Source organism: Pieris napi, chromosome 2 (genome assembly GCF_905475465.1).
Source record: "Pieris napi chromosome 2, ilPieNapi1.2, whole genome shotgun sequence".
Classification (NCBI taxonomy): Eukaryota; Metazoa; Arthropoda; class Insecta; order Lepidoptera; family Pieridae; genus Pieris; species Pieris napi.
This window is the reverse complement of record NC_062235.1, coordinates 4,899,711-5,136,411: the sequence shown is the minus strand read 5'-3', so window position 1 is coordinate 5,136,411 and position 236,701 is coordinate 4,899,711. Positions and strand designations below refer to the sequence as shown.

Here is a 236,701-nt window from a genome sequence, read left to right as displayed (position 1 = left end):
TTAAGCTTTTCTCGGTAAATAGATTTTTAAATACCAAAATATTTTTTTCTTGTTAGACATCTGGTTGACGTATATATAGATATGTCTTCTATAAAACTGTTCTATTGTCAATAGATTCCGCAGCGATTTAGGATTTTTTATATTGTAATTTAAGACAGAACTTTCACTTTAAAAACACCGGAGTGTAGCTTACCAACGGTGAAATTTTTTATTAAATCGGTCCAGTAGTTTCGGAGCCTATTCAATGCAAACACATAAACATTTAAATCTCTTTATAATATTAGTATAGACATTATTTTTAGATTTTATATTTTACACGCTGTACATTAAAATTTAGTTTCGAATACTGTAGATAGTGTAGAAATGTTTAGCAAATAAAGCCATTAAACAAACGCCACGTTTCAGAGCGGGTAATAATGTTAAAAAAAACGCGTTTCAATATGTTATTTTTATAGTTTTCAGTATCGAAACTGATAAGATTTCTGAACTATATTTTGTTTAATATTATTGTCTCCCTTCCTACCTAGTAAAACTAGTATGGAAAGATATTCTTAGTAGTTTAACATCAAAAATATACAGGGCTACCGGGCAATGTGCATCTTAATTATGTTTTCTATAGAGTATTTATAGAACGGTGACAAACGGGCCTCTGAGGTTAAATGATACAGCCGCCCACGGACACTCACAATTCCTGAGGGCCCGCCAGTGCGTTGGCGGTCTTTTAATACCCTAACACCAAGCTGCTTTCGCGGCACAGCTTAGTTAAATACTTTCCATGCATTAGACACATGTAACTCAAACTCAAAATATCTTTATTCAAGTAGGTAAACAAGTACACTTATGAGTTGTCTGAAAGAAGTTAAATTAATTGTAAATTTACATTTACTACCAGTTTGCAAGTCAAGGGCGTAGAGCGGGTAAGAAAAACTGGCAAGATGCTTTCTCTTTTTAATCGCCAAGTATTTTGATACAAATTGTTTGAACTGGAGCAAATCAATCCCAAGGATTAGGATCATTTAAGTATTCCTCAAATTTATAAAAAGCTTTATTGATTAATTTTCGTTTAACGAGGGGTTTGGGGGGATAATTCTCTAATTTCGCTTGGGAGTTTGTTGTAAAAACGAATACAATTTCCATATAAGGAGTGGTTTATCTTTTGGAGCCTGGTTGGTCGTACACTCAAATTAGTTCTATTTCGCGTATTATACTGGTGAAAGTCACAATTTGTTTTAAAATCGTTAATATATTTTTTTGGACATACAACAAGGCTTCAAGAATATATTGACCAGATATACTATCATAATATTTAATTCCTTAAACTTACTTTCCGTACCGACTCCCTCGGAGAAACACAACAAATACCCCGAACAGCCCGCTTCTGCAGCACAAATATGGATTGAACCTCTGCAGCAGCACCCCACAGTATAGAAAAGGGTATTATAGTTAATTAGTTCATAACTTGACTGTCTACCAAACATTACAATGAAACTCTCCAGAGATTAAAATCGGCTATAAAGCCGCTAGTTGCTGAAAACAAGAGATAACTTAAAGTCTAACGGATAGAAGCCTAATTACCTAATCTAACTTGAGTCGCTGGGCCCAATTGCCAATAATTAGTTTATTAAACTTAATTAAATACAGTGGAATGACAATATATTTTCCCATAAAAAGTATGAATGAAACCAGTGCCAACTCCGAGGTTATAATAGGAATGGAAATTCACAAACATATTTTCACCTTTATAATGAAAAATAGAATAAATATATTTACGTCTTCTATTATTAGAATCTTTATCTTTTGCACAGATCGTTTGATTCTATTTATATTCTATTGAATTGCGCCAATATCGGTCGATGTTAACCCAGAAACATCAAAATTATTCGACATTGAACCTTTCATTAGGCCATCTGTGCATGTGCGACTGAAACGCATGTCTAAATAATTTCTAATCGAGATTTAATTTAATTTTATATGTGATTTTAATGTATGTATGTGCCTCAGTAGTTCATTTAGAGAATCCTCATAGAGAACAAGGTTAAAATAAATTTTAGTTTTAAAATCATGGGCGTAGAACGGACGAGAAGACTTTAAAAAAGCATTTTTTTTGTGGTTTTTTTCACAAAACCGGTAGTTTATACCTTCCTAAGTATCAAGTATGTATCTTTTTAATTATTAAATAGTTAATTTAACACATTTTTGACTATTAAGAAAAAAAATGCTAGTTTATATGTAGCTGTGATTATTGTTAATCACATAAAAGAAACAACTGAGAGAGTTCATGACGTGTATTGATACAATCACGATTGCATTCTACATTTTTATCTAAAAACTTATGTGAAAACGAAAGTACTTAACTAAGTAGTAACTTTAATACAAGTTCAACAAGTGGTTCGTGCATGATCTGCTTAACAAGTATTATTGAAGAACAAACAAATACTCGATTCGGGAGATGTTTACAAGCAATAAAATTGTGGTGAGCTGAAATAAGACTCAATTGACGCACGGATATAGATGACTCGAACCACTTTGATGTTTTCGCTTTGCAATCGTATGGCAACGCATTTGTGTAAAGAATTAATTCAATATAATATAAAAAAACGATATCCCGTTGTTAGTAGAACTTGGGTTCTATGATAGTATACTTGGATAGTATGAGCAGTGCTAGTCTTGTGGTCATAGGTTCAAACCCCGGCTGTGCACCGTTCACATACTATGTTCGTATTTAACACTACATCGAAGGAAAACATCGCGAGAAAAGCAAGCTTTGACACTAATAGCTGACATGTGTCACAGAAGGCTGATGACCAACTTGCCCATTGGAAAAAAACAAATGATTACGAAGCGGATACAGAAATCTGAGGTAGTAGCGTTACTCGTTTTCTTAGTATCTAAGATGTGTGCTTATTATTACGTGAGTATAAAGTCGTAGTAATGAGGCATGGGGAAGACACATTTCTGGATGTTTCATTCTATTTGTAGATATTTCAATACCTGCAGCTGAGTTTTAGCATCAGACTTCAAGGCAGAATATGAAACCCGTAACACCTTGACGTCCGACATTCCACAACTTAGCGTTTTTTAAGGCAGTTTATGCCGCGTACCACCACCAAGTGAGCTGCTCATTGAAGTCTACTTTAAGGGAAAAAACAATTCTGAAAAGGCCTGTAATGCACTTGCGAGCCTTCTAGCAATCTGAGTGTCCATTGACCTGGGTATCACTTTACATCAGGTAAGCCTCTTGTCCTCGGTTATACAAAAAAAACGCTACAGAACGTAAACTTGGGACCGGCAAGTGGTTATTCTTTATGACAAAATTGTAGATTTCATCAGATCTTACATAATATATTCTTTAGTAGACTTATTTTTATTAAATGATTTATACAGTTAATTTAAAGTAGGATTGACGTGATTGGGTGAAAAGGACATATGAAAAGTCAATTTAATTGCTAAAAATATAACTACCAATACTATCAAAAAACAGAAATAAAAATACGAAATGTGTGAAGACCCACCGAAGACACCGTGGGAAGTTAAGTATCAGCTGAGATACATTGTTTACATTTCAGCTCCTAATGTGTGGATACTACACTAGCGATTTTAACTTTATTTATTTAATGGTTAATAAGACAGAAACCTCTGTTGATGAGTCGGAAGGATTTCGCTGGGTGTAGTCCTCTCTACCTGATTTTGGGATGAATATGATTTTTACTTCCCTCCATTTCAAAGGTATATAGCGATGAGCTATGCAGGTTCGAAACAAGATAGTCTACTATTAGATTGCCACTCCATCTTAGTAGACCTGGGAAAATACCGTACAAGCCAGCCGCTTTGAATGGTAGGGAAGAGTTAATTGCCCATGTTACCTTTTCTTTCGTGATTATTTTGCTGTCGTCGTCAGCCCAGTCTGAGCTGACGTTGGCTCTTTCCGAATAGGGTTTTATGTATCTGCTTCGTGATCATTTAGTAGTAGTAGAAGTAAGTAAGTTTCTTTCCGATGTTTTCCTTTATCGTATGACCGATTGTTAAATGCGCACACACAAAATATCGATATGACGAGCAAATGTATGGCCTCAGGCATGAGGATATTATGCTGGAGCTACTAGTACTACTCGATAACAATAGCAAACTAATAAAAGGCTGAAGAAGTAACGATGCGTCCTATAAAACGCCCTTTAGTTTATTCTTGAAGGCCATTAAGTAACAACGAATATGTGTTTAGTCTATAAAGATTTTTTCTAGACACTGAATCTAAACCCGTATTATATCTATTACCGAATACTTTGGCGAACTTATAGCACATAGAAGTTATTTCAAGTAAGGTCCGTTGGAATAGACGATTCAAGAAGTACTTGCTATTACACAAAACTGGCGTGATAACGAGAATATAATATTTCTTTTATACTTATTTAGAATTAATTAGTCGTTAATAGAGCGTAAATACGTTAGGGTTTTTATAAAGTCTTATAAAGTTTGCTTTGTTTAGTGGCTCCACGTCGGATGCAATGTATGCACGTGTTTATTTTATGTTCTGACGTCTTTTGTCTTTATCTAGACGAGACACGCGTTACATCCGAGTAGACAAATTCGTTTTTTTACCACCGTTACACAGCATTCGTTCGTCATGCAATGCGTTTTGGCAGGATAACCAATTCAATTGTTTTTATTATATTTCAACCTAAACGATGATTGCTTTTTAAGTAAAAAACAAATTAAACATAATTAAAATATTATCTTATCAAACCTATTATCTTAATATATATAAATTACATGTCACGTTGTTTGTCCGCTATGGACTCCTAAACTACCGAACCGATATCAATCAAATTTGCACACCGTGTGTAGTTTGATCCAACGACGCCTATTCGGGTTGGCTGTATAACAGTGCGACTTAACCCTTTAATTAGTGCCTATGCAGTTAAACCCCAAGTCTCTAATTCAAAGGGAACAAAATCAAAGTCGGAGGAGAGACTCTTGTATCTTCGCTGTTTTGCTCTTTATGTTTACTCTTACTCTATAAGGAACAAATATAACTACGAGGTTTGAAAGCCCCTTCATATGAAATAACGAACAATGTGTAGTGCGTACAATAGCTGATAATCTTTCGGATTAGGGGCTTACTCGAAATCGAATTAATACAATGCAACGGACGATTCATATTACATACTAAATTAAATTGAATTGAACTGAAATTCGCGGTTTCGGTTTGCGGTGCAATAATCATGTTTCTTGTTGTAATTGTGTATTGATTATTTTTTCGATTAATTTAAAGTCTTTTTGTTTACTTATTTAGTACAAAAGGTAAGAGTATATATATTTTATAACATAAATTATATATTCATCATACTCGCGCTACTGACTAGTTATAATAATAATAATAATAACTTCTTTGTTTCAGATTATATCCATATGTAGTTTTAGTTAGAGTTAGTAACAATTCGGCTTTAGTTGCTATGTTAGTATTGGTTGGTAAACAAAACAAAACAGTGCGCTCGTACAAAGTTCACATGTCTCACGAAACTAATTTTTAAGTCTTGTTCATATTTATACAAATCTAAAACTTTAGATTTCTTAAGGTGTGTACAGACTATATAACATAACATGTAATACAACATTGCTATACAACATGTTTCAGATAATGTGGACACTGAATGTTATAAAACATGTTATAATAACATGTTATTGATATGTATGCTAGGACGAACCCAGCATCTACGTTTTTTTGTATTTCTTTTGTTATTTAAAATGGTTATATAACATTATTTTATTGCATTGTTATTCTAATGTGTACAGTATTGTTTTATGTTATAATGTTGAATAACAGGGTTACATAATGTGGACGTGTTATAAAACACAAGTTATATAATATGTTACATAGTCTGTACGCTCCCTTAGACTTAGAGTCTTACTTACTGTCTTGTCTTCTTACTTACTTTAAAAATTGAATTGACATTAAAATATTAAAAGTGTGTAAATTTAATTTTTTTATTTATTTCTTCGATAATAAAACACGTAGAATTTTAATTTACAATTAGTCATTTGAGAATTCAATTTCAAAAGAGATTTCTTACTCTCTCTCTCAATCGGTCTCAATCGCTCTCTCCCTTTTCTTCGACAAAAACGCTCCTCATCTTCGTGACGCTAATATTATTATTATTGCGTTTTATCCGTAAAATTTTTACCCGCATGCGCCTAAATAAGTGTCACTTCAAAAATACTATAGTGGGGACAGTTCACCGACGTTTAAAAAATAATGTAGTCTTTGTAATGTAACATTCAGAATACCATTGGTGCTATGCCACGATGCAGCAAGGATGCGACCCTTTTAGCGCTTTTGCATATTTCCATTTAAAACATGTATAAGGATAAATTACAAAATTGCATACAGTTTCGACTTAATTTCCATCTAATAAAATATTTATTGAGGACGATTATATATCACCACAAAGTCCATGGAATTATAAAACCTGTGGAGTAATTACTAAAATTTGTGGTATTTACGAAATATCGTCACCCAAGCCAACACTTTTGGTAGTTTACGTTATTGCTGTGTTTGTTCTACTCGTATAACCTTCCGATATGGCTTGAAGGCCCTAAAATTATTTCCAAATTATAAGAAGCGTAAAAATGCCTATTGCAGTTTAAGTATCGGCAAATAAAAACTTTTTGCTCTTGCAAATATACTTATTTTGAGGATACATCAGAATCGTCACGTCCCTTGTACGTTCTCGATAAAATACAAATTCAAGCTTATTTGAATGATTGATCAAATTCACCCCAGGACACGGTAGGCAGGTGTTTGAATATTAAACGAGTTTCACAGAAAACAGTAAAGCGTGTGTGGGGATTTTCAAACCGTTTCAGTTTTCCCGTCGTAATTTCTTTTGTGCTAAAATGCGGGTACATTCGTATGTCAGTGACGTAGGTAGCTAATTCATCACACACCGTATAACATCCCAAATTAGTAAAGGATTACTGAACGCCTGCACGCCTATAAACTCATCATCATCATCAAGATTCCCTCAACAAACAAGATATTCACTCCAAAGCCGTAGTCCACCGCGAAGGTAGATATTATTTTGGACCCTTTTCATTTTAAACATTTGTATTCAAGAACAAGAACTCAGAGGTTTTATACAAAATGTCCAGCTTTTAGACACTATGGGGAAAAGTTAGGAATCTTTCCAACATTTGCAATGTGATTAATGATTACGAAAGACATACTTCAACACTCATACAATACTTCTATTAGTTAAACAAAAACATGAGAACAAAACTCTTTTCTAAATATTATTTGTCACCACAAAAATCCTGTTTCGAAAGGAACCCTAAGGTCGATGTGCAATTTATGAAAACCATACGCCTGACTCGTCTATATATCCATTGTGTGCGTGAACGATTGCGGAGGTTAAACGAAATTTTACGCTACTATTTATTAGGCAACCATTTTTATCTTTTATTAATATAGTAAATTAAAGCCTCTGTAATTTTTGATGTTTTTCCGGTATTATCTGTTTCAAATGAAGAGTAGTCCAATCACTAATAGTAAGGTATTAGAGAAAATATTAGTAAAACATAGAAACAAATAATAGGTTTTCGTTCGGGGATTTTTTGTCTATAGTAATTTATGCTTATATCGATTAATACAAATTTAAATGATACTGAACTGGCACAAAACAAATATTTTTGATTTTAAAATTGTAAAACTCACCAGACGATTCCCGTGGTTTGCAGTCCTGAGTCAAATGAACGTGTTTCCGTTCAATATTCTTTTGATTATATTTTATTAGGCTCCTCTGATTATGATGTGTATATCATTTATGATTATAAAAATGATATAATCATACATTTATATATTATTTTAATAAGTGGTTTTTGTCGATTAAGATTACCGAATAGGTTTAGTATCATTCAGTATTAGTCGTAAGATTAGCAAGATTATTTAAGTTGTACTTTAGTTAATAAAAATTTAAATTACTGCGGTTAGTAAACGTTAAAAAGAGGGTTGACAGAAAACAATCAGGATATTGTGTTGTGTTGTTATACAATTATTTATAAATATAGACCTAATAATTTCGAGAAAGATCCCCTACTTCAGAATTCATAAAAAATGTAAGATAAAATTGCCGAATGTTTCACTCGGACTCGTCATTACGGAGAACGAAACGAAGCCTACTTAATATTGTTTTATGTTAAGCCCAGCTTAGTAGGTTTGTTTTGTAAATAATTACTTGTTCGGTATTAAATATTATATGACTGTTAAAATTGTATTGGAAATCAAAATAAAATAATAATTTTATTTTATTACTCCTATAGCGTTTGATGAGATATTAGATAATATGGTTTGATTGGGGAATATAACATTGTCTTTTAAGCAATCGAATCAAAGGAGTGGCTTTGGGGTAGTTAGTAACTGGATAAGTATGTTTAATATGAAAAAAATATTTCCAACCCAACTGAATGATCAATTAGCAGAAGACTCAGATATAGAACGGTAGCAAAAACAGTCAAATATCATATTTTAGACTCCTTCAGCCTTATTTCGGCGTTAAATTACTACACAAAATAAGTCCCGTACATCAGGTGATATAAAATTTCTCGAGCCCTTCCCACATGTTGCCTTAGATTACCTGCTCTCAGGTGAGTAAAGTAAGTGAAATAAAAAGTAAATTCTTGGTTATTTTCCGGATGCATATTAGAGGGAAAAGCGAAGTTTTATCTTCAAAGGGAAACTAAAATATATGTGAGAAGTGGTTTCCGCTTGCAACTCGAGTGCAATGCAGACGTGTAAAATGAATATTTTAAATAACATTGGGTTTTCTATTTTAAAGGCAAAGTAGATATTAGAAAATGAAGTTTATGTCATTTTTTAAATACAATAAGCGCGAATGATTTCCGTGTGTACTTTATATAATATAATATTAATACATATTGTGGATTTTACTTATAACGTTAGGTTATATTATTTTTTTGTGACTGAGGCGCAAACTAGCTGCTGTGGTCACTGGCAGAATGACCAGCGCTGGAGAACAGTCTGATCCTCAGCATAATGCTGAGCCAAGGCCAATTACAACCACAGCACACACGCATTACACACTTAACGTACCTTGTTCTTTATAAGAAAAAAAAATTGTTTTCTTTTATACTTTTTATATTTTTTTGATTATTCGTATTTTGTGAGTGTTACGTTATGGTTATTTATGAAGAACTAAGATTAGTTTATTATAATAAATTTTTTTAGGAATATGTGAGAGAAATAACCATTTTTATACTGCATTTGTGACTGACTTTATCCATATAAGTGTTATGGCTAAGTGTAAATTTATTTTAAAAAATTGCAGAAGTTTCGGTATTTCCGTTAAAACTGTGTATAAATCACATTTAGAAAAAAACTAATTTGGTTAATTTATTAGTAAGTCTCTAATATCTTAATTGGCAACATATAACAATTGCTTAACCTATACATAAGTCCCTGAACAGCTCGTACAATATAATAAACTTTATTACTAAATATGTTCAAACTTCTACTAAGTTCGAATGTCATGTTCACAGCAAGCTAAGATTTACTTACAAATAACTGCATCTAAAGTTATAACTAGGAGTGAAAGAATTTTATTTTATTTTAAAATACAGTTGTACTAATATTAAGTATATCGAAGATATGTGAAATGTGTGAAATGAAAAGGAACTACTCGTTCCTGATATTGATATTGACATAGATTTTAATAGTCCATTTATCAAATTCAAAAACATTTATTCATATAGGTAACACAATGTACACTTATGAACGTCAAAAAAGAAATATATATGAAATGCTTCTAATTTTACATTTACTGTCAGTTCTCAAATCAAGGGCGTAGAACGGAAGAAAAGAACTGGCAATAAACTCCGCTAGTCTTTTTCATCGCTAAGTTTTTTGTTTTACACAACGTTTGTAAGGAGCTACAACTTTTACACCATGTTTCACATGACATCTTAAGTAATTCATAATAATAAAATAAACTAAAAACAAAGATTTGTTCTCTATCGTGTAAGAATTTGGGAAGTTTCATTTTTAAGGCAAGTCTGTACAGCTACTAGTATCTCTACTAACTTTCTTGTGACTTATTTATATTTAGTAATGCACCTTTTGCACTTACTAGGGTGTCCTGGGAGTGATATATAAGGTCATCCATTGCCTCTTATAATTTATGTTATCTGATTGTATATGTTCAATCCAACAAAGTATGTATTAATAAATATTTATTGATGATTTAATTTAATAATTTTTTATCTTATATTTTCTTAATCATTAATTAATAATAGCACTTACCGATTGTAACTGTAGAAATATTAGAGCACTGGTTCATTTTACTATGGATGTAATAACTTACAACTTTTTAATTCTTTGGTAAAAATGTTTAACTAAGAGTTTAGAATTAAGTTTTTAATTAGTAAAATTTTATTAAGGCCAGAGCTAAATATTTTTATCGAATGAAGTCGTAAAAAACTAGAATATTCGAAATTCAAAATTTATATTTTTATATCGTACACAATCTTGCGGGGTAATCTATATATATATAATGAAAATGGTCTTCGTTTGAGGCTCAATCACGCCTAAACCACTGATCGTATCGAACATGAAACTACCACCATTCGATGCGAAATTTTTCCTAGATGGTTTATGGCTATTTATTTATTAAATTCCAACGTTCCTTCATTTTTTTATTGCTGTTTTACTTTTATGAAAATTTATCCATACGGACTTCACCGCGGAAACATTCGGGGAGGCTTCCTAGAACCTCTAAACGTCAACATCTGTTAAAAACTCGATTTTCGAAATATTTCAATTTTCTTAGCGGGAACTTAAAAAGAAGAATAATAAAAATATGAAAAAAAATAAAATAATGAAACATAAAATTTATTTTAATTCGTCCAGCAAAGCGGGCGCGAAACGGCTAGTACTAATAATATTATAAAGGTACACTGCCACAGGGACCAAACTTTTTAAATTTTTTTAAATTTTCTTTTTAATAATTTCTATTATTACTTTCTAGGTTATTAAAATTTTAAATACAAATTATACAAATGTAGCATGATAAAAATAATTTATCTCGAAAAAAATTATAAACCAAATGCAAGATGGTCTCGCATTTTCTTCATCACAAACCTTAGCTATGTAATAAAGTCTGACTATGAACTATTCAGCTTTTATGAATAGATATCGAAGAATGGGACAAATATTCTTCTAGAAATTGTGAGAATGCAATATCTTCGTAGATATGTGTCCGAGGATTATTTAAATTCATTTTAATATCGCTGTTGCATATTTCATTTTTATGGGATTTTATGTTATTGACAACCTTCACTCAGTTCTGGTAAAATGGATTCCAACACAAAATTTCAAAAATTTAAAGGTGCCTCGAAAATACAGTCAAGTTTTTTTGCCGTCTACTATTGACAGAAATCACTTTTGATTGATTTTGATTGATTGATTGTCGGTGATTACGAACATTGATTATTAAAATTAAGTACCTCGCTATGTCACCAAGCCGTGGTGCTCTAGATCTTCGAAGGGAGCCAGGTAACGGAAGAACTTCCACCTGAAAATATACAGACACACATTCATTTTAGTTAGACAAAACTTATTACAACTGCAAAATTCATTACAAAAATAAAATGTAAATTTTATACCAAAGTGTAACTAAAATATATATAGAATGTGTGCCCTTTTAAGTAAATGAAACTTGTGCCAGGGGAACACAGCTCTTCCGTAATTTTTATGATAATAAATACGTGTATTGTGTGAATTGTAGACTGTGTGTGTATGTAGAATATTATATAATAACAGCCATGAAATCCTTCACTTCTATACTATTTCGCAGCTATTGGTATAATTGTCGCTGCAACACATGAAAATTGAGCGGGTAAATATTAAGCATTTTGATTACTTTATTATACAATACAACCGATTGCATTTCTACTAACTTGGCTATTATTTCCATGCTATTCATTTATAACCAATCAAGTTTTATTCCAAGTGTTATTTAGGACTTGCATTACTCTCTTATAATAATTACTATTTACTATGATTATTTGTATGGGAGAGGAGGAAAATCAGCAGCCGGTCACTTAAAGTGCTAACCATTGACCATGAATAGCTACAACACCGAAGGGCGTGCAGGTGTTTTGCAGGCCTTTGAGGAAACTTTACGCTCATTTCTTGAAGGCCTTTAAGTCGGTATCAGTTAGGAATGACCTCTGCAGGCAGCTGGTTCCACAAAGAGGTGGTGCTTAAAAGAATGCGCTTAGAAAATCGCTCGTCCCGGCGCCGAGGTGAAAGGAGTTTTGAGTTGCGCTTCGTCCGATGATGCAAATTAGCCGCAAGTATTCATCCGAACGATTTTTCAGAACACTGACATTCAGCATTGGCTTTTTTACAATTTATAATTGACGTTAGTCAACATCGCATCATTAAAAAATATTCAAATAATCAATATTAGGGCACGCATACACAAGTGATTAGCTTGTAGCAATATTGTTGTTGGATTATGTGTATATTGAACGTATATCATGTACACAGGGGCGAAGCTGGTCCGGCCACTCTAGAAAATACAATAATGAGCCCATTTTCTTGTAGAAGTCCTAAAACAAGTAATTCACTTAGTTCACGTTGTGTAAACAGACATGTAATATCCTGTGGGAACGAAGAGGGAATTAACCCCGACAGTTCCAAGACTTGGCAGAATCTAGACGTTTCTAGGCGCCGTGATAAAGAACCGCGCCTCGTGGAGGAACTTTTTGATAAGATGATTTATGTAATGTAGACGTTACCTAAACGTGTTATTACATTGTTTTGACTTAGAAATCTTTATATTGTGTTTATCTTGTGATGAATAGAGATACATTCTTTTGTTAAAACTGTATAAATGTATAACCGTATGCTTTGCAATATATCCTGGAAATATTCCAAAGATATATTTCAGTGTTGGCCTAGTGGGTTTAGCGTGCGACTCTCATCCCTGAGGTCGTAGTTTCGATCTCCAGCTGTGCACCGATGGACTTTCTGTCGTTCGAACGGTGTTGGAAAACATTGTGACGAAACCAGCTTGCTTTAGGCCCAAAAAATCGATGGCGTGTGTGCTTTTTTATTCAAAATAACAGTCGTCGTTGCTACAAACCCTAGAGTTTTCTGTAGAGATGTCACTGGCCACTCTATTTCTATTTTTTATAATCTTTATTTTTCTTAAAGTATAAAATAAAGTTTTAGCTTAGTATAACTCTCGCTTGGTGAATTTTGTACAATTTACTAGTATTTTTCCAAACACTAATAAAAAACCTTTATTTTTATAACACAAGTACTTTTACCGCTTCAGCCATACTTGGGCGGATATTTTATTAGCGTACCGGAAGTAGGCTCTCAAGGTCTGCGAGGCTTTACTTTGTAATAACTTTTCAAGTTATTAAGCAAAAGCCAAGCCAAAAATCCAGGTATATGATTTTGTAAAAATAAGAACGATACGAATTAGAAATCATTATCAAAAATTTAAAGGTCACTTAATATTTTGTCAATCTTTCATCTTTGATATGCAAATCATACAAGGAAATTATGTGTTCTATATCACATTATTTGTATCAGTATATAATTGTAAATTGTAATTTATATTTACAAACAATAAATCACAATTATTATAAATTTAAATGGTTTTGTTTGCAATACAAATTGAAAAAAGTAATTTATGTACATGTCAGCCATTACTAAGTTTTATTTAAATGCATCTAAATTTTATGCTGGCTATTGTTATGTTTATTTCTGTGTTTTCAATGAGAAGAAATATTTTTTTTACTCTAAAAAAATAAATGTTTAACATAAGCTTTTGTAATCTTCCCTTTGTTTTAACACATTGTGTTGTAATATAATATTTTGTTTCATCGCTTAATATAATTTACACTAATGGCTCATGTCAAATGTAATTAAGGAAAATTTGTGACCCAATCGATATTGTATACATTATACATATACTTAATACGTCACGTCTCAATTCTACCTTGAACATATATAACAAAAGACATAGGTTAATAATATAATATTACATTTTGTTTAAATTAGCCTCAAAGGGCGATTATCAATTCTGAGATTCTGCATTCGATTTCAAATATTTGATGATCACATCCATAAATGGAAATATCGTAAGGTGATATTTATGTAAGTCCCAAAAGCCATCAGGTACAGCATCTTCTGCCTAAAAATATGTGGGTCATCTGATGTTATAAGACTAGGTGAATGTATTACTTAATTTACTTATGAGAGTATATTTTCTGATATTATATTTGTGTCTAGTCTAGAATAGTCATATAAAACTACACTATCGTTCAACCCCGAGCAGTGTTGGCTTCAGCGTGCGACTCTCATCCCTGAGGTCGTAGGTTCGATCCTCGGCTGTGCACCAATGGACTTGCTTTCTATGTGCGCATTTAACATTTGCTCGAACGGTGAAGGAAAACATCGTGAGGAAACCGACATGTCTTAGACCCAAAAAAAGTCGACGGCGTGTGTCAGGCACTGGAGGCTGATCATCTACTTGCCTATTAGATTTAAACATAATCATGAAACAGATTCAGAAATCTGAGGCCAAAACCTAAAAAGGTTGTAGCGCCACTGATTTATTTTATCTTTCGACCCCGTCTCCTATAAAACTGTAATACATCACTTTTCTCTATTGTCAATAGTTTGTGCAGCGTACGCGATTACGATTGTTATACTTTTCACACCTCGGGTTACATTATCGAAAGTTTCGGACCTCTAACTTTTATGTTATTTAGGAATAATGTAGAATTCTAATGGTGCATTTTTTTATACCGGTCCCGTAACTTTGGAGCCTATGCAATGCAAACAATCTCTTTATAATATTATTGTAGATAAATAACACTACAATTATTAAGTTATTTTAGCAAGAACGAAACGCACGTTGCAAAAGCAAAAGAAAAAACACCACCTCACAAAATCCGTATCTCACCTTAATTCTTCACCCAGTAACAAATTGTATAATAAAAGATAAATTTAACACGTGACCCAGACGACAGCCATCTCAAAAATTATATTTACCCAAATCAATAGAGTCGCTACGAAAATAATCCCCGGGGCCATTTCGCAAATAACTTTTATATATTAGCACGTAAGTTTAAGCAATTTTTATGAAAGTTGACAACTCATCAAGTTACACAAAGTGTTTATTAAAAATAAATGGTATTTAATAATTCTTACAATTTTTTTCACTTAACAAGAGACCTAGCTTTGTGGAGAAATAAAATATATCTAATGTATGTATTTAAATTCTCGTGTTTGTGGTTAAACTCCTCCGAAACGGCTTGACCGATTCTCATGAAATTTTGTGTGCATATTGGGTATGTCTGAGAATCGGACAACATCTATTTTTCTTCCCCCTAAATGTTAAGGGTAGTCCACCCCTAAATTTTTTTTTAAATTTTAGATAATTTTTATTTTTTTTATTTTTTTATGATACAGCATTAAAAAATACATACAACCCCTAATTTTCACCCCTCTACGATCCACCCCTATTTTTTATTATAAATGATATACATGGCAAAACGACGTTTGCCAGGTCAGCTAGTAGTAGTATATTATTCTGCATCGAGAGAGCTTACCAATATTTTCGGTGTTCATTATTATTACTGATAATTAATAATCTTGTTCTTTGAACACAAACAACTACGAATGAAAAATAATTAGATATTCCTCTACATATCAAAAATGAACATTTAAAAAGGCAACGTGATAGACTTAATTGTCTGTAAATATAACATCACCGTTTATTTCGTAGAAATAACTTTATGTCTATTTCTGGGTAATTCAGACACGCGATCCGGCTTTAAGTAATCGAAATATTGACGACAGTATTTTTATCAGTTCAGCGTTTTTCCTCTAAAATAGAATACTGGTCAATATATACGAACGAAGTTAATTAAAGATTGGCTTTTGAACTTTTTTCTATAAAGGTACAATCCTAACTATAAATGTTACAATAGTTTTGCGGTTTTTAGTAGTATAAATGCTTAAGAGCTAGTAACAATCACATAGTTCATTACTCATATAAGTAGGTAGAATTATGAACGTTAATATTTAAAAATATATATCTGAGACTTAGGAGTATAGATATGATTAATAATATACTAACTAGCAGACCTGTTAGTTAGTGTTGTGTAGTAGACCTGAACAATAAACTACAAGCTCCCTCCTTATCAGAATGCCAAATCGTAAAATGACTGCTTCACGACTGATTTGAGCGCGACCGCCGCTGCGAAAACCGCTGTGCGAGTTCGAAGAGTGAGTTACAGAATCGCAAGGCTGTTCTATAAGCTATGAAAAAGGGACAGAAATATGATTGCTCCAGGGTCCACTAAAGAGTTTGCACTACTGACGCCGTTAAAGATACTAGGGTCAAATAAATATTAATAAAAATATTGAAACGTGTAAGGTACGATATTTGTTAAATACATTTTTAATTTAAATAAAATATTTACTGTAGTATGTTAAATAAATGATTGGTTACCCTACGTGTTTACTCTAAAGGGAATTTCAGTTCGGCTTAACTGTTTACTCCATAAATAAACAACTTTGCTTGCTTTGCTAAACTTTTAACGAATTTCGGGTAATTTCAAAACACTTTACGACAATAAGCGGGCCTGTTGTTTAAAATTTTAGTCTATATTGTTATTCAGGACTCAGTTCGTGACGTAATACTAATATTATAAAGTCATAGGCATAGTAAGCCATCGCAAGCCCAAGGTATGCCCTTATAAAAGAAGAAAAAACTCCTTACAATTTTCGGTAAAACTGAAATAAACCAGACATTAATGTGTCTGCCCCGTTCGGGATTCGACTACTACAGAGAGGGCGTTGTTTTCCAGGAATTTTGTAAAGCAATATTTATATTGACTTAAAAAAGAAGATACCCCATTATCATTCTACGCAATCATCAGCGCTTTTTAATAATGTGCGCTGTTAGAAAAACCACTGGCGTTGCAACCTTTTAAGGTCTGATCTGAGATTCTATATGTTTCGTGATCATTTATTTTTCTTACAAGGCGAATGGTAATCAGCTTTCTGTTCCTGACACGCCGTAGACTCTTTGGGTCTCAGGTGTGCTGGTTTCCCCACGATGTTTTCCTTAACCGTACGAGCTAGAGTTATATGCGCACATAGACAGAAAGTCCATTGGTGCACAGTCGAGCATACCTTACGACCTCTAGGATGTTGCACATTGATGCAAGGCCAACACTGCGCTTTTGTACTTAATGATATTTAAAACAAAGGGTGCGTGTACTTATTTACGCGCGTAAGAAGTTATACTTCTTTGGCATTATTTCAAAATAGTTTTTGATTGCATGCAAATAATTAATTACAATTAAATAATCAAAGACTGGAAAAGGAGTCATTATAGTCAATAAAGTTCGCACTTGTGTAATGAAAACACGTGTTTTAAATGAAGAAACTCAAAGCATGTGGATAAATATTATAAATATAAATACACAGTGAACAGAGTCGGCGTGCGTGCCAACATGCGCCACTTACTTCATTCTGTTAATTTTGTGTCACGGTGCGCGCGCATCGTGAAATTTAACTCTCATCAATTTTTCATAACGCGCCTAAAGAAGTATAACTTCAAAAACCTGATCCAAGTTTAATAATTAGTCATCATATTGTAATCTGTGTGTGAATCCTCTAACAACTCACATGTAAGTCAATAGCAATCATCTACAAACAGGAAACTAGTTGTTGGCGTTAACTAAAACATTTAATATCTCTAGCAAGGTCAGGGCCGGCGGAGTTGAGGGCGGGAGGACGAAGGGTTGTTAAATTGATGCGAATTACTATCAACTGATTTCACAGCCTTTAGATCAGATTTAAAGTTTACATCAACAACAGCTTCACATTACTGTGTGTTGTACTTTGAACTTTACCAACAAGCTAATTCGTCTGCATTATAAATCTATGATTATTAAATATCGGATTCTAACATATATTTCTCTTTATTTGGCACATATAGGTCGGTTATCGAAAGCTGGCGGGTTCACAGTACTCACACTAATGCAATTTCACATACAGTATGTTTCAAAATATGATTTTTTTGCCAAGCTATACATTTTAGTCCACTTTGGTTTTAGTAAGGTTGGGTGGGTTGTAAATAAATAAAAATGAGTCAAATACATATAAATATTAGGTGCATACGAGGGTGGATCCAAAAGTTCTAAGCCAGACCAAGAACGTGAAAGAGTAGTTCGTGTAAATAATTTTTCATTTTTCGACATAAGCTCCATCTAGCTCAACACACTTCACTTTTACTTCACTAACTATTCTTTCAATACTCCTCTTAGAAACCCCAGTCGCATCTGATGTCAAATTAAATATAAAATTTTTTCATTAAACTGTTTTTATTAAGATGCTTAAAATAATTAAAAATATTGTGCACCATTTCACGAGATTGCCCTGGTAATGTTTGAAAAAAGATCATCATGTATAAAATAATAATAATATAAAACAGTAAAGATCAACATAAACAGTAGCAAAAGAAAAACAATAACTGTCTCTTTTATACTCATAAGCTTGAGCGAGCGCGAGAGAGACGGACAGTCTTTTCATGATGTATTTGTGATTGTATTTCAGTTTGACATCACGTCTCGCGCTTATTCACAGACACTACACAAGCACAAAGTGTAAATGTGTTGAAGCCGCCAGCTTTAGATAACATACCTATACATCACATACGTCCAAAACCTTATACGTAAGTGATTATTTATGTAAACAATGCAAAAATATAAAAATAATTAAAAATCAAAAAAAGAAAATTACTTGTAAAACTCAACTTACATGAATGAATTAAATACAAAATTAAATTGCTATTACGCCTTTTTACTTTTGGTTGCAATAATGGTTTATCGGAAAGTTCGACTCAAGGTCAAATGTCGACCTCTGGCAAGGCCTTAGTACTTCGTGCATCATCCAAGGTCGTGAAAGAATAACAATAAAGGTAGCTGTAATGTTATTTTTAATGTCTAACCTACCACGACATAATTCGACGCTTAATTTCGAGAATCTAATTCTAAGATTGACAGATTATAATAAAATAATTCTTAACATGAATAGACACATTTTAAAGAAATAGGAAATTATTCTACTGAATATGTCAAAAATTTAGTTTTAAGCTAAAAGGTAATCTTATAGAAGAAATACAAATAGTATAGTATCGATCTTCGTTATTATTCTTAAACGGTCAATCAAATGAGACTTAGTACTAAATTAGTCGACTAGAATTTGACTTAGTCGTTAATACTACGTATAGTACGTTAAAATAAGGCGTATTACTTATAATAAGATACGACTCAAACCAACAGTAAGTTATAGGCCAATACCCAACAAAGAAACATTTGTTTATTTCAATTCTTCTAAATACAAATAAAAATATGTATATATTTTAGTACTAGGCTTTGTCTCGTGAACTCTGGCACTCGGCCAACGTAAAAGTCTCAGAAAATATTGTAGAGAGACGTGTACTCTCACAATTGATATACATATATATGTATCTCTAAAAACCTTACCTTACTACTTCTTACAATTCAAGGTACTCAATGTACGAAATATGTTTGCTGAACCAGTAAGCTACGTAGTTCTTAGAGTCGCTAATTACTTTATTTTACCTAAACAATTTTTGGTGCGAGTCACAACCAGCCAGCTAACGCCCAAACCCAATAATCAATCCACAATCTCAGATTGAAAACAAGCTGAGATCAGACCGTGACAGTCGATCGATCTCCTATCTGCATCCCAATAACCAAACCCTACGAAGACAATCAATTTTTGGCGACGGATAAAATACTCTTTGTCGTTTTACCGAGTTTTCACTCATATTTGATAATCAATGTAAACCAAATAAAGTAAACAATACCATACAAATAACATTAAAATATAAATGTGTATTAAAACATAAGAAACAGTTTTTTTAATTATTTAAAAAACTGGTGTAAGTTAAAATCTGTTACAATAATTTACTGTTGAAATCGAGCTTTCGTCATCTGTCATTTTCATACAAAGGTCTATCCACAGACACCGATACGACCTCCCGTGGATAGCTTGTATCTACAGATGGCTATTACAATCCGTTGATTGGTTATTGGCACACTTCTTACAACATTTGGTTTAAAATTACTATCTCAGATGGTGGATTATGGATTGAGTTCGGGCGTTATTATACAACTCGCGTTATGCGTAGAAATATTTAAATCGCCTATCATAGTCATAAAACACAATCTATTAGATAAAATGTATCATCAATCCTTAATACATCAGTTCAGCCTCACAAGATATCATATATAATTCAATCTCCCCCTATGAGGCCTTGACCCGCTCCAGAGACAATACTCGTAAAATCAAATTTATGAATCTGCTTTGGACATGAACGTGGAGCTTTGACAGCGTAATTCAATATTATGTTTTGCAAAAAGCCTACTTAGTATTACATAATAGTCCCATACATATCAATGTAAACACGTATTGTATAAGCATGTATGATAGGTATATGACGCACTGTTATATACAGGATGGTCAAAAAGTCGTGGATCAAACGCAACTGGGGATAGTTGAGGTCATCAGCTGCAAAAAAATTGTTCTACGGGAGGTACCTAAGCTCAACCCCTGCAGTGTAATATTTATTTTGCGGTTGTAGACGAAAATTTTATTTCACAGTCGTTATTTGTAATTCTTCCTAGAAAGATATTAGAGCGACTCATGGCCATCCTGTATACAGGATACCACATAATATATTATGTGGTATGTAGTTTTTATCATGGAACGTTAATTTGTCATTTCTGTGTCCGAACTTACAACCATATGAGAGTTATCAATAGAATATGCTGTTCTATCTCACCTACTGTGTAAAGAGCCAGTCTATTTAGTTAAAACCTTCCTTAGTTACCTTCGCTATCTTAGTACAAGCTAAAAACGACGTGTCAAATTATGTAAAAATTCAGTTTTACATAATTAATTCAATTATTGACTCGATATTAAATAGAAAAACGTTACGTTACTTAAATAATATAAGATAGGCCTCTATCCTTAATAACTCGTAACTTTTAATACGATACAGTCCATTTGAAGGAGGATATTCTCCATATTATTATTTGTCGAGCTCTCCTGTAACATGAGCTTCATAAAAGTTATTTACCGGGCTTTTAGCTCGATACTTTATGTGAGAAATAAACTTGCTTTGCGATATAATGCTTTGATATTTATTTATACGAGTTTTATTATTACGTACTTAAAAACTTCTTCTGATGTTTTTCCTGATGAATTCTTTTGATTTTTATATGACCAATGTATGTAAATGATTTAGTACTACTATTTTGGTGTCGTGTATCAAAAACAAATCGTTTTTTATTGAATAGGAGGTCGAGCACCCGGGTTACTTTGAATGAAGTGCTAACCGCTGCACATGAACTCGTGCAAAGTCGGGGAGCATGCGTGTGTGTTGCCGACCTTTAAGGGATTGGTACGCTCTTTCAGCCTCATAGTAGATGCTCGTTTCATAGTACACTGCTTTAGTAGAGTAGATATCTCAAATTTAATTGAGAAGGTATTTGTCTAGTGTGAACTCTTGTTAGATTAAACAAAAGATAGTCTTTTTATATCATGTGGCCGAGCTCCTGCACTTACAAACAAAATTTCATATTAATCTTGTTTTTTTTTAAATAACGGAAAGAGTGAAAGTAATACACGTGAAATATTTGAATTGAACAACGAAAAAATCAGGAACAATGGGGTTTTCCAATATTAACATAAATCAATTCTCAAGATTCAAAGTAGAGCTACACTTACATACATAGTGTAAATCAATCTGCAGTGATGCATCTACGCCTACGCTTTCACAATATCAGTTCACCTGCAGTGAGCCGGCTTAGGCTGGTTTAGTACAAACGTTTTATACCTGTATACCTATACAGTATTCAGTTTACAGTGTTCTTTGCACAATGGATTTTGGACGTAAGATATGCCGTGCACACAACGATAAATACATTGCTGTATAGTGCTTTGAACGCTTTTAACATAACTAAATATTTAATTTACATACACATACTCTATCAATGCTAAAGAATAACTAATTACTGAAATTTAGCTACATAGAAATCCCAGTCCTTTCATAGACTACATACCTCAATAGAATCGTAGTAAGAACGCACATTTATAAACCGCCTAATTGGTGAATAATAAACAGTTTACTCTCCCAACGGCAACGCTTTCAGCTGAAATGAAAACTTGCTTTGTGCAATATTGATTTCCTCTGACTTCTCTTCAAAGGTTTCAAATGGATTTATTTAGCGATCGTGTTTTTTTCCTTATACTTTGTCCTTTTATCTCTAAATTCCGCAAAAGCAAGTCAAGACTACAATTAATTGCCTTAGTTACAATTTCTTCTTCCACAGTCGCAATATCCACTCCCTAACGTTACGAAGCGATCATTTTTTCCTTCTACACGCCGTTTATGCTGGATTTTACCCATTTTAATTAATTGAAGGAGGTGGTAGCGTTCTTGGCGTAACACGCAATTACAATTTAAGATAATGTAAACTAAGAAACATCTTGCTAATAGAGATTACATCGAAGAAGTTCGTTTGAGTAAAAAGAAGATATTTTTATTTTATTTCCCCTTAACTCCTATTTCAGTATGATTTACTTTAAAAACGATTATACACACTCAAATAAATAAAATAATATTACTTATAAAAAAAATAGCCTTTATTCGAGTACACTATAACTACAGTAAGTCCATGTCTTTTAAGTTTTACACTTGTACTCGACCTCCGATGGAGTGAAGGCCTCCTCCAGATTCTTCCACTTATCCCTATTTGATGCGACAATTTTCCAGTATTTTCCCGCTATGCCTTTTATATCATCTTCCCAAATTTTCGGTGGGCATCCTCTCTTTCTTCTTCCCACTGGGCCCTTCCAAGTAAGGGTCTCTTTGACCCATATGCCATCACAAATGGCATCAAAATAATATTACTTACTAACAATTAAATTTTGAACAGAAACTTCTTAAAAAAAAGGAATTTAAAACCCTTTCACACCTTTAAGCTTGTTTTACGCTAAAATTCTCTCCCTTAGCTTGCAACATAACGCGTATTGCGATATGACCTCAACAAAACTTTATGAAATTTTCTGAAATTTTCCCCAACTGTGGCAATTTCATGTTTGATAAACAAAATATTCGTTTGTAAAGTTCATAAATAAATTACAAAACATTTACCAAAAAATAATTTTTTTCCGACTAGAACAATATAATCTTTATATATATAATTCTTCTGTGAGTGTGTATGTCACTGAACTTCTCTCAAACGACTGGACCGATTTTGATGAAATTTTTTGTGTGTGTTCAAGGGGATCTGGGAATGGTTTAAATCAGCCCGGCAGGTGGCGCTGCAGTCGGTACTTTCATACTTTAATATCCTAATAGCTTGAAATATCATGCAGGACAACGTCTGTGGGGTCCACTAGTATTATTATAATTTAGGAAAATATATAATTTAATTTGTCACCGTAAAACACTGTGAATGAATATTATTTTTTATAAATGATTCTAACATTAATTTTGTAAAATTGCTGTTGTTTATAGATTAAAATAGTTGGTACCTACATATATATTTGTTAACTACACATACGGTTTCGTATTTTGTTTAGGTAAAGAGCCAAAAGTCCAAGAGTAATACGAAAAGATATATTCATAGGAAATATCAAGGACAACAGGAGGAAAATGAATTTCGTTCCAGACTAATAAAATGTAATGAGAGCGTACATTGTGTTCCATTTTGCTTGTGAGTCGAGATAATATTTTTTGTTTCAGACAACTTGGAATAACCCTTGTGTATTAATTACACAAGCGATGCCAAGTTGTTCCAGGTTTTGTTAAATGCCTGGGGTATTAACTGTCTATAGCTATGTGTAACTGTCTAAACCTATAGGCCTCGATGCAAATCGTACAGTAAAAACGCGTTGCCCAAACTACCGGCTGTTGACTGCAGGATATTGTTTTCACGCATATTGATGACCGATATTCAAAATCTATATATATATATAATGAAAATGGTCTTCGTTTGAGGCTCAATCACGCCTAAACCACTGATCGTATCGACATGAAACTACCACCATTCGATGCGAAATTTTTCCTAGATGGTTTATGGCTATTTATTTTTCGAATTCTAACGTTCCTTCATTTTTTATTTCTGTTTTACTTTTATGAAAATTTTTCCCGCTAATAAAAACAAAAGAGGCTTCCTAGAACCGCAAAACGTCAACATCTGTTAAAAACTCGATTTTCGAAATATTTCAATTTTCTTAGCGGGAAGTTAAAAAGAAGAATAATAAAAATATGAAATAAAATAAAATAATGAAACATAAAATTTATTTTAATTCGTCCAGCAAAGCGGGCGCGAAACGGCTAGTATCTTTATATAATAATTCTTAGTTATAATTGATTGGCTTGCAGAAATGGACTCGGTTCTAGTCTAAGTCACGGCAGTCAGTTATGGTACCAGGCAAGCAATTGCTCGTGTAAATCTTTAGAAGATTCCTCATCTTCATTGGTTAGTTATCGGATTTTGAAAGTCTGTAAAGCTCAAATAGTTGAATTACTACTAATTACGGAGAGTTTATTGCCAGTTCTTCTCTCCTGTTCTACGCCCTTGATTTGAGAACTGGCAGTAAATGTAAAGTTAGAAGCATTAATATGTATTTCTTTACTGACGAGTCTTAAGTGTAAATTATGTTACTTATATGATTTTTTACTTTTTTAACTTTTACTTTGCGTTTAGAGCAGGTGATTGAATGAACAGGAATAAAAGTGTATGAGTTTGGAAAGTAGAGTAGTTCATAAAATATAGTAATATGTTTTGATATAATTTAGACATATATATATGTTGTTTTTATCAGTAGGATATTTGAGATAGGAATAGTTATAAAATATATGTTTGTAATTTCATAATTAGTTAAATATACAAGATCTTATGAAAAAAACATAATATTATAGATTTTTAGATCGTACTTAAAATATATCGATGTTTGACTGAACAACAGGTAAAAATGCTAACTTGTCCCATATATCCAAATTCTACGAGGCGTCAGTCTTTAAATATCCTGGCTTTAACCTGTATTGTAATGAATATATACAATTCAAATTGTGTGCCCCTGAAAACTTTGAGGCCCAGCTTTGAATGTAATCTCAATGCTAATTCTCACCCGTTTAGATAACAATTTAATCTCATATGTTTATTTTACTACGAGACATATATAGATATGTGTAATATATATATTATGAAACGTTTTGTAAATATGGTTTACAGCTTAGGTTTCCTAGAAAAGCGGTGCCGTTAACTAACGGCCGTCTTTACTTTTTAACATAATGCAAAAAAAAACATTCATTTTCGCTCGTCCAAATCACGTTTCCACTCATTGTATTAATTAAATATTATTACCGCTATGACGGCCGTCATGCAAATGACTCTCTAGAAAACCTACTCCGATGTTATTTATAGACAACGTATGGGTGACGTCACCCAACGTTACATTACGGCCACAATAGGGCAACTAGATGTTTTAAACCTAAAATCAAATGTTAAAACTTATGTTCAAAGGTTATCTATTAATAAGTTAAAAAAAACAGCTACAAACCAGCCCGTTTAAGACCGAAAATTGAAGGCGGTACTGATTGCTGATCTACTTGCCTATAAAGAAAAATATTTGGACAAATACATAAATCTGACGGCACTACGGGTTGTAGCGCCATGGTTTTATTTATTAAAAAAAAAACATTATCCGACCAGTACTAAGCTAATACAATATTGTCGAAAAAAATAAAATAAGATGTATAATATTAAATACAAAGATACACATATGAATACTATGAACTCACTCTCCGAACCTCGTACAAAGATGTCGATAGTGTCGGAGACAGTATTCAGTAGGCTCAACGTCTTTGTTAACGGGTATTTGTGCAACATACTGGTTCTGGCCTTTGGTATCGCAAACAAACTTAGCCTTCGCCGACGCATATATCGCCTACAAAGAAACCATGTTCTTAAAGAAAACTTGGCTTGCTCACCACTCTCTCAAAATTTTAAGTAAGATAGTATAAGAACAGTCCCGTCTTGTTTCTTACTTATTGTACCCCACCTAAGACAAATAATGTTTGGTATTTTAAGGTAAGGATGGATGCAATTCAGTCTGAAATAAACGGATGACGGCTCATTGGTCTAGTGGTTAGTAACCCTGACTGCGAATCCATGGGTCCCGGGTTCGATCCCCGGCTGAGACGAACATCGATGTGATGAGCATTTGGTGTTGTGCTTAGGTCTTGGGTGTTTAAATATGTATTTACCATATATAGTACCCATAACACAAGCTTCACCAGCTTAGCATGGGACTAGGTCAATTGGTGTGAATTGTCTTATAAAAAAAATAAAGAAAACGTGTGAAACTGCTATGAAAGAATTTTACTATTTACATACTATCATAACATTACCTTTGTAAATATACAGTTGGTATATCGTTCTGGTTAGATGTTTGTTTTATACCTGGGTTCGTGGAATACGCTGAGATTGCTTAGTATCGCTAGATCGATTGAAGTAGCTATACCTTTTACTAATCAATATTAGCTTCGCTGAGACCTGATTCTTGAGAGTTCAATTGATTCTTAATGCAGTTCATTTAAATATTTATATTCTTTACTTAATTAAAGTAGCAATAAGTATGAATAATTATTTGTCGCATCAACCCAAACAAATAGAATACATTATTATTGAAAGAAAATTAATTAATTAATTTTAGTAACAGTCAGAGTCTAGACTTAGCGCTATGTGAGTATTTCACGAGAGTTTTTTCTTTCCCTTACATAATAACGGGCGTGAGCCAATGAAACTTCACAAAAGCTTTGAATCGGTGTGGCTTATTTGTAGAAAGTGTAATTCTCAAAGTAATCACTAGAGACAAACTGAGTACATCAGAAGTGTGTAGACGGACGTGTGTTGCGTCTTTAAACATCCGGAAATAGATATTATGAGGAACAAATAGTACAAAGGGCTGGCTTCCGAAATTGAGACATCAACAAGTTTTGACATTTGGGCTATTGCTTTGTGTTGTATTTTCAATTATAATTATTTTTCATAGTAAATTTTTTGATAGTAGATTTTCGTGTCAGACATCCATCCTATAACAGTATGAGAGTGCACACCGTTAACAGACGACACTCTACCAACTTGGCACAAAAAACTTCTTTCTGAGAATGTCGATCGACTAAAAGTAATTCATAGAGACAAATTCAAAGGAATGTGTGTTCTAATAAAGTAACGAAATTCACAATATTTAATAATAACCCTAAATAACGGAGAGGTCGCTTATAAATTATTTAAACGTTCATAAGCATTGTTAGATGAAATTGAGGCATTTTCGAAACATTCCAAACGTTTTATATGTTAGTCTATATATATTAACCCTAGATCACTAAACATTAGTCTCACAGGCTACACGACTCTGACGCATTCGCTGTTTATGTATGTTCCCGTTACCGCACCCCCCTCAGCCGCTCAGTACCTTCCTAATTCGGCCAATCAGTGACCCGTGAACTCGCATTGCGTACGCACGCTTCCTACTTCCGGAGATATTACGCAATAGTAGTCTCTCAGGCTAATGTTTAGTAATTGCGCCACAAAAGTGAAGAAAGGTAAGTTATGAAATATTTCTTTTTATTTACGATTTTATCTATAATAACTAATTACTGATTAATGTAAATGAATAATAAATATGTGTGATACTACGAGCAATATTTATTTTATGAACTTATTATCATTTTTTATTTTTTTATGAGATTTTGAACATTTTGTTTTAGCAGTATTTTCTGTTACAGATGGATGTGATACGAGATCAAGATAAAATATTGCAGATTTTGAACGAGTCAGATAATGACGATGACGATTCACCATTTTTTGGACCATCTGGTGTGCCTTCGGACTCCGAACCTGATGACAACTTAGAGGAGGACTTAGTCGAGGATACCGACGAAATTGAAGATGATTCGTCGAGTTCTTCTGATGAAGATCTAAATGTTTCCCGGAGAAGCCGTAACAGAAACAGAATCCTAGATTCTGATGATGATTCTTTGGAGTGTTTGCAGCCTTGTCCACCCATAGCTTCTCACCAGGATCTGGTAATACAACCTGAGAGACCATACATTTATGGAAAAAACAAACATAAGTGGGCAACTACTCCACGCTCTTCAAACACTCGTGCATCGGCTCGAAACATTATTCATTTTGTACCCGGACCTAACAGTGATGCAAGAGATTTGGTAGAACCACTTCCAATATTTCATTTGTATTTATCTGATGAAATGATTGACCAACTTGTTATTTACACAAATGCAGAGATTGAAATAAAAAAGGTGAAGTACAAGGAACTCACTCATACTATTTCTCCAACTTCAGCTATTGAACTAAAAGCTTTACTGGGTCTTCTTATGCAATCAGCTGCTATAAAAAGTAATCATTTACCCACGAGAATATTGTTTGATGACAGAAGGAGTGGTAACATTTTCAAAGCCTGCATGAGCGCTGAGAGATTTGATTTCTTGCTTAAATGCCTTCGATTTGATGACAAAGCTACCAGACAAGACAGAAGAGCATCCGATAAATTTGCACCTATAAGAGAATTCTGGGAGAAATTCATTGGTCATTGCAAACAATGGTACAAGCCAAGTTCCTATCTGACAATCGATGAGCAATTAGTTGGGTTCAGAGGGCGCTGCCCATTTCGAATTTATATACCCAATAAGCCTAACAAGTACGGCATAAAAATTGTAATGGTTGCAGATTCTAATTCAAAGTACGTATACAATGCTACGCCTTATTTGGGTAAAGGAACCAATTGCGATAATATGCCTCTTGCCACACATTTTGTGAAACAACTCTGTGAGCCTGTCTATGGGACAAACAGAAATATTACGATGGACAACTGGTTCACTTCAGTGCCACTTGCTTCAGAATTACTTCAGGACCCGTATAAACTCACACTTGTTGGGACAATACGTAGTAATAAGCGAGAGATTCCACCTGAGATGAAAAACAAAAAATCAAGAAAGATTCATACTTCGATGTTTGCATTTGATGGTGAGAAGACTCTGGTCTCGTATAAACCAAAATCTAACAAGACAGTATTTCTTCTTTCGACAGTACACAGTCAGCCAGACATTAACTCCACTTCGAAAAAGCCTGAAATTATACATTTTTATAATAGTACCAAAGGTGCTGTCGACACTGTCGACCAAATGTGCTCAGCTATATGTGTCAATCGCAAAACCAATAGATGGCCTCAATGCGTGTTTTATAATGTCTTGAACCTGTGCCTAATTAATTCATATGTCATCTATGTGTCGAACATGGTCAGAGAACGGCAAAAACCAATGAGACGTAGGAGTTTCGTCCAAAGTTTAGCCGATAAGCTCATAGAGCCATGGTTACGAGAGCGGTATAACACTGTCACTTTGAGGAGGGATATAAAAGCTAGTATTAAAGATATTTTAAAAATTGAAGATGCTACTCCTAGTACCTCTCAAGCGCAACAAAATAAGCGTAAAATATGTTCTTTTTGTCCTTACAAAAAACACAGGATGACTAAATATGTTTGCAGCCGCTGCAAGACGGCGATTTGCGGGGAACATACGGTTCCAGTGTGTGCCGACTGCCAAGAATAATTTTTTTTAACCTTTTGTTTTATTATGTGGTAATTTAAAAGACATTCCATATTTTAAGTAGACTTTTTCTAAATAAATACTCTAGTTTTGATAAATATTGCGGTTTTATTTTGTTAGTTTGTAGGACTAATGTTTAGTGACAGAGTTTGAAAAAAAAAAGTTTAGTGATCTAGGGTTAAAAACGTTGCTTCACAAATGAAAGCCTGTTTCTGTTCGAAATTTTTTTATTCATAAAAAAGGCTCACTTATTACAGTTAAAAGAGAAAGTTAATTATTGAATAACTATGGGGGTAGATCGAAGTGTCAAGATCTTCGCCCGCTCCAAGTGTGGTGTCGGTTGCGGGGAAACTTCTTTTGGAAAAGTCGGAAATATATTGGGTTGGATAATTATTAATTAAATATACACGTAAATTATCCTCACTTTCACACCATCACAGCACATTTCGCACAACACAGCTGAATTAGGTATTACTTTGTTAAATGTATTTATATGTTTTATTGCTTCTTTCCTTTCGTAAATGTTGCAACCTTTTTGTATCTTTGACTATATCTTTACTATAATTGTTTTTGTAATATATAATTTATGTTAGCTGTAGGATTATGAAATAAATAAATATATATAACTCATTTGAGTTATGTGACTTATAGTAATTAGTTACTGTATTGTAAAATATAAGGAATTATTTAATAGCAGTAATCAAGTGTAACTTCTATTGTATGTTAAAATCTCTTCAAAGACAATTACAATTTGTAACTGACAAAGCCTCGTATGTATTTCAAGCTTTCAGTGGTTCGTTTTAGGCGGAAAAGCAAACATACGATTGGAATATCACCGCAATTTCAATTAAAAACTTCATCAAATGTGAATGAAAAGCTGTTACATTTGTTTTTCTTTGTTTTAAGGCATGAATCCATTTAATCATTGCTTAATCCATATATTGTTCTCATTTCGGAGGCCAAGACACTTTTTGGGTTGCAAAGCCAGCGGGTAAGTATATAATATACTACCGGGCACATTATATACACCATTTCGTGAATACGAAAATAAAATAATTTCTATGCTAGTATTTCAAGAGAATCAATTTAGATTTAAAATACACGTCAAATTGATAACCTCTTCGGTTTTTTAAAATCAGTTAAAAACTTCTACTTCACTCACTAAAACATAGCCCGCCTAAATATTAACCGTTTATAATGAAACGAATAATTAATGTAATATAAAACATCGTTTATTAAATTTCGAAACAAACATGCAATTTATAAAACCCTAAAAATTGTTCTAATGTTATAAAAAACCATTAAAGAAAATTTAGAATCTTACAATCTAATAAATACTTAATGTTAATAAATACATTATTAGATTTTAATATAATTTGTCAATTTTCTCGCTCATAAAATATTAATAGCAGATACTCTAAAACGTGTTTGAATAATGAAAGAGCAATCCCGCGAGCCTCGGTCCCGTTAAAATCTATAAAATTGTGTAGTAAATAATGGATTTTATGGCTAAGTGTTTTAAGGATACAGATTCATCAATACACTTTACATTATTGCTAATGTTCGTAATTCACTACTATATTAGAACTGAAACCATGCTATAATAATTCTTAATTTAGGCTGAAAAGTGTAATGAACAAAAAATACTGGTATTATTGTGAAAAAGCGTGGGTTGCTCGATAAACGAATATGGCACAGAGCGCCCCACGCTTTTTCACAATAATACCAGTATTTTTTGTTCATTACCATTTTCAGCCTAAATTTGGAATTATTTTTCACTTTTTAGTTTGATGTGCTTTAAAAGTGTGTTTTTTATTTTTTTAAAACTATATTTATTTTCCACTTTGTAGTCCTAGCAGCAATACGTGTTTTCTCAATTTAATCGTTTTGCTTTGTGGACTTAAAAATAATTTCATTGTTTTTTTTTTTTCATTTTTTTTTCGGATTATTGCATCGTCATCGATCTTTGACAGGTGCGCAAAGTTTGAATTAAATCTGTCCGTTAAAAGTGGGTCAAAATCGAGTCCGAAGGAGTCGGTTACATAAATACATACTTACATACATAGATACAGGTGAAGCTAATATAAAGCGTGTAAAAATATAAAACATTTTACGAAAATTACTCATTACAGTCAGTAATTAAACTTGAATTTCAAGAAAAACTAATTTTGTGTCTGAATAAACATTCAACATAAATAATTTTCATAGAGATTCGAGTAAATGAAAACCACAAACAAATTGCATTGAACTCGTGACTCGTGATAAACCCTAACTTTATTAACTTAGAATTAAAGTGCGGCCACTCCAACTTGTAACCGCAAGTATATTTTTTAAATTTACTCAAAATTGAATTAATTGAATTGAATATTTGAATTTTTATATAGATTTCCCGAAAAGGTAAGAAAATAAATGTCTCCATACTAAAACGGTTACATGTAAAAACTCGTCTTTTGACACTGACACAATATTCCATAGTGGTCCAGAAAAATTTGCAGAGTGGAGGGCACTAGATCCTAAGGCAGATCTCTTACCGACCGATAGAGTAAAAGGCCTTCAAGGTTTAAACCTTCACCCTGGTTAACCATCACCCAGGAGCTGAGGCTTGCCGAAGACAGTGAGAAGTAGAGGAAATTATGTGGCGTCGCTATCAAAAGCCTTCAGAAATTAAGAGCGCGACTGAGGAGTATGTAGTCTCTGGAATATGCGCATTTCCTGCGCGTCTCTGTGTACGTTTGCTTCGTTTTTTCGAAACTCAAACATTAGCAAAAGGATTTTTATTAGCTAATTCCAAAGAGACGTATGATTCCTTAGAATGGTTTTGATGTATGTGTTATAAATACAGGAATTCAGACAGCGAAGCGAGATTCCATTCAAAAAATAGCGAGATAAAAAAAGAGCGAAGCTGTGGGCGGTACAACATAATTGGTAAATGTTATCTGTATTTTTTATAGAAACGTAGTAGTAACATAACTGCCTTGCGATTCTGTAACTCACTTTTCGAACTCTAACAGCGGTTATCGCATCGGACAGAATCGCAGGGTAGTAGTTGTATGTGATTTTCGTAGTAGTGCTTAAAATCATAAATGCTGTAATAATTATGCAAGTATGCTTAATCAGCGATCGTGATCTGAGAGATAAACAAATTTAACATATTATAAAATTATACAAATAGCATAAATTTTATAGAGCGATGAGGCCAAATGAGGTCGCGTGATATTTGAAAATGGCGTCAAAAGTACAACAAAATTTTTTTAAATTTTCTTCATTCGACGCCTTATAGTTACTTTATACACCAGCGAGCCAACTAGTACGGGTTCAGTAATATTCTATCAACATCGGATACTATTTATTCTGTAATTGTCGAATCGACAAATAATCATCATCGCTGGGGGATGTGAGCTCGGGACATAACTCCACTATTTACGAAAAGAAAACCTACAAACAATAACAATATGATCCAGTAGCGCTACAATCCTTGGTCATGGGTTCAGATTGCATCCGATTCATTGATCATTTTTATTTTATAGATTAGTAAACGAGTCACCTACGTCTGCATTACGTTCTTCACATGTCATCGACTTCTGCATTTCAGAGATGCCACAGTGTTTTCCTTCACCGTGCGAGCGAGTGTTAGATGCGTAAATAAAGAAAGTCCAATCGTGCACAGCCGGTGTTTTAATCTATGTCCAGGCTAACAGTCGCACGCTGAAGCCACTAGGGCAACACTGCTTTTAAACAACAAACATTGTTATTACTAATTATCAGAGCGTATGAGAAGAGAAATATATTCTAAAAAAGAAATTCAAGATTGTAAGGGTCTGTTTCACAATGTGGATAAGTTCTACATAAGTTCCAAATTAGCTATTTATTACTTATTGGTAGGATAAACACTATCACGCTTCACGACTGTCAGATAGCGCTATTCGTCGCATAAAGTCTATCATAAGTTATGAGTCCGATGAAGTGTCAAATAGCACAATTTAACTTCCAAATAATTTGTGTTGCATAGTTATTTGGTACTTTATCCATACATTGTGAAACAGACCCTAAATGTATTATCATGCATGTAGAATAGGTATCTGATCGGAAACTTAACACGGCTCCAAGATATCAATGATAACCCCGTTCCACGTCACTTAACAGGGCTGGATTGTATAAGCCTTCGTTAAAGCTTTTGAGAAAATATCATTACACACGTATCAGGCATTTAATGAAATTTTAGTTTAATCATAGCTTTAACGTTCAACATATTATAGTTTGATCTGCTTATTATTAGTACTTTGTTATAGGTATACGAGATGTATCCCACCAGACTTAGTTTAAGTAAGGCTTGCTTGCTTAGCTTATCGGGATATTAGAGCGACTCATGGCCACGTGTAATACCTTTTCAGAATCCCTATTAAATGCTCCAAAACTTGTAGTATAGGGTAATTTTTCGGTGAAGTAATTTTTTTTCACAGTGGGGTCCAAAGTAAAGAAATATTTATGATTTGAAAAAATGTTATATCGTATAACTTAATATCTTATCTTATCTTCAATACACTCAATAAACAACTATAAATAGTATGTCTAACGCAAGAACTCATCAGTACCAATCTAGCGGATATTATGAGAAAGATACAGGATGTAGATATTTTCGAGTTTTAAGAAGAATTAGTAACAAAAAGTCAATTTTCATATAAAAACCAAAATAAATCATAACTCATGCAGGGGTTGACCTTAGAGACCTCCCGTAGAACAATTTTTTGCCGCTGATGACCTCATCTATCCCCTATTTGCGTTTGATCCACGACTTTTTGGCCACCCTGTATAGATAGTAGCATATCTCTCATAAAAAGACGATATTATGTATTGAAGTGTTAATTAATTTATATATATACAACGGGTATAAAGATCCTTTGAGGCTAATTCTTGGAAAGTGCTTTCTATGGAACCTTCCTCGCAGAGGAGAATCGTTTGACTTTAATCATATAATCGGTCCACGGACAGTGACACGGCTCTGTGACACGCGACAGTCGTACCAGCGCATATTTACCTAGGCCCATAATTATTGTGCCAATAGAGATATATAATGGAGGGATTTGCTTACTGCCACAAGGATTAAATTATAGCATAAGTTTAATGTTTTATGCTCAATGATAAAACTAATTAGATGATACACTACTCCAGTTAAATACAAATTTGTTATCTGCAATTTTGAACGATTCAAAGGAAGACGAAAGTAGCTACCTCACTTAAAGTAGATTTATTAAAATTATCGATTATATTTGTAACCTAAATGAGGTGTTAAAACAATATTTGATACTATCATTTTGATTTTCCGTTTTAAGAAGAGTGAAAGAAAGCTTATTCAATAAAAAATATTTTAGAAGAACTACTGTACTATTCAATCAATATTGCTATACGCTTTGCCGTGCGCCAATAAACAAAACACTCTTCTACGCCGTAGCAAATACGACTCTGTAGTGAGTAACATCTGTGAACATCCCATGTGGAGTTTACAAGAAACCTTACAAAACTTTATTATACGACTTAGATCTGGAAAGATAAATTGCAGATAACAGTTTAGGAACCCATTTGCTCAAGTTTCGATTCTCACATGGCTACTTTTCAGAAAGTTACACAATTCAGTCGGAAATTTGTTGTTAATAAGTTTATTGTTGACAGCACAAGTTAAAGTAATTTGTTGTAATATTTGATATGTGTATTATGTGTGTTAGGTTTATTTCGTTACGGAATTTCTTGATTCGGTCACCGCGGTCAAAGCCCGCGATATAATCTATGCAATAGTTTAAAGAGACTTGGCTGACCATCACAATGAAAGAGGATCACAGTATTAGAGAGCAAACCTGGGATGCTAGATAAGGCGACGTGGAGAGATAAGCAAGAGCTGATTGGCGAATTGGCAAGCCTCCCAAAGTATATATTCATAGTTATAGCTGATCTAACATACGATGAATTGTATAAAATAATATTAAAAACAAATTATTCTGGTACGCATGCGTATCTGCAACATTCCTGGTAAAATAATACGGTTTATTGTATATTGAATAAAAGGGTGCGTATACTTATGTACGCGCGTAAGAAGATATACTTCTTTGGCATTATTAAAATAGTTTTTGATCGCATGCAAAATTTTAATTACAATTAAATAATCAAAGACTGGAAAAGGAGTCATTATAGTCAATAAAGTTCAGTTTACATTTGAAAAATTAAATAAATAAATATTTATTATTATTCTCTTACATTAAGTGTAACGTAAATTTTATTATTATTCGAATGTTGTTTTTAAATTATGTCCAATGCCGTAGCATCTTCCGTGGGCAACTTCATTCTATTAATTTTGAGTCACGGTGCGCGCGCATCGTAAAATATCACTCTCATAAATTTTTCATAACGCGCCTAAAGAAGTATAACTTCAAAAAATGAGATAGTAGATGAACGGAGTCAAGGTTTTGCTGGATTTATGCGTTTTGCATCATAGCGCTGGCAATGTTTTTTATTTAAGTTTTAAGTGTATATTAAAGTAATATATGCCGATCCGTTATTATACATATATTCAATAAAATAATTTTGCTCATTGGTACCATCTAGTGTTGGAGTTGACCAACTTTTATTATTTGCGTATAAAAATCATTCAATCACGCCCTGTGAAAAAATTGGAAAAAATCTTCAACTAATTGTTTATAAGCAAAAAATATCGGCGATCATAAACTTGTCACTGTCATGCGTTTAACAGTATTGATAGATGCTTTATTATCATTATAATATTTGAATTATCTAAAAATTATTTATTAACAAATTCCCAAAACACTACTTATGTAATCGTTTGTCTAAAATTGATATTTCCTTTGTGTGTTTGTGGCTCTGGTTTTGATTAAAAGCTCAAATTCAGCAATAAGTATGAACAAAAGGTGTCTTGAAGGATTTTGTTATTTATTGGTTGGGTAATACGACTAATTTTAGCTCTCATGACCTTTAGAACCTTTAGAGTCGTGTGATAATTTGATATAATCTATTTGTCAAGTATCATTTACTTTGTAACTAATTAATTAGCCTTCACATAGACAACATAAAATAAGAACGGTTTTCTTCTTTTATTTCAGAATTCAACCGTGTTATTTGTATAGAACAAAGGTCATGTTAAAAGGTAGGTTTTATTTATGGACCTAATCAATACGTTTATCTATATGCATATTGAACACTTGGTCTTTGATCACTGGCAGCTGTTTCATGCACGTGTATGATGGATTTTGACTAAAATGCTACTCAGACGATGTACATACCAACCAACCATACTAAACAAACAAGTGTTATTCATCATTACTAAGTTATTACTTTATGATATCACCTAAAGCTAACAATATATAGCACTCCAAAATTATCTCGACCTAACATTTACATCTAGGGCCTATTACAGGCTTTTAATGACTTACATTTCCTTCGCATTTAACCTCCTTCGCCATCAAACATGCCACAAACAAACAGACGGACAAATGTAACACCAAATAGTATTGTTTACGTCGAAATTTGTTTAGTAACGCAAGACACGACTATCTCGCTTCACGCTTTCGTAGCGACTGCGCGCGCCGTAGCGTTGCCATGACAACGCTAGGTAGGCTTTATTTAAATACACTGATTAACTTACAAGTTTTTACCCTGATTTATTTAAAGTGGAATTCGGCATCCCTCGTCCGGAAAAATTCAATTATCTCCCAGCCAGCCTGTTAAATATATAAAATATATTTTAAAGGTGAATAAGGTTAATTTCGTCGATATATATATTCATGATGCTAAATAAAGGCTTACTACAAATCATTTGTATCGCCTGCTGCATAGTAAAAATGATTTTTTTTATGAATTGTCTCTGCACAAAGACACAATTTAACATTACGATCTAGTCTAAATTAAGACTAATAAGTAATTTTTAACTAACCTAACTTACTAATACGGTTATTTAACATTAGAAAGGGTACGATAACAACACTTACTGTCTCTATTAAGGTAAGACACTCTGTCCTTGTGTACTATTTATTATCCACATACCACTGTTTAGTTCTTAAGACGTTAGTCTTAAAAAACTAAAAACTAATGTTTTATTTCGATTTGCCTGAAAATTCGGTTCTGATTCTGGTTAAGGATTGTCGTCATCTACCAAATAAAATTTTATTATTAATATTTGCGCACCAAATGCAGCAGCGTTCAATCCAATGAAATCTTTGTTGATTTTAGTTTATTAAAACGTGTCTTACCTAATATAATATGTATATAATTTATACCGTAATATTCCGATACGGAATGTCACTTTACATAATATTATTATGTACATTTATACCTATATTATATACTATATAAACAAGCAGTTACGTTAATAATGATAAAGTTTGTGAAATGCAGCGAGAGTTGCAAACTCACAGTTCCACTCCTTGTTAGAGGAATTAACAAGTTTTCGTGCTACACTATGTTTTACTTGCTTATAAAACTGAAATAGTACCTGATATTTACTATATAAGCCATGATGTGAGTGACGTTTAGTACTTTTTTTTTAAATAGTAACTCGCTGTTGGGTTTAGAGGGCGTCCGCGTTTAGCAAGCGTAGCTCGACCGGAATGGCCTTTTTCCCGCGACCAGCGCAAGGCCATCTCCAGCGATACTCCAGCGATACGCGGCATACTTTTATATATTATGCATTTGTCGCGCTCATAAACAATGCTATGGTTATATTTATACAAACCACAGCGGTTTTCTAATGAGATATATTATATTATTCTATAAAACTAAGAAATTAATAAAAAAACAATTAAAAAAAAACTTACTTATATATACTACGCGTTTATACCTAGGGGATAAACGCGTTAAATAAGTCAAATGTAAAATATTTTTATTAATTTTGATAACTTTTGTACTCATATGATAATAATTATAAAATGACCCCTGTATAAGCTCATTTCAAGCATCGTGTAGAACAGAAACTTGGCCATTAAAGTGTGGTGGAGTTTCTTGCCAGTTCTACGCCCTTAAATATACATTATGTTACCTACATTGATAATGATTAATATAAATTAAAAGAACTTAAACAGTCTAGAAAAAATGCAAAAAATAATTTTCTTACTTTTTTATTTAGTATTCAATAAATATACAAAAACAAGTGTAGGGCAAGTTTTTCGAAACTGATTTAGAGTAAGAGTTTCATGCCAATTTAGCAAATATTTTATTAAATACACATTAGCGAGCTTTTGTTATTCGTGTACAGATATGATAGTGAATCATTTAGGAAAATCCGTCTTCCGCATAGTTGAAACATTGTATCTGTTACTCATAACTTTTAACTTGAACTTTCAAGGAAACAAATTCATAATGCTACTACTTGTAATAGAACTGAATTTATGTTGCGGCATATTTATCTGCATTTAACTGATATAACAAGTATATAAAATACAAGAATAACTATCACTATAAAGTGACATGTGACATGCACCTTTACACCTTTACACCATCACAAACGATCATGTAACTCATCGGGAAATCAATAAATTTGATTTTATTTAATAGCCTATATTTAACTAGCGGCCCGTCCCGGCTTCGCACGGGTGGACATTTTTTTTAAAAATATTTTTTGTAGATATTGATATGTTCTTTAATATTGTGGAACATTTTTTTTTGTTCAATCATCAATACTTTGCGCATGCGATGAAAGATATTTTATAGGCATTTTTTTCCACCTTGGGTTACATTATTGTAGTTTTAGTAGGGATCCTTATTTATTTTCTTTGAAATTAAAATAGCCTATATTAATTAGTGATAATGTAATGCAAGTAACATATAAATCTTTCCTCTTTATCATATTAGTATAGATTATATAAATGTATACCTACTAATTTCAATGACTAAAATTAATAACTTATAATATAACTACCAAAGTGGTACATACAAATTTTTAAAGCAATAAAATACACTAAAATCAATTTAAAAGTTTGGTGGTCTTGTGGTGGTGTGAGTGTGGTCCTCTGGTGTTGCCAGCATTTTTCTGGAGTCGCTGGCTCTGTCTACTAGGCGCCAACTTAAGTCTTCGATAAGCGCCTGTACTCCCCTTAATTTAATTAAACTATTTATAACAGGCTACTGTTTTTTCTGTATATTTGATATAATATTAGTTTTTATTAGTAGTAGTATTCACATACATAAATGATAAATGATTTATTTCTGTAAGTAGGTTTTTACAAACACTTTTACACGTCAAACATTTTTTTTTTTTATAAAACTAGATGAGATCGACGTTTCCTATCTGACTACTCTGAGAAGAAACGCCGAAACAAACTCAGAGGTCACAGTCTCTTTTAAAGTCCAGACATAACTAACAAGATTATGTGAAGACCATGTAGATTGTAGTCTGAAATGGTCTTTTGAGGAAAGAACCACACAGATTGAGTGGACCTGTCAAGTCCAAAGACAAGACATTTGGGTGGCCGCATAAATTACTCAAACTGTCAGACCATGACTAAAACTGAGTATGTATATAAATATATACATAAACCACAGTATGTATTAAAGCTACATCATTGGTTCCCGTGTTTAAAAATACAAATAATATTGGCAAACCGGAGCCTATGAGATTTTGCTAATTTAAAAAGGTGGTAAAATTGTATAATAATCAAATTCTTTCAAAGCGAGATTGTTGCCGTAGAAAGGTTTGGCCTTAACCTCTGAAAAAGTACACTCTAAAGGAGGCCAAGAAATATTGGGGTTGCTGTATAAAAAAATATTGATATTAAATATAATACACTTGATTTTTTTATACATAGCAATGAAAAAGAATAATATTGGCAAGATAGTTAAAAATTTAAAAGGTTTTTGCTATTTATGCTAAGCAGGCAATTAGGAAAATGTGTTTTTCACTTTTATTTGCCGTAAAAGTAATTGTCCTAAAATGTTTCAAAATATTTTCCGTGATACATTCGTTAAAACACGCTCGACTGCAAGATAAACAAACAGGTTGCTATCATTAATTAGACGATAAGTCCACAACAAATCGATAATTCAAAGTAATACACCGCTTACAATTTTATTTCTTCGAACAGTGAATTTGACTACGTATTGGTATAAACGATTTCCAAGTGACTCATGACAATTATAAAAACCGATGTAGGTTCGAAACTGTGACATTTCGAATCCTATCGTGGAGTGAAACTTTATTTATTGTGTTGATAAAAACCCGCATTTTTTGTCGAAAACTATTTTTTGTATATTCAATTCGGCAGTTGTTTTCGGCGATAGCTATGGACAGGCGTTTTATATTTGTAAGTTTGTTTCGTATGTTATAATATTTTTGTAAATTGTCCATGTCTGTTTGTGTTTTAGAAAAAGAAACTACCTATATTCTAGCATAATAAGCCTATATTATCTGACCGTTGGCTACAAACAAATAACTAATAATTGGTAAGAAAGGCCGGCTAATAACTAAAATAGTTTTATGTTCAGCCTTGCGATTCTGTAACTCACTTTTCGAACTCTCACAGCGGTTTTCGCAGCGGCGGTCGCGCTTAAATCAGTCGGGAAGCAGTCATTTTACGATTTGGCATTCTGATAAGGAGGGAGCTTGTAGTTTATTGTTTATCAAGGCAGGTTGTCCTCTGAAAAAGGCCTTTCTATTTTAGCCCATGCTGCTCTATATCAATAAGCCATCTCTTCGACAGACCATCTGCCCATCTTTTTACATGACGTCCCTTCTTCCTTTTGCCTTCTCTTGGATAAATAATACATCTTTTGTTCATTTCTCTTTTTTGCTTCTTATAACGTGTTTCTAGTTCTATTTTATGTTCTTGATTTTTTGAACGTTATTTATTTTAGTCTTTTTCCGTATTTTTGTCGTGTAATTTTATGTTTAGCATACTTCTCTCCATATTTCGTTGGCCAACTGTTAGTTTTTCATAGTTTTGACGGTTGCAGGCCTTGTTTGACACCCATAAGTTAGACATGGAAGCACGCATATGTTATATAATTTCCTTTGAACCGTAATTATTCTCCGGTCGAGTACTTTTGACTATTTATTTATTACATGACTTAAAAAAGCCCTGTAATAAAGCAAATCTATAAGATGTGTAACTTTACCTCTAGAGTTATTATTATTAAAACGTACTTTTTGAATTCGCATAACTTTAAATTGAAGAAAAATACACCACTTATTTCAATTATTATCACACTTTTCGCTGGCTCTGCGACCCAAAAAGTGTCAGCTTCTCTCAGCCTCTGAAAGCAGAAACTTCCCGACAACCGTGTGCCACCTCCCACAAGTTGCTGGCTTTCAGCTGCAGCAGGTCCTCCCCTACACTGTCGATCCAGCGGTACCTATTTACCTATTATCAGTTAAATTAAATTATTAAAAGAAAATTGATACATAATATTAGAGCCAGGACAAGTATAGGACGAACTACTGAGCGATATATATGAGTGAACGTATAGAGCCTCAGGAAAACGTAAAAAAATATTTAAAAAGCTTTTTTCTACGTAAACTCGCAAGTATAAGCTAGTTCTAAAACTGTTGAAGCTTTGAAAAGATGAAACCGATTCGAAGTGACTGCTATTCATCGCCTGACTGAGGATTCAAGCCCATTACACTTCGCTGATATTGAAGCAAAATTACACGATTCATTTCATCCAATACTAAGGAAATACCGCAAGTTCGCTCGATTTAGCTGCCTTTATACCTACTCTAGATGTCTGAGATTTATCGCTGAATATGTTATCATAAAAATATCTTCCTGCCGAGGAATTACTCTAGCGTATAAATCTTAATATATATAAATTACGCGTCACGTTGTTTGTCCGCTATGGACTCCTAAACTACTTAACCGATTTCAATCAAATTTGCCCATCGTGTGCACTTTGATCTAACTTAAAAGATAGGATAGCTTACATCTTAATTTATACCCGCAATATTATTTTATTGCAAATTATTTGTTTATTATTTGATAGTCACAATTCTAACAGATGGCGCTGTGTTGAAAGTACTTACCAACGTTTCACATAAGCTACAATTTAATGGCATAACCACCAAAAAAGCATGATGGTCCCCATAACTGGTGTTCTCCTTCCGTTTCCCTTGAATAGTTTACTACTTTATAATATAACAAAAACCTTAGCCACAGCAACGCTTGGCCGTGTCTGCTAGTAATATAAAAGTTATGTGCGTTCATAATTAAACTTCCTAAACGTTGTGTGGAGTAGATTCGAGAATGCAATTGCAATTAAACATAACAATCAAGTATGTAGGGTACATAGTAATAATAAAAATTAATAAAAAGAAAATTAAAACAAATTTAAAAAGTTTAGTCCCTGTGGTAGTGTACCTTTAACACTGGCAGCATTTCCTCGCTGTATTGCGATACTTATTCGTTGAGCGAGGAAAGCACCAGCTCTGGGTTCACCGGTACTATTTACCAGGCGCCAAAATTATAATTGCAATTAGATGTTTTTTATTGTATTTAAGACGTGTACAGGACAATGTTTTTCTTTATAATCTTTATGCCAATAAAAAGCGTTGTCAAGAAAGTACTAGCTTTTATACTCGCATTTTGTTTGGTAAGGCGAGAACTACACAGGTAAAATTTTCTTTTACTTCAGAGAATGATCATACGTTCAATGTAGAAGGTATTCAATAAACTTTTATACGATGGTTTAATAGCAATAAAGCCTTGTTTTTTTAATTAATTAGGCTTTCATTAGTAAATTTTAGTTTCGTTTCTGTCTGAATATATTATACGAGTAGGGACAATGAAAGTATTGGATTTAATGGCGTAGCTAATTGGTAGGTTGAAGTTTGAAGACTGACACATAGATGACGCCACTATAAATTAATATCATTTTTAGTTAGCCCTTTAGTTAACCTTCAAAAGACACGTGTTTGAAAAAAAGATTTATAATGTTTGTAACCTGCATAATATATTAATTAAAATACAAACTAAAATTAATTTAAAATTGTTTGGTCCCTGTGGCAGTTTACCTTTAATGCTGGCAGTATTATGTAATATGGCATTTCCTCTCTGTATTGCGACACTTATGGAGCGAGGAAAGCACCAGCACTGGGGTGATCGATACTATCTACCACGTGTCAACTTAAATCTTTACTTAGCGCCTGTGCACTTGACATCACGGCCGAAGAGTCACTTCTCCAAAGGAAACAAAATCGTAGTTGAGGGAAAGACTCTTTTATTTTTGCCATTTATTAATTTTCGCTATTTCTGCAGCTACGCCAGTATTTGTGTTTGTCTGAGCTAGGAGGTGATACGGGGCAAACATGTGCACACAATTAGTAGCATCCCATATCAAAGCCCGTCCTATCCTACAAGGGCTCAAATAAATCCCTTCCTGCTGCTTGCTATCGTACCTAGCTGAACCTGAAGGCAGGCTGGTTGACTGAATTTGAAGGAAGGCCTGGACATCTGTGGGAGGGTTAAAGAAAAAGGGGGGTGTCTGGATCACTGGGAAGTTTGACAAAATGGCTGCAAATGTATCCAGGGGTGTCAGAGGCCAGAGCAGCATTAGAGAAAAGAAGTCTTGTGGCTTTTAGATATCTACCATAACTTTTTATTCTTCTAATTTTGTTTTGCACTTCTCTTTTGAATTGTTTTATTCGCCGGAATTAAAAAAAAGACTTATTGGATCTTTGCAATTATTTTTGGGTTGTGATATATAATCAGATTTTTAACAAATGAAATTTGTTGACAGGTACTATTCCTCACTGCTGTAGCCTGTCACCTTGATGACATAAATGATGAACACCAAGATATTCTCTCCAATAATCACACAGTCGACAAAAACGAAGAGCGACCTTTAACCAAATATGAGGTAACCGAAATCATCGAAGAACTACCCAACACAGTAACTTTAGGACCCATTATCACGAACTATACAATATCTAAACCCCTGAACCTAGCAACTACAAAAGCAACGAACGTTGAAAATGAAACCAAGAAAAACTACTTGAGTATATTACACGTTAAAGTTGAGTATGATAAAGATAATTTAAACGATAAAAACCCAAATGTCTTTGGTATTAAGGATTATATTAACGGCTTAAAAAAAGGTTTAGTGAGTGGGTTTAATAGCATTATAAATAAGTTTAGAAAGAAGAATGTCAACGAGGAATTGCCTAATGTCACTGGGTCTGTAATCTTCATTAATAAATTACGAAAAAGCACTGATGTAAACAGTAGAGAACATAAGTCTAGTGTCGATAGTTTCAGAAATTAGTTCGCAATCTATAACTCAAAATATATAAAATTTTAAATTCAAGAGAATGAAAAAGAAATATTTTACCAATTAGACTGCTTTAATTTAACCTGTTGTATACTAGCTGTATTTCAATGTAATCAAATTGATTGTTTTTTTTATAATTTGATATGCATGCATATTTTGAGTTATTTGCGTGTTATTGTTGAGATAGTATATTAATAAGCTTAATTATCTAGGTTAAGTACTGAAGCTATTTATTATAGGCCATAGATTAAAAATAAGGTTAATCTAAATTAAATTACACTGTCTTGACATCATCGGGTGTTATTTATTGAAACGCAGAAAGAATATTAAGTAGCTCACACCAATGTATTTCTGTGTAAAGCGATAGCTTTATATAGTAAAATTAACAAGTATAGTAGCTAAATTCATCCAGCTTCAATAATATGCTGTTTAAATGATTTATGGTGCCATTAAATCTGTTGTTGTATCACGCGTAAATGCCTGATATAGATGACGTAATTAAATCCAATATTGTTTTTGACCAGGGAAATGTCACAAGCAAATGTAAAATACGTTTATTTGTCAAAAATACAATGCTTAGGTGAAATACCTTTTAGATTGTGTCGGTTATAATAATGACACGAGACATACATGCGCCTACAATACATATTATCATTTCTTGTCTTTGACTTCACTAAGCCAGTTTTAATAATGGCAGTATATATATAATGCCACATTTAATGATATTAACAAAGTATAATACTTATAATTAATTAAATTAAAGAATGTAATTAATTTTAATTCTGGGTTTCTGAAAAACATTATACTATGTGTATGTATACGTAGACAGATATTTTAATTCCTTGGAATATAATTGTAATATTCACTTGGAGCGGCCGCTAAAGTGCCTTAGATTCCAGTTCGAACCAGTCCTAAAGAATCTAAGCCCTGTAAGAAATGTAAAAAGCTGTTTACTTAGAAGCAGTTTTATGATCTAAACAATATGAATGTGCTTGTACTAGCTTCTTAGCGTGGGTTGACTACGAGAATCATTTTAAATAGATTCATAAGTATCATATGTAGTAAATACTTTTTTGCTATTCAGTAGTGGCGTCATAAACAAACAGAACCTAAAATTAAAAATTGTTCCCCTTTTAAGTAATTATAAATTAACCCAAACCAGGACTCCTATTATATTTCTAATTGAAAAACAGCATGTTAATACATATATGTGTGTTTGTATGTGTGTGTGACGCGAATTTTTACCTGTATGCTAATACCACATTAGTGGTCAGTGAACGCGACCGTCACCACTGTTTGTCTTATCGAAATATTTATATAACGTTGTTTAAAGGATTATTAATAAAGAAATATAATTTTTACATCTTAAGGAAATCATATGTACTGTGCACAATATCAGATCCTATTTTTATCAATGTTTCTTTTCCAAATGTGGTAGAATAAGATCGCTTGATTTTACCAGGAACTATTGTTTTTTGTGGCAAATGTATTGTATTTTGTTTTTAAATCTATTTTTGTAGTAATATATATATAGTAATATTAAATTATACGGAGTTTGTACTTTGTAATTAATTCCATATTTCCTCATCACTTTAACATCATAAAAGAAACCAAAAATGTAAAGAATAATGGCAGTAAGATAAACGCACCGCGAGCATTATCCATTTGGGACCGTTTCTATATTAAAGATACAATTAGAAATTACTACGGCTCGTTTTCTAAGGAGACAGCCATTTTCATACATAAAGCTAAGAGTCGTAGGAAAACAGTTACGGTATCAAAAACAAGCCTAAGTCACGTTATATATTTTCTTAATATTAAAAAAAATGTATTTAAAAGACTCGCGAGCAAGTTTCGCAACTCTATATAAATCTAACGCCACAACCTGAGGTCACTATCCTCAAGGGATGCTGTGGCTCAGTGTCGCGACGCACGCGCAGCGACGCACGCGTCTTCAAAGCTATCAGCGGTAAGTTTTTACAAACATTTTGAGAGCCTTTTAATTCTAATTTTAAATATCTTGGTATGTACCTGTAATATAAGTTCAGTTAAGTTTTATAGGTAAGACTTAAATGTCTAATTAATTTCAAATAATAACCCGTAGTTCCGTCATTAGATTCTATTATTAACAATCGTACTCAGTGTCAAATATAATGGTAGTAAATTAAAAAATAAGTATCAGGAGGAAAAAAGCGACAGTGAAGCTTTTGTTTAGCTTCCGATTGCAACTATATGATAAACTTACTTAAGTCTTTACTTTACTTATCTACGTAACCATTCTGTTAATGGAAGACTGTGAGTAGCGCCGTTTGTTTGAAAACTCTACAGTTATTTAATCTTAATATTTATCATATTAGTCATTATTTCGGAAGAGTTTTTAAATAAACGTGATAAAAGATTATTTAACTATTTAAGGCTTTTTTACTTTTGCCTATTGATAGTAAAATACTGCTTAAAAAGTTTTTATTTAAAAATCTTGTTTAGACAAAAACAGACGAATTAAACTGGTTTAGATGATTACTGATTTGACATTAAAGATTCTTGCGTGTACCTAAGCTATTGAATAGCAGTATTCGACTCCAATGTGTTCAACAAATTAACAACACATTAAACCATCTGGGAAATTAAGGTACTCCTTACCTCCCCACATAAAGATTAACGTGCTAAGGGCACTTGCTAGTTTCTATGGTATCAGGATTTATAATAATCTTGTTCTCTGTTTTAATTGGTTAAGGGTCTAGACGTATGATTACTCTTTGGTCGCTAAGCGGATTGTCAGTACATACATATGTAAAATAACTTGGGTAATCAATTGATGTATTACTGGATGTTACAGATTCACCGATACGTGTGAATTTGTTTTTAAAATTAAAACAGGATTTTGTCTATGATTTTTTAAGTAAAAAATATGATGGACAGTTTAAATTTTACTTTACAACACATTAACAGAAACAATTGAACTTTGATTGATTCGGCGGTTTTATTGTCAAAGTTAATATCTAGTATACAAAATGCTAAAAAGATGCAAGCCTTGTTTGTTAAAAACATAAAAAGAGTTCATACCGGTTTTACAGACTCCAATCTTGAATCACTAAATCAAATTTTATCTTTTAACAGTGGGTTTGGGAAAATTGCATTAGTAATTTATGGACTTTAAAAGTTTTCAAATACCTTTTTTAATTATTTACTTCGCCAAAAAAGCTTATCCGAGCTGCCCGTAATAATGTTTCGAATATAAACGTGAGAACGAATTTAATATCCATGCTTGATATAAAGCATATGAAAGGTTTTATAATTGAAAAATTGGTATACACGTCCACGGCTTATACATTTGTTTTGAAATTAATAATTCAATGTATTTCTACGTATAGTATCGACTCACAACTTGGCCCGATTTTGTCCAGTAAGGAAAATTTACGTGTGTTCGTTTAAATACAAACCTACAACTATTTTTGCGCATCGAATGATCCTGGCTATTTATCAGCTAGCAATTTGACCAATTAGATTTTTGTGTAATAATATTATTATTGGAACGAAGTTCCTTATCGCGCGTTGTGAAAGGGGGCTAGACGGAATAAATTCTTACGAAAAGTTGTCACGACACTTTTTGCTATTTGCTATTGTAATCCACCGGTTCTCGTCCGATCACCGAAGTTAAGCAACGTCGGGCGAGGTCAGTACTTGGATGGGTGACCGCCTGGGAACACCTCGTGATGTTGGCTTTTTTTTTCGTCGTAAGATTGGTGTCGAGAAAATCTATCATACTGTTATGATACCAATTAACATATAAATTAATCGAAAGGAATTTCGTTCCATCCGGGTGTCCCTTGACACCTCTAAAGTTTTTTTATGTCTTGTATATATCACTGCATTACTAAAATTACATCGTTATCTTTAGATTTATATGAAGCAATACTGGCTGTCGAAGGATCATTACCGAAAGATAGCGATTTATATCTTCTTCGTAGTCTTCATTACTGAAGGTCTATCTATCTATCCTCAGCTTGTCTCAGTGCATTAGGGATGCTGAGATCCATAATTATCTCATTTTGTTCAGACCAACGGGTAGGCGATCGACACCGATCTTTAGTTGGTAATAGACTTATTGGTTCTTTTTCCAGTCCATGGTATTCGCGACATTGTCCTCCAACACCATATCTCGAATGCCTCTATGTTTTTTCCGGACCTCTGCACGAATTGACCACGACTCTGAACATATATGTGTAAAAAATCTTACGGGGCATAGTATTCCGCAAAAAGACCATATTTATAAAAAGATAAACGTAAAATATGTTCTTAATGGAGTAAAAATATATGTTTTACAATATTCGATACTCAAGTAAACTTAATTTCTTTGATTTTTAGGATTCATCACGTATATTGAATTCGAAGAAATATTTCAATTTGTTCCAACTACAGAAAGTTACTAGTTAGTATAGTGTATTTATTCTGAATTGATTTAAACGCTAAACAAATACGGCGTGCTTTTAAGCCAGAGACTTGGTAAAAATTTATCGAAGTGATGTCAAATTTTATAATGAATGGACTTATAAAGACTGTTTACACTTAACAATGGTTAATTACGTTATACGTAAACAAAAAACTTAAGTCTTACCAAACGGTAATATAATATAATACTTAGTCATTAAATAACTGATCATAGTTATTAAGGTATATATATTTTTGGATAATACGAATGTTATATCCAAACTTAAGAAAATTCATAAAAAAATAAATCAGTGGCGCTACAACCTCTTTAGGTCTTGGCCTCAGATTTCTGAATCTGTTTCATGATAATTTTTTAAATCTAATAGGCAAGTAGATGATCAGCCTGCAGTGCTTGACACACGCCGTCGACTTTTGGGTCTAAGACATGTCGGTTTCCTTCACCGTTCGAGCAAATGTTAAATGCGCACATAGAAAGAAAGTCCATTGGTGCACAGCCGGGGATCGAACCTACGACCTCAGGTATGAAAGTCGCACGCTGAAGCCACTAGGCCAACACTGCTCAAGAAGAAAATTCATGGGACGTACAAAATCTCAGGGCTACAGATAATTATTTATAATAAAATACATATGTTGTTAATAACAGCTTTCATGCCAGAAAAGGTTCTTGAAATGTCCAATTTAAACCTCCGTTTTGGTCGTAGCCTGTGTAAGGAAGTGGGTTGTGACAAGTACAAATCCTAGGTCCGTTATACGGCCGCGGGGCTTTCTACGACCTATTTGCTGTCATGTTTTATCTCACTGTAATCTGTAGTTTATTTCGATTCCAGATACTATAGTATGTTATTTACGCTGTATTCTGATATTAATATACTCTAATGTTTGGGAAATAACGTTTGATGGCTATTATATTCTACGACTATTATTTTATAAGAATTCTATCTGGTTGCCCATCCCGAGATGATTTTTCCTGTTGTAAGCTTCGATTTATTAAAAAAAGGATTTTTAATAGTCAATCTTAATCCATTGGTCTTGTACATACATTAAAAATAATGCCTTATATATAGGTCTCCTCCAACTAGCTCTATCTCTCTCTATTTTGAGCATTTTTCCCCCATTCTCCACCAACTTCATTAAGCTCGTTTAAATCCGAAGAATTATATTTATAAACATACTTAGATTCGTTTTTAGTCTTACTTTTAAGCACGTTGGTAGTAGCTCTTTCCCGCGTTCTTAGTTGCGAGCTGGAAAATTTGTTTTTTAGCATTAAAAAGAGTGTGTGTACTTACGTACACGGGTTAGAAGTTATACTTCTTTGGCGTATGGAAAAAAAATAACTAAAATGCAGTAGTGATTAACGATAAATATTAAAATTATTATTAGTAAATACTATTACCGTCGTATATGAAATTGATTTAATAAAAACACCAAAATAATATTTATTTATTTACACTGTTTAATTGTACTGTTACGAAACACGTGTTCTAAATATAAAAATACTAGAATATACAACTTGAACATATTATTATCGATTTTCATGCCACCTAGAACTAACTTTACGATGTAGAATTTAGGTGTTGGTGTGCGCGCGCATCGTAAAATTTCACTCTCTTCAATTTTTCATAACGCGCCTAAAGAAGTATAACTTCAATAAACAATAAAATCAGTATGGAAATATAGTACGTATATAGTGATGGTATAAAGAAATACGAAAGTTGAATTTTTGTCCGAAAACATCTGTTGACATAATATGTTGTCAACTAGATTGACAAATTTATTGATGGCAAAAATCACCTTCAACAAATTGTAGATGCTCCAGATGTCGCCTTAATACATTTTATTACAGAATCTCAAGCCATTCTGATATCACCTAAAATTTATCATCTCAACAGTCAATTTGCATCTCCTAAACTCATTGTTCAGTTTACGACACCGATAAAATTTATGTTCTTACCTTAAAACGCTGGATTTTTTTATTGCACGTAAACGAGTTACTACTTTTTTTACAATGCGTTAAATTTTGCTCATTAATAAAACATTTAATTTATTTGCTGATTTGGGATAAACTATATATCATTAGAGTTATATTTATTTACTTATTACAGAAATACATACATTATCCTTACAGATTATGCCAATACGATAATGTCGAGAAACATTAAATAAAATATAATTAAGTAGCTATATAATATTAAACACATAATATAAACAATATCGCTACTGTGAATTCACTGTGCGAACATATAAATATGTCGATAGATGTATTTATGTTCAGAGCTTAATCTCAGTGTTAGTCGGTAAGCAACTACGAACCCAGGTTGTGTGAACAATTCTCTGTTCAAAAATATTAGCTTAGGTGAATTGGCTCAGTGTCTTAAGAGTGTGTCCTCCATCCCCAGGTCGTTCGTTCAATACACGGTGTAGCTATGGATTTCTATTTCAATGTGCACAAATAATACTTGCTCCTACGGTAAAGGCAGACATTGTGTAAGTCTTCCTCAGTTCGCTTCACTCGACATTTGCGAAGTACCTAAATTGGGATCATCTTTCATCATTCATCTGGCCAACGAAAGATTCAGAAGAAAGAAAGGGAAGATTCCCTGGGAAATACGACCTCCAAATGTTTAAAAAGTGAGCATAATCTTCCCTCAAAGGCTGGCAACGCATCTACTAAATTGGGTGTCCATGGGCTGCGATAACTGCCCTTTATTGGCGACCCGTAGACTCGTTGGCCCCCCTATCCCCCTAAATAAAAAAAAGGAAACAGTATGTTTTCAACAAATGACCCGCTTACACTTTATTAATTTTTATATGTAGTAATTTTTCTTTCCGTAAGAACCTCCTACAAAGTATAAATAGTAAATTAAATCGGTACAGTCGTTATCGCGTGATCGCGGCCGTGACTTGAGTGGCGAAGATCTACTTAAGATAATCTTTGTACTTTTTTACGCGTAAATATTCAGGCGTGCAAAGACGTATCTAATATTATGATATTTTTGAAATAAGACTTAGTATTTCATGCACAGGTGTGTGTTTATTAGTATGTGTAATGTGTATGTAAGAAAAGAAAACTTTATAATACAACTAGCTGCCCCCGCGAACTTCGTTTCTACTTAATGCCTAGCCTACCTTTTTAGTACTGTATACTGACATGGAACTTGAGACTAGACTAGACTAGACTAGAGACTGTTCGATTTTCCGGAATGAAAACTTTTTAGGTTTTTCGCTATATAAACCTCAGAGTTCAAGTTATAAGTTCTTAACTAACAAAATATAACGAGGTGTATCGTAGAAAACCATTTTTTGGGTTGGACACCCCTTATCACTTAGGGGTTTGAAATATAGATAGTAGCTGATTCTCAGACTTACTGAATATGCATAAAAATTCATAAGAATCAGTCGACCCGTTTCGGAGGAGTATGGGAACGAACATTGTGACACGAGAATTTTATATATTAGATATAAAAAAGGATGTTTAGTTAAAAAGAAAGTGCACTAGCACTCACACTAGGATTCTCTGTGCCCTGGGCAGCCAGTGGGCAATAAAGTATTAGTATTTTGATTTTGATTGTTATTATACATAATCTGTAAATGCCTTTTGGGCGCCAGATCCGCTCTGCTTCTCCGCTCGCGAGGGTGACTGAGCTAAATCATAAAAATAAAACTGTAAAAGATGTAAAAAAAACCTATTATTAAAACGTTATATGCCAAGAAACTTACAGAGCCTACCCAAATACAACGAATTCTGTGATTATTATTGTTTATGTGATACAAAATTTTAATATACAGACCGCCTTACAACTTCACTTCTATATTTTTGGCATCCCCCCACTGCGTCACATAAGTTTTGTGGCATTACATTAGTATTCAGGACCATTTGTATGACATATACGAATTTCAAGCGTAAAGGCATTGTTACTATAGAAAGTGTAAGTGGTGAGTGAATATTGGGTGGTATTAAAATTGCGGCTCAAATTTTTAGACTTTGCTATGCTTTAAAGACTGTCCAATCTTTACCGAATCAATACGCGAAATCAACATTTTTATAACTCGAATTTCGTCGTTGTCAAGAGAACGTAAGCACACGGAACGAATATAGATAATAAATTACGTTCCTATAAATCCGTTAACAATGTTTTTATGTGTAAAAAATAGACAATATGTAAGTATTATTAAAAAAAAAAACAATGATACTTCCTGTAAACGCATATAATGTTAAGAGTTCCTTAAACTTCTTGTTCCTTGTTATTCACGTACTTTAAGATTTTGATGAATTAAAATAAATGAGGCAAAGTATTACAGACTATAAAGACAATAGAATACGTTTATATATACTAGCCATAGATAATAAGGTTGAATCTAATATAGTTGACTTTTACATAGTTACATAATAATAATTCTATACTTTCAGATAACCATAATGTTACAACACGTTCTTTTTCTGGCGGTTTTTCTTCTCTTCGGGAGGAATGCGGTAAGTTTATTACATATAGTAAATATTGGAAAGCTTATGAAAGCGAATTTCTTTCTTGTAATGCTTTCAAGGATTATGCGAGTAACATTTATGTTGTATAATATTAATTTGATACATCTTGACACTTGGAGCAATTTGATGTAATCATTTGAATTATTTCCTATTGAAGACCCTAGAAAAAAAATTCCGTATTTGAGCCATACGACATTTCAATTAAAAAATAAAAGTGTGACAAATGAACTAACAAAGCTGCATATGGGACAACGATGTCACAAATTGAATATTCATAACAACATAATTTTACATACAATAGCGCTTTCCAAAACTGGCTGGAAAAGGATTTTTATGTTTCTAAAAATATCAAAAATATACTTTTAATATTGTCTAAAATGTTCACTTAGTATACAGGGCGTCCCAAGACTATGGGACTTCAAGGGAAAGTACCTTAAATTTCGTAGATAGTATATTTTGCTGAATGAAGACTTTATTTTATTATAAAAAGTAGGAAGTTTTACTGCATTCAATGATTTTCAATTTTTTTGCTGTTCCTTTCTTCCAAAATACTATGTGTATTATATATAAGTAATATATAAGTAATAAGGGAACAGCACTTACTTAAGAAGATTTATTATTTGTTGTCTATTCTCTGGATTGGCACAAGAAAATAAAGATGTTTTTTTCACATATGATTCGATTATTTATAGATTTCGATTCGATTCCCAGACGAGACAAGTAATTTCGACAAAATCATTGAATGCAGTTTACTGCATTCATGTATTAACTTACTTTTCAAAATAAAATAAAGTCTTCTTTCAGCAAAATATCATATATACGATATTTAAGGTACTTTCCCTTGATGACCGATAGTTTTGGGACGCCTTGTATACTTATAACTTTATTAATTTTATGTTTAATCTTAAGTACCTGTTCATCTGTTAATTTTATAGCAAAGTGTATTCACTTCTGTAGGAACATCTGAACTGAATATGGTTTTCATATTTAGCTGAAAAAATGTTTATAATACAGGTCACTCAGAAGTTACTCCTTAAAATATTAAATCTGGTAAACTAACACAAAAAATATTGCATCACCAGTTGTACCAAAGACATTCTTTACTTCTTAATATTATTTATTTTATAAACTTAATTGATTAAAATCAAATTAAATAAAAATCATTTATTCATATAGGTAACACAATGTAGACTTTACATTTACTGCCATTTCTCAAATCAAAGGTGTAGAACGGAAGAGAAGAACTGGCAATAAACTCTCCGCCACTCTTTTTAGTCGCCATGTATTTTCTGTTACACTATGTTTGTAAGCTGCAATCATTACACCATGTTTCACATGACATCTTATGTTATTAATAGTTAATTAATAATAATAAAATAAATTAGTAAACAAAGATCCTCTATCAGCAGGAGGCATGGTGAAATAGAAGCACGCACTTACATTCTCGTGGGAACAACACGCAAATTTCTTAGTAATTATTAACTTAAACAAACATTGAATTACGTAATGTACGACTATATTCATCACAATTTCAGGTCGACTCAGCGAAACAAGATGTCCGCGTCTCCGACTCTTACCTGCCCGTAGCCATGCAGATCATTGCTCATCTTACTGACCAGATGTCTTTTGAAATGAAAGACGAGGTTCCTATAAAAACTACTACAACACACAAACCATTGTATGTGAACTTCGATTATTTTGCTAACTTGAATGGATGGGCTATGCGCTATCGGCTTAGGTGATGGTCCTTTCTCCTTCTTGCTTTTCTTTTTTCAGCTGCTTCTGGAAAAATATCAGATGAAAATTCAAGGTTTGGGTTTAAATTGCTTAAATTCAATCATAATTTTAAAAAAATGATTTCATTTTCTGTCGCTTAGCTTTTTCAATACTAAAATGCTTAACTAACATATTATAGGAGTGAACTTTGTCCGAAATAATTTCGACACGCAAGTTGGCAAAAGATGCGCTGTTTTAAGGTGTTTCTATTAAGTAACATACATGCAATTAAATACGCAAAATCTTACCAAGATGCACCCCTTCCACTCTGACGTCAGGCTTTCCGCAACAGAGCGCTTTTTGAGTCACTAACTTGCTTGCACCACCTCTTTATGGTGCCAGCAAGCATTCCAGGTATTTTCAAACCGTTATGACTTTGAGGTCTTCAATATAAGTGCGTACCACTATCTTAAAGGCCGGAAACGCATTAGCAAACCTACTGCTGCGGCTGTCCGTGGGTGGCGGTAGACACTTAACATCAGGTGAGCCTCCTGCCCGTTTGCCCCCCGTTCTATAAAAAAAAAATAAAAACTTAACTTTAGGTGACCCACCTCCTGCATCTTCGCCTCCAGTCCCATAAAAATCGTATTATGCAGATAACAGTAACGCAGGAATATAAAAATATAACTTTATTAGAATAAACTGGTGGTATAAATCATTATCGAACTGATCGGTATATGAGTCTTGCATCGATTATCTCCTTGATAACGGTTACATGACCTCATTTCACTGAAATACGTATAAAATGTAATGTTTCAGAGATATTACAACACCATTCCACAAACCTGGCCTGTATTCACCATCATCACCACCAAAACCTTCAGACCGTATTTCCCCTGACAAGAACCTCATAAAATCCCATCAATTTGTCCTCCTCCCTATCGAGCAGCATCAATACAGCCTGATCAAACCTCAAGGCACCAAGTCAGATGGACACCTTCTCGCAGCTCATAATGAAGAGGTGAATCCTATTGTGGATCCAGCACCAAATGACCCACATTTACTGCCACCATATGATGATTTGAAGGTCTCCAGCCGTTCTGATGATTTTGATGAAGAGAACTTGCAGTATCTATCGGCAAATGTCAGGGAAATGATAAGAATGGCCAATGATCCAGATGATGATAGGATTGTAGATGTGTGGGAAGGTAAGATGCTTTATCTCGTTTGACAACTGATTAGACATGTAAAAACCTTTCTAATAAAACAAACGTAGAGATATTTATTGCATTAACTACGTAACTTAAGTAGTTAATCCTATGTAGCGGCTTTAACCCTACTTACTGTACTCGACGTAAGTAGCTTAGTGCCTAGATATACAGTATAATCGTGTATTAAATTGGCACCAATACACACTTCGAGGCTGATAACCTGCCTTGCGATTCTGTAACTCACACAGCGGTTTTCACAGCGGCGGTCGCGCTCAAAACAGTCGTGAAGTAGTTATTTTATGATTTGGCATTCTGATAAGTGGTTGTAGTTTATTGTGTATCAGAATGCCAAATCGTAAAATGAGTTACAGAATCGCAAGGCTGCTATTTATACATAATATATAATATTTTATGCTCTGCTTCCAGGTCTCAGAGTGAATCCAGCGGAACCTTCATCTAAAGGCAAATTGTCAACGTCTAATTTGAGACTGTTACTTCTGTACGATCTACTGAGCAGAGAAGCTAAACGTCAGAGGCTGTCTGATTACAGTGTAAGTACAAGTATATAGATAAGATTTATATTAATACTAACTTACTAACGTAGAATTAAGGAACATTGTTACATCTTGAATATTAACAACATTTTATGGACTTTCTTAATCCGAACTAAACTAGCTCTGAATAAAATGATTTGCATGTTATCGTGTTATTTATATCTGTTTAATACGCACGCGTTAGATAGAGATAGAAAAACTTTGACCTTCCCAATTCAATGATGTTTAAACATAAAAATAAAATAGTTTCATATGTTATGTATGAGCACTTTAGTATCAGGATTATTCCAAGATCACAAGACTTCCATTAAGGAATTAACATTTCAAAGTCCATAATACTAGCTTACCATAACAAATAACATGCTTACTTTTCTTTTAAATAGCTTGAACAGACATTGGGTCTGAACATTTAATTTCTTAAGAATACATAGCTTTATAATGACTAACTCAAGATATGTTTTTTAACATATTATATATCGGTCTGGTGTTAGCAATTATATTACGTATAAACTAATGCAACTTGCTTTTAGCAAGTTTAGATTCCAATGTCTATGAATCTTGTCTGATTTTATGACCTTACGTAGCAAAGTGAGCCTTAGTGAGCCTCTCTGTGGAACGCCTTATAGAAGTATCTTGTGTGGAGCTGGAGCAATTTATCATTGTTAGTTTGTATAGCCCTCCTTCAGCTCAATATGATAGTTTAGAAAAAATATTGGAGCAGGTTCTGTACAAATTGCAAAAATCCAAGAAAAAATTGATCTTTAGTGGAGACTTTAATGTAAATTTGCTTGACAACTGTAGTTCAAGTAAACGTTTGCTAAATCTGTTTAAATCATATAATTTAATTAATACTTTTATTGTACCAACTAGGGTAACAGCCACCACGGCAACATGTATTGACAATATCTATAGTAATATAGTTCCTCTCAACGCCTGTATTATCAACAAACTTACATCTGACCACTCTGGTCAATTGTTTGAATTTGAAATACTAAAATGTAAAGATCAAAAAAAGAAAATATGTACAATTCCTATAACAGAGGATCGGTTAGATAGATTTAGGAAAAATTTGATATTTAAAATGCCATTTTTGCGTAGTAACCAATGCCCTAATAATTTATATAGCACATTCTTTGATTCATTTATTGGTGAATTCAAAAATGTGTTCACTCCAAAGACTTTTTTGGTCTCGGAGAAACCTACCTTTTGTGACTGGGCAACTCCGGAGCTACACAAAAAAAGGCTAAAATTGTATGAGTTGTATGATGAAAAACAGTATAATGACAGTGAAGAATTTAAAACTTATGTTAGGATATTCTCAAAAAGTTTTAGGCAAGAGTGTAGAATCGCTAAGGCGAAACACTTAAGTCTTAGAATAAACAACAGCTCTGATAAGATAAAGGCTACTTGGAAAATTATAAACGAGGAGACTGGAAGAACCTCCAGAAAGGATACTGAATTCAAAGTGAACATAAACGGCAAAGTAATTAGTTCCGACCTCGAAGTAGCCTCTGCATTTGAAGAGTTTTTTACTAACATTCCTTTAAATACAACCAGCGTTTTAAATTCTTCACCATCAGCCGCCCTTTTATTATTGAAAAAGAATGTTCCTGTATGCAATCATAAGTTTGTATTTAGCCGCATTAGCTGCAATGACATTATAAAAACATTTAAACAGCTAAAAATAAAAAAAACTAAAGATCTTTGGGGTGTATCTGTTTTCATTTTACAATCAGTAATCAATACTATCAGTTCAGAGTTGGCTATAATATTTAATGAATGTATAGATTGTGGAGTCTTTCCAGACCAGATGAAGATAAGTAAAATCACACCGTTATTCAAAACGGGCAGCACTTCGGACCCCACAAATTTTAGACCCATATCTGTGCTGCCGGCTTTGAGTAAAATCTTTGAAAAAATCATTCTTGAACAATTATTGACACATTTTAATAATAATAAAATTATGCATAGCCAGCAGTTTGGTTTTACAAGAGGTCGCTCCACAGCAGATGCTGGCATTCAATTAATTTCCGAGATTTTAAATGCTTGGGAAAATTCTCATGATGCCATTGGAGTTTTTTGCGACTTATCAAAGGCTTTTGACTGTGTCCATCACGAAATCCTAATCAAGAAACTTCAACACTATGGCATTGGCGAAAGGGCGCTAAATCTTGTGGAATCATACCTGAGCGATAGAATTCAAAAGGTAAATGTAAATGGAGCTATATCACAGGGATCCTCTGTTACTATGGGAGTACCGCAGGGCTCCATACTTGGTCCCTTCTTATTCCTTGTCTATATAAATGACCTGCCATTTCTTGTAAAGGAGCTTCACGAGATAGTACTGTTTGCTGATGACACTTCGCTTTTATTTAAAGTGAAACGACAAAATCCATCACTTGATAACGTAAACAGTGCCATCTCCAGTGTAGTTCACTGGTTTAATACAAATAATCTTAAGTTAAACGAAAAGAAGACAAAATGTGTTAAATTTGTAACTACAAATGTAAAAAGTAGTCATTCTCAAATAATAATTAAAGACGAGGAAATAGACTTTGTTGATAATGCGGTGTTCTTGGGAATTACTTTAGATAGTAAACTCCAGTGGGGCCGACACATAGAAGGTCTTTCGAATAGGCTAAGTTCCGCAGCGTTCGCAGTTAAAAAGATACGCGATCTTACGGATGAGAACACAGCAAAGCTTGTTTATTTCAGCTATTTTCATAGTATAATGTCATATGGTGTTATTTTGTGGGGTAATGCAGCTGACATTAAATCGATATTTGTAGTGCAAAAGCGGGCTATAAGAGCGATCTGTGGGTTGTCCCCACGGGAGTCGGTCCGAAGCAAATTTAAGGAATTACATATTTTGACTCTGGCAAGTCAATACATTTATGAGAATATTTTGTATGTGCGGAAAAATATAGATATCTTTAAAAAGAATAGTAGCTTCCATAATTATAGTACTCGTAATAAAGACAAAATTTGCGCACCAACCAGAAGGCTGCATAAAACGAGTAATTCTTTCCAAGGCAATTGTATACGTTTTTTCAACAAAATCCCTAGTGAAATACAAGCGTTGTCAATAAATAAATTTAAATCGTACATTAAAGTAAAACTGCTTACTAAGGCTTATTATAATATAAATGAATATTTAAACGATCCTAGTGCTTGGATATGAGTTGCTCCAGTATATATTATAGGTAACACGACTGAATCTCTCGGCTGCATTTCCAGACTCTGGGGCGATCGTCAACATCCACGACTGTTTTAATGTAAAGTGGGAACAAACCGTGATCCATGTGGTATCCAATTATTTCAGTATTATTATTATTTTCTTATGTAGCCAAGTCCACATTTCAAGGATCGTCATGCTCGCTTAAATGTCATTGCTTGTGGCGGCGTCCATGCGTCGGGTTGTCTCTCTCCCTAAAATATGGCGAGGGGGCCGATGGCTGGCCATGCGTCATACTCGTGAACGGGTGCTGCTTGTGGTGACTGGTCGTACTTGAATTCGTGTATGCGGTGATGTTAATTATTTCGACTATGTGTTTGCGTGTTGTTCCCACGAGAATGTAAGTGCGTGCTCCTATTTCACCATGCCTCCTGCTGATAGGGGACAAGTCTTTGTTTTTATTTATGTTCTTATTATTAATTACTTAAAATGTCATGTGGAACATGGTGTAATGGTTGCAGCTCCTTACAAACGTTGTGTAAAAAAAAAAAAAAAAAAAAAAAAACATGGCGATTAAAAAGAGTGGCGGAGAGTTTATTGCCAGTTCTTCTCTTCCGTTCTACGCCCTTGATTTGAGAACTGGCAGTAAATGTAAAATTAGAAGCATTAATATTTATATCTTTAATGACGAATCACAAGTGTACATTGTGTTACCTACGTGAATAAATGATTTTTGAATTTGAATTTGAATTTGAAAGATGGAGGCACAAATAAATCATTGGTCTGTCTACACTAAACAATAAAACTTTTATTGGCTACACCAAAGGCGAATTCGTATAAGTAGCAGTGAAACTAAATATACTTAGTTCATTTAGAAGTAGAAAAGAAACATTTATATTTATGAACTATAAAATATTGCTAGATATAACGTTATTATTAATGTATTTTAATGAAGCCTCGAAGCAATTTTTCATTACAATACCATAGCTCATTTGGTATATGAAAAGAAAATTCTGTTTCTGTATAACAATTTTCTTCCAGACTTTTGTTTGAGTTTTTCTAAATCTACGATTGACTACAATTGATAAGAATCAAGAGACAGTCAATAAAAATCCAGTTTATTTTCCCCATAACGAGTTCTTTGACCTTCAGTGGCGCGGCAGCGGGAAAACAAAGTAGTTAGGATGTAGGTGCTTTGTAGTTTTATTGAGAACGAAATTACTTTGAGATTTGATACAAGTTAGTGTACGTTACGAATAGGTAACTTATTCTTTTTTTTTTTTTAAAGACAATTCACACCAATTGACCTAGTCCCATGCTAAGCTGGTGAAGCTTGTGTTATGGGTTACTAGGCAACGGATATACATACATATTATAGATATATATACATATTTAAACACCCAAGACCTAAGAACAACACCAAATGCTCATCACATCGATGTTCGCCTTAGCCGGGGATCGAACCCGGGACCCATGAGTGTCAAAATTCATTACTAGACAATAAATTCAAATTCAAAAATCATTTATTCACGTAGGTAACACAATGTACACTTGTGATTCGTCATTAAAGAAATAAATATTAATGCTTTTAATTTTACATTTACTGCATGAATTCAATGATAGAAACAGGATTAATTGTAAAGTGAATCTTAAAACGGTCCGCTTTTTAAAGGTACGCCTGTTTTGATTTAAAAATATTTGTGAATGTTAAAGAAAATGTCGCTAAATCTACACACATAATTGTATTGATTCTCTCTATTTCTATCGATCAAAACTCACCATAATCCAGCAGTCTGCGTCACAAGTGCGTCAAAAAACTTTCGCCCAGTAATGCTACGTGTGTGTGTACGTAATATATATGTCACCGTAAAATTGTAAATACAGTTAGATTGTAATCTATCTCGCGAGATTGTGAACTGTCGAAAGATTGTGAACCTCAACGTACTTTAACGTATAGATCAATCGAAATGAAACCGTCAAATTACAATCTTAAAATTGTCAAATTGTCAACTGTACAAAGGCGGTCCCTGATTGGGACCGTTCCATGTCCACATAGTTAGAATTGAAACGCGGGTATCAGTCAAATAAAATGAATGCACTTCAAGTATTTATTCATTACTTAGTAGGTAATCAATACACATTATTTAACTGTAAGGTGTTACGGCCTAGTGGCTTCAGCGTGCGATTTACATCCCTGAGGTCGTAGGTTCGATCCCCGGTACCAATGGACTGTCTGTCTATGCGCATCTAACACTCGCCAAGGCTGATCACCAAATTGTCTATCAAAAAAACGGATGCAAACTGAGGCCAAGTCTGATATAGGGTTGGATTATCATTATTAAAGTCTATTAAACCATGGATATATGTTCAGGTTGAAAACTTAAATTTTCCAGGGTTTCTCGCCTGAAGTTATGAAGTCTCTTGCGGAGTCATCTAGCGGTGGTGCGCGGGCGCAACTCAGCATGGCTCTCTCCAAGATGGTAGATCGACACGACTGCGGCCATGATTACGCTAACAACAGATCCAAAGAGATGGTCGCTGAGTTGGCGAAGGATGAATCCACTTTATCAGCAGCTCTAAGATACTTACAGCCACTTGTTTATAAGCTTTAGATTTTTCAAATAGTTATACATACTTTTTGTATTAAAAAGTGTTCCAATTAAAAAAAAAAAAATCTATGATTGTAATGTAACAACGCTACAGCCCAATCCATAAATTAATCTTAGTTTCTGAAATTGTAGTAATCTGTTTTATTTCTTCGATAATATGAAGAACGAAATGATATGTATTGTGATGAAAATTTCTGGTCGTCCAAGAAAACTCAAAACTCTGATGAAGAGGTATTTATCTCGTAACACATGATAGTAATAGCGTTATTTTCTCTAGATTGTAAACAAATGCCATATGTTATACGATAGTTTAAGAAATCTCTCATTTTTGTCAATTATTTGAAACGCAATCTTTTACATAGAGTGATATTTAGTATGTATTCATATTCATACTTAGATTGTTTAGTGGTCTTATGTATATAATAAGTGTATTTTCTAACAGTTTTACAAATAAATACAGCTGAGTATACTTAATAGTTTGAATCTTTTATTGTAACACACATATTCCTCTATTTTACACGAACTTTATTAGTTGACCAACTGTGGAATAATATTCTTGAAACAAGTCAGTAATATTGTTTAGTTTGAATCAAAAATAATAATACTATTTCGGTGGGGTAAACCATTTATGCTTTATTGTCCTCGAATACACTTTTTTTATTATTCTTCTTTTATAGATAAGTAGATGACATTCCTTTGTTCTGCGATTACTTTCGTCGTAAGAGCGTGGTAGAAGTGATGAAAAACAAGTAGTGGCTGGTCTTGGCTACAGATTTCTGTATCCGTTTCGAGATCATTAGTTTTTTCCAATAGCCAAGTAGGATATCCAATTTCTGTGCTTTACATACGCCTTCTACATCTAAGCCAAGCTAATGCCAAATTTCTCACCATGTTTTCCTTTATCGTACGAGCAAGTGGCAATGGCGCATATAGAAATATCCATTGGTGTATAGCCATGAATTGAACATACGACCTCAGGAATTGCACGCTAAAGCCAACACTAGGTACTATGCACCTCAAATTTTAGCCTCAGCCATTAGGCATGAACAATAAACCTCTTTCTTTTGTCTTTATCGAATTTTATTCTAAACTGTAACAACGCTGACAACGAATAAGTTACCTATGAAAAATAGCATTTAAAAATAATTGTTATACATATATTTGTTAAGGATTAGAATATTGTTCACGAGCTAAATATAATTTATTTGATAGCCCGTAGGTATATTCGTGAGATTTGTTAATAGGCCGGCTTTATTTTTGTCATTTCGTAAAAGGTCTAATGGACTTGGTTTCAGGGGATCACTGTCGGATTCGTTTTTCGAAGCTTAAAGCTTTTAAAGTATATTTTAGTATAAAGTGAAAGTTACCTACAGGGTATGTAATATATACCATATTGTAGGTATGGCTGACTTTTGTGCGTCTAATTGGGCATTTCTTCATAGCTTTGTTTAGTTATACATAGTAATAGTCTTAGATATATATCTTCGCGATGTGTGACACGACGAGGCACTCACTTTACCGTGAGTAAAGTGATAATTATAATAATAATTTACTTTACTCGGACAAAGCGACTAAGCCTCAACCGAATTAATCTCCAAAATATCATAGGGACAATTACGGCCACCGTCTCCTCAATAAAGATCTCTTTGTCGCCTAGGACAAAGAGACCTTCTTGCTACCTTGTGCAAAGGATGTTTCAGCGCTAAGGAATCCTGGGTGCAGTGAGGTCACTCAGAGGAGTCTGTGAAGTGCCCAGGAAATTTCTTAGTTTCTGGAAGGAGCTAGGCTAGACCAAATAAGCGTCTAAGAGCGGAAAATAAGTCCATACTACTACTACAGTACGGGTTCGAACACATGGCCTAGTTGAACATTGTAAAAGTCTACGCGCCTTTCCCCTAACAGAACAGAAAAAGACATAAATGAACATGGCTCATTCATAAGGGAAGTCATGGTCGTCGCCTCCGTCTCGGGTAGGGTAAAGTGACCGATTCCTACATACCCCTTATAATGGTGGGGCGCTCTGTGCACAGAGCGCCCCACACTTTTTCACAATAATACCAGTATTTTTTGTTCATTACCATTTTCAGCCTAAATTTGGAATTATTTTTCACTTTTTAGTTTGATGTGCTTTAAAAGCATGTTTTTTAGTTTTTTTTAACTATTATTTATTTTTTAGTTAATTTTTATAATTTTTTTCATATTTTTTTTCGGATTATTGCATTGTCATCGATCTTTGACAGGTGCGCAAAGTTTGAATTAAATCTGTCCGTTAAAAGTGGGTCCAAATCGAGTCCGAAGGAGTCGGTTACATACATACATACATACAGGTGAAGCTAATATAAAGCGTGTAAAAAGGGTTGAATTCTTGCATTGCAGACTGTTCTAACGTTATATTTAATAAGTTGAAAAATCAGAGCTTTCTTGTTCTATTTTGGGCGGCTTAATATAATTTTTGTGTCTCAGATGATGCCAAAATTGCGAATAATACATGTTAAATTGAAGATGCCAGAGCCATTTCAAGTTATTATCTTTATCAACCTTATCAAAGGCAATCTTATGAGAGAAAGATAAAAAAATTCAATTTACGTTCACACTGGGGTGGAAATCGTTTGAATTCGTCAAGGCTTTGATGTCGAGTGAAAGCAGGAAAATGGCTTTCCTTAACCGACTTTAAGAAAGAGGTCCTCAATTCGTTCGTTTAACCTTCAAGTGAGACTGAAAATTATTCTAAGTTAACAAACTTAAACCGAATACATATATTAGAATAAAGCACATATAATTATTTAAATCAGTATTTTAATAGTGTCGATTATGATATCTTTAAACTAAAACTAACCTTCCAAATTTAGTTTAGCGATTTAGATTATACTTTTGTAATTAAAATATAATAGTCTTATCAAACGAAGTCTCCTTATTAAACTTTTTTTAAGAAAGAAAGAAAAAAACTTTACTATAATAACAAAGGATATTTAGTTCAAAAGAAAGTACACTAGCCTCTACACGAGGAATCCATGTGTCGTGGGCAGCTAGTCTTCATTTGATATGTTTGACATTACTTGACATAATAATTTCTACACAACTTACATTTAATACTTAAACTATTGTTGCACCATACCAACATTTTGCGTTTCACCATAGGAAGATGTTTTTTATGTTTTGTTTTGAATTATTAGTGAAAATTTTTGGTTATAAGGGCGCTTAGGTTGCGAGCGAACTGCGCGGAGGCGGCGATAGAGTGGCACACCCTAAGAAAGTGGTTAAAGATGAATGAATGAGAAAAAGCGTTGTGCGAAAAAAGTGCGGTTTTTTGTGTGCGTGCGTGCTTATATGCAGGTTTGCGTGGGTGGTCGGTGTATGTTTCCAAAAACGACATTGACATATCGCCATTAAGTATAGTTGTCTTACTGTTTTTCTTTAAGCTTTGTTTCATTAGAAGCTGAGTAGTGAAAAGGTTTCATATATAATGTCCTAAGAATGGCGCGTTGGGCACGCTCAATTTTCAGCAATACAGACTTACCCCGATACTACGCAGTAAGATAATATCGACTGGCATAATAATAATAATAATAATAATAATAATAATAATAATAATAATAATAATAATAATAATAATAATAATAATAATAATAATAATAATAATAATAATAATAATAATAATAATAATAATAATAATAATAATAATAATAATAATAATAATAATAATGCAGTATGTATACACTATCTTGATTGAATGTGGCTCAGAAGGTTTTCTAAGGCGTTTTCATTTGAAAGGACATATTTTTGTGTAATTAATAGTAATTATTCAAAAATGTTGTATCTTTGTAACTATTAAGAAAATCTACATCAAACATTTAATAACTGTCTTATCCATAAACCTTTTTTTTGCAAAGCGATATTTAATCAATAACTATTTGGGGCTCTTATTGTATGAAAAATGGCAGTATCTACAGTTTCCAAACCCTTATTTAACAAGTTTAATAACATTTTTTATATAATAGGAGGCAAACGGGCAGGAGGCTCACCTGATGTTAAGTGAAGCCGCCCATATACACTCACATTGCGAGAAGGCTTGCAAGTGCGTAGCCGGCCTTTCAAGAATTGGTACGCTCTTTTCTTGAAGGACTCTAAGTCGAATTGGTTCGGAAATACTTTAGCGGGCAGCTCGTTCCACATAGTGGTGGTGCGCGGCAAAAACTGCCTTAGAAAACGCTCATTGTGGAACGACGGACGCGGGACGTCGAATTGATACGGATGGTATTTTGTAATTTGCCTTGACGTCCGATAGTGAAACTCAGCTGCAGGTATTAGACCGAACAACTCCTCTGAACACTCTCCATGGTAAATGCGGTACAAGATGCTGAGAGACCCCACATCTCTACGACACGCCAAGGAATCAAGCTGCACGGAAAGTGATTGCTCGTTGACGATTCAAATCGCTCTTCGTTGAATACGATCAAGTGGAAGGAGCTGGTACTGGGGTGCTCCCGCCCAGAGGTGAGAACAGTAGAGAAAAGCAAGCTGGTGGCCTGGAGTGAAGTACAGTCTCGCCTTGCTGAGTACACCAAACTTTTTGGAGGCTAATTTAACCTTCCCTTCCAAATGACCGCGAAACTAAACGTCATTCGATATTTTGTGAGGAAAAATATTTCATTGTTGAGTATTCCTTTATTTACAATAATTAAATTACCTAAGATAATAAATTTTAGTAAGATTATGGCACAGTTCTAATTTAAAACATCTTTTTACGAATCACAAACTGAAACCACCCAATGTAAAATTGTACCTTAAAATAATTGTTAATGTAACGCTAAGAACAAAATAAATGAAATATCTTTTATCAATATGTCTATAAAAAGTTACTTAAACTAGAATTTTACAACTAATTTCAGTTATATTTTTACGTTTACATCTACAGTTTTTATTAAATAGTGATATAAAATATGTTATCAAATGCAGACACGTCTAAGGCCTGTACCTTAACTTTAATTTAAATTCAGATAATATAAATACAGTAATACATTTTTAATATGGCGCTTTATTAAAATCTGTCTTGGATTTCTTTAGAGTGTGAAACGTAGTTATCTAAATATATTTTTTTCTAGTCTCAAATCTGTTATATCAATTGCACAATTAGTAGCACATATATACATAAAAAATTATGGTTTTATGTTGCAGTAGGATTTAGATCTCGCTGAAACGTTGTTTTGATGGCTTAGAAGTATTTTTTTATATTAAACAATAACTAATATAACGTATATGATTAATAATACTTAATTATTATTATCTAAAAAAAATTTTAACTAGTTTGCGCAGGTCTCCTCTGGAATATCGCCACAATCCCACCATAAATTAACTGGATCAAACTGGCCATCAGCTCCAAAACGAATGTAAATGGCCCTTGCCGTGGCTTAATATCTTCATCACTTTCTACATCATCGAAACCAAAGTCATCATCATCATCTTTAGTATCATTCTTACTATCAAACTCTAACTTACCAAGGGGCAAGTAATTAGAATATAGCGTAAATTTCTCTGGTTTTCTGTCGGTTTTCTTCTTTACATCTTCTGATAATTCTTCAACGTCTTTTTCTCCTATATGATTGTTCACAGGCGGAAAAGATTTCGCGTTTTGAGTTTCTAAGATTTCTATTTTGTCCCAGTTGTGTTTTGTTGTCGTTTCTGGAGCGTGTGTAGTGCGATTGTAACCAAGGAACCTGAAAATATTTTGTTTATTTATTGTATATAAAGATAATAACATACGCACATACGTAGATAAACAATCATTATTTTTGAAGTGCCGTGACCCATGTGGGGCATACATATTTTGTGTGTTTCATAGATCATTTAAGGAAGTTGGTCATTATGGTAAGACGAACTCTTTTAGGAGACGACAAGTTCTTTCGAGAAAAAACAAGGTCTGCCTTGCGATTCTGTAACTCACTTTTCGAACATGATAAGGAGGGAGCTTGTAATTTATTGTTTACCAGAATGCCAAATCGTAAAATGACTGCTTCACGACTGATTTGAGCGCGACCGCCGCTGCGAAAACCGCTGTGCGAGTTCGAAAAGTGAGTTGTTGAATCGCAAGGCTGGCCAAATCAAATCAGAATTCATTTATTCATATGAATATTGATAACTATAACTTTTGAACATAAATATTTAAAGAAAAATTTAAAATTATAAACACGCATCCACGATCCTAACGAACATATTTACCATAATCTTCAAAGCTTAAATCATATTCTTCTTATTTAATGGACTTTTACACTCGAAGTTTTATTTGTATTTCATCATGTACCTGTAAATTGGTGATGTAATCCTCTCAGCAATATTATTCGCGATCTGATGGTAGACGTCTACACCTGGTGCTGCTTCCTTGGTGTAAACGCTAACCACTGAGTCTTCCTCGGGAAGACTGCGGAGGTGGCCTTGATGTAACTTAAAAAAAAATATTCTGGTAATATAACTGCTTGAATGTTTCAACATGTATTATTGGAGTTATCATTTATGGAGTTTGTGTTTTGTTTTTTATCGAAAAGCTTTATTCAAATTATTTGTGAATAAAGCCCTAAGTAATATTTATATTTATTTCCATATAATAAAAATAATAATGGATAAATAGAAAATGAAAACAAATTTAAAAAGATTGGTCCCTGTGGCAGTGTACGTTTAATACTATATTGCGCTACTTATTGGTTTTACTTACTATATACTTATTGATAAAAAGATGAACACTTATGAATTTAAGTCCCTAGTAGAAGATATTTACATATATGCATAATATATTTGACACTACAAATCTTATTCATCGAGTTGACAAGGATTCTCACAATAAACAATTTAATGTCAATGCAAATTCAACAATAATATCATCGCGTCACAAACGTGCTTCATTCGTCCACATTCAGATTACCGGATAGCTGATCATCTAGTTCGCGGCTTATCAACTTGGATAGTTCACTACAGGATGTGTTTGGCCCATTATTTTAAATATGGTATTCATACAAAAAGCATAGTAATGGATCAACCAGTAAAATGTCGCAAATCAAGTAAAAGATAGGACTTTCCAACATAATTGACAGATATAAAAAATTGAGCTTTGTTCGATTTAAGCAGAGCTATTAAATTAATTAATTGTCTTTATAGTTTTTAATGATCGTTGTTTTTGGCTGACGGTAATTGTTCGTTTATTTGAGTCGCAATTCAACTGATTTGTCTAGAAGGGTGGTTCGAAAAACTAAGGTATGATTTAATGTATCTATAATACTAACAAACAATGATCAATAAGTGATAATAGCGCTATAAAACTATCATGTCAGTGTCGTGCCCTCCGGCGCTACGTGACTTGCGTACTACCATGCGGCATTGGGATCAAGGAGCATGTCCCATCTGCATTTTAATTGCTCTTTGACCATTACCACCACCAAGTCGGGTCCTTTGACGTCTTCACACCTAAACTGGGATGAACAAAGAGTTTGCACTTTTTGTCTGAGATTTAAAACCTAAAAGTTACATAGATCACCAATGTTTCGGGTTTTATCTAACTATGACACTAATTATGAGGATATGGATTTTTCCCACCTCACCAAAGAACATGTGAGAAAATATTTGAAGAGGCGAGAAGACTCGAATTTTGTTTAGGTTGTATTTAGTATTATTTATTGTTTTAAATATTAAATTTCAGTTTTCTGTATATAGTTTTGTCTATTGATGCGCTTATTTGTTTCATTTTTCGTATATAATATTGTTTATCTATGTAATCTGTTTTGGCTTTTTGTACTGTCTAAGTGTTTGTTTTGTAATATTATGTATGTTAGCTGTAAGATTACTTATAATTAAATAAATAAATAAATAGATATTTGAAAACTGAGACTTATGACACAAACACTTATTTGGAGTCATACAAGATTTGCAGCATTTCTTGTGATAAATTATTGTGCTATGTTAATCACGCTCTTTACCATAGAAGCACTCAGGAATTTATGGCATCATGATAGAGTATAATATGTACGGTCGTAAACCCTTCTAGTGAAGGAAGTCAGATTTCCATCTGATTTACTGATCAAATAGCATTCTCAACCAGCACGGTGAAGTTGGTACATCGTTTATGTGAAAGCACATCGAGAACTTTGGGATTTAGAATTTTTGAAGTTATACTTCTTTAGGCTCGTTATGAAAAATTGATGAGAGTGAAATTTTACAATGCGCGCGCACCGTGACACAAAATTATCAGTATGATGTTGCCCACGGAAGATGCTACGGCATTGGAGATAATTTAAAAACAACATTCGAATAATAATAGAATTTATGTTACACTTAATGTAAGAGAATAATAATAAATATTTATTTATTTAATTTTTCAAATGTAAACTGAACTTTATTGACTATGATGACTCCTTATCCAGTCTTTGATTATTTAATTGTAATTAATTATTTGCATGCAATCAAAAACTATTTTTAATAATGCCAAAGAAGTATAACTTCTTACGCGCGTACGTAAGTACACGCCCCCCTTTTTTTTATACATCCCTCGCCAGGTAATTTGTATGTTATTTTTGCGACACAACAATGCCAACAAAGTTCTATAGAAATACCTGATATCATAAGCATAACGTTTTACAATTAAAATGAAAGGTCACATAAATATCGTGTAAAATAAAGTTTCGTTGAGTCAATTTAGGAACACTCTTTATTCATTAAAATACTGATGAGGAAAATAATGGGGGAAGTGGGCGAAAACGACCATTTAATTAACTTATGAGTTCAAACAATCATCAAAGAGAATTTTCGGGGTACAAGATTCCACTTTTCGGTTTAGATTAAGTATAATCTTTAATTAATAACCGACATCACAAGGTCGCTCATGTTTTTCATGCAAAATAATTTATTATTGTAAATATTAAATGTTATTAGATTACTTTTTTCTCTTAACTAAAGTGCCCGTTCCTTTCTTTCTGAAAAATCGAGTTTAAGCTTTTATGGATAGAGACACAAGAGTACTTTAGTTTATACCGTAAGTAAAATTAATTGACACACGAGACAATGTTACTTTAATTAATTACACTGTAAGTTAAAAAAGATAATTCTCAGTGTGGAAGTAACTGCTTTTAGCACTAAGACCGCTCAAATACATTATTTCATTCTACTTTGTCTTCTTTCATTACTTCTCATTATTATCATAGATGGCGTAGTGGCCATACTGCAATAAAACCTTTTTTAAATTGACGGCAACAATATTCGAATTTCGAATAAGATTGAGAGAAAGCAATTTTTATCGAATAATAATAACTTTCTAACTAATCTATGCATTTAAAATAAAAGTAATAAATAATTCATAAGAGCTTTCTTAATTTATCAAGATTTCCAATATTCATATACAATTGCTATAAAAATTAAATAGGCCTACAAACGCCGCCAGCATCATCAAACCATTGATTTTTTATTTTATGTCTTGTTTTGTTTGAATTTATATTTTTAAAAACAAAAAAAAATATAACTGATTATTATTTTTTTTTTATTCTACAGTAATCTAGACTAGATTAAAGCACTTTGGTAATAAATTATATTCATTTTTACTTTTATAATATTCTTGTACCTATGGGTATTAAGTGTAGACACAATTTGTATTTAAAATTATTAATAACATATGTATACGCAAAAATTTATTGGTACCATTTCTCCATTTTGTACGGGACTTAAAACGACAATTAGAATGCAGAATATATTATATACAAATTAAACGCGACTAAGAGAATTGTGACCGGTTTAAAGTTAATTCTGAACTGAGTTCAAAGGGACAGTTCGGAATCAATAAAAATACAAATTTTCACTTCAATCAAATGAAATTTTTTAATTATATTCGTTATTTATAAACAACTAGCAGACCGGCCAAGCGTTGCTGTGGCTAAGGTTTTAGTTATATTAAATAGCAGTAACCTATTCAAGGGAAACGGTAGGAGAACACCAGTCATGGGGACCACCATGCTTTTTTGGTGGTAATGCCATTAAATTGTAGCTTATGTGAAACGTTGGTACTTTCAACACAGCACCATCTGTTAGAATTGTGACTATCAAATAATAACCAAATATTTTGCAATAAAATAATATAGCGGGTATAAATTGAGATGTAAGCTATCCTATCTTTTAAGTTAGATCAAACTGCACACGGTGTGCAAATTTGAATGAAATAGATTCGGTAGTTTAGGAGTCCAGAGCGGACAAACAACGTGACACGTAATTTATATATATTAAGATATTATCGGAAGAAAATTCAGGTTTCTTTAATTATTTAAGTTGTAGGTTGCTTTGTATACAGTTACGTTTTTAAGTATGTAACATGCCAAATTCAGAAAACGTGAATTTTCATATAAGTAATCCCGTATGTAACGTATGTATTTTCATATAAGCAAGTGGGTGATCAGCTTTCTGTGGCTTTCCAAACCGGAACTTTTTTTGGTTCTTCATTGTTCGAAATATTTTCTGATATATAAGTGAATATGTAAAATAAATAACAATATTTCATGTTAAACTAACAGTCCAGGCCAGTCAAGTGATGTTTCTTTGTTTTGTTTTTTTATCTTATATCTTTACTAGCTGACCCGGCAAACGTTGTTTTGCGTATATTATTTCTAGGAAAAAATTTTGTAGTTCGATAAAAATAACTATCTACTATCATAAAAAATAGGGGTTGATCGTAGAGCGGTCACAATTAAAGGTTATATGTATTTTTGTATGCTGTATCATAAAAAATAAAAAATAAGAGTTTTGTCTAAAAATTAAAAATTACAATTTGGAACATTTAGGGAGATGAAAAATAGATGTTGTCCCATTCTCAGACTTACTGAATATGCACAAAAAATTTGATAAGAATCGGTCGAGGAAGGATTGGTTTACTGAAAATAATTTTTTAAACATACCATACCATAAGCAATTTGAGCAAACAGTTGGTAAATCTAAAGTTAAACTAATTTGAACTGAAACATAAGAGCAATACAAATTCTTTCTAAAATTATTCATAGTTTTCATTTGTTTCACTTTAATTCTACTGTCATCTAGGCTAGACATAAGCTAATAACTATAATCTAACATAAAATAGTAGTGTTTAAATTTCATTTATATACCCCAGTGTTATATTGTTATAATATTAACGTAAAGGAATTAATTTTAATTCTAGAGAACGCATATTAATAATAAAAAAATCTTGCTTATAGCGGTATTAGACGGCAAAATGTTTTGGGTATAGGTTTTTTTAATGTCCTTAAAAATGCAATGGTTCATAACGTCTTGCAGTGTCATTGACCGCAATAACCATTCATAGATACAACAAAATGTATTGAATCTTTTTAATCAATGATTTAACAATTAGCATTATTCATGTGACTGTGTTTTAGACAAAGAGATAAATAGCGATATTTCAAAAGTTTGAGAATGTGAAAATATTCATCATTAAAGTAAAAAAATATACCTACCTTCGGTGCAACTACAAATGAATATAAGTAGTATATTTCGTAATTTATAACACAATTCTAATAAATACAAAGACAATATTTATCCATATGCATTATTGTTATGAATATGTTATTTTGATAAATTACTTTCATCAATCATGAATTTTAAAAAACATTTTTACACATCTTTTAATTTTTCGTAAATTTTTGGTCAATTTGGCCAAAAGATGGCGCCACCGTCACTTGCAGGATTTATAAGAGAAAATATTTTTTATCTATGGCAAACCAACTGTATATTCAAATTGTTTGTCTCAAATAATGTTGAACTCACCAGTAAGCAAAAGACGACAAAACTGAATTTATCCATGCTTAAATAATTTCCGTATGTTTTTGAATCGTTTACTTCGCTTGAATCTCCAAAACCGAAAGAGGCGAGCTGCGCTGACGCACATCGATACACTAGTGATTTCGCTGAACGCTCTATAGATTATTTTGGCCATGATGAGTAGGAAAATGGGATATTACGTGAAGAAAATAAATAATGACTTAGTGCTACAATATATATAACAAAATATAACAAAATGTTGCATTCTCAAGGGTTTGTCACCTTTTAAAGTCAATACCTATTTAATTTTGCTGTAAATGTTTATTAACCTTAATACCTTATCATAAACTTAATTTTTTAATTTATTTCAATTATTGTACTTAATTCTTTTTTCTTAACAAACATGGATCTCATGGAAGTCACAGGGTCCTGGAATACAGTTCTCAGTACATTAGAGGTCTGGGATACGTAATTTTTATGTAACCTATTTTTGGCAATAAATAAAATATTAATTATTATTATTTAGGTCTTTGCTATCTATTTTTTTCGGTATTTTACGTTTATAAGTGATGACACACACCTACATAAAATGTATTACTTAAATTGTACAATAATCAATTAATTGAATAAATCATCTCTTAATTTAATTTTTAAATAAGTGGTAAGAAGTTTTAGCAATTTAAATAAGCGCCATCTAGTAATGTTAATGATAAAATATTAGTTATAGAGGTCTCTTTATGAATTCATAAATTAACGATAGAGTTCTCTGAATTAAGTATCAAAAGTAATTTAAACAGTTGAAGAAGAGACTAAGAATACCATATGTAACATGAAAATCGTTTTGCTTTCTGATATGGATTATATTGCGGTCCAGCATGTGAAATTTGTAAGTTATTTCCAATGGATAGAGTTTTGGATATAGTTGCTACTAGATGGCAGGAACAAGCGTATAACTAATCATGAATTCATGGCCCACCGCCCAAGTCCCAACAGACTACAGACTCTTGCCTTGACGACTGACGTTTCTATGGCAACAGCTGCTTACAATCTTTATTTATTAACATATTTTCCTTACAAGTGTAAAAAAGAATAAAATATATATAAAATGTCACAAAAAGACAGTGATTCATCTAATGTAATATTATGTGAACGATTTAACAAACATTTACGAGTTTCACAACGAATGAAAGGCGATAAAGTTGTACACAGACCAAACATTGTGAAAAAGGTTGTTTTATCAAAACAAATCAATCCAGCATCTAAATATAGAAAAAGTTGTTCAACAGGTGTCATTTCGAACACCAAAACTAATGTAAGGACTTTCAAAAGTACCAAATCGGACTGTATGTTCACTGTATCCCAAGCAAAGTTTGATTATTGCAAGAAATGTGGTGACTGCAAAGGACTAGCAGATAGGGTTGAAAAATCAGATGATCTTTGTAATAAAACCGTTAATTCTAAAAAGACGAAACGTGAAGGACAGACAAGTGTTCAGCAACATTACTTAAATAAGAACTTTCATCAATCCACAGAATCTATAACCAACTGTATACCCAAAAAGGTGTCATTAGATACTATAAAGGAACAGCCTGAAAGTAATAACTCATCTGATGATATATTCAGAATTTATGATGACTGTTCAACAGAAGAAATAGGTTTCTTCAACACAGATGACCAAGACAACATTAATATCTTAAAAAACTTTAGAAATACAAACTTTTTTGAATGCCATTCGGCAAAATCAAGAATACATAGTATTACCAATAAAGAGAAACATAAGTGTATTTATAGATTTTATTTAAATGAAAGATTGTTCCCTGTGCCTTTTAATACAGATTTTAATGAGAACATAAGATGTATGGAGTGCAATTTGCCATTAAAAGATGAAAAGGATCTGGCTACAAATGGAATGATTCAGGCTAAAGTAAAACTTAATAATGAGGTGCAGGACATGATTTTGATGTTACCAGTTAAAAAACATTTAATCATTAAAGAAAGAAAAATGATAAAATGTAAGCAGGACATAGACTCTGTCTATTTTGGAATAATAAAGCTGGATTTAAATGGCGATTCAATGTTTAATAGAACACTTCCATGTGATTCTTTAGCCTTAAAATACCAGAAAGGCTACAGGCAGTATGCAGATGCTCCAAACTATGATTATACAAACACTAATAATGATGATGTTGTTATAATATAAAAGTTATTTTATTGATCAAAAATTATTTATTCATATTTAAATTATGGTTTAACTGTCAATGCTCTTGAAAAAAATTATTTTACTGTGATGTTAGTTTTAATTAGATTTTTTCACATACATAGTGTTTAGATATTTTATAAAAGCACCATTCTCTTATTAATTTTTAGCAAAGATGGTTTCAAGTTGGACTATGTGAGTTAGTTTATATTTCATTTTTTATGGAAATTGTAAAAAACTATTAATACTAATATAATATATAATAAACGAAGCCTGAATTGTCTTTGACATTATGTAAGAACGAAGAGTACCGACATGAGGAACCAGCTGCCCCTTAAGCTGTTTCTGAACTTCTTTAAAAATAAAGTACCAACTGTTAAAATACCAGAAACAAGGCAATGTGAGTGTCCATAGTTGATGGTATAAAAAAACAACTCTCAGGTATTAGTTAAAGCCATAAGATACAGAGTCGACACTAAGCGCTAAGTGTGACTTCCGCCTGTTAAAAACGCATTGGACTTTAGTCGCGATTCTGAAATAACCCTAAGTACGAACTACTGACAACGTACTTAATTATAAATTAATTTATTGTTGTATGACAATCTGTTGCTAGACACTCTTATTGAGAGCTAAAACTTTATTCTCAGGACATATTTTAAGAAGACTTCAACTTGTATACCTACAAAATATTACCAACTCGAAAAATCTTAGTGGACGACCTTATAAACCAGAAACATTTAGCAATATGAACCATAATATTTGTTCAAGTCGAAATTGAAGGTCGTATGAAAGTGGTGAAATATTTCACGCATTGGTGAAGGGATGGAAATAATGTTAAAGTTGCATCCAAAACAAACTCGTTTGTGATTTACATACGCAATAAAAAAAATATATATGACAGTGAAAAGCGCGCGAAATCAGTTGTTTGCGAGAGAGCGTCACGTTCGCACTCATTGATCAAAATGATTTTTAGTGAAAGAAAAATGTTTTTATTTTTATTTTTTATTGTAAGTTCAGTCATCGCAGAGAGTTCATTGCGTAAGTATTTTTAGTTGATTTTTTAAATTGCTGAATTAATAGATTATGAAAATTATTAAATTATCTAGTAGTTACATTGTATATACGTATTTATATTCCCATTATGATTATTCATTTGCACGCCAGGACATATTAGATGAGCTAAAAAACTGCATACTATGATGCCGTATTAGGTATATGCCGAAATACAAGCAGGCCGATAGGCATAAATAAAAAAAAAAATCGTTTGTGTACTAATGTACACGCGTTAGAAGTTATACTTCTTTGGCATAACAAGATAAAAATCTTTTCAAAAATTCTTTGGCCTTATTCTACGTTTGTAGAATTTGTAAAATTTACTCTCATAATTTTTCCCTAACGCGCCAAAAGTTAATCTCTACGTTGGTTTTAAGGGTAATTATTATTTTTTTATTTCTAGTTAGTGAAAACAGAATGAACATTTTTTATAATATTTTACGTAACAAACACTATCCTGTGCTTTTTAATATTTCTCGATAAATGGACTAACGAACTCAAAAATAATTGATAATCAATCGATTTTATGATTTTTATATAGATCCTTATATTTAGTTATTTACGAACGCCTGTGACTTCATCTATTACATTATTTTTATCGATATAATATGACATATCAAATCTATATAAGTGATTCATCAGCAGATTAAGTGTAAAAGCGTTTTAAATTATCATATAGTTATAAGAACTTTCAAACGAAAGATTCATATTATTTAATGAAACTACGTGTTATTTTTAGTACATAATTTCATAGTTTACCTTCATACATTGTGTGTAAAAGATTCTTAGAACCTATAACTTTGCATATGACAACTCGTAAACAAAGGCATGCATAATTTTATTAATATTCATAAATACCACCGCAAGGTGTAATTTGCAAATTAAAACCACAACGTTAACTGCACATATAAATAATTAATACTTAGAGTAAACTTATAAACCTCACACGTCAAAAATGTATTGAATTTTGACATCCGGGAGTCATAGTTGGCGTTGAGACTCGTTTCTGAATCTCACCCCAAATGGCCTTAGCGGTCAGGATGATTATGCGCTGATGGATTTTCATCTCCTATTAAAAAATAGTTATAACAACTAATTACCCTAAGTAGGTTTACAATTATGTCTAAGAGATTCGGCTCACAGCGACAAAGACCCTTTAGAATCTAATTTATAAATAAGATAATAAATACTATAATTTTAGTTGATTTAAAGCTGTTATAATTTTGTTTTAAAATTGATCAGCATGTGAGATGTCCTTATAAGGTTCATGCTGAAGTCACGCTTTCCTTTTTTGCTTTCTTTGACATATTTTTTTATTTGTACTTAAACTATAATGTTCCTATCTATGTTCCATATTAAGAGTACGTTTATGTACACACAATGCTGTTAGTCAAGTTACTGTTATATGTTTTCCTAATTTGTTCCCCACAAGGCTCTATAGGTCCCTTAGTTTTACTCTTGCTGTTTTTATAAAGCCTTCAACCATTATAATCCTAGGCTGAGGCCATCATGTCATTAACCTTAACAAATAGCCAATAATGGCCAAAGGCTCATGGGCGCGCGTGCGAAGGTTCCGTTCGCAATGGACCCATTTGCATGCGCTAAGACTTGCCAACGTGTTTGTCGTGTGTGTATGACTACCTTCCGATTGCGGTTAAACCTTTTTAATAATATATAGTTATTATTAATTATTTCTTAGACAAAAAGTTAACTTAAGAGTATTTTACTTAAAGTTTCAGCAAATTACGTAGAACAAGTTCAGTGAAGTGCAAAAACTCCGTTAGGCAATTAGATGTAAATCACATAAACGATTACGATTATTATGTGGATTAAATATTCCGCAAGATATTTTATTAATTCTCGTTCATTAAAATAAATAGTATTTCAAAAGTACATATTTATAAACGCGTAATCGAATACGATAAAATTATCTTCTTATTTGTCTCTTCGTTCTTATACTAAAGATAGATTATATTAAAAATCTTGTAATATAATCCATGCTCAGTTTAGTTAGTTGTATACACAACTCCAACAGGCCTTTTTATAATTGTCACAGTTTCAATAATTATCTCCCATACCCACATCTCTTGACACTCGGACACAAAGAATCTAAATCGAAAGATGAAATGTTACCCCATTTCGTTTGATTGTGATTGATCAACTGTATCTCCATCTCTGATCATAGACACTTCGAGTGTCTTTCCGTTTGACCAGCAATTGTAAACAACCAATATTTGCCATCGTTTCGTAATTGTTTTACATTGTCACCTCCTTGGACAAATACGTAATAGACAGAACTTATACGAAGCCTATGCGACCGGGTGTTTAACCAAAATAAAATTATTTAACCCTTACATAGCGACAGAACTAAACGGTTTTCTATAATGAACTCAGAACGTACTAAATGCTTAGAGATTGTTGGTGAAAACAGTACGTAATCTTTATAAGTACAAGTTGCGTAATAACTTTCGTTACGCTCTCCGCGAGTGCTTAATAACGCTCTAGGATATCAACTTATTGTACCGTAAATTTTATGTAACAATTACTCTCTTATTATCCTGATACGTTGTATATTGCTTAAGTTTAATTTTATACGAGGACATAGGTATTTAGGTCAATTCAGTTCAGTGTAATACGTATTTTTTATAAAATAATTTAATAGTTTAAAAAATATTTTAATATTTGAATAGTATATCTCTTTTTAACAGTGGCTACATTTCAAATTTTCAAAATTCGAAAATACCCGTTCGAACCGGGTTCGACCGCTAGTTGATAAATGCTATTTGAGATACAAATAGTCCACATTTTGTAGCCAAATAGCCTACTATCTATCCTGATAAATATTGATAATTATATTAATTGATGGCAGAAAATAGACGGGTTCTTTTTGGAGTATTGTTTACAATCATTTTCTGGAGAAATTGTTTCTTATGAGTAATTCAATAATATCAATAACGTTTATTGCTCCACGTAACGTAACAAAGTCAAATAATGTTGGTTTATTATTAGTCAAAATAATGTTGGTTGTAAAATTTATGCGTCTTATTATTTTTTTTAACAAAGATGATCGGCCTATAGGATTAGTTACCAAATACCTAAAATTGCGTATTAATGCGACAGAAGCGGTATAATATATTTAAATTTAGAAAGCGTATCTAATATATCTTTCAGTGACCGCCTTCGTTAATTTAATGTCTAAAATAATTATAATTTAAAGAATCAGGAAGCGGAAATTTAGATCAGATTTTTTTATAATTAAATTAATTTTCATTCATGAAAAATATCTCAAGTTACATCATAAATATTTTAATTAATAATAAAATAGAATTATTATTTATTAAAATATATAAACATAGTGTTTGTTGTGTGTAACTGTTTTTAATCATTGTTGATGATGTAATTTATATTTTTTTAATCTTGGTATATGGGGTAAGCTACGTTCCTCATGGAAGTCACCCAAAGTGAAAAAAAAAGGATGAGGCACAGATTATAATTACTAGATTCTGCAAGCTTCAAACTACGGCGAATAATTAGTCTATCTTTATTTCAAAATATTGCATGGTGGCAAAATTGTTTTACGCCTGTGTGTAATAGGAATTAAATAAATATATTTGAAGTACATCATTAACTTCCTGGCTCCATATAGAGACAAACATTGCATACAAACGTAAGTTATTCTTAACCAGTAGTTACATTGCGAGATTTTGTGATTTGTATTCTTAGTAATACGGAAATATTTAATTCCATTTAAGAAATTAGCGTAAACGGACGATGATAAATAGGCATAATGATGGTTTCTTTCGTAGGTACTTTCGTGTCGTTTTTATTTATTTCTAGTTTATTTGATACAAAATCATGTTCATTCTTAAAATGCTGTAACGGTTTCAAGCATCATGTTTACCTGAAAGGCCTGCTGCAGAATTCCATGTACACTAATACTGGAAAATATATTTGATTATCTGTTTGTGTGTTTGCATTGAATAGGCTCCAAAAGGTGTATCGATTTCAAAAATTCCACCATTGGAATCCTGCATTATCCTTGATGAATAGGTATTAATTAGGAAAATATTATTATTAGGAAAATATTATATATCCATATAGTATTTTTAAAAGGTAAGGAATCCCTATCAAAACTTCGATAATGTATCCCAAGTCGTGAAAAGGAATAATTGTAATTTCTTTATCGCATACGCTGTGGAAACTATTGACAATAGAGAAAAGAGTTTTAAGCTAAGAGCGAAAGCTTTATATCAGACATCCATAATATCTATTAAAATGTTCGAGATGCCTATATGTCTAACTATATGTTTAACTGTCTATTAGATCATAAATAAAGTCCAGCCGTGCGAAGGCTTGATTGAACACTATGTATATTTTCAATGTAAGTGATCATTTTGTTCAACAACCTGTTAATCCTTAACTAAACTAAGCCTAGGAGGCTCTTAAATAAGGTTCCATATTCATAAAAAATAAATCATTTACTTATTTGTGTCATTACGTATATACCATTTGATAGTAAGACACGAGAAAAGAGTGCAATTATTAAATATAGTTTTTTACGCATGTATTTATTTACACTTCGTTACCATAATATACAAAATCATACATATAAAAAACAAAAAAAGCAGGTTACATAAGTTACCAGGCAATGGGCGGCCTTATCGCTGAAAAGCGGCATTTCTTCCAGGCAACCATAATATGGAACAATAGTATGTAGTATTAATATGCAGATTTAGCGTAGCGATATAATGGAAAATTCCTTATCCAAATATATGCAGTGTGCAAAACGAATCGCCACGAATTTCGGTCTAGGCCTTTAGCAAGGATGCGCGTGCAGCTTGCATGTCTATCTTTAATTTTACGTACGTAAATATTAAGAAGAGAAAGTATTTTATATTCAAGTGTAAACGTTTTTGTGATGTTCAAATGTTTCGCATTTATATAAACTAACTTGAAATATTATTTAAGACTCATTAAATATATAATTGAAAATGCTTTATTAACACCGTTAAAATTAAACTTAGGAAAATCTAGGAATTGTTACAATTGTTCAACTTATCAGTTCTTAACAATTATATATTTTAATAACATTATTTACGAGTACACTTTATCGTTGTAAGACATCTTTCAAAAAAAAAATTTTCTCGTTGTTTTTAATATCCTTAAAGACGAAAGCCATAGCAAGCCATGTCAGGGGTTAAAGCTAGTATATGTAGAGTAATTTGACGAGTGTATTGTGGTCAGGGTTTGGCAACTGCAGCCGGCCTCGTCCCCGATTCTCTTATTTTGTAAGACAAGTGGAATATTACGCCCTTTCCTAACATCTCGGACTACCATTTACCCACTAACCCCGTGGTTTATTTGATTGCATGTATTCACATTAAGGGCTTAAATCAAATCTCGATGATGGATTAACGCAGGCTTATGCAATATTTTTTCGATAATATTTGTCTTTGTTTTGTATTAAATCTGAAATAATTAAGACATTTTTTGTGTGTTATTAACATATTTTTTTGTTTACACAAATACAAGAATACACTTTGCAATACAAAAATAAATATAAACTTAGCGATAAATTTTGTAGGACTACGGTTGTTATTTTCAAATATTTTCTACATTTTATAAAGTACATTACAAATTGACTCTATTAAAATAAAAGTGTGTGTAAAATAAATTACCTACATATTTATTTAAAATACCCTGTATCAACATGTCTATATTTATCTTATAGCGAAATTGATTGATTATTTACTTGTAATGGATATTTGATAGAAACTCAAGAGTATTTACTTAAAGCTTTATTTTAGAGAATAAGGGGGAAAATATATATATATGGTCTATGTAACGAGTATTCGAAACTAAAAGGTGTTTGACTCTAGTTACGCAATACAAGGTCAAGTTTATTCGAATTCTTTCACGCAATGTTTGCTTATAATGTGGATCTAATAGATTAATTGGTTAACACGTTTGGCCTTTTAGACATATTTCTTTAAAGTTTAATCAAAAAACTCGGATAAAGGTATTTATAACTCGTGCTAAGTGCCTAGTCAATACTGTGTCACGTGACGCAAAGGGACTTCGGGCAGACCGACTTGTGTCACCCACCCATGGAATTCCGACTTAGATGAGTTGAATGAACAAAAAACAGTGGTTAAATAAATTATGGGTTTTTCTAGCTGTCGTTAATTATTGTTAAATCTAATATTATATGTATATACATTCAAAAACACAAATATTTTATTCACAATCGTTAAACACGTTTTGACGAATGTTTTATTACTATTATTTATTTATTATAATATATGTAATTAATTCCAAGAAATATAGCTAGCATATAATATGTTATGCGTTCTAAATAAAATGTTGTATTTTATTTTATATCTAGATTTTGAATGGTACAATATTAAATTAAGAAGTTATCGTTATCCATGTGTTATTTAAACAACCATATAAGAGGCAAGAATTTAATTTCGGTATGTTTGTAACGAAGAAATTCAAAAATTACTGGACCAATTTAACACATTTTTTTTTAGAATTTTATAAGCTATAATTATTTCCAAAATAATTTAAAATATCCAGTCGTACGAAGCCGGAACTCGCCGCCAATATCTAATGTATGTAATCAAAAAGCTCAAGATCATAACAAAAATTCAAAAGACGCTTCAACTAAACCGATTTTTGTTGCTTTATCTCGACGATGTATTCACGTGAATAAAACGTGAATATTACTAAAGGCCACTAGTCCTGACTGTTGCAATTGTTGCAGCGGCTGAGTTTACAAGATGTCGACAGAACGACGTCGCCATCGACGAATGCCTCAAGCACGCGGTGCCCGACGCGCTCAGGAAGATGAAGAAAGGTACGGGTCAATGCCATTTTGTGCTTTGCTTAAAATATGTAAATCTCCCGCAATACTCTTAACTCTTAATGTTAATTATTTCGACTGTGTATTTGCGTGTTGTTCCTACGAATGTAAGTGCGTGCTCCTATTTCACCATGCCACCGGCTGATTGAGGACAAATCTTTGAGTTTTATTTATTTTATTATTATTTATTACTTAAGATGTCATGTGAAACATGGTGTAATGATTGCAGCTCCTTACAAACGTTGTGTCAAACAAAAAACTTGGCGATCAAAAAGAGTGGCGGAGAGTTTATTGCCAGTTCTTCTCTATGATTTTGAATCTTAATTGATGATAAGTCTCAGTTAGAGAATACATACTTTGTAACGATTAATTTGCAAAGTGATACTAATATTTGTTTATTAATTCACAAAAATACATACACAATCCGTCCTAAGCCAATACGATTAAGTCGAATAAATTAGAATATAATAAAATATCTAATATTTAATACTGGTACTTATGTACCCAATATCGCACATTGCATACATAAGATACATATATTAAGATATAGCTAGCATTGATGAATGTTACGAGATGTGTACTATGTTTTAGATTTTTTATACTATGCTGCCGTTCATAAGCTGCCGGCGAACTTCGTACCGCCTAACAGTTAATGAATGTTATGTTACAGATTAGCGGAACTTAATTTATGATTTTATGAAAGTTGTACAATTAATACAAAACAAAATTTAATAAATTAGCACAAAAAGAAATAAGCGTCTGAACGCACGCATAACAATCAAAATTAACAAGCAATGTATATGTTAATTTTTCATTACTCACATTATTCAATTTTTTTTAATCTAAGGAGAGATGAACATTAAGAGTTTGACAGTAACGAATCCCATTAGCATTGTGGATTTTTTTTCTTTTATTTTTTTTAATTCTCCAATACTAATTCTGCTATTCGGGACGGAGGCAAAATAAATAAAAAACGTTATAGGTTGGACACCCGACTTTGTTTTATACATTGAGATATGAAGACAGATTTTATCGACGACGATAACCTCAACTATCACGGCTCACTAATACAAATACAATTATTTATCAAATATGTATTGGGGGTTTTCAGGTGTATCAGAACTGGCAGTACCTCCTCTGGAACCATTAGCAGTGTCGGGTATGAACATAGAAGCTGGCGCCGGTCCCGTGGTCATCGCCCAAAATTACAAGAATATTCAGTTGCACGGACTAACTGATACCGTCGTTACTAATTACAAGTAAGATTAAATTAAGTAGAAATTAAAAACAAAGATAAAACAGAAACAGAAGAGAATTTAGTGACAGAGAATTACATCAATTAAAAGCTGCTTATTACCTTTCACGGCACTCACTGACTGACCGATCATAAAAACTCTAAGGCACTAGCAGTCATAGAAACTTCAAGGGCCAAGTCAATGTATTTATTAAAAATAATAATATGGATATGGTCACTATATGATGTTGTTAGCTTAGCTAATTACGTAATAACTTGAGTCAGAAGAACCCTTTGCAATTTGAATAAATTGACAACAACTTTGGTAGAAGAACTGCGTTGCGGGAATTGGGATTTTTACAAGTTATGTTTTTGATGGTTCCCATGTTCCCCAATATTAACGAAACTTGCTCCTTGCTGCTTGTACTTTTTTAATTTTACTAAACAATAAATAGATCTATTTTTGTCAATGACATTTATATGCGAAGCTATATTATAACGTTTACATTTATTCCATTTAGTCATAATATCCATAAATTCATTCATAAGTTTATTTCTATAGAACTAAACTTTAGGTGTGAATGTAAAATGGCAGACAAAAATCACGTGCGTACGTTTCTGATTGGACAATCTTGACGTATCATGTCACGTGTGTTAGACTAATGTGTTGACCAATCACAATGAAACGAAACGCGCCATCGCGTCGTTTGTCTTTTGTTTTACATTCTCACTCTTCTAAACATTTAAGTCAAATATTAAATTTACATGAGAAGGTTTTAATAAATGATTTAGCTACCGTAAGTTAAAACGTAAAGGGTTTGATATCAAAAGTCTAATTCTTACTGTAAAAGTTGTGATTATTAACTTTATAATGAAAACTCATAATAATTGATTTTATTAATTAGATATTTTACAAGTCGACTATGATAGTTATTTGTGTTATTTTTATATAACTGAGGGCAAACAGACGTGAGGCTCACCTGATGTTAAGTGCCCATGGATACTCAAAGCCAGGCTCGTGAGAGCGTTGCCGGCCTTTTAAGAATTGGTCCGCTCTTTTCTTGAAGTACCCTAACTGGTACTGGTAATGGTGGTATCACATAGTGGTGGTGCGCGGCAAAACTGCCTAACAAACGTTGTGAAACGACGGATGTCGAGGTGATACGGATGGAATTTCGTATTCTGCCCTTGATCTTCTGCAATCTATGTCTTCGAAGAGGGGAGTAGCAATAAAGGGGTTTTTTTTAATAATGATAGTTTTTATGTCAGTAACAAATAACAATATCTTCTGAAAATTATTTAGTGCAAGATTTTTAGATTTTTTTGTTCTATGATATTCCAGGGCAGACTTAAAGCACTATCGACTACGGACGGAGTCACTGACACCTAAAATGGAGTTTGTCGCAGACTATGTCATGAAGGGCAGAATCCTAGTTCTACCCATACAGGGAAAGGGCATGGCTAATGTTACTATGGGTAGGTAACTATTTATAAGACGTACTACATATATGGGGTGTATATCAAAATACTGGTATTTTAGTAAGTAGATATATATTAACGTTCCTTACCAACCACGGCGTTAGATATGAAACCCTAAATGAAAAATCTTTTGAATGGCTATACGTAGAGCGGTTTTTAGATGATACTGTAGAAAAATTTAATATTATCTGAATTTTTTGTTCTTTTAGTTTTTGGGGCTTAATTAAATGGCGGTGAGTTTCATTGTATAGAAATAATAACTGTCTTTTAATAGAAAATACGTTATTTTAAATAATAGCCCTGATATTAAAATACTTGCTAAACCAAAATTCGGTCACTTTCGGACAAGATCTTTTTCCATGAAAAAAGTCCTGTACCTACTTAAAAATTCTACAAAATATAGAGGAGAGTGACCAAATATGGAATACCATTTTGATTTTTAGGCATAATTTCCCCAAGTGTTATAAATAAAAAACTTTTTGTGGTAATTATTAACAATCATATATTTGCACTTTCGTTTGTAATAAGTTTAGGTTTTACTGATTAGTTTAAGGTAAGAAAAAATTTAAGAAAGTAAATAACGATTTAGGTACCTAAATATGGAATAAGTACCCCAAATATGGAATACTATAAACACTATCAAAAATTAACCTTAAAATACACGAGACTCCTTGGAAACATGGTATAATATAGAAAGGTACACAATTTTTTTACAAAAATCACATATCCAGGTATCAAACTCTGGCACAGCGCAATCATTACATGCACAGAGTCCACACATAAGATACTTGATCCATGTTTCCCCATGAGTATCATTCGAAAACAGCACACCACAGAAAATACACTTCGAATCTTCAGATTCTGGAGCTGTATATCCTATCAAGGCATCGGGTTCACTGTCAGTATCAAATAGCATCACCTCCTCATCATCTGAATTAGGCTTAGTCTTCTCTTTTGGTTTTTTTCCTTTTGATATTTTCTCATTCTGTTTTTAATTCTTGTTTTTTGCCAACACGACAGTTTTCTTTCCGAGTGTAGTAGCTGCGGCTTCTCCTGGAGAAAATTCGTTTTTCTGACAATCAAAACAAAGTAGATCTTGACACATCAAAGTATTTTCCAGCTTTTAAATAACCCATTTGTTTTCTCTTACTAATTCTATTACTTCCGCCATATGCTCTGAATCCATTCTTTTCGCTTTGTTTTCGAGTTGACGCTCGCCATTTTGGTAAAACATTAAAAAAATACATGATTAACAAAATCATCATGTCAGCTGATACTTCAGAGAACCAATTATGGAATAGTCCATAATTGGATACTGTGATCTGTCCATATTTGGATTTCCCAACGATTTCAAACTGACATTCAGATTTTTATATTTAAGAAAGTAATATCATCTAATACCGCTAAAACATACAAAAGAACGTCTAAACGGTCTCTAAAAGCTATAAAATCAATACTGTGTGCACTTTCTTTACGAAAAATACGTATTTTTAACATACCTTAGAAAGTTATGCGGTAGCGACAAAACAAAAAACTGTCATAATGACGAAAGCACTTGCTCAACTGACATGCTACATCTTGTACGCGTAAAAGAGAGTAAAAAGAGACAGAAAATCATTGTTTCTTGCGTATGTGAGTTTGCATTTGGGAGAAATAGGGGTATTCCATATTAGGGATGCTATCCCATATTTGGTCACTTTCCTCTACTATATTTTACCTGGCTTAATATGTTTGACTTCGTCTTTAGTAAACCTGGTAGTGAAGCACGACTTAATAGGCGAACCAATAGAGAGAGACGGGGAGACATACATGCGAATTCGCGATTACCGAGTAAAGTTTATTCCGAAGAAAGTCCATTTTCAATTCACCAATTTGTTCAATGGCGACAAACGACTGGGCGATCGGATGAATTTGTAAGTACAAACGCCATCTAGCGGCGACAGCTTGGTGGTAAATTCAGGTATTTTAGAAATAATTAAGTACAACGCCACCTAGTGACAAATTGAAGAGTAAAAGGTAGCACTTGTTTTCATTATTAATGTAGTTAGGTTTAAGTTTAATGACGCAACACTAGGTGGCGCTTAAGTAAAATAATATGATTTTTATTTTTTTATGTACTTTCAACTAAAACGCTAACATATTATATTTTCTAAAAACTTTTGATATAATATTATATGACGTTATTTCTTTAGTCTTGACTTAGTGGCATAAGTGTTAACTCCCGGGTCTGCCGGCATTGAATTTTCCAATGCAAACTTAATTCTGGATTTAAAGATGAAGGCAAACATCATGTCTGAGATCCAAACATCGACATAACTAAGGCAGATACTAGTGAATAATAATAAAAAAGCCTTTTTATAATATTAGTTGGAAAATGGTAATCTTCATTTTAGGAGATAATAAAATTATACGAACCCCTGGTATTGTTACAACTAAAATAAATATCAGCACGTCATTTCCGTTTACAATCATCTACTAAAATAAAGGGCCATAATGGGTTCAAAAACAGATTATATTTAAATCTTTTTACAGGTTCCTAAACGAAAATTCAGATTTGGTGTTCAATGAATTAAAGGAAGCCTATGAAAAGAGTTTAAGTTCAGTTTTCCAAGATGTCGCTAACAAAATATTTAATGCTGTACCAATGAACAAAATATTCCCTGAAGAATAAAATAGACTGTGATATTAGTTTTAAGATATTCCGTTATGTCACGTATACTTTTATGTTTTATCTCTTTTCGTAAAATGCAATTCAGATTTAATAAAACGAGACAAAACAAAAATACGTTTATGTATAATGGTAATAATGTAAGGAATTCTAATATAATAAGCCTTTAGCACATGGTTTACATTTTAACGAGAGTGCTTTGGCTGTATTTATTACTGCTTTAATTATTTTTAAGTAAATAAAAGACTATATAAAATTTGCTGTTTTATTTCATTATTTAGTACAGCGCCATCTAGTATATCGTTCAACACTTCAGATATGCTTTACATCGGTCTGGATTTTGAAGGCTTCCGTTCATTTAAATCAATGTCTGGCATTGCTTGATTTGCAGCTCGCTGAGCGTTTTTCAAGCAAATAGATTTACAGAATGCTTCATTTATCACTATCACTGAAATAAATGTAAGAAATTATTGAAATTCAAAAGTTTGTTCATCACTACGACAGTACCTCTACCGTCAGATTTATAAAGAATTTAGGCTAAAACTGTAACGCGTTTTTTTTTAATTTGACTATTACGTAAAGTAGCATAAGTTTTGTCTAGAGCATGTTTTTTATTCTATAACTTCATCAAAGAGAAAGATGAGATTTTTCTATGAGAAATGTCGTAGAAGACGATATTAGTATGAGACTCTTTAAAATATTTTGCTGCGCAGTTTGCTCTAGATTTATGATGAGGAGACTATATTACAGCTTTCTAGTCGTCAATTATTTTGTTCCCTATAGTGTATCCTTCATCACCCTATAGATTGAACTGTGAACAGCTCAGAAAATCGGAAAATAGGAAGACTGCGTCGCGTGTGCAAATGCATCATGCCTCGATAGTCATTACTTGAATGTGCAAAAGTAATTAATCAAATCAGACTTGGACATTGACCGAATTCTACAATGTATCTCAAATAACTGAATAGTTCACAAATCACTGCAATTTTCTATACATTTAAAAAACGTTAATAGCAATTAATTCCATTCGCATCCTAAGTGCGAAGGAATATATATGTATTAACTAAAAATGTAAAAACTTACATATTCCAACTAACAGAATGTAGATAAGGCCACCCAACATAACGCTTTTATATTCCATTTCGTTTCTATAAAAATGAATATTATTATAACACAGTGAATATATATGATAAAAAGAACTCATCGTTATCAAACCCAGGACGAGATGTAGAGGGTAGTGTTGCCCAAAATCGGTCTTGGTCTTGCAGTCTTGGTCTTGTTCTTGCGTTTTTGCAAGACCAATACCAATACCAAGACCGCCTTATTATAGCAAGACCAATACCAAGACTGAACCCTGCAAGACTTGAGCAAGACAATACTTAAGCCTGCAAGACTCTTGCGTCTTGCAGTTAAGACAAACTGAGATTTGGGCGTTATTAAGTAGGTATTTGGTTTCAATCCCGATTTTGAGAAACGTTCCCCAGTATCAAAACCGTAGGTATCACAAATCATAACACTAAACTAAGGGCTGCAGTTGTATTTGTAATTGGCAACGTGCCGCTCGTCTGAAAGCACCCTGAAACGTATTGTATTGATTAGGTAGGTAAGTACTTATTATATTTCAACAATTTATTAAGTAGGTAGCGTGTTAATACTCACAAATCTGTTCCCTAATAACTTTTTAGCAAAGTTCATACCTTGTAGGTATCAACTATAATAATATGTTATGCTTGTTTATGTCTAATGTGCAGATCTAACGTTAGTACTCGTAGGTTGTAGGTGTGAAACTTATGTTTCAAAGTTTATATTATTCTTCTATTTAGCAAAATTTAAAACTAACAGCGAGTCGAGTAGGTCTAGTAACTGTTTCTACGGCAGCCAATACTATGGTACAGACGCCAGCACATCAAGCTACTACAATCTATCAAATTTCTTCAACAGATTTTCAAGTTTATCGCTAAAGAATTAAGGTTCAAAGTTGATTGGGGAAATGTGACGTTCTGCGAATAAACTGTTGGTCGGTCGGTGTATTAAATACCTACTTATTTGATAATTTACCGACAAAGACGCCGCGGTTTGCAACAAGTGTAACACAGCATTTGACACTGAGCGCCACATTCGCCGACAAAGATTACGGACAGAGGCACACAAATTTTTACCTATTTTGGTAGGGTTGGTATAGGAGTATAAAATTAAATGACCTTGAAGATGTCCCAGCAGTAGGTAGGTATAAATTGAATGCTTTGAGTTTTTTTTATTTAAATACATTCTCACACTGGCTTGAATTCGAACACTACAGCGTTAAAAGCTGTCGGGCGAGATGATAATTAATAACTAAGTAGGTATTGCATCTATTGAATTGCGAATATTTTGATTTCGAAATAATCATTGTTAATATCGGTAAATGATAGATAGTGAGTGATACCTAGGTACTAAAATGTGAGCAGCAAGATTGAAAAGTGTATATGCCATGTCAGTGCTTTCAATAAGTTCATTTTATAAAAGCTCTCTAGTAAGATTTAGAGTTTACCATTCAATTACACACAACATATTATTGAAAAACAAAAATTATGAAAAAGATATTTAGACTGAGTACTTAGGGTCGATTCGACCAAACAAGAGTAAATCTTAATCTTAGAATAAATCGTCAGTTAATCGAGAGTAAATAAATTTTACGTTTTACCAACTACAAATTCTAAGAATAGTGGGCTTATTCGGGAATTGCAACTATACCGCCGTTTCGCACGGAATAACAGCTAATCCTAGAATAATTTAATGGCGTCAGTCAGTCCAATCAGCTGATTTCTGTCATTTCACAAATATGTATTCTGTGTTTTAATTTCAAGTCAACGCAACGCACTAAATTAATAGTATGGCATTGTATAATGAAACGTTTAAACAATTTAGTATTTATTTATTTATTAATTATTTTTAGATTTTTTTATTTTCTATAATATTAGAATGAAATTCAACTAGGCTCAACAGAAGTTCCTTTTTAGACGAAAGCCTCAAACTAACAAGAAATAAAAACTTTTTGTCGTCGTTTGACACCTGTTAAAAGCTACTTTTTCACACTATAATACGGCAAAATCGAGTTGACATGATGTATGCTCTTACACTGTCCCGTTGTAGAACAACATTTATTTGCCGAGTTTTATTTTCGTTCACCATTTTCTTGCTATTCGCGTATTGTTATTCCTAGCGCAATTATACTATTGATTACGTGGACAAACGACTATGGATTTACTCGAGATTAAAATCATGGAATAGATTATTCTTGGTATAGTTACTCGTGTATAAATTGAAGTTAGGTCGAATCGACCCTTAGGAAATTAGTAGAAAAAATATTCTATCGTGGATACCTAGTTATTAAAAAGTGGATAAACGTTGTGTTTACTTAATTTTATTTTTCTGTGCTAATGCCAACATTGACAACCCCACCAAAATAGGTAAAAATTTAGTCCGCTAGTAGACTTTGTGTTGCCGCCGTCGCTTTCATGTCAAAGGTCGCCGCCACTGCCCATGTTCTACAGAAAAAAATAAGTTTCCGGGTGCTCAGAACGGACGCAAATAGATTATGTTGTCCTCGCAAGGAAGAATGTAGTCGTAAGGATAGGTAGATTTTATAAAAATTGTTGTAAGTAATAAAAATATACCTAGTTTATATTATTACTAGCTGGCCTGGCGAACATCGTACCGCCTAACAGTCGATTCTTTATTTGTTTAAAATACTTATTCTGCTATTCGGGACACCGGTCTAGCTAGTAAGATAAAAAAAGAAAATTGATAAGACAACAAATACATTATGTCAAAAAATTAAAAATTTACCTTCCCGGAACCCCTCCACTAACACTTGAACTTTATGCTATGGTATTAAAGTTCAAATTCACTTTTAAGTATTATTACGAATATTTTGTATGGGAATATAGAAAAGTGTTGTTTTTAGACTGATTCACTCAATTTTATTTTAATTTTTCTCCGTAAGAACCATCTTCGTACTTCAAGGTATATTATTTAAAAAAATCAGACAAATCGGTCCAACCGTTTTCATGTTATGTCGTGACAACGGAAAACGGGTTTCATTTTTATATATATAGATTACCTATTATACCTTTTTAAAGGACATTGCACTGCAAAATTGGAAGTGGGTGATTTTAACAAACTTGAAACGTGGAAAAGCTCCAAATATGAGCGACGTCATATTGAGAATTGCAGTGTCGGTTTATCAACTTCTATCGTACCTACTCTAGTAGCGACTATTGTCTTCAGCGATGATTGACTAAATAAATAAAAATAATCGTCGTGTAGGTACGACGATTATTTTTCTAAGGAATACAATTTTGTTGTAGTAGGTACCTACATCGTTTCTTACTTACACATACTTTAACGACAGTACCTACGTAGCAAAGCGCGCCAGTCACGAGTACGACAAGTTGCCTAAAAAATGTACCTACGCACACTGTAATGAAATCTGCTAATCTCAACACAATGCCTGTAGCCTGCCTGCTATTATTGGTTGATGAACATTGTACATTGGTGAATGCTCCAGGATAGCCCGCAAGCCCCCACAAATAGCAATAGGCTAATAGGTATTTGCAAGTCTTGCGAGACTTGCAAGACTCTTGCAGCAAGATCAAGACCAAGACCAAGACTGAGAGCGCAATACCAATACCAAGACCGAGACCAGGTGTATTGACGCAAGACAATACCAAGACTGGCCTAAGTCTCGTCTTGGTCTTGCATTTGGGCAACACTAGTAGAGGGCTACCGGGACTTCACAGAGACTAGAAAAAAAATGTTTTAAATTCCGACTAGTGTTTACTAGTAAACGACTTTTCTTTTGATATAGTATTATATGTTTGTTAAATACTAAAATAATCTAATTGGTTTCACAATAAATTGTTGATTGAAAAACTTGACTTAAAAAAAATTGTTCATTTTATTTGGAAAATATTTAGTGCCGGGGGCCTGCACTCCTTTGTTGCCCCGAGACCTTTAAATCCAGCCCTGATCGAACAAAAAGATACATTTTAGCATATGTAAATTTGCGTTTAGATATGTAATCGTCTAATTAAAAGTGTTTAGAGAATTATATATTAGGCATTTTGCACCGTAGCTTTTTGGGGTCGTTAATACAGAAAACTTGATATCTCTCTGTTAAGCTTTCTTGGACCTCCGAAGGAAATGAAACATATCCGACCAAGGCTACTTTGTAAAATATGAAAAGCCTATTGCTTACAAGACGGCTAGCAGAGGGAGTTTTAGGTACAGTGCAACATAATGTTGTAACAACTCTCCGCCATTACGGAATATTGAATCTGTGCTTACATTTAAAGTTAAACGCAAAGAATTTTTTTTCCAGCTGCAGGAGGTATCACGTTATGTTGCACTGTACCCCGCGATAGTTGGCTGTCATACCATCATATCATGATTAATGCGTATAATTAAATTACTATGTACTTAAAAATCAATGCTGTGGTCATAAGGCTTGCCCAAGTGTCCACAGCGAGCATATTCAGTGAGGCCAAATACTGCGCACTACTAAATCTTTTCTGATATATTTAATTTTATCTTTCTTTGTTAGTGTTATTTTGTGTGCGTGTTAAATGTTTTTTAGTCAGAATTGTACATTTTTTTATATCGTAACGGATTGATAGATTTCATACGCAAAACATTATTTCTTAAATAAAACAATATCAATTATACCTCCACATCAGGAATGTTATGGAGCTCCGTAACCGTAACCGAAACAATCGGATATCCGAAATAAATATATATCCATAACCGAAACCGTATCCGTTTCACAATTTTCGGATAGTTTCGGATAAGGGCGGACTCTAAAATCTAGATAAAACTACATGTTTCGACAGGTTTTTGATAATGTCATTACTCACAAAAATAATTAAACATTTAATATGTCATACATAGGTTATAAGTTAATACATATGTGCGATGCATAAAGCTAAATTTTGCTGTTATTAAATAAATAAATAAATAAATAAATAAATAAATAAATAAATGTTTTTGTAAAGCTATTAAATTTATTGCACTTTTATTTTAATAGATAAAACTGAGGAGGATAAAACCTATATATAAAACTAAATTATTACATACTATTTATGTTTATATTTTACTTCAATCTAATAACGTAACCGAAACTATCCGAAATAATTAAATATCCGTAACCGTAACCGAAACCGATATAATTTTATTTTTATATCCATATCCGTATCCAGATCCGAAATATCATATCCATAACATCTCTACTCCACATACCTTGGCTTTGTCACCTTAGTGCACGCTTCCATCTGTATAAACTATGCACCTAGCAGAACTAGAACAAAATTACAAAAACTCATTACAGGGGTTCCCATGAACTGTTCATACATTATCGCCATCATGTTCTTTCTTTTTTTTTAAAGAACGGGGGGCAAACGGGCAGGACGCTCTGATGTTAAGTGATACCGCGGCCTATGGACACACTCAATGCCAGAGGGCTCGCGAGTTCGAGACGTTGCCGGCCTTTTAAGAATTGGTACGCTCATTTCTTGAAAGACCCTAAGTTGAATTGGTTCGGAAATACTTCAGTGGGCAGCTGGTAGCACAAAATGGTGGTGCGCGGCAAAAACTACCTTAAAAACGCTCAGTTATGGAACGACGGACGTCGAGGTGATACGGGTGGAATTTCGTATTCTGCCTCGACGTCCGATGATGAAACTCAACTGCAGGTATTAATCCGAACAACTCCTCTGAACACTCTCCATGGTAAATGCGGTAGAAGAGATTAATTAATTTATTTCAATTTATATTTTTTTAGATTATTAATTTCTAATATTTTAATTTATACCGAGACTGTACACGATTCTAGCAGCTATCGTGACAAGGGATCCTGGAGGTTCTGGTGGCTCTCCAAAGGCTTCTAATTGACATGAAAGCAGCAAACACGAGAAGAACAAACACTGATGTCTGCCAGATTTTTATCACCAGCCCGTTCATCTTCCTGTTTGTACTAATTTGCTTGAGAGCCCATTAGGAATTAATTTTGTGTATGTACGATGAATTTTCTTGTGACAGATTTGAAGACATAATCTACCACAGATTACAAGTTTATTCATGCTAGCTCTAAAAAGTATTTAGTTGAAATTCTATCAGCCTCATAATTGTCGTCTCTTTAACAACATCCTGAGCAAAAGAGTATTTAAATGTTAATTTTTTCCCAAGTCCAATCGGCCACGGCAGCTAATCTCTGTATAGTGTATATGTGTAGGCTAGTCTGGGGGTAGTTTACCTAGTGTATGCTTACCCTTGTTACATACAAGGGTAAGCTACTTATTATAGAGGAGCAATCAGAAAACTACATTAAATATTTAATACCCATATGGGTAGGTAGATCATAAGATCACAAAAATAAATCTGAGGTGTCACATCACAATCATGGGTAATTTATGCGTATTTTTTACTACTAATCGTTTTATATGCTGACCTGAGAAGCTACGGAAAAGCTAGAAATTATATCTGCTTAGCGAGGAATATCTTGGCCCTCGAATCCCTCAATAACTTTGTAGAAGATAGCGCAAAAGTTTAACATCAACATTAATGAAGAGTCATTTTCATTATTTGTAATAGTCATGGTGTAATCGAGTCGTACAAACGCGTAGAAGGTAATGAATGTCACTTACGTTTTTTAAATTAATAAATTTATTTTACTTCAATTAATATAGTAAAAAATTAACGAGTCTAATGTAAATCTAGAAATCTGTCTAAAACATCTAAGTCTTAATTTAAGAAATGGAGACATAAGGAGGAGAATTGTATATCAAAGACGGATTTTCCATTAATATTTAATTGTATGAATTACAACAATTTCTATGGCATAGTTACTGGTAACATAAGTCGAAAACTTAGCCTCTAGCACAGCGACATCTATGTTTCAACGTTAACACGTTTAGGTAAATAAAATATATGCGTCAAGCACAGAATCAAAACCCCTTATATTATAAGGGGTAAAAATATAAGTCACATTAGTTTTATATACAAGTTATACATAAAACTAATGTGATTATTTTTTTATGAATAAGGGTGAAAAACTTTAACATTGAAACAGAGATGTAAGAAACAGAGATTTTACAAAAATAATTATTCTCAGTTTTAAATGTGAACTAATTTCAATAATTATATTTAACTATACAATAATAAACCTACACTGATAAAAAATTAAAATCAAGATCTTAAATTAATTGTTTTTGTTAAATATTTTTTATTGCTTTATAACATACCTAAAACATAGAACACTGAGAATATTTATTTCAACAAATATTACTCAATTTAATGTTTAAGTACAGACACCACAATTTAATAATAAATATTTTTTTGTGATTTGTTTTAATAAATTAATTAGAATTATAGGTCTAAGAATGTCAAAGAAATGATAATTTACTCCACTCAGTGAAAATAGTTGCCGAAATGGAAAGTGTGAAGTCACACATATTGTGCTATCTGTACTTTTACAGTTAAGTTAGAATTAAATAGTGAGAAAAACATAACTTTTTCCTAAATAAGCAAGAGCTTCATAATTTGCAGATTACAAAAGTCTTTACATAACATACTATAATAACATATAATTTAATGATAACTATAAACAGGATACATTAGCCCAGAATAGGATCTATTAATTTCAGTATAAGTGGTTAAAACAAAACACGTTGACTAAAAAATCCTGGTATCTGGGCTTTGGAAGCAGAGGTTAACAGCAAATGAAAACAATACGCAGGCTATTTTTTTTTTCACTTCGTAATTTTGGTAGATGGAGCAAAATAATCGTCAACCAGTAAGCTACAGTCAGCGCTGGATTACCATTTTTTTCGCACACTACCAAAACGACGTTCGACACGCTCATCGCTTCAAACATTAATTTAATTTAACATTAAATTTTCTATTAAAATGAAAGAAGCGACACTACGCCACAAATAATGGACGGCTGTGGTCATGGTGAAAAAATACTATATTTGCCCTTGTATACAATTGAGGTATGAAAGTGTTTTTTTGTGTTTTTAGATCCTTACGACGTAGAAGTGCATACAAAATTGAATAATTCTACAATTTTAAATCGATTTGAATAGTTTTTCTCTACCTTAAAGTTAGATTTTCTACGAAATCGACCCTTTCTTATGTCATACGAATTTTGTCGACAATTTGACAAAAATATCTTGTCATTTCCAATTTGACAGATTGATGACATAAAACCATAACGTCCTAAGCTATTGTGTTATTGCCAAATTTATTTAGACAAACTATTATAATTATCACAACTAATTAATGATCAATAATAATTAGTTGTCATTGATTTAGGTAATCGGTAATTTGACTCTTTCTACGAAATCATTAGCTCTCTATCTTATTTAGGAATGAGATTACTGAAAAAGTAAATTGCCAAATACCCAGCACTGTTGGAATGACTTTCTAAATGCAAAAGGTTTTTGAGCCAATTGAATTATAATTGAGCCGGGCTGCTTATAATTAATACTATAAAGTAGAAAAAACATTGTTATGTTCTAATATTAAAATATTGAACCATACCAACGTCAGCAACTTAAATAAACACGTACAAAATTAAAGTAACTATAATAAGCTAAAATTAGCACCATCTAATATTTTCTTTGTCATTGCGTCAAAATTAAAAACACGTATCTGTTCGTGACGCTAATGTCACTGTCACAAAACAAGTGCGTGTGAGCTGTCATTGTTAGTACAAATTTTCTTTATTGAATAATTAGTACATTGTTAGACTTAAATTCGAATAAACTACTTATCTTTATAGATATGGTAGTGATATATCGTTTACATAGCCGGGATTACCAACAAGAAACTTTTTTCTTAATTTCTGTTTTTTTTTGTTTCAATTTTATTACAATGTAAACATTTTGTCAACCGGCTTTATAATAAACTCTATAAAAGCAAATTCACTGTTCACTAAAACTGATTTCAGTCTTAATCGGTCACTGGAATTGTGTGGTCGACGTAGACCGCCGACAACCAATAGCTACGGGCGCTGGAATTCTGGAAGCACCAGATCCACGGTCCTTTCTGGGGGCAGCCAGCTGCCTTGTGCTGGTAGATCTTTCCAGCTTCCCGTCAGACATCACCCAGGCCGACGTGAAATCCGCATAATCCGAGTCTTTTGAACTTGTCCTAGACAGAGAATCTTCTCCTTTTGAATATGTCCTAATGATTTCCTTCATCTTTTCTAAAACTGACGCATCATCTTTTGCGCTCTCCGCTGACCGGAATATTTGCTCTAACAGAGGGCTTAGCGGTTTCTGAGGTGGAGACCGTAAGGTGGCGCTGCTGGCCCTTAAAGGGGAATTTCGTTTAAACGCCTCATTTTGGACTTTTGGCTTAGGTTTTGGAGACTTATTTGGATTGTCAAATGTGTCAGTACCGATAGTAGGTCGCGATTTTGTCTTAGCCTGGTTTGGAGCGGTCCTGCCGCCCCACGTGTTTCTGGATGTAGGTGGCAGCTTCGGGGTGAGTTTTGGGGACGATTGTGCAGGGGTGTGTTTTGGGCTGGGTGTGTTTCCTCTGCTAGGAGTCCTGTTTCTAACGGGGGAGTGAGGGATTCTGCTGACTTGTCGATTTCGAATAGTTTTCGTTGGCGATTCGGATAACTCTCTAGTTGGTCGAAGGCTTTTGCTTGGGGAATCGTTATTTTCGTGAATAACGATGCATTCGGGGCTAGCACGATTGGACTTGTCTTCTGAGTTAGCCTTCCTGCCTCCATAGAAGGTGTCAGAGAAATCAGTCTTGCGGAGGCCAGTGGTCAGACTGACGTAGTCGTCGACACGGTCAGTCTTATCGATATGGCAGCCGTCGTCATGGTCGAGACGCTCTGAAAAAGAAGACAAATTCTTGTTACAGTCCAAAATCTAAGATGCTTTTAATTTCAAACAAATTATCTGTATCTATTTATACCATTTGAGCAAATGTGTATTTCAATCACAAATATGCGACTCGACAGGTTTCATTGCTACAATATATCAATTGATAAAAGTGAACAAACTAATAGCAGGCCTATTTCAAATGTTATCAGGTTTATGAGCAATTAAGCGGCCATTATGCCCTAAAGTCGGTGGAACCGTCACGTTTTGTTGTATATGGCAATACCATTTGGATATAATGATTACTACTTATTTAGAATAGCTACCAGTTTGCAAATATTTTGAAATTTGCGTCTAAAAAATAATCTTGATTTAGAATGAGTTTGTGTTTGTTGTTTGTTTTGTATTAGCGTAATGTATCAATTTTAAATTGTACAAGAGCTCTTATAAAATGTTTTATATTTCCAAAGAACTTGTTTTTTCTAGTATCGAAATTTAAATCCAATTTATCTCTGCATAGCGGTTGGTTTTATTTTCTTACATAAAATTCTATATTAAATTGTATCAAAAACATTTATTAATTTAGGTAACACATTGTACACTTATGAACATCAAAAATATATAAACCTACTGGTTTTATAAGAAATATAAACTCAACTAGCAAATCCTATATATAATATTGAGATAATAATAGTTTTATAAATAAAACGTATATAAGGACATAAAGAGTTATGTTACCGTGTTAATACGACAGGTTTCCTGATTCACCATATTTTATATTGCCATAACCGTCGACCGTGACTTAGCTGTAACATGGTGCCGTGCGCACTTCAAGGACTTTAAAGTTATTACATATAAATAGTGTTATATCCCGGATATAGTTTAATAAAAAAATCTAATATATAAATAATATTTATCTATAATAATGGACAAATATTATTTATAATATTTTAATTCAAAATATTGATTGACTTCTGCCATTAAGAACTTATTTAACTAATGGTTTAAGGAGCAGTGTTGGCCTAGTGGCTTCAGTGACAGATGACCTGAGGTCGTAGGTTCGAATACCGACTGTGACTTTCTGTGAACGTGCGAATTAACCACACCACCGGCGTGCCTCCGAAGTCACAGAATGCACTTACCTACTTGCATATAAGAAACACAATTACACAAATCTGAGGCCCAGACCTAAAAGGTTTTAGCGCCACTGATTTTTTAAGTGTTTTAAAACAATACTACAAATCGAGCGGGTACGGTATAATTAATTTTAGTAATAAACGAACTATCCCAGTGACAGTTAACTCCTTATATAAAAATATATTTAGTTATGCGTTTAAGCGCGTAATAATTTTACATACATTTAACTTAATCATTTAATTAAATCATTAGATTATAGAAATATGCACCTAATACTTATGATTTCTGCTTTGAAATGTAAAAGGACTTTTTAACCGACTTCAAGGAGGTTATCAGACAATTTAATTGATTTTTCGTGTATTTTCAAGCATTTTCCGTCTGTGGACTGATTGAGATGATCCACGATCAGTTATAGCCTAATAGTATTATCATTCCCCCTTTATGTTAACAAACTTACATACATTTCTCTTCGGCCAGTCAATACAAATTAAAAATATTTCCCACTTTTTGTGTATTTCAAAGTTAAATTTTGTGTTAAAAAGGAATTTACTATTCTAGACTCAGGGGCCGTTCATGTATTACGTAATTTATCCCCCCCCCTCCTCTTGTCATCAAAAGTAAGCAAAGCTCTTAAAAATAATAGTATCTAAACATATTTATTTTTTTGTAGGAATCCTCGAAAATGGATTTCGCTTTCAAGTGTACCCACACATTTTCTATGCTTGAAATGTGTAAAAGTTAATAATGACTGTTGACGCAATCACCAAATATGAAAATCAAAGACCTGCCCCAATAGTGCTTACGTAATACTTGAATGCCCCTCAAACCTCGCAAGAACATTGTTTATATTATCGCAGACATAGTCGCGGGTAACAGCATCTATATAGCAAGGGAAAGCACGGGAACTAGTCATATAAATTGACCAAATATGTGACCCCAGGGCAGGCACGACTCACGAATACTCACCATACCTGGCAGATGCAACTTTGTATGCAATTTCAAACGCTTATAAGGAAGCGCAGTTGTTGAATCGAATTGTTATGCAATAGGGTTTTGTTAGAGCCGACTGCCAAAGGAGTATATTGGCATCAACGTGATGATCAAGTACATAATTTGTTTAAGATTAATTATATAACTCTAAAATGCACAAAAACTATAATAGAAATTCTCGTTTTTTTTGATATAACAAGAGAACTGAATGTTTTCTTTTTGAAGTGAAACTTCTTTATCGGGGTTGGAAAAAAAATTTGTGTAACATTTTTTCGTTACGCGTCACATTTTTCGGTTACGCGTCACATGTTTCGGTTACGCGTCACATTTGGCCGTTACGCGCGTCTTTTTCTTGTCCCTACCAGGGTTGATTCAAAGAGATTCTAAACCATTAATAACAAAAATGTATAATAACGATAACAATGATACTAAAAATTCTATTACAATTTATGAAATTCTGTAATAATCTTAGTGGTAATAAGGTAAAATGAAATAATTGTATTATTTGTATTCAAGTCTGTGATATTAAAAGCCTTTTGTTAAACTTTATCTAATTTAACTTTATTTAACCAATTTCTGTAAAGTTGCATATAGATAAATTTCGAAAAATAAGGTCATACAGAAGTTTCACTTCTAACGTGTGTACACTAGTACACGCACATTTTTATTTATGTAGGAGGCAAACGGGCAGGAGGCTCATCTGATGTTGGACACTCACATTGCCAGAAGGCTCGCAAGTGCGTTGCCGGCCTTTCAAGAATCGGTACGCTCTTTTCTTGAAGGACCTAAGTCGAATTGGCTCGGTAATACTTCATCATACATCACATAATTAGTTTATACAGTTTCTTGTACATACAATACAAGATTATGTGAATTTAGTTTTAAATGTATAAAAATATTTTTTTTTCATTTTGTCTGGACGGGACAGTGCTAGATTTTTTCCGAGGCGGTATAAGGTATCATTAAATATCATTAGTGTGACACAAGAATGAATCGCAAAATATATTGCTAAGCGCAAATCTGGAAGACGGCTAACCTATTCGAGTATTTTTAATTCCTAAGGATGGAGGACTTTTAATTGGAATTAAACATTATTTAGGTTTTTATCCCGGAAAAGCGAACAGTCCTTATCCAATAGCATAGCAAAATCTTCAATATGTTGGTACGCAGCTACTAAAAAGGTTTAAGCTAACTAAAAGGGGGCAGCTAGTTGTATATAAAACTCAAAACAAGAAATTAAAAGTGCTTCTGACAGAATTAGCAAGTGCACTCAATCATAATATATTTGACATTAAGTGATCCAACCAATTCAAGACAATTATGTACGCAAATAAGTCTCTGTATGGTAGTCTGATTGTTACTGACCCCTGAATGGCTGTCGTCAGCGGATCACTTTGGGATCCTATTTATATGCAACCGATGTATAGCCACATGCGTCATAAATTATAATAAATTCATAAACTAAATGACTTTGTAATAAATTATCAAAAAAATAAAATAATGTGTTCTCAAGAATAGATAAGTATTTGCAGACATTAGGAAAGTTGCAACAACGCCAGCCATGAGCCAGACAGAGAACAAAATTATTCTCTTATAAAAAATTACTGACAAAAATCTTTTTCGCAACGTAACGTAAATACGTAAATATTTTTATAGCGTGAACGGACATATACGCTTATATTCATTACATGCTTTATATTAGCTTCACCTGTATGTATGTAACCGACTCCTTCGGACTTGATTTTGACCCACTTTAAACGGACAGATTTAATTCAAACTTTGTACACTTATAAAGAATCAGCGACAATATAATAATTTTATAGGTTTATCTCGAAAAAACAATGAAAATTTTTTTAAGTCCACAAAGCAATACGATTAAATTGAGACAACCCGTATTGCTGCTAGGACTAAAAAGTGGAAAATAAATATAGTTTAAAAAAACTATAAAAATATGGTACAGAGCGCCCCACGCTTTTTCACAACAATACCAGTATTTTTTGTTCATTACCATTTTCAGCCTAAATTAGGAATTATTTTTAACTTTTTAGTTTGATGTGCTTTAAAAGCGTGTTTTATAGTTTTTTTAAACTATATTTATTTTTGAATATAAATTTACGAATTGTGTTTTGTGTCTAAAACCCCTCGTCTCGTCTCGCGATGTTGCTAGTCAGACTATTTGACTTAACATTGTTAAATGCTTTGAACCTATATTCCTACTGAAATTCCTATATATGACACACTCACTCACACTATGAACTCAAATCTACTTCGTTACTGCACTAATAGTAATGTAGATATACGAAAAATTCAGTTAAAATATATATTTGCACAAATTATAACACCTAATGTTACTTAGAAAAAATTCCCACCGCGCAGGTGTGGAGTGAAATGCATACCACACCGCTGACTCAGCGCTTATAATTCACAACCCGTTGCACCCTACTTCGCTTCAGCAGAATTACTAAAAAATCAGTAGTTTATAAGGTCTCGTAGCAATTGCAAAAAAAATTCACGCAACCGTACGATAGGACTTCGAAGCGGCTATGATTTAGACTCTAAATTGATTTAAAAGTACATATTCAAACACAAGGATTTTTAAATAAATAAAAAAAAACCAGATTAACTGCCCATTGAGAGCGTGAGACTCATCATTAATAAAAACAATACAATTTAAATGCCTTGCAAGGTGTAGGAAGTTTGTACGCCAATCGCTAAGGTTTACAAGTTTCAAAGATTTTAAAAATACACAAAAACTCGTGATGTTCACAGACAAAATCTAGCCAATTTAACAAAGACCTCATAAAATAATAACCAATATATAAATGTCCAATGAAATATTAATAGGGATCTTAATACCACAATCATTACCTGATCTATTGATGATTATCTTTCAACAATAGGCAGTAACTATACTATTTTATTAACGCAGCGAACAAATATTGTTATAACAATACCTTGCGGAGTATAATTTACTAAAACATTGAGCAAATAGCATAAATATGAGCGTAACTAGATAGTTGTAATGACACGATCGTTAGGGCTGGTGGCTAAAGAAAATCGGGCTGTAGATACGTACGCGATGTTGTGATATTTGGGCATATTTCTTAGCGAAACTATATCTAGGTTTAATTTACATGAAAAACTTGAGAAACTTAATTTTTTTTTATAGATTTTTGAAGTGAAACTTCTTTATCGAGGTTTGAAAAAAATTTAGTGTAACATTTTTCGGTTACGCGTCACATGTTTCGGTTACGCGTCACATTTGACCGTTACGCGCGTCTTTTTTGTATTCTATTCTATCTATGTCTATGATAATAAAAACCTTTATTTAAACTTTATCTAATTTAACTTTATTTAACCAATTTCTGTAAAGTTGCATATAGTAGATCATTTTTCGAAAAATAAGGTCATAAAGAAGTTTCACTTCTTACGTGTGTACACCTAGTACACGCACACATTTTTTTTGTTAAGTGATACCCGCCGTCAATTGACGCTTTCATGACCAACGGGAAAGATTAATACGCTCTTATCTTGAAGGATCCTAAGCCGAATTGGTTCGGAAATACTTCAATACTTCAGCTGGTTCCGCATAGTGGTGGTACGCGGGAAACGTGGAACAACGTGCACGTTGTGGAACAACGGATGTCGAGATGATAAGATATTTTGATATATATTTAAGCCTAATTTAAGTTAAATATTGAAATTTGTTAAACATAATGTGAAACAAAACCTGAGATTCTTTGTTATGTTTTCCAGAATAACGGCTTAACGGTATAATACAAAGGCTAAAGTGATTAACCAAATGTTGACTATGAATTCCTAAGCATTTCCTTTCTATACAGCAATTATTTTATAGTTCCTTAATCTCAAAATCAATGGCGTTTTACAAACAAATTTTAGTAATAGCAGCTCTTTTATACGTTATTAATGTAATAGAATTTGACAACCCTGAAGGAGGGATGTAATTTAGTCCGGAGCCAATTTAACGGAACGACGCGTGTCGTCGGCGCGCGCGCATTGCGCAAATATCTACTGCATGGCACTAAAATAAAGGCGAAAGCGATTGAAGCATCTAAAACTATGTATTCTTAATAAGATTTGTGTATACATATAATGTAACAATATTCACGGTCGAATGACTTTCAGCTTGAGAATTTCTTTAAACAATTTAATTTCAAAACGAGATTTTAGACTTTATCAAATTATTAAAATGCACACATGTTACTGTTACGATCAGTTCGTCCCTTTAAGTTATTTATTAATAGTAGTTCTCGCTTAAGTTTATCAATAAGACAGCACTCTTTAAACAATAGTATTACAGCGTTTGTTTACTTGCAGTTTCCCTGTCTTTTCACGAAATACCTCTAGTCAACACCGGTCACACTAACTGTAATTTCTGCTCATTATCCGCTAAACAGATAGTCGTGTAACATGTCTAACTCATTATCTTGACATATTTTATGCTTTGTTATTACTGTACTTAACTGTGAATAAATACATATTAATAATAAATTTCTCATGTTACAGCGAACCCTTATGTATATACTAGCTAATATGTATTTTGTGACTTACATAATCCGTTCACCAATTCAATTAGTTTAGTATTAAGTGTCGAATTGGTGAATATATTAAACTATTTAAGCTTTTTATTTAATAATATAAGCTTACCGCTAAAATCAGCGTCTTCCATTGATGTCTGGCTGTGAAGCGAATATCTATTCGTTGTCTTCGTAGATGGCGATCCCTGGGTGGAACCAGCCACCACTCCCAAACTCCTGTACCCTTCATCGGACACTTCTGAACCATTATCGGATGCACTCTCAACTGCTGGAGCGGGAGAAACAGGTCTTGGACTCTTATTTCGTACGCCCAAAGGTGTTGGTACCAGGTGATTGGTCGTCACGATTTTGGTCCTTCGATCCGGAGATGAAGAGCATCTGCTAGGACTGTGTGTTCGTGGTGCTAAATGCTTTCTGCTAGGACTGGCACCTCTATCTATGTCTCCGAAATATGGTAGACTGGTCGGGGCATCTAGTTTGTAATTGGATTGATACTGGAGGCTCCTTGGCTCGTCGTTGTAGAGCTTGGATTGATATGGCATGGAAACTGGTTCGTAGGCTTTGAAGTCTGGTCTTTCGTAGGTAACTGTAGCGCCAGCGAGGTCCTGCTTAGGTCTCGCAAGCCGAGCTGAGAGTGATGTTCTGTGTTGTGCCTTGCAACGGCATGGATCATGTTTATCCAAGTAGTGTGCCAATGTGTCCCAGCCACCACCAACTCGAACCATAACATGCGAACGTAAAATCTGGAAGAGAGAGCATTTATGTTAGCATTGTTTCAAAATATTAATTATTTCGCCTCGTCTTTAGTGTAAAAATATTTAGTTATTCACACTTCATTACCTTATACAAAAACATATATATAAAAAAAGCAGGTTACATAAGTTATTAGGTAACAGGCGGCGTTATCGCTAACAAGCGATTTCTACCAGGCAACCCTAATATGGGTAAATAATATTATTAAAATATATTTTTACCCTATTCAGTTTAAGAAACAAGCAGAACTGTGCTATCTCATAACTTATCAGCAAATTCATATTTTTACGTACAATTGTCATGATCTTGTGCAATAAGGTCACAATTTCAAAAACCATATGTTAACACCATAAAAGGCCCCGGAAACACTTGACGGTAATTACTACCACGTGGCTATAAATGATTTTAATCCATTAATGGATCTATAGATCTATTTTGTGCGCCTGCGATGAATCATGGACTGGTCGTATCCGTATACGGTCATATGAAATGCACGTTTGGTTGACCTTTGTCCAGTGTATCTTGACACATGCTATTTTTGGAACGTTTGATAATTTTATGATGTAAATATAAGGTATTGTGTAGCGAGATTTATACCACCATTTCGCAGTTAAGAGATAATGTTATAATACTTTACGCAACCCTGATATATTGACAACATTATAATGTACCTATGAACAGTATATTGGTGAGGTTTGAGTCGAGTAGCTATTGTTTTTACACTTAGTCGAAACTTAGAGCATATTAATTTATTCCTATATTGGATTTTGAGTTACGGGAGCCATAGTTCGCCCTAAGTCTCGACCTTACTAAAGAAAGGGAACATTATGCCAAGATCAAAATAGTATTTGCTAAAACATTTTAAATTTAATACAAATCAAACATTGTTTATACCCTGTGTACGGTTACTGTCATTAAATTGAATGCTTAATAAATGCGAATTGCAATTAATTACAAGCAACACTTCCTGCTCACCTCCAGACACGTTAGACGCTATTTATCAGTAAAAAGTGATTTATTGCCTGTCCGTATATCATTTAGGGTTGATATCTTATAACAAAAACACCACAAGCTTTCTTTATCAAGGAGCTTAGGTGGTCACAGTGAATAGAGAAGAAAACAAGCTTGTGACAGCCTCATACCATAATTCTTAACACGTCTAAAAATAAAAGATTTTTTATGCAATGAAATTTTTGATACTAATTGCAGGGTTTTGAATGAATGAAGAGAAATTTGCTAGTCATAGATTTTTCAACGGACCATTAAGTGCAAGAGCTAAGAAATTTTTTCAAGTCATCTCTTGGGTATCCTTTGAGGTTCTCTCGAGGCTCAATAGCGCTTGAAAGTCATTGTCTAGATTCGAGTTTTTAGACGACGCTTACTACGCAAGTTGGTATTAACAATCGCTTAATAAAACTACTTACTTATACATTCACATATATATTTTGACGGATTTATGGTTTATTTTTTTATTAAAAAGTCGTTACATTAAAATAAAAAAACAATATAAATTATTAGGGATGCAACAGGCAACCTTATCGCTAACAAGCGATCTCTTCCAGGTTACATAACAAAAAACAAAAAAGATCAAATTAAAATAAAATTACAAGTAGCACGGAAAATTTATAGAATTCATATCATGAATTACAAGGCAATACAAAAGAATAAGAAAATACGTGAATTATAGAAGTCACGATTGAGCAGGGTAAGATATGTTTAAAAAGTGTTTTTGTGAAGTTATTATTTCGGTGATATATTTCACAATAAGTGGAAAACATAGAGAACGATTTATTGTACTTTTCTTATATTGTTTAAGTTGTAAGCCTCTTTTAATTTACAGAAATAAAATACTAGGACTACATTTAGAAATTGAACATCGTAAAGTTTTTCAAGGAGTTTTTCTAGGACCTGTGCAGAGGTCATATAGCTCACGAAAGCGGTTTGCTTGATTCTGAACACTACCTTGACCTTGCGTCAAACATGGAGTGACAGAACCCAAACTATTCGTCTAGTTTGTATCGGATTACCTTTTTTGTGATATAGTCATTAATCAAATCAACACAACTTTACTTCTTCAAGATTTGAATTCAAGCCAAAAAACACATTTATTTAGAATCAGCATAGATTCTAAATAAATGTGTTTTTTTGACGTGATAACGTCTTTAAAATCGTTTTAGTCGGGTGACATGTTCAGAAACTTGTGTCACACCAAAACCTCACGAGCGCGATCGCAGGTATAACGAGAGAGAGACGGACCGATCTCCTGTCTCATCTCGAGCGCTGCCAGTCATTCCGTGAATGTATGAAGAAAAATGTATATCATAGTCGAATAAGTAAACTTGTCATTTTACACCCGAAATTTATCATCAAAAGTGTGAATAAAACGATAGATGTAATTTAAAATTTGAAAAAATTGTTATCTTTATTAATTCCTTACTTCCCAAAAACTTATATCACCAATAAGACGTTATCACGTAAACATCTCGATCGTAAACCTACTTTACAAACAACCAATATTTTTTTATTTCAAGTATATGTTAATTATACAGAGAATCTTTCTATTTATATATAGCACATGTAATGTATTTTATTATATATTGTATTATATACATATTCATTAAATATAAGAGCAGCATTTTAATGTGTTAAGATAATATTCTTCCGTTCATTATAGATGAATGACAAATACACAATCGCTACAATTTAACAAAAAACTTTAAAGTATTTTTCAAAACAACTTACCCGAACAAAAATCAGCAGCTTTGTGTCCCCAATCCTGTATTTTCCCTCAGAAACCCTCACCATTGGGAACTGTGTGGGACAGGAGCACCTTTCTACCAAGTCCCTGACCCTCTCATCCAGACTTCTCAAGTCATTAGTCACCAACTGCGGTTGCGGCCCAGACGGAACCAGTCCCAGTGCCGAGTCATCTGGCCTTAACTCTTCTCCGGCTAACTCCCTTTCAATCTGCTTCTCCATTTGAACCAGCAAGGGTGCTGGCATACCGAGGACAGCTCCTTTTCTAGCAACCTCCAAGAGACAAAGAACCACGTGTTTCTCATTTTTCCTTAGGCACAAATCGTCAGTCTCAAATAGGAGACATTCCAGGATACCTAGTGCCTTTCTGCACCAGTCGATAAAGTTTGACAGATTGTCTCGGGCAAAAAAGGTTCCCGCTTTAGCGGCTGGGAGCATATTAACTGGTGGCCGGGCTCGAAGGGCTCTGGCCAGGGTTATAGCTTCTTCTGTGTCAGTGTTGAGGGATTCCAAAATCTGCTTCGCTGATTCACGGACTGCGTTCGCGTGCTGTAAAGAAATATTTTTGATTATTATTGGCACTGGTACATTGTGAATTTGGTTGTAAAGTCTTGAACTTTTGTTTTAGAAAAATTTAAAATATTTTACACTTAACAAGTGGATTTAGGTAAAGTACAATATTTATAAACAAACGCGTTAAGATTTTATAATCTATTTAAAAATTTTCTTTAAAAGTGTCTGTATTTGAAAGGTGTATAATATCAACACAAAAAATTCAAACGTCTCTTTCACACGTGGTGTTAATAAATTTCATGACTACTCATCTTAAATAATTCGCACTTTCTTCTAGCAAATATCAATAACAATATTAGCGCCATATTTGCACAGACAATTTCTGCGCTGTCAATTTAAATCGAGAGCGCAGGCGCCGAGCCAAACCAATTTGTTGCCATATCTGACGAAGCTAGCTAACGAAGTTTTTTAGCACTTTCTATACATGTCGTATTATGGTAGAAACGCACGCCCAATTTGGACAAAGTACCATTTCTGTAATATCTAACTTTGAAATCAAATACAGCAAACAACTCATTAATGTTGTATAAATAAAAATACACTTATATGAATGGAGGGAGTGGTTACACATGTTAACATGTTATATTTAGTGAGAAGAAATCGTATGTTGCAATAACTTTCAATATGTTTTCTCTTAACAAATATTGTTTATAGATTCCGAAGATTTCTTAATAAATCTAGTTGTTTTAATATCTGTTGATTCAATGAAGGTTGTACATATAAATAATTTGCGAAAATGGCAATCATATGAAATTTTAATCTCCTCTGTGTATTTTTGTTTAGTACGGTTTAGGCACTCGCCCGGTACCGCACAACCCTCCCAAAGGCCGAGAACAAATTTAAATTAAATTAAAACGTGCCCTCGAACCGGGAATCGAACCCGGTACCCCTCATCTAGCTGCTGCCACTTAATAAGACCGCTAGGCTATGAGGCCCCTCTCTGTGTATATTATTTATAACGAAATATAATATATTATAGAGAGAAACATGATTTGATTTTGGAAAAGATATTATAATGCACAAACGTTGACTACTTGCAGATGAACTCTGGTTTTGTGTCCTCGTTATGAACATAAAAATATCGAAATGCCACTGAACTGAATTTCGAATATACCAAACGCAAGTATTTATTTAAATCAGCCTTAACATTAAAAACCAGTAGCCAAATAACGTCCGCGGAGCGTGTAATAAGCACATTAAGTAATTTTACATGATTATTATCTGAAAGGGGCCAGTATTTTAAGCAATACACAAAATTGTTTACTTTCTTAATACCTTTATCATAACAAACCTTTAAAAAGAGATCTCATGAAAGAGATATAAGATATAACTAATAATTAAGAGAGAGCTTAATGAAAGAACTTCAGAGGGGAAATGATTTAACTATACGTATCTCGTAAGGCAGCGAATATCTTTATATATATAATTCTTCTGTGAGTGTGTATGCCACTGAACTTCTCTCAAACGACTGGACCGATTTTGATGAAATTTTTTGTGTGTGTTCAAGGGGATCTGGGAATGGTTTAGATTCACAAATCAGCCCGGCAGGTGGCGCTGCAGTCGGTACATTCATACTTTAATATCCTAATAGCTTGAAATATTATGCAGGACAACGTCTGTGGGGTCCACTAGTCTAATATATAAAATTCTCGTGTCACAATGTTCGTTCCTATACTGCTCCAAAACGGCTCGACCGATTCTTATGAAAAAAATTTATGCATATTCAGTAAGTCTGAGAACCGGACAACATCCCCCTAAATTTTTAATTTTATTTTTTAGACAAAACTTTTTGTTTTTATTTATAAAAACATACTTATCTATAAAATACTTAATTATCACCCCTCTACGATCAACCCCTAATTTTTATTAATGTAGATAGTTATTTTTATTGAACTAAAAAAAATCGTGCGATTCGCCACAGATTCATCGACTTTGCTTCGACAATTTTTGACACCACGGGTCTAGTGAGAAGATTGAAAAGTACAAAACTATTCGAATAAGTGAATTAGTGTGAGTGCACGATCGTGCTAAACAGTGGTAAGTGGAGAAAAAGAACACAACAACAGAGTGTCCCTTAATAGAGACTGTAAGTATGTATTGACAATTTCTTAGGTTAAATAGCCTTTTTAGTAAATTAGGTTAGTTTTAAATTACTCATTAGGCTTAAGTTAGGCTAGATTGTAATGTTAAATGAAGTCTTTGTGCAGAGACAATGAAATAAACTACTACTAAAAGGCTTTATTAAATGGTCATTCTTAATCAAGTCTTTGGATACGGCTGACCATAGACAACACGTTATTACAATTGAGAGGGAAGGTCTGCAATCTGGCGTAGGGACCATGTTTTTGTATTAGTTTAATTAATATTACTTCTTGAATTATGTCTTTGAGTATATTTTCGTTAAGTATTATGTGAAATGAAGTTGCACCTCCGAACCTTGATAATTTTGGTCAGGTTATATATTTATACTTCTGATAGGTTCGCGATCGTATTATTTGCTTTAAACAGAATTTTTCCACTTTGTACTTATAAAAAGATCGTGCTACTGTGTATAACGTTAATTTTTGAAATCCCGTAATACATAGGGCAGACACATTTTATAGTCGAATGTAGATGTTCAAGTAGATGAACAACTTTTAATATTATTCAATAGGAACGAACTCTTAAGTGTAACGACGTGTGCATTACTAATAATAATTATTGTGAAGTAAGCGTTACACACACACTATAAATTTATGGCAATCAAAATTTTCGCACTTTACAATCTTATATATTATTTATATGCGAGCTAACTATAACTGAAAAATTACTAATCAAAAGTAAAAAAAAAGTTGTGTGTAGATAAAAATCTTTTCAAAAAATGTATTCTACTATTGTAGAAAAAACTAAAATGTTGACTATACCTAACTTCAGGGTGTCGGTTATTTGTCGTGCATCGTAAAAATTTACTCTCATCATTTTTCCCTACAAGCCAAATGAAGTATAACTTCAAAAATATTATTACAACGAGACAAGAACCAAGTGGATAAACTATTATCATTCGATCTTATATTTACAAAGGGAAACATTCATTACTATAATTGATGCGTTGTTAAAATTAATGTTCAACTTTATAATTTTATGTAATTACAGTTATGACATATGTATTTATGTCTGTGCATTTCATATTTCATACAAGGACTCTTATTGTTCATATAACCTTTTGTTTTCATGTCATACTTTATTAGGCTGCCAGCATTACTGTTATTAATCCTTTATAGGGGCATAGTGTTATGAGTAAGCAAAAATTTTAATGCTACTATTGATCTGTCAACTGTCAAAACCGCCTTTTACGTTATCTGTCATACGCCGATTGACGTATTCATAAATGTTACTAGGTTTCAATAATATGTAAGAAAATGGTCATTATCACTGCTATGTTGCTTTGCTTTAAATAGACGAAACAATTTTATAAATAGTTACGCCAAATGTGAATGATTTAGACAAAATCCATTACGCGTTATGCATTTATTTATAAGTTTGGATCTATCACAAGTAAACTCAGACTTTAGATGGAGACATTTAACTGTACAAAGAATTGCGCATAGTCGGGGTTCAAAAGTAAATTACATTCACTCATAATAAAATAATACATTGATATATTTTAAGAAACACAAGTAAAATACTTTTTAGGATTTTTACAGTACAGAAAACGGAAACTCGCGTAAAGGAAATAATTTTTCAGGGTTTTAGTTTTAAGAATCCGGTCACTTGCGGTAATGGCACTTAATTACTGAGGTGAGAAGGTAAACCTCATTACTATAATGAAGTGCCGTAAATGCACTAATTACCTAATTAAATAAATATAATAGTAGTCTTTAAATTATTACTTAGTGTAACTTAGTAAATCATATAAATACTCCTTATAAGGTTTTTAATTCGAGTTTGAAAAGGCATGACACTCCTGGATCTCTAAAAAATACATGTTAACAAAAACCTTTAGCTTAGATTGTGTAATTAAAATGATTTACATTATTGTGTGTATAGCAGTTTTTGGAGTTTACTCCTTAAGAAACGATTTGAGTTATAAGGCCCGGTACGGAAATTTTATGAGGAGTAAAATCAAGTGTAACACGAAAAGTTGAGGCGTTATGTGTAACACGAAAAGTTGAGGCGTTATGTAGAAAGAGACAAATGGATTGAACGTGTAAAAGAAGGAGATGGAGTACATTACACAGACTTTTCTATTTTGAATTCACGTTTTGACAGCCACGTTACAACATTGTCAGTGTTGACAGGTGTAAAAAATAAAAGTAGATTGTCTAGCGTGCCATAGAGTTTTTATTTTAAGCAGCGCGGGTGAAACGGCGCAGCTAATTCTTATTATAAAATCCTTAGTAATTATTAATATACTCGTATAAACATTTATTTATCTAGCATATATTACGCAAACCAGACCAATTTAAAAGCACCTGCTATTACTAAAGTATTTAATAGCAGTGGGCAAGGCGTGAATAGACTTGTAATGGTAAGTAATTGTAATGTACTAAGCGTTTTTATATTCATTATTCAGTCATATTTTTATAAGAAAACTAATGACATGCTCCGACTTCGTACCACATCTGTACCATGAGTTTAACAAAGTATCAAACATGTTTTTGTTAGACGTGAGTTGGAATATAAAGAATGTTTAACTTCGGGAATTTAGGCTCCTCGCTGATATATTTTATTTATTTACACTTCGTTGCAAAAAACAAAGAATGAACATATAGAACAGGCAAACGGGCAGGAGGCTCACCCCATGGACACCCTCAATGCCAGGGCTGGCGAGTGCGTTGCTGGCCTTTTAAGAAATAATACGCTCTTTTCTTGAAGAACCCTAAGTCTAAGGATTCACATAGTGGTGCGCGGCAAAAACTGCTTTAATAACGCTCATTTGTGAAACGACGGACCTCGAGGTGATACGGGCTGAATTTTGTATTCTGCCTCGACGTCCGATGATGGAACTCAGCTGCGGGTATTAATCCGAGCAACAGTATTACTGGGAGACACGACTAGAAAATAATAATAATTTTCCAATTTTGAGTAATTATACAGATAAATAATTATATATCTGTATGTAGCTGTTAATTATATCATAACAAACATTAAACGAATATAAATTTAAATCATTTTTTTTTTATTTAATGTGACATACTCTATATATTTTCCATCTCATTAGAACAGTTTGTCGGTTGCGCCATGCGCCGGCGCCGCATAACGATATGCTATAATTATTGTATTCGATCAATACTCGTTACTTCAATAAATTATCGAAGCATGACTATCATAATAATATCTATTAGGTATTTAGAATTTATACGGAGAGCTTAGTAGGTTTACTTTTTGTTGAATTTTTTCTAGATAAATACTCACGGAAAACTTATTATGTAAGTACTATTGCATCGTAAACGAGGACCTTATAGGCGAACCCAACATGAAGGCTAAAGCCCAAAGACTCCGAGACTGATCATGAATGGGGAAATATCAGAGTTAGACATAGAAATGTGCAGCGTTTTTGTCGAAGAAAAGGGAGATAGCGATTGAGACCTATTGAGAGTGTGAGAAGGGGAATTACCATATTATTAGTATTTTATATTTTATGCAAAATAATTTATTGAAATACCAAATGACGAATTGTAAATTAAAATGCCACGTGTTTTTTTTTAATTATATATATTTATAATTTGTATTAATTTTCGACACTTTTAATATTTCAATGACAATTGAATTTATTAAATTCCTAAGATATTTTCCTTTTTCCCACCCTATAAGTCCCGGAAATCTAAAGTTTTAGATTTGTATAAATATGAACAAGACTTAAAAATTAGTTTGCCAAAGAAGTTTCACTTCAGACATGTGTACTTTGTACGGACGCACTTTTTATTATTATAAAAAAAACCTTTTATGTTGAATATAAATTTGTATTGTGACAAGGTTTTTAGTTTCCCGCTAATAATCATTACAATCATGTTCACATTTTAATTGCAAATCGTGAAACTTGGCGTCACTCGTTAATTATAATATTAATGATTCGCAATTTATTATTTTATGTTTGTTTACGGTTGTTACAACAGTCTTAATTGTTTTTTTTACTGGGGAATGGTGCAAGAAGGATGTCATAAATACGATTTCTGTTGATTTCGTAAAGAGTGACTGTGATATAAAGATACTTATTTATTTTTAAATAAAACCGAATCTGTGGCTTTGGTATAGCATAAGTGAGTTTCATCCTGAGATTCTAGGTCTGATTTCAACGAAAGGTTTGTTGAGGAAGATAATCACGGAAGAATTGTGAATGTAGCACTGCGCGATTACACGACTCGCCTCGCCTATAAGGACTTTCAGTGAATTTCTGTATACTTTGCACCATAATTTTTTCCATTCTATATTAATAAATGAATCAGTGGCGCTACAACCTCTTTAGGTCTTGGCCTCAGATTTTGTGTATCTGTTTCATGATCATATTTAAATCTAATAGGCAATTAGGTGATCAGCCTCCAGTGCCTGACACACGCCGTCGACTTTTTGGGTCTAAGACATGTCGGCTTCCTCACGATGTTTTCCTTCACCGTTCGAGCAAATGTTAAATGCGCACATAGACATAAAGTCCATTGGTGCTGTGCACCGGGGATCGAACCTACGACCTCAGGTATGAGAGTCGCATGCTGAAGCCACTAGGCCAACACTGCTCATTTCCATTCCCTATTATTTCCCTGGAATTTAATTATCAATTGTAGGTATTTCATAAGCTGCGTAACCGTAACTGCTTACATATATTTCAAAATTTTACTGAAGATCAAGGCAAGATAGCCAAATTAAAGGTTTCTGATGAGGAAGCCATCAACTTGGCGACATATCAAGACCTTGTAACAAATGTTTTAATTAAACAAAGAAACAGCATTGCAAGTGAAATTTACTGTCAGCGCATAATTATACATTATCTCAAGAGGCATGTTCATCATAATAAAGTAATTAATGTAGAAAAATGCAGAGATAAATCATCAAAGTAGGTACCAATTAAAAATTTTCATCATTCTGTTTCTTTCAACGAATATACCCTTTGCACTCGAGGCCTTATTCGTTTACACGAACCGCAACTCCAGATCATTTTGGCCAAATTAGGTGAACATCTTACAGGTTCTTAAAAAGCCCAGAAGATTGCAACTTCCAGAGATTCACTGTCAACTTCTTCAACTTCATTGTCCTCAATCATTCTTATTTTTCGCCAGTTACGAGACTTATAAGTCAGCAACTGGTCACACAATAAGTACATACCAATAAAACGAGTCTCAAATATGAGTGTAAATCATAGAAATGTCATAACAATTCCCACGGGGTTCCATTCTACAATCAGGAGCCGATTGGATCGTGATTCATGGCCGATTTAGTTAACCATTTATATCAATGCTTTATTCGACAGGAGACAAATTATTTGCGATAAAACCTAGGACGTAACTTGACGCTATTCGACACACCTAGGTATATACGCTCATAAGTGAAATTGATTTCAAAATGGCATAACAATTAAGTAGCTAAAATATAAATGTTGGCAACATCAATGATTTTATCCAGTACAGAATATTTGATTGCGTTTTATTTACTAATATACATATTCTAATAAAAATAAAGAACTAAACTTATTCATCTTTGAATACAGCCGTATCTAACAACCGAATTATAAGCCTACCGTCAATTAGCAATTTTGCTAGTACATTGCACTGTCCTTGAAGCGCCATTCTACACGGGGCGCCCGTCAAGGTCGGACGTCCAGCATTTTAAATTAATTACGGAAATGTCAGTTTGATGAATGAGTTGGAACTCGATAACAGCACCTTTTAACACCTTTTTTGGCGTGATGTGACGAATCAGAGATGTTATTTCGATAATGAGGCTGTTATTATGTCCATTTAGGGAGTGATTCAGTTATATGGAGACGTTTATTAAATTACTGTTTGTATATGTACGTTGTGATTACTGATTTTTTCATGGTATGGGTATTTTTAAATAACACTGCTGGAGTGTTTATGTTCCAAATAGTTTGTCCAGTTGTATGATTGTGTATTTTACTATTATTATTACTAAATACTAAAACATTATAATTTCAATAAAATACACCGAAGACAAAAACATAATGACATTATTTTAATTATTGTCTAACCAGGAAACCTAGTTTAGCTTTAGTTCATAACAAAACCTCGTATTGCTGGTATCGCAAAACCTGTTTTCTACTAAGGTCAACTAAATTGTACAAGTTGTATTTTTTATTATGTTTTGTATTAAATAAACATTAAATAGTGGTAAAAAAAATAAAAAAGGCAAAAATATCTGCGATGGCCGGGAATCGAACCCGGATCAACTGCTTGGAAGGCAACTATGCTGACCATTACACCACCATCGCAGCTGAACGCTGAGTTGAATTTATCGTACTATATAGACGATTACAGTCTTATCGTGTAATAAAAATCATAGTATGAATACGCTTAATGGTGAATTTGTTTAACTCCATAATCATGCAAAAAAATAAATCTATCTCTCTATTACTTAAATCTTAAACCTAACATAAGTTAAGTTAAGATAGAACTTTTAATATAAAAAAATTTACTTACGCACAAAATAAAGAAAAACATATTTGAAATACAACTATTAAATATCTGTCCAACTGTGTACATTAGAATGTAATAAATAAACTAAAGTAATTGTATGCATATTATCTTGCGCCCGCGTAGATCTATCGCGCTGATTCTTTGTAAATCGCCGCTAGTTGATCGTGATCGAGATATTCGGTGAGTATAAGTTTAATGTTTTTAGGATAGTTTACAAAGTTGTTTAGTATATGTTTCTGAGTAAATGTATTATATCATCATTTCCTCTTTAGATGACTAAAATTTTAAGTCAGTAATTTTTTTTTAAATTCCGTTATTTATAGAATCAAGTGATTTTTTATGATAGCAAGAACGTATAGCTATAACTTTAAAATTAAAGCATCAATGGGACTTCGCTCATTCCATTAAATTGTAATTCGTTCGTTCTTAAAAAATAATTATTATCTACTGGCTTTATTATTGGGTGTCGTAACATTGGTCACCCTATAAGTTTTGTCGTATGATAAACTGTGACCCGCATATAATTGGTCGTTCCCACGACGGGTCTCGGGACCCTCACCTTTTCACTTGTTAGCCATTTTTGGCTAACGATCGCTGGGGTCAAGTTAGAGAGGTCACTGTCAAAATTCTATCGGTGCTTACATCTATTTTATTCGGTCTTTGAGCAATTATTAATAACATTAATTTTTAGTGTTTAATGTGTGCCGTCTCGCTTTTCATACTATGACCATCATGTGACTAACACGAAATTTACTGATTTATATTTAGAACTGGGTTTAAATAAATTTTACTGATTTAAATTAAACTATATTTTAACCGTTCGTTTCGCCTTAATATGATATTTTCACTTACCTTTTCAGCTAGAAAACAACAAATGGAACATTTTACTATATATAGAGTTTTAATTAGTATATTTTTTAATTAAACACACTGCCAGCGTAACTATACCATCTGGGGCCCGTGGCAAATTCTTTTGATGGGGCCCTATCAGTAAAAATTGTGACGTTGTACTCAGTTTAATTTTAATAAAATACGCGATTTTCAGCGTACTCAATTACACGATGTATAATGTATAAGACCCACTAATGGCCATAGGCCTCCTCTCTTAGGCGAGAGGGAATGGTCTGTAGTCCACACGCTGGCCCAATGCGTATTGGAGACTTCACATTCATCCAATATCTCTTGGGCAGGGCCCTCTTGGGTCAGGGGCTCGTGGCATTTTCCCAGCCCTGCCACCCTATTGTTACGCCACTGCATACTGGAAACGCTGGACTGGAATTCTAGTGTAGGATTATTACGACTACTAAGAAATATATGTGTTGGGGGTTGATTAGACTCTTCCGAGGTGAAACAAACGAGGAATATTTAAACAAAATTTTGCCAAATTTATTTAGCAATCATGTGTGCACGTGTGTGAATGAATGTTTGTGTTAAAAGGTCTACCGTATCCGCAATTGTCTCGCACTGTTTATGCCATGTTATTATCGTTATATATCACCGTAATCGAATACGTCAATATGGCAAGTGGCAAAACACATAAATCTACAGTAACAATATCTAAAGCGTCTAAAGCAAGTCAATAAAGCATAATTTACCTATAATCTACCCGCTTACAAAGTGACATTTACAATTACTCTACAATTTATGGAATACAGTATTGGGTGTGTTTTTATTGAAGGACGATCGTTTGTTTGAATTAAGTAGGTTTATAGGTACTATATGAATATATTATAGAATTATGATTATTATAAATTGCCTAAGCATTTACCAAGATTGGCTCAAATCAGAGGCCTTGTGGCTTGAGCGTTCGACTCTCGTCCTAGGTTTGAATCCGGGCTGTGAACGAATGATTTTTTGTCTATCAGCATATAACACTCGCTCCTACGGTGAAGGGAAACATCTTGAGAAAATCACAGAGTGATGATCTTTTACTTGCCTATTAGGAAAAACAAATGAACACGTAAAAAATTCAGAAGACGTAGGATTTTTGACTGGCCAAAGGATGTAGCACTACTGTATTTTGTTTGTACCCCGAGATAAAAATCAACTAAACATTTCCATTAGTCTTTAGGTCAGGGCAACACTTCTATGAGTGCGTAATGCATGTGATCTGCGCTTATCCGATAATGATCTGATAAATTTGATAATAGGACTCCTTTTAATAATATATTTTAGTTATTATATTTTAAGGTTAGTTATTGTTTTTTGTTACAGTAATTCAAAAATGGTTTTATCAAATTAATTTAATTTGATAATTCATTCAAATTTTTAACGTTAAAAATCAATGTTTGTATAAATCTTCTGTGCGTATAATTGTAATTAAACTTCTAAACGGTTGGACCGATTATGATGAAATTTTTTGTATTGTGGAATTGGGAATGGTTATATTTACGACGTGTATATAGGTAAAACGTCTATCGGGTCCGTTATTAATATATAATTGATTCCAAATAAAACAATTTACGAGATTTGCCTTTATAGACTTCTTTTACGACATCGGTATGGTTCATTTTGAATTCCGAATTTGGTCAAAAACCTCCGCTTTCCGGTTGAAATGCGCTACTTTTACTATCATAAACAATACGCTAATGAAGGCGACACTACAAAGAGACCCACACTAGATGATAGAAAAGGGCGTAGGTGGGTACTGTTACCTCCAAATTCAATGGTACCGCAAGTGACGCCCTAATTCGAAACATGTATGGGCATAGGGCCAAAGAAAGTTCAACTTCCAGGCTGGTAATGTTTAACTCGTTATATTATACTCAAGTTAACAAACAGTTTGGTAGTCCTAATCATAAACGAACTTAATATTGTTTTTGAGGACTCTTTTACATTAAAAAAAGGGTGCGTGTACTTATGTATGTATTTAAAATAGTTTTTGATTGCATGCAAATAATTAATTACAATTAAATAATCAATGACTGGATAAGGAGTCATCATAGTCAATAAAGTTCAGTTTACATTTGAAAAATTAAAAAAATAAATATTTATTATTATTCTCTTACATTATGTGTAACATAAATTCTATTATTATTCGAATGTTGTTTTAAAATTATGTCTAATGCCGTAGCATCTTCCGTGGGCAACTTCATCCTGTTAATTTTGTGTCACGGTGCGCGCGCATCGTATAATTTCACTCTCATCAATTTTTCATAACGCACCTAAAGAAGTATAACTTCAAAAGTCCTATTCAAATGCAAAAACTATAACGTGGAATTTACATTAATATAATTAAATTGTTTAAAGTATAAAAAAAAGGACAGTGTTTTGTTACCAAAATTTGTGGCTTTTTTTGTTAACGGTTGCTTGCTTACCTACCTACTGTTGCTAACCTATAACTTGTCGTAAAGGAACTATTATTCAATCTTTAACAAAGATAATATTTTTTCCATATGTATAGCATGCCATACCATAATGGTAGCATAATAAATTCAACTGCTCAGCTGTCAATATGAATTTGACAGCTGTCGCTATGACATTTCCTCGGTTCGGTGCTGTCACTTGTCTAGACACCATTGTCGCGCCATCATCAGAATTTGTAATGCTAAACAATCGCTGAGTTGTGATTTATGCCTTAATTTTATCCTTATAATGCGTAGTTTGCTTTAAAATATTACTAACATAGATACATATTTTGGTCGGTAGTAACATTGGGTTTTAAGAAAATTTGTTATTTTCAACCGGTTTTGTTTTTCTATAACTTATCACAACGAATATTTCATAATAATATTTTATCTAAAGAAAAAAATAAAAAAAAATCAGTGGCCCTAAAACCTTTTTAGGTCTGTGCCTCAGATTTCTCATCAGGAAATCATCGTGATCTGCTTCATGATCATTCCTCACGATGGTTTCATTTACCGTTCGAGTGAATAGTAAATGCGCACATATAATGAAAGTCGATTGGTGCACAGCCAGGGATCGAACCTACGACCTCAGGAATGAGAGTCGCACGCTGATTCCACTACAGCTCTATGTTATAAGTAAATATCTATAATTTAAATTAGAATAAATACAGGCTTTTTTATGTGTTAACTTTAATAAAATATTAAATATTTTTTTCTACTATAAATCATTTCATGTAATCACCTAAATAAACAGGTAACAGCCAAAACCAATTTACACAATGACACATTATTTAATTAAATGTATTGTCTGTGAACGAGACAATCGGTTTGATTGCGGCCCAAATTGTTTTCATCATGAATCATCTTGATTTTATGGCAAGGAAAGTTTTAAGAAATCGTCAAGACACGAAAAAAACTAAAGTAGTTTTTCCTATGAAATAACTCTGCATGCTTTTAGCAATGGTTAAATTTAGTAAAATATACGTTTGTACGACCTTGAAGTGGCCGCGTAAAATAATTTAAATTTGTATGAATAATAAAATGTTGATTAAAGATAGTACAGTGTTTTTTACCATTGTTACGATGTTCTATGTAAAAATTGTAGTCAGAAAGAGGGTATTGTCTTGAGTATTACCTCGTCTTGGAACGAATGTGCCTATTAGTGAAACACACGTCACAACAGCGAACAACGACTCCCGTATGTCAAAATTAAATACGTGTTTGACATACGGGAATCACACTTACCGCTAAGTCTGTTTTCTAAATCTTATCCTTACTGGAACAGGTACATTGTCTTAAAATATTTCATCTAAACTTACCGCGCATTTAATCCAATTAGAACTCAAATAAATAACAAAAGAATAACGCTATTATAAAAGGTACCACAACTTTTTTATCCAAATTAAAACCAGGTCAAAATATTTGCTATCGCGTTTCGTGTCAACTGACCATTTAGTCGTGACCTTATGGCTCCTATAAGCAATAAAACCCTTGAAACATTACCCCTTTTATTAATTAACCACGTACGTGACCCAGCCGTCAAGCTTCGTTTGTTTGATGGGTCAAACAATATTTATTTCTGCCTTGCATTGCCTGTTTTTGCCTTAAAGGCACGGAAAACTGATCATCTACGAGTACTTACCTATAAAGAAATATGTGAAATAAGTGCCAATTTTTTTTGTTGTAGAACAAAATAATAGGCTTAATGAAATCAAAACACAGATATATATGTATATTGTAATAGCTTATATGAACGCATATTATTTCTGTAGCACTAGTAGAGTTGACATTACTAAACACACCTTTTTTCACCATATTTGGTGTGATTTTCTACCTATCCAAAAATATCTTGAAATAAAAAATCTACTATTGAGTTATGAATATTTAAAAAATGGAAAATAGATAAAGCTTTTTGTGCTCTTGTCTGAAGACACTTCAGCCCACTTCGCAATGCGATGCGAAAACCGCTGTGTGAGTTCGAAAAGTGAGTTACAGAATCGCAGGGCTGTACCGGCTATGTTGGCGCCTGCGTTCACGGCTAAGGTATATTAACTCATCGACTTTTATGGCGTCTCATGGCTGAATTCTGATTTTATTCGCTTTTGTTTTACTACGTTTATACTGTAAACCTTTTTTGAATGTATAAAAGCTATTTATTATGCGATGATTTTCCATAAAACATGTAGCATTTCTATTTAATAGAAAAATATAATTTCAATTAATAAAATTACTTTTGTATACAGTATATTGCATTGATTTTAAATCAATTAAAGTTTTTCGACGTTACCCAACACGATGATAGATTAATTTTTCATTATGGATCTTACCTGAAACAATAAATACAATTGTTAGTTGAAAGTTTGAAAAAAATCTCTTACTATATTAACTTGTGAATATTGGTATATGTGTATAAATTGTAATCGTGATAGACACAAACGATAAAAGTTAATATAGAATTTGTAACACTTTTTCAAATTACTCTTATTAATTAACGTAACAAACGTGTTATCATATATAGTCATCTATACAGGTGTAGGACCGTATAAGCTTGGCCGCGAATCTTAAATAAGATTAATTTGACAGAAGGAGGTCATTGACACTACCCAAACACTCTTTTCATATTATCAGATAACGTTAGGCAACTATGCAAATAAGTGTGAGCAGGTTAGTAATTGTATCGGTTGCGACACCCGCCCACGGCTCGGACCGCCCGCCCACGGCCAGGTACGACCTTCGAGCACTATTTCTAGTGACCTTCGATTTTGGTTAAGCTTGTGTTAGTTTAGATCTAGCCTTAGATTTTATTTACAAAATTTATTTTTGGTTGGGAATTTTAAAAGTATAAAGATAAGGACGACATGTTTATTAAAGTTCTATAAATATTCAGACAATTTTTACATAAATTAAGTAAAATGTTGTATTTACCAACGTCGCCTGCATATAAATACGTCGATTTGTTTACGAATTGACTCATAAATCGGCTATATCTTTTCGATTTACTACTGCAATAAATAACTGCTCACTGCACAAACGCATATGAAAAAATTCGGCAATGTTTGCATAATCTATGGTAAACAGGTAGTGCCAGAGACTTAAGACCGCACAGTACGTACATAATTAAATAATATATTTACGAGATATTAAGAAGAGTATTGCAAATTCCGCCGTTCCACAACTGAGCGTTTTACAAGGCATTTTTGCCGCGCACCACCACTATGTGGAACCAGCTGCCCACTGAAGTATTTCCGAACCAATTCGACTTAGGGTCCTTAAAGAAAAGAGAGTACCAATTCTTAAAAGGCCGGCTACGCACTCGCGAGCCCTCTGACATTGAGAATGTCCATGGGCGCCTCCTGCCCGATTGCCCCCTGTTCTATAAAAACAAACTAAACTTAACAAATTTGAGTTAGTTGTTTTAAATTATAAACAAAATTCGTATAAGCTAGTTTAGCGAAATAACATGGACCAATTATAATGTTATAATTTATTTAAGAGAAAAATGGCCTCTGTTAGCTCCTCATGGTGCTTTTTTATATGGATGTGCAAAATCTATTTAAATGAAATAAGAAAATAAAAAAAAATCATATAATTTTCCATTAATTATAATTAATAATTATAACGCGCAATAACTAATAACTTGATCTAAGTTTTTTCGTCATTCCATGCATATTTCATAACCATCGCCAATTATTTTTGTCCTCTAGATTGTTCATCAAGATCGGTGACATCACAAATGTCATCACAGACTATTAATTAATATCGGTTATCGAATACAGATTAAAAACACCGCGGTCATTTATCAAGTTTATAGGCGTTGAAAAGAAGATATGAAATTGGCATTTTATAGATAAGATGAAAACCAATGGATCTTGAAGATGATTTAATTTTTAATTATTACTGTTTTAGTCTTTTCAGGTATTATTTAGTTACCATCGACAATAGTCAACCATTCACGGACCAGCTAGGAGTTCCTTGATCTGTGCGCATACATAGCATGTGGGCTGTGGTACGTATATTAATCCTATTTAATTACCCCGTTTATGGACTTTAAAAAATATGGCAGATGGCTGATCAATTTCCGAATTCAAACAATTTTCAATACGTCAACATTTTATCATTCTTCGATGAAAATATTGATTTTTCGATTAAAACGCATTTGCTATAGAGACAATACTGTAAAATCCTTACAGTAATTTTTGAATTTTAAAATTTTACTCGTAGCAAAACACTTTTTTGTTACTTAAAAATCATAAAAATATTAAATCATAGCGTGAATCATGCGCATGACTCAACCGTAGCCAATTCAATGCGTGTTTAAATACATCTCTAATTAATCAAAACGGCTTTGTCGATAAATCTATAAAAAGTCGACCTTGACACCGGGTTCGATATTTTGGAATTGAATTTTATTATGTACTCCCATATGCAGCTTATATGACTTTTAGCGAGTGCACAAGATTATGCAGAATAATTAATATACACAAATACTATATTTATTGGTAAATCCTTTGAATTCCGTATACATTTATGTAATTATTTTCTGTGTTCTATTTTTAAAATATACTGTACATGTCAAGACCTTTCAATTATCTCCATTCCCATACTCATTACGTAAGTTATGCAATAACAATATCGTCAAAATATTAAATAAACAAGAAGAAAGCGACTTTCTAAATCTAAATGATTAGATGATAATAATCGATTTATCGATAGAAAATTGACCGGCGGCTATGTATGGCTCGGACGATAAACGTTATTGTATAATATATTCTTCACGTTGCGGTTTCACTATGAAGAATCTCCAGAAAGGCTAAATAACATTTACAACATGAATCTTTATGTCTCACATTTAAAATTGTTTGTTATTTCAAATTAAATATATCTTTTGGTCTCTGGCAGAATGACCAGCGCTGTGAAACAGTCTGCTCCTCAGCATAATGCTGAGTCAGGGCCAATTACAACCACAGCACACACGCATTACACAATTAAAACGTACCTTGTTCTTTCATAGAAAAAAAATAGAAAAACATTTTTGGAGTTTTCTTATTTTGTATGTTTCTGTGTGTGTGTGTTTTTAGTAATAAATGTTGTCTATGTCTTTGTCCGTGTTCTAGAAATTTATCCATTTAAATGATACGATAGGATGGTGCACATGCTTTTACACCGTTTTTTATGCATGCAATTTCTGAAATAACTTGCATGGCATACACCACAACTGTACGTGCATATTAATTGTCCTTTCATATTGATGATATAATTCATTCGCCACGCTCATTGGTCAGTGTAATCAATATTCGTTTCGTATCTGCATTCCTCTCTCTACACCGTGACGATTTCCTACATATTGTTACATACAATCGTGTACGCATAATAATACTTGTTGTATGGTTATAGGAAGTTTAGCTCTGAGGTACTAAATATACAGTAACACGTTCATCAAACTCCCTGAAACGTTAAAACTGTTTTGCCATACAATATAACACCTGTCGTAACAATTAGCGCAGTGCCTTCGCTATGTGTACTGTATTTTAAAATTTAATCATATTGGCTGACACTTTATTATACTTTATTACACATAGTCAAAAATCATTTATTCATATAGGTATTGTACACTTATGATCGTCAAAAAGAAATAAACATTAAATGCTTCTAATTTTACATTTACTGCCAGTTCTCAAATCAAGGGCGTAGAACGGAAGAGAAGAACTGACAATAAACTCTCCGCCACTCTTTTTAATCGCCAAGTTTTTTGTTTTACACAACGTTTGTAAGGAGCTGCAACCATTACACCATGTTCCACATGACATCTTAAGTAATAAATAATGATAAAATAAATTAAAAACAAAGATTTGTCCTCTGTCAGCAGGAGGCTTGGTGAAATAGGAGCACGCACTTACATTCTCTCCATAACAAAAAGGATTTATAAATTAAAGAGCCCACACAATTGGATTCCCTGTGTGATGGGCAGAGTCTACCATTTGACATATGAATGATTTTAGGTACTTGACTTAATGATTACTACATAAATACAATTTATAACTAAACTACTGTTGGACAAGTAGAATACATTCCGTTTCAGTATAGGACAGCTTTTAATAGTAGGAAACTTATGAAAAAGAACTTATTGGTACGTTGCGATTAATATCGATGTACTAACACCCTCCCAACACCCCCCGCACACTTCACGCGAAGTAACCTGGTCAATGACACAATTATAGGAAACAATCGCGAATCTAATAATCCTTCCGTGCCTCATATGGTCAGGCCACACCATGGTTTTATGTCACGTCGCTCATCGCATCCTCAATAGTCACACATGGTCTTCCGAATCGATTCACAGGAACAAACAACAATTTTTTGCGAGAATCGTTTTGATTTTTTTTTAAATTACTGTTCTTGTTAATGTTTTTTAAACTGTAAGAATGTTTATTAAACTCGTTAGTTATATTATTTAATTAAATAAATTCTAGAGACGTTTTTACTTACATTATCGGCACTTTCTTGACTATAACGTAAAGGACAAAAGAGTTCGGGATTTTTAAGACACATTTTTTATTTTTCTTACTCTTCTACTTATTTTTTTTGTCTCTCTCTCTTATAAGGCATATTCAAACAATCATCCCCTGGCCCTCATAAAGTGATTTAATAGGTAACAATGCGCTTGAGACAAAGAAAAATAAAATATAGCAGTTGCGAAGTTTTTAAAACGTGGTTTCGGTATTCATCTAAAATTCTAAATATTGCGATCTAATTCGAAATATCATTTATATATACGCTTTTTTTTAATTATTGCTGTATATTTTTATATAAACTAAAATTACAGAAAAAACCACTAAGGCACCTAGTGCCTGAAGGGTTACACCACAGTACAAACTTTAAATTACACAATTATTACAAAAAACGAAACGAAAACAAACGAACAGAGAGAAAAAATTACATTTTTATATCTTATACATAATATTACGTATTATATATCTTAAATTTATGGTGCCAAGCAATTACATCCCAGGTTGGTCAAATACTCATGAACGTCACTTTGATAATCGCTTTTAATAAGAACGAGCAAGCGAATTTAATCTTTATACTAAGTAATGGAAAAGGGTCTAAAATCAATTCTGTTCGACTTACGGCAAATCACACTTAGCGCTTTAAGGCCGATTTACATTATCTTAGTGTTTAGGAGAGTGCTTTAGGATAGTACTTTAGTTGAAACATGTAAACGCTACTTGCTTTAGTAAACGCTACGCTAAAGAACTTGCCTTTCAAGTTGTACTAAAGCACTCTCCTAAACACTAAGATAATGTAAATCGGCCTTTATGTTGACCATATTCTAATTTGTATCTAGTGACAATTCCGTCTTGGGTACTGTCAAATGTGTCAAACTTTACACAGAAAAAATCGTTTAACAGCTCTTGAAACCAGATTTGATTGACTTTCACAAATAACCCTCTTCATTTTATGGTTCCGAATAGTTTAATTCACACTCCAAGGCACACTTATAATTTGCATTATCTTGAGAATCTATTAAAATTACAATTCAAGTCAGGACAATTAGTTCTCAGAGACGTCAAATTTAATTAATGGGAAAATTTTAAAGTATAACTTTCTAAAAATTCCGCTTAATTTCACCTAAACAATAGAATTTACAGAAATTTATCTGATGGTTGAATTAGCGTCACTGAAGTGGCTCATATAAAAATATCAGCTTAATAAAAATTTCAGTTTAATTACCGGCATACAAAAACTTTTTTGACGTGTACCATAAAGCATCAGCGCACGTACTCAGTAACGACGTTTTTGTATGACATTTCGTTGTATTCTCAATATCCGTAACTCAGATTTCGCAGCCTTGGGATCGCGGGAACAAAAATTCGTTTTATATAATTTTAAATTATTTAGATCGGAATCGCTGTTTTAAATTTACTACAAATATATCTGAGTAGCAATATTTTGGCAAAGAATATTTTCAGAATTAGAAATCAGAACATAAAGAATATTTTAAGTTCGAACTGAGTCTCCTGTCAAAATTATGATCGTTTGACGGGCGGAAGACTTAGTTCGCACTTAGACGCGTCTCTGAGACTTGGCTAGGTTTATACTTTTTTGCAGTATAGTATGCATGAATATTGAAAGATGTTATGACATCGGTTCAATTAAATGAAGTTAAGTCCCGCTAGGTCTCGGACGCACATCCTCCATTAATAGTGAGGTATGGTTTTACTTTCAGCTATTTTTACGCTTTGCGGACTTCATCGCTATTAAATTATATTTCTAAATGCATGCTGTTTTATCAATTTGTAATATCCTTGTATTCGGAATGTTTTTGTTTATAGAATAGAATAGTTTTTGAAACTCGTGTTAAAAAAAAAAACTCGTGTTTGAAAATTGTGTTCAAATTGTATCTAGATCACAAATGAGAGGTGCAGGAGGTTAAGTGACAGTGCCGCCCTCAGACATCTCAACGACAAAGGGCGAGTGCGTTTCCGGCCTTTTAAGAATTGGTACGCTCTTTTCTTGAAGGACTAAGTCGAATTGGTTCGGATATACTTCTACAGAATAATATAGCCACCAATAATTTTTTTATATAATAACTTTAAATCGACAATGCTCACGACTACTTAAAAATACTTTTTTGCTCACGATGCGCAGCCTAAATAAAATTATTTCCGACTATTTTTACAAATTTCCTTATTCAAAATTACTTTAATGAAATAAGTGTATCGTGGTATTTTAATCCAAAGTTTAATTAGGACTGACCTAATGTATTAAGAATATTTGTGACATATTTAAAATATATTTCAATGTTTTTAATAAATCGCTGTTACTATAACCACACTAAACTTCTAAATATGGTTCCCCAATTGGATACCCGATTAGAAGGGATCAATTTTTATGTGAAATAAACTCTAAATCTATACATTTAAAGTGTAAATTCTAATGTTTGTATTATTTCATTAAGCAGCAAATGCAAAAGATTTGGGGAAACCATTTACAAAATTCGCGCAACTCATTTAAATTCGACATTAATGGTATATCTTCTGCTGCTTAGCATTAATATAGAGTTAAAATATACATGGGATTATAATTTATTACAACCCCAAAGGTTGTCTCAAGGAGTTTTTATTATTATCATAACTATATTATACCTATACGTAGAAGAAAGAATACTTGATATTATTGAATAAATTATTACTCACAGTTTTCCTAGGTCTAATAGTTTTATTTCTTTCAATGTATGGGAGCCGTTTCTCTACATAACCACAAAAAAACGCTGTGAAAAACGCATAAATGCACCTGCCCTATACGCACATTTACACGACTAAAGCTTTTAAAGCTTGAATTAATTATTTATCGCATTAAAAGTTATATTTATAGCTCTTAAATAAGCTTCACTTAACGCGAAATATAAAAAACCTGTTCTTGTAAAATTTGCAAAAGCGTTTAATTAAGTTAAGACACAAAAAATGGCTCAATTTCACTAAATTATCATTTAAGCCTTCAATTTGAACTCGAGAACGCCCTTAACCTGTGTCATCGGCTAGCCTCAAGTGCGAATAAAATCATTTTGACATTAATCGACAGTTAAACGCCCATTAAGGGCATACACTTACTGTCACTGTCAGTTCACTGACAGCTGATCAATCACAGGAAACTTTTTATTATAACCCTGAATATTTTTTTTCACCAGGAAGTGACTTTTTAGGAATGTACATTGTCCACTTGTATTAATAGGTCTAGTTTAGTCAAAATGGATAAAATTATATGTCTTATCATGTTATATTTTTTAAATATTTGTTTAATTGATTTTACCATTAAAAATATTTTTTATATATCACTTATATTCCTTTTGTTTTAAACATGCTTCATGTACCACGGAAGAGAGCCTAGACACAACACAGGAGCTCCCTAGTGTAGGGACTATCGTCAGATCCATTTTCTCACCACCATATTTTGTTATGAATTCATTATTATTTTTTATTTCTTTGTTATTTATCAATGCGATATCACGTGATGTGATACTAATTAGTCATAACATAATCCTGGTGATGTCTTCTACTTCGGCGCAAGATTCTTCTATAGCATTAATATTCATATCTATATGGATAAATGTTTCGTTCAGTTGTCAAATGTCAAGTTACGCTCCCAACTTGTCAATCAACGTCAACAACAGCGAACATAGAAGTTTGACAAAGATAAAGGTATCCTCCACCCAATACATCGAAACTCGTGTTCAAATTGTATCTACATCATAAATAATTAAAATTCTATGGGACAATGACAATAACAATTTACATTCTACATTGACATTGACAGCTGCCACAGACAAAACAGTAAAGTTCAAAGACTCCATTTCCATTATTCATCAGTAATTAAAGGAAAACAGATGAAGTCTGTTAATATCATTTGCGGGACGCGATGAAATGTCAATTATGGTTTAAATTAAATAATGGAATACAAAATGAAAAGCATTTTGGTGTAAACAAGTTGTTATCAGCCAGACTTCATTATTATTGCGAGCATAAAGTTCAATGATTATGATACCTATATATATCACGCTCTACACTGTGGAAAGATATGCGCAGGTTTCGTAGTTATGAGATCAGAAAAATTACGAATATGTTTTTGGGTGTATGCTATGTTTTTTTTATAAGATAGGGGGGTAAACGAGCCTACAGGACAGCCATTTTAGTAGGAAATTTAGGAAAATAATAGTTATTAAACTTTGTTATGTTTAAATAAACGAATAGCATAAAATTGTGCGTCAGTCTGGTTATTCTAGATTTTTTAGACTGTCATGTACGACAAGGCGGTATAAGGTAATCGATAGAATTGTACTTGCCTCTATGACTATCAAATAAACATACTTTATCCTGACGTAGATTAAAACTAAAGTTCTTAATTAATTAAGAACTTTAGTTTTACTTTTTAGTACATGTAAGAAGTTAGAGTAGGTCTATACGATAACGACCTAGAAAGGTAATCAAGTTGACATTCCGATGATTTCCGCACGGATATGTTGCGCATGCGTAAAGGTCGTCATTTCGATAAATACTATTTTTACGATCACTTTCGTCTGGCGTGAACGCCTTTTTTGTGTAACCGGCGTCAAGATTTTGTTTACATTATTGTAACATTTAAACGCTACTTATAAACTACTTTGTAATGATTTCTATGGTATTAAAAACAATTAAAATGGAATATTCTTTTATGACATTTCAGTGTTAAAGTTTGTTTAATAAAACTTTTTAATGAATTGAAGTTTATAAAAGGGTTTTATTTAACCAATAATAGAAACTTAATCAATATTTAGGCTTTTATCACTAAAAGGGACTACAATATATGTAGTTGATAGTATAGCAACTTTTCATATTGATGCAGGTCCTGTCATGATATAAGGAGCAAAATAAGATACCAAATAAAATCTTACAAAATAATAAATAATGAGTTTGAATAAAGTTATCTGTGAAACATGTTCTAGAACGCATCTCAATATAATAATGTAATGGTTTTCATCTTTTATGTTTTTTAATGTGTGTTTACGTTTCAGTATAATAAATAAATAATGCGCCTTTTTAAATCCAGTCAATTGAATACAATAGCCAAATATTGCCATAATCTAATTCAAAAACCCCGAGCTTCCTTACATTGTTGCCATGCTTAAAATTCTAAACGCCTCATGGGAATTGGATTCAGGAATCGGTGAGAACGTGTATATTCTTGCCAATTGTTTAAATCGTTCGATAAAAGAAACAAATACTCAAGTCTTAATATTGTCTGTAATACACAATCATTATTATTAATTATTTTAAATATGATTAATGATTACAAGATTATGTTTATAATATAATTTTCCATAAACACAATTATTGGCTTGTCATTTGTCAATTTGTAGGCTCCAAAATTCAATCAAAAATTTAATGTCATCCTAACGTTAATTATTGTCAAACGTCATCAAACGTGCGCATTTATAAAGAGCATAGACTAGAAACGTATAGATTATAGAACAATCGATTACGCGAGCTCCGTAGAATGGGCGCGGTTTCGCGAAACATTAGGACGTGACGTCACGCCTCGCTGACAAGTACGAGGTTTGCATTTCAATTGCTGTTATTTGGTACGTTTGGATCTAAAGTTCGGATACATTTTAATTCGCATCGCTTTATCCATTCCAAGTAGTATCTAACAATTGCGATAATAAAGCATACGTGAATTGGAGTCAAATCAAGTCTTAAAATCTGTCAAAAAAATTATTTTCATAACAACAAAATTTATACCAAAATATGGTTGTGACAAACTAGTCCCCACATATGGAGCCACTATGTTGGGTATGTAGGTACATGATTATCATGAAATCCGTTTTGGACATCTTAAGTTTTGATTAGATTTGAGCATTTAAAACTTCCAATATTTTATTAACTATATAACTTTACAATTTACATAATCAGAAAATAGATAGTGATTATATACCCCTGTGCCTTATAAAGACGAAACATGTTTCTATATGTATATGTCACCGTAAAATTGTAAAAACCGTTAGATTGTAATCTATCTCGCGAGATTATAAACTGTCGAAAGATTGTGAACCTCAACGAACTGCTTACAAATTAACGTATTATTATTCGGTAGTTATATGAAATTGTTGGGAAGTAAAATTAATCTGTAATTGACCAAAGAAGTTTGAATGATAACTAAGTTAGTGTAGTACAATCTACCGAATAATAATACGTTAAATTGTAAGCAGTACGCTGAGGTTCACAATCTTTCGACAGTTTATAATCTCGTGAGATAGATTACAATCTAACGGTGTTTACAATTTTACGTTAACATATATACCATTAAATCCGCGCCCTCATAAATTTTAGTATAAACAAAAGAAAAACAATGCATAAGCCACCTGCGCCGGCGCCTCCGCCTTCGCTAATAATCGCTATCGACCAAGGACAACGCGCAGCTTATCCTACATTTGGTTTCTCACAACCACATCATAAAATTTAAATAATTGTATTATTCTATTCAATATTAAAGACTAATAAAAGTCGATATTCTAAATATACAACTATTGTAATAATATTAGCGATACCTTTAGACGTTGTACACACGTTTTAAATATAAAAACTTAAAAAAATTCATTAATCTAAACCACTTGAACATACACCAAAAATTTCATGAAATTCGGTCCAGCTTAGGACGAGTTTAATTACAAGACACGCACAGAAGTTTTATATGTATGTATATTATAATTATTAAATTTCTATTTTATATTATTTACAATACATTTTTAATTTAACTTTACTTCTGATAAGTTAATTTTTCATAATATATATTTCTTTTCAACATTGTACTAATATAACGCGTTTCAATATTGTATAATGTGTTTTTAAAATGTATGCTACTCGTATAAATTAAAATCAATAACACTATGTAAATTTAATAAACAAATAAACCTCGACTATTCAATAATCATACAGTAAGCTTTATAAATGTCACCTGATTATCTTGAAATGCATTTTATTTAAAAACTGCGTTAAACAAATTTTGCAAAATAATGTTATTTTTCTACGCTCCATTAATTAATAAAGAGTTAATATGTTTTAGTTTTCAGGCTTTATTCTTATAGGCATACGAAAAATATTATTAGCACCGATACAGCCGGCTGTTGAAAACTCCACCTAGCTCCCCTACATATATTATAAACCCTCATTATCTTCTAATTCTCAATCAATGCAGCAGCAGTTCCATTTAGCATTCCAAATAATACTCAAGCACCCAAATTGACTTGACCTCTTTAACAGTAAAATGGTAAAAATAGACAAAGTGACGTTCTTGCGACAACCGCTAATGACAACTTGCGACATTGACAAGGCTGTGTTACGTCACATAGGACGAATATTGTAAGCCTATGGTAAGTTTTGGAAAATGTTCTTAAATCAAATCATAATTTACACGGAACCATAAGCACGGCACAATATTTTTGACAGCGATGTTTACAATTGACACAAGTATTTTTGCCGCCATTTGCTGTTATAAGAATCAAAATATTTTTAATAACGTACAGATTATAGAATATCTATAATATAGAATAAAAGTATATATAAAGATATAGAATTAATCTACTATTTAGTAATCAACGGTTTTTCCCAGATTTTCGTGGTGTTTAAAAGTGTAACGCCCAATGATTCAGTATAGTTTTAAGAAAGTGAGTCAATGTACACTTTTACAGACTATCTAACGAGGAAATTCTTAATGGCATATCTTATTTCCGAATTAGTCACGTTTAAAATAAAACACTGGATTTCATAGCATACTCATAAACAAAACTAAAGAAAAAAACGGTCACTTGTCGACATATTTGACGGCAATATTTTTGAAAAAAAAAACCGAGATGGGATCGATATGCATTATGTCATGATTTTATAAAGACTGTAACCTGTAATTTAAATCGTTTGTTTGTAATGATATAAATACTTTTTTTTTTTGAAACAAAAGGTAGGTAATCTTATCGAAGGCATAAAAAACCAAAACTTCGTTGACAAGTTAAAACCTCCAACCCCAAAGGATTTACTAGAATACACCAGTCTCAATAGTAGGGGGCAAACCATTAAATTAAAAAAATAGTCATGAGCCGTCTAATACAGTTTTACTTATGTCTTCACACAAGTTAGTATCACCGTATAGAATAAACACAAAACCTCAAACAATTAATTGTTTGAATTAATCTTATTAAGTAGTAATTAATAAGTAGTCTTTGAGATCGCTACTTCTAGATAAATTTTCTGTTAACCCCGTTAAAATTGAATCATTAAAATTCCGCGCCAAATTATTGTTGACAAAATGCAAGCAAACATGATAAAAAAGAAATGGTTCCGGATTTGAATAATGTCAAGTGGTTATCACGTTCATATCGATATTTTATTGGCCTCTTTCGATAGCTCTTATCGCGATACGATAAGCATGTTATTTTACTTTTCATCAATGTATCGCCGCGCTGGCTGGCTTATAAATCGTAGGTTTCGTACGAAAAACGATTTTCCCGCGTAGCTAATTAAAATCACACCAGAGCCTTCATCCGGTCAGATAAACTATTGCGCCATTGACATTGAATGAATTAATTTAATTATTTTAAGATTAGGCCTAGTTTCGCAATGGATCGTGACATTTCTTATGTATCGACCAGTATCGCGCGTGTACACATTTGTTTATCATATTGTGCAAAGGTCATACTATCCGCACTCAGATTTTAGGTCATGCACCAATCATATGAACGCTCAACGCTACTGGACGTGGTTTTTCGTTATGTTGATAAAAATATGCATCCTTATTAAGCTCAGTCGACTGATTCATTCTTAAAAGATGGGTTCTCGGCAAACACCAGCATTAGCAGACATAAAAGGAATATTTTAAGAAGTTTAGCGTTACAAACTATGTGTTTATGTTTTATGCGGGACGTTACCATGGCAACGACCCGTTAAAACGTACCAACCTTATTTAACAAACCAGCTTTATTAATTTGGTAAAAACGTGCTTAAATTATTATAAAGGATAAATTTAATTTCATATTTTTATACACGGTAATATCAAAATCGTGACAAGAAACTTTTTAATTAACTGTAACAGCAATGGAACCCAACTGCTTTAATAATTGTATCATAGACCTCAATGACCTTGTACTTTTGACAGATTCTGTCATTTGATCACCTTGATTTTAACTAATAAAATAATTGACAATTCCGAGAATACAGCAGCGCCAGGATTTGTCAATCAAAATTAATGCAAATTCCTCTGTTTCTGTACTACACGAAAACTTAAATTCAAATTATTATATATTTATTTAATCTAACACGGGTCCCGATTCGATTTTTTCAGTACATGCGAATTTATTAGATTATTTAGTTTCCTCAAAACGCTTTACCAAAGTTGTGATTAGCGGGGGTTAATAATGAAATCAATTTTAAAATTCTTTTTTTAAACTTGTATTATTATTTATTCTTCATGGTATGGTATAACCTCGAAAAATAATGATTGAGTTATTCATTAAATTATCTCTATTTGTGAATTGTTGTCTTAGGTGTACGGAAGGTCTGTTATTTTATTTTATTATTTAAAAATAATTGACTATGGTGCGATGATGGTGTACATATGGATTTATGTAGTTGTTATGCTTTTCATATATTTTAAGGTAAACAACATAACGCTACTATCATTTACGTAAATTGCAATGTCACAATATATTTCCAATTACGTAAAACAGGTAAAAGTTATACAAAATGATTCAGCGCTATTCAAGAGCTATTATCCTCGAAGATTTATTTAGCCTTGTTCCCGCGAACTAAATATTTGATGGTCTAAGCGTGAGAGCTTAATAATATTTTATGAATATTTTTGTTTTATCTTCTTGATAAGTAGCTGATAAGCATATACCAACTAATCGGTTACAATTATTGTTTCGCCATGAACCGAACTATGTGGTCCAACCACTGTGGCATAGTGTGGCGGTTAATTGTTCAATATAACTCAGACTCAAATCGCATAATACATATTAAAGATAAGATTCCATCCTATCAATATTTATCTACCTCGATTTACCGTTAAAATATTAGTTCTGAACTAATACTCTACTAAATACGTTGTACTTTTTATATAAACGGCTCATATATAAGAGTATTTCCTCCGACTCTGATTTTGTTCATTTTGGAGCTTTGAATGTTGGGCCTTGGGGTTCAAGTGAACGGGCGCTTATTAAAGTTGGCACCTGGTACAGATGACACCCGAGCTGGTGCCTTCCCCGCTCAACAAATAAGTATCGCAATACAACAAGGAATTGATGCCAGCATTAAAGATACACTGCCACAGGGACCAACTTTTTTTATTTGTTTTAATTTTCTATGTAACAAATTTTTATCATTATTAATACTATGTAGGTTAAGAATATTGTAAATACTGTATGTGTGTGTTGGAAATAATTTATAATATTTGTTTCATGTAAACGCATGATCGCCTCAGTAAACGCCGGAATCATTTAAATATTACTGTATACATACCCTGCACAAAGCGACGCCAGTGTCCAATCTATCGAGAAAATTGTCAGCATTGATCCTCAGTTCAGGGTACAGGACTGTCAGCCACTCAGCCAGGTCCTCTTTCATGGCATACAAGTACTCCTCAGAGGACTTAAAGGGCCTAAAAGGCCTGGATTCCAGGAGAACTGCACCTACGGCCGCCATCTTGATTTCGGTTACTCAGTGGACATTACTGGTTCTGAAATAGGAAAATTTTATATTAATACTAGCTGACCCGGCAAACGTTGTTTTGCCATATAAATAATTTCTATGTACTTTCTAGTGCCGACAGAAAATAACTAACCTATTTTAAGTGTGTAAGGATGTGGTATATGCACGAAATAGGTGTGTAATGCTGTGAACGATAAGGGAATATAGAAATAACAAACGCCAAGCACTATATTTATTAATCATTCATCATAATTTATTTCTCTAATATATATATACGTATCATTATTCGATAAGAACGGCAACACTATCAAAAAATATCAGTCTCTTAATGCTACAGCATGAACAATATTTTTTGTTAGCCCATCTTTAGCTAACACAAACAAACTTGATGGTTTACCCACTCGAGAGCATGCCACGTATAATTGTCCGTGTGAAAAACATGGCGTGCTTAAATCTAAGCCACAAACCGACATCGTTTGGCCTTGGGATTTATTGATGGTCATGGCAAATGCCAATCGAATTGGAAACTGAACACGCTTTAATTGAATTGGCACATCCGTAGGTATTATAGGAATCCGTGGTATTAATATGTTTTCACCTCGGAACTTTCCATTTAAAATGCTAGCTTCGATGACGTTCTTCATTAATTTTCGAATGACCAATCGCGTACCGTTGCACAGCCGTGGCGGGTTCAAATTGCGAAGCATGATAATCGGAGATCCAACCTTTAATTGTAAATTATGCGGTGGCACACCTGGCAAATCCAGTGAGTTCAAAAACTCTGTCGGAAAATTTACAGTTTCGCTCGCATCGCAAACTGTGTCAATAGATTTATATGATTCCAAGTTCCCTGGCAATAACTGTTGTATCTTCAGATTCAAATTGTCAACGTCTACATTTTTTGCCGCTAAAATTGCTCTTTCTGCAAGCCACTCATGATTTAAGTACTGTGTGTGTACATCGGGAAATATTTTTTCAATGAGAGTGTCTTGCGAGTCAACGATTGTGCAAAAATCTGTCGGTAATTTTACGCATCCAGTCTCATCTATAGTTACTTTTCCATCACCGATATCTAGGAGTTGTTTTGAGAATGTTTCAGCGGATGGATCTTGAAGCATTTGAACGCGCATATTTACTTTCAGCTGTACTTTTTCAACATTACGCCACAGTGTAGATGATTTTAAGCAAGCATTAATCTCATCAGCGTATGTTGAACGTGGAATGACGGGAAGTGTTTGCCTGAAATCACCTGAAAGGACTAACAGAGTGCCGCCAAATAGTTTGTCGTTGTTTTTGATATCTTTTAACGTCCTGTTCAACGTCTCAAGTGAATGTTTGTGCGCCATAGTACATTCATCCCAGATGATAATTTTACATTGTTTCAGCACGGTGGCCATGGACGATTGTTTTTTTATGTTGCACACTCCGTCAGGGTTATTTTGAATATTTAATGGCAGCTTAAATACTGAATGAGCTGTTCTGCCTCCATCCAATAAAGTTGCAGCAATGCCTGACGATGCAACGGCCAATGCGATGCCATTATTTGATCGTATTTCAGCAAGAATTAGCGAAATAAGGAATGTTTTTCCAGTTCCACCTGGTGCATCCAAAAAGAAGAATCCACCTTGTCCTGCTGAAACTGCGAGCATAATGCGGTCGTAAATGATTTTTTGTTCCTCATTCATTAATGGGACATTGCGAGTAACAATCGCCGCCATTTCTACAGTGTTGTACTGCATTTCACGATTCATTTCCGTGTTCATGAAATCAGATACAGCTCGATCTGGCGAATTCATACCGAAATGACTGAGTGATAAATTAGCAATTATAATGCAGAGATCTTCAATAGCAATCAATGCTTCATTGTACATAGCGTCGCTGAACGTTATCGTTACATCGTTGCATCGTGTACGATGTTGATGCAATATATCATCAGTCATTGAATCTTTGTGATTATTCCACAATATCTGTGCTCGAGCTGGAAAACATGTAGTTAACACTATAGCGAATAGTAGACGAATTTGTATTGCTGTACAATTTAATGCTGCTTCAGCAAACATACATTCCCACTGGTTGTCGTCTTCCAGCAAGCCGAGTGCAAGGCACGCATCTTTATACGTTGAATACTGTTGCCCATTCACTTTCCGTATATCTTGAAATGACAATGGGCCAGTAACATTAACCAACAACAATCGAAGATAAAAGCATTCAGTTTGCTTTGGATTGACTGTAAATACTCGCCCCAGAGCGTTTGATTTAAATAAATTGGGACATGCATCAACTGGGGAGCCTTGCTTGCGGGGCATCCATTTTTTTGTTTGAGCCCATGTGAAATAGCATGGTACTTGTGAATAGAGTAACGTTCGTGCAAAGGCACCAAAATCATCCGCACGATTACACAATTCGAAAAATTCAGTGAGTGTAGTTTTAGGTGGATTTACAGCACGATCAATTGCTGTCTCGTTCGTGAAAAATACACGCTGGCCGTTTTCGAGATGGACGGCTAACTGAACAACTGCTGGATCCCGTTCATGAATCGGGAAACCAAAGATACGCCAAGCAGCTTCATTGGAGCTGATGTACCGACCAATTTGATAAAGTGTTATTTCATCGTTTTTATTCACTGGTTGAGCATTCACGTTAGTATTTTCCACTCTAAACACAGCCATATCACTGCCTTTATGGACATACTTGCAAATGTATTTAATGCTCTTGACAGAACTGCAGAACTCAACATTAATATGAGCATTGTATGTCTTGCTCAACAGAGGTGAATATGGTACCACCCAACGATTATCAATGTCAATGTCTGTGTTGTTGATGTTTTTAATAAATGATCGTCCGCCATTATCGGGACTTCTTCGACGATATATTGGATATCCGTCGACATTTGTGATCGTATCGTTCGTGAAATCTTTAGGGAAATTTTTAGTGCATTTTCCATCTGCCATGCAAGGCGATGTACGATTAAGAGTACCGCATGGACCATGAATCATGTTCGCTGTAACAATATCAAACAGCAGTTGGTCAGTAGACGGATCTGGAAGTTCTGCAGAAATGATACTATCGATTTCTTCAGGACGGATTTTATCGATTAACCAAACCAAAATGTGAGCATGAGGTAATCCTCGCTTTTGCCACTCAACTGAATACAGCCAGCAACGTGTGCGGCCGAATACATGTAATTTAGTAATGAAACTTATTAAAGACTTCAACTTTTGTTTGAACACACGTGCTGTAACGTCATGACGATGGATTGAATTTTGGCCAGGCAATAGCAAAGATTCAATCTCTGGCCATTTTGGATTACATGTAAACGTGATAAATAAACACGGTCGTCCATATTCGCGCACGAAAGTCAGAGCATCCTGTATATATTCTTGCATATGACGTGGACTGCCCACATACGATGATGGTAGAATGACAGAGTTACCAATTTCGGCAGCGTCAGCGTTGTTGTTAATAGCGTCCCGCAAGTGAATGTACTCTTCCGCACGCAGCTTAAGTTGATTATATCGTAAGTATCGTAGTCGTTCGCCTTCTATCTTGGCGTACATGTCGACCATGAATTGTTGACAAAGCTCGCGACATCGTAGAATGACGTTGTCCCGGCCGCGTCGAATCATCAATCGGTACGCATAATAATCTTTCGAGCTAACGTTCTTGTTTGTTTCGGCTCCTGTAATAATATATTTTTAAATATTAGATTAAATCAATTACGATAAATAATTTAATTTTTTTTTAAATTAGTAATCAAGTTTAAAATGAATGAAGTACCTGATACGGGATCGCGTTGTTTGATATTTATGCAGTATCCGTCTTGTCCCTTCCAGAACATTAGCGGATATTGGAGAGCATCATATGAACGATGTGTATCAGCAATGAACTGAAGATTATTACTCCTTCTACGAACCACAATTTCTCGTGCACCTGTACAATCGCCAACCATGATTCCCGCAACGTCGTCAACAACAGGTGCATTAAATCTACGAATATGCTCTCCAGCTGGTGTTTTATCAGGATTAATGACAATAGCGTGGTTATCGTTTTGTAATTTATGTGTGATTTGAATATTTTCAACAATTCATTGTGCTCATTCAGTAAAGCGTCCAGTTCGCTCACGATGCGTTTGGCAAAAAATGAATCAAGGTTGTTATAGTCACAACGTGCATTCACACGATTGGCAAGTGCGCTTCCGGAATCCTCGCCGCCCATAAAGTAGATTTGTAAAAATTTATGTGCTTCGTTTGGCATTGGCAGTAATGAGCCTATTTTATGATAAACTTGGCCTCTAATTTTAAATGTAGAATTGTATTGTTGACCAAGTGAATTAGTATTTCGAACTATTTCTGTTGCTCCGAACGATGTCATTTGAAAGCATGAATTGAATGTTCGAATGGACTTCAAGAACACGTTAGAATCTGGATCCGTGCCGATAAGTAAACCGTTCAATGGTTCCGGTGGTGTTTCAATGTCGGGTAGTTGAACTTTTCCTGACGCGCAACACATCCCAGCTGGCTCGTTTTTAAATTTAAGAGCATGACAATTTGAACATTCTTTGTCCATAGCACCAATCACCACTTTTGTATGGGCATAATATTCCACATCAGGCTCATACTGGAATGCTAGCCGCAGGAATGAATCATATGTAAATGCTCGGTGTACCTGTTGGCGTTGCTGGTTGTTTGTTCTGCGTCTATTGGCTGTGAATCGGCGTGATTGTCGTTGTTGTAATCTTATCACTTCATTGCGTTCAGCTCGTGTATCTTCAGATTGTTCTTGACGCAATTGCGCCATGCTCACACGCGCATCAGTATTTTCTTGCTGGATTTCTTCTTCAGTTCTTTGGGATCTTAAATTTCTCTTGCTTCTGGTTTCACTTGTATTACGGCTCAAATTAGCCCCTTTGCGTTTTCGTGGCATTGTTCGCTGTACAAAATACACATAATTAGAACTAACAAAATTACTTTAGAGTGAAAAACATCGTAATTATATTGTTATTAACAAAAAAAATATACTTACTATAAGCGTACGGTGTCGATCTGAACCACCGCCGCTATTCTCGAAATGAAACTCGTGGAGTGGAGTAATGAATGTTATGTTTATTGGCCGAACGTTAGTGATGGTGATACAATTATAATACAGCGAAGCAAGCTTATAACTAACGTCCGTCCGGCACGGCTGCGTAAATCTATCTGACTGTTATACAAATAATAACTTAAAACTAATGCCTTAACTACCACGTTGGTAAAAGGGGCCGACCGACCCTTCCGCTACCTGCGCACCCGCCGACGGTTTCCAAGAATAACATCTGGCTTGCAGCTTTATTCGTCGGCTTTCTAAACTGTATTGTTCGTTGTCCGTAACACTTACAACAACACAAAAGTCGTTGTTGGTAGGAGCCCCTGACACGCGTTGAGTATTTTTAGGTTATAATTAATAATAACAGATATTATTAATATTATCTTATATTATTAATTTACTATTAATTAATTAATTGTATGATTAATTTAAGAGAGTTATTATAATTAATAATGAGAGTTACACTGACATAAAAAAATAACAATTCTAAACGTCTCTATACTTAGTTTGATACATAAACACACATTTACATTAATGATGGCCGACAACTGTGGAGGGAGTGAGAGAAACAGGAGACCGGCTTCGGTCTCATCCATACTCCGCGTTGTTCACTGGGTAGTTACACCGATATAGTCTGGCCAATGAGTATCCAGAGTAAAAGCGCGGAAAATTTTAAAATAATTATCAAAAAATAGGGGTTGGTGATAGAAGGGCAAAAACTTAGGGTTGTATGTATTTTTGAATATCGTATCATAAAAAAATTTAAAAAAAAAATTTGTCAAAAAAATGAAAAAAAAAAATTGAGGGGTGGACCACCCTTATTATTTAGGGGTGTGAAAAATAGATGTTAGCCGATTCTCAGACCTACCCAATATGCTTACCAAATTTCAGAGGAATCGGTCAAGCCGTTTCGGAGGAGTATGCAGACTAACATTGTGACACGAGAATTTTATATATAAGATTTGTTGTGTTGTTGTTGTAGTGGTTTTCAAATAACAGTTGGGAATTCCGAGTATAATGTATGATTTCACATATATTCCATTTATACTTATATTATAGAGAGGAGGATTTAAAGAATATAGAAGAAAGATAGATGAACTAAACTGAACCTACTGGTCTGATTTTAGCCTATCATTAGAATACTCTAATAACCCTACTAACAGTCCTAATTTATTTCAAAAATATTTAAAATAGTTACTGTCTACTGTCTAGCATTCGAAGTCGTCAAAGCTGAGAAAAGTCGTAATCTAAAAGTAAGGTAATCAATATATCAGAATTTAAACAAAAAATTGTTGTTAGTCATTTAACTAAATTAAGCCCAATGAAAATTACATCTGTGAAAACGCCAATCTTATTCCATAGATAGAACTTATAAAAATAAAATAAAAACGTGTGGCACTCGGGGACTGCCGCGGTTAAGCTATTGCATAGCATTTTTTATCAACTTATGCAATTATAATTATTTATTTATTTTTTATTTATGCAGCATTTGTTTTTCTTGGATATTTATTCAAGTTTTTTATTTAATATTATTTCAATCTACCTCTCTACCAGACTCAGGCCAAAACGCCTATATAGTCTGTCTCACTTTAACGCGTATTTGCCGTCAGCGTGTGTTAGGTTTTTTTCGTTACGGAATTTCTTGATTCGGTCGCCGCGCTCAAAGCCTGCGTTAAAATCTATGCAATAGCTTAATAAGGGCTTGGTTCATTTGTAGGTATAATATGAAGGTTTAATTCGTAAGTACAGATCGATCGTTTGTGAGTCTAGGACCGTAACTTATCACATAATACCTCTCATTAATATTAATTATACGATACGCGATACTAAATGCCAAGAACACAAATGTCTATAGTATTGAATCTGTCATAATCAAATCAATTGAGATGTCGGGGGTTAATTGTAACAACCTTGGGCCCATTATTTAAACTACATATTATAATAATTGTATATTCGCCTATGCCTGGTGGACCCATGTGAGTTGTGACTTCTTCAATACAAAGTGTCCCCTCGTGAGTTGTTACAGTTACATTTTCACACATGTATATCCTTTCTATAACATATTTTCATAAGTATCTGATTGTCCTCATTTTAACATGTGTGTGATGAGAGCAAAAATAAAAAATAATCTACAGACTCGACACACGCAAAATGACAGCAGACGTCTTACTAAACAAAGCAATACACAGAGACGTTCATTTGTTAACGGAAACTTATTAATTTAAACGGACGTACTGCCTGTTGGTAAATAACTAATCGGGCGTAAAACTTTGTTCCTAATTATATTACCTACCTAATTATATATAATTATTAATGTATGTATAAGACCTCTAAGCATGATGGTATGCTATTTTTTAATATAGTCATAATATTTACCAAAACAAATCGCTAGAGGTCGTCGCTCGTCACGCTCAAAAGTTTCCAATTCGTGACGAATTCTTGCGGTTGAGATAAATTCGCATTGATCAGAAACATTTAAAATAATTAACATTGCCTAATAATTGATCTCTTTCAACTTGCCGTTAGCAAGATATATATTGTCTATGTATATTTCTGTTTCTAATAGTTTTAATTACAACCAGCCTGAAATCGTCATGATATAGGTAACACTTTTAACATTGTTAGTCACGTTTAACTCATAATCGACTTCTTATTAGTACTTTACTTTAGTTGAAACTTTTAGGGCAGTTTCGTTTTTCTCATTACTCTAGAGTCCAGATCTTTGATTTCCTAAATATTATTTAATTAGTTTATATAATCCCGTGACTCACGCATAAGTCAGTTAGAAGTAAAAACGAGAGCAATATCATCAATTATAAATAAAATATCACAGTTCGCGTCATTAAGTAAAAACAATTGAATACTCAAAACATTATACACACGCACTAAACCCATTAAATATATTACATACAAGGAAAGCCATTCATAAAACTATAATGGATTATTGAGCCAATGAAAGTTGATTACATGACATATCGCTTCACTAAACATTAATCGTGCGTCAATAGTTTAATTCTTTTTGAACTAGAATTCACCACGCTCACGTTAAGGCTGAGGCCTTTTTAGTTCAGTTTCATTCAACGTTTAATTAGTTGAATTTGGGATTTCTTTACGGTGTATGACATATATTCTCCAACGTACTGACAAAGTACTCAGAATGTTACCCTTACAGTTATTATTTATTTGTATAAAACTTCTTAATGCCTCAATAAAAACCAGTGGCGCTACAACCCAAATGGGTCTGGGCCTCAGATTGCATTCTTTCTTTGATCATTTTTATTTCATAGACACGGACGATGTATGATAGGGAAGAAAAGAATACATCATTAAGAGGAACAACTAAGGTAGCAGATATTTCAATACAAATACATAAACTTATATGGTACAGAAAAGTGGAGGAAGAAAGTACTAAACTGGTGCCCAAGATACAATAAACGAAAAAGAGGGAGACAATTTAGAAGGTGGATAGACCAAATTTAGGAAACAGCAGGTACGTGGCAGAGGTGGCACATTGCAGACAGGTGGGATTTTGAGGGCACACAGATACCTAAACATATAAATGTGTTAAAGTCTAAAAGTATCTGAAATAAAAGGCTCTTATTATTATTTCATAGACAACTAGAAATTTCAAAAAGGTTAGTCGACATCACAGGAGACCGAAGATCTGGCAGCTACCTCGGACAAAGAATTAGTCTAGCAATTCAAAGGGGGAACGCTGCCAGTATCTTCGGTACCTTGCCTAAAGGGACTCCTTTTAATGATATATTTTAGTTTATGTTAAGTTTCGTTATTTATTTCAATGTATATTATTTTATTATTATTAGTTTATGTTTATAAGTTTAATTTTATTAATATTGTTGCTAATTACATGTTGATGTGTTATAGATATAATATATTACTAGGATATCAGCTTTGTGTCTGACATATGTCGTCAATTTTTGGATTTGAGGCATGCCGGTCTCACGATGTTTTCCTTTACTGTACGAACGAGTGTTAGATACGCACATAGACAGAAAGTCCATTGGTGAAAGGGATAAGAGTCTGATACCAACAGAACTGTCTTGATTCATCAACGCAAAGCCTAAACATAGGATGTAACTTAAAAATTTAGACAATGTAAGACGGAAATGTATTGGTAATTCCACCAAAAATAATTATTTTTTCGTTTATCAGAAAATGTTTGACATCAAGACTTAATCTAATTATTAAAAGTATATAACAATAGAAATGTTAATGCAAAATAATAATTAATTTATAATTTAATTAGACAAGGTCAGTGCATTGCGATTTCGTTGGAATATTTCAACACTCAGTTACCAATAGTTCAAGTACGTTTAAATTATTTGAATATTATTATGACTGTTAATTATTTTTTGATGAGATTACAAAACTATTTAAGCTTTGAACGGCCGACGAAAAATCTATACACACATCTTTATATATTAAGCTAAGTTTTGCATTAAACGACTGAAGAAATAGTTTATACATAAGCATTTTTTTTTTACATTTCTTTTTAAATTCTTAGTCACCAATTAATGAAATAATTGTTTGAGTTCGTTTACTTTCTTGTTCATAGAAATCCTAGTATCAGAATAAAAACAAACTAAATAAGCGTTATTTTTTTTATATTTTAATTTTTTTTATAAAACGGGGGGCAAACGGGCAGGAGGCTCACCTGATGTTAAGTGATACCGCCGCCCATGGGCACTCTCAATGCCAGAGGGCTCGCGAGTGCGTTGCCGGCCTTTTAAGAATTGGTACGAAATTATATTAAAGGCATTGGTTCACTCGTAATTTGTCTTTGTAAACTTTTAAAATTGTTTAAAAATTTAGAAAAATAAGTAACAATTTTGAATTTTTAAAGTGTGTGTGTGTATTTTATGGGTTGGAGTCAATAAGCAGCGGCCACTATATTTTCTCCTATGTTGCTCTTGTCTCTGTTCTTCACTCAGAAAAACAAATGTATTTCCTCTTTTCCCGAGCACTGGGAACTTATTTAATATCTTAAACAACTTCATGTTACGTAATATTATTTATAGAAATATGAGTACTACGATGTGATGTGTAATTATTTCTCTGATTTTCTGAAGGCTCCGGATGACGAGGTGCCTATATTTGGTTTAGTCCAGAGAATCGTGACGCCATTAATTGAGGAAAATATATTCATACAATTCCATTTAAACAACCTTGATGCAAGATACTATATTATTAATAAAACAGTTCTTAAAACCTATATGTAAGGAAATTAAGCCAGAAGATATTTATTATGACATGTATGCTCTATACGAATACATTTAAAAATTCAGACTGTACTGACAGAATTTTAAATTCTTAGATTTTGTTAAAAAAAAATTATGTATTATAGAACCTAGCATTCTAGTGATTTATGCCTAACATTAGCTTTAAGTTTTAACTTAATTTATTTTATTTTGATTTTGTAATTGTCTACATCAGTAATTTAAAAAAATGTTGTTTTTTTTTCTGAATGTATTTATGTTTCTGTATGTCAGCATATGTGTCAAATATGTAATGTAAAAAGTTTTAATAAATGAAGAAAGTAAACCCCCCTCAAAAATAGTCTTCCCTTACATGTTCAGTGCACGTTAGTCTTAAGTGCTAAACAGTGGTAAGTGTAAAAATAGAACACAAGAGCAGAGTCTCTCCCCCTTAATAGAGACTGTAAGTGTTATTGGAAACTTATGTTAAATATCCTAAAAAGTAAATTAGGTAAGACTTATTTAAGAGTCTTAAATTAAGCTAGATCGTAAGGTTCCATGATGTATCAGTGAAGACACATGTATAAAAAAATACATGTTCGAGTTTTTTTTCAACTGGTACATAGTAAATTAAAGAAAACAGATGTAGCGAATGTGGTGTGCTATCGGGAGACAAAAGGCAAGTATTCCGTCGCTTGCGTAACGTGGTGACTTCCGTCGGGTACCATCAACAAACAAATTCTTTTGTCGTTTATTTTTTAAGTACATCCTGTTTAAATAGCAATATACAGCTAATACAGTGCTTTGTTATTCACCTTAACTAATATACCTTAAATAATTTATTTATTTGTTACGGTGTTGAAACAATAAGTAAAAAATACTTTATCAAAATATTTACTCCCGCAACCCTGTGAAGATCTCACAACAGTACTGTAGATAGGGGCAGTGCTTAAAAAATATTATTGTTAAAATTATCCTTGAAAGTTTTAAAATGTGACTAAAATCAAAATGACTTAAAACGTAAATAAACTTAAAATTGCATCTAATTAGTATCTCACGTAATAATCTCGTCTAGAACGCTGTCAGATATGTAAAACTTCACGCAGAAAAAAACTTTTGACATCTCTTGAAACTACATATATTTATTTAAGTTTGATTGACGATCTAGAATACGGTCCTGAGATCATATCTCCTAAGCAGCGCTCTTCAGGTTCTAAATATAATTTCACTTTAATTATTGTACAAATTTGATAAAATTTGTGAACGCGAATTCCACTCTTTGCATTTTAATTTTTTTGCCGAAACACTAAGGATACAAAAAAAACAGAAAGGGGATTATCCTTGGTGCCCGAAAGACCCCATCACAGTAGACTTAACTTGACAACTAAGGACTTAAGAGAAAAATATAATCAATACAATAAAAAATATTACGCACAGATACTACAAAAAAATTTGCTATCTCTCCCGGTGAGTAGGCCACGCTAATCTGTGTAGCGGCCGTTGTGACAGACTCGCGTATTTACTATTTTTAAATCGCTGGTTTTTTTGCTACTAATTACTTTATAATTAAACTTATGTACCGTACATCTATATATAGGCTATCCTCACCCCGATCGGATGACTTTGTGTGGAAAATAGACTCCTAAATAAATAAATTGATAAAAAATTACATATACCCGGTTTCCAATTTGTCTTTCGTATTTATTTTAAAGTTATTCAAACAATTCTGTACCTTTTTAAAAGTCTTACTATTAATAAATTATTAACAAAAAAGGTACTAAAGTTAGTTATATATTGAAAATACTTTATTATCTTGCTACAATTTAAATTAGTATTTTCTAACATATAATTTATATTTTAACCAAAAATCCTATCTCCTATAGTATTAAACGCTACATACGTGGTTTGAAGATATTGGACGTTATTTTTCCAATATCAATATCCACAGTTGTCTATGATTAAATAAATTACTTTTGACATTAATATTTGTCGGAGCAATAGCATTGCTGTCAGCTGCCATTGTCATTATATCACAGAGCTTATTAATGAATAACGTCAAAGTCAAAGCAGTTTAAAACCGTTAATTCTTGTGGTTACTTATTACTAGATCTATAAATTAACAACTATTTGATAGTCCATAGTAATTCCGGTTTTAAACTGATTTGACTTTGACATTTTTTTTTAATAAGCTCTGTGACATAATGTCAATGGCAGCTGACAGCAACGCCATTGTTCGAACATATATATTTTTTAATATTTATAACGTTTAGTAATCTCCAGTAGATCGATCGATTTAAAAAATATTTTACCGTATATCATTATCCCTGAATATTATGTTAAGATTTGTTTCCAATATATTTAAAAATTATCTAGCCGTGCGAAGCCGGGATTGGTACTATTATAAAGGAAGAGCTTTATCTTTGTCTATAGTGTATAAACTTCCTAACTCCTCTTCCTAAAATACGATAAGGAGCTGATATTATTTGGCAATAAAAATATTCCTTATCACTATCAAGTGTCAACTTTTCAGTGTCAACTGATTAAAGGGCAATTGCTGTACCTGGCAAAAAAATATTTTACCGAATATCGTTTGTGTCGAACGGAGCAAAAACACTTATGCGTAAATTGCGAAATAATTAAAGGAAATTGATTTCCAATGAATTTATCGTGTTTTCTTTTGTCCACATATCTTGTACATAATAAAACAATCGTATAGATAATATTGATAGGCACGTTTTTATGTGATAACATTCACATTACCTTTAAAAGTAATATTTTGCACGATTAGTACAAGGGAGTTTATCAGAGATATTCTTTATTACTGAAACATTCAATTATTAGACTAAGGGTCTGTTTCACAATGTATGGATAAAGTACCAAATAGCTAAACACATAAATTATTTGGAAGATAAATTGTGCTATTTGACATTCATCGGACTCATAACTTATGATGGACTTTATGTGACGAATAGCGCTATCTGACAGTCGTGAAACGCAACAATAGTGTTTATCCTGCCAGTAATAAATAGCTTATTTGGAACTTATGTAGAACTTATCCGTAGATTGTGAAACAGACCCTAAAATGTATAATTTTAGTATGTTCACATTTAAAACTACTGGTAACTAGGACATTCTGCAACCTCAAAGGAATGATGTTTGAATACCCGACGAAAAAATAACTGTTTCAGAGTGGTATGCCAAAGGTATTTACCCCGATGGCGCATAATACATTTTCTTATTAGAAATTTTTCTAACTTTTATTGAAACAGGCAATTCATTAGCTCTATCTAAATAATATCAAATATTTTTATTTATATTATCTAAAGTATCTAAAACTTTTATCAAAATCCGTACTTAATAACAAATTCCATGTTAAGATAATATTCAATTCTATATTTAAATCATCGGATAGGGGCCGGTCCCCGGGGCGATTCTCGAAATAGCCAAACTGAAATATCTTATTTCTTTGGAACTTTGCTTCAAGTCCTTCGCTTAGTTCCACTTGGAATGCAAAATACCGTGCTTTTGTATAGTTACTATATGGCTATAAAAATATTTCAATATCATATGAATTAGTAAGAATAGTTTATCGATTATTTGTTTGTTATTTATTAAAAATACTATTACATTTAAAAGACAAGCACTAAAGAGCTGTAAAAAACGCAAACTTGGGATAATTTGAAATAAAAAAATTGCAATTATATGCATTCAGATGTATTTTAAAATGTGTTATATTTTAATTCAAAAGTTTCTTAGATGAACGCGTTGACAAAAAATATTTTTCACTTAAGATTTTTCCAATGACGCTTAAAACGTTCTCTAAAAAATTTTAGAAAGTAAGATTTCATATTTACACTGAAATTATATTAAAATCAATATGAATTTGAAGTAAGCGTTGTTTCCTATTCACCTAATATCTATAACGAATTAAAAACTTAAAATGAGGAATCTTTCTTAAGTAAAATATTCTTTAACGGTTTAAAATGTGATTAAATTCCAATGATTTTTCATATTTCGTTTACATGATTTTCAAATCCGGTAGAACAATTGTTTCTCTATTACACATATATTATTTTTAAGGCTAGTTTTAATTAAAGTGAATAATGGTATTAAAAAACTTGTACTAATTATGTTGTATACGCTTTAGCTTAGTATTTTAAATTCCAAATTTACATTACGACATAAATTATTGCAAAAACGTTTTTAATATTTGCAAGAATATAATGTTAAATTAATAGTTGCCTAAAGTCCATTCTTATATTGTATTTTGTCATTTATCAATTTCCGGTTTTCACCCAATTTAACCGTACGTAATTATTAATTAATAAATAGTGTAATTATTTATTATCTCGATTGACGGTATTTTATAAATTATTTTGTTTACCCACGTTTGAAATATTATATCTGAAAAGAAATAATTTGTAAAAAATTATGTAGCGCACACACGGCGAAAAACTCCCTTTATGTTCCTTTAATAGTGAATAAAGAAATATATTTTAAATATATTTCGATCAGTTAAAAATATATGCATATATTAACTTTTTAATCAATGTTTTATTAGACACAACCTTAATCAATAATTATCATTGAAATGTGACGTAAACAATGATAAACTTTATTTCTATCCGAATAAGTACCTACTGACTAAACGATAAGGGCTCCTAATAGGACACAATGCAAAGTAATTTGAGTCATACTATATAAAATAGTTGAAATATATATAAGCGTCAAAATTAACAAAAATAATACCTCAAAATTTAAAGAAACTCGTCGGTCCACGACACGAAAAAAATCCGTTATTAACACAGCACTTATCGCGATATCAAGAAGCGTTTTAAACAACACGTGCACTTATGCGGAGCGCTTGTGGCAGACTGGCTTGAATGAGTCGGCGCGTGCGTTGGGATGCGTATGCGCAGGGCAGGTGGCCTTGAAGAATGCAATTTCGAGATTTATCTCAGTTTTTAATCGAATTTAGAGGCGGCCTTGTATTTCTCGATTTGGGCGTCTACCTGAACATCTGCGGGATACAATGTAGCAGCGGGTGACCGATTCTCTAGTAAAACGGAATTTAAAAATCTATAAAACCGTTTAAAGACTTGGGTGCAAAAAATATGTGAATACTTTTAAAAGCAACTTTTTTAAACAAAAAACAGTACATAAGATGTTTTAAGGTACCTTACCAACAAGAAACTAAACGATATCTTAGCCTTTAAATTAAACCATTGAAAAATACTTGCATTCATGATAAACAAATTACATATTCTTCCTTTCTTCAATAGGTTTATATAGCCGATCTCAATTGTCTATAATTCAATATCAAATTGAATCAATTTATTCCCTAAATCAGAGTTAGAGTACCATTACACTATATTACATGTTATATTTTTACCAATAGATTCGTGAGTAAAGTATATGTGTATTATTAATTACGAAGAGGTCGCAAAACTCCAGCCAAAACCCACGCGAGCTAAGCTGCGAGCGGAAGCTTTTTAATAATACTCTGCTCTAATTTTTGGTATATTATAAGCCTTCGAAAAAAGAGCATTATCTCAACCCTCGGTAACACAAACAAGGCGTGCTCCATGGGCGGTTAGCACTTCATTCAAAGTGTCCTGTTCTTTTTTTCCCATTAATTTACCTATTCCCTAACACGGAAGAGAAATTCTTAAAGACATAACTTTAATTTGCTGGGAATATTCCATGGGATATCGAACCTAACTTACTTGAAGTTGCTGAATCTTTGCTTGCTATCCGTTCGCATAGATTCTCCAGGTACATTCTGACATTCGATTGGCCTGTTTGTATGCCTCTTGTGTCATAAAAAAAAACATTTTTTTTTCTCTAGCCTCGCATATTAAATAAGCCGGAGCTGCGGAGGCGGTTGTTAATATTCGTTTTTTTGTGTAGGTAGCTATTAAATATGAAACTTACAAATTAACTTTTCCACTATTGTCACGATAGAAACTTGATGAACGTGGGATGGTTTCTTTGTTTCATTTCTTCTCATACTTTCTGTTACGCGCATTAACACTATTATGAAAGAGTTAATTAATTTAACAATGCTGAATCTCTGATAACATTACTTAATAATGCGAAAGTGATTTTTTTACTTTTAAACAGATCGTTCGGTTCTTGGAAAATAGGAGACAAAAATTTAAATAAATAATGATTTATATTTTTCCATTTGGAATTATTATTATTACTATGTAGGTTATTGTTAATACTCTATATTTGCGTTATTATATATTTTTCACAGACTATAAAGTAGTCACAATATATAGATAATCATTCATATTTGACTTCGACATATTCAGTTTACAGAATCCACAAGAGTTGTATTGTCCATTATTTCTTCAGAATTTTTCTATCGAATTAGTGTTAAGTTGCTGTAATGGTAGGAAAACGCTTAAAATAAGTGTTTCCTATAAAATATCAACGACGTAAGCTAGAGTATCGTTTGACAAAAAATGTGTCGAGTATACAAATTAATAAACAATAATTGTTCAAAACTTTATGACACAGGACTTTACATTTCGATTCCTTTAATGGTTGTGGCCTTTTGGCCTTAACTAACCGGACGAACCATATTATGCACGGCGTCTAATCGCTAAGTATGTAGGGCGTTAATCGGCGCCAGACACAACCGCGAGTTGTATCGCCTTACAGCAAAACTAGGCCTAATGAAATAATTACCAGGCTGAAGGTGAGCGGTGTCTTTTGACAATCATTGATCCGTGATATGCAAGGTCAATACTATTTACAAACTAATATAAGTCTATGTTTATACGTAATAAGTACTAAACGTATACGATAATATACATTTCTATTTATCAATATTTAATTTTTATTGTGTAGGTTATGTTAATAATTAATGGGTATTATGTATATACAATTTCAATCAAATAAATAGGTAATACGGAGACGCACGTATTGGTTGATGAATCTTCAGCAATGGTTTGATGACCAAGTCAGAAGCGCTGCACCAGAAAGTACTCTTAAAGTAAGTAAGTAGGTGATCAACACCTTCGAAAGAAGATGTCACTATAAGAATCAGAATTTTTGACAAACTTTTTGACTAATTATAAAAATAAACAAAAATTAACCGCAAACTATGTTGCTAAGCGCTAAACTCGAAGACGGCTGAACCAACGCGAGTATTTTTAATTCTTTGAACTGGTTTTAATGGAGAGAAAAATTAAAACAACAACAGAACTATCTAAAAGCCGGATTTTATTCCGGAAAAGCGAACAGTTTCTATGGGGTAGCATAGTACAATGTTCCATATTAATATATAATATAATATGTAGGTATAAAGGTAAGTAAAAATATCATAGGCGAAGCGAAGTTCGCGGAGGCAGCTAGCATAGGTATTATAAATATTATCTTTTAGGATCTATTAAAACTGCAAATGTATACTACTATTTTACACATTATTTTTTAAATATATTTCATAGCTGATTCCCCGATAGTGTTGTCGTCGGAGGTAGTAAATAAATTACGTATATGTAACATTTACAGCAATTTCCAGAAAGATGCCTTGGTTTTATTTTTTTAATTATCGAAAAGGGCGAAACAACATTTGGAAGGAATAGTTATTCGTTTTTTAACTAAGTTTAGTTATTGAATAATATTTATTAATAAAGGGTATAATTTATTTTATCAATGGTACTGACGAGAACTACAATAACGAGGAATAGGCAAAATAAATAAATGTGTAAATTGAAATAAACTAGCTTTATTATTATTATTATATGTTATGCTATGTATTCGTTATATATGCTTTATATTTTGAGGCGTTTCAATCTAACTTCTGAACTGATATTGATTAATTTAAGTATGTATATTATAATCTTAAGTAAGGATGAACGAAACGAAACGAAAAATTATAAGTTTTGCATATACAATTTGTTTCAAAAATAATTGATATGATTTCATGACGCACTCTGACATTGCACAAAATTCCCGCTTGGGCTCCTCTATAATAATAATTACAAGAATTTAAAAGTAGGGTAATGAATACGGTACAGGTGACACGAGAGCGGAATGCAAGCTGAAAGGGCTATTTCAGTGACGCAAACGCTGACAAGCCGAGAGCTATGGATCGCGGAAGTATGACACTAAATGATAGCCACTATGAAACCTGGGGTGTTATTCTGTTATGTGTGATATAAACTTCCAAATTTCTTTAAAAATAAGTACTAAGTACACAGTAGCAATAAATTTCAGAACTAAAAACTTAAGCGCCTAGGGCACTTACGACTAAAAGCGGCCACTGACGATACGTCCATTAATCCGAATGGAGTAGTCGTCGTCCAAAATCGTCCCATGAATGGTAAAAAAGTATTCCATTTGGATGGACGTCAGCCAGCTCTGGATTTCCAAAAGGATTGAAATCCATGCGTCCAGGCCAAATGGACGTCATCCGTGGCCGTCGGTCAATGGCAGAAACGTGCGCCACGCCATATGGAAGCAGTCCGAATTGTCCGTGAATGGGCGAAACGGCGTCCATTTTTTTGAGGTTTTTGTTTCAGTTTATGTTTTGATGTCGATGGTGGTGCATGTGCTGTGTATTTGTCAAGCGTTATAATTTTCTTTTTATTATGTCTTTGTCCGCGCGTGACTTTGTGTTGGAAGTAATAGAAAAATATAAAAGTATTTCTATTTTTAAATAAATATATTTATGAAAAAATAAATAAAAGTATTTCTTTGTTTCAACCAAACCTTCATCCACCTTCTCTTAGGTTTTTTTTGTCTTTTTAATAAAATACACACAACTGCTGCCACCAGTAAAGTATTGTTATCCATAGTATTATTTATTTCCTTTCCGTACGATTGCAAAGTTCGAAGTGACGCCATGCATCCAAATGGAAGTATCGTGAATGGTACCGTATCTCGATAAATTTCCATTTGGAGTGCATCCAAGTCTACTAAATGGACGTATCGTCAGTGGCCGACTTAAAGTGCACAAGTACAAGTACAAATATGTTCTGATGAAAATACGGCGAATTTAGCGAAATATTGGTGTTATTTCATATCGATTATAAAAGTAAATAAATCAGTGGTAGCGCCACCGTTTCTCTCAGCCTCAGCCTCGCTACAGCCTCAGATTCCTGTATCAGTTTCATGATCAATTGTCAATCTAATAGGCAAGTTAGTTGGTGATCCTTACCAGGCCTCTGTGCCTGACTGTTGACGCCGTCGACTGTTTGGGCCTAAGGCAAGCCGGTTTTGCTCACGAAGTTTTCTTTCAACGTTCGAGCGAATTTTAAGTGCGCACACAGATAGGTAGCCCATGTCTGCACAGCCGGGAATCGAAACTACGACCTCAAGGATGAGTGTCGCACGCTGAAGCAACAACTGCCCATTTTATGAAACATTTATTATTATCTGTAGCAACTAAACCCCTATAACCCCTTTCTTCGTTAGGAGAGCATAACAGTAACCTTTCGTAAATGACGTTATGTTATTTAAATTACGTTCAAGTAGCGACAGAGTCGAGTTATCATATCGATTAACAAAGTATATTAAGCCTTTATTAGCAGCTGTTTTTACAAAAACAAGCAATGAACTATATAGAATTTGGCAGTTTCGTTGAACAAATTCCAATTTTGCAAAATTTGCAGCTGTCTCTAAGTATGCGGTTGACATTCATTTTAGGAATGACACGGGTCTTGACAGGTGTTACAGAATGAATGTGAAGGAATATTAGTACTTGAATTAAATAAATGTTTAGTAAGTGGTCGATATTGTCTCAAAAGGGACATATTTTTGAAGTTATACTTGTTTTGGCGCGGTAGGGAAAAATGATGAGAGTAAATTTTTACGATCCGCACGCATACCAATCACAAAAAACCGACACCTGAAGTTAGCTATAGTCAACAATTTAGTTTTTTAAAGTTATACTTCTTTTGGCGGGTTAGGGAGAAATGATGAGAGTAATTTTTTTCTATTGTACATAGAAAAAAAATTAACTTTTATTTTATTTTTTATTATTAAATTAAAAAATTACGTTACAACGTAGAATAAGGCGAAAGATAAAGAATTTGAAAAAAAATTGTCTTGTTATGCCAAAGAAGTATAACTTCTAACGCCTGTACATAAGTACATACACGTTTTTTTTATTTGTTTCATTGATATTTTGTTATTTATTATTGAACAACCCAAAACAATTTTTGTTTTATCTGAAAGCAAACTAAGGACCCCCGGATTATACGTCATGTGTGATAGCCACTATACCACATAGCCATGTCGAGGCCTGATTGTGAAAACTGCTTCAAAAATTTTCTAATCGGTTTTAATTCGGATTTATTTGAATAGTACTTATTAAATATATATAAAAACTTAAAACGTATACGACGAGACCTATTAGTTATATCATAGTCACGTAGTAATAAAACAGTCGTTCAGCCACATTTGAAATCTTAAGACCTTATGTGATTGTCAATGGGTGACATGACAGATGACAAAAAGTGTTACGCCCATTACACGGGTCAAAACAAAATTTGATTTTGACTAAATATGAAATTTTGGTATTTTGGATTTTAATTAGACGAAAAAAAAATGACTTTATTATATTTAATAATCATTTTATTTTGTATGTAGGAGACCGATAGAACGATTTTTTTCAAAATTTGTGGTGTTCATTTTTTATTGATCCAAATTAATATGTTTATTAACACCTGATTGTTGTTTACCGGATGAGCGCCATCTAGCGGGACTACGTGTAAAACCCTGCTTTAATCCCGCGGTATTTTTGAAAATGTATTAAAATTTATAAAAAATCATTCAAATGATTACTATAACTACGACAAAAACAAAATGTATTCCAAAAAATGTATTTTTTATCGTTTTCGTGCATAATTAACCGATAAATCATAAAAATAAAAAAAAATATAGAACAGGGCAAACGGGCAGGAGGCTCACCTGATGTTAAGGTATACCGCCGCCCATGGACACTCTCAATGCCAGAGGCCTTTAAGAATTGGTACTCTCTTTTCTTAAAGGACCCTAAGTCGAATTGGTTCGGTAAGAATTCCGTGGGCTGGTATAAATAAACTTTAGAACGAAATTTTTCTTAGAGTCATGTTATAAAACGAATGATTATAAAAATTTTATATTCACGTCATTTTAACGCAATTCACACCTAGAAATGCATCTTAAGTCAGTTTGGCGTTCGTCCAGTTCGCATAGTTAGTGCTAGTCACATATCTTACGCGTCGCGCACGCGGCGCCAATCTATATAGGGAAGTAAGGTCATTGCCCGATTGTCACTGCATTGTGTCCGTTTATGGGAATAATTCTAGAGATTTCATTGCACTTATATGAGAAAATGTGAAAGTTCAAAAAAGTGTCATAAAAATCGAATAAACGGCAAGAAATGCTAGGCTCAAATAATATTAGTTCTACAACCAACTTTTTTTTGGTAAATAGTACTCAGGAAAGCTATGTAGTAGTAGAAGAGGTAGAAGGAGACTTAACCGCAGACGCACGTCTTGGTTGAAAAACTTAAGACAATGGTTTGGTCAAAGCACCAAGTCATTGTTTAGAAGCGCGGCATCCAAAATTAAACTTGCCATGATGATCGCCAACCTTCGCGAGGAGATGGCACTATAAGAGAAAGAAGAAGAAAGCTTTGTATGCATTTCATACATAGCTATTCGAGTGGTGATTGCTTTATTCCAATATTACTGGTTAAAGTAGAGAACGAACGGATAATTGAAAACCAAATATAATTTAATTAACTGCTCAGTTAAAACCAGTGGTGTTGCAACCTTGTTAGGTCTAGGTCTCAAATTTCTGTATCTGTTTCATGATCATTTGTCATACGCCGTTGACTTTTTGGGTCTAAGGCATGCTGGTTTCCTCACGAAGATTTCCTTCACCGTTTGAGCGAATGTTAAATGCGCACATACACAAAAAGACCTCAGGGATGAGAGTCGCACGCTGAAGCCACTAGGCCAACACTGCTCAAACTACTTACTTAATGTATCACCACAACTTAATATGAATGCTTAAACTTGTTTTTTATTATTATTAGAAGTTTAGCATTAGGTTGAGCTTTATTGCATGTTTATTTAAAATATTGAACACAGTTTCGTACCGTAGGTTATTCTGACACGCTGGATATATATATCACGCGTCCGAGTCCTACAATTTTGGAAGCTAACTTTTGTTATTAAAATAATCATATCTAGGATTTTTGCTGTTATAATGCTTGAATTCAACTTATAATATCTATTAATTCTCATAATAACGGGTGGCGCAAAAGTAATGGCACAAAGGAATTTTTTTTATTTTATATGACGATAGTTTTCATTCTGTTGTTGAAAATTGTGTAGTGAATAAATGTAAAATACACTGAAAACAAACATGGACCGTTTTACTCTCCAAGAACGTGGAATAATCGTGTCAATGTTCTTAAGGAATAATTCATCAGTGATAAAAACACAACGTGAATTTCGTCGACGATTTCCTGCATGATCACCCGATCTGACGAGTCCAGACTTCTTTCTTTGGGGTGTTTTAAAATCTCGGGTGTATGTGAACAAGCCACAGACTCTCGCAGCTCTAAAATAAAACATTCATCAAGAAATAATTACTCTGTAACAATCTTGTGTTTGTACGCAATTTCGATGTAATTCTCTCAATATCCGTAGCGCTGATGCCGAAAGTCGCAAGCTTGGGATCGCGTGGAATAAAAACTAATTATTGCGATCGGGATCGCTGTCTATTGGAAGTTACTCTGTTCCTGGACTCTTTGTCATACATAGTATTTGCGCGAGTGAAGAAAAAATTGTGCATGGGGTTTGAACCGACCTGTGTTTATATGTCGAATGTATTTTTCTTAATTTTTTACATAATAGGGGTAAACGAGCCTGCAAAAAAGCAGTGCATTTTATTATAATTGTTGTTTGTAATATTAAATATAAGATAGCGGTAGGAGATACGAAATAAATAAATATAACAAATCTACAACTACTCTAGTACACAATTTACTTTAAAATCTCATCAGATTAAAAATCGGAACAAATAAAAATGTTTACTTTTAAGCTATAACAACATAAAATCACAAGGTTAAAAAAATGCTATAATTTTTATTACTTTACATTAATGAACACCTACATTTCAGCAATGAGAAATACGTGAAATGCCAACTTCAAAATTACTTTTCTTATCAAAGGCGATGGCAATAAGTGGTTTAAATTCCATCATGGAAATACGGTATCGATTAATGCAATTTCAAAAAACCATATTATTTAAATGGCAATTTAATTAAACACACTAAAAAGTATTAAATATATTTCCTATTTGTATTGACTTTTGTATACCTACATAACTAAGAGAATTAAACGAAACGAAAATAAGTTATCTCTAGATAATTTAATTTTTGTTCGTCAGTGTTTCCTAACCTTTTTTGTGCCTTTCCCCACCTTAGACCTTCAAAAATTCTTATGGCCCACTATGTATATAGTTTTACATATTAAAAAAAATCACTTAAGAGACTAAAATGATAGGTAAGTAAATTTTCAAAAACATATAATGAAAAACTGTAAATCAAATTTCAAATAATGTTAATACATTATAGAATAGCCCCTCTTAACAATTAAATTTTCCCCCTGTGGGGCGTGGGTACAAAGGATGGGGAACGTATAAGTCGATTAAGCATGTGAAAACTGGAATGTGGTTTCGACAATACAATAAATAACATGTAAACATAGTAACCATAAAATATATTTAGCATTAAAAATCAGTTTTGACAAACTAATTATTTAAAAAATCGTATTTTCTTCTCTTCAGCTGCGGCGACGCCAACTTGCAATGTATACCATGCCATAGGGATGTGACATTCTGCATAAAAAATCGATTTTTCTTAAAAAAATAATCGAAGCATTTTTGTTGTCTTTTTAATTTATCTTGTGCTGCTGAATAAATTTATTTTACTTTTAAATTATGGTGTTCCATTTAAATTTGAGTTTTTGTAAAATTAACTGGTTTTATCATCCTTTCGGTGTTTTACAATAAAACATCAATGCATCGAGTATATCAATACATCTTCAAAGAATCGTATTCAATGTATCGCAATCTAAACATCGATGTTTATCGAATATCCGTAATAGTTCGAGGTCCGGGTTATAAAAGACCAGACATAATGTCGGGAGGTGGCAGAGGAAAAATCGACTATGATTGATTTTCAATTATAAAAATAATCGATTATTTTAAATATAAAAATCGCGTAAAAAAATCGATTTTTACTTTGAAAAAAATCGATTTTTTAATAATCGATTATTTTTTCACATCCCTACCATGCCAGAACAACGCAGAAACGCAACGCAGAAGGACGCAGAATGTGTGCCACATGCCACAATAAGGGACCATACATAAACTATTAAAATTAAAAGCATATAAACTCTATGTATAGGTTAATAACGAAGACCTGGCATACCTTCCGGGTGACTGGCCCTGCACAGTCAAGGCACATACACACATGGAATTACAACTTTGACACACCAGGTGGTGACATACGTTTTGTCACTTTAATTCAATTAAGAGCCAATTATACGTATAAGGACCCTGTATATTATTAAGTTTTACTAGCAATAGATCAGGGTTTAATATTTAAGATATTGTAATGTAACATTCAAATATCTATTATGAATAAATAAGTAAGAAATCATGCGCACGAATAAAACTAGCGTTTTAATATTATAGTTTACTAGCGACCCACCCCGGCTTCGTACGGGCAACTGTGAAGCCCGTTATTACCTAAACCATGAATCCTTCTATATATTGGCGAAAACTGCAATAAATTCCATGCAGTAGTTTTTAAGTTCATCGCAAACAGACCAATAGTGGCGGAGGACTTGATTTTATCTAATATCATAAACGCGAAAGTTTGTAAGTATGGATGGATGTTTCTTACTCTTTCACGTAAAAACTACTGAATAGATTTTAATTAAACTACAATAATCATCAAAATAACACATAGGCTACACTTTATAAAGATATTGTGTGAATTGTCCAAAAAATCAAGTAAATAGGAAAAAATGTACCATCTGCGAGCTATTCTGGCGTACGCAGCCAAAACTAGAGTTACACATATTATGTAATGTATGATGGAAATGTTTATCTTAAATAGTCCTACAAAAAACAGTATATATGTATGTCTTATGTGTAAGCCATTACAGCCAGAATAGTGAACCGTAACTACAATAAAAATTGATGATTTATTTCAAATGCACATTTGGTAGTAATAGATTTATTCCTAAATGAAAATAGTGTTTTTAACGCTTCTGGTATTTAAATTAGATAAAATATGTCTTTCACGCTACATCATTTGGACAAATATTATTTTAATACTGCAAAGACAAAGTCGCGGGCATCAGCTAGTATAATATAAAGTTAGGCTGTTGCTGACATTTTTATAGAGAACTTGGCTCTAACTCTAAAACTCATATATCTCTCGTTCGTCGTTATTTCTATTTATCATTATTATTGTCTATTCATCGTTAAGGCAGTAAGAAACGTTTTAGTTCTCCAACTTACTTAGTAATACGACTACATAAGTAAGTCGACTACATAAAAATATATGACATTCACAAGTATAGGGGCATATTGGTAATATAAATTTCATAATGGGCTCAGAAGATTACCAAGTTCCAAGAATAACCTACCACCTACCTATCTCTTTATAATGTTAACAGTTATTCATTAACAAATATTTATTAGCACTCGGTCCGTTAATCCTTTTAGCAGGATCTCGTAGTTAAAACAAATAATGATTATAGGTTTTTGTTACACGTAAATAAATTGTTAAGTCAAAAAAGTTTGTTTATAAATTAACGTTGACACATCGGAGCACAGCTAGTGTTTGAAGCATTTATTATCTCACATGGAACAGTTACAAAGAAACCAAAGTATTAATGCAAATTTATATATCGTCATGATCGTAGAACAATGTCGGATTTGAAAAAAAACCAAAATCCACTTTTTATCATATTTGGATACTACATTGCCTAAATATTACGTCTACGTTAAAATAAAAATTCTATGTGTTTTAAATTTCAAATTAATCAGTCGGTAAAGTGACGGCTTTGATAGAAACATGTGATTTTTCTATAAAACTAAGTAATTTAATCTTATGATTTTTATTTTGTTTCAAATAAAACCCTTTTGTTTGCTTGCGTCACTATTCTACGACTATGACGATATGTAGCCATGGTTACACAGTAACTAGGGTTAGGGGGTTAGGGTAGAAGGACTCCTTTCTCCGCAATTAGACTCGTGGTTGGTCCGTTGTGCGTACGAGTCCTGGCTAATTTAGCCAGCCTAGCTCCTTCCAGAAGCACAGAAGTCTCCTGGGCACTTCACAGGCTTCCCGGAGCGACCTCACCGTTCCGAGGATTTTTTCACGTTGATTAGCCACAGCCTCGCATTCCAGGACTACGTGGGTGACTGTTTCTTCTGCGCTGAAACAGCCTCTGCACAGGGGGCTGTCTGTCGCGCCTAGGATAAAAAGATGTTTATTTAGGAGGCAATGACCCGTTATTGTCCCTATCATTATTTTAAGGTTGGTTCTATTTAAGTTAAGTAGTCGCTTTGTCAGTTGCGGGTTTACTGCTGGTAGAGCCACTTTGGACTGTCTGCAGGCCGCACCATGCGACCATCGTTGTTGCTGGAGTTCAGCGGATCTCTGGCGGATCCAGGTTCGCACCAGCGAGAAGGGCAAAGGAAGGAGCGGATACGGGCCAGCAGGCATCATTCCGGAGCCTCTTCTCGCAAGCTCGTCCGCAGCATCATTGCCAAGAGATCCACTGTGTCCCTTTATCCACTGTAAGGTAACCCTATTGGTTCGGGTTATAACCTCCAGTGCTTCATGACACTCCAGTATTAGTTTGCTGTTGGTTTTTTTGTTTCCGAGCGCCATCAGCACGGATGCACTGTCGGATACGAATTTAATGCAATGAATATTGAGATAGTTACACAGTAACTATCTCAATATTCAGATTGACCTAAGTTCGACGCCGAGCAAAACATTTGACTTTATAAACTAAACTAATTCATAAAACGACAATTTGACGGATAATAAAGTAAATAAATTTGCCTTATAAAGTGTACACTGTACATACAATTTCAACAAAATTTGTTTGACTTTTATGTATTTAAGTGTATATTAAAAAAAAACAATAAAAAACGCCCTAGACCCAATTATAGGTTGGTGTGGGCTGAACCAATTTCGTGTCATTGTCAGAGGAAATTAAAGTTTTACGATAATTCTGTGTGAATCATACGATTACAATGAAACAATTAACTGTTTTATTGTATTCACTAACCGATATTTTAAACTCCGTAATGCGGGCAGACATCTTGCCTCTTTCATTCATAATTTTGGAGGCAACTAGGAGATTGGTTCTGAGTTTTAGCTAAGCTATCGAAGCGGGTGGATAAAGATGTATTTTATTATCAACCCACTTCAAAAACCCGAACTGTATTATATTTTACGGAAGTCTATTGCACAGTCTATAATTTAGAAAAAAAACTAATAATATTCAAAGACAAGTCTTAATTAATTATTTGAATATAAATTATAAATAATTTATGTTTTTTTAAGTGTAATTGTTCGTTTATATTCAATTTCTTAATATTTTTTTATTTTATTAGGGCAAAGTTAAAAAGGTAAGATTCAAAAACTCTTGGCGCCAAGTCTGACTTCCTATGTAAAAAAATGTATTGGATTTTGACGAGACGAGATACGAATCTTTTAAGTCTCGTATCGCAAACATGCCCTTAGAACACAAGTAGATACGACGCTTAAAAAAGATACTTTATAATATATAATAATACAATTAAGTAACTCATAAATATAATTTTACAAAACGAATATTGAAACAGCGTTTTTAATTATTAAAATTGTATCCCATACGTACTGTGATTAATTTTTGCAAAGTTTAATTTATTTAAGTTGAATTTCATATCAACTTTCGCGTGCATTATAGCCAGCCATATTAATCATAGGTTTTTGATTTAATGTTTAAGGAACTTTATTTCTCATTACAAAAAATGTGTTTTTATATGAGAAACTTAATATAAGTCAGAGAATGAGATACACGTCGCCATCAGCCGTCCTAATTTTAGTCTACTATATTAATTTTGATATGTATCTTTAATGCCATTTTGAATTGGTTAAATATTACGAGTTTTAGACGGTAATTGATTAAATAATTTAATTTTGATATTGTTATTCCTATTAACGATTTACAAAATATTTCAAAACATTCCACAGCCCTCGGAGGTTTATATTACGTAAATGTGTTTACTTTAACAAGTCTATATTTTTTGTTGTTAAGTGATACGCAATGCCAGAGGGCTTGCGAGTGCGTTGCCGGTTTTTCAAGAATTGGTACGCTCTTTTCTTGAAGAACCCTAAGTCGAATTGGTTCGGAATTACTTCAGTGGGCAGCTGGTTCCACATAGTGAAGTTGCGCAGCAAAACTGCCTTAAAAGACGCTCAGTTGTGTATGTCAATTGTCAAAGTGATACGGGTGGAATTGCGTATTCCGCCTCAACGTTCAATGATAAAACTCAGCTGCAGGTAATAATCCAAACAACTCCTCTTATATGATTAACAGATACACGATCTTAAGAATGTAGTATACCTACTCTTACGGCTTAATTTGAAAGAGTTCATAATGTTTCCATGTGACCGGTGACATTTATATAATGCACTTGTCATGACTTTAATAAGAACTACTTACGGCCTAACATTCGCTAAGTGGGTATTATTTTAGCCAGACTGATAACAATAACTTGAATATGCAGTTCCAGTATCATTATTTGAAGCAAAATAACTTTAATTAAGAGTTATTTATAGACAAGTATGAAGCAGCATTTGACCTTAATTCGTACCTGTTTCAACGATAAGCTTTGTGTCTCCAGGTGATACAGTCACACACTATTCATATAAACTAAATCAGTTATTACACTATTTTAACAGTCTCTTACCAGTATTTAATAGAAAAAAGTCTGTTATAAAATCAGTATAATAAAACTGATAACCAGAACTAATACTTATAAATACTCTACAGTAATATTTCTATGATCTTCGATTGACCTTAACAAACCATACATGATGTCATCAACGAGATCGAACAAACATCTTTAATCATTGTTATTTTAACCGGCCCTGTCAATATTACTGTAACAACAGTTTATAAAAACCTTAGGCAACTGCGATGAAGACAGTATTAACCAACTTTAAAAAACCCAAGGTTTTCAATTAGAGGCGTAAGTATATTTGAAATATATTAGATCAGTGTTGGCCTATTGCTTTAAGAGTCCAAAGTGCAAGGAGAGCCTTTATGGCGGAACGTCCAGCAACACTATATACCACTTGTAGGATTACACAAGGTATAACACTGTAGGTAAGCTATGGAGTGCAGACTAGGGGTGACTTTTGATGGCTTAACAGACTTGATGCATAATATAAAAACCAGAAACCAATTCTATTGTATACAGGTGGCAATTGATGTGGTGAAGCAGAACATAAAGCGTGAACAGTTAATAACTAATATATTTAAACAAGGACTCTTCCTATTTGGATGAAAGTCCTGGAGTGCAAGCCGTCATAGCAATGATAACAAGATTCCGAGTCAACAAAAAGAGTCCGAGTCTTACCTCTATGGACGTGCGATCGAACCACGGCTGTGCACCAGTGGGTTTTTGATTATAACTGTGGCTCATTCGATGAAAGCGAACATAGTGCGGAAACCGATATGTCTTACACCCAATCGACGATATGTGTCAGGCACAGAAGAAGAGGCACTTGAGTATAAAACAATAAACTAATCAAAGAAACGCATGCAATCTGAGGCCAAGATCCATGTAGGGGTGTAGTGCCACTTATTTTATTATTATAAAATATATTCTTAATATCAAAAAAGTGGTACCGTATCGAAAAAAATAAACTTTAAAATTATTGTTCAGTTATACGTTATAATAACTTATATATAATATCTTTATCACCCGTAGACATATGTTATAGACACAGGTGCCAAACTGTTATTAATATTTGCAATTAGTAATACAATTTAATACACGAAACAAATGACACGTCGAATTTTTATCTTCCTCCTTCGGATTATTAGTTTATTATATGTCAGTGTTAAAACAACATCTTAATCATGATTACATGACAGTTTTGTCGGTAATTATGCAGCTACTGGTGTTCCAGAGACCTGCGTAAATTTGAGATGAAATTCGAATCGAGCGTATAGAAAATCAAAATCGCCCGTCCTACATCTGGTATGGTCTGTCAAATTTGGTGATTGCTCCCGTGTTATCTGTTGTTGATAGGTCACTTCCCCTGACCTACTTATCCAATAAAGAAGCTTTGATATAAATTGTTATGAAGAACGCCAGCAGGGAATAATATCCCCTCCAAGTTATGGGCTATAATAATAGCCTTAAAGTTAAAAAGGAAGATAATAGTCGCTAGAATTAGTAACTTATGTATATAGTGTTATCTTTCTTATCTTTATTTAAATTCTTACCATTTTTATATATCATCCATGGAATGCTATGGATTACTAATAAACACTTAAATAAATGCAGCAATTCCTTCGGTCCGCGGAAGAACTTAATGTGGCATATTATACGCAAGATGTACGCACCTATACCGTATAATTCAAAGTATTTTTAAATATATAAGTTTAGTAAATCAAAAAAAACGGAAAAAGAACTGTGCTTCTGCGCTTAGACAAAGGACGACCGGAGTACGTCATCGGTTTGAAATATCAGTATTGATAATATTCATTAATAGTATAAATTGACGAAATTAAAGCAAGAACGGTTTCCCTCCAAAAATACAAAAGAATTGCTTTACCACTACGGAAGTGAAAATGTTGCATGAAAAATGACATAAGGAATAATTACACACTATATCATTGTGAATTTTCGTTACGAGCCGGTAAAGTGACAACAAACAATTGACTATTGAATCGAAGCCTGAATAAAAATAAAAGATGCGCTTGCGCTTGCGCTTGCGCTTGCGCTTGCGCTTGCGCTTGCGCTTGCGCTTGCGCTTGCGCTTGCGCTTGCGCTTGCGCTTGCGCTTGCGCTTGGCTATTGAGTCAAAAGGCATATAGGTAAGCAAACTTATAAAATAAATTATTAATAATTTTATTAAAAAGTAATATATTTGATATTTAGATAAATCATTCTTAAAACCTATTGATTTTATAATCATTCAAGATCGTACTTTTAAAAGTTTGTTTGTTAACAACTCCCTCTGTAAATCTGATACCGGATGTCAATCGGCAACGGGGTTTTTATAAGGATGTCAGTTGGATCTCATTCACCGTTCACTATCAATTACTCGCACATGAATCAAACCATTCATATGTTTTAAGGCCTATTTTTTTTATTCGGCGCATTCGATATCCAAAAATGGACTGGTAACCTATACAATCTTCGGTCGTTATATATAATGTCTATGACCTTATTAAATTTAGGACTAGTATTTTCATTATGGAATCAAATATTATTTAAATGATATGTGAACTTTTATACACTATTTAAGGTAACCATATTGATTTGATTGTTTTCTTTATAAATGCTCTGAGACATATGTAACATGATGTTACACAACACTCACTCATGCACCCACTCAGAAAATAAATGACATTAAAATAAAATAAAAATGTAAGAAGTAATATACTATAAAGTTTGTTTTGGAAGAGCTCAAAGAGCAAATCTTACACATTATAATGCATTGTTTTTAATGAAACCTTTTATCAATAAACTCTTTATGTTATGGGTGACGTATACGACTCTATTACGCAAGCCGTATGCGCAATAGAATCTCAAAATAATAGTAATTCACATGAGAAAGAAAAAAGTAATCATTATACACATCGCTAACAAGGGTTCCAGACGGCTCCGGTCACTCCACTGAGAAATTAGTCGAAGAGTTAGATGACTTGCTCGATTTGCCATTTTCGATTCATTATAATTCAATTCGCTTGACATATGGGAGTGATACTTTAGCGCCTCTCGACTCTGAATGTTATACTAAAGCTACAGAGAGAACTTTAGAAAAATAGGGAAAGTCTTGCGTCACTTAGATTATTTTACTTAATAACCATGACATTGATATTAGATCGCTATAACTAAGACTTTAATTTTCGTGACTAGAACTTAATTAACAAATTATTGATTATTTACTCCTCTGACAATCTACTCAAACACATGTTTTTTGCTAACGATAATTATAAATTTCAACCCGTTTTGGCAATTCAAATCACGAGAACTTAATTTTGAGCTATAATAAAATTCTGGAAATTTCTAAATGAATCCCAAGTCGGATTACAAGTCCACCAAGGTAAAATATTGAAAGCAAGATTTACAGATTTTTAATACAAATATTAAAACCAAAAAAATCTGGTCTAACAAAATGTACGTAATATTTTAAGTGTAAAGAGAATAAAGCATCTCCAGGACTAAACATAAAATTAGTGACAAACACTGGGGGAGACTGCACACGTGTTCTAAGTTAAACAATCATACTCAAAAGTTAAGCCAAACTATCTCGTGAAACTAAGCAAGTAAAGTTCAAAATTGTTTGGAGTCTATCACGTAGTTAACTTTTAATTGTATTTTATAACCACAATGTTACTGTTTCAACGCTACAAAAAGTCGAGTTGCAGCTTCCTTATTCTCCTGAAAATTTGTTTCTTTACTCTTTAAAGGAGGATATTATGTAACTTTGACTAGAAAAGCTATTTCCTACTCATAAAGAGATGTTATACCTGATAGTTTGAAGAGAATCTGTCAATTGCTACTCCTTAAAGTTCGAGAAATAACATTTCGTATTTTACTAAAAGAAGAATGGTTTCAAATACAATATTATTGCTTTTTTATTAATGATAAAAAAGGTTTCACTGTCAATAATAATATTAAGATGTATTATGTGTATGTACATATATTGTTTTTAACTAGCTTATCCCTTTGTTTCCTTTTGATGTCTTTGTTTATTTTTTCTCGCGTGTACCCTACTTTTTACTTGAAACTGGCTGGTTAAATCTATTGCCATAAATAATGTGTTTTATTTATATATTTCTAGAAAAGTAGCTAGTACGCAAAGCCAGCAAAGCAGGTAAGGATGTTAAATTAGTGAGAGGTGAATAATATCAAACGCAATCAAAGAAACGATTTAATATTTCTTTTGACGAACCCCTATGAGTGACTTTTAAAGAACAATTGCAGTTACCACCCGGGTTGATAAGTTTTATGACTTTGGCCCTACAAAAATATTGTCTATTCTCGACGGCCACCCAACTTATTTGTTGATACACCAAAGAGGGTTACTGGCAATAACTCGACACTGCCGCATGGGACTTGTAGTTTGAATAACAAAACGTCATTCACGAAAGGGTATCAACTGTTATGCACTCTCCTAACGAAGAAAGGGGTTATCACCAATGTTTAGTTGCTACAGATAATAATAAATGAGTCATAAAATGAGCAGTGATGGTCTAGTGGCTTCAGCGTGCGACTCTGCGGTCGTAACTTCGAGCCCGGCTGTGCAGCAATGGACTTCCTGTTTGCGCACTTAACATTCGCTCGAACGTTGAAGGAAAACATCGAGAGGAAACGGACTTGTCTTAAACACAAACAGACGACAGTGTCAGGTACAGGAGGCTGTATTATATTCAAGATAAGAATGCTTGGAAACATGCTGGTCCTGCTCCATAGGACAATCATAGAGCCTGGACAAAATCAAATTGGTTGCTGATTTTTTGCTTTAACATATTTTTGTTATTATTATTATTATTTTTAAATTTATAATGCTACAAATGTAATTATTTTTTTTGTATCTCACACACTGTTTTGTTGTGTCGTTTTAATATTATTATGACTCTTTAATGTTAATATTCTACGGTTTCGATATTTGTAAATATGTGAGGAACATGTATACTAACTTTTTTAGTATAGTAGTTTATTCTAAGAGTACATTGTCTTCACGTATAATTATTTAACAAATGTAACAAAATATTGTAAACCTATTTTAAAAGAGTAAGTCTGGAGTTTCTTGCCCATTCTTCTCTCCACATGAAACTACCTTTTGGAAGGGGCAACTAGAATCTTCTTTATATTTTTTTTGACGTTCAAAAGTGCCATTTTAGATGGTCTAATTGAAATAAATGATTTGACTTTGACTTTGACTTTGATGACCCACTTGCCTATAAGATTGACGAATGATCATGAATCAGATACAGAAATCTGAGGCCCAGACCATTTACATATATAGAAAAACAAATAACATAATACATACATTAATGAATGCAACGGGCGGCCTTATCGCTAACAAGCGATCTCTTCCAGGCAAACCTAGTAAAGAAAAGAAGAAGAAATATGATGGGTTGTAGCGCCACATATTTTTTTTTACATAAAATAAATTACTTTTAATTTAAACTAATTTAACGTCATTAAGTTCGACTTTCATAACTTTCTTATCTCACTAAAAGTTAAGAGGTACGTAGATTAGTTAACGTCTCAATTAAATGTATATTTTAATTTAATAAACAATTTTAAATAAGTAAATATAAAATTAATTTTCATACCTTAATTATACTACTAATAAACCCACGATATAAATAAATAAAAAAATAATAATACCTACGATAAACGAACTATTGAATATTCTAGTAAGTTTGTTATCAGCCGGAATTTAAGGTCAAATTTCTCACTTTGACCCAAAGGTTAGACTGGCGCCAGGTCAATACAGAACCCTGAGTGTCCAAAACAGTAACTCATTGTACTCTTTGAATGAATACGACAGAAATAGATACTTAATCAAACGTCACCTACGCAATAAGTGACTCCACAATTGCATTAGGATATGTAATGGTTCATATTTTGACGTGATAACGTCTTTAAAATCGTTTTAGTCGGGTGACATGTTCAGAAACTTATGTCACACCAAAACCTCACGAGCGCGATCGCAGGTATAACGAGAGAGAGACGGACCGATCTCCCGTCTTTTCTCGAGCGCTGCCAGTCATTCCGTGAATGTATGAAGAAAAATGTATATCATAGTCGAATAAGTAAACTTGTCATTTTACACCCGAAATTTATCATCAAAAGTGTGAACAAAACGATAGATGTAATTTAAAATTTGAAAAAAATTGTTATCTTCATTAATTCCTTACTTCCCAAAAACTTATATCACCAATAAGACGTTATCACGTAAACATCTCGATCGTAAACCTACTTTACAAACAACCAATATTTTAAATCTTTTTAATTCCTCATTAGACTTGTTTTTATTTTACTGACTTAAATAAATAGTACAGGAACAATTGAAAAAATTAGTTTATGTATGATCAGCCTAGCCTGTTCTTAAATTAACTGATAATCAAACCCGAAATTTATATTTCGTGTACCCTCTAGATCATAGGTGAATGAAAACAGTAACTACATGGAGTGGCCCACCAGGCAAACGATACAGAGGCAGACCCTACGCTCGATGGGATGATGACATTCAAAAAATTGCGGGTCCTCATTGGGTCCAAATATCTCGGGATAGAGAAAGATGGCAAGCCTTGGAGGAGGATTTTACCGGAGAGGGTTCCTGATACATCCTAACTGTAAAAGATATTCACTAACACATGAGATAATTAGATATTTTTGTATTAGGAAATAAGATAAGGCTTAAAATAAATCAAATAAACCCTCTAGATACCCTAGGCATCACATCATTAAATTTGTTCCTCCTTTGCGAAGAACGCGTTTTGGTCAAAGCTCACCGATGTCCAGATTGAGCATTCTGATAAACGAGCTACGTCTAGATATCCATAGTTTTGTTTGTTTAATATTTGAATTATCTCTTCGTGTATGTCATGTTTGCAAGTGCTGGTCACATTAAAAATTGTATATTGTGGTTCTTTTACCAATGTATCGAGCGTTGGCAAGCTTTTATCAATAAAAAAATAAAAACCCATTGCATCCGAGTTCTATACTATGGCTGTTGGAGCTGGAAGCGACTTTATATGCGATTTTATAGGAGTTTTTGCTTTTCAATAACATACTCGCTGATATCCAGAGTTCACCTCATCACAGAGGTCGTAGCTTCGAACTCCGGCTGTACACCAATGAACTTTCTGTCTATCTGCGCAAATAACAGTCGCTCGTACGGTGAAGAAAAACATCGACCAGCACGACTTAGACTCAACCCATCAGCTTGTGTCAGGCACATAACGATCACCTACTTGCCTATTGAGAAAAAAAAACTATCACGAAACAGATACAGAAAGGTTGTAGCGCCACTGGATTTTACTCGCTTATACTGTAAACAATGAGAACAAAAACCAAACTTTTTAGTGAAACACATTACAATATTCATAGTACTAATAAACCCACTTCCTGTTCTAAGAAAAAACGGACACGTATATTCAAATTGCGAAGTACAGTAACAGATTCGCGATTAATGATAAGACAACACAAACTGCTCTTTCCAGGAATCGAACGTTGACCGTACCGTGTAGAAATTATATTTTATTTTATAACTTTAATATTGCCTTTGATTAAAATTTAAATGTACGCATGTGTATTCATAGTTGGCTATACGATTAAAATGCTCAGTCACCCCAAATCGGGACTTTATGTTTTAAGTATAGACAATAATTACATTGTGCGCGCTACATCCGGTTATATAAATCTCCAATCTAACCAAACTGCAGTTTGGACATTTGCGTCTTCGCCAGTCGCAGCTAAGTACTTTTGTATCGAAATTCCTTTCATTTCTGTCTGTTATTTATGGTTTTTTTAGCCAAATGAGTGATGAACCTGTGCCTGACATACTATGTTGATTATTTGATCTAAGGCCTATCTTACGATGTTTACCTTCACCGTGCGAGCAAGCAAAAAGAAAAGATGGCGTTCTACGTTAGGATTGAGAGTCGAAGGCACAATTGTTCCGTATTCGTACAGTAAATTAACTACTTCAATTAATATTTAATGTAATACGTTGTATAATACGAATTGCGTCTTATCGCACAAAATGTAAACAAACAATAAATTAATTTATTCGCGTATATGGTGGCCATAACCGCCTCCGCCCACAGCGCCTAAAGGTCTTTAAACACGTGCACATACATATATAGATTATATACACTATATATAATTAATTAAACTGTCTAGGAACACAGTATAGCTTTAAAAATCTTTAAGAAAACCATCGAGATATTACTTTTTGATAAAACTCCTATCCAATAGTCTAGTGAAGAGATTTTCAGGGCATGGGGATAAATGTTTGAGGAACATAATGCCTTTTGGCTTTATGTACTGTAAACGTTTTGGTAGACAGTACCGGAGCGTACTTTTCTAGCACTATTAAAATCGCAATACAGCAAAATGGCAGCATACAAAATACACCGTGGATTTATTGTATTTTAATTAGTACTTTCATGTATATCTTAGGAAAAATATAAAAATAACACTTTATTAACATCACACTAACACAAAAAAGAGAAAATAAAATACAATAAAAGATGACAAAGGTCTTACTGCAATAGAAGACCTAACTTAAACTTAACTACATAACAAATAGGTTAATCCATAAGATAGTGTTAATTGTTTCTAAAACATAACTCTGCATAGCGTGAATATATTTTAGTTTAGGTATTCATTTATTTTCGTACATTATATAATGTATTGTTTTCAATAATGGCAAATATTTAAAAGAAAATCCGATTCTATACTACATATAAGCACTCTTCAGAAACTTTACACTATTACAAATAAATATTATAAGGAAGAGAACCACCACCCACGCGTGTCACGGTAAACGTTGTTTTTGCGTCTAACCACTTAAAGTAACTACAGTTTATTGTATATGGATAAACGACTATTATTTTAATTGATGGTTAAAAACCGCTCGCATTTTTTACGTTGAGTTCAGCATTGTCTTATGTGAGTGTCACTTTAACATCTCAATAATAAAAAACTCTCAAAATGGACAGATTCCCGACAAAATCAAAGACGTAAATTCTCAGTGAAAGAGGCGTTAGATCCCGTGTCATTCTAAAAGAAAAAAGAAACATTTTGAATTAAGAACGCGTCATTTTACTATCGCTAATAAGCTATCTATCTCTCTTTCCATCCGAACAAAAAATGTAAATTATCGTCTACATTTTTTGCCATATTTTTAAAGTAATAACAGCTATATTTAGACAGTTTTGCAAATTAAAGTAAAAAATATATTTGTAGGAGTAACGGCCGGTGACTCATTTCTCAAGATAATTGAGACTTTATTCTGACTATCTAAGCAATTATCTCCTCGAATATGGCTATAAGGTCATCTAATTATCTTTCCATATTATTTTTATTATTTAAAATTTTGTAGTTACGAAATAATTGACGTGTGTCGATCGGAGGTCGGCATATTTGGCCTTCTTTATTGTATTTTTATTTGCTGAATGACATCGCATGAAAACTTTTTTGAAGAATTTGAAATTAGAACAGTTGTATAATCTATGGTAAAAGTCTATAATAGATATATAGTGTTGTAAACTTGTAAGTAACAGTTACTAACGCAATGTATTTTTTACAATCTAGATTAAAAATATTATTTAAGTTGGCACACAAGGGCGACAGGTCAGGTCAAAATTGAGGTAACAATGCTGGCCTACAAAGGCTGACTGTAAGGCTTTGTAATTTTCCTTCTTTTAAAGTGTCCTTTATACTGTCCAAATAAGTAAAGTGGAAACGTAGGCGTCACGCGTGCCATAGCTTATCAGACACATCTCGAATTAGGTGCCTCCTTGTTATCCACTTAAACCTAAGCTAACCGATAATGAGTTATTGCTGTATAAAAAATACGTACGCAAATTGTCTATGGTATATCCTGCTGAGTTGACCATAAAAACTTAATGGGATTGAACTTTTTATTCGAGTTATGAAAGCCATCTTTGTAACAAACTTTTTCGTCATTATGAAGAAATGTCTTATTTTAAAATGAAATGTTGATAACTCAAATTAAAATTTATTTAATCATATAACAACCGCACGCATCATGTTTCTTTTTTTTAAGTTTTTCTCTTAACTAGGGTTGCCATTCTATGTTTTTCTTATCTTTTAATATCCAAGTTTTGGTGTGCAAGAAATTTGAAGGAACTGCAGCCATTAACATTTGACAACTTAAACTAATTCCCTTTAAGTTTGTTACTCATATAGTTTAGGGAAAAACAATACATGCATGGAACACATCTTAATACAAAATCGGTCAGCGAAGCACAAATGCAGAAAAATCACGTATTAGCCAAGGCCCAGTGATATAACTTTCTAATACAATTTGTTTTATCGCAACTGTCAAACATTTAATGTATATGTTCGATACGGTTATTTAAATAAATGATGGATGGAAGGAAGATATATATCCACAATTTTCATATAATGGCATATTTTAGATTTCAAAAAATAGAGAATAATATCAGTAATAAAGAGGGATTGACATATATGTTTAATATTTATATAGGTTGTCTAATAATTTGTGCGTGCGTTCAGAAATTTGTTTTGTAGACTAAAGAAAATATATCAAGCTACTTAAATATACAACACATTTATATTTGTATGTGTATCAATACGGGATGGGATTCATAATACACAAGAATTTCTAGGAGAAGGTGGACCAAACGAGTTATCTATTGGAAGGATTACCAGGCAAGAGGTGGAAGGGGAGACCCTTACACTGCTGGGAAGATGATCTGAAAAAATCCGCTGGAATAAACTGGTACTCCATAGCACAAGACCGACAAAAATGGGCATCTTTGGAGGAACCCCGGTTTGGGTTAACCCAATTTGTTAATTCATAAATAAATAATATTAACAACATAATCTTAGCTAACCTACTAACAAAAATCTATTTTTTTGGTTACTGTAACTGTAGCACCTACCAAATATTGTAAAACGGGAAATAAAAAGGCTTATTATTATGTGTATTTTAGAAGTAACTTTGATATCTATTTTTTATTCCTTATATTACTTTCATAAAATGATAAATTAAGTTCAGCTAATCAGTCACATGACATTTATTTACTGTTAGGCGGTACAAAGTTAGCCGTATGCTAGTACCCGTTACCTAGATTGTACAATAGTATAGGGTAGCTTTTGCAACAAAATCTAACACTTCTTCTACTGGATAGCGAGGCTATTAAAAAAGTGCGTAACAACACAATTGAGTAACATTAATTAACTTAAAGAATATTACTCCCTTTCCTAATAGCAATAGAATCTAAAATCCTACATCTTGATTATATTTTGAATAATAATGGAAAGGGACAAATTGCTTGCCCATTGTTTTGCAATTTGCAAATACTCATACGTTACTCGATTTGCCAATTTCAAAGAAAACAATGCTGTTTGTATGAAGTTTTTAGAGGCTCATAATCTTTTGTCATTCTAGTACTTTTTACATACCAATTTTAATGTACTGTTAAAATAGCCAGCTGAATGGTTTGGTAAAACAATGCATTTAACTTGAGGTTCGTTGTTCTTGTTACACAGGCACAGTAGGATGTGTTACTTATTATGACGTAGAAGGGAGTAGTAGTATGTAAAAAGGCTTTAAAAATTAAATAAAATCGGAGATATATTAAGAAAACATTAGTTTATCTTAAAGGTTACTGAACGGATTTAAATACAGCTTTTAGTTTGTGGCAGATTTAAGTACAAGTTTCATATTAAAACCACTTACAAGGTCTCGTAATTCACAACCAGCAGGTCTACTATGAGTTTAGCAAAGAAAATCCGGTAACAACAACGTAATACGACTGCGTCAAATATTTGTATTAACTTTAATAGCGTAACTTCTAATAGCGATACTGCGCGATATCACGACGTTTTTGTATGAAATTTTGGTGTAATTCTCTTTATATAAATATCCGTGTAACATATAAAACTCAATAATAAAGTAGAGATCGCAATATTTATTCCTAATGGAAGTTAAATAGTACCGATGCTAGTTATTACATCTTCTTTATATATATATATATATATGTCTACTGTACGTGTGGATGTCACCGAACTCGTCTTTAACTCCTCTTTAACGATTTGAATGAAAATTTTCTGGATGGTTTAGATTCAAAAATCAGCCCGGCAGATCACGCTGCAGTCGATACATTCATACTTTGTTTATTATCCTAATCAAAGTCAAAGTCAAAGTCAAAGTCAAATCGTTTATTTCAATTAGACCATCTAAAATGGCACTTTTGAACGTCAAAAAAAAAATATAAAGATGATTCTAGTTGCCCCTTCCAAAAGGTAGTTTCGTGTGGAGAAGAATGGGCAAGAAACTCCACACTTACTCTTTTAATCGTTTGAAATATCATGCAGGACAACGTCTGTCGGGTCCGCTAGTACAAATATAAAGTCTTATTATATACTATTAAGCGCCAACCGGTCAAGAAGGGATCAAGAAGCCAGTTGAAGTAGGTACCTATAGATATAGGTAGATGGGAAAAGTGTGTTTTATAAAGTGTCGACCTTGTCTGCCTTGGATTTAAAAATAAAAACCAGCGGCGCTACAACCTCTTTAGGTCTTGGCCTCAGATTTCTGAATCTGTTTCATGATCATTTTTAAATCTAATAGGCAAGTAGGTGATCAGCCTCCAGTGCCTGACACACGACGTCGACTTTTTGGGTCTAAGACATGTCGGTTTCCTCACGATGTTTTCCTTCATACTTCGAGCAAATAGAAAAAAAGTCCATTGGTGCACCGCCGGGGATCAAACCTACGATCTCAGGTATGAGAGTCGCACTTTAAGCCAACAGTGCTCTCTGCCTTGGATGTACAATAAATAAAACATGAAAAAATTGTATCTTATATACCTTATTAACAATAAAAAATAATTTCGACAAATTGATTTTTTTTAACTACCCATTTAATAAGCAAACCTCAAAAAAATTTAGTAAATAATAAGTAGTACATTGTTAAAACTTTCATTTAACATTCACCCTCGGGCATGTACTTAACGTCTTTAACAGGGGGTTGCCCAAAGATAAAAGCTGCGTTTAGTAAGCACTTTAAACCTCTTACAACCCTACCGCGTTTTATTTGCGGAAAACATTATGATGATCTGCGATTTTATCTTTTTTTTAATAAGTGTGTCAGTTCACTGAATTGTACACGGAGAAATGGCCTACAAGTACAATATTTCAGCTATTTTTATGTTTAAGAAATGAGGTAATGACATCGGTTGTCGAACTATTTTGAGTTTTTTCGCAAAATGGGACAGTTTTGTAATTTTGTTTCTTATAGAACAGGGGACAGGTGGCTCGTCTGATGTTAAGTGCTACCGCCACCGCCCATGGACACGCTCATTCCAGAGGGCTCGCGAGTGCGTCGCCGGCCTTTTAACAATTGGTACTTTTTGAAGGACTTAAAGGTTTTTTATGGGCCAGGGAGCGAACCTGTAATACCAGGAGACTTGCAAAGGCGTTGTCGCCGTTTTACAAGTCGCATCGATTTGGAAAAATGACTGGCAGCTGGTAGTGGTGAAAAAAGCACTTACAATCAAGCACATTTCTTCCAGATTATCTGAATTCAGGAATAGCTCTGAAGAGAGCGTAGGTAAAAGATCCGATCCGTTTTGTTTATGGCACAAATTAGTGTAGTTTCTTTACCACGAAATACCGCATTACATCACTGATTAGGTATGTAGTGACTGCACATGACTTTTTAATTAATAAATGGCTCCACTATTACATGAGAACATAAATCCCAATTCATTGAATGCAACCCTAGACTGCCATTGATTAACGCAGTTTAAATTAATATCTGGAAAGTTCCATTTGTTTTTCTTTACATAAACAATTTTATTTCACAAGGCACACAAAGTATACATATACAAAATACGTATATGTATACTTTATTTCCGTGACTGTGTGCGTGCGTGTGTTCGTGCGTGTCGTGGACCTACCCCTTAAATCACTGAGGGCCAAAAATATAACCTTTCTTACTCAAGGATAAATGTATTCTAATGGTAAAAGAATTTTTTGAATCGGTCTTTCGTTTTAATTATTAACTTTTTCCATAAGAATATAATAATTATATTGGTCCGACGGTAACCCTAATTATAGAAAAAAAGAATCGTGATAGAGTATAAATCTCTTTACAATGTCCAGAGATTTAAGCTCGTAATAATTAACTTTTTACAATAATTGCGCTATTTATAACATACCATATACAAATCATGTTTTTCCGATGTATAGACGTCGGGAGCTAGAATATTTTATTGAAACACAAAGAAAATACCTATATTGATAGTCACGGTGAACTGTATTGATAAGTTTGAATAATTGGAATTTTACAACTTGATAAGAACTGCATTTTGTGCGCAATGCATATTAATACCATTGCGTTGACTTAATAAATATAACGTCTAAAGTCTAAACAAAATAGAAAATGTTATCTATATACTTCTCTTTAAAAGTTTATGAGTGAAAAGCTGGAATAAGTAATGTATAAAGAAAAAACTTTTTAACCGGATTGAAGTTATGTATTATTATAAATTTACAACTATTTAACATAATTTTAAATTTATCCGACGTTTCGCGTGCGACGTTTTGGCAAAACCCTCCATCTTTTAGTCGATACCAACTCCGGGGAAATAAATACAGATAAGGCAACTTACTCTACAGCTGTGATACTTTTTGACATCCAACATCTTTTGTCTTCAGTCACCGTGACCACGCACGCTGTAATGTAAAGCAAAAAAAAAAAAAAGTTTAATAAGTTTTTTCTTTAAATGTGTAAAGGTTATGTAAATCAAAGACAATACTATAAGTAATGTATTGTTAGATGATACGTTTCACGGGTTTTCACTTACTGATTTAATTATTAGTTTTTTTCTTACAATATTACATTTGTTACAATTTGTTGTAATATTTGTAGCCTACCTATACAATAATTATGGCTAAAAAGTAATATTATAATGATTAAATTATCTTTTTTGCTAGTGAATAGCTTAAACTAAGATACATTAATTAACATTTTTAGTGTTCTATAATGTTTTGACACTATGTTCGTGTGTCCGAGATACCGCACTAACTTATATTTACTACACTAGTTTTAGTAACTCAAAAGGTTTAGTTCTCTCTAGGCGTCTTGTTCCTGTTGTATCAAGAAGTTCTGCCTCAGCATGTTAAAACTTTGGGTTTCTTTTATTATATTAGGCTTTTATAGTATTCTACGATGACAACGAACAAAAATAATATGAAACAAAAGAAAGTGTAAATACACTGTTCTAACGTATTACAGCGCCTATTATGACATAAAAATTGGCATATTACACAGGTATATTTTAAAGACAAAATTTTAAACACACTTTATACTGTACACATATGTCATATATTGCAAATGTTTATGCAAAGCCGACTACTATTAAAGTGAATTATAAGCTGAAATAGACACGGGCTGCAACTAGCTAACTTACCATGGAATATATCGTTATCTATCTCAACTGTCAAGTGACCCGTACCTGCTGATAAGCGTTATCGGTGTATAATGCACTTTTCCATAATATAAACAGATAATTAAATATACTAGGGCCTATAATGTAAAGGAATAGAAGTCAATGACAACATTCTAAGTACTTATTAAACCTATATTATATTAATAACTAGCAAACTCGGCGAACTCCGTTTCGCCACCAGATGGCTTCGTTTTATGTAACATTTCGTTTGGTGACCCCGCTTTTCTGATGATTTTTAGCTGAGATTGAGAGCTATAAACCTCACGGAGCCCGAGACCTTTCCAACGAATGCAAAACCGTGGAAATCGGTTCGTGCGTTCTGGAGTTATAGCGTCAGGAAGGAAAACCCGACTTATTTTTATATAGTAGATGATTAAAAGTCATAGTGAATTTTCTTAGGTTTCCTATATGTTTGAAGTATTATTTGTAGTGATTTAAAAAGCACATTTCCACGGGCCATATACACCATAAGTAAGTCATTTTACGATTTGGCATTTTGATAAACAATAAACTACAAACTCCTTATCAGAATGCTTTACGACTGATTTGAGCGTGACCGCCGCTGCGAAAACCGCTGTGAGAGTTCGAAAAGTGAGTTACAGAATCACAAGACAGTAACTACGCGTTTCGTAAGTTAAACGTAAACACAAAACTGTTTATGGCAGGATAACAAGGGATTAGTTATCTTATCTTTGTGTATTTATGGCACGATTGTTGATTTCGTAAGATCACAATAATGTAACATATCAGACTATTATGCAGAAATGATGTTCATTTGATTTGTATATCATTTAATTTAAGAAGGTATTTGAATCGCCACCGACCAGTCACTTTTCAAGCGGATTGATCCACTACTATATGGAACCAGCTGCACACTGAAATCGGGCTACGCACTCGTAAGCTCTCTGGCTGATCGTCCTAATTTAAAATTAAAAAAAACACTAATTATTAAGCGAATTAATTTGCAAACATGCAGATATGCCTATCCTAAAAGGCAATGTTCAGGCAAAGGTCAGAATCTAAAATCGAATCGGTATCTGTTACAAGATGTTTGAATGAATATCCTGAAAACTGTCCAACTGTACAACTAGATCCAAAAGAAGTTGTGCTTGTTAATACGAAAAGTACACGTCGCAATCTACCTCCCGAATTAAAATCACGTTTTAATGGCATGAAGCTGTTATTATACTCTTAAATTACGCAAGTTCATGCATGCCCTGCAATTACTTACTGGGTGGGCTGTTCAAACCCAAATACACCCGCAGCACAAGTGATAATAAGGACAAGCTTGCCTCCCGGTCTAATTCAGTACAGCACATCTGTGTATGATGAAATATGATATAATTAGAGGGTTGATAAAAGTTATTTACATTTTTTCCGACCACTAAACTTATATAATGAATGCAAGTTGAATCTCAAAATGAAATCGTCTGCGAAAATTTACAATATTTATAGTTACAATTAGTTACTTTGTTATTACATTGATAAATGATCATGAAACAGATACAGGAATCTGAGGCTCAGACCTAACAAGGTTCTAGCGCCTCTAGATGTCTATATTTTACATTAATTCACTTACATACCAAACACAATATAATAGACTCTTAAATAAATGAACATGGCTCAACTTTGTTCAGTTTATACAGCATGTTTGGATTATTTGACCTTTAAATGACCTAGGTAATATACTGTGCATATTTATAACAGATATAGATCTTAGCCACAAAAAACATAGTCCTACTTAATATTATAAACGCGAATTTGTAAGTATGGATGGATGTTTGTTACTCTTTCACGTAAAAAGTACTGAATGGATTTTAATGAAACTTTACAATTATATAGCTTATATGTACATCAGAATAGCATATAGGTTACAATTTATAAAGACATTGCGTGAATTGTCCAAAATATCAAGTAAGTAGAAAAATAAAACTACCATCTGCGAGCTATTCTGGTGTGCGATGCCAAAACCGCTACAGTTGCACATATTTTATGTATGATTGAAATGTTTATCTTAAATATTCCTACAAAAAGCCCGCCAAAGTATATATCTATCTTATGTGTAAGCCATTATAGCCAAAACAGTGAACCATAACTAAAATAGAAATTGATAATTTATTTCAAATTCACATTTGGTAGTAATAAATTTATTCCTAAATGAAAATAGATTATTTTTGCGCTTCTGGTATTTAAAGTAGATAAAATATATCTTTCACGCATATCATTTCAAGAAATATTATTTTTAATGCTGCGCAAACGAAGTCGCGTGCACCAGCTAGTAATTTATAGGTAAGTAGTTCGTGTATAATAATTAGTTAATAAAAACAATATACAGTTAACCCTGCTTCCCACATGTCGGCCCACTTTACCGAAAGCAGCTAACATAATAGTTTGTGGTACTTTTTATCTATCAATCTCAGAATGTTATAAAAACCAAACAAAGACTTACTTTGTCATATTTTCCGGCACCGATATCTTTTTACTTACATTATCTTTCTACTTCAGGTTAAAATTGACATTGTAATAGATTTTATTTTATTCATCATCATCATCAATGGTTATACAGCACCTTGTCGGTCTGGTCGCAGCAGTTTTGTACAGAACAAGCTTGGTAAGATATGCGTCATTTTTATGTTCATCCGCAGGTCTCTGCGTCGAACAAATTATGGTGTAATTTGTTCCGTGAGAATCCTTAAAGCCCCAGGTTTGTTTAAAGTTCTAACATTCCACGTGCATAGGCAAAAAAACATTGTCCTAATTCTTGAAAGTTCGTTTAGATGAAATCGGTACGGTTTTATGTAGTTTAGGTTTTATAATCAGTTGGTTTTTGACTGGACAGGTGATTAGCCCATCGCAGTCTAGACACTTGACGGCGCTGCCGTCGAAGGCCCTGTACCTGGCCCTTTATTATTTTGTATTGTCCCTTCTCTGTTCGATCTAGCCAGAAATGCGCATTTGCCCTGCTGATTCAGCTACTGCACCGCGAGAAGTAATGAAAGTGGCACTAACTTGAGAACGATGGGTGCAGCATTGCCCGGGAGGTACATGTTACCTTCTTAAACCCTACCACCGGGTGTAGTAAAAGCATTTCTCGGCATTTGGACAGGAAACACTCCCCAGAGAGCAAGAATTGATCCCACCGCGACCCTGCATCAGCTTTGACTATGCACAGATGTTCTTGCATAGTGTCAGTTGACCTTACCCCCCTTTTTGTTTGTTTTATTAATTAACTCAACTCTCTCTCTCAACTCAATTCCGCCGATGATCGAACGTATGCACTAGGTATGCCTTGGTTAGGTAAGAGTTTATAATTCTGCTATACCGCCTTTATATCGGAAGCTTATAATAACATGCATTGGAAGCTGTACGATAATAGAATACAGTACAACGATTATGAACGAGGAAGTGACCAAAAACAGATTGCGTCTTAAAAGGAAATGGGTTAAAGTGTCGCCATAAAATTTATGTTTGCGTTCACAAATTACGAAAGAGTTATAAAAACTTTAATGTAACATGTTGAATTTGTTAAAACATTTGCCCTATATATCACGGTTTGATAGGGGTCGCATATTTCAGCGATCGATTTAGCTGTTAATCTTATTTATATTTACGGTGTAAGTGTACACTTTGTGCATAAACTGTTTTGCAAAAAATTGCACCTTAGGAAATTAACGTTCTAAGTTCGATTTCAGTTAATTAAAATTTAATTGTCTGAAATAGTCTGTATAGTACGAGATCCCGCTGCAGGATTGGTGCGCTCATCGACTATTTGTTTAAAACCAAATTTTTATGTTTATTTATAATTAAGAGAATACATATGTACTAGGGTGCCTATCAAAATTTGGCCGCAATTATTTTTAATTAAATTATTTTTAATTGATTTTTGGTAAAAAATTTCGTTCATTTATTATTTAAATAAAATAACGTCTACATCACGGTAATTAATATGAAGATTCTAAAAAATCACGGGTGCCGTTGCGCATCTGGCCGCACCTCTTTGCAGCCAGGTGTAAACAGGTATGATTTCGATAAATTTATACGTTTATAACCTATTTTTATGAATTATATGTCAAATTGAAGCTAATTTTTTTCTATTAATTATCATATAAAGTTGCTTAATTAAATCTGGCCGCAAATAAGGGCTACTGGCTGTTAAAGATAATAAATATTTAAGGTAGAGTGAAAGAGAGTTAGCGCGTAACATCATTTGTCAGACGAGGACAGCGATTGTCGGCTAAGCGACGCGCTTTTAAGCCATTGCGCATGCGTCGAACGTTAGTGTTCTCAACCACCGGGGAGTAAGGGGGCGTCCATAAATTACGTGAGGTGTTTAAGGGGGGGAGGGGGTCAAGCCAAATCTCATTTAATCTTACGTTGGAGAGAGGGGGGGTCTCTGCAAATATCACGCAATTTTTTTTTCTGATTGAAAAAAAAATTAGGAAAACGGTTGACCCTAAAGGCCATCTCTGCAACTTCCCGCTAACTCCATACCTAAACGCTCAACATTTCACTTATTTTGTTATTGAGCTCTTCGAGCTCATAAGTACGAATTCTGTGTTATTTTGAGTTCTCCGAGCTCAAAGAGATATCTCTTTATGCACTATTTTGTGAATTTTCAAACCGCAATAGCTTTTGAATAATTGACCTTTTCTTTAAAAAAAAAATCCGGACTTTAAAGAGCATGACGGAAAGTCATTTGTTCCATTTCTAATACGCCACTGCCTACCGATTCAACCGCTGAATGCCTTCATCAGCACGCCTTATGATCTCTATTGACCAAGTATACGTGATGATTTAGAGAAAAGATGCTGCAGTACATGCGGTATTTACTTTGCATCTAGCTGCAGAGCACAGGCGATCAGCCCACATTGCACCAGCTCAGCAAGCGCGTATGTTCCGCAAAGTGCGACCTTCACGGATTGTCACAAGACGAGCTAATGAGTTACTGTGTGCAAGTGCCAATGGTTTAGAGTGGCTAGATCAGAACGAAGTTGAAGGAGCAGATGATTTTACTGAAAATCATATGGACATGTTGGTTCCATGTCATATTGATTACTAGTCTTAACTAGTCGTAAATAAAAGCACGAAGCAATTTTTTTTTCTTTTTATAATAACAATCCGACGCGTTTACGTAAGAATCCCACATTTTGAAAAATCTCACGTGAGATTAGGGGCAGGGGGAGGGGGTTGAATAAAATCTCACGACATCTCACCAAGGGGGGAGGGAGGGTCAGAAAATTAAAAAAAACACCTCACGTAATTTATGGACGCCCCCTAATAGAGACGACTTATAAAAAATATGTAATTTTTTTCAAAATGACAAATTTAAAAATTGCAACAAAAAATTAATATTGATTTGATATAATGTCGACGGTCTAGTTAGCAATTTGTTGAACATTTTGATGAAGCAATAATCCAATTACAAATTATTTGAATGATTCAAACTTAAATATTATATCTCTATTAGATATTAATGATATTAAATGGTTTTTTAAAATGATAATAAATTTTGAAGTTTATATTTTTTTTTACGACGAAACAATAACATTAGCGAGCACTTTTGGAATGATACATTATTAAAGTCGAGTACATTGCTTTTTTCGTTACACAAAAAACACGACTTCATCTTTATCAATTTTATTTTACATTAATTAATATAATAATTTTTAGATGCACAAATAAAATAACAATGTAAATATAAAACGTTGTTTATTACGAACTCCAAAACAGCGTGGTTTTTTATGTTAGAATAAAAATGTTGCATCTATCATCAGTAGAACCTCTATAAGTCGAACATCAAGGGAGACGCCAAAAAATATGTACCAAAATGGCTTGTAGGGACTCGGTGATTATTTCGATTAACAGAGGGTCAAGATTTCAAGTAATGGAGGTTTTGGTGTTTTAAGGGAAGGGAACAAAACATTTTTTCGAGATTTGGAGGTTTTTGACTTATCGAGGTTCGACTTAACGAGCTTCTACTGTATTCAGTTTGAGAACACTGACATTCGACGCATGCGCAATGGCTTAAAAGCGCGTCGCTTAGCCGACAATCGCTGTCCTCGTCTGACAAATGATGTTACGCGCTAACTCTCTTTCACTCTACCTTAAATATTTATTATCTTTAACAGCCAGTAGCCCTTATTTGCGGCCAGATTTAATTAAGCAACTTTATATGATAATTAATAGAAAAAAATTAGCTTCAATTTGACATATAATTCATAAAAATAGGTTATAAACGTATAAATTTATCGAAATCATACCTGTTTACACCTGGCTGCAAAGAGGTGCGGCCAGATGCGCAACGGCACCCGTGATTTTTTAGAATCTTCATATTAATTACCGTGATGTAGACGTTATTTTATTTAAATAATAAATGAACGAAATTTTTTACCAAAAATCAATTAAAAATAATTTAATTAAAAATAATTGCGGCCAAATTTTGATAGGCACCCTAGTACATATGTATTCTCTTAATTATAAATAAACATAAAAATTTGGTTTTAAACAAATAGTCGATGAGCGCACCAATCCTGCAGCGGGATCTTAGACCAGTATACTAAGGGTCTGTTTCACAATGTACGGATAAGTTCCACATAAGTGCCAAATTAGCTATTTATTACTTATTGGTAGGATAAACACTATTGTTGCGTTTCACGACTGTCAGATAGCGCTATTCGTCACATAAAGTCCATCATAAGTTATGAGTCCGATGAAGTGTCAAATAGCACAATTTATCTTCCAAATAATTAATGTGTTGCATAGCTATTTGATACTTTATCCATACATTGTGAAACAGACCCTTATAATCGTGTAAATTACTATCATGACCACAATGCAATTATGCATGTCTGGAATAAACAAAGAGATGAGTAATATCAGTGCAACCTGCTCCACAAATCACCAGGGAGCTACAAAGAGGAATTGCAGAGGAGTGGGAACGTATTTAAAAACATTCTGGAAAGCATTCTCAGAAGGATTCAAGCTGTGATTTTGGCAAGAAGAGGTCAAACACCTTTTTAGGTTTCTACATTTGTAACTTTATTTAATTTAAAAAAATTAAAAATCTTGTCTTCATTGCCGATTCTTATTGTTGGTCTACATCGGTTTTAAAGAATTCGTCATAAATTTTATTAAAAATTGTCAGAGTTCACTTCACGCGTATTAATTTACACGATTTTAAGTATATAGACTTCATTTAATTAACTGGCATCGAACTTAGAATGTAAATTTCCTAAGATGCCCGTTTTTCTTGCAAAAGAGTTTATTTAGGTGTATTGATAGAGCCCCCGGTGATAGCAAAGGACAGTTTAGATAAATACTTTAATAACTGCTTTAAATAACACCTAATAAACACGAACCTCTTATTATAAAAGCTTCCTTGTTTTTACTGACTTTAAAAGGAGAATATTCCTAACTCGTCGAAATCGTGTGATATAACGTTTTACATGTGATTGATTATTCAAAATGTCTGGTCCAACCGACATTTTTGACATCATCAGAATCTTGTAATTCTGGAGAAACTGTAGCGATGTAGGGTATTTTTATTATTGAATTGGTGTAGCCTAACACCACTGCACTAAGAATCAAAATGTAAAATCATGTCAAATATTATATAACATTTACTATTTCATCTTAAGTGTGGTTAGGCAATGTCAAATGTTAACGTCAAACGCAATATTATCATAAGTAAAACGGCGCACGCGCATTCAAGCGTCACTCGACACACATACACGTCACGATTTAACACTAACTTTGCATGCTATTGACACTTGGAGATCGTGAGACCACACATATTGAATAGGAAATTGTGGTATGCAGTTTTTCAACCTTATTTACTGTAAATTAGTACTTCGGTAATTAGTAATAGACTTATAAATGCAAAACTCTTTTTGTTAGATAGTTTATAGTAGATATTGGTGTACTTTATATAACTGTAGTACATTATTTTGCTCTAATGTCAATAGTTTCTGCAGCATACGTGATTTAGGAATGTTATTTGTATTTTTAACACCTTTGGTTACACTACCTATTTACATACAGAACTGAGGTGATGAATACTTTTTGAAGTTATACTTCTTTAGGCGTGTTATGAAAAATGTATGAGAGTGAAATTTTACGATGCGCGCGCACCGTTACACAAAATTTAACAGAATGAAGTTGCCCACGGAAGATGCTACGGCATTGGACAAAATTTAAAAACAACATTCGAATAATTATAGCCTTTATGTTACACTTAATGTAAGAGAATAATAATAAATATTCATTTATTTAATTTTTCAAATGTAAACTGAACTTTATTGACTATAATGACTCCTTTTCCAGTCTTTGAATATTTAATTGTAATTAATTATTTGCTTGCAATCAAAAACTATTTTTAATAATGCCAAAGAAGTGTAACTTCTTACGCGCGTACATAAGTACACGCACCCTTTTTTTTAAGTATTCATCACCTCGTGTTCATCAAGGATAACGTATTGTTATAATAATGAAAGAGTTTTTATGTAGTTTTGGAGCCTTTCTTCTTATAGTACATTTACAAAATGTATTTGAAAAAAAAGTATGTAATAGTGCAACACCATGAATAGTGCACTAACAGGATTATCCTGAAGTGAAAATCATTAAACGCTTGCCTGCTTAGACGCGATTGTGGTTGAATCCCTACGACATCGTAGCAAAGAGGTTTAACTGTATTGTTTTGAGAAGTAATATTCGTAATGTAACTGTCATATCCGCAGATTTATATCAGTAAATACTGTATATTTGTGTGTTGGAAATAAATATCATACTATTATTATTCAAACATATTTTTGTGGTGTTTTAGACATTTATTTAATTATTATTCTCTTGAATATTATTGATATGAATTATATTAATATGAATTTTAAATATTATTAGAAATTTATCAAATTTATTGAGTTATTTTTGTCTATATCCGTCATCAATTAACATTCCATTTTGATTTTGATAATAGCTGGCTCTCCTCAAGAACCTCGGTTCGTTTCCGAGATTCGTGTCATAATTTTTTATTTACTTCAAAATCTATTACATTTTAAAGCACTCGTTTTGATAAATAAAGATCGCAGCGCAGTATTTCAAACAAAGCCTACATTTTCGGTATTTTTTAGAATTAATTAAACTTTGATTTCTTTTGATAAAATACATAATTTTCTTTATTCATACAGAAACTTTAGTTACAATGTTTATTTTATGATAGCTGTGTCTATTGTAGCGTGATAATAGTTTTATAATAAATGGACTGTCTAACACAAAAATAAATTTTCAACCAGCTAATGTTTTAAATTTTGTAAATGCCTCAAAATTTGGGAATATTTTGAGTTTAAAAACTGTTAGATTTAGTTTTTTTTTTATTTCATTTATTACAAATTTGTTGCAAGTGTCCGTATGTTATGATCATACATATGCGAACTTTTATATATAAATAATAATGAAAAGTTAAAATAAATAAACAAATGTTCAACAAATTTCCCAAAACAAAGACTAATTCAGAGAACAGTTACCATTTTTTTTATTTATACAAAGAATAAGGAACACATAATGTCATCGTTCAAACGGTGTCAAGTGTTCCCACAGCCTGTTTCCGAGTTTCCCACATTATTTAACACAACATTTCAATTAAAAGCTTTTTGTTCTATTATCAGTGACAACTACTTATTGTCTATGAAAAGACAATACGGAAACAACCGTTGGTTTATGTTTAATAAGGTTTTATTAGTGCGAGGTCCGTATAAATTGTTGCTTTGCTTTTAAAAAGCAATTTTAGACTCTGTTAGCGATGAATGTGTTTGGTGTATATGTCACCGTAAAATTGTAAACACCGTTAGATTGTAATCTATCTCGCGAGATTATAAACTGTCGAAAGATTGTGAACCTCAACGAACTGCTTACAATTTAACGTATTATTATTCGGTAGTTATATGAAATCGTTGGGAAGTAAAATTAATCTGTAATTGACCAAAGAAGTTTGAATGATAACTAAGTTAGTGTAGTACAATCTACCGAATAATAATACGTTAAATTGTAAGCAGTAAGCTGAGGTTCACAATCTTTCGACAGTTTATAATCTCGCGAGATAGATTACAATCTAACGGTGTTTACAATTTTACGTTAACATATACGCTTCAATGAAGACCTTTCTAACATCATTGACGGCGCCAACACAGTCTAATCCATAAAAGCAACAGGCTCAAGTGGTTGGAACATGTGCACCGAATGATTCATAACGTAACCCCAAGCTCCTTACTGAACTCACAACCTGATGGCAAGAGATAACCCAAAGACGAAGCGTTGGTGAGATGGAGTTGTCAAAGACCTCGAAACAATAAGTGTTCCAGAAACAAGAAGCACAAGATAGATTGCGATGGCAATGAGATACTTACTGATTGAGATACTTGGCTCAAGCCCATAAGGAGCTTTCCTACAGCCATTGATGATGATGATAAAAGTGATGTGTCTTTGGAAAGGAACTGGCATCCTCAATCCTGAGCGTAAATTTTAGAGACAATGCCAGTCCCCTTTCCATGTATCAAACCGTCAACCTTACAAATATATGAATTTCATTTCATATTAACGAAAGAAAAAACTCCTAAAAATATACTAAATATCTTTTAAACGCCGAATATATACATTTAATAAATTTACCACCATGGTCAAATAGAGACACTTTGATAAATTCATACGTTTAACCAATGGCGCTACAACCATTTAGGTCTGGGCCTCAGATTTCTGTATCTGTTTCGTAATATTTGCTTTTACTTAATAGGCAAGTAGGTGGTTAGTCTTCCGTGCCTGACACACGCTATCGAATTTGTGGGCATGCCGGTTTCCTCACGATGTTTTCCTTCACCGTATGAACGAGTGTAAGTAGACAGTGAGTCCATTATTACATAGGGGTTCGATCATATGACCTCAGGGATGAGAGTCCCACGCTGAAACTACTAGGCTAAGGGTCTGTTTCACAATATACGGATAAGTTCTACATAAGTTCCAAATTAGCTATTTACTACTTATTGGTAGGATAAACACTATTGTCGCGTTTCACGACTGTCAGATAGCGCTATTCGTCACATAAAGTCCATCATAAGTTATGAGTCCGATGAATGTCAAATAGCACAATTTATCTTCCAAATAATTTATGTGTTGCATAGCTATTTGGTACTTTATTCATACATTGTGAAACAGACCCTAACACTACAGCAAATAAATATTATTTATATAATTTATACATTCAGTTTTGCACCGTATTTTTCGCGTTATTAGGCGATTGGACCTATTCTCGTACCATTCGTGACTCAATGTCAAAACCACAATATCCATGATTTGTTCAACAATAAAACTTGTTGTTTTAATAATTATGACCATTTTTGGATGTACACGCAATAAAATCGCAATAAAGATAAGTTCATTGCACTGACATTCGTTATCTTCGCTCGCGCCTTAAGGACGCCGGACACGGAAGCCGGAAGTCGACAAATAGTTTAATCAGGTATAATTGATGTTAATTATATTCTACGTTTGACTGACGTGCCGTGACCGCATATTTTTAGAAGGTTGCATTTTTTTTTCATTAATCTAGAATTTTGCCGTTGAGTCATCTGACCATCTGTTCCATTAAGGGGTATATGTTAAAGATTTTATTACGCGTGTTATATGCAAGGTTGATAACTGTCAATGAACAATATAAAAATTCGTAGGGTTCAAACCTTAAAGGATTATTACAATATTTTTTTTTTTTAAAGACAATTCACACCAATTGACCTAGTCCCGTGCTAAGCTGGTGAAGCTTGTGTTATGGGTACTAGGCAACGGATATACATACATATTATAGATAGATAGACATATAAATACATATTTAAACACCCAAGACCTAAGCACAACACCAAATGCTCATCACATCGATGTTCGTCTCAGCCGGGGATCGAACCCGGGACCCATGGATTCGCAGTGAGGGGTACTAACCACTAGACCAATGAGTCGTCAATTACTTTCAACTTTAACTAAACAACGCTCGTAGAAGGACGCTGGAGTTCCACCCCTTTGTTGTTGACATCCCCAGGCGCGACACTGCACGATTCGTCGTTTTTAAAAAACATCAAACGAGTGTAACTCCATCTTCCATCTTCACTAGACAGTGTAACATGGATTCATTTAAGCAGCGATTAAATAGGCATCTCTTGGACACTGGACAGGCTCTTCAATAGGTCGCATCTCACTTAACATCGGATTGTGGCCAGACGTGTGTTCAGTTCTGTATAAAAAATACATATTTAGCCTAAATACAGAACTGAAATAGAGATACGCGTGTACATTGTGATTCGCTTCATTATAGATACCTTCACGAAGAACATGATCATTAACTAATTAACTCTTGTTGATCTTGTTATTGTCGTCTCCAGAGAACCAAAATACATTAGTAATTCTGTTTGTAATTTTTGTTTTTATTAATTTATTCGCAAGAACGAAATTTGTGTTTACTTAATGAGGATTTAATTTCACGCATTTGACAGTTGGCGTAAGGACTAAACGCCATTTTTTGCGTGAAATAATTTTTGTTTTTGTTTTGTATGTAAGAAATATATGGAATAGAATATTCTACGCCGGCATTGCGCTTCACTGCTTGCATGTTTGTGAGGTAATGAACTTGCGTTTGAAAATAGAATTCCTGCGCATGTGTCGTTGCGGAGATTTCAATAGTTTACTATTAGGTCAATTTATATAGTACGTTTAGTTGAAAATAATATCTTCACATTAGCGAGAGGCGGGTGAACCTACTTCTTTTCTTTCCTTACTAAAAACGTCAACTATTACTTAATTTAAAAAAAAAATGTCATCAGACAATATTGCCACACAAAGTAATATAAAATCGATCCTTTAAAACCTCTTTAACAGCTTCCTCATTTAACTTTAAAGCTTAATTTTTCAACAACGTAGGCTTTAAACGGATTAAGTGACAATATTTTGACAGTTTTTTAATTAATCACTTTTTAACTTGTCCAGTTATTAACATTGACAGTTATTTACCTGCGTATTTAAAGACCTCAAGAGAACGCTCGCAGAGCAGAAAATATGCACTGATGAAGGATCGCCAAAACTGAGGAAAATTTTTGAGGCCAAAGACAAATCGTAGTATAAAATGGTATGACCGCTATAATCGCTCTCGAAGGCGAATATTACCATATTGAATAATCTAAGAAAATTCTATCAAAAAATTATTTTTCCTATGTTAGCCTACGAACTTTTCAGCCCACTTGTAATGTCGGATTAGAAATATATAACAGATTCTGCCCTAACTTAGAACTCTGGGGTATATATCATATTAGGTACATATTAAAAATACGATTTGTATTAACTTAAACTTTATATATAACCAATAACCATATCATTTAACATATTATTAATACAAACAGTGAGGCTATATAGTGAGAGAACTTGGAGAACTTTTCATTGACAAACTTTTAGTACAATATCTGTGATAGATTTTCTAATGAGCTAATAATATTATGATTTACCTGAAGCGCTCTGTTTTATTTCTACTCGATATCTCCCTGAGACACTTTTCTCAAACATTTAAAATGTACCTATAACAAACAAATAAACAAGAACTTGAATTTCCTCTTGACAATATTAATGTAGATATGTTGTTACAGAACATGGACTTGCGACAGATAAGTGGTATTCAGCCGGTTTCCGAACAAACGAACAATTTCAATCTACTATTAATGAGCCAGCTTGTCGCATTAATTACTTAGGCCTAATACTAGTAGGAGTTATGCGATAACATGAGGATGGCTTCTTATTATTCATTTTAAAATTAACTCTTGAGCAGTGATGGCCTAGTGGCTTCAGCGTGCTACTCTCATCCTCAGCTGGGGTCGTAGGTTCGATCCCCAGCTGTGTACCAATGGACTTTTTTTCTATGTGCGCATTTAACATTCGTTCGAACGGTGAAGGAAAACATCGTCAGGAAGCCGACATGTCTTAGACCCAAAAAGTCGACGGCGTGTGTCAGGCACTGGAGGCTGATCACCTACATGCCTATTAGATTTAAAAATGGTCAATAAACAGTTCCAGAAATCTGAGGCCCAGACCTAAAGAAGGTGGGTGCGCCACTGTTTTTTTTTTAAATTAACACTGCCTAAGGGGAAACGCTGTAAACTGACGGCCCCTTTACCATTTTGACATTATTAATGTATAATTACAAATGATTTGTCTATTATTATTATATTATTAAAGAAGTTAGTTCTAATAAGCAGACATAGAATTGCCATTTTAATTTCTGTGATACCTTTAAATATAACATGAGGCCCAAAAGTTAAATTATAAAAAAAATACGTAAATTTTGTCTATTTTCGTCATGTTGGTAACGCACTAAAATGTTTGATGAAAAAACTAATATCTATTTAAACTATAAGAAACTGATTTTTAGTTTTAGTCCTTCCTGTTCGTAACCCATTTGGTTCGCTTTTTAAAAATAATATAATAAGAATTGGCATCGGCTCGTAAGATTTTGTGCAGTTTTAGTTAAAACGCTACTGCAAAGGGTATACTATGCACCTCAGGACTCTTGTGTACTTACGTGCTTGGCAATAACAATGATACTAACTGTCTGTTCTGGCCGTTCGGACTTCTTGTAAAACGTGGACCGTGGAGATAATTGAGGTGCGTTACTATGGTTACTACTTCAGGCCACTTTAATATAAGGTTGAATAACTTTTCATAAAAAATAATTGATTTACTTTTGGTAGCGAGTAAAATTATTTCAGATCGATTTAACGTCTGTCATTCAGTGGACTAAATCTTAATGTTACAATAGAAATACTAGCTCGCTCCGAATTGTACAATCGCGTGACAAAGTGACAAGTACACATTTTAAGATTTATTCATTATTCTATTAAGTAATTCTAATTTGAGAATTGCGTGGAATTTTGTTAAGCCTTCGTGGGAAACTGAGCATGCCTATTTCGCTGTCTAAGATGAAAGAATCTTTAAAACACGACTTACAAATTGGAGTGATTTAATCCTAGCTTATAATTATAATTATAAATGTATTTTCAATAATATCAACTTTCATATAAAATGCATAAAATATTTTATATAAACGTAAAAAATTATTTGATTAAATCAAAAAATCAGCCTCTAACATGTTCTTTTGAGTCTTCATTACTGAAGGTGGTGCCTGTTTTGAAAACCCCTAACCGATACGTCGACTTGCCTCCCAGCCAAACCTCCAAACTACTCTATTCTCAGCTTGTCTCAGTGCATTAGGGATATTGATACCCATAATTATTTGGTCAGACCAACGGGTAGGCGATCTAGCCCGACTTCTTCTGCCATCACTCCTCCCTACACCAGTTTGTCGAGACCGTGTCTCTCCTAGCAAAATGGTCTAAGTTGCTAAGCACCCATTTGTTCATTTTAGTTGACAGTCTTGTAGCGATCTTTAGTTGGTTGAAAATGGACTTATTGGATCTTTTTGCAGACCATAGTATTCGCAACATTATCCTCTAACACCACATCTCGAATGTCTCGATCTTTTTTCAGTTCCACGAATTAACCAGGACTCTGAACCGTACAAATAAGGAAAATACCTAAGTTCAGACTCTAACAAACCCCCGAAAAATAGTTAATTTTACGCAAATGTAATATAATAATAAATATTTTCCAGTTTTGGAAAGATACTAATAACATGTGTTAAATAGTCGATATTTATACCTTTGCATTACAATCTGCAATATTTCGTCCTTCCTGAAGCAATAATAATTTATATTGAAGACCAAATTTAAAACCTATCTCACTTAGGCAATACTTTACTTTCTCTTTATAGCAACACGCTTATTCATAGCAAATGTTAATCTATTCAGTAATTCATCGCGTGACGTTTCTCAATGCGTCGTGGGTAGCAGGTTCGAAGCCGGTCAGGAATTTCATTGAGCAATTTGTATGACACCTCTTTCTAGGAAGATTGAGCAACTTCTATAAATAAACTTCCGACTGTGTGTTCAGACTTCGGATTCATTTCATGTTGCCAGGACAACATTGCTAGAATATGTTACTGAAACATTGCAATACAGGTTTTCATCTGTTAATAAACTTACGATCTTGTCCAAACGGCCTCGAAATTCAGTTACACCTGGGTTCTATATCGAAATATCATTCGTAATATCTACCAATGGTTGATCTACCAACGCTGTTCTCTAAATAAGATACTTTTTGACCATAAAATATTTTCAAATTATACTTTATAGGTAAGTCAGTAAAAAAGACGACGCCAGATATGCCGGATGCGTGAATCTGGCATTACCTACACGCTGTTTGATCTTCTTTTCTAATACAGGAGCTATTAGATTAAATTAAAATAGCATAAGCAGTAAAACTGAGAGATGATCCCGACCCCATCCATTTGTTACCTTCGCGTCACGTCCCTTCCCCGCAAATCTCACCTATGTGACATTCAGCACGTACACCACGTAAAAATATCAATTACACATAATAATTGTTATCTGTAACCGATAACACGAAAAATATTTCGCCAGGAAGTAATTTTATAGACTTGGTGCCAGTTGTATTGGCGCCAAAACCTTTTCCTTATAAATAAGTTAATATGAGCAAGTGATGTATATTAATATACTTATTAATTCCTTATTATTGCTACCAATGTTTAAAAATATTACATTGCTTATAGAAGGGCAAGTGTTTCGTTACACTGACACTTACAAGTGATGGTGTTGTCAGCTTATTAAACGTTGCGATGATTATTAGGATTATGATCTTAAGCGGCTGTTATTCGGGTAACCAATTTCAAGGAATGGTAGAACGGGGTAAAGTTCCGTAAAGCATCTCGACTGTATGACAAGAAAATATATAATTTTTCCTATCGACGATCCAGAGATGCCAGAGTACTGGAGGAGCTCTAGCGTCTAGCGTCCAGAAATTAACCAAAAAAGAGGCTGATGATAAAGATGGTATGATGAATATTTATATTGCTTTATTACCGATATATCTTATATGGCAAATTATACAATGAATTTTCAACCAATATCAAATAAAAGAGTTGGTTGGAGTTGGAAAAATAAAGTAGATAGTTTTAAATCAAATATAATTTATTTATGTAGTCAATATATATGTATGTATTATTTATGTACATTGTACAGTTATAAACGTCAAAAATCTGTTAATTTCCATTTGCTGTCATTTCTAAAATTAAAGGCCTAGAACGAAAGAAAAGAGCTAGGCTCTTTTTGTTTTGGATTTGTTTTCATATGGATCAGTGTTGGCCTACTGGCTTCAGCGTGCGACTCTCATCCCTGAAGTAGTAGGTTCGCTCCCCGGCACCAATGGACTTTCTTTCCATGTGCGCATTTCACATTCGATCGAACGGTGAAGGAAAACATCGTGAGGAAACCGACTTGCCTTAGACCTAAAAAGTCGACGGCGTTTGTCAGTCACAGAAGGCTGATCACCGACATGCCTGTTAGAATGACAAATTATCATGAAACAGATACAGAAATCTGAGGCCCACACCTAAAAAGGTTGTAGCGCCACTGATTTACATTTATTATTTTATTTTATTTTTTACAAGATGCTTGCAATCAACCATTATTATGACAGAATTGTTTGTGATTTAATGAAAAAATTATGATTTTAATGATAAACGTATTCAAGAAGGAATTATTTATTGGCTGGGGAAAGCTAATCGCTGGGAAATTCTGTTTGCTTTCTGTTGCCACGTAACCGATGCGAAAGGTACCGATGGGAATTTTCACACCGTCATTGTAAAGTATTAATAACTTTGTAAATTAGTTAATGTTCTTCATGTTGAAAGTAAGAATTTAAAAAAAATGTAATCGTAGAAAATCGTAGAATTCAAAAATGGAGTGTCATAGACGAAACATGGCTAAATGGTATGGTCGATATTATGGTCACCAGCCTTGCGATTCTGTAACTCACTTTTCGAACTCACACAGCGGTTTTCGCAGCGGCGGTCGCGCTCAAATCAGCCGTGAAGCAGTCATTTTATGATTTGGCATTCTGATGAGGAGGGAGCTTTTAGTTTATTGTGAGTTACAGAATCGCAAGGCTGTGCTCTGTTGTTCATATCAAGGGTACAGGGAAAGGATCACTGTCAAAAAAAAAATATTTTTCACATCATAACAAAAAACATATTTATTCTTAAAATATGTATTAAACAATGTGTTGCTTCCTTATTTTCTACTAGATGGCATTTTCAACTCAGTTTTGTAAAAATACTAACTATGATCCTTCAAACTCAAACTCAAAATAACTTTACTCATATATATAAACAAGTAACTTATGGAACGTCAACAGAAAAGATCGCAAATCAAGGTACTTCTTTACCTGTACCCTTCATATGCAATGTTATTAAATAGATACTTATTAAGTTATACATATACTGCACTATATATGTATTTACTTCGCTGAATTTGCCTTTTGAGCGACATAACTGTTGCCTATGAAAAAATTTAGTAACGTAAAAACATATAAACACTAAGTAACTATAAACATGATTTAAATTAAACAAAGTACTCAACCCTAAGTAATAAAAGCTCTCTTAACGAGAGCACTCGAGTCAACGAGCCGTTTATTGAAAAGTTATTGGTATAAATTGTCGATATCCCGAACAAAGACACTACTGACCCCCGCACTAATTCCTCGACTCAATGGACCGTTTCCCATAGGGATGTGATTCTGAATATATTTTATCGATGTTGGTTTAAAATATAAAATAAATAAAATGAAATAAAAGTAGCCTATATTAAAATGCTATAGTAAGGATAACAATAATTTTGTGTTATTCTTGTTTTTAATATTAGTACACGACCTCCAACGCAGTGAAGGCCCCCTCCAAATTCTTCCATTTGTCTCTTATCTTCACCATTTTTTACCTATATTTCTTCGCTGTCTGTTTTATTTAATCTTCCCAGGTTTCCGATGGGAGTCCCTTTCCAAGTAAGACTTTTTATCACTTTGTCTTTAATTTTTAATGGAAGAATTTGAAGAGTTGCTATGCAAACAAACAACATATTGAGACCATATAAGGAGAAACATAGTAAAACATTCAAATTGATGTAAATTGAAGTGAACACGGAAGACGAGTGCCAGCAACTAAATAATCTCATTACCTCATGCCATTGCCAAGGTCTAGCTAACACTATTAGTGCTATAACACTACATTGTTCCAGTAAATTCTACTACTATATCTTAAATTTTCCTTTTATTCATTTTGGTACTAAATAATTTTTCTTTGTAATTTATAAATTGCAATACTTATAAAACAAACGTGCTGACAATGTTAAGTTTTTAAATCGTATATCATAGACAATTTTGGAGATACAAGCTATGTTCTTGTGATAAAATCAATTCCTCTTTATATTTATATGTATATTTTAGTAAATACTACCTAGTCAAGTTTAATAGTGATTAAACATGCTTTTGGATTATAACCAACCGCCTATTTATGTATGTGTTTCGTGGTCATTTGTTTTTTCTAATAGAGCCTTATTTGCCCGACACACGCCGTCGAACTTTTCAGTCTTAGACACACCCAGATCTTCACGAGTTCCTTCACCGTACGAGAGAGTATTAAAGGCACATAAGAAGTCCATTGGTATACAGCCGATGCTTGAACACTGCCCACACTGATTTACTTTGTGATTATTCAAAATTAATCGTAATATTTATCGACATCGCTCCGCCCTTGAGAGCAGGGCGCAGCGGAAATGCGTTTACGAGTGCAGCCAGTGCGGATGTTATTCACACACGTCTCAAGATGTCGAGCACATACATGTCATAAACACGCTGAAAGAAAATATAGTACTTCTTGCATTAACAATATGGTGTTAATAATAATAAGTCCTTTATTTAAGATTACATATTGATATACATTAGTTTAAGTTAGAGTGAGTAAGAATTCGGTCATAGTTGCTATCTGATGTTAAATGCCCATGGACACTTGCACTGCCAGAAAGCTCGAAAGCGCGCTGCCGGCATTCAAGAATTGGTACGCTCTTTTCTTGAAGGACCCTAAGTCGATTTGGTTCAGAAATACTTCATGGGGCACCTAGTTCCACATGGTGGTGGTGCGTGGCAGAAATTGCCTTAAAAATCGCTTAGTTGTGGAACGACGAACGTCAAGGTGATACGGATGGCATTTTGTATTCTGCCTCGACGTCCGATGATGAAACTCAGCAGGTATTAGTCCGAACAACTATCTTAGTATTGGTTACTCAACAAACAAACATACTCCTATATTGGGGCATGGACGCAAAAAAATATATGCAAAGCATACGTTTTGGATACCATTGGTTCTATGCCTAACACGATGCACGAAAGATACCACCCTTTTGAATGTTGGCATTAAAACCGTCAACTCGGATCTCGGTAAACATACCTGACCGACTGCAGAAGCTAATATAATAACATGGTACTGTGCGGTTTTAACCTTCTAACAGCCGTAATCAGTGCATTAACGTCTCTCCAATCGTAGATTAATAATTATATATCTAAAGAATGAAGCAACTCCGACATTGAATTGAAAGGCAACGAAAGACGTTTCTGTGCTCCCGATGGGCTTAAGTAACTATTCATTTTTAATTAACAACTCTGAGAGCGGCTGTAAGATACTAAAAGGCTTATTAAATTTAAGGTCAGTGATCTTTTGACGTAATAAATCCTTCTTGAAGAATAAAAATTGTCTTTTGTTGTCTACAGCCGAGTATGTTAGTTTCTATATGTACCTATATAAGAATCGATAGTCTTGTCTATTAACCATAAAAAAAAGAAGAAAAAAAAAGATTAAATAACAATAATAATTTTATTGCCTATTAAAGAATATAAGAGTGTTAATTAGTTTATTTTTTTAAAAAGGATATGAGGATGGTAGTCGAAAACGCGTGACTTAGATCTGTGTATTTTATTATACATAGTTTGACTTGGGTCGATAAAAGATTTAGTCAATCTCCTATATCTCTAAGAAAATTTATAGCATTATACTTTATTAGTAGCGAACGTTATATTTATTAGTACGAAGCTTTAGACCTTACAAGCTTCTACAAATCCTTCGGGTTTTTTAAGGCTTTTAAAAATTAAACAAACCGGTAAGGTTTTACTATGTTTATTTGGAAATCATAATTTATAGGGTTAAATTTAAAAACAATAATAAAAGAAAATATAAAGCTTATAAGAGGCAGAAAATGTTAGAGCTGAAGTGGAATAAGAACGACTGGAACAGCGCTGTGTAAGTTTGAGTTTGTGAGTCTTTTGTCAGCAGTAAGTCAATTCCCCTTTGTTCACGTAATACAATGAATATGTTGTCAAAGTGACTGTCCTTTATTTTATAAAATGATTTAAGTATGTTATCGTTATTGTTTTTAAATTCTTAGAATTTTATAAAAGAACAAAGCACACGGACAATTTAAAAAATCATATACACACAAGTCTGATAACCTTTTAATAGAGCATAGAGCAGAGATAATCATTTTTCTTAATAGACAAGAGAATCTGTGTCAAGCCAGAAACAATTGATTCGTCGGGAATCGAACCACGCTTTACTAAACGAAATGTTTATTTTTTAGTGGTTTCACTACTGAACCACACATAATACAAACAAATAATCACGATTAATAGTTTTTATATCACTTGTATTTTATGTAAAAAATTAAACAATATAATATTAAAAATATAAGTTTTATAATAAACACTTGTACTTATCCATATAAATCTTGCTTTACAGAATCCAACACGCCACAAAGTTGCTATTCATTGTTTCTTTACATAATTTTATTCTCTAATATGAGAATATTCATATAGGTAACTAAGTACACGTTATTAACGTCAACAGAAAATATGTAAAATTGATTCTAAATTTACATTTTCTACCAGTTCGCAAGTCAAGGGCGTCGAGGACCTCTCCGCCACTCTTTTTAATCGCCAAGTTTTGAGTCATACAAATTGTTTGAACTGGAGCAAATCAATCCTAAGGATTAGGATCATTTGAATAACCGTCAAATTTATCAAATGCTTTAATGATTAATTTACGTTCAACGAGAGTTTTAAATTTATTTAGTGATAATTCTCTAATTTCGCTTGGAAATTCTGTTGTACAAACGAATAAACATATAAGGAGTGGTTTATCGCCTGGTTGGTCGTACGCTTAGATTAGTTCTGTTAATACTGGTGAAATATATAGATATACGTATAATAGTAGAAAAAAGAGACATAAGTTAAATGTAATACGCTTATAAAGCTAAAGAGAGTGCCAGCGTCGGCTATACTCTAACACCGATCTAGGTGTTAGGCCACGCTTATAAAACTCAGAAGTCAAAGTCAAAGACAAAAATCATTTATTCATGTAGGTAACACAATGTACACTTATGAACGCCAAAAAAGAAAAGTACATTAATTAAGAAAACTTGAGTAAGCGAAATGTACAGACTTGTCTCTTACAAATTAATGTAACAAATTTTTATATAAAAAAATCATTATTAACTAAGTTTATAAATAGTTTAACATCTACCTATAAGTACGCATATGTAAAAAATGTCAAAAGAACTAAAAATTACTCTACAACGTGTAAATGTATTTTTTACGTGAGCTTAAATCTTTTGAGAATTAGTAATAGACGTTTGAAAGTCCCTTTCAAATTGTCGCACATATAATAAATTGTATGTTAATCGGTATAAGCCGTCGCGACGTATAATTTCGCTGTATCCCATTAAAAAATGACTCAATGGAAAATACGGGAATGCGTCAAAGCAATTCCCGAACGCTTGCGTGTGTCCCCCACACCCCCACACCCACCTCGTCTGGGAGGGCCTAACCCTACTGTCATTCTAGGATATACATAGGTTCTGAAGGATTAAAAAAGATTAAATCGTATAGTATTAATGTTTATCATCGAACTGTGCCTTTGTTCGATTTTTGGTTATTAATAACTAGAGTCTGCACATCCACATAGAGTAACAAAATAATAATCATAAAGAAATAAGAAAATTATAATTGAAGATATAAATCTATAGATTTGAGCATCTTAATTGTTAACTCACTAAGATAATCACCTGATAATTATTTGTTATTTAAAATAATATTATTTCTCTTTGATAAGTTAATTTGGTTGGAATTAAACTACGTTAAATAAATTATGAACTAGTAGATCAAAATAAGATTACTTCAAAGTTACGAAAGTCTATAGAGCAGTTTTGGCATAGTAAATCACAAGTTAAGATTTACTTCAAACATTATTGTAATTTATAAACGAAATCACTAAATTATATACAGACAAAGTTTTCGTTTAAAAATAATAGTGTAAAGAGCAGCCGAGTTGTGGTATTCTAGCCAAAGTGAAGCAAAAATCGATCCGAGTTTTGCATTGTCTCTGTTTTCATTATTTTACCAGCTTTACTACAAATTCGTACGATCTAACAACGGCCCTGTGGCGCAACGGATAACGCGTCTGACTACGGATCAGAAGATTCCAGGTTCGAATCCTGGCAGGGTCGCAGAAATTATTTTTATATTTTTCTTTATCGTTTATGTATTGTTTACACAAAAATCTGTTTATTTTAAAGTCTCACTAAATTTGCATATGCAATTAAAATTGCCGCATTAAATTCAAAGGGAACTAAGCTGTAATTAAGAGGTAAGCCCCTTCACTTCATTCTAGTTAAATTAATCCCGTCTTATTCGGCTTAGGTTTTATTGCGTTGCAATTAAGACTTGACTTATGGTCACATACAACATTACATAGTAGTTGGTAATATACATTACATTACATATAGTTATTGTAAAAGACAATAACTATATGTAATGTAATGTATATATTGACATAACTTTTAGACATAGAAAAACACTTTTTTAACGGATTTGAAGTTATGTTTTATTATAAATTTAAAATTATGTAAAATTATAAAAAAATAACTTCAAATCCTTTAAAAAAGTTGTTGGTAATGTTAAAATTATTAAAAAAACATCTTTTACGTTCTCTTATAAGAGAGATGTTGCTTACAACAACATTAATGGAATTCTTTGTTCGTTATTGGTAATTACTTAAACAACTTGAGATTTGCTGATGACATCGTTTTATTCTCAGAAACATCACTACAATTAGAGGAAATGATAAACGAACTCTGTTCTATTAGCCGAGCAATAGGATTGGAATTAAACAAAACCAAAACAAAAATAATGACAAATCACGTACAGGATCCTGTCCAAATTAATGGATACCCCTTAGAATACGTGCAACAATACATATATTTGGGTAAGGAAATATCTTTTAAAAATTCACGGCATCATGACGAAGTTGATAGGAGAACTAGGATGTCATGGAACAAATTCTGGGGATACAAAGAAGTACTGAAGGCAGAGATACCAATATACCTAAAAAAGAAAGTCTTAGACACGTGTATATTGCCATGTCTTTCTTACGGTTGCCAATCATGGATATATGACTCGAACACAAATAGAAAAATAACAACTTGTCAACGAGGAATGGAACGCAGTATACTCAATTTAAAACTGAAGGACAAGATCAGAAGTACACAAATAAGAAACAAAACAAAGGTTATTGATGCACTGTCCTATTGCAAAAAACTTAAGTGGAAATGGGCGGGCCATACCGCTCGAATGAATAATGGCAGATGGACAAAAAGGGTAACAAAGTGGAAAGGGCCACCAGGAAAAAGAAAGCGTGGTCGCCCTCTTGCACGGTGGGCCGACGAGCTAAAGAAAGTTGGTGGAGAGGATTGGGAGAAAAATGCTCAAAACAGAGAGAGATGGAGTCAATTGGAGGAGGCCTATACTCAATAAGAGTATACCGAATATATATATATATATGATGTGTGTATATGTATATATGTATGTATTTTGTGTATTTTGTGTGTGTGTGTGTATATTTTGTAAATTTTATTTTGTAAATTTTTCAAGGAATAAATGAGGCTTAATTATTATTGTTCGTTATTATACGTATGACTCCATCTATTGCGAAAATAATAAAAGATACATCATATAAATTAAAAATTCATTTTTGGCTTTAACAAATCATAATAATATTCTGTTTTACTCCTTATTTTACCATAAGTAACGCGTTGAATAGACACTTATACAATCAATGAATATTATTATCGACACGTAATATTATTATCGTTGTCTGAGGAAACGTCCTATGTTTTTTACCCATTAAAAAAAAATCCGTTATACCTAACCCCTCTTACATTGTATAACTCAATCCAGGTTTAGCGTACTAATTGACGAAAACGGTCGCTATTTTACCAATTTCATCACTATTCAATAGCTACTTATTTTCACACAATCATTGCTTGACACCGCCCACCAATAACACCAAAAAAGCTTTGTGTCTAACAATAGGTGATATTTTGACGCAATGTGTGGGGTGTGACCGAACCAAACGTGGATCGTGTTACCTGAGTGTAGGAATGTTCAATCACTTTGTTTCATGGTTCTGTATTAAAACGCAAGTAAATTTATACCAATTAGGGCAATTCTAACATCGAAGGTAGGAGCGTTCTGTTATCTAGTAACCCTAGACTCAATAGGGTTACTCCGACAGCGAAGTAGAGGAATAAGTCACAAGTGATTCTGACAGAAGGAAAAAGGTAAGGTAAGGTTAATTGTCTGTTTTTTTCATAGATTGGTCCAAAAAGCTACGTAGTGTTTAAGAAAGTATAGAGAATAAATACAGCCTTTCTGATAGAGATGTACACACATTTAGATAATAGTAGGTCACAGGCGGATGCTGCAACATATAAATTATAATTATAACTATTTCTAAGGTCACTGTATTTAATTTAAATAACTTTATGGACCAATTTTCACCCCATTTTGAATGGTTGGAACGTAGGAACGTGTATTGCTACGTTAAAACATATATTTTGCTTTACTACTTAGTTATGTACTAATCAACTAATTTTATAACGATCGATCAACGGCTCAGTTACCATTGGTTTAGTAGGTGTAATAAAATCACCTATCGAACCCTAAGACAACTTTTTTTAAAGAACGTGCCAATGTGGCGTTCCTTCGGCTTAAAATTGGTACAAAAACAAACTTAAAGTCCTGTTTATTCATGGCTTTTTGTCGTGTTTTTTGTTAAAGAATCAATTCTATTAGTTACGGTTGTTCAATTATTTTTTTATTCAGTTCGATGGGGAACATAGCTTTTTAATTATATATAAAATCTTACCTAAGTCAGGACAAAAGTATCTACATTTTAGAATGTACATACGTAGTATGTATGTATTTTATTAAGAGTAATATTAGACCAGAAGCGTGCAATTCCTCATGAATATTTTTCTATTGTGCGCATTATGATATAACACACGGCAAGAGCAAACATCATAAGGATGTTTATAGACACTGAAAATCCACAATAGAGAAAGCTGATCACTTAGTGCGAACCTGGATGCGCCAAAGACCTACAGATTTCCAACATCACCGATGGTAGCGAAACGCGGTCTGCGGACAGTCCAAAATATCTGCCAGCAGTTGACCCGCTAATTACAAAGCGACTTCTAAGCCTTAACAGAGCTAATCTCAGAACAATGATAGGGACAATTACGGTCTATTTCAGCGCAGAGGAATTAGTCACAGTCCCCACGTAGTCCTGGAATGCGTGGCTGTGGTAACCAATGTACGGGAATCCTAGGAACAGTGAGGTCCGTCCGTGAAGTCAGTGATGTGCCCAGGAGACTTCTGTGCTTCTGGAAGGAGCTAGGATGTCTTAGTTAGCCGGGAGTTTACGCACAACGAAACTTATAAGTGCGGAAACTGAGTCCACCAGCCTTTAATTATGACACTATTAATAATGACAAAATGTGAATACAAAAATGCAATATGATATGTATCTTAAGAACATTTTAAAGGAAACGTCACAATTAAAATAGAATCCGCCTTTCAGCTTCCTATTCCTATGTTAGCTATAGCAACTGAAATTACATGTAATAAATATTAGTCAAAATACTGTAGAACTGGCTCTCTTGGATAATCGAAACGTCTAGACTTTAATTGTTCTTTGTAACAAAATGAAAATTTAGTCTATGTTACTTATGAATAATGAAACGGTAAATGAATGTTTGTTTTTTCCTGTTATATTAGTTTAGATAACTGACAAATTGTAGATTGTTTAAATAGGACATTTATTGCTCTATAATAAAATATATATTAAAATATTCAATTGTGAATCGAAAGTCTCCAGTTTATTACGTGGTTTAACCCCTAAGCCACTGAGGTGAGATTTTCACATATTATGTACACTTTGCATTTGCTACTCGCTAAAATCGACTGGACCATTGAAGCTATCTGTAGTCCTAGTATCAAATTAGAATTAACTAAAAGCAAAATGAAATATAAATTAATAACAACACGTGAAAATAATCAAATTTTCCAAACATACCTCAAAGCGACCGCCGCTGCCTATTACGAACAATCACAACACACTACAATACGTCACATTGCACACATTTGAATGAAAACACAATTTATACAACACGGATTACTTAAAATCTAAGTTATAATAAACAGGTTTTATATTTAAGAGTTTAAGACAAAATCACGAGGGCCACCCACCATGTTACACAGCTGACTGTCGGGAAGAATAATTTTTGCGCATGCGTGGTTAGAGATTAGGGAAGTTACCGCAAGGGATAGCTAATTCAAAACTGTCTCGTGTTGAAACAGTGAAACAGATTTAAACGTTTTTGTTTCTTACTTAACAAATTATTATATTAATCGTGATTAGTCTTAAGTATACGTACCTTTGTGATTACCTTATACACTTTGTACAGTAGAAAATAATAATAGTTTGGTAGATTGATTTCGCAAGACTTTGACTGCGTCCATTCAATTAAGTAAACAAACAATATCGATACATGACTTTTATAATATAAATCCAAACGTATGTTTGTTGAGATTCAATTGTCAATTAAATAATACACTAGCGGCCTATCGCACCTTCGCATGGATGAATTTTGTTTTTATAAATATTTTGAAATTAAATATAGCCTACAAAACTCAGGGCATCAGCCTTTACAATATGGCATAGTGAAACATTTTTAATATCTACAGGACGAATATACAGATTTCAAATAGTTAGTTAACTAATATTTAAAAGGTACTAGGCTAGTACCTTTTAAATATTAGTTAGTACTACTAGCTGTCCCGGCAAACGTTGTTTTGCCATGTAGTATATTATTGCTAGTTATTCTAGTATTTTTTTTTGTTCAATAAAAAAAGTATCTACAATAATAAAAAATAGGGGTTGATAGTAGTATTTTTGTATCATAAAATAAAATAAAAACAAAAGAATAATTTAAAGAATAATTTTTTTTTTGGGGTGGACACCCCTTATCACTTAAGGGGTTGAAAGATAGATAGTAGCCGATTCTCAGACCTACTGAATATGTATATAAAATTTGATAAAAATCGGTCAAGCCGTTTCGGAGGAGTATGGTAACTAACATTGTGACACGAGAATTTTATATATAAGATTCGTAATATTACCCATAGCTGTACTTAAATCCATATTCAGATCTCCAATGGTAGAGTAAACAAGCATGATATCGTAGAAAGGTCTTCAATGTTCAGTTTTGACTCAGCGAATGGTCAAAACTCTCACGCGATGGGCTGAAAGATGTTAGATGAAAGACAAAGACAAAAAAATAATAATTTAAGGGACACAAGGATACGACTGGGCTTGGTTCCCATAGATCGACACTCTTTATGCGGTGGGAAGCACCCGAGGAGTATTTTAGTGGGTATTCCTCACCCAGCTCTCTGAGTAGCTGCTGGATGTCTGGTGTGAGTCCCGATTCCAGTCCCAGAAGAAATACGCAAATAGCATTTAATTCTTTGTTAAAAATAATACCCAAATCAACCCGTGAACCCTTGAGTGAGCTAAAATAATTTTATAACTTAAGTTATTATATTAGACTTTGACAATTAAGTACATAACTTATACTGTCGGACCAGTTAATTTTCGTGTTAATGTACTTTTATGTATTCCGATGATAATGCTATTAGGCTATATATTGTGACGTCACTAGACATTGATTCAATGAGGCTGTAACAGCTTATGAAAGCCATAGAAACGTAATACATAAAAAGAACAGCACCTTACTTAAGACCAAATTCTAAATCTTGAGCAATATTTCGAAACTTGACAAACAATTAATGACAATTACTATTGATTTCATTAGTTGAAACAACATATTATTTATCGTAGGATATACGGTGTGTGCCCTTTACCTACTCATGTATCCGACCAGCATGTAGCAGATGCAACTAAAAGAATGCCAAGAATTCGCGCTTACGATGTACTTAATAAAATGGTTGGTTACAAGTAAGGACAGGAATTCGGCAGTACTACTCGATAGAGGCCATAGATAATAGTTGAAATCATAGATTAAGAAAGATGATTACTTGAGATTGTATTTTGGAACCATAAGGCAAGACTTCGATAACATTAGCTAAACATTATAATATACATATTATGATTATACATTGGCTTAATCAACTGTTTTGAATGATATACAGAGCAGTGTTGGCCTAATGGCTTCAGCGTGCGACCCTCATCCCTGAGGTCGTAGGTTCGATCCCCGGCTGTGCATCAATGGACTTTATTTCTATGTGCGCATTTAACATTCGCTCGAACGGTGAAGGAAAACAGCGAGGAAACCGACCCAAAAATACTACGGCGTGTGTCAGGCACTGGAGGTTGATCACCTACTTGCCTATTAGATTGCAAAATTATCATGAAACAAATTCGGAAATCTGAGGCCTAGACCTACAGAGGTTGCAGCGCCACTGATTATTATTATATGAATGATACTTTTCTTGATTGCAAAACAATTATTGGAGAGTATTTGTAAATGTTTTTATTAAATACGAGTTATTTAAACTCAATAGACGCATGGAAAAATTTAGTGCAACTTATTTGGTGTTATTTATAGCAGAAATACCAACCGTTGTATGCAAGGACAACGAGCACACTGCAATGCGGATAATCGTGAAAACTTTTTAATTTGTCACGAATCAAAGCACGTCGCATTGGTTATAACAAGTTACTTGACATACTCATTCCTTTTAAAATAGTTCTTTTTGTCCTGTAATAAGACAATTAGTAATATTTTTTTATTTATATGGAATACAAATTGTATTATATTAATTCATGATTACTAGTTGACTAAAGAAAATATAAGCTAGTTCTCACGTCTTCATCTACATATGTGAAAATACGTAATTATACGGGGTTACATTAATACCATATTTTACCAAAATGCATAGTAATGTTATAAACCTAGTGAGATTCTTATATTATTAAGTACAACCTAATATTGGTTACCTATTCTACTAAGAGGTGGCGTTGCCAGTTCAGTAACGCGTAGCTAACTAGTAAGCTATATACAGTCAAAACCGTTTATAACGACATCGTTTACAACGACCTATCGGTTATTACAACCAGATTGTATGGTCCCGTCCGAATCCCTAGTAAACTATTCAGTAAACAAACCGCTTATAACAACATCGGATACAGCGACATATCGCTTACAACGACGAAATTTTATCGATATTCATCGGCTATAACGACCATCCGCTTCTTGTCTCAACAAAATAAAACAATACAAATGATTTTAAATCTTATTTAGAGGCATTGAATGAATATTTAGGCATATTATTACCTACGCACTTTCTCCCAACGATCAGTTTCAGCCAACAACGATTTCGGAGGCTCTTAACGCTGTAACAATTTTGCAAAAATTTGTTGCCTTTAACGAATAGTTTGATACTGGTGATATTCATACCTTGAGGAGTATGAAACGTAAAATGCAAAAAATATTTGAGACTGGGCTAAAAAAAAACAGACCAAAATGACTGATTACTTTTGTACCTAATTATTTCGTAATAAATATTTTTGTTTCTTTTTTGACTCGTTTACATATTATAATATTAACATACCATATTATAACCCATACCTACCTATTCTAGATATATAACTATGTATTGAACATACATATGAACTATACTTGTGTATATATAAGACATTGCTTATAACGACTATCGGATATAACGTCGGCAACTATACGGTCCCTTCAATGTCGTTATAACCGGTTTTGACTGTATATATAAACCTCAATAAACAGATAATTAATTAGCCTCCCAAAATATAGTATTCTTAATTTGTTGCCTGAGTTAGTGATTAGATAGTAATTAGTATTGTATATAATAAATAATATTAATTTGCAAGAATATTGTGTAGTTTGTAACTACTATGACGTACAATAATACACACACAAAAAAATGTGATTTTTCAGCATATTCTGCCCCACACAGAATGGCATGCAAAATTGTCATACATTTTCAATTACATATTACATTTTCTTTTATTTTATATACATTTTAAGAAGCTGTTAAGACTGTTATTGATTTACGTGAGTATTTATGGAATAGCATAGATTAAGAAGTAGTTATGGAGTTCATTCCCTAAATAATTTACCTACACTTACATATTAACATAACAAAAAGATATAGTTAACCAACTTGAGTATCTAGGGGTTACGCATAAGTGGTTTCAAAACGTTGACATATAAAATACGATTCACAAATGAGTTATCTGTGGTAATGTTTAGCATACAATACAACTTTCCTAGCACACGACACGATGACACGAAGACAGGCTTCATTTCCGGCGAAATGCACGATTGTAAACAATGTCCTAGTAGACAAATTTTCTCGACATCTAAAATACGAAACAAATGTATTTAATGTGAGAAAATTTTATGTCATTATTTTAAAAGGCGCAGTGTTGGCCTAGTGGCTTCAGCGTGCGACCCTCATACCTGAGGTCGTAGGTTCGATCCCCGGCTGTGCACCAATAGACTTTCTTTCTATATGCGCATTTAACATTTGCTCGAACGGTGAAGGAAAACATCGTGAGAAAACCGACATGTCTTAGACCCAAAAAGTCGACGGCGTGTGTCAGGCACTGGAGACTGATCACCTACTTGCCTATTAAATTTAAAAATTATTATGAAACAGATTCAGAAATCTGAGGCCAAGACCAAAAGAGGTTGTAGCGCCACTGATTTATTTATTTTTAATATAAAAGGCGATAAAATTAATTAAAATAGAAAAATATTAAAGTTTTTTGTTTAGCTGTTTTAGGTTGTGACTTATACAGTTAAAGTAACTCTCTCTTTAAGTAAATCAAAAATATCAAGAGTTATAGATGTCTTACATTATGCCCTGAAACGGCACGGCCAGGTGGACTTTAAAAACAATGGGAAGAAGGAGAAAAAAGCGCACTAAAAACGGTGGATAGAAGATAATATAGAAGCGTTAGCGCGTAGATAATGGAGAAAGAAAGCCATAGATATAAATTTTTGTAACTGGAGGCGGCCTTTACTCGTTCCGATGAAGGAAGTCAGGATATCGAGTAACAAGAAAAAAATGTATATAACAAATCTAAACTGCATATTCAAGATTTGTATAGATTGGAAATAAATGGGCTTTATTATAAAAACATGCATAGAAATGCACCACGCCTAGAAGCAATTTAAGGTACTATGCATTAATTTACTTAACGATAATTTACTAATTAGGACCAATAACAACATTGTAGGAAAATGTCATAGAATATGTTCGTGAGATGACGTCACGTAACCAGCCAGTCGTGACGTCACGCCCTGGGCGGTCTGTATACGAGAAGGCATCAGCAATGAACCAGGACCAAACATATCTTGTTAGTCCAGTACTATTCACTTCTACCAATATAAAGTATTTAAATACTTAATAATAATAAAATTAAAAAATGTATACTTAGAAATCTAAAAATATTTTGGACGCTGTGGCCTTTATTGCAATACTTGTTAGTTGAGCGAGGAAAGCACCAGCTCTGGGTTGACCGTTACTATCTACCAGACTTAATTAGCGCCTGTGCATTTGAACCTCACGGTCCATGAGTGATGAGTCTCTACTCTAAAGGGAACCAAAGTTGGAGGAAAGATACTTATATATTAGCCGTTACTTCTACATACAAAAGCCATAGGCATGAAATTGCTTATTACAATAAGAGTGAGGTCTTAGTCTAGAAGTGATATTTAATAAAGCTTTAATACTCAAATTGATCACGCACGAAGTTACGGGCTTTAGAATTAATTGTTGCCGCAAATCGTGTTATCATTAAAATTGGGCATAATTATCTAAATAAATGTGCATGTGGACATTTTTTTTTTTCGTTGCTTTGTAGTATAAAGTAGTGGCTATCGTATTTCTTTCATATAATAGGTAGTTGGTAACTATGACTGACAGCATTACACCTAAAATAATTTAAAGTTAAATATATATCAGTGGCTCTACAACCTTTTCAGGTCTGGGCGTCAGATTACTGAATCTGTTTCATGATCATTTGTCAATCTAGGCAATCTCAGGGGAAGACAATTGATGTTGAGCATCGATACAAATCACCTAAACATAATTGCTCCATCAGAAGCTACCAACTGGCCAGCTGATCACAATCGAATCCCGGACATACTCGATTTCTTCCTAACAAAAGGACTCTCTAAACAATACATGAAGATCGAATCATGTGCTGATGGTTCATCTGATCACACTCCAGTCTTATTAACTGTCAGTTCCACTATAATTGAAGTCGAGAGACCGATAAGATTATATAACCAGCAAACTGATTGGCCTTCCTTCAGGGAACACATAGATGAAAACCTTAATCTAAATGTCAGAATTAAAAAAGCGGAGGAAATTGAAACAGCACTAGCGCAGTTTACTAATCTCATACAAGCTGCTGCGTGGAGAAGCACGCCTACTACTGAACACAGAAACCAGCACACAAACATACCATTGGAAATAAAGATGATGATTCAGGAGAAACGCAGATTGCGCAGAGTTTGGCAGCTGAGTCGTCATCAACAAGACAAGATAGCCCTTAATAAAGCCATTGTAGAATTGAAGGAAGCTATAAAGAATGTTAATGACTTAACAATGCAAGCTAAGTTGGAGTCTCTAACCGCTACTAAGGCCAGCAACTATTCGCTCTGGAAAATCACCCGTTCTTGTAGCCAACCTAACAAATCAAAAGCCCCAATTAAAAAGGAAAACGGCTGGGCCAGAACGAGTCAGGACAAAGCGGACTTGTTTGCGAACTATCTAACAAGCTCCTTTAAACCTAATGTAACACTGGACAACTCATCAGAAGAATATGTTGACCAAGTTCTAAATCAAGACCTTCAAATGGATCATCCCCCTAGATCTGTGTCGCCTGCAGAAGTCATAAAAACTATCAAATGCCTGGACAGTAAAAAGGCACCAGGTTACGACCTGATAACTAAAGAAGTATTGATGGAACTACCGAGAAAGGCTATCATCACTATACTCTTCAATGCTATGTTACGAATAGGCTACTTCCCAGTTGCGTGGAAAATCTCAGAAATCATCATGATTGATAAGGCTGGCAAACTGATGACCGAAAAAACATCCTACCGACCAATCAGTCTGTTGCCTACTCTTTCCAAGGTATTGGAAAAGACAATACTTTGTAGAATTGTGCCAAGCCTTGTGGAGCGCAAAGTAATACCAGATCATCAATTCGGCTTCAGACAATCATGGCACAGTGGAACAAGCTCACAGAGTATGTGACGCCATAAGAAAGTCCTTAGAACAAAGGGAATATTGCTCATCAGCATTTCTGGATATCCAACAAGCATTTGACAAGGTCTGGCACAAAGGCCTACTATGTAAGATCAAACAGAATATTTCCCACTCTTACTTTCCAATATTCAAATCTTACCTAGAGGATCGCATATTTTATGTAAAAGAAGGTGACGCCACTTCGGAATTTCAAAACATTGATGCCGGGGTACCACAAGGATCTGTTCTCGGCCCCATGCTCTACACGTTGTACACTGCTGACCTACCGCTATTGCCAGGCATAACCACAGCAACATTTGCAGACGACACCGCTATATTAGCAAGCAATAAAGACCCAGGACTTGCATCGGAGGACTTGCAGAAGGGCCTTGACAAAGTTAACGAATGGCTGCAAAAATGGAAAATAAAAGCTAGTGCCGCGAAGTCAGTACACGTGACCTTCACCCTTAGAAGAGGAGACTGCCCATCTGTAAAGTTGGACCAATGTATTCTGCCCCACAGCGACCATGTAAGATATGTTGGCTTACACATTGATCGTGGATTAACGTGGAGGCACCACATCAAATGTAAAAAGCAGGAGCTACAGCTAAAGTACAACAGCCTTTACTGGATGCTAGGAAGAAACTCAAGACTTTCTCTAGATAACAAACTTCTTATATATAAAGTCATCCTTAAGCCCATTTGGACATATGGCCTCCAACTATGGGGCAGCGCAAGTGATACCAACATAAACATACTCCAGCGACAACAGAACAAGATCCTAAGAGCAGTTGCAGAAGTACCCTGGTACATAACAAACAATGAAGTTCACGAGAACCTTAACATGAGAACAATCAAAGAGGAAATCCGGAGACTGGCAGCTAAATACAAAGAGCGGTTAAGCTGTCACCCGAATAAACTTGCTCGCCAACTCACAGACAGTATGTGAGTCGACTAAAACGTCACCATGTTCTAGAGCTAGAAGACCGGCAGTAGCTCTAGACAGAAGATGAGTAGATGCTTCCAATGGGAAGTCACTCGACATGACATCACCACAGAAAAAATTTGCTCATAGCCTTGGGGCTGATTGCAAATAAACGCAGAAGAAAAAAAAAATAGGCAAGTAGATGATCAGCCTCCTGTGCTTGACACACGCCGTCGACTATTTGGATATAAGGCAAGCCCTTTTCTCACGATGTTTTCCTTCACCATTCGAGCTAATCGAACCTTCGACCTCAGGGATGAGAGTCGCACGCTGATGCCACTGCTAATATAAAACTATGTATATGTTATGCAATTATCTAAAAGTATTTACAAAGACGAGTCGCAAAACATTTTCCTAACACATTCGCCAACACAGCAATTTTCCACGAGCATTCATCGTTTCGCTGAAGTCTTTTTGCGACCTATTTCCCGAGACCCATTGAGAGGCGTCGATGTTGGGGAAACAGGCTTTGTGTAAAAGTAGGGTGATTCATACAACCACAAAATGGTTTAAGCTACTTCTTTACATTAACTCTAAATAAATAACAAGGTTTTGAAGTTATATCCACTTCTTTTGGCGCGTTAGGGAAAAATTATGAGAGTAAATTTTAACGCGCACTGCGTCACAAAAAACCGACATCCGCATATCGTCACAAAAAACCGACACCCTGAAGTTAGCATAGTCAACATTTTAAAATAAAAAATGTCCATTTTTATTATGAAGGAAACTTTTTTTGTGATATTTAAATAAACTTTATTTACCTAGATAATGCGTTATAATAAAACTTTCTATGTATTAAATACCTTATTTCTATTGTGAGTCTCGTTTTATTTACAAACGTAAAATAAGGCAAAAGATAAAAATTTGAAAAGATTTTTATCTTGTTACGCCAAAGAAGTAAACTCCTAACGCGTGTACATAATAAGTACACATACTTTTTTTTTAATTTGCCTGACAAGCGTCGTCATGTTTTATTTGTAGGTTTGCTAGTTTTCTAACGTAGGTACTTATATCGTACAAGCAAACGTTATTTGCACGTATAGAAAGAATTTCCATCGGTTGGCGAGGTCGAGTATTTTTATATAATTTAACAGATAATATTTATTGCATGCCATACCAAATAATATATTTCAGATCCCTTATGTTACGTTTCTTCATTACGTAATTAATTAAAGAACTTCAAAAATGTTGAGATAATTAAGTAGGACTTCATCTGCCATTTCAATTCTCACCACGCAGAAATTTAATGGCAAGTAATGATCATTAAAGTATGACCGAGTCGTCCCAATAAACATTTTAACATTTACTATATATGGTACTATTCTCCGGTTTGCGGGAATAGTCTCGACATATGAAAAATTAGGACGAAAGATACTTTTCAAGGTTCATTTTTGATGGACTTAAACTACTAAAATTAAAAGAAAGAAATAATGTATAATTGTGATATTTCAACACGTTATTATACAGTAAAGTATTTTCTTTGAAATGTTTGATTCTCTTTTTAGTAGTGTTAATTTACCGAACTAAATACTGTTGCTCATGCACATAGGCACTTCTTACTTACTTTATCTCATATAAGCGTTTAATATAATCTTTTGATTACATGTCTATACCTACCTTATACGGCAGTATTCCTCTTGATTCCTAATATGATTTTTTAAGTAGGTAGAAACATATATATTTTATGTGAATAAATGAAATGATGCGTAGTAAATAACAATTAAATCATTCCGGTTTGTTCCCCACAGATTCTTTTAGGGGGCGTTCAAGTATTACGTCACACAATTTTTGGAGATTATTAACACCCTCCCCCCCCCCCCATGTAACGCACCGTAACGTTTTTCTGTACCCAAGTACAGAAAAATTACCATTACCACATACCATTATACCTAAAAGTTACCATTATGTGGTGTAAAATACTGGAAAGTCGAAAATAATACTAACAATAACGCGTAATTCAATCTCCGCCCCACATCGTAACGTTTTACAAAAGGACCCCCCCCCCCCAAATTCGTTACGTAATACTTGAACGCTCCCTTAGAAGATAAAGACAATTAAAGAAATAGTATTTTTTGGCACATTCACATTTCACCATCAATCGGACACCAATTATATTTGTACTGTCACTGCGTATGGTTTATGTGATACTTAATATGTAAAAGTCATCGAATAATTTCAATAATATCGCATGATATATAGCGCTCTCGAGGATCGATCTCCGATAGCCCTGAGAGCGTCGACTTATTAGTTGAAAGAGCGAGAATTAATTAAAAATAATGAAGCATAATGAACGATTGTGTGCCGCGATCGATATCTGCAAAATTTGCAGCTACGTCCACACTCACGACATATTTTATTGGCAAAGTAAAATGGTTCTGGTGACTGCATCCAATCCTGTGTCTATTATTTTGTGGCTATGTGTTTTCTTTCATTTCATTTATTTCCATGAAAATAACTTATGATGGAAGAAAAATAACATAGGCTATTCCTGACCCCATTAGAATTTTTGTTAATATTTCTTTATTATTTTCTAGGATTGAAGAAATATTAAATCTAATGGCAATACTCAACCGACGTGAGACTCGTCTTTGAACACGAATATTTTTTATTTCATTTCCCGAGAATCATGCGCTAATCGTAAAATCTCACTGACCAAGAGAGTCATCTAGTATGGTTGTAGCATTATTTACGCATCTTAACATTGACGATGTTATCAACATTATAGCACGTTTCAGATGAATGCCGGAGTTTATATGGAATATTTAATTAGTATATCACTTATAGTGATTGATGTGTTGTTTACTTATAAGTTGGTAAATAATAATTTATATTACGTAACATTTCTTTATATAAGATATTGAAAATTAGAAAATAAGCATAACATTTTGGGACCTATCCATCTACGCATTAAAACGTAAAATGTTTTAGCAGAAAGGGTAATTTAAAGAAATCTTAAGATTTTTGCCAATATTACCTTACTTCATAAGATCGATGAAGATACCTTATGTTGAAATGGTTACTAGCTCATACTAGATTTATAAAAAATACTATAAAAAGGAACTATACAGTTCTCATTCATACAGAAATAATAATTCACCGCTTGCGTTGAAAAAAAAAATTGTTAAAATCAAACATTTATTGTATGTGAACCTTGTATTACACTATTCAGCAATGTCAATCAGTATTTATCAATTTTGTTTATAATAATTAATACGCCCTTTCTTTTACATCAGTCTTGATCTCCCAGTCGAAGCCACTCCAGAACCAATCATTTTGTAGTGCCCTGCATCAGAATTATTATTTAATTTATTCTAACATTCCACGCTTCCTTATTTCCGGCTCGAAGGACCACCAAATTTTAGTATCAGCTGTCATAACTACTGTTAGTAGTTATAACTTTTGTTTCGCCAAAACAATTCTTAAACCAGGTTTAAAATAAATTACAAATTTGAATCAACATTTTATTTAAAACAAATAACTCTTAATAAAACGATTTAATACATGTATACTTAACCTTATACTGCATACTAAGCGTTTGCTGCAATCAATTTCAGATAATATAATTTTTAATGCTTGTGTATTTAAAATACAAACACAAACTATGACGCTTTATAGACAAAATTTGTGTATAATTTTTACATGTATTTTCTATGGTAGGTAATTTCACTTTATGTCTAGCTTTTAGATGATTACTAACACGTCTAATATAATAATCAAAATGAAATATATTTATCAATAAAATACATCTAACAACTTTGGTATTTTTATACACATAACAATCATAACATTTGAGCATATTACATAATAGAATTGTGCGAATAAGCATCGCAATACTACGAATAAATGTGCTAGCATTAAAAGTAGGCTACCAGAAATGTATGGTAAGGAAATCAGCATGCTTTAGACCTAAAAGTTGACGTATCAAGCCCAGAAGGCTAATCACCTACTTGCCCATCAAGAAAAATACATGTTCATGAAACAATTAATATAGAAAACTAAAGGCACCTAGATGTTGTAGCGCCACTCTTTTTTAGGTAAATAATGAGAATAAAAGTTTTGTACTATAATAATCATTAGGAAACTATTTTACATATGTGTAATACAAACTAAATTTAAACCTACTATGTAATAAATGCCTATATAATTATACTCTACAACTAAACAAGCGTCATACTAAAACTAATTTGCCGTATTATTATTTTTTTTACAAAATATATATTAAAGTTATACATAAAATAAACTGTATTAGCAATATCAACAGTACAGTGAATGATTACTTTTCACACACATAAACATTTTTTTTTAACAAAGATAAATTCTTATTGCAAAAAAATCTGATAAAAAATATATGTGTAGTTTCTGATGAATCATTTATTCCTACAATAAATAGATTTTAAAACAAGTAAGATATACATATTATGACCTATAAGAATGTAATTTGAGGGTAGTATTCAATAACTATAACTACATTCTTCGAATTTCTCTATTTTTTAAATGTAATGAATATAATAAATAAAGTATTTATATAAAGGCAATATATTTCGCAACTCTTTGGCATACAACGGCTTATGAAGGGAAACACTTAAGTATACAACTATAAGCCAAAGATGAAACATTTTTCTACATAAGTCAATGGTTCCTTCTAAATTAACGATCAATATATTTTAAACATGTTTTAATGAGCTATTTCTACATCATGTCTGGCAATATACCTCTCGAAGAAGTGCAGCAGTTCAAAGCAGACCTCAGCTAGAATTAGGGCTATAACCATCCACTCCAGCCTTACGTGATGCCTATCAGCTGCCCATGATGATAAAAGTTCCAGAAGTTCCACACAGTGAGATAGACGCTCGTTTAATACCTGGATAATATTTCAAAAGAACACATTAGATTCAAAATAACGTATTCTCAGATATATTACCTTAATATATATAAATTACATTTCACGTTGTTTGTCCGCTATGGACTCCCTAAACTACCGAACCGATTTCATTCAAATTTGCACACCGTGTGCAGTTCTCTTCTTCATCTCAATTTTATTTTATTGCAAAATATTTGTTTATTATTTAATAGTCACAATTCTAACAGATGGCACTGTGTTGAAAGTTCCAACGTTTCACATTAGCTACAATTTAATGGCATAACCACCAAAAAAGCATGGTGGTCCCCATGACTGGTGTTCTCCTACCGTTTCCCTTGAATAGTTTGCTACTATGTAATACAACAAAAACCTTAGCCACAGCAACGCTTGGCCGGTCTGCTAGTAATATATAATAATAAATTGTCATACTGTGGCCAAATTTTATTTTATTTATTTATATCTTCACGTTTTTTTCCTGAAGGAGGAAACAGAGACAACGGATCTCCACTTGCTGCAGTCGTACCAAAATACCTATCTTGCTTCATCCACTTTCATGACATTCACCATGCACCCTTCTCTAGTACGTTGTGGATTAGATTAAGGTATGTAGGACAAGGCCTACCCAACCCAATTTCAGCATCCACGGTTGCCTGTATATCCTACTTTCTACCCGCTTCTCAATCATCCGTTCTATATGGCCTAACCACCTATGCATTTCCTTTTGTATAAAATTAACCTAAAATAAATATATCTAAAAGTCGTCACTATTAGTTTTTATAAACATATGAACGTCCCACATCTCAAAGAATCTTATTAAATTTATATATGTTCAAGAATTTTCTATAAATAACAAAGTAAGGTATTTTATAAACCATAGCATCTTACGAAATAATAATGTAGTACTTTTTAGAATGGAGAATGTCGAAATAATTTTTAGTGTAGAAGTCAACATAATTAATTTGGAATTACGTGAAGTTTTCATGTGAAAGCACGTACACTTTTAAGGTAATGATATAAATATTTAATATTTACGAATATAAAGCTTCTTGATAATATTAACCTGTAACTAACAAATTATGCTTCTAGTAATAAACATTCCTTTATTTCAGTTCTAAAATAAACTATTTACCTTTTTAGTTTTTTTTAAATCCTATAATATTAATTTTAAGAAAAATCAGAGAATTCGTTCCTAAAACAGTTTTAAATGTCCTAAACTTTACGTTAGATATAAATTTTTGTTATTAAGAATTAAAGTTCAACGGCACTTTCGCCGCAGAAATATTATTTTTCTTTTAATATATCAAATAATCCACATACCCTTGTTCGTCTGGGAATCGTGAAATAGGCGACTGTATTTGAATAGAGCCTTTCCAAGTTCTCCTCTTCCCAGTAGAAGTCTGGTGTGTCTAAAAGATCTGATTCAACTGTTAGCCGATGACGAAGAGAAAAGAGTTCACCCAATTTTCTTACAACCTGAAAATATTATACATTACAATAATAATTTTCTCCAACTTTCCCAGAGCTGCAAATACTTTTGAGACGTAGGCATGTACGCAGGAGATTACATAGTCTATGGCTCTCTGATGAGTACAGGATGTTACTAGTGTGTAGTAGCATTTTATTCAACATGCAAGATAGTATCATGTGTACCATCTATATATATTTATTTACGTACAGTTAATTCTGCTGTAAGCAATTCTAAACCACCTGTTAGGGGCCATCCATAAAGTACGTCACACGTTAATGGGGAGGGAGGGTATCACCGAAGTGTGACATCGTGTGACAAGGGGCATGGGGGGTCAATACTTTTGTGACGTCACATGTTAAAATTTTAAATACTAAAACCCAAGATGTACAGTCTCGAATAAAAGTAACGCTCGAAAGTGTCCCGAAACACTATTTCTGTCTCTTTATATAAGTTACAAGCATAAATTATTGCAAAATCAACCTTACGCGAATTGTTTAAAGTTGTTATTACAACGATTATTTTTAAATACATACATTAATTAAAAAAATGTGTGACGTCACATCAGGAGGGGGGGGGGGGGGTTATAAAAAAGTGACAACCTGTGACAAGGTCGGGGGGAGGGGTTCAAAAGTCCTAAAATTCGTGTGACGTACTTTATGGATGGCCCCTTATTGGTCCTAGGTGATCCCGAAAAAATCTAGATAAAGATTTGCTTATCAAGGTATTTAGGTAGTTACTAAAAGCATGGAACCTTCGGTCAGTCCTATCTCACCCAAGCAATTTGTTTATCGGTGGTCACCCAAACTAGCCCGACTATCAGCTAAGTAGTTTAAAAGATGGTATCTTGGTCATCGTTATTCAGATTATGAGGCAAGTTTATATACTTCTTAAAAAAGTAATTCTTACGGTCAGACAAATTTTCATTGTACCTCTTTCTTTTCAACCCGTGCCGCACCCTCAGATTCCATTAGTGCGGTGTGTGATCTGATAGAGGATGCTAAAGTTTCAAGTCGAGCCTCCCAAGCTCCCAGACGAACTGACTGGACCATTGCATGACTTAAATGTAAAAAAAAAAAATTAGTTTAATAACACATACTCGAATGGTATAATTCTACCTTGGCATGTCTTATTAAATAAATTAATAAAAAATGCTAAAAGTATAACAATTTCTGTTTATGAGAACTGAACCATGGCTGCTACTTAAAACTACAGTAATTCATACTGAATATTTATTCTAGAAAAATTCCAAAGTCAATAATTACAACGCTACTGTAGATGTGTGTTGAAACATTGCTGAAGCAATTCTTCGTAGTGATATTTACCTTTTCTTCTGTTGGAAACACAATAGAAAGGATGTTCAGTTTAAAGCGTAACTTAAGGAGTAAGCGAAACTGCACTCAATATACTTTTTAATTAATTACCTGAATGTGTACTTCTCTAATGAATTTTCTCCATTTTCAACCAGCACAAAACATGATTCTTGTAGATGACAGCTCTTCCTATAAATTAAAAAAAAATGAGTTAATCTGTACATAATATATTTTAGACACTACTTACAACTTTACTTACGCATTAGGTTGATAGAAATAGGTCATGATTTCTCTTTCTTTGTGTACCACTTCCAGGGGGTAGCTTTCAATTTCAAATCTGAAATTTAATAAAATGTTGGTGAATATTTATTTAACCAAATTTTTGCATTAAATTTAGCTATGTTAATGTAAGTAAGATTAGCTATGTTAATGAGAAATTATCTTAAATTATAATGGATACCTTCAATATCTATCAATTACAATCCTCATCTACTTTTAAATTAAAAAAAAATGTTGCATAATAGTATAAAATTCCTTTTTTTAATTTTATTTTGTCTAATAGTGTTATACAAATAATAATGTAAAATTACAAACTAACAGTCTAACAAAATCCAGTACAATTTTGGCCTCTAATTCAAAAACTAATAATAATAAAAGTTGCACAATAGTATGAAATTTCTTTTTTACTTTTATTTTGTCTAATACTGTTATACAAATCATAATGTAAAATTACATACTAACGGTCTAACAAAATCCAGTACATTTTTAGCCTCTAATTCAGTACAATTCCAAAATACAACAGCACCCTCTTTGAAAAAGATTATCTGTCTTGGTTCATCTCCAACAGAATAAACTGCATTTGCTACCACTACATCACCCACTTCTTGTGTTTTTAATCTGTAATTTAATAATAGTATCCTGAATAAATTAAATATTATGGGCATGGTTGAAACAAAACCATGTTAAAACAAGGGCATTTTTTTTAGTATAAAGAAAATAAATATTTATATCTTATAAAAGTAATCACCATTTAGAGTTAATTAAATAAATTGTGTATCAACAAGGTTCCAATCGAAGATATATAATATAGACCATATTATATATAGAAGAATACAAATTTACTTAGGAGCGAAATAATATCTACACAGCGTCATACAAATAACTTACGTGCCCGGCTCATACAGCTTCTGCTGTATTAAAGCCTCCTTTAGACCTTTTAGGTCATAGGAATTTGCGGTTGCATAAGCCAATGTTAAATAATGACCCTCTTTTTGGCTTACTTCCTCTAAGACTGCTTTTTTGTAAACTGTCTTCTTTTTTAAAGGTATACTTGCATTATCAACTGCTAAAGGAGGCTGAACAGCATCTACGCTGTAATTCCTTACAATACAAAGTGGTTTAGTACAAAATAAATTATTTATAAACTTATTTATCGGTGGTACAATTTCCGGCACAGAAGTAAATGTAAAACTTTTTGTAGCTGTATTTTTAAATACACTTATAGCAAATCTGGACAGAAAAGAAGTCATTTTTACTGTTTTATGTGATGTCGTGTGAAATACAATGAATAATAAACACAAATATTGGTAAAATAATGTGGCATTTGAGGTTGCTTTTACATAAATAAAAATATTAAATAACTAAATAGTGACAGCGGACTATAAATTACACGACAATTGACACTTAAGTCTAAGACAATATTACTTTGAGACATCCGTGACCGTCGTAATGTCATTCATCACTTGGTCATATTATGACCATTTCAATCTTTCAAATATAGATACAAGTGTGCAGACCCAAATTCAGCGTATATTGCGTTTACATTATAGTACATATCTTAATACTGTGAATGATTATATTATTGTAATAATAGCAATCATAAAGGAAGTTTGAAATAAAAAATATGAGTAAATAGTCTTGTATTTATTTTGCATCGTTATCTTGTTCCTCAATTTAGTAATGGCGCCTTCCTATCTTCAAATTCTCCAAAAAATGTTCAGGTCTTGAATTCATATGATCATTCGACTGGAGTATTACCATCGTCAGCGGTAAACAAAATGTGTAGTTTCCTTGCAAATTCATTGCCAAGCCGCCTTGACTTGGAACCTGGCGCAGCAGACCGAGTCACACCTATATCGGCCACATTGCTAACACTATTGGGCTCCTGAAGCGCCTATAAAAAATAATAATTGTCGAGTGAAATGAAAGCCCGAGTTCTAACTTCTACGCATAAATGAATGCTTTATGACATATTACCTAAGAGGGACTGGTGACTTTAATAACAGGTTTTCCCAACCTTTTTCAAGCACCAGTCTCTCACAATAATAGATAGCATTAAGTTTATTGTCAAATAAATAAAGAAAGAATTATTATTACCTGGTATAGAGATTTTAGAGTTTTGTACTTCGCGCATACCGCCCTTGATGTTTCAAGGCTTGAATGTGGCAACACAGCAATCATTTGTTGCCACAACATACCCACACCATCACCTTAACGAAAATAAAATGAACATTATTTTAATTAAGTAATAATGCTTTATGGAGATATCAGATATTAATGGCTCTATCTCATAATAGAGCACCACATATCTTAAATTACTGAAATGAGAGTTATATTTTATAAACTACATATTAATATGATTGACTAGGAGTACAAAATGCAATCTTTGTTAATGAGATTAACTCACCATTTTTAGCAACGGTCACACATTTTTTATTTTCCCCTCTCATATAAAATTCCGCTTGTTCGTCATAGGCTTTCTTTGCGTTCCTGCAATTAAAATAAATTTTTTTCATGAATAACAATAATATATACACAACAAGCCGTGACTCCAATCCTTTTTCTAAGGGAAGTACTGACACACGCCATTATTTTTGGGTCCTAGTCGTCTTAGCATAAGCGTATAAAAATAGAGGTTCCCTTCATCATTTACGTGGTTTTGGCTTGAGCGAGCGCCCTTTAAGATTGTACGTTCTGTTACTCCCTTATTCTGTTAGCCTTAGAGCTGACTTCATTCTCTCTTTTCGACAACATAAACACTTTGCTTCCTATATAATAAACATTCCGCTCAAACCCAGTTAGTTGTTTCCTACTCCTTATCCAAGACCGTTGCTTCAAATTCAAAATTTGTTTTTTTTTAAAAGTTATATTCAAGTTCTGTTATAACAGTTCGAATCACCAATGAACTTTTCTTTCGCTTGCATGCCTTAAACCAAAAAGGCGACGGTGGGTGACGGGTAGAGAAGGCTGATCACCTAAATGCCCATTAAGAAAAAAATTATCTTACACAAAGTAATACTGAAAACTGAAGCGTAGACCAAAGGTGGTTGCGCTGTTGTTTTTTTTCTTCACCATACGAACTAGTATTGCTTACGTATATTAAGGACTGGATTGAACGCACGACCTCAGTTGAGACTAGAGTGCCTAAACACTAGGCTAGTACTGATCACAGCCTATTGATAAACTCATGTAAATTATAATTACATACTTATATGGTGCTTCAGCTATCGCCTTTGTAAACTGTGCAATGGTTAAAGCCAACTCGTTTGGTGTGTTGGTCTTAATTGTATCACATTTGGCAGTCACTAAGAGATCTAAAAAAAATTTCATTTTAAACCTAGTTAGGATAAAATGCCTTAGCTATGACTATAGACAAATTTTACCAACAATGAGTATTTCCCTTAATCATAATATGTACATAATATAAGAACTTGGTTTTTAATAGATCCTGAGTATTTTATATCAAACTAGCAAACTCGGCGAACTCCGTTTCGCCACCAGATGGCTTCGTTTTATGTAACATTTCGTTTGGTGATCCCGCTTTTCTGTTGAAATTTTTCCTGAATTTTCTTTACTATAAACCTCACGGAGCCTGAGACCTTTCCAACGAATGCGTGGAAATCGGTTCGTGCGTTCTGGAGTTATAGCGTCAGGAAGGAAAACCCGACTTATTTTTATATGGTAGATTAAATGAGTTAAAAAAGGCTGGCTAAAACATTCTATATAAAATACCTTCTATCAAATAAACAAATTGATGAGTCATGGCTGCTTCTTATATTTGTACTCTTTAAATAGCAAAAAATAAAAGATTATTCTCAAATATTGCATTTTGAAAAAGGGACATGTTGATTTAAAAATGTATACCTGTTAAAGCCATTTCCAGATCAATGGGTTCTATTTTTGGGATATGTCTGTTTGTCTTGCGTCCTGATCGTCTGTAAAAAAATATTTTCTTGTTACAAGTACTACAAGTATTAATTTACTTTAAAGATGGCTGGAGATAGAAAAAAATTAAAAATTGTGGAATACCTTGGAGAATGCTTATACCTATCCGTAGAGGTCCATATAAATATAAATACATTTCAATTTAATACTCACTGTAAATATTTATTATGTTATACATGTGAGAAGATTGAAAAGGACCAAACTATTTGAACTAGTGAATTAGTGTTAGTGCATGTTAGTATTAAGTGCTAAACAGTGAGTGAAAAATGGAACACACGAACAAAGTGTCTTCCCTTTAATAGAGACTGTAAGTAGTGTTATTGGACACTTTCTTATGTTAAATATCCTTTTTAATAAATTAGGTTAGACTTAAATAACACAAACATTTTTTGGAATAAACTAAATCTATATTATTTTACTATTATAACATAATTCTGAACTTGACTATTACAATGCTTTTTCATTTTCTTTTAGTAAAACAATTACTTTTCCCCAAGCTTCTTCATTGTATCTATAATTGTCTAGGATTTAGATTCAAAGTCATTTAGTATTGTAACTGTTCATGACAGAAAATAAGTATTATATACTACTTATTATATTATACATACTTAAAATAATCCTTAACAGCATACAACACCAATGTCAGAGGACAGCCAGCGAGACTTGCTGCTTGTACCATATGCTGTGAAAGTGTACGTGTCTTCAACTGTTCTTCTATTTCCTCTATACTTGCAATGTAGAGACCATGCTCGCAAGGCTGTTTAGTTTGGGTTAGACCTACCTAAAAAATATTTTTTATTTATCTATTGAAATGTAACACTGTTTCAGATGCATTATCTTAATATATATAAATTACGTGTCACGTTGTTTGTCCGCTATGGACTCCTAAACTACCGAACCGTTTTCAATCAAATTTGCACAGTGTGCAGTTTGATCTAACTTAAAAGATAGGATACCTGACATCTCAATTTATACCCGCAATATTATTTTATTGCAAAATATTTGTTTATTATTTCATAGTCACAATTCTAACAGATGGCGCTGTGTTGAAAGTACCAACGTTTCACCTAAGCTACAATTTAATGGCATTACCACCAAAAAAGCTTGGTGGTCCCCATGACTGGTTTTCTCCAGTCTCCTACCGTTTCCCTTGAATAGGTTACTACTATGTAATATAACTAAAACCAAAGCCACACACGCTTGGCCGGTCTGCTAGTATCTTATAATTTAATAAGCTTAAATGCATTAAAATCTGTAATAACATATCAGTTGTAAAATTATAATAATAAATATACCATTCCATTATTACTAGTAAATGTAGGTTCAACCATTCTGCTCCATAGCACTAGTCTAGTATCACAAAGGGATGAGTTCTTGTTAATTTTGGCCCCTCTTGCTGTCACCTCTCGCTGCACATCAGCACAGTACCATGATTCTATAAGTGTTGGATGCATTTCTACCATCATATACTGAAAAATAAAATACATTTACACAATAAAAACACGCAGTAGGTGCAAAATTGTGTGCATTATTAAACATTAATTATTAAATTTATAATAATTATTATTTATTTATTGCAAAAATATGGTACAAATATGTTAAGGTGGTACAATCGTAAATTGTTCGTATATTCTGCCACACACAATGGCGCGCAAATTTGTCTTAAGGAATTTTACATTATTAGTCAAAGTCAATTCTTATATTATCTGTATTGTACATATCATACTTTATTAAATCTATATCAATTTCAGTGTCTCATGCAAATAATCATTTATTGAATAGTAAATTTTTTCCAAAAGTAATAAACTAAGTCGCTTTTTAAAGACTCTAGTCAAAAGATCTTTTAATTCTTTTGGTAATCTATTGTAAACTTTAATTGCCATACAAAAGGTGTTTTTCCGAAACAGTTCTACATTGGTTTTTGGCACAGCCAATTTCTCCCCATGTCTACTTCTTACTTCAACTTCTACATTCGACTTAAAAATATGTATGTTTCTGTGCACAAATAAGGATATCTCTAAAATATAAATACATGGAAGAGATAAAATTTTGAGCTTCTTAAATAAAGGTATGCAACTATCAAGACAGTTTGCTCCACAAATTGCTCTAAGACATTTCTTTTGAGCCTTAAATACCCTATTTACTGCGACTGAAGTTCTCCAAACTATAATTCCATATCTAAGTAGATGAAACATATGCATGATAAGCAGCTAATACCAAAGCATGGTTAACAGCTCCCCTTAATTGTTTTAACACAAAAACAAAACTGTTCCAACTACAAAATTTATCTATTATATATAATTCATCCAGTTGATGGTGTCGTCTAGAGATTTAATTAAGTTGTTGTTTAAATATTGTTTGTTTTTACTTTTTATTATAAGTGTAGGTAGTGTCATCAGCAAATAGTATAGTTTTACCTTCATACATTCTCCTGGCTTATAAATTTTTTGAGTTTGTTTAGCTGCATTGTTATCATCTACTTTCTTTTTCTTCGACTTTATTTGTTCATTATCTGAAAATATGCAATTGCAACCATTAATTACTTCAGGCTTCAGACATTTTTTTTTACAAAATAGTTCAAACTAACCAGAATTTAGTAAAGGTTGTGAACTTTGTAAACAAATTTTAGAAGTTGATGAACACACATCGGATGATTGACTGCTACCTGTAATTATAATATAAACGAATAATAATGTTAATAATTTAAATGTAGCTATACAAACCAAAACATTTTATTGCTTACTTTGACTTGGAAGAAATACGTCTGGCAAGTCTTCCAAATCATCGCTATCTTGCGATAAATCTACAGTTATGGAACTCATTTTATTAATATATAAGATTAAATTTTTGGTATATTTATAAATTCATATAATATTCATTTAAACGGTAAACAGTGTTTACAAAACACTACACTGCAGTCTGCAACTGCCGGCGGCAACGAAGTAACGAAGTGTCAACTGTCAAGTGACGACTAGTACATAGTCTCTAAACGCTAAATAAA

The 236,701-nt window shown here is 33.2% G+C and overlaps 8 protein-coding genes, 1 long non-coding RNA gene and 2 other non-coding genes across 14 annotated transcripts; 4 read left to right on the top strand and 7 right to left on the bottom strand.

Moving 5' to 3' along the window:
- Positions 1 to 46,908: 46,908 nt before the first annotated feature.
- LOC125056819 lies at positions 46,909 to 63,706 on the top strand. The gene is made up of 6 exons (XM_047660121.1): positions 46,909 to 47,004; positions 53,893 to 53,955; positions 55,503 to 55,645; positions 56,503 to 56,891; positions 57,321 to 57,445; positions 63,017 to 63,706. Exons 2-6 carry the CDS (start codon positions 53,902 to 53,904, stop codon positions 63,233 to 63,235), a joined length of 930 nt encoding a protein of 309 aa, XP_047516077.1. The 5' UTR covers positions 46,909 to 47,004; positions 53,893 to 53,901; the 3' UTR covers positions 63,236 to 63,706.
- Positions 63,707 to 68,497: 4,791 nt separating this feature from the next.
- LOC125059891 lies at positions 68,498 to 75,155 on the bottom strand. The gene is made up of 3 exons (XM_047664575.1): positions 75,011 to 75,155; positions 69,531 to 69,670; positions 68,498 to 68,946 (listed from the first exon to the last, which is right to left on the bottom strand). The coding sequence occupies exons 1-3, from the start codon at positions 75,044 to 75,046 to the stop codon at positions 68,529 to 68,531; spliced, it is 594 nt and encodes a 197-aa protein (XP_047520531.1). The 5' UTR covers positions 75,047 to 75,155; the 3' UTR covers positions 68,498 to 68,528.
- A 666-nt stretch (positions 75,156 to 75,821) lies between these two features.
- LOC125061309 lies at positions 75,822 to 77,290 on the top strand. The gene has a single exon (XM_047666693.1). It carries the CDS (start codon positions 76,110 to 76,112, stop codon positions 77,202 to 77,204), a length of 1,095 nt encoding a protein of 364 aa, XP_047522649.1. The 5' UTR covers positions 75,822 to 76,109; the 3' UTR covers positions 77,205 to 77,290.
- A 799-nt stretch (positions 77,291 to 78,089) lies between these two features.
- On the top strand, positions 78,090 to 90,756 carry LOC125061317 (protein takeout). Its single transcript, XM_047666704.1, has 6 exons — positions 78,090 to 78,239; positions 85,021 to 85,113; positions 86,231 to 86,378; positions 87,696 to 87,829; positions 89,580 to 89,745; positions 90,365 to 90,756. Exons 1-6 carry the CDS (start codon positions 78,164 to 78,166, stop codon positions 90,501 to 90,503), a joined length of 756 nt encoding a protein of 251 aa, XP_047522660.1. The 5' UTR covers positions 78,090 to 78,163; the 3' UTR covers positions 90,504 to 90,756.
- Positions 90,752 to 97,614, bottom strand: LOC125061325. The gene is made up of 4 exons (XR_007119026.1): positions 97,348 to 97,614; positions 96,777 to 96,834; positions 91,584 to 91,648; positions 90,752 to 90,948 (listed from the first exon to the last, which is right to left on the bottom strand). It is a non-coding gene; the product is annotated as an uncharacterized LOC125061325 (long non-coding RNA).
- A 713-nt stretch (positions 97,615 to 98,327) lies between these two features.
- Positions 98,328 to 213,772, bottom strand: LOC125056489 (GAS2-like protein pickled eggs). 2 transcript variants are annotated; one of them, XM_047659622.1, is made up of 5 exons: positions 213,609 to 213,772; positions 141,154 to 141,370; positions 111,556 to 112,119; positions 108,170 to 108,803; positions 98,328 to 101,385 (listed from the first exon to the last, which is right to left on the bottom strand). In XM_047659622.1, the coding sequence occupies exons 2-5, from the start codon at positions 141,334 to 141,336 to the stop codon at positions 100,496 to 100,498; spliced, it is 2,271 nt and encodes a 756-aa protein (XP_047515578.1). In that variant the 5' UTR covers positions 141,337 to 141,370; positions 213,609 to 213,772; the 3' UTR covers positions 98,328 to 100,495. The 2 variants fall into 2 exon arrangements, with proteins under 2 accessions (XP_047515578.1, XP_047515570.1); XM_047659614.1 differs by lacking the exon at positions 213,609 to 213,772 and adding an exon at positions 156,390 to 156,538.
- Positions 120,491 to 120,562, bottom strand: Trnag-ucc. The gene has a single exon. It is a non-coding gene; the product is annotated as a tRNA-Gly (tRNA).
- LOC125056484 lies at positions 141,390 to 145,395 on the bottom strand. Its single transcript, XM_047659601.1, has 2 exons — positions 145,120 to 145,395; positions 141,390 to 145,021 (listed from the first exon to the last, which is right to left on the bottom strand). Exons 1-2 carry the CDS (start codon positions 145,289 to 145,291, stop codon positions 141,660 to 141,662), a joined length of 3,534 nt encoding a protein of 1,177 aa, XP_047515557.1. The 5' UTR covers positions 145,292 to 145,395; the 3' UTR covers positions 141,390 to 141,659.
- Trnar-acg lies at positions 209,628 to 209,700 on the top strand. Its single transcript has one exon. It is a non-coding gene; the product is annotated as a tRNA-Arg (tRNA).
- An 11,236-nt stretch (positions 213,773 to 225,008) lies between the features above and the next one.
- On the bottom strand, positions 225,009 to 231,267 carry LOC125061490 (required for meiotic nuclear division protein 1 homolog). 3 transcript variants are annotated; one of them, XM_047666966.1, is made up of 8 exons: positions 230,644 to 231,267; positions 230,218 to 230,373; positions 229,736 to 229,813; positions 229,588 to 229,665; positions 229,096 to 229,222; positions 228,016 to 228,171; positions 226,550 to 226,698; positions 225,010 to 225,120 (listed from the first exon to the last, which is right to left on the bottom strand). In XM_047666966.1, exons 1-8 carry the CDS (start codon positions 231,003 to 231,005, stop codon positions 225,045 to 225,047), a joined length of 1,182 nt encoding a protein of 393 aa, XP_047522922.1. In that variant the 5' UTR covers positions 231,006 to 231,267; the 3' UTR covers positions 225,010 to 225,044. The 3 variants fall into 3 exon arrangements, with proteins under 3 accessions (XP_047522938.1, XP_047522922.1, XP_047522930.1); XM_047666982.1 differs by lacking the exon at positions 230,644 to 231,267 and having other exon boundaries at positions 225,009 to 225,120; positions 230,214 to 230,345; XM_047666974.1 differs by lacking the exon at positions 225,010 to 225,120 and having other exon boundaries at positions 225,285 to 226,698; positions 230,644 to 231,261.
- A 119-nt stretch (positions 231,268 to 231,386) lies between these two features.
- Positions 231,387 to 236,644, bottom strand: LOC125061511 (crossover junction endonuclease EME1). Its single transcript, XM_047666991.1, has 10 exons — positions 236,444 to 236,644; positions 236,288 to 236,365; positions 236,118 to 236,212; positions 234,996 to 235,169; positions 234,309 to 234,481; positions 233,620 to 233,690; positions 232,964 to 233,069; positions 232,163 to 232,245; positions 231,853 to 231,965; positions 231,387 to 231,649 (listed from the first exon to the last, which is right to left on the bottom strand). Exons 1-10 carry the CDS (start codon positions 236,520 to 236,522, stop codon positions 231,494 to 231,496), a joined length of 1,128 nt encoding a protein of 375 aa, XP_047522947.1. The 5' UTR covers positions 236,523 to 236,644; the 3' UTR covers positions 231,387 to 231,493.
- Between the last annotated feature and the right edge of the window lie 57 nt (positions 236,645 to 236,701).

Bases quoted from the DNA above. Each gene is read 5' to 3' on its own strand.
- LOC125056819 (XM_047660121.1), top strand. From the start codon at position 53,902: ATGTTACAACACGTTCTTTTTCTGGCGGTTTTTCTTCTCTTCGGGAGG. The intron at 56,892-57,320 runs GTAAGATGCTTT...CTCTGCTTCCAG, and splicing joins GATTGTAGATGTGTGGGAAG to GTCTCAGAGTGAATCCAGCG. The intron at 57,446-63,016 runs GTAAGTACAAGT...TAAATTTTCCAG, and splicing joins AGAGGCTGTCTGATTACAGT to GGTTTCTCGCCTGAAGTTAT.
- LOC125059891 (XM_047664575.1), bottom strand. From the start codon at position 75,046: ATGGATAAATTCAGTTTTGTCGTCTTTTGCTTACTG. The intron at 69,671-75,010 runs GTGAGTTCAACA...TTTTTTTTTAAG, and splicing joins TTGTCGTCTTTTGCTTACTG to TTACATCAAGGCCACCTCCG. The intron at 68,947-69,530 runs GTACATGATGAA...AAATATTTTCAG, and splicing joins ATTACATCACCAATTTACAG to GTTCCTTGGTTACAATCGCA.
- LOC125061309 (XM_047666693.1), top strand. From the start codon at position 76,110: ATGTCACAAAAAGACAGTGATTCATCTAATGTAATATTATGTGAACGA.
- LOC125061317 (XM_047666704.1), top strand. From the start codon at position 78,164: ATGATTTTTAGTGAAAGAAAAATGTTTTTATTTTTATTTTTTATTGTA. The intron at 78,240-85,020 runs GTAAGTATTTTT...CAATTGTTGCAG, and splicing joins CATCGCAGAGAGTTCATTGC to CGGCTGAGTTTACAAGATGT. The intron at 86,379-87,695 runs GTAAGATTAAAT...ATGATATTCCAG, and splicing joins ACCGTCGTTACTAATTACAA to GGCAGACTTAAAGCACTATC.
- LOC125056489 (XM_047659622.1), bottom strand. From the start codon at position 141,336: ATGGCGGCCGTAGGTGCAGTTCTCCTGGAATCCAGGCCTTTTAGGCCC. The intron at 108,804-111,555 runs GTAAGTTGTTTT...TCTCTCTTCCAG, and splicing joins AGCTGCTGATTTTTGTTCGG to ATTTTACGTTCGCATGTTAT. The intron at 101,386-108,169 runs GTAAGCTTATAT...CTTCTTTTTCAG, and splicing joins GGAAGACGCTGATTTTAGCG to AGCGTCTCGACCATGACGAC.
- LOC125056484 (XM_047659601.1), bottom strand. From the start codon at position 145,291: ATGGTTGGCGATTGTACAGGTGCACGAGAAATTGTGGTTCGTAGAAGG. The intron at 145,022-145,119 runs GTACTTCATTCA...ATATTATTACAG, and splicing joins ACAACGCGATCCCGTATCAG to GAGCCGAAACAAACAAGAAC.
- LOC125061490 (XM_047666966.1), bottom strand. From the start codon at position 231,005: ATGACTTCTTTTCTGTCCAGATTTGCTATAAGTGTATTTAAAAATACA. The intron at 229,814-230,217 runs GTTAGTATGTAA...ATTAAATTTCAG, and splicing joins GTACTGGATTTTGTTAGACC to ATTTGAAATTGAAAGCTACC. The intron at 226,699-228,015 runs GTATGTGGATTA...AATATTATCCAG, and splicing joins CGATTCCCAGACGAACAAGG to GTATTAAACGAGCGTCTATC.
- LOC125061511 (XM_047666991.1), bottom strand. From the start codon at position 236,522: ATGAGTTCCATAACTGTAGATTTATCGCAAGATAGCGATGATTTGGAA. The intron at 234,482-234,995 runs GTATATTTATTA...AATATTTTTTAG, and splicing joins TTACTAGTAATAATGGAATG to GTAGGTCTAACCCAAACTAA. The intron at 231,966-232,162 runs GTGAGTTAATCT...ATTTTCGTTAAG, and splicing joins TGTGACCGTTGCTAAAAATG to GTGATGGTGTGGGTATGTTG.